This window comes from Cryptomeria japonica, chromosome 7 (genome assembly GCF_030272615.1).
Source record: "Cryptomeria japonica chromosome 7, Sugi_1.0, whole genome shotgun sequence".
Classification (NCBI taxonomy): Eukaryota; Viridiplantae; Streptophyta; class Pinopsida; order Cupressales; family Cupressaceae; genus Cryptomeria; species Cryptomeria japonica.
In genome coordinates this window covers 479660852-479919147 of record NC_081411.1, presented here as the reverse complement: position 1 = coordinate 479919147, position 258296 = coordinate 479660852, and the positions used below count along the sequence as shown (strand labels likewise).

The 258296-nt window shown below is 38.5% G+C and overlaps 2 protein-coding genes across 3 annotated transcripts; one reads left to right on the top strand and one right to left on the bottom strand.

The window, feature by feature from the left end:
* The first annotated feature begins 52223 nt into the window (after nucleotides 1-52223).
* LOC131065737 (general transcription and DNA repair factor IIH subunit TFB2) lies at nucleotides 52224-241652 on the top strand. Its single transcript, XM_059209292.1, has 12 exons — nucleotides 52224-52303; nucleotides 52740-52834; nucleotides 52947-52995; nucleotides 53168-53227; nucleotides 53543-53605; nucleotides 134113-134190; nucleotides 134334-134420; nucleotides 169045-169130; nucleotides 240275-240365; nucleotides 240808-240888; nucleotides 241033-241107; nucleotides 241290-241652. The coding sequence occupies exons 6-12, from the start codon at nucleotides 134137-134139 to the stop codon at nucleotides 241434-241436; spliced, it is 621 nt and encodes a 206-aa protein (XP_059065275.1). The 5' UTR covers nucleotides 52224-52303; nucleotides 52740-52834; nucleotides 52947-52995; nucleotides 53168-53227; nucleotides 53543-53605; nucleotides 134113-134136; the 3' UTR covers nucleotides 241437-241652.
* On the bottom strand, nucleotides 111494-112576 carry LOC131065738 (uncharacterized). Of its 2 annotated transcripts, none has more exons than XM_058000358.2 (2): nucleotides 112177-112576; nucleotides 111494-112063 (listed from the first exon to the last, which is right to left on the bottom strand). In XM_058000358.2, exons 1-2 carry the CDS (start codon nucleotides 112529-112531, stop codon nucleotides 111666-111668), a joined length of 753 nt encoding a protein of 250 aa, XP_057856341.2. In that variant the 5' UTR covers nucleotides 112532-112576; the 3' UTR covers nucleotides 111494-111665. The 2 variants fall into 2 exon arrangements, with proteins under 2 accessions (XP_057856341.2, XP_057856342.2); XM_058000359.2 differs by having other exon boundaries at nucleotides 112198-112576.
* Nucleotides 241653-258296: the final 16644 nt, after the last annotated feature.

Sequence of the window (258296 nt, the reverse complement as noted above, 5' to 3'; positions counted from 1 at the left end):
TTGGTGAAAAAACCCCTACTTTAATGGTTTTTGCATGTAATAGGGATTTTAAATCTCCATTACATATGTGCAAGCAAGTATAACTTGTTGTAGGGATTTTATTTCCCATTTACAAGTATTTAAAACTTGCAGTTTGCTCCAAAAAACCCGATTTTGCCTAGTAAGTGAAAAAGTGACAATTTAAAACTTGCACTTTGGTCCAAAAAACCAAAGTTACCCCGAGTTTTCGGGACGGGGACGGCAGGGGACGGCGGGACGCGTTTTCGGGACGACAAATTTTTTTGCCAAATTTGGGGACGGCGGGGGACGGCAAAGGGGACGGCTATTAAAATATAGGAAATATTTAAAATATATAGGAAAATTTCAAAATTCTAAATGTTCATATGAAAACATGGATAAAGCATGCATACATACATTATATTCATATGAAAACAATAAAACATGGAAATGGCATGTGTATGATACTATGAAAAGTTGAAGACATTTTAGAATGTAAATTCTGAACATACAACATTGTTAATACTCAATAGACAATATGCAATTATGCATTCATAAATCAGAATTTCAATTCATTCACATTGTCAATATGCATATCATAATAGATATTAAAGAAATAACATACAAAATGTCAAAACAAAGAGGTTAAATTTTCCCTACTTCTATCGACGCGGTTTCCCCCCATATTTTTCAACGGGGGTTTGGGGGCAGTGCCCCCAAGGTGGGGTCAAGGGGCTGCGCCCCTTGCGCACTCCCTGTCGCGATACAGGGCGGGGTCGAGGGGCAGCGCCCCGCGAGGCCAAAAAAACTTATTCTTTCATAAAGGTGTTGGGTGTTATTTTTCTATTAACTCGCCGAGTTTGGCGATTTTTGGGCAATTTTCTAATCTTTGTGTCAAAACGCCCAAAGGCTACACTGCTGCCATATAGTTTCATTGTCAAAATTATGAATTAAATTAATGTTATCTTTTAATTTTTTTATTTTTACTAACAATTTGAATTAATAAGGGGCCAATATTAGAAAAAAATTTAAAAAATTTGAAAATACAACTTTTTTTAGTTTTTTAATATTTATTAATGGCCTTAGATAAGGGGGACATCTAGCCATCCCCGGGACGGATTGGGGACGTCCCAGCCGTCCCCAGCCGTCCCCGGGACGTACGGACGTCCCCCAAGGCTAGGGCAGGCGTCCCCCCGTTTCGGGGACGCCCCCTAAAAATATAGGGCAATTTGGGGACGGGGGGAAACGTCCCCTGGCCGTCCCCAAGTCCCCGAAACGTCCCCGAGACGGGGACGGGGGTTTTCAGGTCGGGGACGCGTCCCCGGGTAACTCTGCAAAAAACCCGATTTTGCTCATAAAGTGCATTTTTGACATTCTAAACTTGCTATTTGGCCAAAAAATCCCGATTTTGCCTAACATTTTTAAAAAGTGAAATTTTAAACTTGTCATATCCTTCAAAAAACCCGATTTTCATTGTTTCATACATTTTAAACTTGCTATTTGTTCCAAAAAACCCGAATTGCAAGGAAAAACATGTTTTTTGAAGATTTTTAGCAAATTTTTGTGGAGATTTTTTGGGAGATAGAAGGCGTTTTGGATTCCTTCCTATTTCCATGCATTTTTAGACACCTTTCACGCCACATGGAGGTTAAGTTTGCTGGTTTTTAGGTTTATAACAGCAAACACGTTTTTGCTAAAAAACCATGTTTTTCTTCATTAAAAATGCCACGAATCAGCAATGTTATGAATCGTTTTGGCTTGGTATGCTAAGGTATTGAGGTTAGAAAGAGTCTTGGCCATTTTCCATGCCATTTCTCATGCATTTGCTGCCACGTTTTTCAGTTTTTGCCATTTTTTCAAAAACGTGGCTAGGGTTTTGGAATACGGTTAACTTCTTTTTAAGAGATATTCTTTTTTATTTCAAAGATTGATTATCTTTTGGAGAGGCATTTTCACATTGGAGCAAGGTAAGATTTATTTTCTTCTTGTTTCTTTTTTCTTGTTTTCTTGTTTTTTTTTTCTTTCTAGTTGTAAATTTGTAAATGGTTGGTTCTTCCCCAAAAATCAGATTTTGTGAGAGAGATTTTCCCTTTTGTAAAGCAATTTTAGAATTGCATTGTTCTTCCCCATTTTCCCTCTTTACTTGTATTCGGGATTTTAAATTCCGATTACAAGTTGGATGAAAATCATTGTTCTTCCCTTATGGATAAAAGATTTAACCATCTTTTTTTTTGAAATCCGGGTTGCAAGTTGAAAGTTCTTCCCATTTTTGCATTGGCAAAGTTCCAAGTGATCTTCTTGAAATTCATTTTTACCTATCCGCTTCCAATTCCCTCATCCGTACATACCAATTCATCCACTCATTTCACACCTTCATTCATTTTCCCCATTTAAAGTCTACTTGCAGTCAGCCATCTAGAACCCGAAATTGGTCCAAAATGCACTCAAAAAAACACTTGAAAATGAGTTTTAAAGGTCCAATTACAAGTGCAAACTTGTAGTTACCCATTACACATATGAAGTTGCAATGTTTGTTCCCACATTTGCAAGTTAATGCTCTTGTTTTCCCCACACATGTAATGCAACTTCCAAAACCCGAAATTCACTGGTGAGCCCGTTTTTGCATCAATTTCTCTCTTCCCTTGTCAGTCCGGTTTGCACACACGATCTACCAAATCAATGGATTAAGGCATGGGCCTTATTTTGCAAGCAAATTTCAAGAATGAAGGATGATACAAAGAAGAAATACAACAACAATTCATGGTTGAGAGCATAAAATGCTTTCAAGACAAAGATGGTCATGACATGAAAAGAGGAAGGCAGCCCGTTCCCTCTTGAAAAGCTAGTATTACCCCAAGCAAGAAGACAAGGATGCAAGTTCCCGTTCCGGTTCAAGATGTCTTTACCAATCTAGAATACTTCAAGTTATAGCATCCTGAAGCGACATGAAGATCATCACAGACAAAGGATGATGCAGTTAGAGTCGTGTCTTTAGACACATGGAATAGTTTTAGTTATGCATTTGTAATTTCATTTTGACAAGTTACATGTAAAAATATTTTTTGTAAAATGCAAGTTACACATTACTTGCACTTTTGTAATTACATGTAAGACAACTACAAGTTGTGTCCGATTAGGACTGTAGTTGGAATAAGTCTTAGTTAGTTGGAGTAACTCTTAGTTAGTTAATGAAGTCTCAGTTAGTTATTGAATGAGTCTTGGTGGTTGAGAGAATCTCTCAAGTTAGTTAGGATCCTCCCACCTTTTTCTCAAGGCTCCTCTTCTATAAATACTGGAGGAGTCTATTGTAATATTTATCTTTTTGAAAGCAAGCAAAAACTCTGCCAAATTTACAGCAAGAAGTCTTTGAGCTTATGTATGTGAATTGAAGGTTTTGAAGAATAAGAAAGAAGGATTACTCAAGTTTTGAGTCTTTGAACTACATGTTTGAGTTTGAATCTTTTTATTTCTTCTATGCAAAGTGTTTCTAAAGGAGCTTAGTCCAATCTGATTTGAAGTCTTTGAGCTGCAAGTAGAGAAGATTAATTAAAATAGGAAACCCTCTTGAAGGAGCAGCAAGTCTTTGAGCTTGCGTCTATTCTTGAGGAAAAATTACTGTTTGACAAGAAATAGCAGCAAGTCTTTGAGCTTGCATTAGTTCTTGTCTTTGTGTTAAAAGAATAGATTATTTCAGTCTTTGAGCTGTTATCTTTTATTCGTTGTAAAATTTAGTATAGCAAAGGGTAGATAGGACTTCCAATAGTCAAGTCTTTGAACTTGATATTGCTGTCCCGTCCCGAAGGAAGTGACGGAAGTCTTTGCGCTTTCAGGAAACTTCATTTCCTTTCTCTCATTTCACTTGAAAGTAGTTACTGTTGTTCGTTTTCAATCGCTATCCTTTTCTGTGAAGAGAAAAGGATATTGTCTTTCTTGAAGAAAGAAGGAAGACTGTTGTCCCATCCTGTTTTTATTTCAGTTTTAGTTAGATAGGGGGAGCCTTCCCTTAATTAGGAGAGTTTTTACTCATGTGCTGTGGTTGAAACCACAATTTTGTATATTTCCCCCAAGTGTACAAAATTTTCAACCAACATATGTGTATGCAATGTTAAGTGGATTCATTAGTAGGGATATAACATCGTTGTTATCTTTTTAGTGCATGGTAAGAGATAGTTCTCAATCTTCTTGTTGGAGGTCTTGTAGGTCTATATGTAATTAATGCTAACATGAACTTAGTGACAAATCTTGGAGTTCATAGCACTTTAGGTATGGATGTTTAAGGGCTTTGAGTCTTGTTTATTTCTCATTAAATGTCCTATTGTAAAGACCAGGGAATACATCACTGGACATAGTAGAGCCTAAAGATGAAGTTGAGTTTACCCATTCACAAAAAATGGTCCATTCATGCCATTATCTGAGCATAAGTCCTACCCATTACCTTCATTGACAATATCTTTGGCTGTAGATTTTGGTGCTAATCCTTGAAAGTAATCAGAGGAATTTACACACAAATAATATTCTATATTTTTTCTCTCTTTGTTCAATACAAATTACACACACACACGCACATATAGGAGTTATATTTCCTATATTATAGGAAGATTCCTATAACAACTCCATTATTATGGGGTAATAAATGAACAAACTCCTATAATATATGAGTTATTAAAACAACTCAATACCAACCACTAGACTACAACCTCACTAACAAATAATTGTAATATGACACACTAACAACCTACTAGAATGATTTGATATTCCCAACACTCAACAAACCTATCAACTTATTAATTTATGGATCCTAATATTCCTAACACCTATTTGAACACTAATTCCCAACACTCCCTCTTAGTGTGAACATAGGGAGAAAGTGCATCACAATACTTGATGACAACTTAGTAGTTCATCCTAAGGTATTGTTGATGTGTGTTTTATGCACATACGAACACTGAATAAAATACCAAAGTATTTTAACCTCTCTTGAACAAAATCACCTCAAATGCTAAATATTTGATCAACTAAGACGATTCCAAGGTTTCTACGGTCAATTTTTGACATGTGGCTAACTCAATGGCTTGATGTGATATTGTTGTTTTCACTTGGGGACTTATGTAATTGTTCAATTTGGGGATCTTTCCATGGATCTAGATTTGGAATAGGTTATGCCAATAACTTAGGATTTTGCAATTAAGATCTTGATCTAATCTAACAGGGATTTCTAAAAAAAGGACAAAAGGAATAGGGTTTAGGAATTCTATTCTAAAACCTAGAATGCAAGAAATAGTGAACAATTCAATGGAACCCTACTACCATCAAGAGAACAATTTGACACAAGCTTAGTGCAATCATCTAAAGTAGATTTCATAGATGTTCAAATCATCACCATCAAACATTGATACCATCAAGACAATGCACAATAATGGACGCACAACAATTGAAGTTATATAAAATTCCAATTGACCATGCAAGGCTAGCTTACAATCAACAAGAAGCTAGTGGTATGGATTAAATGGATTCCACACAAATGCATTCAACAAATTCCTTCATTCAATCTAAATACTTGAAAACAAATTCTAATCTAACTTGGAGGCAATGAGAACCACAAATGCATACAACACTTAAACAAAAATCACCAAACTTCAATGATTTATATTCAAGCAGCATGTAGACAACAATTCTCAAAAATCTCTCCCTTACAAATGAGAGGCAATGTGGTTTATATAGAGCCTCAAAGGAAATGAATGGTCGGGATTCATTTAGAATCAAGGGCCAAGATCATGCCATCACAACCCTAAAGTTGCCCTAATTAGGGTTTGCATCAAAAGGTGAACCACCAACATGTGATCCAATAGGATGATGCCTAGTCATCAAGTAGGGAATCTTCTAGAAGATTTCACCCTGCATCCCTCTTTTTAGCAACATATTCTTGGGATCTAGCCAAAACTGAATCTAACTCCTCCTTGGTAATGTCGGGAAAAGCCTCTTGCTGAGTATTGTTGACGTGTATTTTGTACACTATCAAACACAGAATAAAATACCCAAGGGTACCTTATCCTCTCTTGAGTAAAGTCTCTGAATGCTGAAGATATCGCAAAAAGGATCAATCAGGATGACTCCAAGGTTCTTCGTTGTAGGATCTCTACGTGTGGATAAGCTCTCTGTGGTATGATGTGATTCGCTGGAATCACAAGGGGACTTACATTTGATGATTGAATGTCTGATCTGCTTTGAATATTGCTGGAACACAGGCTCTTACTAGCTTTGATTTGAAAAAAAGGAAAAAAGAGGAGGGTGAGGAAAGGATCTAATTCTAATACTAAGAATGTAGGAGCAATGAATGATCTTTGATGAAATTCTAACTAAGTCTTGTTTTGACATCACAGGACCATCTCCACAAGGTTAGTGCGATCTTCGAAGGAAAGCTTTATGATGTTCAAATCATCACTGCAAGCATAGACACCATTAGGTTGATGCGTATCAATGAAGAAGTGACAATTGAAGTTAAGCTTAAGCTAAATGATTCCAGTAGACTACGCAAGGCAAGTTTGCAATCAACAAACTGCTAGTAGTATGGATATACGAATTCCACCATCAATCAAGCACATTTCTTCCACTCATCTAATAACATGAAATCAAATACGAGAAGTATAGAGACCATGCAAATTGTCGAATCGACCCATAAATTTCACCATTTCTTCAATGAAGTTACAAGTCTTTTACAACAACATCTTGGCAACAATCTTTGCCTTCTCTCTCTACTCTACTCTAATTGCTATTCTATCAACTAGCTAATCACCTTCTAACTACTCTCTATCTGTCTTCTAACTGCTTCCAACTATATTCTAACTCCCTCCAACTATTCTATTCTAACTCCTTTTACAAAATGAAATGCCAGGGCTTATATAGTGCCCTCAATACAATTCGATGGCTCAGATCAATTCGAGATCAATGGCCAAGATTTTACAATGAAAACCCTAATTAGGGTTTGTTACAACCATTACATAACATTTAATGCTCGACCAATGAAATAATTGTATTGCTTGGACACATGTCCTCTCTAGAAAATTCCACCAATGGATAGCTGGGGTAGGTACATCGAAGTTTGTGCCACCTTCCATGAGTTAGGTACATTGAATCTGGACATGCTAAGGTGGACCAATCCGACTGGAGAAGTGATGACTAGGATGCCACCTCGTCTGACACTTGTAACTTGGTAAATATTCAACTTGATGTTGTTGAGAAGCTAGCTTTAATTAATTCATCTGGAACTATCTGCTTCTTCAACGAACCCTTGTTCTAACTTCTTGTGTCCTTGATGTGCAGGATGATTGATGTACCTCGCCTTGGAATACTGGATTGGAGAAGTCGCCCTTGATGACGTTAGTCCAAAGAAGGCCGTCCTTGTCGATGCTAGGCCAAAATGCTTCACTTTTCACCATGAAATGTCTTGGCTAAGGAAGATATCATCTTGTTACACATCATGAATAAGAGTTCAAGTCTAAGAAAGGTCTAAAAATGTGTATATAAAGAAAATCACTCTGGTCCCTTGGTGAGGGACAGGAGCGCTTTTACCTTTGTCGACAAAAACTCCATCATTTCATTGTCTTTGATCAAGTCTGGATGCTCTATCATGCTCATTTCGTCCTTCACCATGCCTTTGATGTTCGAATTTGACCAAACAAGGCCAAGAATGACTCAAATAAACCTTTTTCGCCCTGGACCCTTGGTGAGGGACAGGAGCGCTTTGCCTTGGTCCCTTGGAGAGGGATAGGAGCGAAATTCGCTCTGGATCCTCAGTGAAGGACAGGAGGGAAATTTGACTTTTTGAACTCTCTATCAGGATAATTTTTATGGAATATAACATTTATGTATAAGTGATATTCCATATATACTTTCAGAATGTTTGAGAGTGGTTTCAGACCTCCAGGAGTTATATTGCAAAATCTAGTTTTTTGAGGTTTTTTAGTTTTCAGACTTAGTCAAATTTCAGGATCAGGACATTCCAGACTTAGCCAAATTTTCAGGATCAGGACTTTCAGACTTAGCCAAATTTTCAGGATCAGGACTTCACTCCAGCAAGACCTGCTATCCTATTGATCTCCCCGACAGCACTCAAAAATGCAAAAGCCAACTGACAAAACCCTAAAAGACCTAAAAAAAAAAACCCTAAAAAGCAAAAAAAAACAGGGGTCCCCATTTGCAATGGGGCGATGTGTGAAAACGTCACAACAAGTATCAATAACATATAACGCATCGAAACAAGCATCCAAAGTATTTTCCCAATCTGGCACAAGCTTCTGTGAACTATGGACATGAATCGACAGGGAAACCAAATCATCAATTTGATTTTTCTTCAAAAAATCCAATTGATTGAACTACATGAACTTCATCTTTTCTCTCAATTCTTCTAAGTGTAGACCGTTGGAAACATTGACATCTACCCCTAACAACTCTTTAATGGATGTAAGGATCTTTGATTGTATCTCTTGAATCGATCCCTCCATCTCTGCACAATCTCTCTGTGCATGCTCATAAGTAGATTTCCGCATAGCCAATGAACAATACTAACCTTGGAAATCATATCTATCACCCTCATGCACAAATCCCTCATGGATCAACGTGGACATAGGAACTTTCTTCAACACTTTGAGGCAGGGAATGGTTGTCTCTTGTATAGGCTGGAAATCATCCCATACTCCCTCCAAATCTTGCATTCTATATGTGAGCATCGTTGTCGTGTCAAATGCCTACAAAAACTGAGTAAGGAAATCATCCACCCACTTTGTTACATCTTCAATCCATTTACCAAACTCTGCATGTTTATTCCTCGCTGCCTCATGATCAAAATGAAGTCCGCGGTCAACTACGTTAGGCGAGACAAAGGTGGGATCTTCACGCCTCATCTCTGGAATATACTCCTTAAGCTTGATATTCTTTTCCTTACACATATTTTTCTTCTCAATCTCCCAATCGAACCTTGCATTGATTACCCGAATTGTATCACCAAGTTCCTGGAATTCTTGTTCTTTTGTAGTCTATCCAAGGGCAACCAAAGTGATCTGGAAATCCATGGGAGTAGCCACATCTCTAGTCATATCACCAATCAGGATAGCCACCTATGCAATCTGCATTCCTGTTTTATCTCTAGCTATATTGGAAAGTATCTTAGCCTTCTTAGGTTCCTTCTCCTTATTACTCTTAGCTAAGTAGTCATTACAAAGGCCTCTACCATCTTCTTAATTTTCTCCATGCTTCGCAATAATCAATCGGGAATGGTGGAAATCTCCATTCCATCATCAAGACACATTTCCCGATGAAGTCCCCTCAATGTTGAGATAACATCATCATCATCCCCCTTGTCATTGGTCAAATCATAAACATTATTGCCCAAACTAACCTCCAACTGGATAGTAGGAGATCTCGCTCATCATCTTCATGCCGCAGTGCCGATGTTGCCATAGCATGTAGCTCTTGAATATTTTCTTGGAAAATTACTGTATTGGAGCATTGTTCAAATTCTTTGCTCTTCTTCGACACATCCACCTCCTTCATTGATGGGGAAATAAGGGGAGACAAAGGAGTGCTAGGCTTTTGCTGCTTCTTTATTTGCTGACCAACTATCTCCTTCCCCTTTGTCTTAGATTCTCCAGGCATACTCTTCCTTCGTTTAGGAGCATGACTCTCCTCATTTGCATGAATCCTCACATCATTGATTGTTCTTTGATCATCTTCAAGAGATGCTTCCTCTTGTTTCATTTTCTCATAAGTGAAGACAATGCCCATATCTATCAATCTATTCATTTGCTTGTCTACCCACTCTCTGGAGAAATCAATGACATCTCTCATAAGCACATTCAAATCCATTACTTCTGGTTGTGACCATTTAGGCAAAAGGATAGATTTCTTTATTTCATTCTCATATTGCAGATGAGTATGATCACTATAATCCACAATTGATTCCAGAATGAGAAAGAGTTCACATTTCCTTATGAAATCCACTGACATCATGGACCACATCCTCTTCTTTACTACTTGTTAATCCATTAGATTTGTCTAGTAATCCTCAATGTCAACCTTGTGTATGAATCTTTCTCCTCTAATTCTTTCAACATTCTTATGCGGATCAAATCTATCTCTTTTCTTGTAAGTTCCAAGGCAATAGAATGCAATCTCATCAATCACTGTACTAGCTGCAACGGCAATGTGGGATACCTCCAAAGTCTTTCCTATCGCAATAGGAAAAGTCATCCCTGTTCTATGCTTCTCCTTCTGGATGAAATCAAATTCCAAAAGTTGTCTCACTACCTCAAGTAGGATCATTCTGTCTATAGGATACCTAGGAAGCTTGTATGGTTCGGATTTGAATCCCTGGATCCTTAGGTATGTGAAGGTGGGAAATTGTACGTACCATGATCCATATTGTTTTTCTAGTTTTTGGATGGAGTTTTCAAGGAAAATAGATTTAATTTTCACAACTTAGTCATTTTTCCAGTCACTTTCCAATATTCAAGTCTGATTTTGACATTCATTTCATGAATTTTGGGACTAAGTTATTCATTCTTAGATTAATTAAGGACCAAATTCAGTCCCAAAACCTTCAAATCAACATGAGAAGTAGAAACCATGAGACTTGTTGAAATAATACATTTCACCATAACTTCAATGAAAAGAGTATCTCATTTACAAGTCTTTAAAAACAATTTCTTCTCCTCCTGTTCTATTCTAACTTCTATTCTAATTGCTATTCTATTTTTCTCTATTTCTCTGCTACTAACCTAAGTCACCAGGTTCGGCCGAATTTCTTCCTTGAAGTTCGAAATTCACCGAACTTAAAACAGTCTATAAAATTCGCATCAAATTCGTATGGTAAAATAGGGATGACGTGTTTGCAGAAAAGTGTTTTTTCCTTGCATTTTTAAGGGTTTCATTGAGTTTTTTTAATAAATACGGTGGCAAACATAGCAACACACATCAGTTGCTCAATTTGTAGTTGTTTTTTCTGCAGTCGCGAACTGCATTGAGGTCGCTAGTTGCATTTAGGTCGCGCGGACGCATCAGTTATTTTAAAGTTCTAAAGTCTTTGACTGTTATTGTACCTTTTTGACAAATGAACATCTTTGCAATCGTGAAAGCATATGTTTCCTATGGTTTATATTTTATAAATGTGTCATCTTTTTGTAATGATTTCAAATCTATTTATCAATGTTAAACTATTTAGGCAATTTAAAAAGATATATTACATATTTATTAAAAATTTAAAAAAATTACATAAGGCGAATTTAATTCGAATTTTTTCCTTGTCGAACTTCATTCAAATTTCAAAGCTGTCGAACTTCGAATTCGAATTCAAACCTGGTGACTTAGCTATTAACTATTAACTATTCACTATTAACCTTTACAAAATGAGGAGCTTGAGCTTTATATTGAAAGCTCATTACAATGAATGGCTTAGATCAATTTGAGATCAAGGGCCGAGATTTTACAATGAAAACCCTAATTAGGGTTTGTTACAACAAACTCAATTTTGGCCAATGGAATGATTACAACACTTTGACATGACCAATAGATAATAAGGGTAGGTGCTTTGAAGTTTGTGCCCTCAAGGACGGGTCAGTTTCATTGAATCAAGACATGTTGAGGTGGAACTTCTCTGGTTGGTGAGTGGTGACTGGGATAATGACTAGAATGCCATCTCATCTTGATATTGCCTTGGAATGAATCCTTGATGTCATAGGTGCTTCTTCACGCTTTTGAAACTCTTTCTTTATGTTTCCCTTCATGTTGTTGGTGTTGTGGATCATGTCCTTGTGTAAATGAATTCTTCTTGTGTAGTCACCTTCCTTCATATCTTTGTATTTTCTGATGAAGTTTTCCTTTTGAGGTTATCTTCTTAACCTTGACATTGAAATTTCCTCCTTAGGACACTTGTTTTGATCCTCCTCCAACGTGATTCCCTTGATTTCTTTGTTCATCTCCTGCAAAACAAACAAATGAGCATCAAACACATATGATATATAACCTTTTCATACTCCCATTTTGACATGATCTCCTATTTTATGTGCTGCAGATTTGATATGTATTTCTATAAGATCGCTGTCTTTGTGATGGAGTTTGCTGCTATCTTTTGATGAAATTCGTTATTGTATGATGAAATTCGCTCTTCTTGATTACTGAGTTTGCAATCTCTGTGATTGAATTCTCTTATGCTGATGATATTCGCTAATTAGAGAGAGGAGGAGAATGTTTTGATTTGATGTTTGAATGATTGTTTGAAATGGTCATATATAGGCGCTCAAGGGAAAGGTTGTGTCTTTTCTTATGAAGGCCGACCTGATTTGGTGTAATTAAAATCACAAATTATCTTTTCAATGCCTCTTCAAGGTGGCTGACTTATCACTCATTTAGACATTTATCATTCAAAATCGATTTTTGCATTTTGGTGCCAAAGTAGTGTTTGACTAGTCTTTGAAAGTGCATTGAATATTAGGAAAATTCGCTCCTCCTCCTTAATTTGTCAAGTTCTCTCTTGCATCTCAAGTCTTGAAGTTCGCTCATCTCCCTCCAAACATGAAGTTCACTCTTAGGTGCTTGAACATGAAGTTCGCTCATCTCCTCCAATTTGTGAAGTTCGCTCATATGCCTTGATTTGTGAAGTGTGCTCATAGGTGCTTGAACATGAAGTTTGTTTTCAACTCCAAATTGAATTTGTTCAAGGTAAATGCTCTCACATCTTCTTCGCTCTCCTACTTCCAAACATGAAGTTCGCTCCTATGCTTCCAATCATGAATTTCGCTCCTATCAGCCACCACATGAAGTTCGCTCAAAATTTCATTCATACGAAGTGCACTCTAGTTAACATGTTCATGAAATTCACTCCCAAACCAAGGCACATGAAGTGACTCTTGAACTTTGCCTTTGATCTTGCTCTTAAAATCACTCTTTCCGTCATTCACAAAATATGTCAAACTTACCTAATGAAGGTTTAAAAGGAAAATTCGCTCCTGTCAAAGAGCTCATGAAGTTGGAATCCAAACTTGAAATTTTAAGACATTCTTTGCTTACTCCTTTTCATTTCATCCATTCAAGTGCCTCAAATACTGCTCAAGAAGTCCACATCGCTCTCAACTATGAGCAATGGAAGCGAATTTCACTCCAACCAGGGAGCACTTGAAATTATCATGTACTTAATCAAAACCTGCCCTTTCAACCTGCCTCTCAATGTAAGTGTAATCAGATCTCTTGAATGGTAGAGGAAGTCATTTCTGAATAGCTATCTTCCAGCTTGATGTTGTCCTGAAATGCGAGTTGAATCTAAACGTCACTTGTCCTCCATGCTTCCTTGGGTGCTCATCTTTCTCTTTTCTTTTATCTTCATACCAAACCTGAAAAGCAAAAATATTTTGCATCAAAACATTAGGATTGAAAACAATTTTCTGCAAAAATCAAGCTTCCTATAACCCATTCAAATCTGAACATGGACTTCTAAGGCTGGACATGATGATACTGATTGAATCATAGACAGGATATATCTAGAAAATTTGCCAAAATCAGGTCTGATCTTAAAATCAGAATTAGGTCTGTTAATATTGCTGATACTTTACATCAAATCAGAACCTTAGAAATTCTCATTAATGACTCATCTGGAATTCCTTCAAAATCTTCACGTTTTGCCTTCTAAAGACTGGATAACAATGTCCTTAAATGAAACAGCACCTTGAAGAAGCATTTGATCAATGTGATGATCAAAGTCTTGTTGCCAAAATCGCTGATCTTTATCACTAAAACTGCTTCCTAAATGTCTGATCAGAATTCACTATTGAATGCTGTTAAAATGATGCGAAATACTCCTTTTATATGGGCGTTGGATGCTAAGAGTCTGTCTTACTCTGTTCTTGTTAAAGTGACACATCCTCATTCAAAGGCCAGCTCCCTATCTCTTTGATGCCACACCTTGCAAGGAAATGATGAGGTGGATGCTTTCCTCCTTAAAAGAAAAAAAGCCTTAAAACTTTTTCCTTCACCTTAGAGTTTGGTGGGGCCCAATCAAGGCTACGTGGTAAAGGAAGTTAAAGTAAATATTATGCCTGAAATTAAGCTTTCCAAATCTCCATTTCAGATTGTGGGGCCAGTAGGAGAGTCCTTAAAATAATTTATTTAATTTTCCATTTTAGAGTGTGTGGGGCCCAAGATGTGATGAGGCAAGGATGGATGAAGAAATGTGAGGTGTTGAAGAAAGGCCACGGGTGAAAGGGAAGAAGAGGATGTTGGGGAAAAGGGAGACATAAGGGATATGGACGTGGGAGATAGAGTATACGTGGGGGAAGGTAGATTTAGGATGTGGGAGGTATAAGGGGTAATGGAAGGAGTTAGGATATGTTGGGGAATAAAGTGGAGTGGGAGGTAAAGAGGGTAATGAAAGGGTAAAGGGGGTGTAGGTTATAATGGGATGGGGGTTAGTGAAGGGAGGTTAGGGTGTGGGATGGAAGGGTAGGTTTTAGAGAGTGTGGGTGAAGGTTGAGGTAGGTGGAAATGTGGATGAAGGGTAGTGGATTGGTATACCAGATTGGGGAGAGGGTTAGGTAGGTAAAGGTATAGGTTAGAAGGTGGGATGTAAGGGAAGGGAGATGGAAGTGGTAGGTATGTGAAGGAGGTTAGGGTATAGGGGTATGAAAGGTGGATGGAGGATAGAAAGGTAGGTGAGTTAGAAGGTATGGTAAATGGAAGTGAAGAGTGGTAGGGGAGGTGGAAATGGAAGGAAATGGAATGGTGAAATGGTGATGGCAATGATGAGAAATGGGAATGGGTGTGATCGGGTTTGGGAATGGGTGTGATTGGGTTTGAAATTCTCTCAACCACCAAGACTTATTCAATAACTAACTATGACTTATTCCAACTACAGTCCTAATTGAAAACAACTTGTAGTTGCCTTACATGTAATTACAAAAGTGCAAGTAAAGACTTGACTTGCAAAAAGATTTTTACATGTAACTTGTCAAAAGAAAAACTATAACTAAGAGATTACAATTCTTGAAAAATACAACTTAATGTTGAAAAACACTTAAGCTGCAGAGTGTGAAGACATAAATCCTTTGAACTTCTTGATGATCATTTGTAGCTCATCAGGATCTGGTTCATGGGTGTTCTTGGCCACGATCATGGTTTTCATGATAACATCGCTGCAACGAAGGATTGTGGCATTATTTCTCTCAAAGGAAGACTGAATTTTTTGCAAGTAACCTTGATAAGTCACTAAGGCTTGAATGGATGTTGCTGAAAATGGTTCACTTTTCCACTCTTGACGGATCTTCAACTGTAGATCAGAAAGAACCTTTTCTTCTATCAACAATTCTCCATCATGACCCATGATGGTGCAAGAAGCTTTTTGACAATGAGAGATCATATCCTGAAAAACTTCCATTCACAGCCTCATAGCTGTTGCCGGCAATATTGTACACGGAAATAAAACTAGTTAATTAAGTTGTAATTGTGTTGGTTAGTTGGCAACCGAGGGGTGGCAGTTGTGGCACGACAGTTGGCGCTCGCACCCCCTCAGTATCTTTATATACTTCGGAATGTAACTTGTAAAGGGACAATTATGAATGGAATAACATCTCTTATATTTGACCTGATACCTATGGCATTATTATTCTACATTATGTGCTTTATCTGTGTACTTTAAGTTATTCACCCGAGAGGGCAAACATTTGGCGCCATTGCCTAGACATACTTGGGAACGGAAGACGTGGATGGCGCACGGACACGATGGGCCTACCCGTTGGTGAGATAAACCCAGAGGCCGACGACGCGCTAACAGAACTTTACACAGGAGAAGACACTGCAACGAGAGAATTTTCAATTCTGCTCCAGGTAGCCATCCAGACCTATGTCCGACGAGAGGCGGAAATCCCACCAAGTGCCATGTGGACAGCATTGAAGGTGAGCCCGGCAGTAAATCGGTTGATGAACCATCTTCCCCGATTGCTTGCACAGGCATTGCTGGCACAACAAGCTCACCTGGAGGAGATTGCCCAGGAAGAGCGACGCCAACAGATCCTTTAACAGTACGAAGATAACAGTCGATGGGAAGCAGAACAGGATGGCGCCAGGCCAGGAAGGAATTGAACCTTTCTTATATATTCAAATAAAAGTGTCATTGACACGAGTTGTATCTGAGGAAATGAATTAATAAAGACGTGTTTTGATTTATGTATTGTGAATTATGGAAATGTACGACAATTAATGCCCAACCTACTAAATAAAGATAGAAATAAAAAAGCAGAAACAGACGAGTGGGAGGCCGCGCAGAGGGCCTTGATTCTGGAACAGCAAGTAGAATGTAGACGGAGGCTGAGGCAACTTGCCAAAGGACAACCTGCCGAAGGGTGGCCCGAGGGGAACCAAGGAGGTGTCACGGAGGGTGCAGAAGCCGACGGAAATTTCTACATGTCGCCAGAACATCGTAGGGTGCGGAGCCACGAAGAGTTTTTGGAGGAAACAAGGTTACGGCGGAATCTAGTCGAGGAGACTCGGGATCATTTTAGAAACTTATCCCATACACCACGGAGTGAGGATCACCAAAGGGAGCCAGGAGTGGGCGCGGTTGAGAACGAAGGGGAAGACAACCATATGGCTGTAGGTGCTACATACGGCAGGCAAAATAACGTATCCCCAGTCACCCACGCAGGACACACCACTGGCGCCGGAGGGAGCGGCGTAGGGGCTCAGACATAGCCACAACCACCTCAGGGGAGACGACCCCCATCAATGGCAAGTAAACAGAAACTACTGAAGTTCAATGGTGATGGGAAGGAAGATCCCATTCGCCATTGTTGAACGTGCGAAACCATATGGTCAACAAACGGTGTTACCGATCAAGATGAATGGGTAACACAATTCCCAGCAACCTTGAGAGGAGTGGCCATAGACTGGTACTCAAATATGGACAAGGCCAAAGTCGGCACATGGCTCGACCTGAAGGAGGAGTTTGGGATAGAGTTCTGCCTCCTGAGAGATGACAATGAAATAGTCGCCGAGATCTATGGAACGAAGCAGAACAAGAACGAGACTGTCCTAGCCTATAGTCGGTGGTTGAAGGAACTATGGGGAAAAATGGAGAGTCAACCAGCAGATGGGTTGAAAAAGCGATGGTTCGTGGAGGGACTAAAGCATTCCCTCCGAAAGAAGATGAAAATCGTTCCACCTACATTGTACGAAGACACATACAATAGAGCGATGGATCTCGAGAGCGAGACCAAGACATCGAAGAAAAAGAAGAAGGATAGCTCGTCCGAGGAGGATGACTCGTCACAGGAAAGCAACAGCGACAACGAGGCTGGCAAATGGGTGCAAGCGCTCCAGAAAGACATGGAGCGAATGAGGAGGGAATTCAAAACAATGAGAAGCACCGATCGGACCGAAGGGGACATATGGTGCACTGAGTGCAAAGAGGAGGGGCACACAAAGGGTACTTGCCCAAAGAAGGCATTCTGCGAGATTTGCCAAGTGATGGGACACTCCACAAAGGAGTGCCCATACAACATGAAAACCCAGAATACGCAAACGAACTAGGTGCTGTTCACAGAGCAGGCCACAACGTCCGCACCAGCGGGTACGGGCCAACAAACGAACACAACGGCATCATCTAGAGGATACCGGGATAACAGATGTGACGGCGGAAGAAATAATAACAATAACAATAACAATAATAGAAACCGGATCCAGTATGACGCCAAGGGCCGGCCAATGATCCAGTGTAGGGCCTACAATCAGTGGGGACAGTTCGCTCGCGATTGCACAAAGGAAGCCAACCCTCAACACCTTTGCCGATGGTGCGGGCCAGGCAACCATGAGGACGCAAATTGCTCGAAACCTGGTGTAAACCTCCTAAACATAGAACCCACGAAACCAGAAGTGTTGGCAATCACAAGGGCGCAGGTCAAACAGGGTGCATACCCAAATCCCCACATGGAGACAGGGAGAGTGCGGGAAGCAAGAGACGAGATCACAAAGGAAATGGCTGCACAAGGACAGAACAGCAACCAGACCTCAAATCCGCCACGAACGAGGGGAGAAGAGGAAATCTTACGGCAAATATTGCAGATGGAGGTACCCGTGAGAATACAAGACCTCCTGGAGACCATGCCGCAGTTAAAAATGGCTATCTTAAACTCTGTACCCTCAGGTGAAAATGAGGGAGGTCGTGAGCCCCACAGCCGACCCTGCATTAAGAGAGGTCCTAAGCGCCACGGTCGACACCATGTTGTTGGTAGTCAACAGCGGATGCCAACCGGCGGTAGTAGAAATAGGCATACTGGGGACTACCTTGACAGACACTATTGTGGACAGAGGGTCGGGAGTAAATGTGCTCCCAGAAGCGACATGGAAAAAACTAGGAAAGCCTATGTTGTGGCCCCCCACGTTCAACCTACTAGGGGTAGATCAGCATGGGATTAAATCCCTTGGTACCCTCATGGGCCAGCAAGTGATGATTGGCACACACCCCTTCGTGCTGGATTTTGTAGTAATTCCCCTGAAGTAGAAAGGGTATGACGCCATCCTTAGGCGTGGGTGGCTCATTGCAGCAAAAGAGAACCATAACTGGAAGTGTAATACTCTGTCCTTGGAAAACGTGGGGAGGAAGTATGTGATCGATCTCTGTACGTAGATGGTGAGTGAGGAGTTAGCATCCTCCTCCGACTCGGAATCGGAGGGAGACCAGTTGGGGGAGGGCGGAGATGGACGCCGCATGGAGCCTAGTGACGAAGGGGTGTTAGAACTGGAGGCATGCTCAGGGGACGACAGGGACTCCTTGAATGGCCTCTTCCATTGGCAAATGGGAGATTATGAACTATTTACACCCTCATGCAACGTATTGAGCATCGAAGAAGAACCAGATATATTTCCCCCAGAATATGGCGAGTACAAGGAAGGGGAGGCCTCGGTGAATGAGACACCGGCACACCAATTCCCGAAGGGGGAGCCCATTAAATATCAGGAAGCCAATTTAAAGGAGACAAATCTTGAGGGGACGAGTGACCCCAAGATCATCCTTGTCGGAGATGACTGGAATCTAGTGTTGAAGGCCGTAGCCTTCAAAATTTTCCTTGAATACAAGGATATCTTTGCATGGACATACAAGGACTTGAAGGGCGTGCCCCCAGAGTTGTGTGTACACCGAATAACATTAGTATCGGGAGCCCAACCGGTAAGGAAGTGGCCTTACTGTATGAACAAAAATTATGCTGCATGGGTGAACAATGAAATTGAGCGGATGTTGGAAGCGGGCATAATTTTCAAAGTGCAGACAAGCCAATGGGTGTCTCCCATTGTGATTTCCCTCAAGAAAGAGGCCAATCAGATCCGGATCTGTGTAGACTTCCGGTGCCTGAACGGTGTCACTATTAAAGACCCGTTTCCCATACCCTTCACCGACAGCATCTTGGAGGAAGTAGCTGGATAGGAAATCTATTCCTTCATGGATGAGTTCTCTGGATACAACCAGATATCCATCGCGGAGGAAGATAAGTTGAAAACAACCTTCGTGGTGGAGGACGGTGTGTATGCATACAACCGAATGCCCTTTGGTCTATGCAATGCACCTGCCACCTTTCAGCGCATCATCTTGCACATCTTTGACAAGATGTCAGTGGGGAACTTCAAAGCCTTCCTCGATGATTGGTCTATTTACAGTGGACAGGACATCCACCTAAAAACCCTCGGGGAGTGCCTAGAGAGATGTCGGAGGGCACGGTTGGCCCTCAACCTGAAGAAATGTAGATTCATGGTACCACAGGGAAGATTGCTGGGACACATTGTGTGTAAAGAAGGATTGAAAACGGACCTGGACAAGATTCGCGTAATAGTAGAAATGGAACCTCCTATGGACGTCACGGGGATAAAGTCCTTCCTTGGTCATGTGGGGTACTACAGGAGGTTCATCAAGAACTTCGCTGAGGTGTCCCACCCGTTGGATAAGTTGACACGGAAAGGGGAACCATACATCTGGACAGAGCCACAAAGCAAGGCCTTTGAAGAGCTAAAGACAAGGTTGATGGGAGCACCCATACTGGCATACCCGAATTGGGATAAGGAATTCCACGTTCACGTGGATGCCTCAAACTATGCCATCGGGGCTACATTACCCCAGGTAGGAGGACACGGGTTGGACCACCTTGTTTATTTTGCCAACAGGTTGCTCTCGAAGGCAGAAAAGAACTATAGCACCACAGAACGTGAAGTGCTCGGTATGGTCTATGCTGTACAGAAATTCCGTCATTACCTCCTGGCCACACCATTCACATTTTACGTAGACCACCAGGCACTCATGTACTTGGTAAACAAGCCTATTATCTAGGGGAGGATAAGCCGTTGGCTATTGCTACTACAGGAGTTCATATTTTTAATTGTGGTAAGACCGGGGTGAAGCCATGTCATAGCCGACCAGCTGTCCCGGATTAAGTCGGGGGAACCTCCAGAGGGAGTAAATGATGATTTTCCGGATGCGCACTTGTTCCAAATAGCCGTACTCCCTTCGTGGTACAAGAAGATTGGAGAATACCTGTCGACGTCCCAATTTCCAGAGGGTATGGCCCCAGGGGAACGGAGAAAGCTCGTATTAAGGAGCAGGACTTTCTCGCTCATCAACGGTTTACTCTACAAAATGGGGCCAGACCAGGTATTAAGGCATTGTGTCATGGAAGAAGAAGTCCCGAGTGTATTAAGGGAGGCACACGAAGGACCCACAGGTGGACATATGGGCCCAGACACTACAGCCTGCAAGGTGCTTCTGGCAGGACTATGGTGGCCAATCATACATCACGACGCCAGGGAGTGGGTTGTGGGGTGCGACACTTGCCAATAGGCGGGCAAACCTCTGAAGCGGGACTTCATGCCCCTCAACCCCTCGCACGCACAGGAACTCTTTGAACAATGGGGACTCAATTTTGTAGGTCCTCTAAAGGCCAGCGGCACACGACGGTGCCGGTACATTGTGGTTGCGAGAGAATACTTGACCAAGTGGGTGGAGGCGAGGGCTCTCCGAGATAAATCGGCAGTAAGCACGGCGAAATTTATTTATGAACAAATTATTACACGATATGGTATACCTATTCAGTTGACCAGTGACCGGGGGGGCCACTTCGTGAATCATGTCATACGGCTGTTGACCTCAGAGTTTAAGATTTTTCACTCATTATCGAGCCCGTACTACCCACGTGCCAATGGCCAGGCGGAGGCCACGAACAAAATATTGGTATCGGTAATTTACAAGTCCTGCGGAGTAGAAAAAGAAGATTGGGAAGAGAAGTTACCCTCTGTACTATGGGCCTACAGAACGACTTACAAGGTGACCACGGGTCAGACCCCGTTCCAACTCATGTACGGGCAGGAAGCGGTGGTGCCAGCGGAATTCATGGTGCCAAGCCTTCGCATTGCAGTAGAGAACAGACTTGGGGATATGGAGAGCCTGCGGGAGAGACTGTATGCCTTAAGTAAGCTGGACGAAAAAAGAATGCTGGCACAATGGGCCACAGAGGCAGCCCAACAGAGACGGAAGGTCTGGCACGACAAGCATCTTCGACGAATGAATTTCACTTCTGGGCAATTAGTGTTGAAATTCAATGGGAAGAATGAAATCAAACCAGGAAAATTTAAAGTGCGATGGCTAGGGCCCTTCATGGTATGTGAGGTCAATACCAACGGGGCGATTAAGTTGTGGACGCTGGACGGGAAGGAGGTGCCAGACGCCATCATTGGATCAAAATTAAAACAATACCATGAACGGGCAACCAATCTCGGACGCTCTAGAAGAAATAATTTAAAAAAATAAAAAAATAAAAAAATTCCATACGTCGTACAACTGTACAGTAAAAAAATATTTGTAAGGTCATACAACAGGCGACCGTACGGTCAAGAAAAAAAGAAAAAAGAAAAAAGGAGGGCCATGGTGGAACCACCGTACGGTGGGACCATCGGCGGTGGCAACACCGACGGTGACCACCGTGCGGTGGACCACCGGCGGTGGTAACACCAACGGTGACCACTGACGGTGACCACCGTGCGGTGGACCACTGGCGGTGGTAATACCGAAGGTGGGACCACCGTACGGTGGACACCATCGGCGGTGGTAACTACTGTCGTGTGTGGTATAAAGCCCACACAAGGCAGCACGAAAACAAAGACGCAGCCCCGCAGAAGTCCGCACAGCCACACATTCTGCCGAAAGAGGAAAAAAAAATTTTAGCACAAGAAATTGGAAAGCAGAGTCAGCCACATAAGGAGGAAAATATCACAGAGGAAGGGATTGCATGGGGATACCCGCACACCAAGAAGGGAACGCTGGCAGTTGGAAGTGGCAAGGGTTTAGAGTTATAAAAGCAGAATTAAAGGAGTAATCCGGGACTAATGGACACAAACAGGAACAAGATAGATTGGCGAAAACGGTTGCAGCCGTTAGAAGACAAGTTGCAGAGAGGGCAAAAACAAGCGAGTGCAGACACAGGCAAATGGGTTTTGCCATTTGGGGTGCGTATTGCAGGCAAACGGGTTTTGCTTCTTGCATCGTCCCAAACCCTTGGCGACAAAGGACAGGGATGAAATAACGGCAAATAATATTATGTTCGAAGGTCTGAATGGAATAGATTGTTGGAACTGGTGGGCGAAGACGCCTCATGATGATCTGATAAAGAAAAGTCTTCGCCAGGCACAGGTAAACTGGGCCGTCCAGATGCTAGTTTTTTCTATAAAGGACATTGAGGTGGTTTTGCATTCCATGATTGGCAGCTATGATAGACATCACCACCAGTCGGTATTTGATTATCAACACTAGAAGATAACAGTGTCATTCACAACAGGCGAGTTCACCAGGGTGTTTGGCATACTGGGGGTGAAAGGGAAAAAAATAGACACTTCACAGAAAATATCTCCAGAAAATCGTGCCACATTGCTGCAGTTGATGTTGTGCGATAACCTCACCCAAGGCGAAAAAGATAGCCTCAAGAGTGCTGGCAAGAGTCAGGGGGTAAAGAAACAATTTTTCGCCAAGGGAGTATGGCGATGCCTTTTGTCTGTGGTGAAGAGTTGCCTCACAGGTTAATTAAGTTGTAATTGTGTTGGTTAGTTGGCAACCGAGGGGTGGCAGTTGCGGTGCGACGGTTGCGCTCGCACCCCCTCGGTATCTTTATATACTTCGGAATGTTACTTGTAAAGGGACAATTATGAATGGAATAACATCTCTTATATTTGACCTGATACCTATGGCATTATTATTCTGCATTACGTGCTTTATTTGTGTACTTTAAGTTATTCACTCGAGAGGGCAAACAATAGCATCATCAATGTCTTCAATAAGTGACTTAAGAACAAGGGCTTTGTTCTCCAAGAGCTCTTGATATTCCAAGTACACAACTCTTGAAGGAATTACCTGACGTTCCTAGAAGAACACTTAACTTTTGCTAAGGAATTTTAAGCCAAATAGTCGAGTTGTCTTCTGCCTTTTCCAAGTTCCGTTTGAAAGTATCAGAAACTTGGTTCAATTGTTCTTCAATGGTTTTCAACTTGGCCATCATTTGGAAAACCTCCTTCAAGTCTTGTGCACATAGATTATGAAGCTGATCAACCCAAGATTCCAGTGCTTGTACCTTTTGAGCAACTCTCTCAACTCCCTGGATTGATTCTCGTGCCTCGGAAGAACTTGTAGGATTACTCACTTCACCAGTCAGTTTTGTGATTTTACGAACAGCTGCAACAAGTTGTCGGTTGTCCTCTTGTAGCTTATCTTTCTTAGCTAGAAGTTCATCATATCGTTGCACTAGTGAGGCTACAGAATACTGGGCATCATGTTTAACCACTACATTCGTTTACGTACCCAATTCTACCCTTGTGACTTTGTAATCAGCAGCTGACATCTCTTCAAGTGGCTTATCTGCTAGAGGTTCAACAATTTCAGCCACCTTCATCTTGTTGCTGTCAACAGTTACTCTTGAGATAGTCTTGGCCTTTTTAGCAATCTTGGGTCTAGACTGTTTAAGTTGCTGATAATCAAAGGCATCAGGTGATATTTCTTGCTTCTTCCTCTTTGGGGTAAAAGAACTAAGCCATGGAGGTAAAGCCATCAACTCTCCTTCAGTAGAAGCTGCGAGCAAAGGAGAAGTAGTTTCTGTTTGAACAACTGTGGTCACTCTGGGGGAAGTATCTGTTTGAATAGCAACCATGGTTTGCTCAGTAACCAAAGGACATGAAGTCTGTTTCATAAACTCCTCAAAGCTAGAAGTAGAGGTATCAATCTCTGATAGATGAATGCATGCAGGGTTATCCTCGAAGATTTCCAGCAGACACTCTTGTTGATGATCAATAGAGGGGTCAACTGCTGAAATGGGGACGACATTGTGAGGAGACTCCTCCACCACTATGTCAGGAGGAGATAGAGGCAACTCCATAGAAACTGAAGAAGGAATCTCATGAGGTGACTCCGAGGCTAGAGATCTAGGAGCATCATCTGATTGCTGTCCTTCTTCTGGATGATCAGGATCAATCACATGAATGTGAAGTCAAGAATTCTCTTTCCCACGAACTGTTGCCTCCTTAGGAGGAAGTACTGTTGCCTGACTAACCCGCAATTTAATCCTAGTTCTTGAAGATGATGCACCTTCCTAGTTGTCAACCTGAATCTTAGACTTACCTCCAAGAGGCCCCGTAGAATCATCTTCTTTTCCAACCTTGATTTTGATGAGTCTAACACCATTACCTTTCAGCCAGTGTTAGCCAAGATAGGCTGAAATCTCTCAAGAATGGAAGTGCACTCCTTGTTATTATACACACTACTTTTAGTAAGTCACTTGGACATTTGGGGTCATACTTACTATTTATAGTAAGTCATAGGATTGACATTTGGCATCAAGAAAATATATGGAAAGTTCGCAGGATTCACTCCATGATTATTATTTGGCCATTTTTCAAGGTTTAATAATTTGATTGTATTTATTAAAGTCTTATTAAGCCTTGACTATAATTAAATATAATTTATTAATGTCTTATTAATCCTCAAATTTAATAATATTAAATAAAATTAAGTGACTTTATGTTATGACATTATAAAGGGGGGCAAAAAAGATTATTTAATTTTTTGTTTCATAAAGTAACTTTTAAGACAAAATGGGCACCCACTTTGGAGAAGTTAAATAAAGTCAAGAAAATAATAAATTTAATGATTATTTATCTAGGAGGTGTGTGGGTTTTGAGGGGAATATAAAAGTTTATTTTGGAGAGCTATTCGTTCATTCTTGATTGCACATTTTGTAGATTAGTTGAAATAAGGGTTTGCTGGTTGGAAATCGTGGCTTTTTGAGGATGAAACCCCTCAAGAAGGATAGTGTTTGTAGGTGTGGAAGATCACCCAAGGACACTTGATTGATAATCTCATTCAGGGATTATATTTGTGCTTCATTTAAATCAAATTATCAAGTAAATCCGATTTAGAATTTCCAAAGAATAAAGACAAGTAGGGTTTAAGGAATAAATTGCAGACTGGAAGAATTTTGGTGTCCATTATTTCTGTCCGTACAACTCAAAATAGCCTGTACCATTTCTAGTGGAAGCCGTATAGTTTCCAAGGCTGGGTGTGAGATACCAAGTTGCTGATTGGACATGATTATAGCTTCTAGTCAGGTTGTATTTGATATTCATTGCTAGCCGCCCTTTCCCAGTCAATATTAGTTTCCATTCAGGTAGGCATTTGGAGCTGTGACTGCCAGACAAACATAAGGCTTGGGAATTGTGCATCTATTTTCTTTTATCAAATTTGCTATTGTCACCTGTAGTTGATAAGGGTTTGTACTATTAAATCATTTAAATGCAATTTGGAGTTAAGGGTTTGGAGAAATTGTTAAATTGTCTGAAATTGTTATTTTATTTCATAGCATTATTTCCAAACATTTATATTTCAGTATTTATACATCAAAACAAAAAAGTCAGAAAATTACAAAACACAACAAATTCAAAAAACCGAAAAAAAAATGAAAAGTCAAATATTCAAACTAGGGTGGGATATTTTAGTGGTACCAAAGTAGAGTTCTACTGCCATCTTGTATGAGTGACAAAGAGTATTAGATTACACCAAGGAAGAACATCATGTCCAATGGAAGTCACCATAGGTGCCAAAGGTGAGACAGCCTCAAAGATTCTTGGTTTACATAGAAGTCCATCTAGTGACATTGACAGTATCTCGGGATCGATGGCAGAAAGGAACAAAGGGCGCGTTGGGTCCCTTATTTTGAATACCAGAGTAGAGAGGAAATTTGATAATATGATGGACATGATGTCGCAACTATTGTGCAATCTTAATGAGAACTTGACTCTGTGACATACAGGACACACGAGAGTCGAGTAAGTCCCACAGGGTTAATGATCAACATTCTATAGAGATTAGGAGAGCCACTAGTGACTCGGCATCGAAATCCCTACAACTCACATTTTCTCATAGGGAGGTTTTGCAGTTTTAGGTGCATGAACTGCCAGTCTCCATGCCTGAGGAGATTAGATCACACTATACAAAGTATATGATCTTACCGTCTAAGATTAGAGAGGTGTTGACTCTGAAGCAATTCATGAACCAAAAGAGGTAGAGAACAGGTGCAGTCGACAGATAGAGACTAGGGTTACTCAAGGATAGGGAGGCTTCTTGTAGTTAGTGAGTAAAATAATGTTTGGAACGCTTTGATGACAGTGATAGATGTACAACACATACCCAGGTAAAAAACTTGACAATTACCTCTCCTTGAGACCTATGCTTGAGTAAGAGGTGATTAGATTTGCTACCTTACACCTTGACGGTTTAGCTCATGAGTGGTGGTACCATAGGTTAGTCATGCTGGGGTGCAACTTGATCACTACCTATGATGAGTTCACCAATAGACTTATTGAATGTTTTGACATGAAGAATCTAGAGATGTATTTTAGGGAGCTTGCATAGCTTAGACAACATAGTTCTTTGGAGTCCTACTTTTTAGAGTTTCAGAGGCTATTTGTGATGGTTCCTAGTATTATAGAGAGGAGACTTGTAGTGTTATTCAGTGAGGGATTGATGGAACTCTTACATGGATTGATCAAGGCATTTGATCCACCCAATCTACTTGAGGCCATGAAGAAGTGTAATGTCCCCATTTTCGTGAGCATCAGAGTTCGAGGGGTTAGCCTATTATTTTGACCCTCGTAGGCTAGTATGGTGGATTAGAGGGTCCATTTTGGGAGTTTTGGAGCTCTTCAAGTGGCCAATGTAAGTGTTTATCTCACCAGATCTTTCATTTGTTCTGAGGCATTGATATTCAGAGGTTTTTGGTTCTGTTTTGAGGAACTTACTATTTATAGTAAGCTAGTGGATGTTAGAGAGGGACCCTTACTACTTTTAGTAAGACATCCAGATTGACAGTGGGAGAAGTGGGCTAGCCAGTGATGAAGTCATAATCATTAAATAATGGTTAGTAATGGAGTTGACATTTAATTATTATTAAAGTGTTACTTTAATAATAATTAATTATTTTAAGGGAATATTATATTGACTCCATGTGACTTTATAATTAAAGGGCATTTAATATCATAAAGTCACATTATAAAGTGAGAGCATTTAATGACTTTATTTGACTTTATTATAAAAGGACATTTAATGATTATAAAGTCAAATTATAAAGTGCATATGAGGAATAATATAAAGTACCAATTTCAAGAGAGATATAAGTGATTATTAATACATATACTTTATATTATTTTGTTTTGCGCCAAATGAAGGGATTGACCCTTTTGAAAAAATATTATAAAGTTTTATTAAAACCCTAAAGTGGATTTCAAAAAGGAATTAAAGGCATTTAAGAGTTGAGAGGATATAAAAGGTTTCAAAAAGCAAATCAAACTCATTATTGATGATCATTTGTCTTTGCCTTTGGGTGTTGTGCATTGAGGCCTAGGGTATTAGGCAACTTCAACATTGGAGAACGAAATCTCTTAAGTGTTTATGCAATCTTGAGGTTGTGAAAGACCAGCTGAATCATTGCTTGACTTTGGGCTTCATACAAGGGTCCAATTGGTGCTTCATTGGATAAGATTTACATTTCTTTCAGAATCTTCAAGGGGTTTTCAGAGAATATCTTTTGCAGAGTTAAATACATTGAAATAAGACATTGTTGAAGATCTTTATTATTGCTGCTATGACTTTATATCAGAAGTTGATGCTAGAATAGGGGCGGCTGCGTGAGAGGCACAATTTGGCTTCAGAGAGACTCCATTCTTTGCATAAGAATTTGCCACATCTTCATCAATCAAAGAACTTTTTTACATTAGGTTCTTTCATGTTTTTCTAGTGTAGTTGGCATCATTTTTACAGTTGTATTAGTCGTTGTTCTTAAGTAGCTGTAGATGCACATTTATATCAGTTTGGTACTTCGATTGGATATATCATTGTAAGCCAAGAGTCTTGGCCTTTTGCATGTCATTTCAGTTTGTAAGCAATCTCATTGCATTCTAATACCATTGAAGCCACAAGGAGTTTGAATGTGAAGAGTTTTCTCTCTCATATTTAGTTTGCATGCCAACTATTTGTATTAATGTCTAGCTGTTGTTGGTGCATGTTTACATTGTGTGGGTCATCTATATGCATTCAGAAAGACAAAAAGAATTGTATTTGCATTATGGTTGTTTGCCTAAACATCTTAGTAACCATTTGAAAGCTTTTAAATAACACTTGACATCATTTCAAGTAATCATTATTTGATTGAAACATAGAAACAACAAGTAAAGAGGTTGTATGCAAAGTGTTTGATGATATTCCTTGAGCCTCTAATCAACATTTTGAGGTCAGAATTAGCAAAGGGATACTACAAGGAGGCACGAAACATGGAGCTTGCTGCCCTAAAGAATAAATTTCAGTGAAAGACATTTAGCTCAAAAGATAAGTTGCAACGTAAGATTTCAGATCAATAGAAGCAACTAGCACCAAAATTCAACAATGAGACCTTAACTGATTTGGGAAGGAAATTATGCTTCAAATGCGAAGGTCCTTGGAAACCGGGTCATAAGTGCCTGTTATCACATAAGCTTGCACCCTTGTTGAGCTATCAACTCAACAACCTCGTGAAACATGGAAACAACCCTGAGTGTGGGACCTTGTGCAAGGGGGTTGAATCTCCGGAGAAGGTCGGCTTCCTTCTCAATCCAAGTGCGGGTGTTGAACCAACTCAACACTTCTAAACCTATCCTAATAGCTTGCAGAGGAAAAGGGAAGACAGAAATGCTTAAAATGAAAGGAGGTGATGCACCAAGATAAGAGATGTTTCTCTCCCCACCCGAAATGGCACAAAGAATCAACTGAAATACCCAAGAGATGCACAAACTTCAGTTGCACGAATGACCTTAACGCACGTATGGAGGTTAGGACTTGTTGAATGTCTAGAGGGGAGAAGGTTTCCCACAAGTCACACTCGGAAATAAATTAACACAACATATTTGAGAGAAGAGCCACAAAACATACACCTATGATGAAGGTAAGGAAACATACATAGCATGCATAAGTTGAAGGAAGGCAAGAACGATAATTTCAATTCATTCAAAGGCCAATGGCCAAACATACAGTTGAAGAAATGCAAGATATACAAGTCTTTAAGAGAAGTGAAAGAGCATAGAATAGCTCAAGCTAGCAGGGAGAGAACCCTTTACAATGAGACATAACAGCCTTATATAAAAAACTGGTTGCATAAGAGAGACCATGACCTTTGTGTGTGCAGGAAAATGTCAGTCAGGGAATGCAGGGAAGCACATGCACCTGACATTATGTACATGTAAGCAACCTAGCCATACCCTGAAAATGCAATCCTAAGAAGAAAGGTACTTCTAGAAGGTGGATTGACTAACATTCCAAAGTCAGAGCATGTAGGCATGACATAAGTAACCACAATAAACATGGGACTGTACCTCTATTGATGGAAATCCTGCAAAAATCATTAAATGCACCCCTGTAGCTCCACAAAAGAAGGTGCACAAGTCACGAGATTCGTCGGAGCATTTAGAGCTTTGAGTGTTGATCACGCCATCCGGAAGTGTTGCAAGCCGGAAGGAAGTTGGAAGACTTCGGAAACTCGGGTTCCTGAAGTGGGGAATACTAAGGAAGGAACTTCGGAACCTCGGGGTTCTGGAGTTTCGGGGAACTTCAAAAGAAGGCAAAGGAAAGGAACTTCGGAACCTCAGGGTTCTGGAGTTCCGTGGAACTAGAAAAAGGGCTAAGGAAGGAACTTCGGAACCTCAGGGTTCCGGAGTTCTAAGGAAGAGAGAAAAGGAAGCAAAGGAAAGGAACTTCGGAACCTCGGGGTTCCAGAGTTTCGGGGAACTAGAAAAAGGGCTAAGGAAGGAACTTGGGAACCTCGGGGTTCTGGAGTTTCGGGGAAGAGAGAAGGAGGCTAAGGAAAGGAACTTCGGAGCCTTAGGGTTTTAGAGTTCTAGGGAAGAGAGAAGGAGACTTAGCAACTTGGGAACTTCGGGGGCCTGGAGTTCCAGGGTTGAGGACTAAGGGACTTCCTCCAGACAAGACAACACTTCACACTTCTTAATTCCATTGCTTTTCTCCTTGATCAACTGGGGTAGTGCCAGTCCATGGATCGTATCTCTAATCGGTTCTAATTGATGGACCAAGGGTGTCATAAAATGACAACATTTTTGGTGACCTCTGCGGGATGCTTGCCTGCTAACCATGAAGTCCAGAAGCCTTGAGCATCCATTGGACACTGAGTCATTGAAGAGACCCAAAACATGTGTGCACCATCACTTGGAGGGAAACTGGAAACTAGAGCACACACCCTCTTAAGGAGAATGTGGTAGGTGCACAAGCTCTTATGAAAGCAAAACAACTTCTAGTCTAATATTTACATAGTCATCAACACCCTCTTTAGAAGCAGGGCTTGAGATGAATTCCATTCACTGGGATTGGAAGAACTTTGCCATCAAGCCTGGAGAGATGAAATGCATTGGCCTCCTTGCAACTAGTGATGACATATGGACCTCTCCAGGTATCATCAAATTTGGAGTGTCGCCCAACTTTGTCTCTGTCTGCATCCCACTTCAGAACTAGATCTTCTTTGAAGACCTTATTAGTATCCTTTTTGTCAAAAATTCTCGACTTGTTCTTGATGAGTGTCAAGCATATACATAGCCTGACCTCTAACCTCCTCCAGCTCCATCAGCTCAGCTAGTCTTATTGTCATGGCATCATTCTTCGTCAATTCAAACTGATGTGCTAGTTCAAGAGAGGGTAACTCTAGGGAAGTTGGGAGTTTTGCTTCTTTCCCATATACCAGCATGAAAGGGGAGTTATTGATCGCCCTCTTGGGTGTGATTCTGTCAGCCCATAAGGCTGTCCTCAACTTAGTATGCCATGCCCTCTGGTTGTCTTCAATCGTCCTTTTAATTATTCTGATGAGGTTCTTGTTGGAAGATTCAGCTAAGCCATTACTCCGAGGGTAATAATTGGATGATGTCTTCAAGTATACACCATGCTTCACTGCCCAAGAACTGATTTGGGTTCCAACAAATGCCTTGGCATTGTCTGATATGATGGTGGAGGGGACATCAAATCTTGTCACAATTGCATCAAGGAACTCCAATACTGAGGCCTCGGTGGCATCCCTCAATGCAACTGCCTTTGTCCAGCTAGTGAAGTAATCAGTTACGGCCAAGATCCACTTGTGGCCAGCACTAAAAGGTGGATTTATCATGCCAATGAAGTCTAAACCCCATTGCGCGAATGGTTGATCTACTCGGATAGGGTGAAGAGGTAGGGCAGCTAGTCTTTTCTTTCCAGAGAAGAAAGCACATTTCTTGCAATTTTTCACCCATCTATGTGAGTCATTGAATAAGGATGGCCAGTAATAACCAGCCCTCATTATTTTGATAGTTGTAGTCCTTGCAGAGAAGTGGCCCCCTGAAGAGCCATCATGAAATTCTTCTAACAATCTTCTAACTTGATTTTGCTCGATACATCTTAACAAGTCCATTAGAGTCTCTTCGAAAAAGGGTGCCATCCACTAAGACATAAGGGATGGATTGCAACCTGAAATGCCTTCTTTTGGTCTTGTCCAGACCTTGGGGGTATCTACTTTCCATTAAGAAGGTGGTCATGTCACTTACCCAATTGAATTGAGTGTCGTTGCTAGTTGGTTGATCCTCTTGTAACACAAGGGTGACCTTTGAAGTAGTCTCAGAAGATGAGACAAGCTATTCACATAGGCCCCTGCCTCTTACAAGCTTGGTGATCTTGATGTCGTATTTCATGACCTTGGTTATCCACCCAACCCTCTTCTTGCTGATGTCCTTGTTTAGAAGGAAATCCTTGACACTTGCATGTGGAACTAAGAGTTGGATCTTGTTGTTAGACAACATGTGTCTGAACTTCTTCAACGCCCTTACCACAATGATGACCTGTTTCTCTACATAGCTATACTTAAGCTCATAGTCATTTAACCCCTCACTAAAGAAAGCAATAGGTTGCTCCAAATTATCATCGTTCAGCTGTGTTAGGACAACTGAGATGCTGGATTCTCCTCTGAAGGTATAGAGGATAAAATCCCTTTCATAGTTAGGATTGACAAGGGTAGGGGCCTGAGCAATTGCTTGTTTAATCTTTTCAAAACCGGCCCTCCCTTCCTTGGTCCAACTAAAAGCCAATTTTTTTTTCAACATGGAGGTGAGGGGTTTTACCATGGTGGCAAGGTTGGGAATGAACCTCTCCACAAAGTTGATCCTACCAAGGAAACTTTGCAATCCCTTCTTGTGACTGGGGAGTGGGAGAGAAAGAATAGCCTCTACACACTTTGGATCAATGGTCAAGCCATCTTTGGATACAATCTGTCCTAGCAATCTTCCTTGATCAGTAGCAAATACACACTTGCTAGGGTTCAAGGGCACACCATACTCCCTACGTTTCATGAACACCTGTTCAAGATGACCAAGATGGTCAGCTGCATGCTTTGAATAAACAGTTACGTCGTCAAGGTATATAAGCACAAACTTTGCTAATACACCCTTGAAAGGCATGTCCATTACTCTTTGAAACGTGGTACCTGCATTGGTTAGCCCAAAAGGCATCTTACAATAAGCATAGGTACCCTAGTTAGTAGTAAATGCAGTCTTTTATTTGTCTGATTCTTGGACTAAAATTTGATTGTAGCCTGAATACCCATCCAAGAATGAAAATCTTTCTGAGCCAATGACCTTTTGGAGAATCTGCTCCATGGAGGGAAGGGGATAATGATCCTTGTGAGAGGCTCTATTGAGGTCCCTAAAGTCTACACATAGTCTAATTTCCGCATTCTTCTTCCTTACAGGGACAAGGTTGGCCACCCAGGAGGAGTGCTTGATATGGAAGATGATATTGGTTTCTATGAGCTTGGTCAACTCATTCCTCATTAGTGGCTCAATCTTGGGGTTTATTGGCCTTTGCTTTTGTCTAACTGGCTTTGCATCCGGGTTTAGCTCTATAGTATGCTGGGCTAAGCTAGGGTCAAAACCCTTCAAATCTTCATAGGTTCAAGCAACTATGTCTGGGACCTCTGATCACTTTCGAACACTTGCCAATTTGCTTGATTGTCTGGGACAACTGGCCTCACAACAAGCCTGATGTGTTGTTCCCTCTTGCTTGCAACATGCGCTGGTATGTTGAATTGAGCACCAACCGCTGAAAGCCTATTAGCTTGCTTGGTCTAACTTCTAGGAATACTCTGGATGTTGAAGGCCACAAATCCTTCAATCAAGTCCCAAACCCTGTGTTTGTATGATTTGAGTAGGTTATTCTTTGTTATACTTTGAGTTCATATATGATTAACAACCAATTCACTATCTCCAAATACTTGCAAGGATCCGATCTTTCTGTTTTGTGTAAGTTGGAGACCTTGGACTATCAATACTCAGTATATATGCATATAAATACTCAATATATACTGCCTACCAGGGACTATCATAATCCTTGAATTAGGCTAAGGGAATTTCCTCCCAATAGCCTCAATCACATAGCCACATTATTCATATAACATTCTACATTTCATTATCATTTTTCAATCCATAATTTATGCCCACATTTACATATTCCTTAATTTCCATTATTTATCCTATATACATATAAATATTCTACATACATTCATATATCCTTTGCTACATACACATAAGATAATATCATTATCCTACTATAACTCTGTCAAAGAGATTGGTATACTATTCATATGATAGAACCATCATAAATATATATGTGTGTGTGGCACACACGTCCACACACATATATATCCTTGTGGCGTGTAAATCAACCGCTTACCTGTTTCACAACGTGTAAATTATCTAATGTATTCCATTGTCTTCGTATAATTCCCTTCTTATATCATATTCAGTTCTATTATTGAAAACCATCCATTATATTCATAATGATATGTATATTTATAATTTATGCTTTTATAAATATATAAACATAATCTTATTGATATTATGTCAAGTATGTATGTATATGTATATTATTATTTTCTGATTTGAATATAAATAAATTAATAAATTAAATTATATTATCAAATATTTATCTATTACCTATTATATAAATTATTAATACTACCATTGCCTAAACAGTAATTATTAGTCTATCTAGAGGTTGTAAGGCAGACAGATCTGGCATGCGTCAGATCTGGTCTGCCACTATATATGATACTAAATATGACTGTCATACATATTGCAGTCTATTTAATAATATTTATATTAATATTCATATATTACTATTACTATTAAATTCTGCATAAAAACATTGATAGGCTTCATATATTAAGCATACGTAATGTTGTGACCTTTTCACACATTGCCCCATTGCTAACGGGGACCCCCTCTTTGCTAGCTTCCTGTGTCGTTAGGTTAGGGTTTTGGCTGCTTAGTGGGCAATTTTGCGTTTTCCGTGCCCGAGTCTCAGAGTTTTGATCATGCCTAGTGCCTTCTAGGGTTTTTGAAGTGTTAGGATCAAGTTGCAAAAGATGATATTTTTTTAATGATCCTAAGTTTTGCTAAGTGTTTGAGCATTTGAACGTTAACGTGTTTTTAAACACGCGCATCAATAATTTTAAAGTGCTTAGATATTCACAAACCTTTTGGAGTTGTTTTCTCGCTCCTAAGGTAATATTTAAGTTGGTTTCGCACTTTATTCCAACATTTTCCTGGTGTTTCACTCATATTTTTGGAAAATTAGTCTAAGTCCAGTTAAATTTAAAGTCGCTGAGTAATTTTGAGAGGTTAAAATGTTAAAATCCTAAGGGAAATCCATATTCCAAGGGTTAAAGGGTCAAAATCCATGCTAGAGGTGATTTTCCTCTCACATTCCAGACTACCCAACCCATTCCCCCACTCAAAATCCATACTACACATGGGTTTCCCCTGGAATCCATACTGGCCACTAATTTCCCCCACTGTTTATCCACACCTGGAGCGATTTTCCCTTGGGAATGCTAAAATTTGGCTAAGTGTCAGGATTTATCCAGACACCCATCGAATTTCCCCTGGGAGTGCGGATTGGAGTCCAAGGATAATTCCATGCCTGGGTCGTTTTTCCACCAGGATTTTTGTGACAACTAAGTTAGGATTTTTGTCTGGATTTTTATCCAGACAGGGATCGATTTTCCCCTGAGCATTTTTGTAAAGATTTTTGTCCGGATTTTTGTCCAGACAGGGATCGATTTTCCACTGGGAACATTATTAAGAGTTTTTGAGTCCGTATTTTTGTCCAGACTGAGGTCGAATTTCCACCAGGGAGGTATTTTTTCAAGTTAAGTGATTTTTGAGTGTGGATTTTTGTCTAGACACCCATCGAATTTCCCTTGGGGGGTGATTTTTGCAAATTAAGTGCAATTTTGTCTGGATTTTTGTCCAAACTCCTATCGATTTTCCCCTGGAGGGTGATTTATGTGCATTTTGATGATTTTGAGCATGGATTTTTATCCAAGCATGGGTCGAATTTCCCCTATGGGGCAAATTTTGACACTTAAGCGTTTTTTGAAGGGATTTTTTAATCCCAACCTATAGCGATTTTCCCCTGGAGGCTTTATTTTGGATTTAAATTGCAATATTTTAAATAAAAGCCCCATTTTGATTGCTTTTAAATAATTATTAAATGATTATTTAAAATTTAAAAGCAAATTTAATAACTTGCAATAATTATTAAATGTTTGAATCTTCTAGAAGCAAGTTAGGGTTTCACCAAGCAAGTATTTATACAAGTGTTTTTTTATCCCACATTGCTTGTGTGGTGAAAGTTGGAGCTGAAAGCAAGTATATGAGAGGAACTTCAGCATTATTTTATTATTATTTCTGCCAGGTGTCTCCATGAGAGCGATTTTTTCAAGTTGGGCGAATTTTTTTAGCAAGGCATTTTTGTGAAGTGTGGGATTGAGGATTTATTTTCCTCCATTTTTTCCAGCTTGCTGATTTATTCCTCTTGGCTGCCATTAAAGACCAGTTTCAGATTTTCGATTTTGTTAAGTTTGGCGATTTTTTCCAAATTTAGCATTTTTTGGTGAAAGTTGGCGAATTTGTGTTTGGAGACCTTGGGCGATTTTTCCTCCACCATTGTTGCTTGCTGTTTAGACCTTCATTTCTGCAGATTGCTGCCATTAACAACAATTTTCAGAATTTTGAAAATTTCGATTTTTTGCTAAGGCAAATTTTTGTGTTTGGGGTTTTCAATCCCAACTTGGGCGATTTTTCCAGATTATTGCCATCCTCCATTATTGTAGATCCGAGCTACCATTGGCATCAATTTTCAGATTTCCATTTTAGCGCTAGACTTGGGAAAATTTCGAATTTGCTTGGAGGCCACATTTTGGTGGATTTTTCATGCATGTTTGTTGGCTGTCATCATTTCCACCCTGCTGATTCGCTTCAGATCTAAGGTTTGCTTCAGATTTTGACCTCCATTAATGGCTGCCATTAATTTTCAGACTTAAGTTTTTATTGCCCAGCCAATTCTAACTTAAATATTTAGCATTTGGAGACATTTTGTGGAGTTTTCTGTGCACTTTTTAGACCATTTTATCGTTGTTGCAGGTTTGAAACTCCATTGTTAGGCGGTTGTCCTCAGAAATTTCATTTCCAGCCACCTAACCAATTTTGGCGAATTTGCTTGGGGCTGTTTCCTAAGTCATTTTTTATCATTTTCAGGGATTTAAACCACTTTGCAAGGTGCTGGTAAGTCTGAAGTGTTCGATTTTCAGACTTGTCCTCAGAAAACTAATTTTTACCAGCCATACTTACATTCCAGAAAATGATTGTTTTCATCAATAAAACTGATTTCTATTGATTTTATGCACATTTTGAAGATTACAACATATTTTGAAAGTCTGAATTTGCTGGTTGTCTTTAGAATTTTGACCTCCATTGTTGACTGCGGAAGGTGTCTTCAGACATTCATTGTGTGAAAACACAACCTTTCACACCTTTCCTAAGTCATCATCAATCCGGTATACTCCTTTGCATTCTTTTCTTGCATATTTTCTAAGCGTAAGGAGGTATAAATGAATTTTTATGGAAGGCTTCCATGCCTTAGTGTTGTCACACATTGAACGTAATTGCTAAAATTTACCAAGTGTATGGATTATTTTCCTGACTTCATGCTCTAAACTAGCTAAATCTCTAGAAAGTCAGGAATTTTATTACAAATATTTATTTTTATCCTAGGACTAACTTCCAGTTTCGTACAGGTGCGATGTCGAAGTCAGGATACAAGGAAATGAAAGAGCTGCTGAAGACGTTGGAGATTGGATTTTATCCAGAGTTCAAGATTTCATCCAGATGGAAGGAGATCACTGATACCAACATGCATTTCCTGGACTTCGACCAGATGCAGCGTCGGATGTTCGGATCCAGAGATCAGGTTCCTTCTCCAGCATATGCGAATATTATGAAGAGTGGCATTTTCCATGCCGCTGGGTTTCCACAATCCATACAGTGCAGTGAGTTGATCCTGGAGTGTGCACGATGTTACGATCCGCTCACAAGAATGATCAAGAGTCCGAAGGGTGTTGTCATCGCCTACCTTGCTGAGGATGCCATTGCTGAGGTATTCGGAATTCCACGCAGTACAGACATGAAGGATGTGACCAAGGAAGATTATGCAGACAGATACACGAAGAAGATGGGTGTATGCAAGAGTTTAATTAATAAAGAATGGATGATTGAACCTAGAAATCATCATTCCAAGGCTCCCAAGACACTTATGTGCGTAGATTTTAAGGAGGAATATAGTGATTTGATATTCCTACTCAACAAAGTGATGGGAATGCCGTAGGGAGCAATATTTCATGGATGGATGTTCTACTTCATCCAGGATTGTCTTAAAGGGACACTAGTGAATTGGTCTAAGATCATAAGCGACAATCTGGATTTTCAGTTGAGGAATGTAGAGAGGTCCAAGTCATTTGCCATGACTTCTTACCTGGTGTACCTACTTCCACGGTTTGTTTCATACAGAGGATTAATATGCAAAGGTGAAGTCGGGAATGGGCAAGGACAATTTAAGAGTTATGAATGCTACTCCCAGTTGAGTATGCACAGAATTGAAGACTATAAAAGAGTGAATGATGCATTCACTATGTACATCACACGGATGCTGCAGGGCGGAATCCACAGAAGATTGTCCAAGGAGGCAACAGAGTTAATAGAGAAATATGGATCGTGGTTTATACAGTTTCCCACTTTCACATACCTTAGGATTCATGGGTTTCAATCTGAACCCTATAGGCTTCCTAGGTATCCTACTGACAGAATGATATTGTTGGAAGTGGTAAGACAGCTTCTAGAGTTCGATGTTATCCAGAGAGAGAAGCACAGGACAGGAATGACATTCCCTATTTCAGTTGGGAAGACGTCAGAGGTCTGCCAATCTGCCATAGCTGCCAGCACTGCAGGTGAGGAGATCGCATTCTACAGATTTGCTACCTTCAAGAAAAGAGAAAGATTTGATCCAGACAAGAAGGTCGGAAGGATCAGAGGAGAGAAGTTCACTCACAAGGTTGACATAGAGGATTATTGGGCTAACTTAATGGATGAACAAGCAGTAAAGAGAAGAATGTGGTCCAGAATGTCAGTGGATTTCATGAGGAAGTGTGGACTTTTCTTCATCCCTGATCAGGTATTAGATGATAAAGATCATACACACCCACATTATGAGAATGAAATGAAGAAGGCAATCCTATTGCCAAATTGGTCAGAGTCAGAGGAGACTGATTTGAATATATTGATGAGAGAAGTCTTGAATTTCTCTCGCACATGGGTAGATATGCAGATGAACAGATTAGTTGACATGGGTGTTCCCTTCACTTATGAGAGGATGAAGACGGAAGAGTCTACTTCCGAGGATGATCAGAGGACTGTCAGTGATGTCAGGATTCATGCAAACGAAGAGAGTCAAGCTCCCAAAAGAAGGAAGAACATGCATGGAGAAGTCAAGGCTAGAGAGAAGAAGATTGAGGATGTGAAGAAGAAACAAAAGACTATCATTCCTTCACCCCCTCCCAGTGTCTCATCAATCGAAGTGATTGAAGTAACAAAACAGAATAAGGAGACTCAGCAGTGTTCCAACACAGTGATACTACCAGAGAATACTCAGGAATTTCATGCCACAGCAACATCTGCACCTCCTAATGAGAATGATGACCAGCCGGGATCCCCTACTGTCCTTTTGGAAGTTAGTTTGGGAAATGATGTATATGATTGGACTAGGAATAATCCTGATGATAAGGATGAAGTTATCTCGGCACTGAAGGACCTTGATCAAGAAATTTGTCTTGATGATGGTATGGAGATGACCGCTATTCCTGAATGGTTGAGGAAGAGTATGGAGAAAAGTAAACAAATGATAGAAGTACAGCCTATTGAGGATATTGATGACTACCTAGCTAGAAGTGCTAAGAAGAAAGAGCCCAAGAGAGCGGAGATTTTGTCGCACATAGCTAGAGATGAGACAGGAATGCGGATTGCGCAGATTGCTGTTCCTAGAGCAGGCGTGACAGTGGACACTGCTACTCCCATGGATTTCCAGATCACTTCAATTGCCCTTGGTCGTCCATCCATAGGGCAGGAATTTCAGGAGATTGGTGACAACCTCCAAGCAATCAATGCCAAGTTAGACACAGCGATTGCGGAGAATGAAAGGTACAAAGAAGAAAATATTAGACTCAGAGAGTATATTGCAGGGATAAGGCGTGGGGATCCCACCCTTATTTCCCCTATTGCAGTTGACCATGGAATGCATTCACACTGCGAGGTAGCGAGAGGTACACACTCAGAGGTGGAAAAGTGAATTGAAAGTACAAGAAGGCAGGCAGATGATTTCCTTACTCAGTTTGTCCAAGCATATGATAAGACAACAACGCTTGTATTCAGGATCCAGTATTTGGAGGGAGTTTGGGAAGAATTCCGGCCTATCCAAGAGAAGACCATTCCACGCCTCCTGGCATTGAAGAAGGTTCCTAATTCCATTTTGGTCAACAAGAACATTGTGCACAATGGAGACATATGTAATTTCCATGGCTGGTATTTGTTGACGTGTATTTTATACACAATCATACACAGAATAAAATACCAATAGGCATCTTATCCTCTCTTGAGAAAATAGTCTCTAACTGCTGAAGATCTGCAAAAAGGATCAGTTAGGTGGACTCCAAGGTTCTTTTAGTGGGGTCTCCACGTGTGGACAAGCTTTTTTAGTGGTATGATGTGATTTGCTGTTTCCTCCAAGGGGTCTTACGTATTCAAAGCTCGAAGATTTTACTAAACTAAAAGGAACTTTCAAAAAAAAACAAAAGGATAGGGTTTAAGAGGTCTAATCTAGCCTAACCCTATGAATGACTTAGCATGGACGAGATTTGGCAAGACTCAACCAACTTCAATTTTGCCATAAGATAACAACTCAATTGAAATTAGTGCGATCTTCTAAGGTAATATAATGGTATTCAATGCATCAAAGATCAAGGACACTACTACGAAGGTACATATCCAAGACACAATGATGATTGAAGATTAAGGATTCAAAGTGTTCTCCAGTCGACCACGCAAGGCGTTCCTACAATCAGCAAGAAGCTAGTGGTTTGGATTGCGAATCCTACCAGATATCAAATCTCACACTTAGTCTTTCAAATTAACAAACTACTTCGATTGAGCACGATTCAAGTGTATCAAACAACCATGAAGATAACTCAAGAAATTTGCAACAAAACACCATAACTTCAATATTTTATTGATTTCCAAGTCATCATGTACAACAATTGCTTGAATTTCTCTCTTCAAGACTCAATCTTGCTACAAAATAAAATTGCTTCTAGCTTTAATCTCTCTTCTCTATTACATCAACTATTACTCTTTTTTAATGAAATGAAAAATGGGGGTATATATAGCATCCCCAGTTACAATGAAAGGTCCAGATTGAAAGTAAATCAACGGACAAGATCATGACACCTAAACCCTAATTAGGGTTTGTTACAAATGACCTCCTTTTTACTGAACAATATTAAATGCATAGCCAAATATTAAGTTCGGCACGAAAACCTAGGAGGTATCAACCAATGAGAAATAAGATGTCATGTCATTTGTAACAACCTTTCATCTAGAATCTTATTCCAATTCTCTTTCTTAGCATATGCAATGAATTTTGTCACGATTCCTTCGATTTCTGTGATTGGAATCTCGGGAAGATTCTTGATACTCTCTTCTAAGTGGATGACCTAATCGAATGCATCTAGAAGAGCTGCGTCCCAAGTAGATTCAAGTTCCTTCGTTCTATCAATCAGGAGCATGGTGGCATACATCTGATCATACTGCTCATCTGTAACATCCGCGTCCTTGCAAAAGATGATCTTGATTCTATCCTCAAATTCCTGCATATCCACATCTGTCTCAACCTCGATCCTTCTGCCAAGAATGGTACGAAGTACCTCAAATACTCTGTCCTGGATCGGATTGATCACCTCCTCAACTTGACCACATCTAACACTGATGTCCTCGAAGAGAACACTCTTTATATGGAGTAAGGTTGACCACTGAACAAACTGTGAGAATCACCTTCTAAGATCCTCTCCTGCGCTAAAATTCTTCTGGATGTATGTCTTATTACTTTCAAGACAGGGATGACAACGTCCTTGGTATGGGCAAATGCAGCTACTGTTGCCATCAATCTATGGATAATCTCAAGAACTTGGATAGCCTGATGAATGATCTTCGTCATCCTTGTAACAAACTCTATGGCCACTCTATGAGATCTATCCATCCAACTACATGTACGCTGGACCAGGTTCCTGAATCTTTCTGCTTCATTGATCGATTGAAGGGGCAATGCCTGCACTGGTGATCTAACGGGATCCTGACGTCCCAAAGGCTCGTTGATGTGACTGAAATATGTCCTCCATGCACCTCTCTCTCTCTCAAGCTTTCTATTCTTTTCCACTTCTTCTCTAAGCTTGTCCTTCAATGCCTCAAATGTGTCGGTGGCATCCTCTAAAGTCTGCTCTGCTGTGGATGGTCCTAACTCAATAGTCTGTATATCATAATCCTCTGCTAGGATCTCACCCTCGTATTTATCTGCTGCCGGTGTAGCTATCTGCAGTTTTCTAGATCCAGTCTCATCTCGAATCATCTTGGACATCTTTGTAGCCTTCTTCTTCTCTGTTATCACATGTGAACGTCCAACAAGGCTCTCTAAATCAATTGCACTGTCCTCGTCCTCAACTACGATCACCTTAGTCAATCTTTCCTTCAACCAATCTGGGATATTCGATCTTGTCTCTTGAACTTGAATTTCTTTATTTACTATTTCTTCTTGTCTGGGAGGAGATGTTATTTCATTATCTTCTTCTAAATCATAGTCTTGGAGAGATCCATCTGATGAAACATGCTGTGCCTGTCCTTCCTCCTGCCTGTCATTCTGTACCATCGACTCCATGGACTCTTCCACTCGAATCGTTCTATCCTCTGGTCTGGAAGAAGTACCTGGTGTTTGATCTTTGTTGGCACCTTGCTTTTTCTTGGAAGGCTCTTTCTTTTCTGATCTTTCCTTTCTCTTCGAACCTCTCGAATGGAGATTGCCCTCACTGGCACATCGAAGGTTACCTTCACCTGAATTCCTAGGATTAGGATTGCCTTCACTCACGCTTGCTCCACCTTCGGCTGGTTTCTCTTCCAAAGCAAAAGACATAGCTATGCCTTGTTCTCTCAACTTCTGATGCTGAACGTCTACCCATCTGCGAGTACAAGACAAAACTGGTGCCATCAAATCATCTAAATCCACGGCCTCGGGCTCATTCCAATCCAACCTTATTGTTTTGGTTTCCCTATCATAGGAAGACTGGATGTGCCTGCCATTGTCCTGAGCTTGGTCGGCCACTCTGTAAATCCTGCATTTCCTGATGAAATCCAAAGGCAATCTAGAATGTATCTTTCGTTTCACTTCAAGATCATCTAGGAGGTTCATCATAAAATCTTCAATTTGGTGCTCATGTTTAAATCTTCTACCGACTGTCTCCTCTAAATGTCCATGTGGATCAAAACTATTTCTCCAAGCAAAAGATGAAAAAGAATACAAGGCTAACTCCTTCTCTGCGTCATCCATGGCTAAGACATTAGGACATACCTCAACTGAATTACCCAAAATAATAGGTACCTGAACTCCATTCTGATGTCTGTGTCTGAATGCCTTCACATACGCTGCCAACTGCCTTGTTACCTCAAGTAACACAATTCTGTCTGTCGGATACCTCGGCAACATGTATGGAGGTAAAGGACATCCATGCACTCTAATGTAAGTGAACTTGGGAAACTGAATGAACCAAGCACCATACCTCTTGATGAATTCCTGGGCATCCCGAGATAACCTGTTGTGAATCCCTCCTTGCAACGTCCTTGTGATGTTCATCGTGAAGGTATCATTAACTAACTTGTAGTTTTTCCCTGGCGGATGATGCAAGTAGGCATAGGAATCACAAGCTCTGACCTCGCCGGGTCCTCTTCCAATCATTCCTCTGTGAGGTAGTCCTGCGTACTCAACACTCCTGATCAAAGCATAGATGGCGTATGAACTCATGTGGAAGGACTTAGTAGCCCTGAGTCTCCTCAACTGTACGTCTAAGCAATGGCTAATTATCCTAGCCCAATGTATCGTACCCTTTCCTTGAACAATCACCTGGATGAAGTAAAACATCCATTTCTCAAAATAGAAGGCATGAGGTGCTCCTGTAACTCTGTTGAGCATGGTAATCAAATCTCTGTACTCCTCCTGGAAATCAATCCTGTGCGGTGTGTTCGGTACCTTGCTTAGACGGGGACGACTCTTAAGTAGCCAGTTCTTATTGATTATGCTTAGGCAAGCATCTGGATCATCATCGTACACTGATCTGGCTCCTTCAATGCTCTTGTATATCATGTCCCTGTGCTCTGGAAGATGGAAAGCTTCACTTATAGCTTCCTCTGAAAGGTACGCCAAAGTGTTTCCCTCATTGGACACAATTGTCCTGGACTGTGGATTGTAGTGACGGGCACACTCGATCATCAACTCGTGGCACTGAATAGCTGGAGGAAAACCAGCCGCCTTAATGATGCCACTCTCTATTATTCTCCGGGCGACAGGTGATGGCTTGCCAATGTAGGGGATCTCTCGAAACTTCTTCGTGCTAAAGTTCCCCAAGTTTGTATCTCCAATGTTGCTCCACTTCGACACGATCTTGGTCTCCACCTCTTCGGTCTTCTGGTCTTCTTTCATGAGAGCTGAGCGGCTGGTGGATGCTCCCGCCTTCGGGGTCGCCATACCTACACAACACTTCAATATAAGGACTAGATTTTGCAATGAATAACGTTGATTAGAGAGAGAATTTTTTTAGGAAACGTGATGATAAGTCTCTAGAGTTATCATTTCCTAAAAAGCAATGATTGAGCTTAGAAATTCAAAAAATTCAAAATTCCAAAACTTAAAATATGACGATGAATGAATAAAACAATAAAATCAAATCGCCATACCTCAATAGAGAGCTAACTCTAGAATGCAAAAAGGAAAAGATCGCCTAGGCAAAATTGAGGTATAAATAGTCTTCAATGTTATCTCCTCAAGAAAATCCACTTCGCCACCCTTGGGTTAAACGCGATCCTCAATTGCACCTCTGACAATTCGCTCAAATGGACCTTCAAGTTCGCCCAAACAAATCTTCCAAGTCTCGCCCCTTTGACGTGGTCTTCGATCCTTAGCAAATTCGCTCCAATGAAGTCTTCAAATATCGCACCACCCTTTGATAGACTAGCGCCACCTTTGGATTAAATTCGCACCACACATGAAATACTTCGCACTATCTTCGCTTCTCCTTAATTCGCATGAAGGATAAAAATAATGATATGACAATAATAGTTCTCACCCTCCATATATAGCGCTTGCATTGCATTCATCCCTTAGGCCGACTTGAGGATATAAAACAATTTTTTAATGATTTTAAATGAAATAACAAGGCCGACCTCCCTTAAATGAGCGCTCCATGCGATTTTTATTAATTAATTAATTAATTATTAAATGCCTTACGTTTTTTAATTTGCAAATTTCGATTCTAATAAAGGCAAAATAATTAATAAATGTTCAATGCCGTATTAAATGCCAAATTAAATAGGATTTTCAATTTTTTATCGATTTTAGCATTTAAGGAAATTCGAATTGTCTATTTGGCGCCAAAATTATGAAAATGAAAGGGACGTACCTCATCGCCCTGGTCCCTTGGAGAGGGACAGGAGCGATCCATGATTTGGTCGTGATTTTTGCATTTTTTTACGTTCAACTCCTTCATCTCCACGTTCAATATCGATCATTTTAATAGGTCCTCCGAATTAGATCATCTTGCATTCATTCATGGGTGCCTTTTGGATGTTTATCGCCCTGGTCCCTTGGAGAGGGACAGGAGCGATCTCCATATTTTCACATTCACTATGCATCTTCGACCTTTGATCTTTCATTGTAGAGTGAATAACATCCTTGCTCGTTCCTTCTACGCTCGTTCCATTCGTTTTCATGACGTGTTTGGACGTTTAAAGGGATCATCGCCCTTGTCCCTTGGAGAGGGACAGGAGCGATCCATGTTTTCTCCTTGATCTTGGCAACTTCTAACTTCGATCCTTGTTGTGATGTCTTCCAAACGCCGTCCCTTGCCTTGCTTATCCTCGCCTTGCCTCGTTTTGAAGGAACATGAGTGCCTTTGATGAGATCGCCTTGGTCCTTGTCCAAAGGACAGGAGCGATGTGAGTCTTTTAGCCTGACTAGCAACGTTTGGACGTTCAAAACTCTTGCATATTATCTTCAAAGAACGCCTTGGACCTCGTATAACCTTGTGAAGTCTTAACTTAGTTTGAACTTGAAGCAAAATAAAGAATCCAAAGCAAATCGCCCTGGTCCCTTCCTGAGGGACAGGAGCGATATGGTCTCCATGTTCAAAATGATGATCATTTTACGTTCAAAATCTCTATATACCATCTTCAAAAGGCACCATGGACCTTCTAAGACCCTGCAAAATCTTGTCCTTACGTAAAACTTGCATGAAGTGGCCAATATATCCAACATCGCTCTGGTCCCTTCCTGAGGGACAGGAGCGATCTAGGTCTTAGAGTGCAAATCTCTCCATTATAACGACCTTCGAGTGCCTGTGCTTGATGAAGATGCCTTGAAATGTCCTTTGCCACCTTGTCTTGACTTGGATCGGCTTCAAACTTGAGTGAAAAGCAATATATTCACTATATCGCCCTGGTCCCTTGGAGAGGGACAGGAGCGATCCTCCTTTTGTGGCTCTTCTTTCACTTTGTCAGGTTCTAAATTTATATTCAACGGACTCGTCATACTCCACTCCATTCGTCCATGCCTTAACATTGCTTGTAACTTAGCCAGAAAATCATTTATACCAAAAATCACTCTGGTCCCTTCCTGAGGGACAGGAGCGAACCAGGCCTTTTGGGACCCCTGTGGACGTTTTAAAGTCTTCAATTTGTGTTCAATGAGTTCATCTCATGCTTTCTCTTGCTTTTGAATGTAAACTTGCCTTGGTTTTTGCCTGGATTTTGCCTAATGAAGGACATCGCTCTAGTCCCTGGGAGAGGGACGGGAGCTATAAGGTACTTCGCCCTGGTCCCTTCCTTAGGGACAGGAGCGAACTTTGCATCGTGGACCATTCTCCTCCATTTTTGCATCTCAAATTATATTCATTTGGTAAAGCATCTCCCTTTGGACGTCTTCAAATCATCGAGTCGTCGAAATCTTGCAAGGACAAGGCAAAATTTGATTTGTAGCTCCGGTCCTTCACTGAGGGACAGGAGCGATTTTCCTCCTGGAGGCATTTCTGTGCTCATGAAAATCTTCAATTTATATTCAATGGAAAGATCTCGTTGTTCTCCATCACTTCCAACTCGAAACTTGTTTGGGCCCTGCAGGAATAATGAGATATTTGAAAGCGAGCTCCCGTCCTTCACTGAGGGACAGGAGCGATTTTGCTCCTACAGGCCAAAATAACATGATTTTTCACATTTTAACACTTCACAAGGCAAAAACAAATCAATTCCAATGCCCAGGATCAAAAATCAAAAAGGTCAAAATTTGGTCAAAATATTCAATCGGACTAAAATTCACATTTGGCTCTCAACACTTAGACAAATTTAAGCTCTGCATCAACATTCCAATTGAATACTAGACCATTCTGGCGAATTCATTGCATTCAAAATTTGCATCCTAAAAAAGGAAGCTCAAAAGATCTCAAAAACGACTGGATTTTGGCCTGAAAAGACAAAATTAAAAACCCTAAGGCTTGACCCTAAATCCAGACGACTAACTGACTAACAAAATCCTAAAAACGAAAGCAAAAACGAACGAAAACAAGCGAAAAGAGGGGGTCCCCATTTGCGATGGGGCGATGTGTGAAATGGTCACAACAGTATTGTGCACTAGCTTTGAAGAAATCAGCTTATGAGAACGCCCAATCGAGTTGTATGGAGATGGAAGGATTAATTCAGGACATTCAGATGAAAATCCTTGCCTCGATTGAGGAATTATTGGGTGTTGATGTTAGTGATGCTAGTGGTTTACACTTAGCCGAATTAAGAGACAAGATAAAATTTATGTATTTTTGCCAGTTGGACCCTTTGCAGAAGAGTCAGATAGATGACTTGGTCTCTTTGTTGATTCATGTTCATAATTCGCAGAAGCTCATACCTGAATGGGAGAACACTTTGAATGCTTGCTCGGATTCATTGGATGTGATTGATTTGTAGCAGGATACCTTGCCTAGCATTTCCATGGAGGAGTTAAATTCAGTTTTGGCTAGATTCTTGGAGTATGCTAAGAGAGAGAGAGATGCAGGGAGGAATCTTCTAGAAGATTCTCTATACGATGACTAGGTATCTTTCTATTGGGCCATATGTTGGTGGCACCATTTTTTATGTAACCCTAATTAGGGCAATTCTAGGGTTTTGTTGGCATGATCTCAGCCATTGATCTTAGATCAATCTGGGCCATCCATTTTGTAAGAGACTCTATATATGCCTCCTTGTCTCTCATTTGTAAGAGAGAGTTTTTGTAGAATTGTTGGTATATGCTACAGCTATTTGAATCCTAATCATTGTTCAATTGTTGGTGATTTTGCTCTTCAAGTGTTGTATTTGCATTCATGGTTCTCAATTCCTCCAAGTTAGATTAGAATTTATTTTCATGTATGTTAGATTGAATGGAAGATTTGTTGAGTATATTTGTGTGGAATCCTTAATCCATACCACTAGCCTCTTTCCGCTGGTAAGTGCGCCTTGTGTGGTCAACTGGAGTTTGAGTAAGCATAACTTCAACTATTATACGTCCGTTGACAAGCATCAACTTGGATGGTGTCTTCGTTTGATGGTGATAGTTTGAAAATCATTAAGTATACCTTAGATGATTGCACTAAGCTTGTGTCAATACCTGATTGTGAGACCTTGCCTGGTTTGATTCCACAAGATCCATTCATCATTTCCTACATTCCTAGGATTAGAATAGATTTCCTGAACCCTATTCTTTTTCCCCCTTTTTTAGTAAGAAGTAAATCCAGAGCCTTATTGATAAATCTTAAGTTGTCAGCACACCTATTCCGCATCATTCATGATAATCCAAACATTTGCGTAAGTCCCCAAAGTTAAACACAGCAATTCACATCAACCACTGAACTTACCCATTCGTCAAGACCTGACATGTAGAAACCTTGGAATCACATTAGTTGATCTCATCCTTAGCATCTGAGGTGATTTTGTTCAAGAGAGGGTAAATTACTTTGGTAATTTATTCTGTATTGTTATGTGCATAAAAAACACATCAACACGTAATAAGCACATCCCCATGCATACCACCAAGAGCAGGGAGGTTACTGCCTTTAATTTAATAACAGTTCTGATCTGATGTGATTGATGGTGCTCATTAGTGATGCCACCCGACCCACTTTCATGATCATAGACTATATATAATGATTTCCCATCCTATTGATCTGAGTTATTATTTATATTTTTAAGATAGCCCTCTCCCCTGGCTCCTTGATTCCCAAAGTATTATATATACTTTATTGAAAAAGGAGGTCATAACAAATAGACATGACTCTTAAACTTGAATGCTGTCGCTACAAAAACTGATCGCAGCTCTTAGTATAACAAATGCATATCGTATTCTTTATTTCTTTAATCGCATCGCTTCATTGATTATTTATTTTTTGTCTTATATGTGAAGCGCTTCTTAATGGAGAAGTCGGCCTTTCTCAATATTTCCAAATCGTAAACTCCAATTTTGGGCACCAAACATGGGTCGGACCATGTGCAAGAAAATCGTAAATCTTTACTTTATCAACCATAAAAATGGAGCTAAAATTCACGATGGAGCAATAGTCTAAATCTTTAATTTAAACTTTATATATTATCACCACTTTTTATCTTCTTCTAATTATCGCTTTTGGATTCTGATTTACTCCTTAATAGCTGTATACCCTATTCATGCAATTTGCCTCTTATTAAGATACCATATTGCACCCTTAAGAATGATTGTTGTCTAGTTGCTCATCTTCAATTCGCTGACATGTAGCATAATGTTGATAGTTTGAATTGTCTATTACTTCTGCTCCTAGTGATAGTTCGAGAGGGGATACTTTAGTTATAGAGCTCTCCAAGTCTTGTGTATGTGATGATCCAATTCCGATTTCGAATGCCAACTTGAATGCTTTCCAACGCTGTAATATATTCATCGATCATGGTATTTGATCATCTATATCTTGAGATTATGCGTCCATAGTACTTAGTCGATGCTAATTGTTATTTAGACTGGGTAATTCTTATTAGTCATTGTCCACATTTATTATTGAATATATAAATTATGTGTTTATTATTTTAAATATAATTTGTGTTTATAATATAATATTAATTTATTTTTATTTATATATTTCAAACATTAATAAATATTAATTAAATAATAATATTTAATAAATAAATAGATTTCAAATAATCATTCCTTGGTAATTATTTTATTAATTAATAATAATAATTGCTTCATTTAGGATATATAACGATCAAGGAGGGGACATGACAGATAAATTCGTTGAGTTATTACCGATTTTTCCCAAGTTTTTTGGTGAGTCTTGAGTTTTTAAAATTTTTGGGCCAGCCAAGTCATTGCTGAGTCTAAGTTTTTCAACTATAAGATGAACTATCATTTCTATAAGCATAGAGACTCTTCTTGCAGTCATTGGATTTCTTCTCTTTATTGTTTATATCATACTTGTGATTATATTTGTTTTTCTTCCTTGGATAAGACTCTTCTTTATCACTATCAATTTCTCTTAAATACAGACAATTCTTAATAAAGCGTCCAAATAGGATAAGTAATAAGAGATAAATGATCCGATGAATGATGATAAACTGGCTGAGTTTGATCGCCATCTTATATCTTTGCACATTGAGGATGGTTGCATCCAAGGGGATATGTCTTTTCTTAAATGTTTCTCCTCATAATGCAATCCCACCCTTTCTCTTGATTAATGCTAATGTTAATGTTAATCATTGGCAACTTAATTATCCTTGATCGTACCTTTCCAAAGCATAACAGATTGTGTTTCTTTATGCTAAACGGTTTGTTAAGAGATATCGATTAGTCTTCATGTGTAATGCTGCCTTAATATCAATGTGTAATCCTAACTTCTATGCTCCACTTGGATCCTTGATAGGAAAATCGTGAAGTCTTATGGAATAAGACAATTTGCCACAATGTCTCTATGCTACTATTGTTATAAATATACAACTAACTATTATTACTATGTACAAATTGTTTTCTTCTAACTTTTAGCTAATTGAGGATGCTTTCAAGGCTGCCACCCTTGATCACATAATTTCTTATCATTACTAGGTCATAGATGGGGACATCACAATACACTAGTTTTCCAAGCATTAGAACTAGTGTTATGGAGCTATATAGGTTTCTTTGAAGCATGGATGAGGTGGTCTTTCTTTCGTGCGATGTACAATGGTTTGAACAACCATAAGGTGGCAAGAACATCTGTTGGTTTGTAGTGTTCTATCAACAAAATACTTTCAATGTTATTTAATTTACCCATGATTTTAACCCTCACATTGTATTGCAGCACACACCTTATCCCTTCCAGCCAAGCAACCGAGTTTTGGGAGTTTTCCACCCATGCATCTTGTGTACCCCTTGACCTGCACCTTGCATGCACCCACACTTACAGATCCATTGAATCTTGGTTTTTCCTATTGTTGTGGTGGGTTGGCTTTGATGATGTTTTCCATCGTACTTAGTCACAATGCTGAAGGTTTTCTGTACTGCATTCTTTTCTAGTTTATAGTTTATGTTCACTAATTCATAGACAGACCTTTCAATACAGTACACTATATTTTTCTTTTGTATGAGATTAATCACTTTCTGACTCAATGCCATTGCGAAATTCTGTTTAGTCTTTTTGACTAAAGGTCTGAAAACCAACTCTTATTCAATGTTTCTTCATGTGTGGAAAATCACCCATTTTGCATCTTCCTCAGATAATATTACTTCTTGTTTATTATTTAAACTTGCTTATTTTGTTTTGTTGTGAAGTATATCTTTCACTTTTCTGTAGGGTAATTATGATGTTACTTAGGTTAGGTTGATGACTTTGCTATGCACTGCAGGATTCAATCTCCAGGAATTCCATGTGCAATCTCAAATCCTCCTACTAAGGAAGATTTAGAGGATTACGCGCATAAACAATGGGAGGTTCAAACTCTTTCAACATATAATAACATACTATTCATTCATAGAATCACAAGACCCTATTTCAATCTCCTTTTTTCTGTTTCTGGTGCATTGCCCTACAAAATCCATGTAGTTCTATCCTTTTTCAGTTTCTTCTAAAAGATAGATCAAGACAACAATAGGTTGATGGTTTCCTTTACTGATAGTTGTGTACAAATTTCAAAATTTGACTGAAATTTATATGTTCCAACCATAAAAACTGGGTCATTTCTATGTATCTCCCATAATTATTAGAAGATTAACGGCTCATATCTCGTTAAGGGTTAAATTTTTTTTCATCATTTTTTTGTTATGTTGGAAGTGGCAAGGATAGTCTGTACATGGTGTAATCAAAGCTGCTTAATACATTCAGTAATCATGTTTAGTTTATCTTTAACATATTTCAAGAACTTTGTAGGATGTTTTGCTGCTGCTAGCAAAGCCAGCCATTGATTCAGAACCTTCTAAAAGTTGGCTGATAAACATTTTAAAGCAGGCTGGTCTCCTGATAAGGTTGGGGTGGTCACTTATAAAAATTATTACTACTTCAAGTGCATAGTTTTTTCATTAAAAATATAGAAAAGCAACAAAGCATGCACTGTTAACACGCTCAACAATTTGACAGTGACAGAGATTCATCACAAAAGTTAACAGAAAAAGGCTTTCAATTCCTTGTAAGTGTTTGCAGAGATGTAATGCAAAACCATCTAGATTCCGTTTTCATTCTTTTCACATAAATTATGCGAACAATCTCTGAATTGCTTCTTCCAAGGAGGGATTCGGACATTTAGGAATATTAGTAATTAACTTATTTTTTCTAATGTATTTGCTCACAAATGAATGCAGCTTGTGGATATAACCTGTCAACTTTGGCACGTTGTTAAAGAATACATTTTAATAAATAAGGTATATAACTCCATATTTTTCTCTCTTTTAATTTCTCTGAAGAAGGATGTTGAAGGAGACTTGGAATGTTGGAATTAAACCATTACATAGTGGTCTCCAGATACATGATATTGTGTCTGACTGAAAATCTAAAATCTAAAACTCTATTATTTGGAAAAAGATAAAATTTCATTCCTCTTTTCAGAAAGGTGTTTCAAATCATGTATATCATAGACAGAATAATGGATCAAAAAACACATTATGGCTGACAACAGTCTTGAACGGTACGTGACAATTTTGGTAAAATTGTTCCTCGGCTGCTCTTTGGTTATGCAGGGAGGAGCAACCATAGATTTGATTTCTTTTCTCCTTGAGCTTGAGTTTTACACTACAGGAAAGGTAGGATTTTCTTTATTGAAATATTTGTATTCTAGTCTTTCAAAACCCATCCTCAAATTGGACCATTCTAATCTTTCTGTAGTCAGTACTGCATGCATTTTTTAGTTAGACAGGGAAGATAAAAAAATCATTGTTGTATATGGAAATGATCTTGTTGTAATGTAGGTCCTAAATAGCATTTCTAACTATTTTGAGGCTTCAAAGAGCTTGTGCTGAAATGAATTTATTATATTTTCTAGCTTCTCCATTTAAAATTCATTTTTGTTTTGCCATAGCATCATTGGTACCTCTTGCATGTTTGCCCATCCACATCTGAAATCGCAAGGACATCTAAGAAAAAATACATGTAATAATACCTCGAGTAGTATGACAAATGATAAGTATAGCACCAAAATCAATGACCTAATCATTTATAAGCTAACTACGAGTTGTCAGTACAACAGAAAGTCAAACATTGTCATTGTATATGTACCTTTAATTTTAATACTTTTTTTGTGTTCGAATAATTAATAATGTTGAAATGTGAAGTAAGAATAAAGTGTAGAAAATAAATAAGAGACAGAGAAAATGATTATAATTAACAAAGGAATACAAAACACTCCCCTAAAAAAATGTCTTAAGTGCAAATTTATACACACACACACACACACACACAGATAGAGAGTACGATAAATTGGATGAAAAGAGCTAATTGAGAGATTGTATAATAAATTATACAATCAATGATTTGGAAAGAAAAGGGATACTGTTGCATACCTTGTGATGTGAACTTTGATTGATATTGTGTTATGAAAAAAGATTGATCCTTGAGATGTGAGACTAGATTATGGATTAGAGAGTTGGGATGCTTGAAATCTTAGGGTCTGAAGTATTTGGGACAAAATTGTGTTACTAATCTTACCCTAATTCCTGCAACCCTATCTTAAGAAAAATTTGACCTATAGTAATTGAAGGAAAAAGATAGTGCTAAGGAGCATTGTGGGGCTTGCTATGCTACCTGTTGATGGGGAGGTTTGCACTTCCGTCAACGTAGAATAGAATGCATCAAGTATATCCTATTCTCTCTTGAATAAGGAAATCTTGTATGCCATCTGACTGCCTAAACAAGATAACCCTAAGGTTCGTAGTGTCAGGTCTTGACTACGCTTAGGATAACTTAGTGATGATGTGATTTGTTGGTAATCACAAGGGGACTTATGCATCTGATAGGCTGGTTTGCATCTGATATGGCAATCCAATTGATGCTTCACTTCTCAAACTAATTAAAATAAAGAGCAATGGGATAGGGTTTAGAGAATCTAAGGACAATGATGGTAATGGCTGGCGATGTAGGTAGACAGACTTCACGTAAAAAATTTTCCTGCTTAGCTTGAGGTAAACTCACAACACCATAGAAATAGTGCAATCTCCAAAGGAAAATGAAAAGATTTTTAGACTATGAACATTTATTTAGATACCCAATTATGGTGCAATCAAAACACACATTAACAATTGAACTAATAGCAATAATAGGCTCAGACTAACCATGTACAGAGACTTACAGTCAGTAAATCTCCAGTGGTATGAACCAGAAATCGATCAAATATCCTTACACTTCACCATTAAAATCACTGGACTTCCAACTAATTTGATGAAAGAAACTAGGTAAAAAAGGAGAAGACAACTAGTAAAACATCATACTTCAATGCTTTATTCATTTGCTTCAATTACTGGTACAACAACCTTTGTTCAACAATTCCTACTCTATTCTACTTGCTGGCTACTGCTACCTCTAACCCTAATTCTAACTTCTACTTTCTAACCCCTTTCAATGATAGAGGTATGACGTTTTATAGATTTTACATTTGGAATCAATGTTCAGGATTTAATCCATTTCATGACCCAGATTTACCCTCTAGAAACCCTAACAACTTTTTGTTAATGATCTCAACAACTTTCAACTACTCCCACTACAAGACAAAATGGTAACCTGGCAAAATAACAACTTTTTCTACAAAAGACAAAATAGCTAGCTAGATGGATAACTAACTTTTGGCCCTTTCTTGTATTGCATTAAATTGGGCTCAAAAGTTGTCGTTTTACAATAGATTAATCCCCTTTTTACAGCAAATCATCTTCCATCTCAGACGTAGTTGTTCCTTTTCTATTTTTGTATGTTTTTTATAGTCTATCACTACCTTCCAAAATTTTGGAAATGGCATTGCCTGGCCTTCTACACTGTGGTAATGATATTTCATCTTCATACTTTGTCATTGGCTCTGTAGAAATTCCTTCATTAGCATAGGTCTACTGATATTTCTAGAGTTTGGTTGGTCTTCATGTTTCCTATTTGGCCTTAATCAATCCTCTGGCATGCCTCTTCACTGTGATCATATCTTCAATCTATGCTTCTGGATTATCCATCCTTTAGCTCCATTGGTGGTATCTATCTCTCCAATCTTTTCATCTCTCTAACTCCTTTGGTATCACCCATCCTGCATAGACAAGTAAGCTCAAGGATCAATCACATTTTCATGATGCTTAATCATTCACCCTCCTTCCACTTATTCCTAAACTTCATTTTGATGGCAAGGTAACTTGTGGACCCATTAGTTTGCATTCATATCCTTTTAGCATTTAGAATTTTGATTCGAGACTCTCCACTTGGTAGTGTTGACGTGTTTTTTATGACAGCATCTAACATAGAATAAAGTTTTCCAACGGTCACTTTACTCTCTCTTTATCAAAGTACAATTGTATGCTAAGATTTCCGTAAGTTCAAACAATCGATTCCAAGGTTCCTATTCACAATGGACGTGACTCAGTTGATGTGATATGCTGGTAATCCAAGGGGACTTATGCACACATGAAGAAGATTAAACAATTTTTCAACTTTCAAGGAATTCAACAACGAATGATTTAGCAATGAAGGGCTCTTTTTAGGATTCTTTGGATTTAAATATGCTAAAATTAAATATGAGAGGGTTTAGAAAAGCTATGCTAACTCTAAGAACAAAGAGACAATGATTGCTTGGGTGAAACCAAACCGCACTTTCCTTCGCCAACTTCGTACAACTGCACAAAGACGGTGCAATCTTCAAAGGTTGTGCAGAAATTTCTCATACAACCAATGGACACCATCATAGAACAATGTCCACCCGATGATCAAAGTTAAGTTTCCACATATAAAAGGCTTAGACTAACCTTACAAAGTTAATAACAATTAGCTACTAACAAAAGGTATGAGCAAGGGTTTCATTGCAAACAATCTCATCAATCCCGTTCATCTAACAACTGAAAGAAAATATACTCTAAGTGAAGAGAGTAAGACCATGCAAGTCACAAAATAGAACAAGCATACACCATCAAATTGAACAATGTATTAAGTTAATTGTTTCAACAACTTATCGCAACAATCTCAAAAAGCAATCTCTCCTCCTTTACAAATGAGGGGGGTCACCCCTTTATATAGGCTTCAAGCCTTGAGGACATGCAAACTCTAATTAGGGTTTTTCCCTAAAAGATGTTAATGCCTGGTAGCTTATGCAAGATAAGATCTTCCTAACCTTCCTGTTCTGTTATTCATCTACATGCTTCATGTCTGATTTATATTACATATGATTATCGGATTGTACAAACATTGCTTATCATTAAGTTATCGGGTTAAATTAGCCGATACATACTTGCTATCGGATGCATAAACATTGGCACCGATTCACATCTGTTATCGGGCTTAATTATATCGAGCATATTTGTTATCGGGTTTAATGAATACACCGCTTCATTTGGCATTAAACATTGGTTAACAAATGCACCGGTTGGATTATATTCATCGTGCACTTTGAATCATCGATGTTTATCTGAAATGATTCATTAAATAGATCAGTCATTATATTATGATATTACAATATGCTATCGGGGGTTTTTGAACCGATAATCAGCATTGTGTTAATGGTATAAATGTAAAGGCACCGATCAATGGGTGCATTGATCGGTCATGCCTAAAAGGCATGACCGGTCAATACACCAATTGACCGGTTGCCTAAATGATATATATGCCAATTAAATTCATTTGGAGAAGACATAGAAAATATTAAATGAACTCTCTCCTTCAGACCTGCAGATAAAAATCAGAATTATTAGACATTGACATAATTCCTCATATCCATATATAGCATACATAGTTCATAACTTGTTCTTTAATTGAAATTGAAATAACTTTACATGGTATCAGAGCCAAGTTAATCGAACCTTAGGCTATTCAATTTTGATAAAATTCAAGGACTAAGTTACAAACTACATCACATTTCCATAATGGCCAACGCTATCAGATTCGAAGATAGACTCGGAGGTAGCGAAGATTTTTCAGCCTGGAAGTTTAGAATCAAAATGATTTTAAGAGAAAACAAAGTTGATTCATATGTCCAAACTGAAAGTGCACAACCAAAAGATGAAACCGAGAAATCCACATGGATCGAGGGAAATGATAAGGCTATTAAAATAATAGTGGATGGGGTAAGAAATAATATAATGCCCATCATTAGAAAGCAGGAGACGGCTTATAAAATGTTCAAGGCACTTGAAAAGACATTTGAGATATCAAATGTAAGTCGTACTCTAGCACTAAAACGAGAAATAAATCATATCACCATGAACAAAGGGGAGACAATCAACGCCTACTTCATGCGGATATTAGTTCTAAAAGATGAACTTGCAACTCTAGACTACGAGATCCGAGGCAAAGAACTAACACTCATTGCTTTAGATGGGTTGCCTAGTGGATGGAGCACATTCGTTCAAGGCATCAGTGCAAGGTCCAAATATCCTAAGTTTGAAAGACTAAGAGATGACTGTCTACAAGAAGAATCCCGAATGAACAAGGTAGGAATAAAACAAAAGAATATAGATGAAGACTTGCAAGTCCTAAATACAAACATCAATAAAAAATACAAAAAGAAGCAATTCAGGAAAAGAAAAGCTAAACAAGGCAAGAACACTTCTAAGAAAGACCTATCACATGTTCAATGTTATAGGTGTGACAAATTCGGACACTATGTTGCAAACTGTCCGGAGAAAGGGAAGCAAGCCACATTTGAAAAAGTGAAGAAATCTAGAAAAGAAAATGACTCCGAGAACTATGTCCTCTACTCAGCACTTACAAGCCATACTTCAAACAAATCTAACTCATGGGTGATCGACAGTGGTTCATCCAGACACATCACCAGCTTTAGAGAAATACTAGACTCCATGATAGAGAAAGATGATGAGGAAGTAACCATCGGAGACGATTCTTCACATCCAGTCAGAGGAATTGGAACCTGCACCATCAAACTGAAGTCAGGCATGTCACTACGACTTGAAGAAGTACTATATGTTCCAGGCATCAAAAGAAATCTAATCTCCATATCAACACTAGAAGATCAAGGATACAGAGTGACCTTCATGGAAAACAAGGTGCTGGCTTGGCCAAAGAGATCCTCCATCAAAGATGCTAAGGTCATTGGTCGAAGACAAGGCTATTTGTATGAGCTATGTACAGAGCCCAATCTAGCATTGATCCATGAAGCAACTAATGCAAATGAAGTATGGCACAGGAGATTAGGCCATCTGAATTATAGAGCTTTGTCAACCATGAGAAACCTTGTCACAGGTCTACCTAAGTTGAAGCAATATCATTCAGAGGCATGCAAAGGGTGTGCCTTAGGTAAAAATACCAAAAATGCATTTCAGAATAGTACTAGGAAAACTAGCAAAGTTTTGGAGTTAATTCATTCTGATGTATGTGGACCTATGTCCGTACCCTCGCTAGGGGGATTTTTGTACTATGTAATTTTTGTTGATGACTACTCTAGGAAGACGTGGATCTACTTTCTGAAATGTAAAGAATCAGAAGAGATCCTAAGTAGGTTCAAAGAGTTTAAAACATTAACAGAAAATCTGTCTGAAAACAAAATTAAAACCTTAAGAATTGAAAATGGGGGGGAATACACATCAGAACTATTTAAAGACTTTTGTAGAAATTCTGGGATTAAGAGGGAGTTGACAATACCTTATAATCCACAACAAAATGGAGTAGCTGAAAGGAAAAATAGGACCATAGTAGAAGTTGCCAAAGCCATGATACTAGATCAAAATCTAAACTTGAACCTTTGGGCAGAAGCAACTAACACTGCTGTGTACATACAAAATAGATGTCCTCATTCACACCTTGAAGATAAAACTCCTGAGGAAGTCTTTACCAAGACAAAACCAGATATCAGCCATCTTAGGATATTTGGGTGTCCGGTCTATATTCATGTACCTAAAGAGAAAAGACTAAAACTAGAACCCTCTGGAAAAAGGGGAATACTTGTAGGATACAGTGAAACTTCTAAAGCCTACAAAATCTATGTACAATGGCAGAGAAATATTGAACTCAGTAGGGATGTAATCTTCGAAGAAGACAGCCTTCAAAAGGGCCCAAAATACAATAGAACCTGAAATTCATAATCCTACTCCTAATCTAGAAGAAGAACCTACTCCTGAGCTTCAGAGGGAGTATCTTGAGGAAACTATAAGTGAAACACAAGACCCACCTATAGATAATCGCAAGAAAAGACCACTATGGGCCACCAAAACTATAGCAGAAGCTCAGAAGTTCGCTGCTCCTTCAGGAACCTTCAGGGAAAGCAAGAGGCCTAATAAATTCATCAACTATGTTGCACTTATGAATGATCTCTCTAAAGCTGAACCTAACAATGTTTCAGATGCACTCAAACATCAAGTATGGATAGATGCCATGACTGAAGAATATCAGTCCATTATGAAGAATGATGTTTGGGAGATTGTTCCTAGGCCAACCAAGAAGTCTGTCGTGTCTTTTAAATGGTTGTTTAAAATCAAGCATGCTGCAGATGGCAGTATTGAAAAACACAAGGCCAGATTTGTAGCTAGAGGGTTCTCACAGAAGGAAGGAATAGATTACGAAGAAACATTTGCACCTGTTGCCAGGTACACATCAGTAAGAGCTATCCTAGCTGCAGCAGCAAAGGGGTGGAAGGTACATCAGATGGATGTTAAGACAACATTCCTAAATGGCGAGATCATGGAAGAAGTCTACTTAGAGCAACCTGAAGGGTTTGAAATTCATGATGCAAAGTCTCATGTGTGTAGACTCAAGAAAGCTCTTTATGGGCTCAAATAGGCTCCCAGAGTTTGGTATGAAAGAATTGACACCTATCTCTCAAAGCTGGGTTTCTCTAAGAATGATGCAGATCCTAATTTCTACCTCAAAAGAAATAAAGGTGATATGTTAATATTAATTTTATATGTTGATGACTTATTAATTACAGGAGATGATCACCTAATAGATCAATGCAAGAAAGATCTATTCACAAAATTTGATATGAAAGACTTGGGGCTTCTTCATTACTTCCTAGGATTGGAAGTATGGCAGAATTCTGATAATATTGTACTCAACCAAGGGAAGTACACCTTGGACATATTGACAAGATTTGGAATGCTAAATTGTAGACCCATGACCTCTCCTATGGAAACCAACTTCCATAAACTTAAAGAAGCAGCAGCAGAATCAAGACCTACTGACCCCACTCAATACAGGCAGATGATTGGGTCCTTGATGTATCTAGTAAATACAAGGCCAGATATCTGCTATGCTGTTAATGCCTTAAGTTAGTTCATGTGTGAACCTAAGGAGATACACCTGGTTGCAGTAAAGCATATAATGAGATATCTACAAGGTACCCTAAAGCTTGGTCTCAAATATGAAAAGGTTGACATAGATCTACATGGATTTACAGATTCAGATTGGGCTGGCAGTGTGACTGATAGAAAGAGCACTTCAGGGTGCTGCTTCAGTTTAGGTCAGCCATGATATCCTGGATCAGCAGAAAATAATCTTCAGTAGCTGAGAGTTCCACAGAGGCTGAATATATTGCAGCTTCAATGGCTGCCCAAGAAGCAGTATGGCTAAGGAAATTGCTCGTGGGATTATTTGGAGAACCTATGAAACCTACAGTCATTCAGTGTGATAATCAAAGCTGTAAAAAACTTTCTGTAAATCCAGTATTTCATGACAGGTCAAAACATATTGAGATTCCATATCACTATGCACGAGATATGGTTGACAGGAATGTGATAAAGTTAGAATATGTGTGTACAGGAGATCAGACTGCAGATATTCTAACCAAACCACTTTCCAGAGTGAAGGTTGATCACTTCAGAAAGGGTTTAGGTATGATAGAAAGATAATCTGCTTTGTAATCTATACTTACATATATTTAAGATGTTTAAGGTGTAAACTTCTTTGTCATGTTTGGACTATCTCTTGGCTTCTTGCCACCTGTGTTCATATCTAAGAGGTGACGATCTCTCAGATACTGAACACTTGTATGTAGACATCATAAGGTGACGATCTTATGATAGTCAAACCAGTAATCATGTTGGATCACTGGTAAGTCATGGATGTGCCATGACTATGTTGTGATACAACATTTGTACAAATGTTATTGCATTATCACAACTTGGATATGATGAGAACTTAGCACTTCTCATATGGTTATCCTCGTGTTGCATGTTAGGCAATACTGATATCACGTGTAGGTGATATCTCAACCATTGATCATGTTGCATCTCTGGTAAGTCATGGATGTGCCATGACTATGTTGTGATAAACATTTATAAATGTTATTGCACTTATCACAACTTGGATATGATGAGAAACTAACCTTTCTCATAGACTTATCCTTAAGTATTGCGTGTTAGGCAATACTGATATCATGTGTTAGGTGATATCTTGATGAATCTTACAGATCACATGTTTTGGTGATTTCTCACATGATCAGGTGATGATTCTCTTACTTTTATCACATGTTAAAATAATACTTTATGTCACATGCTCAAGTGATGTTCTTCTATTTTGTATCATATGTCTTGATGGTACTTCTCATGTATAAATGATTTTTGCTGACTAACATTATCTTAGTTATGAAAAGGAAATGTGATGCAGGTTGCCTTATCTATCTTCCAAAGCTAAGAGGGAGTGTTAATGCATGGTAGCTTATGCAAGATAAGATCTTCCTAACCTTCCTGTTCTGTTATTCATCTACATGCTTCATGTTTGATTTATATTACATATGATTTTCGGATTGTACAAACATTGCTTATCATTAAGTTATCGGGTTAAATTAGCCGATACATACTTGCTATCGGATGCATAAACATTGGTACCGATTCACATCTGTTATCGGGCTTAATTATATCGAGCATATTTGTTATCGGGTTTAATGAATACACTGCTTCATTTGGCATTAAACATTGGTTAACAAATGCACTGGTTGGATTATATTCATCGTGCACTTTGAATCATCGATGTTTATCTGAAACGATTCATTAAATAGATTAGTCATTATATTATGATATTACAATATGCTATCGGAGGTTTTTGAACCGATAATCAGCATTGTGTTAATGGTATAAATGTAAAGGCACCGATCAATGGGTGCATTGATCGGTCATCCCTAAAAGGCATGACCGGTCAATACACCAATTGACCGGTTGCCTAAATGATATATATGCCAATTAAATTCATTTGTAGAAGACATAGAAAATATTAAATGATCTCTCTCCTTCAGAGCTGCAGATAAAAATCAGAATTATTAGACATTGACATAATTCCTCATATCCATATATAGCATACATAGTTCATAACTTGTTCTTTAATTGAAATTGAAATAACTTTACAAAAGATTCCCCACATATGATGCAACAAGGTGGGAATCACCATTAAATGCCCATTATGCCCATATACAATTAATTCCAGTCCATTACAATTGGTATCCAAAATGCATTAAATGCACCACTCTTCGCTAAATTTGCCCAACAAGCCTTATTCCCACTTTTGATGCAAACACCGAACTTTAGAAGTCCTTGGGCAGAAATTCAGTGTTAAGACAACTTTTGGAATAACACAATTTGATTTTGACTGCCAACACCGAATTTCAAGAGAGACATTAACTTTAGTAGAGTTTGAGATTTCCAAGGTCCTTTTTACCACTAAATTTTGGAAGAAGGGTGAAGTTTGATCTTTTAATGTTTGAAGTTTTTTAGGAGTTAGACTGAGGCTTTCCCACAATCATCTCCAAACCCATGTAAGGGGCAGGTCTGAACTTAGTTTAGACCTAAAGGTTTACATCCTTACTTCTTGGATGAGTTCTCCATCCCACTTTCTCCACTCTTTCCTTGTGTTTGGACTTCACCCTATGGTGCTATGTAGGTAGTCCCAAGGTAGCACTACCTCAACCTCAAACTTGATGAAAATTCCCAATGTCCTATGGCTCAAAACCCCAAATCCTGATGACCTCTTCAAGGCTATCCAAATTGAAGCCCTATTCACTCTCTATGCTTGGAGGATCCATTTTGGTCTAGGCTTTACACTTCTCTCAATCGTTAGGAGATTGACCTGATGCAAGACCTGTCTATCTCCCTCACGCTAGCAACCGTCATTAAGATAGGACTGCCACAAAACACTAGCGAAGCTAGGAAAAGAGAGGGGGTCCCTGTCAAAGACAGTGTGTGTGTGTGTGTGTGCGCAGCACAACACAACCCTTGAAGCTTACAATTTACTTCTGTCTAAGTCAAGCTCTAAGATTGAGTTAATGGCAAATGTAAACGTAATATGGAGTTGGATGTCAATGTTGATGTGTGACATAGAGGTCATTGTGAACCTACAAAATGTGAAAGATAGATGTGTGAATGTGTTGTCCTATTTGTTGAAAATTGCTTACTAATAATCTCAAATCAACTATGGATGATTATTTTAAATGCATTCACCAGATACCAAATTTGATCGTTTTTGAAAACACATTGACAAGCAATGGTCATCTCCAACATTTTTCAGTGATTGAGTGTAGAATTTTTAAATTTTAAAAAGGTGGACAAGGTTGCAGGCATGATTTTGTCAAAGGGACAGAATTTTTCGTGTGATCTAGTGTGAGAGAGGTATTGTTATGGGAATCATATTATCAGTGTATTAATCAAATTAGTGAGGCATATGAAATTGTTGTAATGGATCTTGGAACAATCCATGCACCAAAATAGAACAAAAATGTGCTAGAAACATGTAATAAAGTCATCAATCCAAAGTGGCATAGAACAAAAAGTGTAGACTGTAAGGATATGTACTTTTCTCTCTACAAATGTAAAAAAGGCTCAAATGATATGAGAAATATAATACCAATTTCAAAATTGTCCCTGAATGTCAATTATAAATCACAATGGTACAGAATCCTAAAAATGATTTTCTAGAATTCCTAAAAACTTTTACTAGGAATAATAAAAGGCTTGAAAACTCAAGCATAGAGAAAAATAAAGTCAATTCTTTTGTGATTTAAGGATCTCCAAAGGCCTCTTCAACAACACTATGAGGATCAATTTCCTTGTGGACTATCTTTCAAATCAAGCTATTATGTCCCAAAGAAGGATTGAAGAGGCAATAAGGGGCTTATTGTTGCTTATTGTTGTGATCTATGGGGATGATAGTGAGAGCCCAACTTTTTGCAGAAGTTGATAAAAAATTGAGAAAAGTTCGGAATTTTCAGAACTTTCTTCTTGCAAAGCCCATGGAAAATCTTGAAGTTTAGGCTGGGTTCCAGGTATGATTTTCAAGACTAAGGTAGGAGTAAGGCAGGTTTCAATGACCCTTCCAATCCCGAGGTAAAGGCCAAACTTCCTCATTTTGTGCTAACATTTAATGATGTTATAATTTCTCCTTCAAATATCGAATCATTTTTCCTAAGTTTTCTTTCTAAGGTTGGATTGATGCAGAGATCCTAAGAGGGATAGTGGCAGTAAACATTCACCAATCTAAGAGGCTCAAGTTGGAGTGCTAAAGAAGATACATGGTTCAATACACCAGTTAGCCTTTTCCTCCTTTTCAGTAGATTGCAATGCATAAGGTAGGGACAATCTGAGCTGCGCCAGAATTGTGCTTAGTTCAATTGCAAGTGTCCGTCTGAGCTGCGCCAGAATTGGGTGCTTAGCCGTGCATCTCTAGTCTGAAAATCTTCCAAGTCCCTTTGAAGATTGCACCATTCCTGCAAGGTTGTGAGCTATTCTGGCCAAGCAAGAATTGGTTATGTTGAATCCGTCTACCCGCATACTCGTGTTGTTAGTTTAAGATCTCCTAACCCTTTCCTTTTGCTCTTTATTATGTAATTCGAGAATCACAACAGACCAACTTGTTGCAAATCGTAAGTCCCCTTATGCTCCCAACAAATCACATCGACCACTAAGTAATCCCGCAGTCAAGACCTGACAAACGAAACCTTGAGGTCGTCCCCATTGATCAAAGAAACAACATTAGGGATTTCCTTATCTCAAGAGAGGATAGGATACTCAACGAGTACATTCTATTCTGCGTTGGCCGGATGAAGTCGCAATTTCAGCGATTTTAGACACGTCAACAGAATTGGCGCTAGAAGGAGGGCGGTATGATGAATGTCTAAACAACTAAATACAAATCATTTCAGTCTATATTTTCGAGGAATAACTTTATAGCTTTTACCCTCCGCACGCAACAAAATTGGGGAGGGCACCTTAACAGTTCCTTGCAACAAGTTGAGTCTAATCGACCTTTTAAATGCTATATTCGGGATATGCAAGATCCCTGTTAAACCAGAAAAGCAAAAAAAATAAAATCAGAAAACCAAAAAATACGAAAAATATTTCTGAGTCAGTATGTTGAGTCAGTCGCTTCATGAAGGTTGTTCGCAGTCCAAAATTTTTCAGATCCAACAGAGGTTGAGTTTGCAGCTATATCCCAAGCGGTTGTTCGAATTTGCATCTGCAGCCCACTGCAGAATTCACGGCACCACAACGCACGATAAACTGAATTGCTTGACATTTTTGTCAAGGGTTGAGATCGCATTACAGGGGCAGATATTCTTTTGGGATGTCCCCAAACTAGAGGCGATCGTACAGTCGGATATCCCCAGTCTTCCGTCCAACATCGAAGAATTTACAAGATTCAAGAATTTGATTGAGAACTAGTTTGGTCTCGAAGAGGAGTTATGCTTGGAGAACGTGCTGTCACCTTGGTGGTGCAGAATTCACCACACCCCACATTCAGAGTTCACCTACTCGCTATGCATGGAGGCAGTCAGTCAAGTTAAAGCTCAGTTTGGACTGCCGGAAGAACCAGAGGAGAGCATCACCAACAAAGTGTGGAGTGCCTACCTTGCTGCAGACGAGTATAGAAGATCGCAAAATCAATACAGCACCACACCTTCTGACGATGTTAAGTTGGGGCTATCAAGTGCTGAGCAAGATGAACCAGTCAATCAGACCAAGGTAGCAGATGAATTTATTATCCCTGCAACTGATGAGGACACTGTTCAAGAGGACGATCAAGGGAGCTTTGTGGATCAGCCACGGGTTGAAGAGCAGTTTGCAGCAGCCCCACAAATGGACGATGCAGTCCAAGAGTCCGTCGAGGATGTTTTTGAGGGCCAATCAATCAAAGAGTCTCTGCTGTTTGAGGACATACTGATACAAGTGCATAAGGCCACATTGTTCATACAGCCCAAGGATTCACTGACAGATGTTGCGCTTCTCTTTCCTGAGTTCGAGTTCGGTTTCAAGACTAATTTTCAGCCTACGCAACCTAATGTGGAATGTGATGCTGATTTGCATACACCAGACGCTATCGAGATGCTGTACCACCAATGGCGACCTCCTGATACAACTGTTGAACCCTTCCCCCCGCACAACCCATTGTACAATACTCTGCATGACTCAGAATCTTGCCAGGTTGTTTCTTTCCCTCCTGCTGTTAATTCTGAAAATTTTCCGTTTAATTTTGAATATTCTGGAAAAACAACCTGTAAATGGATTAACCATGGACCTAATGAACTTCCCCAACTAATAATTTTGCCCAATGTCCTTGTTAAATTCGAGAGTGGCCAACTGAAATTTTTCTTTTCAGAGTATAAAGACAAACCAGCCAAACTGAGAACTATTCCCACTGCCCTGTTACTGCTGCATATACTGAAAAATCATCCTGCGTTGGGAACGCATGCATGCAGCCCGCATTTTGTGCAATCGGTCTCTTCTTGTACATAGTTAGTTTAGGTTTTTGTTCGTTTTCTGTTCTTTTAGCTTAGATTTCTTGTTTTCTACTTTAGTTTGGTTGCTCTCGCGCTCCAAATGTTTGGTTGCTCTCGTGCTCCTGCAGCGCGTTCCCACATCTTTTTTCTTTTCCAGTCTTTAGCGCCTGGCCTTGATTGCGATCCTTCTTCGATTTGCGTTTCAGGTCTTTCTCCTGGTTCTCTAATGATGTCCTGCGACCTGCGAACGATCAATTTCATTTCAATAAATCAATTTGAAAAATTAATTAATTTAATTTAACAAATATTAAAATTTAACGCCTGGAGGGCCATTTGAAAATTTTCCAAGTTTTAATGCTTTTACTCCTTCCGCGAATTTAGTTGTTCTTGGTGATTTCAGGCAAGAGGGGCGTTCGAAAAGTTTTAAAAACTTTGACATTTTCACCCCTTAATGGTGAATTTCGGGATTTTGGGCACTTTTGCAAACTTCGGGATTTTGGGCACTTTTGCAAACTTCGGGATTTTGGAGTATTTTGCCAACTTTCACTTTTTCACATTTTCACTTAAAGGTCCGAATTTCGGCCCTTTGGGGCATTTTGTTAACTTTCACTTTTTTCTCACATTTTCACTTAAAGGTCCATATTTCGGCCCTTTGAGGCATTTTGCCAACTTTACCTTTTCTCACATTTTCTCTTAAAGGTCCAAATTTCAGCCCTTTGAGGCATTTTGCCAACTTTACCTTTTTCTCACATTTTCACTTAAAGGTCCAAATTTCGGCCCTTTGAGGCATTTTGCCAACTTTGCCTTTTCTCACATTTTCACTTAAAGGTCCAAATTTCGGCCCTTCGAGGCATTTTGCCAACTTTGCCTTTTCTCACATTTTCACTTAAAGGTCCAAATTTCGGCCCTTTGAGGCATTTTGCCAACTTTACCTTTTTCTCACATTTTCACTTAAAGGTCCAAATTTCGGCCCTTTGAGGCATTTTGCTAACTTTACCTTTTTCACATTTTCACTTAAAGGTCAACTTTACCTTTTTCTCACATTTTCACTTAAAGGTCCAAATTTCGGCCCTTTGAGGCATTTTGCCAACTTTACCTTTTTCACATTTTCACTTAAGGTCCAAATTTCGGCCCTTTGAGGCATTTTGCCAACTTTCACTTTTTCACATTTTCACTTAAAGGTCCAAATTTCGGCCCTTTGAGGCATTTTGCAAACTTTCACTTTTTCACATTTTCACTTAAAGGTCCAAATTTCGGCCCTTTTGAGGCATTTTGCCAATTTCGGACCTTTTAGGCCTTTTGCCAATTTCGGACCTTTTAAGTGTTTGCAAACCCTTAAAAAAAAACTTTGCAAACTACCCATTACTGGCGAATTTCACAAGACTTGGTCTTATTTCTCCCGCATAGGCAAACAAAATTTAGGGGGGTCCCCTGTCAACTGACGGGGTGTGTGTGCAGAATATGCTTAGACAACTCGACGAAATGACTGCTGAGAGAAATATGTACCGAGTTCGTGCTGAACAGGCTGAGGGATATATTGATCACCTGCTAAAACCATTGCAACATGCCCCTGAATCCCATGTTCCCCCGTTGGCATTGGCACAAAGGACTACAACAGAGTTTGAAGGAGTATGTGATACCGCCAAAGCTGTCAAGGAATGGATTCGAGACATTAAGGAAAAGGGAGAGCAGATCATTGAAGATGTAAAGGAAATGGCCCACCACTGAGAGACCATTCTGGTCAAATTGTTCGAGGTGAAAAGGGAATGTTTCAGGGTTCATGAGGTGGTTGGTACAATTCTTCCCCTCATGAGGGCTCTTTTCTGGACCCACACTCAGATTCCCACATTGTCCGCTATCTTGGATCCTTATGACATCAGCATTTTTAAAGAATGGTATTGGACCGCCAGCATGAAGAATGAAACAAAAGACACCATTAATAAAGAGCAGGAGGAATGCGAGGAAATCTTGAAAAACATGAGGGATCTTGGTGGAAAGATCCTCCAATCAATGGTTCAGGGCTGGAAAAATATTTTGTCCGATGATCGAGTACAACCAGATTGGGAGGATAGATTGAGAATTGATAAGGTCGCATACTCTATGGAGGACCTAGAGTTTGCCAGTGGGTTGCAGTCGGACATTCTAAGTTTTGAGGCTCATCGGTCCGACTGGAAGGATGGGTTAAAGCATGTAGATCGCCACTTGGAGGGTATGCAATATAAAATATGCCATCCTCCTATGCCTCCAAGCGCAGTGTTGTTCCAGTTATGCATTAGATTTCAGGAATATGTTCGGGCGGAACGTGCAGCAAGCCAGGACCTCTGGAAGGAGTATTTGCACAGCGAGGATGAATTTTTGGACAAAGGGTCTACAACAGAAAAGGAGAAAGTGCTTTCATAAAGTGCAAAGTTTCTTTTAAAAAATCTTTAAAAGCACTTTTTAAGCATAAAGTTCATTTCTAACTACCAAAACAGTTGTAAATTTTGAGCTCCGTGCATATGCACTTTTTGGAGCAGCTTTTTGGGGTAGTTATTAATTACCTTTTTGGTAGTTATTGTTTCTCCTTTTGTTGTTGCTGATATTTTGCCTCCCATTTATGGGTATGGGCAGCATTGATAGACGATGAATCTGGCCCACTTGTTCAAGTTTAATCTTGGCCATTCATCCGTTTTTGGAATTCTATATAAAGGAATTAGTTCCTCTTTGTAAAAAGAGAAAAAAAAAGATTGTTGCAGAAACTCTGGCAAAATACATACAGGATTTAATGGAAGTTAAAGCTGTGTTTGTTCTACTATGAGTACATGGTCCTCTTCTCCATTTGTTTCATATTTCTGCAACTGTATTTAATTTCAGACAGTTATTTATGCATATATTTGATGGAAATCTTAGTTCATACCATTGGGAAATAGTTGATTATTGTTTCCTCTGCATGATTAGTCTAAACCCCTTTTGTGCCAAGTTCGGTTGTTATATTTGGATATAGGTGTAATAATCTATCGTTCATATCTAATAAACTTGAAAATTCGAAATCCTTAGATGATCGCACTGGTTTTTACCTAGTTGTGCTAATTAGCTGGTGAAGTAATTTCTAGTTATTTTGAGATTTCTGTCTATATGTTGAAATATGTTGTCTTAGTTAGAATTAGTTAGCTATTCTTATTCACTCTTTATCGCTCTCTCCTTTTTCCCTTTTTTCATTAAAGAAACTCTCCAGTCAAGCTGAAATAGCATCAATCAAAGGCAAAAAAAGATGATATAGGACTGTTAAACTTTAGGGAACCTGTACGAAACCAATTCTGTCTAACCGTAAGTCCCCTTTGTATTTCCAGCAAACACATCAAACTACTAAGCTATCCTGTAGTCAAGACCTGACAACCAAAACATTGAGGTCATCCCCATTGATCAAATTCACACAGCATTAGGGATTTCCTTATCTCAAGAGAGGATAGGATTCTTAGTATTTCTATTCTGCGTTGGCCGGATGAAGTCGTAAGTTTCGCGACTTTAGACACATCAACAGATGCCTTATCAGCCTCTTCTGAAAATTTCTTCATTCCTTGATCATGTTCACTTTTCTTTACTCTAACCTGGAAATTTTCCTCCTTGTGATGCATTTATAATCTCAACCTTTGAATCATGAAGTATTTTCTTCCTTAACCTTCTTGGATCTTGAAATTCCTTGCCTTGGACTTAGAACATGTTGTTGTCTTGAAAAGTATACTTTGATTCTTTGGAAACCTTGTGACATATATCCTTCTTCCTACATCTTTGAGGTATCTTCTATCATGTTGATGAGCTTGATGTTGAAATGTGAAGTATGTGCTTCCCTTGGGACGTTGAGCTAGACCTCAATGTGTGGATCTCCTTGTTGACTTAACTCAAATGTGTTGATGTTGTGATACTCTTTATCTCTACACTTTCAAGCTTTTCAACCTTCCTCTATGATGCCAGTTTGCCCTCTTAAAGTTGCCTTGTGTTCATGTACAAAGCTAGAAGGTTTAAAGAATATTTTAAAGCTTAATTCTAATAATACTTCTAAGTTCTGATTTTCATACTAGTGAATACAAATGCTTTCAAGTTTACAAGATCAAATCTTAGAATCATCTATTAAGTAATAATGCATGTTCAAAACCCGAGCTTTGTGATCTAGAAATCTGATTACACTCAGAAAATCAGAAATACATCTCTCTTTACTTCTGAAAATTTTATCAGACTTTATATTCCAATTTCTGAGATAAATGTATCTTTAACCAGCACTTGGAATGCAAGGCGATTTAGGCTTTGGTCTTTGACCAACCTTTTGATTTCTTCCTCCACGAGCTGATGTCTGAAACACCTTTCTTTCCAGCTATAATGAATGAATTTTTAAGGCGAATCTGTGTGTCTAAGACCAGCGAACTTCTTACTTCATACAATGTTACCAACTTTGAGCTATTTTCCTTCCTCCTATCTGCTGAGCGAATTTGTTGTTACTTGTTGCTTGGCAAATTTGTGATCTGCACTTGTATTTATGTCATTCAAGAGGTATTCTTCCTTCTACTTATACGATTTGGGGTTTGAAGTCACACCCTTTCATGTTCCATGCCAGCCGACTTAGCATCTTAATGTTTTTTATTAATGAAATCGCACTCATTCAGCCTTCCTTAGGAAGCCAACTTTGCAAGTGGACTGAGCAATTTTCTAAGTTGAAATTTACATCACCTTTCCTCATATGATTTTGTTTAACCTCCAGCCGTCTAGGTTTGAACTACCTTCAAATTCGCTTTATCATTGTCCAACTCACTTCCCTAGAGGTTCGATTGATTTGCGAGATAGGACAGTTTGAGATATAAAATCAACCTTTACACCTTTATGAGCGAAATTCTACCTTCAAGAGTTAGAAGTTGACCTTCATTTTTCTTGTTTGTCCTTCTCACGAACTTAGGTCGGTGCACAACTTTCCTCCAGTTGGTAATTCACCAGCCTATATCTTTAGAAGTTCGACTTTGATACTTAAGTATTTTCAACCTTCATCTTTGCGACTTAATAGTTTCATCTTTGTAAGGAGCTAGTTTTAGTCTTGCTTTGTTTAGCGAATTCACCTCCCTTATCTTCTAATGAACTTCATCTCATCCAACTTCTTGGTTTGGACTTCTTAAATTTGCCTTACTTAACCCTCCAAGTGTAGACATTCCATCTTGATTTTACTTGCTTGGATATACCTTCGCGCGAACTTAGGCTGGTGCACAACTTTCCTTCTTTCTTAGCAAGATCAATTCCTATTGCTAGAGGTTGACCTTGAACTTCCTTCTCATTGTTGAGAGTTAAGTTTGAATAGGCATTTAGTTTCCGACCAACCTAAGTTGATGCGCAAGTAACGTTGTAGTACTTGTTCACTTCTCTCCAACTTAAGTTGGTGCGCAGGAGGTTAAAATGTTCCTCATTAGTCCTTCGAACTCAGTGACATCACCCTTTAGATTTGATCAACTTCTTAGTTTGGGAAGAATTATTTTAATTTGCTAAGAAGATGAAGCCTTGTTTGAAATTGACTCTTCTTGTCAACCTAGGTTAATTCGCCATCCTCTCATGTTTTTAGGATATTCACCTTCTTATCAACTCAAGTTGATTCACACTTCATTAATTAGACTTTATTTCTTTCCAATTCAAGTAGGTGTGCAAGAGGTTCAATACTTATTGAGGTCGAAATGCTCTTAAAATGCTCTTCATCGCTTTTCATTGCCAACTTAGATTGATGCGCAGCCTCTTTCTCATCATTGAAGGTCAGCATTCATTTAAGCAATTTCACCTTCTTACCAACCTAGGTTGATCCATAGGCACTTAGAGACTTCCTACCAACCTAAGTTGATCCGCAGGCACTTAAAGACTTCCTACCAACATAAGTTGATCTGCAGGGTCTCATACTTAGAAAATTTCTGGCTTCCTATCAATCTAAGTTGATGCGCAGGTTCCCATACTTGAAAAAAATTTACTCATCATCAACTTGAGTCAAACTATAGGTCTCCTATAGAACTTCTTACCAACCTAAGTTGATTTGCAAGGTCTATATTTGATCAACTTCAGTTTGAAGACCTATCTTTTAATTTGCAAGGAAAACATAGCCTTTTCAAATCGACCCTTCTTGACAACCTAGGTTGATCCTTGCAACATATTGACATTTTTGACAACTTCTTACAACCTCAAGCAATTTTGCAATGTGACCTCAACCTGACATCTCTTACTCATTAGCAAAGGTTAGCGACTAAATAAACAGAGACGCCTAATCTAAGGAAAAGTGGGGTTTCCCATTTGCAATGGGGTGATGTGTGAAAACATCACAATAGAGTCCTTGGTATTTGAGGATATGCTGACAGAAAATCACTAGGTTGTATGGTTTATGCAACATGAAGATGTACTGCTAGGTGAAGCCCTCCATGTTCCTGAGTTCAAGTCTAGGTCTGATTCTTAGCCTGTACAACCCACTGTTGAATTTGATGCTGATTTGCACATGCCAAATGCAAGCGGGATGTTGAACCACTAGTTGCAACCTCCTGAAGCTGCTGAATATCTCCCACCACACAACACATTGCATGACTCAAAAACATACCAAGTTTTTTGTTTCCTTTCTGCTGCCAATTTTGAATGTTATCAATTTGATGCTGAATGTTTTGGGAAAACAACTTGGATATGGATCAACCATGGACCCAACAAATTGCCCCAATTGCTAATATTGCCCAATGTCCTAGTTGAGCCTGAGAGTGGCCCATTGAAAAGTTTTCTTTCAGAATATAAAGACAATTTTGCTAGGTTTAGGACTATGCCCTTTGCCCTATTGTTGATACACACTCTGAGGAGTCATCTTGGGTGAGGGGGTCATGCGAATAGTCCACATTTTGTTTAGTCATTCTCTCCTCGTACATAGTTTAGTTTTCTTTTCTATTTTAAAGTAGTTTTCTTTTTGTTCTTAGTTTAGATTTCTTGTTTTCCCCTTTAGGCTAGGTTTGCTTTCGTTGCTTTGGTGTAGGTTTTCTTTCAAAGGGGTTGTTGTCTCTTTGTCATTTTGCAAGGGTGTGTATGCTTTTCCTAGCTTTGGTGCATGAAGTTAGGATATATTTCAGTTTGTTTCCTAGGAGATCACTCTGGTAGGGCACTTAATTGACGGTTGCTCTTGTAGTCAGCTCATTTTGTTTAAAGTTTATTCATTTAAAAAATTTAGTTGCCTATTGTGTCCTGTCACCAACATTGCGATCATTGCACATCTTATGCTTAATAGATACTTGATTTTGTTGTTTCGTCAAAGGGAAGTCATTGCAAGTGAAAAATATGAAGCTTTGCTTCAACGACCACTATAACAGTCAAACCCATGTAGGCTTCGTTGCTTATAAGGCAAAATAAGTATGAAAAAATGAAAAAGGAAAGAAAAATGAAAAGGAAGAAATTGAAAAGCAAAGAAATATCAATCTCCTTGGTTTTGGGCGTGTGGACATCTCTACTGGCATTCAAAAGGAAAATTTACCGGAAATAGAGCAATCTCCATGAGCTTACAGGCGATAACCTCGTCGAGGCATTGGACTCTCATTGGCAGCGAGGCAATATCCAAGTTGCTTTTGGAGTTAGAGTCACCCTAGGTAGCTTGCCATGGCTGAACAATGATGTCTCAACTTTCTTTAGGCTGGAATGAACTTCACTACAGACACCTAGTTTCCAAGTTTGGTGACTTGACTTAGTTTGTAACCGTATTTTTTCCTTGAATATGTCTTTTTGTCATTTGGACTAGTCTATGGAGTGTTAACTAGAGATTTTGGGTTCCATCCAGATTGTAATCCTTGAAATGTTCAGGAACATTTCCCAGCTGAGTTGTTATTTGATGTTATATGCACACACTCCATGTCACCGACAGGGACCCCCTTTCTTTTTGCCCTGCTAACCACATGAGAGAGAGAGAGAGAGAGCTGGGAAGTGCACAGGTGCATTTGGAATCCAAGCCCACAAGCTAAAATCCGCATCGCATCTTGGAGGAAAAGAGCATGGTGTGCAAAATAACGATGAGGTCTGAGTGTGCGAGAGACTAAGTAAACTAGGTGAGGAAATATTGAAATCCTAATGTCATTCCTAGTGTCTAGCTTCACACCTCCTAGATTCGGTGTTTTCTATCAGAGATGGGAATAGGCCTTATCCCTTTTAGCTTTCCTACCATCCAAGTTTTGTCTCAAGTTTTCTCGCTAAAGGGACTCTTAAAAGTGCCTAAGCAAGCACCAAGATTCATTATAAACCTCTTCAAAGTTCAACATTTGCAAAGAAGGGTCAGATTTCTTCTTTTTGAAGTCCCCTGGAAAATCCCTAAACAAACACTAAAATTGACCAAAGTTTATACCTTTCTTGAGGAAAGTTAGGAGTTTTAAGCCTTTGCAAGTTCGGCATTTACTGAACCTTTTGTCTGAAAACCCCTTGGAAAATGCTGGAAAAAGTACCGAAGTTCATATTGTTCATGATAAAATTTCGGTGTTTGCAGTTGTTTTTGCTTGAAAAGTCTGAGGAAAACACCAAAGTTTGGGCCAAAGGTCATAGTTCCCACCGAAGTTTATGAGTTTGCATTGAAAAGAGATGAACTTCCTCATTTTGTGCTACCAAGTTTTAGGCAAAGACATCAATGACCCTTCATGAGTATAAACCAAGGGTTGTAGCATCACATTTAGGTGTCTAGGATGGGCATTGAAAGAGGAAAAATGTGTAGAGCTGAATCAAGACCAAGTTTTAGTGTTAGCTAAAGGCACAACCTCATTCCCTAAGCCAAGCCAAAGTTCATGCTGTTCCTAAGCAAAGTTCGGACTTTTCTAGACCAAAAACATTCCAAAACACTTGCCAACACCGAACTTTATATCGAAGTGTTGATGGTGTTTTGATGTACTATCGAACATAGAATAAAGTATTGAATACTCTATTGTAATGTCCCTAATATAATTAAATAATAAAAATTAAAATACCTTATTGTATGGCCCAAATTTAATAATAAATCTTTTGGGCCCTTTTATTTAATTAGTTTAGTTTTTGTATTGTCGGCCCATTTGTAACCCTTCGGGAACTTTCCCGGAGCCCATATTTATGGCCGAGTCTGTCATTGTCGTAGGTATGCGAATTTGGTATTGTTCTTTATATGTGCGAATTCCAGTTGGAGTTCAGCTTGTCTGTCATTTCGGAGGTGAGAGATCCTCCCTACTTGGCATCCACAATTTCGGTGGGAGTTTCCCCTCACCCTATTTTTCTTGTGTTTGGAGTCTATGTAATCTGTTGTGCAAATCTTATCAATATAATTTCTCTTTGTATGTGCGAATCTTCATCTAAGTCTCTTGTGTCTAGCATAGCAATAATTCATTCCACGCCTCTGTGCAACATCGAACTAAAAAAGTATCCGGAGGGCTCTGAGGGCGAACTCGGCGGGTATTCACCCACCGTACGAACCCCTACCGTACACCCCATACGGCCGAACAACATCTACCGGCGGGTATTCACCCATTGTACAGACCCCTACCGTACACCCTGTACGACTAAACAACATCTACTGGCGGGTATTCACCCATCGTACGACCACTACCATACACCCCGTACGGCCGAACATCTATCGTACACTTACCCAATACTCACCGTACAGTCAGGGAGGGTATACCGTATGAACATTAAGGGAGCAAACCGTATGGTCATCACCGTACACAAAGGAGTACAGACATCACAAGGACCACACGCACAGTCATCACCGTACGAGTAGTGTTTGAAGGCACCGTACGGCGTAGGGAACATTACAGTGGTATCAGAGCTAGTAATTCTGCCAGCCTATTGGGAGAATCATGGCACTGGGTGATGGATTGATAGATGTGTTGGGGGAGCTAAGAAGTGGTGAGCAGAAGCTCTCCCAGACCCTCGCGAGAAGGCTTGCCATATGTTCTCTATCTCAGATTTCGACGTGTTGGAAGGAACATCTATTGGTTGAATACTCCAAGAATACTTTTGCTTGCGAACTGATGGATGGTCAAGTGCAGGATGACAGATACAAGGTGGTTGACGACATCATTTACTACAAGGACAAAATCTATCTAGTGCCTGAGTCCAAGATAAAGGAGACGATCTCGAAGGAAATGCATGATTCTCCCTTGGCCAGATACCTGAGATACTTGAAAACCTACAGACAGGTCTAGGAGAGGTTTTCCTGGAAGGGACTTAAGAACGACGTTCTGTAGTACGTGCGGGAATGCTCCACCTGTAAGCAAAACAAATCTGAGCACACCTTACCCGCTAGATTGCTGCAACCATTGCCAATCCCCGACCAGAAATGGGATATCATCTCGATGGATTTCATTATCGGGATTCCCCTAGTGCAAAGAAAGGATTGCATCGTCGTTGTGGCAGATCGTTTGACGAAGTATGCCCATTTCTTTGCCATCTCCACCGGATACCAGGCAACTCAACTGTCCGAGTGTTTCTTCCGTCAGATATTCAGCCTGCATAGTCTTTCGCAGAACATAGTGAGTGATAGGGATTCTGGAACATCATAGTGGTACGAAGAACATGCGACAGACATGAGCGTTGCTTTTCAGGAAGAGAAACATCTACATGAGAAGAACCTGTTGCACATGAGTTTTGAGATTCCAGACCATCATTGGAAAATGACTGATTAGCATGATGGCATGATAGCTTGGGATCCGGGCATCGATGTGTTTGATGATTGGTTTCAATGGGATCTTGATGACTCCAGGCATGGCAACGTTTATATCAGGGTGGAGTAGTGGAAGCTAAAGCTGGAGGGAGGTTTACTCTTCTCACTTACTTTCATGTGTGGGCACGTGGTCATGTTGCGGCATGGAGATTTCAGCTATCGGTGTCCGCGCTTGGTTTGGGACTGTAGATCTCTGAAGTGGGCAAAACCATTTGATGATGGATTGCTTGAGGGCAAGCAATCTTTGGGCGGCGAGGATTTGTAATGTCCCCAATATAATTAAATAATAAAAATTAAAATACCTTATTGTATGGCCCAAATTTAATAATAAATCTTTCGGGCCCTTTTATTTAATTAGTTTAGTTTTTGTATTGTCGGCCCGTTTGTAACCCTTCGGGAAATTTCCAGAAGCCCATATTTATGGCCGAGTCTATCATTGCCGTAGGTATAGGAATTTGGTATTGTTCTTTATATGTGCGAATTCCAGTTGGAGTTCAACTTGTCTGTCATTTTGGAGGTGAAAGATCCTCCCTACTTGGCATCTGTAGTTTCGGTGGGAGTTTCTGCTCACCCTATTCTGCTTATATTTGGTGTCTGTGTAATCTATTGTGCGAATCTTATCAATATAATATCTCTTTGTATGTGTGAATCTTCATCTAAGTCTCTTGTGTTTGGCATAACAATAATTCATTCCACGCCTCTGTGCAACATCGAACTGACAAAGTATCTGGAGGGCTCTGAGGGTAGAACTTGGCGGTATTCACCCACCGTACGAACCCCTACTGTACACCCCGTACAGCCGAACAACATCTACTGGCGGGTATTCACCCACCATACAGGCCCCTACCGTACACCCCGTACGGTCGAACAACATCTACCAGCAGGTATTCACCCATCGTACGACCACTACCATACACCCCGTACGACTGAACAACATCTACCGTACACTCACCCAATACTCATCGTACGATCAGGGAGGGTATACCGTACGGACATTAAGGGAGCAAACCGTACGGTCATCACCGTACACGGAGGAGTACGGACATCACAAGGAGCACACCTATGGTCATCACCGTACGAGGAGTAATGTCTGAAGGCACTGTATGGCGTAGGGAACATTACATCTATCCTCTCTTGAGTAAATACTCAAATGCTGAAGATTCGAATAAGGATCACTTGAGATGACTTCAAGGTTATTTTATGTCAAGTCTTGACTTGTAGTATAGCTTCAATGGTATTGATGTGGTTTGTTGTACCTGCGAGGGAACTTACATTGAATACTTGAATGCTCGAAAGATGCTGGAATGTGGGATTTCACTTGATTGAAAAAAAAGGAAACATGATAAGGGTTGAGAAGGCTAGTCTAACTCTAAGAATGTAGGAGCAATGAACGATCTTTGATGAAACTTTAACTAAGTCTTGCTTCAACATGCCATGAACATCTCCACAAGGCTAGTGCGATCTTCTAAGGATATCGTTGTGATTTTCAAATCACCACTGCAAGCGTAGACACCATCAAGCTGATGCATAATAATGAAGAAGCGATAATTGAAGTTGAGCTTTAGCTGAATGATTCCAGTTGACTACGCAAAGCACTTTACCATCGGCAAGGTGTTAGTAGTATGGACATACGAATCTCACCATTAATCATACAAAGTTCCTCCATTCATCTAAATAACATGAAATCAAATTGAGAAGTATAGAGACCATGCAAATTGTTGAATCGACACATAGAATTCACCATATCTTCAATGAAGTTTTCATGCTTCTTGCAACAATGTCGTGGCAACAATCTTTGCCTTCTCCTAATCTACTCTACTCTAATTATTAATCTCTAACTATCAACTATTGACTATTAACCCTAAAAATGAAAGAGGGGGGCCTTTTATAGTGCTCTCATTACATTGAATGGCTCAGATCGATTTGAGATCAATGGTCAAGATTGAAAGATAGAAACCCTATTGCAAAGCATTTAATGCTTGACCAATGATATAATTACAAATGATGGGACACATGTCCTTAGAAAATTCAACCAATAAATGACAAGGGTAGGTACTTTGAACTTTGTTCCCTTGTAGTAATTATCCTCTTTGATGGATGAGCTAAATACATTGAATCTCGATGCCTCCTCATGAAGTGATGTGATTGGATGTAATGATGACTTGGTGCCACCTCAGCTTGATTGATTGTGTAACTCATCACATTTGTGCAATTGAATGTGGCATATCTCTTGGTACTCAACATTTGCGAGTGCTTGATGTGACGATGACTTCGCTCATGTCAATTTTCTAACTTTGATTAACTCTTCTGAAACTTACCTTGTTGCAATCACCTGCATTTGCGAACCTTCATCTAGCTATACTGGCAAAGATTCTTGGATTTTCGAAGAAAATTCAAGATTGTAAAAATTCTTCTTGAGTGCGTGACGTTGACGTTTATCTTTTGCCTTGATGAGAGCCTGCCATGAACCTGCCATAGCACCTGTGAGAGTTGACTAAGTTAAGTTAGTGTCATGTAATGGCATTCGCTTGCGAACATGTAATTTATTATCTAGGCATGAAAGCCTTAATAAAAATCTTGTAACCCTAGGTTACGCCTTCAACCATTCACTTAATGCAATCACCTTGATCAAATCATAAAAATTTCAAAAATGATATAAAGAAAATATCATAATCACAACATTGCCATAATTGAATGAGACAAATCGAATCCACTCAAAACACAATTTGATCAAAAGATGTTTAGACACCCTATTTCAAACCTGACACCAATTTGGTCACTTTTACGAATATTTTGATCAAACTAAGTGACCAAAATGGATGTCAATTCACTGTCACCAAACTGACAGAACTGTCACCTTATATGTAGGTGTTGCCTTGCTTTCAAGGTGTAAATCAGAATCAAACAAACCAATGATTTTTGAATAATGTAAGTCGATTCTCTATGTGACTGCGAATTTGAAGCACAGATAGCTGATCAAAACTGAGTCATCTTCAAAATAAGTTTATGCATGTATGATTCAAACAGCATCTCCACCTTATCAGATAATTCGCTAAGTCCAAAGGTCGATTTGTTGCTGAAGGCATTGCTTGTTGTTGCCGCCTTAATATCAGCTCGCTGTGACTTGATGCAAATCATCTAATTGATTCTTCTCTTCAATTCGTCTTATTGAAATCGCCATGTATGCTGATCATAATGTTCTCAGAGGGTATTAAATAAGATCAAACCTTTAGATAAGACGTTTTCACAAAATTCGCTGTCTTTCAGTCAATCGAATCAGAAAATGGAGTGTAATTGTTGATCAAAGACCTTTCTATGTATCATCTTTGTCTCAGACTTGATCAAAATTGGAAATCAACATCACAGAATGTAATTGCCCTTTGTGGAAGTATATTCGCCATCCCACAGTGATCAATATAAAGGTAATTTTAGAATCGAGGCAAATAGTTTGTAATCGCTGTCAGGGATGATGCCGAATCACCAATCAATTCACCTTACTTGCAGATGTGAGAATGTTGTTTGCCTCAATATGAAATCGCCAGCCTTCAAAGATAGCAAAAAGTTAAAACTGACCCCCAGGTGAATATTGCCTTGCCCCCCGCAATCACAAATTGCTGATAAAAATACAGTTGCTGTTGACAAGAATACACACACTTGATGGTAACAAAGAGTTCGTTGTAGCTCACGTCAAGCATAAGTCAGAATTGCTTAACCTGTGAATTCACCAAAATCACTACTTCCCAAACATGATTCGCTAGTATATCGCTGATCAAAAAACATAGTCTTGAATAATGATTTCGCTGGCCCTGGTGATTATAATTGCCGACTCCATTGTCATCAAAATTTGCCTCCACAAAATGCAATCCCCTTTTGAAAATATCAATGATATCGTTGGCAATGAAAGCAAGTTAATATGAAGGGTAATCGCTTGTGTGTTGATCAAATGTAATGATCAACACGCAAACTTTATCGCTCTCCATACTCCATCACGCATTTTGGATGATCTTTATGGAATGCATTTAAAATTTGTGATCGTGATCGCTTTTAGCTTTTAGAAGATCTATGCCCCTCAATCATAAATGTGATTACCCAATTATTGATCGAATCAATTGATCCTGATTACCTTGCTGATCCACGACCCCCTTGATTGCTTTATCCAATGGCGAATCACCATCGCTCTAGTCTTTTGGAATGAAGGCATCTTATTAAAAATGGTGGCGTACTTACTCTTATTATTAAATGTAGAGAATCAATTTCAAGTCGACTCTTCGAGTATTGCGATTCTTGTCATTGAATGAGGTTATCTGTCTCCTTTACTTTTATCAGATTGCCTCTATCAAACAAATTTCGTCGACTCTGGTTAAGTGACCTGCCTTGCAAGTGGCCCAAATTGAATGCATTGCTACGAAGTGGATATCGTTCATTAAATACGCCATATTTACCATTGGCCAGAGATTTCGAGTTTTACCCCAAAAGAATAGCCTTTCAATTATCTTAGAAAAGGCAAGCGTCTTCAATTGAATACCGTATTGATTACTTATCGCTTAGCCTCCTTTCATTTAATCAACTACGCTAATCGAAATGGCCCCATTGTCGGAGTTTGTGATTATGTGGCTTGCTTGCACTATTGTTATTTCGCTTAGTTCATTGCACCCTTGTATCGTGCATAATTCTCATGTGCGAATTGCATCGTTGAATGCCATCTTTTGGTTCTTCGAATTACCAAATGTATTACCGTTGCAAAGTTCGCCACCTTTGTTGAATATCCTCCAATCAATCACCATTGAGATGTATCGAACTTGCTTTGCTCATTGTGCAATTGAGTATTGAAATCGTTTTGAGCGACTTGCATCGTTAGGAGCAGTACTAAGCAAAGCTCGAAAAGTGCAATGCTTTCGAGAAGCAATGCTTAAGCCTTAAATAAAGCAATGCCATTGAAAATGCTTAAAAGTAGTAATGATGTCAAGGGGCATTGCTTAAAAACAGTAATGCTATTAATGAACATTGCTTAAAAACAGTAATGCTATTAATGAACATTGCTTAAAAAGCAGTAATGACACAAAGAGGCACTACTTAAAAAGAAGTAATCACATCGAGAGGCACTCCTTATTTTCCATGCCTTAGCCAATTATTTTTTGATTTTCATTTTTTTGCATTTTTCAGTTTTTTTGTATTTTTGAAATTTTAAAATTTTGAGATTTTAAAATTTTAAATTTTTTTGGATTTTGTAATTTTAAAAGACTCTTATTCTATTCTGAAGTGGCATAAAAGATCATTTTTAATTTAAGTATTGTGGGGCCAGCATACCACATAAAAAATTCCTAAAAACAAACAAACTTTCAACTCTATTTTGGTGGGTCTCAGCTGTGCCATTTGGAAAATCAGAAGGCCTTAAAAAACATTTAAAATTTTCATGTTAAAAGTTTGTGGGTCCCAGAAAAACAAGTTCTAGAAAGACTTTTAATTCTCCATGTTGATGTCTATGGTGGGGCCAGCAAAGAGTTTTTTTAAAATTTTAAATTCTCCATATTTTAAATCTGAAATGGAGTCCAAGTAATGCCGCGTAAGTGGGGGTGAAAGGATAGAAATAAAGAGTGAGGTGGATGGAGAGGGGGGATATGGTGAAATAAGGGGGTGACGATGGGAGTTATAAGGAGTAAAGAAAGGTAAGAATAACGGTAGGTGGTAAGCGGTTTAGGAAATAGGAGTTTAGGGGCTGCGGGCTATAAGGAGTTAATAAGAGGTTGGGTGTAGGGTGTAAGATAGGGGTAGATGATAGGTTAGGATGGATAGGATAAGAAAGGGGTAGGATGGAAGTGTGATGGGAGATTGGGAGATATAAGGGATAGGCTAGGGGAAGGGGTTAGTGAGGATAGGAGGGAAGGTAGTTAAGGAAATGGATGAAGTTAGGAAATGGGGGAAGATAAAGAGGTGTAGGTGTAGAAAGAATGAAATGTAAGATGGATGGAGAATGGGAGAAGGTGAGGTGGAAGGGAAGCGACAAGGTTTGGGCATCCATTGGTAGTGCTGGGGAGATCTCATCCTAAAGAGCGAGATTCATCGTGATCACATCTTAGCCACTTGGGATGTAGTATCCCTGTCCTAATCAATTTCTAATCTCGGTTTGACCTTGTTTAGTTTATCATAATATAATGTAATAGTCAGATGTTTTGATTTCAGTGCATATCTGTTAATGTGGTTTTTGCATCAGTTGTTATGCAAGTTATTAATTCTCCTATTTCGTGTTATTATCTCGGGCTAACGTTTTCATTAAGTTTATATATGTATGCATGTATAACTCTTGGTTGCAGGAGATTTCAGGTATAGTACTGCATGGGTGCGAGGTTCGTCTTCGCCTGGATTCGCAGGTGTGAGTGTACCTCTTTGGTCCTTAGAATTTGGATTAGGTGGTCGTAAGACCCTCGTTTGACCATAGTCGTGCTTAAGTGAGCATCGTCAGTCGTTGTCGGTATTTCCTTTTGGTTGGGTTTGCGAGTCGTCTATCTGGTTGACCTTCTTGGTTTGCATGTTTGGTGTGTATGGTTAAATTGAGTAATTAATCCTTAATCTTTAATTTGATTAAATATGTGTTGTGTATTAAAGATTAAGAGATTATATTGAACAAAGTTCCTTTATGCGATTATCATTAAATTGAATTGCTCGATTTAAATTGGGAGCAAGTTCAATTAAATAGTTAATTTTAATTGTTAAATTTGTTATGTTTATGCTTATGAAAAGAAAGATTTAATTTTAATTGAAATAGAATTAATTTTATCTTCTTGGCATTTTGGAAATAGAAAGGTTAAATTCAGTTATTTGGAAAAATCAATTTTTAATTGAAAAGCAAATTTATTTTATTGATATAGTTGAAAAATAATGATTTTTGAGGAATTATTTTAAATAAAAATTTTAATTCCAAAAATAAATTTTGGTCAACTTCTCCCATTTAACCTAGACTTTTGGAAAATATTGGGGGGATTGAATTTTTTTGGGAAAAATATTTTTGGAAAATATTTTGGATGGAAAATTTGGGGATTTTGGAAGGAGAAGGATTTCTTGAGCTGTAGGTTGGGGCTCTTCATCAGATCCTTTCCAGGAATGCTATATGAGGTAAGATTCTGGTTTATATTTTTTTGGTTTCTTTGCTTATTAGAAATTGTTTTGATTTTGAAGAAATCTGTTTGGGAAGTTTGAAAGATCTTATGCTTTTGGGAAATGGAGGAGTTGTAGATTGAATCTATGGATTTTAAATCCTCCTTGCTTCCTTTCCAAACCTCCTGATGTCAATTTTGTTTGTATAAATGGATTCTCAAAAATTAAAACCAAATTTTGGGGTTTGGTTGTTCCTGGGAAATATTTGTCTCAAACTCCAATGAATCTCTTATATGAGTTTAAAAAAATGAAATTTAGATTGGGGTTTGGCAGATTTGATGTTAAAATTGTGTAAATCCATCTCATTTTGCCAGTATGATATTGTGTTGGAGAGATTACCCTTCCCAAACCTGGGTATTTGGAAATAAAAAAATAATTATTTTTTTTATTTTAAGTCACTGGGACTGTATTTTTCTTATTTGCTGTGTTTAACAGTAAATTTGTAAAAATAAATAAAAATAAAATAAAATATAAAATAAAATAAATTATTTTTACCCCACGTGGATGAGTTTCCCCACCACGTGGAAGGAGGGGGTGCTGCATAACCCTTTGGGGGCAGCAGTGCTCCCCATGGGGGTGCTGCGTGCTCCCATTGGGAAGCAGTGCTTCCCCCTTGGGGCAGCGTGAGCTGCCATGGGGCCACATGGGGTCCACGTGGAACCCCCCCCATTTATATTATGTTTTCTTTTTTAAAAAATAAACAGCGTTTTTTTATATATATATATTTTTTTTATCAAAAAAAAATATATATAACAATTTAATATTATTTGATGATAATGTTTTAATGTTAAATTTTATTCATTAAATTATTAATTAATGTATATAATTAATTAATGAGTAATTAATATATATGTTAATTGGTTAAATTGCATTTTGATGTATTTGCAAGGAACTAATATAGGTATTTGCAAATTGAAAAGAAAGAATAAAATCAAATATTTATTATTTGTTAATTCTTGGAAATTAACTCCTATGTTAATAGGATTTTGTGGAATTAAAATATTATGTTAATTCGGAAAATGTTTACTTATTTTGTTATAGCTCCTTTCTAAGGGTATATTTCCATTTTTGGAAACTATATGCTTATTTGAAGAAGTGAGATTGAGTTATTTTATTTCAAAAGAGAATATCAATGATGTTTTATTGGAAGATTAAATAGCATATTTATTCGGTTAATGTTATTTAATTATATTCATGTGAACTTGGTTTAAGAACTCATTATGGCGTATTTATGTATGTTCGATGCAAATGAAGCTCAGTGAGTTAGAAGACCAAAAACGATCTATACCTGGATGAGGTAGCTATCTACAATCAAACTTAGATCAATTAGAAAACTGGATCGATTTTAATGTTTAAATCAATATGGGAAAATATTGGTTTTTCCGGTTATTGCCTATGTGAGTTTAATTTTTGTATTTACTTTTGTTTAAGTAATGGCAAGCCTTGCTTTGTTTGATTGGACCCGGTTGTATGGTTGATTTGGGTACCTGTTTCAGTCCTCGGTTCCGAGTTGACTGTTGTATTGTGGTGGTGTCGTAGTTGGTCATATCCTTTATGTGGGTGTCGAATGATGATTCGTGGTTGACCATAGTTGGTCAGGCCTTTGGTTAGAGTACTGTCAGTAAGTGTACCTCTTTTGAGTCATGTTTGACCAAATGGATGTTCCCTCCTTTTTGAACTCCGTTCGTCCGACCATGTGTATTCCTTGGTTTTTGAGTTCATCTGAGTATAGTCTAGTGTCGTATGGGAAAGTGGCTTTTGATTGGGGGTCGCGCCCAAAGTGGTTGTTGGGTAACCCATCGAAAGTGAGTCTAATAAGTGATAACCTAACAGTAGATTAGAAAGTTAATCTCTAAGTAAGATAATTGTGCCTCACACATGGGATGAGCACTAACATAGACTCGACATGCTGTGAGAAGGCCTGAGATGGCAAACCATCATCCTTGTCTTCACAAAAGGATGTGTGGGTCCACATAAGGCTTGGATGGGCCGGAGGTTCGGATTAGGTTGCCAGGGTAACCCAGTGTATGGGGCCGGAACCTATGAAGACCTGCCATGATAACCATACCAGGTTGTGTGATGACACTGGTCCCTACGTTCGCTAGTGTGTTGTAGTATTGTCTTGTTAGGAGTACGTTTGTGGGTCGTCCTATTGTCTATGCCCTTGTGAGTATCGGGTTTCATGTTAGACCTTGGGTGGTGATGACTCAGTTTTGTGGATGTTCAAATGGACCTTTGTATTAGCTTTGATTATGTTCAGCTGGATCCTTTCCTTTTCAGGGATCGTCTATGTATTTATTGACCGATGTAGTCGTTTGTATATTGATTATGTTTCGCCTTGATGGCCATATTGTAAATAATGAGAACCTCTTGTATTCGTAACTTTATTAATTATCAGAAGGGTCGTGCAGTTGAGCAGACCCGGAGATGTAGCCCTTTAGGGGTGAACTCCGAGATCATTTTGGTGTTATTTGATGCTTTTGTCCTTATGTTTCATGTTTAGTGTTAGCATGTATGGATGGCATTTTTATAGAATTTATAAGTGGATAAAATGAAATTAATTTTAAATGCATGTATGCAGTCCTCTCTTAGAGGCAGTAAATTGGATCATGAATGAATGTAACTTAGTATAATGGAATATATTCAGTTGTTGTTAAGAAAATTAAGTGTGCATGAAAAGATCTCATAAGTTTATGATGAAATTCTTGTGTGTTAGAATATTAGATGCATGGCTTATATTTTAATGAAAAGCTTGAATGAAGATTATGAATAGATCTTAATGGATGAATCTTGTCTTGTGATTTATATTTCCATCTTCTGAAAGAAATTATCCTTGTTTAAGAATTATCTCGTTTTTAAGATAATCAACTTATTGGTTTAATTGTGTGAATTAAGTGAAATGTGTAACTAAGTAATCACGTTGGGAAACTCTTTAGGTGTTAGTTGATGTCTTCCGCTATGTAATCTGAATCTTTTATATCTCGTTGTATCTTAATGTTGTGTTAGTCTTTAAAAAAAAAATTATTGCACTCTATTCTTGTGTTATGGCTTAATCCCTTCGGGGTTCCCTGGCGGGGCATTACATTTGGTATCAAAGCCCATGTTGGAAACACTAGGATCTTTGGTTTCATTGTGCCCTTAGTTGTTGTGAGGTGTATCGACCTTACGTGCATGCTTGTCCTCCCTTGTGTATGTGAGTGATTGAGCAGACCTTAACTTGTGTGTAACGTGTGTGTTCACACCTTGTTCTCACCTTCTTGATGTTGGTGTTTTGAGTGATTGATCGTGCTTTATGTGCTTATTGATGTCTTGGTCTACGATTACTCATATTCTGAAAGAGAGTCGTATGAACCTTCGTTATTGACTGTTGTACTCTTTGGACTAATCCATTTGGGTTGGTCAGTGCTTGTCTTGAATCTGAAAGTGCGAATTTTGCTTGTTTAAGATTATGATCTATCTTAGTGTTGTCAACTTGAAGGACTAGTATGGTAAATATTGAATGCTTATTTTGTAGCAAAATGAATGATTATGACCATTCCTCTCTCTCTCTCGAAATTAAAAATGTTTGGGATATGTGTACTTATCTCTTATATGAGGTTTCTTTTTGCAAGAGAAAGGTTGTGACTTCTTGAACCCTTATGTGAACCCTATGATGCTTCTATGTTTTAGATAATAAAAGGGCTTTGGGTTTGAAAGTTCATTTTGGTCATTGGGAGAAAACTGTATGTTTACATTAAAGAATTCTCCATGTGTAATGTAGGAGTAACATAATTAAATTCTATCTTGAGTGAGGTGCATTAATATGCGAATAGTTGCTATGTGAAACTGCTTTGTTTGTAAAAGAAGTATTAAGGGGAACATGTTATAGTAGCTTTGAGAGTGTATTAATGTGTTCCGCGAAAGATTGTTTTATGTGTTTCATTAAACCAATTTGATTGAGGATCTATTTCAGTGATGCTCCATTGAACTAGCTTTTGGATGTATGTTATTGCATTACTATGTTTAGAAAGTGCAAATGAAAAGCTTGTCTGATGTGCATGCATTAATATGTATTATTTTGGTGATAGCTCCTCGCTTACCTTTTGATCGTAATTTGATTTTCTATAATAGGTTGCAAATTATGACATGTGTCTGTATTGTATTAAGAATAAGTGAGTGTTCACAAGAGGTCTGGTATTATCGAAAAGATTGCCTGTTTTGATCTTTGTTTTGTTTGGAAAACTAGAACATTCTGTTGCAACCATAATCCTTGGAAACGTCATGTCAGACTATTTTAGCATCCTTCTTAACGGTAGCGAAATGAAAACCGTGCAGTTAAAATGGTAGGCTTATAATGAGAAGTTTTATATTGTAGTGTGACCTTGTTGATCTTGTGTCTTTGTAGGAAATAGTTTGCTTACCAAACTCTCTTTCCCTTCTCTTTGCCTAATCATAAGATTTTTAGAAATGCTACGAAGAATGCATTGATTTAAATAGAATGTTTATAAAACATGTGAAATTGTACTATTGCATTTTGGCTTCATATTGAAAGATGAAAGTCCTCTTTGCATAGTTAGTAACTTAGTTACGAATGCTTAATGTAATTCGAGAAAGATATAGGAATGATGTTATTTCCTTATGTAATTGTGAATTGTTAATAATTTCAGTACCTATTTCTAGAATAAGCTTTATTTAGTTATTCATGTGGGAAGCATAATTAAAATCTTCCTTGAGTAGATGATAGCGTATTGAAAAGTACTCCTCGTAAATGTGGCTAAACCAGTACTGGTGTATTCGTGTGTATTGTAAGAAACCAATACTTATTATATGTGCCATGGGTTGGTGAAGTAATCAACTATGGAGGATATGTTGCTTATGAGTATGGGAAACCATACTGTTTATGTGATGTTGCTTATTTGTTTCCCTACTGAGTACCAAACCTCGGGTTGTGGGTAACTCAGTATGTTAAGGGGTAGTATTAGAAGTCACCATTCCTTGAGTAGTATGGATTGGCGTATGAGTAATATCAGTGCGAAGCGACTTCAGCTTCTCTATTTCGAGGAATGATATAGTTATACTATAGAACTATATCAAAGGTGTACTCAATACTTTCCCTTTTTGATGAATCTATTTATAGGTTTATGTGTGTCAGCCTATTCCTTCCTTTATTTGAGCATTTTGATGGCATTTCTTGAGCATATTGATGGTGATTCTTGTGTATAGTGATGGTGTAATTTGGAGGATCCTTTGCCTTGTCTTCATGAAAGGTAGGTTTATCCACGAGTTACCAGTTAGTATGTGTTGGTGGGCATGTGGGTGGACCTTAGCCATGTATACCTTTGGCTTATGGCGAGTATCCTTCTAGATACGTCGCTATGCGGGATGTGACCTGCGTGTGCTTGTTTCCGCGAGGTACACTACCATGCGGGATACGTCCATTGCGTGTTTTCTCCACTTGGGGTATTGCCATGCCGCATGACGACGTGATGCGGGGTGATGTCGAGGTGCACACTGCCATGCCATGTGGGTAGTGTGACTATATCGCACCACATGATGAGCTACTGCAATAGCCAGACGATTGTTCCTTTCTTCCTCGTTGGTGGCTAGACACTAGTCACATAGTGATGTTATGTGCAGTTGTGATATTCTTTGTATTTCTTTGGGGACCAGCAATTTATTTTACTTTGACTTTGAAGGTTTTGCCACGATCTTGTGATCTTTTGCACTTTTGATTTGGTGTTGCAAATTCCGGATTATTTTCTTTCCTTACTGTTGGAATTGATGATTTATTATCTTTATTCATCTGTACTTTGGTGGCTAAACTGGTTTATCCTTATTGTTTTCGTATGCTGGTCTTGTGTTGAAATGTGAAATTCCTCTCCAAGGACGTATGATACGGACTTGGTAGAGTGTGTACGAGGAAGTGGATGTAAGGAACCTTGAGGATGGGGATATGTGAGGCTGTGATGTAGCTAGGATCCACTACCTACCTATGTGTGGTGACTATCTCTTGGAGGCTAACCACCTTACTCAACAAGGGATGTTCACGAAGGTTTTGTATGGAAGGTAGCATCGCTATGGTGTGCCTAGCACCATCGAGCCTTTGAGTGAGATATTGGATATTTATGATCATATTGTTGTTTTGAGATCATGCATAGAGATGCTGATCGTGCATGTTATCTTTGACCGAGCATTAGACATGCTCACATGTGGCCTTTTGAGTTGTGCATTCTAGTTATGTGGATGGTTATTATGTGTATCATGGAGTAAATTGTGTTAACTTGTCACTATGTTATGGGACATAGTCATTGGAAAGGTTTTCTTATACCTGGCAAGTGTAAACAATTGAGTTATCTGTGTTGCCCTTATTTCATGGAAGTTAACTTGATTGTAGAATTTGAATTTTGAAGTTAGTTCTATGCGGTAAAATTTTATGATAAAGATGTATTGGTAAAGAAATTGATCATGATGGCATGTTTTCTTGTCATATTTGGTAGATGAGTACGTTAATTGTTGTTTGCCTCTTTGTAATGCATTAACTTGGTGTAATGAAAGGGAGAAAATTCTTGTCTCTCTGCTATGATTATAGATAATTCCTAGAATGTTATAAGAAATGTATGGATTTAGATGTATCTTGCCAATGGGTAATGGCATTCGTAAAGGATTTAGCAATAATATTTCATTTAATTATGGAAAGATTTCTATGTGCAATTTGATCTTTGTTGAATGAGTTTCAGGGCTGATGCGTACGACATGTTCTCCGTCTAGCCATACGACTTCCAGGAGTAAGTCGGAACCTAGGGGGGAAGAATGTAGTACCTCTGCCCTAATCAATTTCTAATCTCGGTTTGACCTTGGTTAGTTTATCATAATATAATGTAATAGTCAGATGTTTTGATTTTAGTGCATATCTGTTAATGTGGTTTTTGCATCAGTTGGTATGCAAGTTATTAATTCTCCTATTTCGTGTTATTATCTCGGGCTAACGTTTTCATTAAGTTTATATATGTATGCATGTATGACTCTTGGTTGCAGGAGATTTCAAGTACAGTACCGCATGGGTGCAAGGTTCGTCTTTGCCTGGATTCGCAAGTGTAAATGTACCTCTTTGGTCCTTAGAATTTGGATTAGGTGGTCATAAGACCCTCGTTTGACCATAGTCGTGCTCAAGTGAGCATCGCCAGTCATCGTCGGTATTTCCTTTTGGTTGGGTTTGCGAGTTGTCTGTCTGGTTGACCTTCTTGGTTTGCGTGTTTGGTGTGTATGGTTAAATTGAGTAATTAATCATCTTTAATTTGATTAAATATGTGTTGTGTATTAAAGATTAAGAGATTATATTGAACAAAGTTCCTTTATGCGATTATCGTTAAATTGAATTGCTTGATTTAAATTGGGAGCAAGTTCAATTAAATAGTTAATTTTAAATGTTAAATTTGTTATGTTTATGCTTATGAAAGGAAAGATTTAATTTTAATTGAAATAGAATTAATTTTATCTTCTTGGCATTTTGGAAATAGAAAGGTTAAATTCAGTTATTTGGAAAAATCAATTTCTAATTGAAAAGCAAATTTATTTTATTGATATAGTTGGAAAATAATGATTTTTGAGGAATTATTTTAAATAAAAATTTTAATTCCAAAAATAAATTTTGGTCAACTTCTCCCATTTAACCTAGACTTTTGAAAAATATTGGGGGATTGAATTTTTTTGGGAAAAATATTTTGGATGGAAAATTTGGGGATTTTGGAAGGAGAAGGATTTCTTGAGCTGCAAGTTGGGGCTCTTCATCAGATCCTTTCCAGGAATGCTATATGAGGTAAGATTTTGGTTTATATTTTTTTGGTTTCTTTGTTTATCAGAAATTGTTTTGATTTTGAAGAAATTTGTTTGGGAAGTTTGAAAGATCTTATGCTTTTGGGAAATGGAGGAGTTGTAGTTTGAATCTATGGATCTTAAATCCTCCTTGCTTCCTTTCCAAACCTCCTGATGTCAATTTTGTTTGTATAAATGGATTCTCAAAAATTAAAACCAAATTTTGGGGTTTGGCTGTTCTTGAGAAATATTTGTCTAAAACTCCAATGAATCTCTCTTATATGAGTTTAAAAAATTGAAATTTAGATCGGGGTTTCGCATATTTGATGTTAAAATTGTGTAAATCCATCTCATTTTGCCAGTATGGTATTGTGTTAGAGAGATTTCCCTTCCTAAATTTGGGTATTTGGAAATAAAAAATAAATTTTTTATTTTATTTTAAGTCACCGGGACTGTATTTTTCTTATTTGTTGTGTTTAACAGTAAATTTGTAAAATAAATAAAAATAAAATAAAATAAATTATTATACCCCCCCCCCCCCACGTGGATGAGTTTCCCCACCACGTGGAAGGAGGGGGTGTTGCGTAACCCTTTGGGGGCAGCAACGCTCCCCAAGGGGTGCTGCATGCTCCCTTTGGGGGCAGCAACGCTCCCCAAGGGGGTGCTGCGTGCTCCCATTGGGAAGCAGCGCTTCCCCCTTGGGGCAGTGTGAGCTCCCATGGGGGCCACGTGGGGTCCACATGGAACCCCCCATTTATATTATGTTTTCTTTTTAAAAAAAAAAACAGCGTTTTTTTAATCAAAAAAAATATATATATAACAATTTAGTATTATTTAATGATACAATTTAATATTATTTAATGATAACGTTTTAATGTTAAATTTTATTCATTAAATTATTAATTAATGTATATAATTAATTAATGAGTAATTAATATATATGTTAATTTGTTAAATTGCATTTTGATGTATTTGCTAGGAACTAATATAGGCATTTGCAAATTGAAAAGAAAGAATAAAATCAAATATTTATTATTTGTTAATTCTTGGAAATTAACCCCTATGTTAATAGGATTTTGTGGAATTAAAATATTATGTTAATTCGGAAAATGTTTACCTATTTTGTTATAGCTCCTTTCTAAGGGTATATTTCCATTTTTGGAAACTATATGCTTATTTGAAGAAGTGAGATTGAGTTATTTTATTTCAAAAGAGAATATCAATGATGTTTTATTGGAAGATTAAATAGCATATTTATTCGGTTAATGTTATTTAATTATATTCATGTGAACTTGGTTTAAGAATTCATTATGGCGTATTTATGTATGTTCGATGCAAATGAACCTCAGTGAGTTAGAAGACCAAAAACGATCTGTACCTAGATGGGGTAGCTATTTGAAACTTAGATCAATTAGAAAATTGGATCGATTTTAATGTTTAAATCAATATGGGAAAATATTGTCTTTTCCGGTTATTGCCTATGCGAGTTTAATTTTTGTATTCGCTTTTGTTTAAGTAATGGCAAGCCTTGATTTGTTTGATTGGACCCGGTCGTATGGTTGATTTGGGTACCTGTTTCAGTCCTTGGTTCCGAGCTGATTGTTGTATTGTGGTGGTGTCGTAGTTGGTCATATCCTTTATGTGGGTGTCGAATGATGATTCGTGGTTGACCATAGTTGGTCAAGCCTTTGGTTAGAGTACCGTCGGTAAGTGTACCTCTTTTGAGTCGTGTTTGACCAAATGGATGTTCCCTCCTTTTTGAACTCCGTTCGTACGACCATGTGTATTCCTTGGTTTTTGAGTTTGTCTGAGTATAGTCTAGTGTCGTATGGGAAAATGGCTTTCGATTGGGGGCCGCGCCCAAAGTGGTTGCTGGGTAACCCATCAAAAGTGAGTCTAATAAGTGATAACCTAACAGTAGATTAGAAAGTTAATCTCTAAGTAAGATAATTGTGCCTCACACATGGGATGAGTGCTAACACAGACTCGACATGTTGTGAGAAGGCCTGAAATGGCAAACCATCATCCTTGTCTTCACGAAAGGATGTGTGGGTCCACATGAGGCTTGGATGGGCCGGAGGTTTGGATTAGGTTGCCAGGGTAACCCAGTGTATGGGGTCGGAACCTATGAAGACCTGCCATGGTAACCATACCAAGTTGTGTGATGACACTTGTCCCTACGTTCGCTAGTGTGTTGTAGTATTGTCTTGTTAGGAGTATGTTTGGTGGTCATCCTATTGTCTATGCCCTTGTGAGTATCGGGTTTCATGTTAGACCTTGCATGGTGATGACTCAGTTTTGTGGATGTTCAAATGGACCTTTGTATTAGCTTTGATTATGTTCAGCTAGATCGTTTCCTTTTTAGGGATCGTCTATGTATTTATTGACCGATGCGGTCGTTTGTATATTAATTATGTTTCGCATTGATAGCTGGATTGTAAATAATGAAAACCTCTTGTATTCGTAACTTTATTAATTATCAGAGGGGTCGTGCAGTTGAGCAGACTCGAAGATGTATCCCTTTAGGGGTGAACTGCGAGATCATTTTGGTGTTATGTGATGCTTTTGTCCTTATGTTTCATGTTTAGTGTTAGCATGTATGGATGGCATTTTTATAGAATGTATAAGTGGATAAAATGAAATTAATTTTAAATGCATGTATGCAGTCCTCTCTTAGAGGCAGTAAATTGGATCATGAATGAATGTAGCTTAGTATAATGGAATATATTCAGTTGTTGTTAAAAAAATTAATTATGTATGAAAAGATCTCATAAGTTTATGATGAAATTCTTGTGTGTTAGAATATTAGATGCATGGCTTATATTTTAATGAAAAGCTTGAATGAAGATTATGAATATATCTTAATGGATGAATCTTTTCTTGTGATTTATATTTCCATCTTCTGAAAGAAATTATCCTTGTTTAAGAATTATCTCGTTTTTAAGATAATCAGCTTATTGGTTTAATTGTGTGAATTAAGTGAAATGTGTAACTAAGTAATCACGTTGGGAAACTCTTTAGTTGTTAGTTGATGTCTTCCGCTATGTAATCTAAATCTTTTATATGTCGTTGTATCTTAATGTTGTGTTAGTCTTTAAAAAAAAAAAATTATTGCACTCTATTCTTGTGTTATGGCTTAATCCCTTCAGGGTTTGCTGGCGGGGCATTACATGGGACACTACACTTCCTCAAAATGAAAGGCTAATAGCCAAAAGACTCAAAAAACTAACCTAGAAAGCAAAAAAGTGGGCGTCCCCATTTGCAATGGGGCGATGTGTGAAAACGTCATAACACGAAGTTGATCAAAACTTGAGAAAAGTTCGGAATTTTCAAAACTTTTTGCTTTTAAACCCCATGGAAAATCACGAAGTTTAGGCCGAGTTTTAGGTATGATTGTCCAGACTAAGGTAGGAGTAAGGCATGGTTTCAATGACCCTTCCAATCTCGAGGTAAAGGCTGAACTTCCTTATTTTGTGCTAACATTTATTGATGTTATAATGCCTCCTTCAAATGCCGAATCTTTTTTCCTAAGTTTTCTTTCTAAGGTTGCATTTTGCAGCCACAAAGATGAGATTGAGGATATCAAGGACCTTTCCTACACCAACTATGAGGCATTTCAAAATAAGCATTGATTGAAGCTCGAAATTAGGGAAAGTATTCATTCATCCCAAGCCTATGTAGTTCATCACTTCCTCCAAGACAAGAGACCCTCGTAGACACGATGGCAAAGTAATACTCAAATCCTTCGGAGAATGAGTGAGTGCTAAAATGATGATTGATCCTTGCCTTTTGTGTCCATGCAAGATGAAGAGTGCAAAGAGGGCTCTGCAACGCTACCCTCTAGAGGATCCCCAAGATAAAGCTAGAAGATAAATTCCACGCTAGCACCCTGAAGATGTCAGCGAGCAAAGCCAAGGACAACGTAAGAGGGGTTGGATGAGAAAGGACCTCTACCACTATCATCATAGAACTAGAGCATAAGATTGTAGAAAGTGTTGCAGAGCGGTGTGCTACAGGGCCATCTAGTGCCATTTCCAAAATCTTGGAAAATAGTGACGAGTAGGCACAAAGTGCTACAGGAACATGCAGAAACAAAAAATGAAGAGTTGGAGATGATAGAAAATAAATTTATTGTAATAGTAGTTATTTTATTGTAAAATGACTACTTGTGGGCCCAGTTCAATGCAATTGAAAAAGGGGGCCACAAGTTAGTTATTTCCCTAGCTACCAGATTTACCTTTTTGTGTCTTGAGCCCAGTGAAATTTTGTCTTCTAGTGGGATTAATTGAAAATAGTTGAATGTTAACAAAAAGCTGTAAGGACTTCTAAAATGCAGATTTGAGCCATTGGATGGAATCCTGGCCATTGATTCAAGATGTAAAACTTATAAAAGGCCGATGCCTCTCTCATTGTATAGGGTTACAAAGGCTAGAAGGTTAGATAGTTAGAATTTCAGAAGTAGCAGTAGTTAGAAGTAGAATAGAGTAGGATTGTTGGACAAAAGTTGTTGTAATGGTAGTTTGAGTAGATGAATAAAGCATTGAAATATGGTGTTTTGCCATTTGCCCTATCTTATTTGCATGGCTTTGTTGATGTAGCTAAAATCGTATTGCGACAACTATATCCAGTCAACGCAGAATAGAATTATTTTACTGAGTATTCTATCCTTTCTTGAAATAAGGGATCCCTAATGCTGTTTTTAATTGATCAATGGGGATGAACTCAAGGTTCCAACTGTCAGTTCATGACTGCAGGATAACTCAGTTGTTTGATGTGTTTTGCTGGAAACACAAAGGGGACTTATGTGGTTAGATAAAATCATTTTTGGTTGTACGGGTTCCCTAAGACTCTATAGTCTTGACTTCATCAAATTTCTCTTTAATAAGATGTTGTTTTGGACTTCAACTTTCTAATAAAAAAGGGAAAAAAGAGGGGAAAGGAGGGATAAAGCAGCTAATTAATCTACCTAAGACAGCATATTCAGGAAAATAGACTGAAACCTTAAAAAAAAAAAGATTTAACTTCACTAGTTAATAAAGCACAATCATGTAAAGTCTGATAAAATCTTCAAGGAGAGTTAGATTTCATGCTATTAAACATAAAGTGTAGAACTTTTACATCCATCCATCTGATATTTAACAACTGAACTAAGCATATAAGTGGTTTCAGATTAACCATGTAGGGGGAGTGACAATCAGTCAATCCTTAATGGTATGAACTCCAAGGTTTCTATCAAATACTAACCTGAAAATACTATCTGAAAACAAAATACTTGACATGGAAATTAAATAATCAAGGAGACCATGCACTCACATGAAAATAAGACAGCTTTAATTTCCATTAAATCTGCATAAAATTCGCCAAAGTTTCAGCAACAATCTTAGAACTTCTTACAAAAAAGAGAGAAAAACAATCCTTTATATAAATTTCTAAAACTGGATGAATGGCCAAGATTTAAACTTTACAAGTGGCCCAAATTCATCCTACAAAGTATGGCTGCCCATACCTATTAATAAGGAACAAATATCCCCCACGAACTATTAACTAACTAATAACTATCCAACATAAAGTTGCTCAAAAAGTGCACTTGCACGGAGCTCAAAATTTGTAATGACTTTGGGTAGTTGAAAAGAAATAACTAGCTTGGAAAAGTGCATTCGGAATTTAAAAGAAACAATTGTTTTTATGAAAGCACTTTTTCCTTTACCGAGGTAGATTCTTTCACAAAAAATTCAACTTCCCCTCTCAAGTAATCTTCCTAGATATCTCGGCCTACTGCGCGTTCTACCCGAACATAGTCTTGGAACCTTATGCATAACGGAAATAATTCCTTGCTAGGAGGAATAGGAGGATTATGCATTTTGTATTGAATACCCTCCCTATGGATGTCCAGGACCCTCAGCCATTCGTGCCAGTCCGATTCACGAGCTTCAAAACTTAGTATATCTGAGTGCAGATTGTTGGCGAATTCTATATCCTCCATGGAGTATGATATCTTATCGGTGCTCAACCTGTCATTCCATCGTGACACGACATTGTCACCTTCCATGCTATCTTTCCAGCTAGTGACCAACACCTTGAGGATATTCTCACTGACATTCTCAATGCTAGACAAAAATTCATCGTACTCCTGAGTTTTTTTATGGTGTCCGCAATGTCATTCTTCATGTTTACAATCCAATGCCATTCCTTAAAGGTGCTGATATTGTGAGGATCTAGGATTGTCTGCAGCACCGGAATCTGAGCGTGAGTCCAGAAGAGAGCTCTCATGAGGGGTAGAGCTATATCAATCATCTCGTGGATTTTGAAGAACTCCTTTACCTCCGCCATCTTTATGCGGGTTAACTATATATTGCATGCCACGCTGTGCACATCTTTGATGATTCTCTCACCTCTTGTCCTAATGCTCTGGATCCACTCTCTAACTTCTTTAGCGGTGTTACGCACTCCTTCAAATTGAGCTATATCTTTTTGTGCTAACACCAAAGGGGGAATGTGGGACTCAACAACATGCTGTAATGGCCTTAGCAAGTGATCTACGTATCCCTCGGCCTGCTGGGCACAAACCCGATACGCATCTTGTTCAGCAGTCATCTCATCCAACTGCCTTAGCATGTTCTGAACAAAATCCTTGAATTCTTCTCTCCTGCTATTTGGGCGAATTACACTGTCATGTAATTTGGGACGAATCTGAGGGGCATTTAAATGTGATTCCGAACAAGCAAATCTATAAATAAGTGAGCTTGGCTTCTCATTTTTCATCCATGAAAATTTATACAATGAATTGTTGCCGAAATGGTGCCAGATTGTTGCTTTGAAGTCTTGAGCTTCCTAGCCCTTGCTAGTTTCGTGCTTGAAATATAGCACCTAGTTGTGGTTGTGACTATTTCTCACTCCGAGGAATAGATAGAGCCAATTGAGAAGGTGTGCATCTTTTGGTTTTGTTTAGTGCGAGTTTGGTGTGTTTTGGTTGCTGGTTGGCATCTTGGCTGAAGCTTATTTCCATTCACAAGTCTCTATGCGAGCTCCCACTGATTCTGGGTATCGGTTCTTTACTTTCCTATGCTGTTGATAGAGAGATTTGTAAGTTTTTAGCCCTTGGTTTTGAGTATCAATTTTTAATTGCAAATTGTACCTTTTTACCTGGGTGTACTTTTTGGGGTGTGCATTAGGAAGCATGATGTTAGTTGGAGCTCATGTTGATGTTATCTCTCTATTTGTACTTGGTCGCCTAATGCGTAGTGTTGGTTTGGGTGTGATTTGGGGTGATTTGAGTTAGTTTTGAGTGAGATATGAGCATTTTAGAAATTCTTAAAGTTGCTGGTCTGCGTGTTATTGATTTCCAGAATTTCATATTTACATGTTAAATGAGCTTTTGGGAGGTAGTGATTGGTTGGAGATATTTATCAGCATTGGACAGCATTACTCCTCTATTCTAATATTCTATCTCATTATTGTAAGGTTAAGTAGTAGTACTACTAACCATTTATGGATTGTAAGCATTCCCACTGAAAAGTGGAAGAGGCTAGATTGTCGTCTAAATTCTGATAATTGTTGCTTAGTCCTCCCACTGCAGAAGCGGTAGAGTGATATCTGTTTGTAATGGTCGTCCCACTGCATAAGTGGTTGAATGATATTTATTGTAATGATCCTCCCGCTGCATAAGTGGTTGAGTTGAGCTTGTTTGGTGTGTTCAGTCCTCCCACTGAAATATTGTCGTAGAGTGATTTGTGTTTTGGAGTGTTGTTCTCTTGGTTGGTTTACCGCCAAGTTTCTTGATTCATCTGCTGGGTAAGCGGAAGGGGCTGGCTTGCCGCCCATTATTGTATTCTGCACTTCAGCAGGTTATTACTAACGCTCCTTGCTACCGTATGCTCTCATCCTCCCAGTTTGGGCTCTCGGTGATCAAAAGGTGTAGGGTTCCCTTCAGTTGTTTGGATTTCATTGTTCTAACCCTAACGGGTGATTAATGTCTTTGTGATCTTGCTATTGAAAAATAAAAAATTAAGGGGGTTTATTACAGTGGTATCATAGCCACACATCCTCAGCCTGTGTGATTGAAGAGTTCCATAAGTGACAGAGATATCAGATACTACAACCAGGAACAGAGAAGACAACAGATTGAAATTTAGGACAGCGAGTATGAAGAGGCTCCTGAAGAGCCTGAAATTGAGCCAGAATATAGGAGTGGTTGCTCAATTCTCGAGCATTCTTAAGAATGAGTCCTTTAGAGTTCGGGGTGTGATAGGAGAACATCGTGTCATTGTTCTCATTGACATAGGAGCGACTCATAATTTCATTGATGAGAGAATTGTTGCAAATAGGGGGCTAGTGGCAGAGGAAGTAGAAGGCTTCAAAGTCATGGTAGCTGATGGCTCCACTATATCTTGCAACCGAATGATTTCCAACATCTCTCTAAAGTTGGGAAACCATGAGATTCGAGATGACTTCTTTGTGGTTAGCAATGGAGGGACTGATGATGCAGTCCTTGGAATTCAGTGCCTGAGATCTCTTGGAGAGATTACTCTAAATTTGCAAACCATGGAGCTGAAATATATGGCAGATGGGAAGAAGGTAGTCCTAAGAGGAATATCCAATGGTGGACTTATAGTAGTATCTTTGAAGCAGATGGAGAGGTCGATCCACCATAACCAAGTGGAGTGGGCAGCGGAGTGTTTGGTATTGCCCTCAAATACACTTGAAGATAAGAGGGGCTACTCTACAGACATTCGAGCTTTGATCACAGAGAGGAGTAAGACTCTTGGGGATCCACTCCTTGGTAAACCAACAAAGTTCATGCTTACGCCATCCAATCCACTTGAAGAGAAGAGTTATCCTGAAGACATCTAGGCTTTGATAACCAAGAGGAGTAAGGTGTTTGAGAATCCACCTCTTGGTAGACCTCCTGAAAGAGGTGCAGAACACATAATTGAGCTAGAAGAGGGAGCCAAGCCTGTTATGACTACTCCCTATCAATACCCCAAGAAGTAGAATGATGAAATAGAAAAAATTATTAAGGAGCTTCTTGACATGGGATATATTCGGCCAAGCAAAAGCCTTTTTTCTTCGGCTATGGTTTTGGTGAAGAAGGATGGGACCATGCACATGTGCGTGGACTACTGAGCTCTGAATCAGAAAACCATCAAGAATCGGTACCCAATTCCGATAATTGATGAGCTACATGGAGCCGTGTTCTTTTCAAAGATAGATCTTAGATCGAGCTACCACCAAATATGGATGAGGGCGTCAGATGTGGAGAAGACTGCTTTCAGATGCCGCTTTGGGCATTTTGAGTTCCTAGTCACGTGCTTTGGCCTAACTAACGCCCTTGCCACATTCTAGTCATGTATGAACAAAATCTTTCAGAAACAGTTGAGGAAGTTTGTGCTCATATTCTCTGATGACATACTCATATTCAACAAGTCTTGAAAGGAGCACTTACAACACTTGGATGAAGTGTTGAGCATACTGGAATCCGAATCCTTGTTCGCGAAGGAGTCCAAATGTGAATTTGGAATGAAAGAATTGCTCTAGCTTGGTCACGTTATTAGTGCAGGAGGTGTGAAGGTAGACCCTGAAAAGATTAGAGCTATCATTGATTGGCCTCCTCCCGAGAAGATAACTCATTTGAAGGGATTCTTGGGTCTATGTGGTTTTTACAGGAGGTTTGTGAAGGGTTATTCTCAGTTGGTTGCCCCCCTCATAGATCTTACAAGGAAAGGAGCTTTTGAGTGGTCATAAAAGGCACAAAAAGTGTTTGATCCGTTCAAGGAGATCGTGAGCTCATACCCTATTTTGGCCTTACCAGATTTCACCAAGCCCTTTGAATTGCAGTGTGATGCATCAGGAGAAGGTGTTGGTGCAGTTCTTATGCAAGACAAGCATCCTATTGTCTTTGAAAGTAAGAAGTTGAGAGGACCTGAAAGGCTTTATTCAATATATGACAAGGAGATGCTTGCCATAATGCATGCCCTTGCGAAGTTCAGGTAGTATCTTGTGGGGAGTAAGTTCATTGTTAAGACTAATCATAACAGTCTTAAGCACTTCATGCACCAGAAAGACTCGAACAAAAGGCAGAAGAAGTGGGTTAGTAAGCTTCAGGCTTATGACTTTGACATTGAATATGTCAAAGGGAAGAACAACATAGTGGCAGATGCTCTTTCTCGGAGACCCCATTTGAGCTCTATGAGTGAGCTTATAGCTGATTGGAGGGACTTGTTGCTTGCTGATTATGCCAAAAATCAATTTGCAACCAGCATTATTGAGGGCACTTTTCATGATGAGAAGTACAGATTGGTTGATGGATTGATTATGTACAAGGGTAGGATCCTTCTTCTACCTGAATCTAAGTTGAAGGGGAAGGTATTACAGACTTTTCATGACATTCCTCTTACTGGCCATCAGGACTTTTTCAAAAGTTATAGGCAGATCCGAGAGAGATTCTCTTGTAAATGGTTGAAAAAGGATGTTCTGAAGTATATCAGGGAATGCCATGTTTGTCAGAAGAACAAGGATGAGCACACTGCACCCGCCGGATTGTTGCAACCATTGCCAACTCCCAGTCAAAAATGGGAAAGTATCTCTATGGATTTCATCACTGGGTTGCCGAGAGCTAGTGGGAAGGATTGTATCTATGTGGTGGTAGATAGATTAACAAAATTTGCTCATTTTTTTGCTATCACCAGCTCATTTACAGCAGCTCAGGTTGCTGATTTATTCTTCCATGAGGTGTTTAGGCTACATGGGCTACCTAAAAACATTGTGAGTGATAGGGACATCAAGTTCCCAAGCTCTTTCTGGCAGGAGATTTTCAGATTGTGTGGTATTGTGCTCACCCCAAGCACGAGTTACCATCCTCAGACTGATGTACAAATGGAGATACTCAATAAGTCATTGGAAGGTTATCTGAGAAACTATGTTTCAGAGCAGCAGAAGACATGGGTGAGGTGGCTACATCTTGGTGAATACTGCTATAATTCCACTTATCACATGTCCATCAGGATGTCTCCTTTCATGGCACTTTCTGGTTACGAGGCTCCTAGCTTTGCTGACTTGGTGTTTGGAGATATCAGAGCACCTCAGGCTAGGGATATGGCTCAACAGTGTCAGGATATTCTGAAGGCATTGAAGGACAACCTCCAAATTGCACAGAATCAACAAAAGTTGTACGCTGATCAATGTTGATGTGGCTAAAGTCACATCGCTGCAAACTCCATCCAGCCAACGCCAAATAAAATGATCTCGCCAAGAATCCTATCCTCTGGAGATAAGGAAATCCCTAGTGCTATTTTTAATTGATCAATGGGAATGACCTCAAGGTTTCGATTGTCAGTTCTTGACTGCGGGATAACTCAACGGTCGATGTGTTTTGCTAGGAGCACAAGGGGACTTATGTTTTACAACAAGCTGGTCTGCTGCGATTCTCAGACTGCGAAATAAAATCAAAAGGGAAGGGGGGTTTAGGAAACCTAAGGACAGTGATGATAATAGTTGATGTAGTGGGTAGACAGATCTCTATAAACAGATTCTTGTTTTTTCCAGAGATACACTCACAACTAGACAAGAACTGTGCAATCTCCAAGTGATGAAGGATTTTCAAACCGGAGACATTCATTTAGGCACCCAATTTTGGCGCAGCCTAAAACGAACACTTGCAGTTGAACTAAGCACAGTTTGGGTTCAGACTAACCATGCATGGTGACCTACAATTAGCAGACCCCCAATGGTATGAACCAGAAATGCATCAAATACCCCTCCACACTTCACCATTAAAATCCCTGCACTCTAAAATTAACCAACTGAAAGAAACCAAGCAAACAAACTAAAACAAAGACAACAAACACCATATTTCAATGTTCATATATTTGCTTCAGCTGCCATTACAACAATTTTTGCAGTATCTCTATGCTATGCCTAAAATCTAACCTATCATAACTCTAAAATCCCACTACAAAGTTCTAACCTTTTACAATGAGAGGCATCCTGCCTTTTATAGATTTTACGTGTCGAACCGGTGGCCAGGATTGACTACATCCAAGGATTGCAATCTACCTTCCAGAAGCTGCCAGCTTTAACCCATGCCCACTCAATTTTCAGTTATCTATCCAACCGCTATCTCAACTACCGACAACTATTTGGCTTTAGTTCGGTCAATTTGGTAGATAGACATAACTGACCTGTGTCCCCTCTATTTTAAAATATCTTGAGTGGGGCCCACAGGCAATTTTACATTAAAGCAATTTCAGTTTTTAAAACTGAATTTCTAGAACTAAATCCAACTGTGCATTTCTGAAGCATACACTTGCAGCATTCGGAGTTTTTTTTGGTCTTTGGTCCTGATGGTGGACTTTAGCTTGTTGTCCAACGACATGCTTCCCATCGCTTGGTTCCGATCTCGCGCTCCTGCATCTTCTCTCTTGGCTTTGATCACGATCTACACTCTTGCGTTAAGTCATCACCTAAGCTCCTCATTTGCTCACAATGTCGGTGACAAACAAAATTTTTAGAATGACTAGGCCTTAGGTCATATGAACTGACTATGGGGGCAACCGTCAATTAGGCGCTCTACCAAAGTTGGCATCTAAGAAATGAGACGGAAAAAATTCTTGACTTCGCACACCAACGCTAGGAAAAGCAAACATACCCCTACAAAATGACGAGGAGACAGCCCCTTCCGAAAGGACACCTACACTACAGAAAGGAAACTAAACTAAAGTAGCAAAACGAGGAAACTAAACTAAAAACAGAAAACAAACTACTCTAAGAACAAAAAATAAAACCTAGACTAACTATGTACAAGAAGAGACCGACTGTACAAAATGTTGATTATTCGCATGCGTCCCCGACCCAGGGTAATTTTTCAGTATGTGCAGCAGTAACAGGGCAGCGGGAACAGTTCTTAGTTTGGCTTGTTCATCTTTATATTCTGAAAATAAAATTTTCAGTTGGCCACTCTCAGGTTTAACCAGGACATCGGGCAAAATTATCAATTGAAGGAGTTCATTAGGTCCGTGGTTAATCCATTTACAGGTTTTCCCAGAATATTCAAAATTAAATTGAAAATATTCAGAATTAACAGCAAAAAGAAAAGAAACAACCTGGCAAGTTTCTGAGTCATGTGGGGTGTCATGCGATGGAAAAGCTTCAATAGCTGCATCAGGAGGTCGCCACTGGTGGTGCAGCATCTCGATAGCGTCTGGTGTGTGCAAGTCAACATCATATTCTTTGTCAGGTGGTACAGGCTGAAAATCAATCTCAAAACTGAACTCGAACTCAGGAAAGAGGGGTGCATCATCTGTCGGTGCATCTTCAGATTGTATGAACAATGTGTCTTTATACACTTCTGTCAGCATGTCCTCAAACAACAGGGACTCTTTGATAAATTGATCTTTAAAAATGTCCTTGACGAGCTCTTGGACTGTATCCTCTGTAAAGTTTTATTCAATTGCAATAAAAGAACAAATTATATATGTGAGAATTTAATATGATTATATTGTCTGATAATCTGATTGTTTTGTTGGAGGCTGAAGGAGAGAGATCATTAATATTTTTATATGTTTTCTCCAAATGATTCATGTCGGGCTTTATATGTGTTAGAAGACCGGTCAATAGATGTCTTGACCGGTCATGTCATGTCTTTTAGACATGACCGATCAATGCACCTATTGATCGGTGTCTTTCCATATTGCACATCCCGATTTTGGTTATGTTTGGTAACTAACATTTAATACTTAAACACTCAGTTGAAATGGTGTTAATTATGATGCTTTGTTAATGGCCCGATTATAAATGTTTATCGGTATGAACTAAACCCGATAACAAATAGCATTACATATGCTATCGGGTTAATACCCCGATAGATGCTATCGGGTTATTAGCCCGATCACATTTAGATCGACGCTTAACTATGTTAAGCAAGTCGTCGATCTAATCCATCTTTATCCAATGCCAATATCATAATCATGATCAATGTTACAATCTAATAAACATATTCAGTTTGGAAAGCATAAATCAGATAATCTAATAGCATAGATGAATAAACCATAACAGAATAAAGGAGATTAACGGGTTAGAGAAGTCTTATCTTGCAGAAGCTACTAATGCATTAACACTCCCTCTTAGCTTTGGAAGATAGATAAAATAACCTGCATCACATTTCTCTTTCATAACCAGAATAATGTTAGTCTCCAAGAATATATATCATCTATACATATGATATGAAGTACCATCAGGACACAAGATACAAATATAAAACATCACTCTAAGTATGTGACATAGAGTATCACCTAACCATGTGATATAGAAGATTCATCATTTCATTATGACAAGATATCACCTGAACACGTGATATCAGTATTGCCTAAACACGCAATACTATGGATAAACATATGAGGATGTTTAAATTCTCATCTTATCCAGGTTGTGATATGTGCACAAACATTTTATACAAATGTTTTACCACAACACTATCATGGCACATCCATGACATACCAGAGATCCAACATGATAACTGGTTTAGAGAATCATAAGATCGTCACCTTATGATGTCTGCATATAAGTGTTCATAATATGAGAGATCGTCACCTCTTAGATATGAACACACGGGGTGAAATCCAAAATGTCCCAACATGACAAAAGAAGTTTACACATTAAACATCTTATTTACAAAGCAGATTACCTTTCTATCATACCTAAACCTTTTCTGAAGTGATCAATCTTCACTCTGGAAAGAGGTTTAGTCAGAATGTCTGCAGTTTGATCTCCTGTACAAACATATTCTAATTGAATTACATTCCCGTCAACGATATCTCGTACATAGTGGTATGGGATCTCAATATGTTTGGACCTGTCATGGAATAGTGGATTTACTGAAATTTTTGTGCAACTCTAATTGTCACAATGAATAATAGTAGATTTCATAGGTTCTCCAAACAATCCCACAAGCAACTTCCTAAGCCATACTGCCTCTCGGGCAGCCATAGAAGCTGAAATATATTCAGCCTCGGTGGAACTTTGAGCTACAGAAGACTGCTTTCTGCTGATCCAAGATATCATGGCTGAACCTAAACTGAAACAACACCCTGAAGTGCTTTTTCTGTCAGTCACGCTGCCAGCCCAATCTGAATCTGTAAATCCATGTAGATCTATATCAACTTTCTGATATTTAAGACCAAGGTTAGGGTACCTTGTAAGTATCTCATAATATGTTTTACTGCCACTAGGTATATCTCCTTAGGTTCACACATAAACTGACTTAGAGTATTAATAGCATAACAGATATCTGGCTTTGTATTTAATAGATACATTAGGGACCCAATCATCTGCCTGTATTGAGTAGGATCAGTGGACTGTGATTCTGCTATTGCTTCTTTAAGTTTATGTAAGTTGGTTTCCGTAGGAGAGGTCATGGGCCTACAGTTTAGCATTCCAAATCTCATCAAAATGTCCAAGGTGTACTTTCCTTGGTTTAGTACAATATTATTGGAATTCTGCCATACTTCTAACCCTAGAAAGTAATGAAGTAGTCCCAAGTCCTTCATATCAAATTCTGTGGATAGATCTTTCTTGCATTGATCTATAAGGTGATCATCTCCTATCATTAATAGGTCATCAACATATAAAATCAATATTAGCATATCACCTTTATTTCTTTTGTAGTAGAGATTAGGATCTGCGTCATTTTTAGTGAAACCTAGTTTTGAGAGATAGGTGTCAATTCTTTCATACCAGGCCCTGGGAGCCTGTTTGAGCCCATAGAGAGGTTTCTTAAGTCTACATACATGAGACTCTGCATTATGAATTTCAAACCCTTCAGGTTGCTCTAGGTAGACTTCTTCTGAGATCTCACCATTTAAAAATGTTGTCTTAACATCCATCTGGTGTACCTTCCATCCCTTTGCTGCTGCAATGGCTAGTACAGCTCTTACCAATGTATATCTGGCAACAGGTGCAAATGTTTCTTCATAATCTATTCCTTCCTTTTGTGAGAACCCTCTAGCTACAAATCTGGCCTTGTGTTTTTCAATGCTGCCATCTGCAGCATGTTTGATCTTGAAAAGCCATTTAGATGAAACAATAGATTTCTTAGTTGGCCTAGGAACAATCTCCCAAACATCATTCTTCATAATGGATTGATACTCTTCAGACATGGCATCCTTCCATACTTGATGTTCAAGTGCATCTGATACATTGTTTGGTTCAACTTTAGAGAGATCATTCATAAGGGCAACATAGCTAGTGAATTTATTAGGCCTTTTACTTTCCCTGAAGGTTCCTGAAGGAGCAGCAAAGTTCTGAGCTTCTGTTACAGTCTTGGTGGCCCATAGTGGTCTTTTCTTGAGTTTTTCTCTAGGTGGGTTTTGAGTTTCACCTATAGTCTCCTCAGGATTCTCCCACTGAAGCTCAAGAGTAGGATCTTCTTCTATGTTAGGAGTAGGGATATAGATTTCAGGTTCTATTGTACTTTGGGCTCTTTTGAAGGCTAAGTCTTCTTCAAAGATTACATCCCTACTAAGTTCAATATTTCTTTGACCTTGTATATAAATTCTATAGGCCTTGGATGTTTTACTATATCCTACAAGTATTCCCCTTTTTCCATAAGGTTCTAGTTTTAGTCTTTTCTCTTTAGGTACATGTATATAGATAGGACACCCAAATATTCTAAGGTGGCTGATATCTGGCTTTATTTTGGTGAAGACTTCCTCAGGAGTTTTATCTTCAAGGTGGGAGTGAGGACATCTGTTTTGTATATATACCACAGTGCTAGTTGCTTCTGCCAAAAGTTTGATATTTAGATTTTGATCAAGGATCATGGCTTTGGTAGCTTCTACAATAGTCCTATTTTTCCTCTCAGCTACCCCATTTTGTTGAGGATTATAAGGTATTGTTAACTCCCTCTTGATCCCTGAATTTTTACAAAAATCTTTAAATAATTCTGAAGTATATTCCCCCCCATTGTCAGTTCTTAGGGTTTTAATTTTATTTCTTGAGTAGTTCTCTGTTAGTGATTTGAATTCTTTAAACCTATAGAGGATCTCTTCTGATTCTTTACATTTCAGAAAGTAGATCCAAGTTTTCCTAGAGTAGTCATCAACAAATATTACATAATACAAAAATCCCCCTAGAGAGGGTTCGGACATAGGTCCACATACATCAGAATGAACTAATTCTAATAATTTGCTTGTCTTCCTAGTACTCTTTTGGAAGGCACCCTTGGTATTTTTACCTAGGGCACATCCCTTGCACGCCTCTGAATGATATTGCTTCAACTTAGGTAGACCTGTGACAAGATTTCCCATAGATGATAAAGCCCTATAATTCAGGTGGCCTAGTCTTCTATGCCACACCTCATTTGCATTTGTGGCTTCATGAATTAAGGCTAAGTTGGGCTCTGTGCATAGCTCATACAAATAGCCTTGTCTTTGTCCAATGACTTTAGCTTTCTTGATGGTAGAATTTCTCGGCCAAGCCAACACCTTGTTTTCCATGAAGGTCACTTTGTATCCATTATCCTCTAGTGCTGATATGGAGACTAGATTTCTTTTGATGCCGGGGACATATAGTACTCCTTCAAGTTGCAATGACATGCCTGTCTTTAATTTGATGATGCAGTTTCCAATTCCTTTGACTGGATGTGAGGAATCATCTCCGATGGTCACTTCTTGATCATTCTCCTCTATCATGGAGTCTAGCACTTCTCTAAAACCGGTAATGTGTCTGGATCAAAGACACAGGACTCGGACTCGGCTCGGACTTGGACTTGACTCGGACTCGGGACTCGGCGTCAGACTCGGCTCCAGACTCGGCTGGACTCGGGAAAGTGAAAAACTCAAGAAATTTAGAGATTTTTAAAGATTTAAAACTTGTTTCAGACACCCTTTATTGAATACACCTTAAAGACACAAAAACATCATTAAACTCGGCTCATTTGATTACATACACAAGTATACATCAATCACATAAGCATAAACGCAAATTGTAGCTGAAGAAAATAACAAACATAGATATATAAATATTGTCAAATGTATACAATATTACAAAACTCATGGAATAAAAAATCCATGTCATCATATGATCATCATCAAATGTTTCATACAAATACCAAAGGTAAATAGTAAATACTAAATACAACTACAAGTGTACAAGCCTATGGCTCAGAGGGCCATGCACCCTCTCGCCCTGGCCCCCTGCGAAGGCGTTTAAAGTAGGTCCTGGCTAATTCAGCAGCCATAGTTGCTCCCCGTGACACCATGCCATGCTCACCAACATTAGGAACGGGCCGAACAGCTGTGTCATGCTCACCAACATCAGGAACAGCTGTGTCACTCTGAGTCTCAGTATTTCCTGTCTCTGCTCATGCTCTATGCTCCTCCTCTGCCATGGCTATAGCCTCAGCCTCTATATCTACCTGGTCGATCCAATCAATGTCATCATCACTAAATACAGCTGTAGGAGTCCCAGGAGCTGTCTGATTCTCATTGGCCCACTCTGCTTCAAGATTGACCTCATCTAGAATGATAGGAGACATGTCAACTGTTGCATTCTTTCTCATTCTCAGGCGGAGGTTGTAGTGAACAAAGACGAGATCATTCATCTTCTCCACAGATAATCTATTGCGCCTCTTGGAGTGTATGTGCTCAAACATACTCCAATTGCGCTCACAACCTGATGCGCTGCATGGTTGGCTCAAGATACGAATGGCCAACTTCTGAACATTTGGTGTCTCTGGGCCAAAAAAGTTCCACCAATGATCTGAGTTTGAAATGAGAAAAATAAATAAAATTAGTCTCACTCATGAACTCATTTAACAAGTTACAATATAGTATTGAATAAAACTAAAATTAAGCCTAACAATTTATTTTTACCTGGCATCATAGTTGTCCTACCGTCTTTGGCGACAGGACGAGAGAAGGTCTCCCCTTGTGCATCTGAGAACATCTGTAGCTCTTGAAAAAGGTCTATTTGAGAAGTACCAGTAGGTCCCATCTTCTCCATGATTGCATATAGCCCATTAAGGACCTCCGCATCAGCCTTGAAAGAAGGGATAAAACGGAATGTCAGATTTAGATAATAGGCTGCCACATGGATGGGCCTATGAAGCTGATGATGCCATCTCCTATCAATGATCTCCCAAATGGGACCATACTTGCTCTCATCTGCTCCATAGACGAATCTGATGGCCTCCTTCGCCCTATCCATGCCCTCATATATATAGCCCATTGCGGGCTTATCTCCATCCGCAACTCGCAACAAAACCACCAAGGGCCTAACAAACTGCAAAATTGAAAATATTGTGTAATTTAGAAAAATGAGCAAATAAGAGAATACATATAATAAGTTATAAAACATGAAGTTAAATTGTAGAATCTATAAAAAAATTACCTTCACTATCTCATCACAAGGGACCCAAAAGCCTTGCTCATCAAAAATGCAGTCTGCTATCTCTATCCCTGTAGGGGTGGTAGCATAGGATGAGGAAGACCACTCCTCACCAACAATCATACGTCTCAAGGCAGACTTAGACCTAAGCATGGACTGCAATGTGAGGAAGTTTGTGGCAAATCTTGTGATTCCTGGATGATGCAACTCCTTCTGCTCTGTGTATTGTCTCATAAGAGCCAACACCCATGAATGATTATATACAAATTTGCAGACATTTCTTGCCCTTTCTACACATCTCTTGATCCATGGGATTTTTCCAATATCCTCCAACATGAGGTCAATGCAATGAGCAGCACATGGAGTCCAAACTATAGATGGGTGCTCTCCATCAATAGTCTACCTGCAGCAACATAATTTGTTGCATTGTAAATTGTAATTAATGGAGGTACAAACTACAAGATAGTAATTAATTTGCAAACAAAATTAGTTTGTAATCAAAAGTTTACCCGCAGCAACATAATTTGCTACATTGTCGGTCACCACCTGTACCACGTTCTCCTCACCCACATCTTCAATCACCTCCTCTATCTACTCACATAGGTAGGTGGCATTCTTGCAATGGGCGGAGGCATCAATGGACTTGATGAAAACGGTGCCCCCTGAAATAAAAAAATAAAGCTAGGTCAATGATCATTCAATAAACCATTAGATAAAAAATTAAAAATTAAAGACTATATGAAACTAAAATTAATCAATCACCTGCGGAAGAAACAAGAAAATTAAGGAGAGTTCTATTTCTCCTATCCGTCCAACCATCAGTCATGATGGTGCAACCTTTAGTGCTCCATATGTGGCGTTGTTCATCTAAATCCTTTTTCACATCATCCACCATTTGAGACAAAATGGGTCCCTTCAAATCACTCTCACTAGGGGCTTTGAACCCCGCCCCGCATATGGTAATGGCATCAACCATTTGTTGCCAATAAGGAGACCTGTCACAAAGAAACTCAATGAGATAAGTTAAGTATAAAAATTCAATGAGATAAGTTAAGTATAAAAATTAAAACAATCAAAGTTATCAAACATAAAAGTTAGTAAAACATTCACCTGGCTACAAAGAATGGAATACAGCTGTAGCTCCAAAACCTGCCAATTGCCATTTTAGCAACATCATGGACCTCCTTGTTCCAACCCATGCTCTCAAGCGACGGTTGGGACCCAAGAGTAGTGCGAGGCACAAAGAAGGAATCCAACCTAGATTTACGAATCCTAGGTCCAATGGTAACATTCCCACTACAACTACTAGTGGTAGGAGCATGAGAAGTGGCGGTGGCACTGCCACTTATAGAAGCAGAAGCAGAAACGGAAGCACCAGCAGTAGCAATCTGAGTGGGACGATATGGAGGTAAGGAAGAAGGGCCTCCAACACAACCTAACTGTGTCCCTCTTCCTAAAACTGTCTCTCTCCCAATGGCCGCTCTATCCTCCTTTTGTTTCTTTTTTCTTTCAATCTCCTCAACCATTACATAACAATCACGTACAGCCTCAGACACTACTTTTAGGCATGGTTCGGCATCATGTCCAGGCACACCAGCAATATGGTATTTCAGCCTATATATACCTCCATGGAATATTGTTTTGCAAAACATACATTTTGTTTGCCCCTTTCCTTGCCCTGGAAAATCCTCATGATATTTTCAAGCAGGGTCCTTTCTCATGGGGGGTCTAGAAGCTAAAGTAGACATTTTAGGATAGTTTTGTGAAACTTGAAGTTGAGGCAAATAATAAAGTGAAGTTTGCTGCAATAAAATATTACAAATACAAAATAAAATTAATACATACATTCAAAAAAACTAAAGTAGGGTTTGTAATTTTTTTTTAAAAAAAATTGTAGGGTTTGTCAAACCCTACAATTTAAAAAAAAAAAAATTTACAAACCCTACATACAACCCTACATAGTACAACTACATACTACATGCTACATACAAATTACAAACATACAAAAGATCTTGCATACAAGAAAATGTAAAACTTTCAAAATAAATGAATAGAAAATGGAATTTTTGCATACAAGAAACAAAATAATGTTCAAAAAAACAATCTTACCTCTTACAACAAGCTTGAAATGAGCTGCAAACTCTTCTTATCCAACTCTTGATGCACCAAATCGAAACACAATGCAGCTCCAATGTGACAAATTGAAGAAAACTTGAGCTTCCTCCTTGCTGGTTTTTCTTCTATGCACCCTTGTTTTTCTTCCCAACTCACTTTACTCTTCCTTTTTTTGCAAGTGAATGAAATGAAAGTCACTTTTAGGGCTAGAAGACAATTAACATTAAAAAACGGATTTAAAAAAACTTTCCAAACTATTTTTTTTTGGCGTTTTAACTTATGCCAATGCCGGTCGAGTCCAAGGCTCGGGACTCGCCGAGTTTGGTGAGTTTGGGCCAAACTCGTCAACTCGGCGAGTCACTCGCCAGACTCGGTTGAGTCCGAGTCCGAGCCCCTGGGACTCGGCCAGCCTGACTCGGACTCGGACTCGCCGAGTCTGGGCAATTTCGGGCGAGTCCCGTTTCTCTGGTCTGGATGAACCATTGTCGATCACCCATGAGTTAGACTTGTTTGTTGTATGGCTTGTAAGTGTTGAGTAGAGGACATAGTTCTCGAAGTCATCTTCCCTTTTGGATTTTCCTACTTTGGCAAATGTGGCTTGTTTGGCTCTCTCTAGACATTTCACAACATAGTGTCCGAATTTGTCACACCTATAACATTGAATATGTGATAGGTCTTTCTTTGGAGTGTTCTTGCCTTGATGACTTTTTCTTTTCCTAAATTGCTTCTTCTTACTTTTCTTATTTGTGTTAGTATTTAGGACTTGAAGGTCTTCATCTATGTTCTTTTGTTTTATTCCAATTTTGTTGAATCTCGACTCTTCTTGGAGACAATCATCTCTTAACCTTTGAAACTTAGGATATTTGGACCTTGCACTAATGCCTTGGACAAATGTATTCCATCCATTGGGCAACCCATCTAGAGCAATGAGTGTTAATTCTTTACTCTGGATCTCATAATCAAGGGTTGCAAGTTCATCTCTTAGGGTTGATATTCGCATGAAGTAGGAGTTGATTGTCTCCCCTTTGTTCATCGTGATATAATTTATCTCTCGTTTCAATGCCAGAGTACGACTTGCATTTGATATCTCAAATGTCCTTTCAAGTGCTTTGAACATTTTGTAATCTGTCTCTTGTTTCTTTATGATGGGCATTATGTTGTTTCTTACCCCATCAACTATTATTTTAATAGCCTTTTCATTTCCCTCAATCCATGCTTTTTTGTCGGGTTCATTCTCGGGTGCTACACTTTTAGTTTGAACATATGAATCAACTTTGTTTTCTCTCAAAATCATTTTGATTCTAAACTTCCAAGCTGAGAAATCATCGCTACCTCCGAGTCTATCTTCAAATCTAATAGCGCTGGACATTTTGGAAATGTGATGTAATATATAATTTTGTTCTTGAATTATTCAGATATTGAATAGCCTCAGATTCGATTAGCCTCACTCTGATACCATGTAAAGTTTTATTCAATTGCAATAAAAGAACAAATTATATATGTGAGAATTTTATATGATTATATTGTCTGATAATCTGATTGTTTTGTTGCAGGCTGAAGGAGAGAGATCATTAATATTTTTATATGTTTTCTCCAAATGATTCATGTCGGGCTTTATATGTTTTTGAAGACCGGTCAATAGATGTCTTGACCGGTCATGTCATGTCTTTTAGACATGACCGATCAATGCACCTATTGATCGGTGTCTTTCCATATTGCACATCCCGATTTCAGTTATGTTTGGTAACTAACATTTAATAAACACTCGGTTGAAACGGTGTTAGTTATGATGCTTTGTTAATGACCCGATTATAAATGTTTATCGGTATGAACTAAACCCGATAACAAATAGCATTACATATGCTATAGGGTTAATACCCCGATAGCATATTAATGCCGATTCATAAATGAATCGACATTAATATGCTATCGGGTTATTAGCCCGAGAGCATTTAGATCGCATTTAGATCGATGCTTAACTATGTTAATCAAGTCGTCGATCTAATCCATCTTTATCCAATGCCAATATCATAATCATGATCAATGTTACAATCTGATAAACATATTCAGTTCGGAAAGCATAAATCAGATAATCTAATAGCATAGATGAATAAACCATAACAGAATAAAGGAGATTAACGGGTTAGAGAAGTCTTATCTTGCAGAATCTACTAATGCATTAACATCCTCCATTGGTGGGGCTGTTGCAAATTGCTCTTCAGTGCTGGGCTGATCTTCGGAGCTCACTTGATGGTCATCTTCCTCAGGTGCAGGGACATCACTATTATCCGCAGTCATATCTTCTTTTGGCACAAGGATAGCAAAATCATTCACTGCCACAGTCTAGTTTACTGATTCACTGTGATCAACACTTGGCAATTCCATCCTTTCATCATCGGGGAGTGCGGTGCTGTATTGATTTTGCGTTGTCTATACTCGTCTATAGCAAGGTAGGCACTCCACACTTTGCTGGTGATGGGCTCCTCTGACTCTTCCAACAGTCCGTATTGGGCTTTGACTTGATTAACTGCCTCCATGCATAATGAGCAAGTGAATTCCGAATGTGGGGCGTGGTGAATTTTGTACCACCAAGGTGACAACATGCTCTCTAAGCATAATTCCTCTTCGAGACCAAATTGGTTCTCAATCCGGTCCTTAAATCGTGTAAACTCCTCAATGCTTGACGGAGGACTGGGGATATCCTGCTGTACGAGCTCCTCTGGTTTGGGAATATCCCAAAATAATATATGTCCTTGTAATACTGACTCGACTCTTGACAAACGTCAAACAATTCAATTCATCGTGCTAAGTTGTACCATGAATTCTGCAGTACCCTACAGATGTGAACTCGGATAACTACCTTGGATACAACTGCAGACTCATCCTTTGCTGGATCTGAGAAATGTGGGATTGCTGGCAGCCTTCATGAAGCGGTTGACCCAACATTTTGACTCAGAACTTTTTGGTATTTTCAGATTTTTCTGATTTTTTTCGGTTTTTTCGGTTTAACAAGGATCTAACATATCCCGAATATAGCATTGGAAGGGTATGGTAAACACAACTTGCTGCAAGGAACCTGACAGGGGCCCTCCTAGCGCCAATTCTGTTGCGTGCGGAGGAGGGTAAAAAAGGCAATAAGGTTACTCTTCACAAATATGGATTGATATGATCTGGATTTAGCTGTTCAAACATTCATCATATCGGCCCTCCTTCTAGCGCCAATTTTGTTGACGTGGCTAAAGTTGCATTGCTGCAAACTCCATCCAGCCAACACATAATAGAATGATCTCATCGAGTATCCAATCCTCTCTTGAGATAAGGAAATCCATAGTGTTGTTTTTAATTGATCAATGGGGACAACCTCAAGGTTTCGATTGTCAGTTCTTGACTGCGAGATAACTCAATGGTCGATGTGTTTTGCTGGGAGCATGAGGGGACTTACGTTTTGCAACAAGTTGGTCTGTTGCAATTCATAGACTGCGAGATAAAATCAAAAGGGAAGGGGGGTTTAGGAAACCTAAAGACAGTGATGATAATAGTTGATGCAGTGGGTAGACAGATTTCGATAAACAGATTCTTGTTTTTGCCAGAGATACACTCACAACTAGACAAGAATTGTGCAATCTCCAAGGGATGAAGGATTTTCAGACCGGAGACATTCATTTAGGCACCCAATTGTGGCGCAGCCTAAAACGAACACCTGTAGTTGAACTAAGCACAATTTGGGTTCAAACTAACCATGCACGGTGACCTACAATCAACAGACCCCCAATGGTATGAACCAAAAATGCATCAAATACCCCTCCACACTTCACCATTAAAATTCCTGCACTCTAAAATTAACCAGCTGAAAGAAACCAAGCAAACAAACTAAAACAAAGACAACAAACACCGTATTTGAATGTTCATATATTTGCTTCAGCTACCATTACAACAATTTTTGCAGCATCTCTATGCTATGGCTAAAATCTAACCTATTCTAACTCCAAAATCCCACTACAAAATTCTAATCTTTTACAATGACAGGCATCCTGCCTTTTCTAGATTTTACATGTTGAACCGGTGGCCAGGATTGACTGCATCCAAGGGTTGCAATTTGCCTTCCAGAAGCTGGTAGCTTTAACCCATGCCCACTCAAGTTTTAGTTATCTATCCAACCACTATTTCAACTACCGACAACTGTTTGGCTTTAATTCGGTCAATTTGGCTGATAGACATAACTGACATGTGTCCCCTTTGTTTTAAATTATCTTGAGTGGGGCCCACAGGCAGTTTTACATTAAAGCAATTTCAGTTTTTAAAACTGAATTTCTGGAACTAAATCCAACTGTGCATTTCTGAAGCATACACTTGCAGCATTTGGAGTGTTTTTCGGTCTTTGGTATGGTGGTGGACTTTGGCTTTTTGTCCAATGACACGCTTCCTAATGCTTGGTTCCGATCTCGCGCTCCTGCATCTTCACTCTTGGCTTTGATCGCGATCTGCATTCTTGCGTTAAATTGTCACCTTAGCTCCTTGTTTTGCATTTCAGGCTTTCTCCTGGTTCTTCCTGAGGACGTCCTGCAAACAATCAATTTCACTTTAATAAATCAATTTGAAAAATTAATTAAATTAATTTAACAAATAGTAAATTTTAAATGTCCCTTGATGAAGACGAAAGGTGCTTCGATTTAAAATCTCCCCTTGCGAAATTAAGGTTTTAGGATTAAAATACGTGAGTTCTCACTTGGTCGACCCCCTTACCCTTTTTAAAGTTTCCTCACGAAATGGAGAAATTTGCCCATTTTAGCCAGAATGTGCGATTTTATTTGGCTCTTCTTGGTGTTTGCCAATTTTAAAGCATTTACCCCTTTTCGGCCTATAAGCCGAATTTGAAAGCTTTTTGATTTTCGGGTTGAAGCTCTCCTTTTCGCGACATAGGTCTTGTTGTGACATTTTCACACATCGCCCTATTGCAAATGGGGACCCCCTACTTTTTAGGCCCCCCCAGTCTTTTGGCTTGTGTTTTTGGGGTCTTTCGCAGCAGTCTCATTAGTCTCTCTGCTTTGCAAGTGTTTGGGGGTCATATTGATTAAGTCCGCTTTTCGTTTGAGCAAATTTGGTTAAGTCTAGGACTCGTTTTGTTAATTTTAGGGGTTTCTTTTAGGGTTTTGGAAAAACTGAACTTAGAACTGGAATTGGGTACCTTCAAGGAACCTCCCAATAAAATTTGAGCCAAAACAGAGCAACTTTCTATTTTTAGAAAGTTCCTATTTTTTAGGGATTTCACAGAGTCCCGGAATGTCGTCATTTTGCCAAAAATCAAACTTACTATTTTTAATAAGTTTCTATTTATAGTAAGTCATTTATGTGTCCTATCTAGGGATCTAACGTTGACGTTTTAAAGGTTTCTATTTTTGGAAAGTTTGTTCTGACAGGACCATTTGGGCAAGGTGACAAAGATCAAGCATTCACGATTGCTTCTAATTCCGGAAAGTCAGAAAGCAGACAGGGAGAGTTAGAAAATGGTTAAGTGCTAGAAGCCCATTCCTGAAGTGGAAAGCTCAAGAAATTTGTCTCTGTCTTGGAAATCACCCCAAATTCTTATATGATGGCTTCATCTAGAAGAAGCTCAAAAATCCAGCCAAGTCCAAGAAGACACTTCAAAATTAGAAGGAGATCAAAATGTTCTAAGCCTGAAAGATTGAATGATGAATTTCCATGCCAGGGAGAAATCCACACATGAACTCAGAACAAGGCGTCAAATCCAATTGAGTCCGGAATTCATTAAAATAATGAAGAATCCTCCATCATATGAGTTTAGCGCTTAGATGTGCAGATGGGCGCCAAATCTAAGTGTACTTGGAAAGTTTGAAAAACGAGTGAATCCTTCCTCATGGTGAAATGGCGCCATGAAATGGAGTTGGGCGCTAAAGTTCATTTGCCTTGGAATTCACAAAAAACATCAAATTCCTCCTTTGATGCAAATTTGTGCCCTAGACCAAGGAGGGGTGCCAAAATGGAATGCTCAGGGAAGATGGACAAGGAATGGAATTCCTTCCATAGAGAGAAATAGCGCCTAGACATGAGGGAGGACACTAAAATGGATGACTCATGAAAAACTTTGAAAATCATGTATTCCTTGGCCAAGTCAAAATGCTGCCTAGGAACAAAGGAGGGCACTAAAGTAGTATGCTCATGGACAATAGACAAAATGATGAAATCCTCCTCCATGTTGAATTTTTTGAGGGCGCCAAAATTGAAGTGTCATGGAGGAAAGAAAAGGTTGTGAATTCCTCCTCCATGGTGAGAATCCACCTAAGCACTCAGGAAGGCTCCAAAGTCAACAAGTCATGGAGAATTCAACATTCAATGAATTCCTTGACCAATACAAAAATCTGCCCCAAGCCAAGGGAGGGCGCTAAAGTTGATATGCCTTGGAGAATGCTCAAACTCATGAATTCCTCCTCCATGGAGAATTTGCGCCCAAGGGTTCATTAAGGTGCCAAAACACACAAGGCGTGGAAGATGGAGAAAATTCAAGATTCAAGGGATGATGGATAATTCAAACAAAGTATGAATTCCTCTTTCAGTGTGAAATTCCACCCATGTATATGAAAGGGCGCCAAAATGCCTAGGCTTTGGAAAATGTGTAAAGGATGAATTCCTTCATCAAGCCAGTTCAACGCCCAAGTTCAAAGACAAGAAAGGAAGGTTTAAATGATGAATTCCACCATGCAAAATGAATTCCATGCTCAGGCCGAAAAACTAAGGAAATTTGTCTAAGACATGAAAATTTCTAAGGCAAGGAAGGAATCAAGGATGAACTGAATAAGAAATTTCCCCCAAAGAAAATTATTGAAAAATCCATTCTCGGGCATCAAATCACATCCAAATTTCAAAATTTTTACAAATTTGGATTTGTAGGAGAATTTTCTCTCCCTTGGACCGTGGAAGCCTAATTTGAAAATTTTCGTAAAAAATAGGAAATGTGCAGAATTGATGAAAAACCTTCTTCATGCAAGGAGAGTTGAAGAGACTTCAAGAAAATTCTTCCTGAATCAAATTTTCTCTCTCCAACAATTCGAGATGTGCAATAGTGGATATACGACGGCAGGGTCCACTTGCATGGCGAGGATCTATTGAACACATGGCAGTATGGTGGCGCATTCATTGCCGGAATATTTGACCAAATGGCGACCCGGTCATTGCATGTTGAATTTATGGCAGATTCTTTTTGCATGCAGCCGCCGCATGCGGAAATGATGGAGCATTTATGACATAATGGGGTGATTTTTGCATGGATGAATATTCAACACATGTTGGGCGAATTTGAAAGAGGTGGTGCATTTAATGCGCAATGGATGCTATTTTGGGTACTTTTGAATTAATTGTATATGGGCATGATGGGTTATTAGTTGTTGATTCCCGCCTTGTTGCATCTTGAGTGGAGAATCTTTTGGGCAAACCCTAATTAGGGTTTTACATGTAATCATAGCCTAAGGCCTATATAAAGGGGTGACCCCCTCATTTGTAAAAGGAGGGAGACTTGTATGGAATTGTTGTGATATGTTTTTGAGAAAATAATAGTGAAACATTGTTCTTTGATGGTGTCCACTTAAGTTATTTTTTCAAAACTTGCATGGTTTCACCATCCTCGCTTAGAGTAGAATTTTATTTTCTCAATTGTTAGATAAAGTGCTTGGATTTTAATGGAGAATGTAATGGTGTTTGATGACTTTTCATGGTTCATACTTTTTGCATCTTGCTGATTGTAAGTTGCAGTGTAAAGTTAGCTAGAACCCCAAATTTGTGCTAAGTTCGATTGTGAATGGTCATTTGGATTGCGCCGTGTTGGGTATTCAAATGCACTTTCTCAATATGAAAATTCTTCAACATCCTCAGAAGATTGCACCGGTTCTTGCGGAGTTGTAGTTTAACTTGGCGAAGAAGAGCTTGGTTTGTTTGGAATTTTTCCACCAAATCATTAACTGTTGATATCACTGCCCTTAGGAATAGATTTAGATCCTTCTAAACCCTTTTCCCCTTTATTTTCAGTTCATTTTAGTCCGTTCGAAGCGGCAACATCACAGAATTGCCATATCCGATGATAGAGTTCCAACCACAACAAAGAAGTGAAAGAACGATGCAAACGCAAGGCCCCTTGGATTACCAACAATCACATCAGCCAATTGAGTCACGCCCGTAGCATAAAGGAACCTTGGAGACGATTGTTTGAACATCTTGCAATTTTAGCATGCAATCGCACTTTGATCAAGAGAGAGTAAGGTGACCGTTGATAACTTTAGTCATAAAAAACACGTCAACAGGTCTCTTTGTCAAACTCGGGCCTATGGGTGTCGTGATTTGAATTCATTGGAATAAAGCCAAGCTTTAATATGACATTGGCAAGTATGAACTATGGCGATAATGATTTCGCCCCTCACAACTTAATGATTTTCAGGTTGATTGGGCTCTTTAGAATTTTCGGCTGATAAAGTTATCTTGTGAATTGACGTCTTTCACCATTTTCGGGTAGTGTGTGTGTTTTAAAAGACTCATTTTGCCAAACCCTTTTGCCCTCTGCAACAAACAAATCGTGCAACTTTGTATCTATTAATCATTGTCGGCTTGGGGGGAAATCATGTGATTTTCACCTTGTATGTCATTTTCGGCCTGAGTCACGATTTTGCGAGTTTTCAAATGTTTTTCAGCCTACTTCACCGATTTGAGAGTTTTGAGTGGGTTTCGGCCTTTTGAAAGATTTTGTGAACTTGGCGAACTTCGTATATGGTCGTGCGACTAGGGTTTATTTGAAACGAGTAGCTCTTCATCCTTCAACTCTGACTCATAAGAGGATTCTAAAAGTTTGAGAATGATTTCGGCCTCTTAAGTGTTATTGCGTGATTTGACCTCCGTATTCCATTTTCGGCCAAAATGACTAAGATGCACAATTTATTATAGACTTTAATGATTTCGAGCTAAAAGGAGATTTCGTGATTTTGTCTTGCTTCCAATTTTCGGCCCAGATGGGTGGTTTGATGCGATGTTGACTTAAGGAGTTTTCGACTTACTTAGGATTTATGCACGATTTGACTCATATTGGGCGCCCTTCTCAGCGATTTCGGGTTAAATGAGTATTTCGTGCATTTTCGGCTTGAAATGGGGAATGACGTGATTCAGACTTAAGTTTTCGGCTTTGAGACCTCTTTTGCGAGAATTTGAGATATTGCCTTACATTTCGGTCATTTGAGCCGATTTGGAAGTTTATGATTGATATTTCTAGCTTAGAGGCTGATTTTTGGTGAAATTCATGATTTTGGCCTAACGTCTTTTCTCTCTACTTTTTCGGCTCACTAGTGGATTTTGTGAGACTTGAATTTGATCTCTTTTGTTTTCGGCCTTTGACACTTCATTAGGTTTCACCGGGGATTTCAAACTCGAGCTCTAATGGCAAATCATGATGACCTTCTTCAACAAATTTTCGGGCATCTGTGCGATTTTAGCCTTCATTAACCTTGTCGGCCATATCACCCAAAATGCGCGACTTTCTACTTTGATGGAGTTCGGGTAATTTTGTTGGTGGGCGAATTTCTCTTGGCCCGACCCGACACTCGGGATTCCAGACGCTTGACCATGGGAGGAGCTTCTCTCTATACGGATAGGTAGGCTGCAACTATGAGGGTCCCTGTTTGAAGAAAATGGGTTGTGTGTGCGAGCACAACAATCAACAACGTGTTGAGCGTTCATTTGAGGTTGGGGATATGGTCAACTTGAGACTACAACCCTTCAGACAGTCTACCCTCAAGAAGAGTGGAGCGGAGAAGCTTAAGCCACGTTTTTATGGGCCATTCAAGGTCATCAGGAGAGTTGGAGTTGTGGCTTATGAGTTGGAGCTACCAGCGAGTAGCCGAGTGCATAATGTCTTCCACGTGTCACGCCTCAAAAGGGCGCTTGGGCACAATGTGATAGTCTCTTCCAATTTGCCTCCTTTGGATGAGGAAGGAGAATTGGTGCTTGTTCCTGAGGCAATCCTTGATGTCAGAGAACGATTTTTTAGGAGGACTATCAAAGAGTACTTGGTGAAGTGGAAGGACCTACCAGTTGAGGATGCTACTTGGGAGAATGAGGAGATTTTACAGCATCCTGGCTTGCGATTGCTGGAGGACAAGCAATTTTGGGGAGGGCAGACTGTAATTTCCTCTTCTCAGTGATTTGTATTCAGCGGTCCATTGGCCTATTCCGGAGACCCGTAGGCTATTTGGAAAGGGGAATTAGGGTTTCCTACTTTTGTGGAGTTCTTCACGAGCTTTCTAGGGTTTGTCAGGAGGGGATTCTTCAGTTCTGTTTATGGATTCCTTCTGGGTTTTTCGTGTACTCCAGCATGGCATAACATGCATTTGATTATGTGGTGGAGTTTGAACTTACTATTTTTAGTAAGTTAGGGTGTGGCTGACTAGATGGTACAATTTTATTGAGCTTTCCGAGATCTTTCTCTGGGTGCGAATATCATGTTTTTCAGAGCAATATTTCATGACTTACTATTTTTAGTAAGTGGCAGTTTGAGTATTTCTATTTTTAGCAGTATAATTCAGAGCTCTGGTTCAGTTCTGCTGTTGGTCTTTCTGACACTTCTGTCCTCAGTGGCATTGTTCTACATTTGGTCTGCAAATTAATTTATTAAATATTAATACCTTATCATTAAGTTTAATATTTAATTGTTTTGGACGACTTAGGAAAAAAGAATATATATGCTATTCATGAATTTTAATTATTTTCCTAAGTTGGGCATTGAATTGAGAAATTAAGTGATTAAGTTATCACTTGTGGACCTTGGATAAGTTCGACTTGTCTAGACAGTGCAAAAATACATCTTGGGCAGCCACTTAAGGGGTGAAATGAAATGTAATTTGGAAGCTATTTGGGCGAATTACACTGTCATGTAATTTGGGACGAATTTGAGGGGCATTTGAATGTTATTCTGAACAAGCAAATCTATAAATAAGTGAGCTTGGCTTCTCATTTTTCATCCATGAAAATTTATACAATGAATTGCTGCCGAAATGGTGCCAGATTGTTGCTTCGAAGTCATGAGCTTCCTAGCCCTTGCTGGTTTCGTGCTTGAAATATAGCACCTAGCTGTGGTTGTGACTATTTCTCACTCTGAGGAATAGATAGAGCGAATTGAGAAGGTGTGCATCTGCTGCTTTTGTTTAGTGCGAGTTTGGTGTGTTTTGGTTGCTGGTTGGCATCTTGGCTAAAGCTTATTTCCACTCACAAGTCTCTATGCGAGCTCCCACTGATTCTGGGTATCGGTTCTTTACTTTCCTATGCTGTTGACGAAGAGATTTGTAAGTTTTTAGCCCTTGGTTTTGAGTATTCAATTTTTAATTGCAAATCGTACCTTTCTGCCTAGGCATACTTTTGGGGGTGTGTATTGGGAAGCGTGAAATTAGTTGGAGGTCATTTTGATGTTATCTCTCTATTTGTACTTGGTCACCTAATGCGTAGTGTTGGTTTGGGTGTGACTTGGCATGATTTGAGTGAGTTTTGAGTGAGATATGAGCATTTTAGAAATTCTTGAAGTTGCTAGTCTGCGTGTTATTGATTTCCAGAATTTCATATTTACATCTTAAATGAGCTTTTGAGAGTTAGTGATTGGCTGGAGATATTTATCAGCATTGGACAACATTACTGCTCTATTCTAATATTCTATCTCATTATTGTAAGGTTAAGTAGTAGTACTACTAACCATTTCTGGATTGTAAGCATTCCCATTGAAAAGTGGAAGAGGCTGACTTGCTGCCTATATTTTGATAATTGTTGCTTAGTCCTCCCACTGCATAAGCAGTAGAGTGATATTTGTTTGTAATGGTCCTCTCGCTGCATAAGCGGTTGAGTGATATTTATTGTAATGATCCTCTCGTTGCATAAGCGGTTGAGTTGAGCTTGTTTGGTGTGTTCAATCCTTCCGCTGAAATATTGCCGTAGAGTGATTCGTGTTTTGGAGATTTGTTCTCTTGTCTGGTTTACTGCCAAGTGTCTTGATTCACTCGCTGGATAAGTGGAAGAGGCTGGCTTGCCATCCATTATTGTATTCAACACTTCAGCAAGTTATTACTAACACTCCCCTACCACCGTATGCTCTCACCCTCCCAGTTTGGGCTCTCAGTGGTCAAAAGGTGTAGGGTTCCCTTTAGTTGTTTGGATTTCATTATTCTAACCCTAACGGATGATTAGTGTGTTTGTGATCTTGCTATTGAAAAATCAAAAAATTAAGGGGGTTTATTACAGGTTCTATCTTCTCCCTTTTCTCCCTCAACAGTGGTATTATCCCTGGTATCACCTTCTTCTTGGTGTGCCTCGTGCCTGCTTCCTTGCGTGGGCTCTTGTCTATCAGTCCCTTGATTTGGCACAATTACTCCATCTTCGACTTGATTTTTAGATCTCTCCAAACTAATGATCCGTGTCTCTGTTTCTTGCTCAATTTGCGTCTGCGGATCATTCACCTCTGATGCAATTGGATCCTTTTGTGAAGGTGGGGTTTGTTAGATAGTTCAAATAACCGGAAGACAATTGAGAGGGGGGGGGGGGGGGGGCGGTAAATCAGTTGTCACAGATTACAGGTGCCATTAGCAATTTAAACTTTAATAGCGGAACCCAAAACATTAATACCGGAATAGCAGTTAAACCAATTAAGCATAAACAATAATCACAAAATAAAAGCCATGCACATAACTCCAACATTTGTACGTGGAAAACCTGGTAAAGGGAAAAACCGCGGTGGGAAGCCTACCCATAGTTAGATAATACTTCTGCAGTAAGTATGTGAATTACAATTGAGGGGTCTGCACTTGCAGGAAGGCCAACAGCCTAGAGTGCACTGCTCATCACAAAAGGACCCTCACTGACTACATAGAAATCCAGACTACAATCCGGAGAAGTGTTGAACTGCAAAAGATAGCATCTCCTATGCCTGAGTACAATTCCGGTTAAGCTCAATATCGGAGGACTAAATCCTCTTTCATAAACCCAATTCGATCTCCAATGATTGACCAACTCCTTTGCCTGAATGATATTGCATTATTCACACATTACATTTCTTGACCATGACCTCTAACATTAACCATGATGATCTACAATGAGATCTTACATCTATATATACAAACCCTCGACCATAAACAATCAAGTTGGCTACCAGACAATAAACCAATTACATAATTACAAACCATGTCGGCCTTAGACCAAACAACACATAAGACATCCCAGAAATACATTAATAGGTCCTATCCACACATTACATTAAAGCTGGTCCATAACCTAGATCAACCGGGACCAAGTATAGGTCTATACGCTTCAGCAATGATCTCCATCCGCCAAGTCTCGAACATGATCACCAACAACATCCTGAAACTCCATCAGAAGCTGCACCAACACCACTTATGCAATTCATCAAAGATCTCCATCAAAAGCTCTACTGGTGAAACCCTCGCCGGAACCAGAAACCAATCTTCTAAGCAAGCAGGATAGCATCCGATCTCCAAATCAAAACCAACTGACCAAATATGAGTATAAGTATCATGAACAAGTTGATTCCATCACCAGACTATACCGGAGCCTACCGGATCATGCCGGATCCAAGTTAACCAGAAAGCACTTAACCTACCGGGACCAGAAGGGTGCCGGTAAAGAATCCAAACAGCTAGTGTTGGCATCAATGACAAAACATCAATGCAACACATAATCAATTCCACCAAATGGCCAACAGGGTTGGTAGATGATCAAACTCAACTACATCATCATCCAAACTGGGATTCTTGGATGAAGTAGTAACTTCTGGCCTCCTAATTGGTATCTTCTCCCTTCTTGTTCCCTTTGATGCCCGAGCTCCCTTGCTAGCCTTTGCCTTCTTTCTTTTCTTCTCTGGATTTTCAACCTCTTCTTCCCTTGGCGCACTTGATGCTCCTTCGTCCTTTGAAGATTGGGAATCAAGATTGCCCATGAGACTATAGGTGAACTGAGTCCCTTCATGAGTTAGCCTTTCTGTTTGCTGGGATAGCTAGTTGTCTGTATATCTTCTAGGGCCTTCCATGACGGCCTCCAAGTCTGTGATTGGGTCCTGGGCCCAGTTAATGGCTGGTGGGAGGTCTTTAACTACCTCATAATCTTGAGTCTGCAGGCAATCTCCATAATCAACTACCTGATCCGGGACCCGACAGTACTCGAAATCTATCATTTGTTGAACATCTAACCTTGAGTATTCTCGCCGACGGACCTCAAAGTCATCTAGGCAGTTAGCCCAGTAGTCCTCTATGGATGCCTTAGCTCTATAATGCCTGCCATAGGCCTTCTTTCCTAACCTAGCGGGGTCGAAGTATCTCTTGGGGAGATGCTCCTGCAAGCAATATGTTGTCAATTCATCAAAGGATTCCTCGACTTGCACAGAGTTTTTGAAATATACATCATTCTTGCCTATGACCATTGGGAATGTGAACCCCGAATGTTTTTTTTCCTCTGAGTATGCTCCCTGCTGGGTGCACCTATCTTGCAACTTCCATGAGGACCATTCTGTCTGATGGATAACAGGGAAGCTAGTATGGTGTTCGCTCGAAGCCTGAGATTCTGATGTAGGAGAAGCGAGGGAATTGAATGAACCATGCCCTGTACTTTTGTATCAATGTGGTAGCTTGCTGTGACACTCTTATGTGTAATCCCCTTGCATCATCCTAACCATGCACATTGTGAATGCATCATTCACGTGTTCATACTGACCGATTGCATAGGCGATGTTGTTTTTCTCCCTTTGAGCTATGTTATAATAATGCAATTGGGGTTAGCAGTCATACACCTTTACCTGATTCGGCCCATTCCCAATCTCACCCTTTTTGATCAACCCTGGCAGCTACTGATGCCTAGCGAACATACAGACTAAGTAGGAGGTCATGGTGAAGTATTTCTTCTCCTCGAGCTCCACTAGCTGCGTGTGAATGTTATCGCTAATGATTTGAGCCCACTCAAACTTAGCCTTTCCATTAAAGACCTACTCGGTGAAATAGAACATCCAATCCTCATATAGGTTAGACAGGGGGAGCCCCATAACTCGGCTAAGTAGCGTGACCATGTCCCCGTACTCATCATTAAACTTGCTTCTGTAGGTCTTTTTGACAATCCTATTGCTCGGGAGTATTCTTACCTTAAACCATTCTTCGTTTATTAATATCTTGCACTTATTGGGATCCTTGTCAACAGCAAGATGGGCCTCATCAATGGTCACTGCGGTGGCATGTTCAAGTAGCGGGATATCAAATGCTTTCCCAATGGCCTCAGGTGTAAAGTTGGCCATTACCATTCTCCTTACCACCACCATTCTTGTTTCCGGTTGATAGTGCCTTGCGACCTCGACCACAAGCTCATAATTTTGTACTATCGGTGGGAAACCAGCAACCTGCACGATGCCACTTTATAGAATTCAACTAGGTTTGCCATATACATTTGGAGCATACACTTTGTCTCTGAAGTCTCGAATGTTTATATGCCCAAGGTCTGTATCCCCAAAATTATCCCACTCACTCTAGACCTTTGACTCTTTGATCACCCCCCCTGATACTGATATTTCATTTTTTCCAGCTTGTAGGGAATGTTGGCTTTGGAGGTTAGTGATGTTCTTGGTGCGTCGGGCCTTTGAAGACTCTGCCGCCTGATTAGGCATTTATCCTGCACACCTGGACACAAATTATGAGACAAGTTTTGATGCGAAAACACGGGTTAGCAGTGCTAGAAGACGGCGTCAGCATAAAAATTGTTAAACAGCCAGATAATTTAGAAATTGAAAGCGTGTTAAAACGGGCTATTTAAACAATTCAAATTTTGCATTTTAAATGGAATTTGGACACTGAAGAGTTGATTTTTTGGTAGCTGATTCGAGCAAAATTTCAAAAAGAGTTGCTCCTGATTGTTGATGGTTTGGGAAAGTTGCCATGGTTATCGGTTTGCGCGAATGAGCATTTAAATTTTCAATTTTTGTTTGCGTTGATTGTTTCGAAGATGATAGTGCGTGCAATTTTCCAGAAAGATGATCCTATGTGTTTTGTAATTTCGGGCCAGGATTCCTAAATTTTATCCAAGTTTGAAATTTCAGCTAGAAGGCCGAATTTGATAGTTGAATGTTGTTGTGGGATGTGATGATTTTTTCTTAAGTTATATTTTCATAGTCTCTCGCATTCAGATTTATACCCTAACCCTAGGTTAACAAACGTGATCATTTGCATAGATCTTAAACCATTTGGAGGGGAAATTCGAGCTTACCTAGAGATTAGCTTGCAGATTGTTTGTCTTTGCCGAAATAGTCTTCTCTTGTGCAATTTTGAATTTTCTCTTGATTTCGGCTATAAATATATTAAAAAAACGTCACACAACTTTGAACCTTGAATGACTCTAGTAGGTTGTATTCGTGCGATTTGGGCTTTCTTAAGATTTTCGGCTATGAAACACTGTGCAATGTTGCAGATTTTGAAGACTTCTTCGGCCTAATGAAGATGATCTGTGCGAACTGAACTCTCGTGGTCTGGACTTAATGTCTTCTTTCTCTTTTTTGGAAAATAAGAGGACTTTGCACGAATTTATCCTTTACAATTTTTCAGGATTTTAATTGGTTTTGCAAGCTTGAATGGTTTCGGCAAAACAACACCTGCTGTGCAATTTTGGTCTTCTTGCGTGACTTTATTCTCTCACTTTTGGCTCACAAAGGATCTTTGCGTGATTTTGAATTTTGCTGGCATGATGGAAGTCTTTGAAGATTTTCGGCGGAATGAGGGTTTTTGCGTGACTTGGAATTCTATTCTCCCTTTTCGGCATATGAACTCTCCTTGCACGATTTTGGTCTCTACGACAAAATGCACGACTTGGAATTCTGTCCTAGTTCAGCCAAAATGGCCAAAATGCACGATTTTGGTCTCTTCGTCTTCTTAATTGATTTTGTGAGACGTTGCACCCTTTGTCTGATTTTTAGTCTCTCTTGGCAATTTCAGCCTAAGTGCCGATTTTGAGAGCTTCGTATTTCAGTCTTTCAACTTCGGCGTCCAATTCGATTTTGTGCGACTTAAGTCTTCTTCTTACCTTTTTCGGCCTATGTGACTAAAATGCGAGACTTCATTTTGTTTTGTAATTTTCGGCTTAAAGGCCGAATTTGACAGCTTTTTGAGTTTTCGGCTTAGATGGGAATTTTGTAAACTTTATCTCATATTTCGACCTTGGAGACCGATTTGTGAGCTTTTTCTAATATTTCGGGCTTTTAGGCCGATTTTAGCTTTGACATTTATTACTTCTCACTTTTTCGGCATAAAAGACCAAAATGCATGATTTGAACTTCCTTGTCCAATTTCGGCTAAGAAGCCGATTTTTCAAACTTAAAGTACCTTTGACCTTTTTCGGTTTAAAACAATGTTTTGTGAGTTTTTTTGGCTTGAAAAAATCGGGCTCTAAGCTGCTTTTGTGTGATTTGGCTTTTGATTTCTAATTTTCGGCTTCTAGGCCGAATTTTAGAGCTTTAACATTTTTTACTTCTTTTGGCTCATTGACCCCCTTTGCAAGTTTGTCTTTCTATGTCTTTCTCAGCCTAAAGCTCGAAATGTGTGACTTGGGCGTCTTTCTGCTTGAAAGACTTTTTTCACCAACTTATGTTGTTTTGACATTTTAAGCCTCTAAGGTGATTTTGGAGGACCTTTTAATTTCGGCCAATTTGGTTTAAAGGTGAAACTTTTTGATTAGCCTTTGACCTTTTAGCTTCAGGCTTCAAACTTGCTAATGAGCAATTTTGACTTAACAGTATTTGTGGTTTCACCTCAAGTTCTTCATTTAATTTTCCTTTGCGAACAAAATTGCGATCAACTTCCAAGGCGTGAATTCTCCAGAGTTTGAGACATATCATCTTCTTGATTCTCAAACTCCTAACTGTTGCATCTTCTCTCCACGAATTTACCTAAACTTCCTACTTGGGACCTCAGCGAGGATAAGACGAGAAAGGGGAGCACCCTGTCGATGACGAGGAGTGTGTGCAAGGCACAATAGGTTTCTCTCCATCTAGCTAATTAAAGTTTAATGATCTTAATGGTGAAGTGTGAGGGTATCTGATTTTAATTTTAGGTTCATACCATTGGAGGCCTATTGATTGTAAGTCTCTATGCATGGTTAGTCCGAACTTATTATTTCTATTAGTTCAATTGTGAGTGTTTGTTTTGGATTGTGCTAGAATTGGGTATCCAGATGAATGTTCGTGGTCTGAAAATCTTTCGTCCCCTTTGGAGCTTGCACTATTCCTGTAGAGTTGTGAGTTTATCTCTAGCTAAGCAAGAACTAGTTTATTCGAAATCTGTCTACCTACAACACCAACTATTACTATTATTGTCCTTAGGATCTCTAAACCCTATCTCTTTGCTATTTATATTCCCTAGTTCGAGAACTAAAGCATCGCCAGATAGCCATACCAGATGCAGGTCAGCTTGTAGAATGCATAAGTCCCCTTGTGTTTACCAACAATACACATCAATTGTTGACTTATCCTAAGCAAGTCAAGACTTGGCAGTTGGAAACTTGAGGTTATTCCTTATGATCAATTCAAACAGCATTAGGAATTTCCTTATTCAAGAGAGGATAGGATACACTCAGCATTCTATTTTGCGTTGACCGAAAGTGCAAGCTTTCACCATCAACACGTCTATTTTTAGTAGTTTACCTAGTCAAGTTTGTTTATCCTCTTTCATCATTGGGATCACTCCTCCTTAGTCAAATTTCAATTCTGATGCATTTTTACCATTGTTGCCGATCGAGTGCATTATTGAGATATATTTAATTATTTTCGCTAAGTTTGCCTTCTTAATTAAATTTGATTTTTCGGACACCACAGCGTTCTAGTTCTTTGGGAAGAAAATGGAATGTTTTAAATGATGGGATGCTTAAAAGTGACTTAAAGTGTCATAAATGTATTATAACTAAATTTCTAATCAGGGGCTGACTTTGGAGCATTTCATCCCACCCTACCACCAACTCACAACTCAAGAAACACAATTATCATTAATCTGATTAGGTGCATACTATTTTCTATAATGAACAATATTTTTTCTCTAAGACTAAAGAAAACTTGTTTTATATTGGATTTGCAGTGAGCTTTCTAATCATGTATTTGTAATTATCTTTTTAGAATTCCATTAGTTATTTATTGGTTGATAATTAAAATTAATTAAAAACAATGAATCTTGATAACATGTTATGAATGTTACTACACAAGCAATTATTTTGTTATAGGCTTACCGTGATCATGTCTATTTTTACAGCCTTACAATATCGATGGTCTCAAAATGCAATATAATGTTGTAGAGGAGCTTGCTACATTTGGTTTAGTCAAATATCAGGTAGTATAAATAAGGCATGAATAAATATTTGGGTAAACTTTAAATTAAAAAAGAAACCATGTTAAAAGTTTTAGAGTCCTTACAATTTTTCTATATTTCATTATTGCAAAGGCTTATGTGAGATAAATCCTATATATTGATAGAAGAAAGAGAGGTGCTTTATCCCCACGAAATTGGCCATGATTTTGGCAGCAAGCTTCTCAGGGCCATGTACCCAAAAACTAGCCAAGGTATGTTGATTATCTCTTTCTAAAATGTATTCCAAGGGCATTGCACAATTTCCATTTATCATCACATCATATTTTATTATATTGTATTGAAGTAGAAAAAATCATTCACGTTTGGAGAAAAGGTGAACACCTTGTATTAGTAGAAATGCTTGGAATTTGAAAAACTAAAAATTTCCATTCTTTTTCTAAAAGCAAATTGTAATTTCAGAAAAAAAATTATTGGAACATGAAATATATTTGTTGCAGTCCTAGAAAAATTATAGCCGTTGTGAGCTTAAAACATCTTTGACCGTCAAACTTAGGTTTGGAGATTGTTGAACATACTTATTGACTGTGCTTGTTTACCAATTTTTTTTGAGTTGGATGAAGTTATCAACAAGGTTACTAAAATAAAGTGCCAAAAGTTATTTCATAAAAAATGGACTTTATAATGTGATGTAGTCACCAACAAGGAGGGACCTCGAGGAGATAAGTCCAAACTGGTCAGCAAAAGTAAACACAACAGAAACACAAAAATATGATGGAGGCAATGCATAACAGATAGTTTTATTGCATGAAAGTAAATTGCATCCAACCAGTAACAACCGGGTTATAACATACTGGCACACAAGCCTAGTAGAATAGGTCACACCAGGACTTTGAATCGAAAGATCTATCTTCTAGGCACAGTCTATCTATCTGACACTCCTTGATTCTCTGATTGATTACATTCTAAAGCATGATTACAAATAAATATATCGATCCAAAGGATCTTGTCGGCCCAAAAAGGATCAAAACTTGAAGAACAAGACCTAAGGTGCAATATGAGCAAGGTCAGCCTCCAACAAGAGATTCCTCTGGAAAATCCAAAGGATGAAACGTAGAAAGTTGGCCACACGCCAAGAAACATCGAGATCAACGTCCAATGCTTCGCAAGCTTCGGAATGGGTTCCGGTAGATCACTTAGAATAGGTCTCAGGCAACCGGTAACAAAGGAACAACCGTTAACAAGAAACTATCAAGGAAACCGATAGCGATATCTTGCCGGAAAGTGATCCAAATGAGATGCGGTTTGAAAGAAAGAAAAAATGATCAAGTCTTCAAGTAGAATCCAACTCCACAGGAACCGATGAGCCAAAACCGGGACACACAGAAAGGAAAACTGAAACTGCAAACAAAAAATAAAATAGAAAAGAAAATGCATTTTGGTTGATGCAAGATTGCTGTGAACCGGGGATGCCCCTGCATCAGACATCCGGGGTTAATAAAAAGTGAGCCTCTCACTTTGTTGGGGTCAGAGGGAAACCAAGGCGGTCTACCTTTGCCTGAGAAATCCAAGATGAATCTTCCACTTGTTTGTTCTTCCACTTCACAAGACATTCTTTGTACTGACTACTTCAGGTATTATGCTCAATCCTACTGTCCAAATCTCTTCAATCTGATCTGGTTCCTTCTGGGGCAATTGTTTCTCCAAGTCTGCAATACTGTCCTCACTGAATTCTGGTTCATGGTACTCATGAAGATCTATAATGTTGAATATAGGTGAAATACACAGATTATTTGGTAGCTCCACCTCATATGCATTTCCAGAACTGAACTTTCTCAAGATCTTACAAGGTCCAAACTTCTTCATCTGCAACTTATTATAAGTCCCAACCGGGAATCTCTCTTTTCTCAAATAGACCATCACTTTATCGCCAACTTCAAATTCCTTATGTCTCCTCTTCTCATCTGCCTTCTCCTTGTATTTGCTATTCATGTCTTCCAAATGTTGTTTAACTTGAATATGCAATGCCGCCATGTGATCTGCAAATTCTTCTGCTTCTGAACTCTTCCAGTCTTCACTGCTAATGTCTCTCAATTCTGCTATTCCTTTAGGATGCACTCCAGTAACAATCTCAAAAGGTGTTTTTCCAGTACTTCTATTCACTGAATTGTTATAGGCAAACTCTGCTTGTGCAAGGATCGAATCCCAACTTCCGGTTTTATCTCCCACTAAACATCTCAACAAGTTTCCCAAACTCCGGTTAACTACTTCTGTCTGTCCATCTGTCTGTGGATGAAAAGTAGAACTGAACTTCAAATCTGTTTTCATCTTCTTCCAAAGTGTTCTCCAAAAATAGCCAACAAACTTAATGTCTCTATCTGAAACTGTGCTCTTAGGTAATCCATGCAATCTTACCACTTCCTTGAAAAATAGGTCTGCTACATGCAATGCATCTGATGTCTTCTTACAAGGTATGGAATGAGCCATCTTTGAAAATCTATCCACTACCACGAATATAGAATCATTCCCTCTCGGTGTCTTAGGTAAGCCAAGTACAAAATCCATACTTATATCCTCCCAAGGTCTTACCGGTACTGTCAAAGGTTTATACAATCCCACATTCTGACTACTACCTTTTGCAACTTGACGGACTCTACAACTCTGCACATCTCTTAACATCCTTATGAATCTGGGGCCAAAAGTACTGCTCACTCACCAATGCAACCGTTTTATCAATGCCAAAATGTCCAGCTAAACCTCCACTATGCTTCTCTTTTATTAGGTTCTCTCATGGAACTTTTAGGTATGCACAACTGAACTCCCTTAAATAACATCCCATCTTGAATGAAGTAATCCAACCATTTGCTCCTATCAACCATAACCGGTTCTCTATATGCTTTCCAAGGTTCTGCAAAATCCAGGTCTTCATCATACAAGGTCTTCAAATCTTCAAAACTGTAATGTCCCCTTCTCATTGATGCTCTTTCACTGGTCCATTAGCCTATTCCTGAGACCCGTAGGCTAGGTGGAATGAGTAATCAGGGTCTAGCATCGATGAAACGAGGACTTACTATTTTTAGTAAGTCAAGGAATGACCATTCTGGTGCCACTGTCCTACTGAGCCCTCCTTGCTTTGCCTCTGGACACGATGATCATATTTTTCTGAGCATTAATTCTTGACTTACTATTTTTAGTAAGTGGCTGTGTGGCACAATTCTATTTTTGGTAGTAGACAGGGTTCTGATTTCTGCAGCAGTTTGTGGTCGTCCGGGCTCAGTTTCATCCTGGTGGTGATAATAATCAGTACGGGAGACATTTGCAACATAATTAAATATTATTTCCTTATCCTAAGGTTAATATTTAATTAATCTATTTATTGGCTACTGGTTTATTAAATTTGGGATTAATGCCTATTTAATCCTAAGTTTGGCGAAATTCAAATGTTTTATGGAATGAGAAATATTTTAGAAGGATATTATTTCACTTTTGCATCGCCATTATGTGCCTAAGTGTTTAACCTGGGTCCTCCCCCTTCTTGGGCATGAGTTTTGACTTAGGAGAATGGGCGCTACACTTGGGTCCACATGTAAGTGGAATGAAATTCAAATGCAAGGCATGGAATTTGGAGGGATGTCATTTGAATTTGAAGAATGAAGTTATAAATATGAGGCTTGGGTTCCCATTTGGACTATCTTGAAAATCTGTAATGTTATGCTGCCGGATTGGCGACAGAACTTGAGGCTTCGGAGTGCGTCTCCCTAGTGCTACCCGGTTTCGTACTTGAAATACAGTACCTAGCTGTGCCTTGTATTCTTCTACATTCTCAGAGTTTTGCCATAGACATCTTGGTGTTGAAGTGATCAACGTCCAAGGCTCCGCAAGCTTCAGAATGGGTTCCGGTAGATCACTTAGAATAGATCTCAGGCAATTGGTAACAAGAAACTATCAAGGAAACCGGTAGCGATATCTTGTCGAAAAATGATCCAAATGAGATGCAGTTTGAAGGAAAGAAAACATGATCAAGTCTTCAAGTAGAATCCAACTCCACAGGAACCAGTCAACCAAAACCGCGACACACAGAAAACAAAACAGAAAAGAAAATGTTTTTTGGTTGATGCAAGATTGCTGTGAACCGGGGATGCTCCTGCATCATAATGGTATAATGTTGCCAAAAGTTACCTCACAATAATGTACTTTTTGACGATATAATATTTATTTTTCCCAGAAAGATAATGATGCTTAATGATAGTGATTCCAAGGCAAACATCTATTGTGATGGCATTTATTACAAATTGAAATATTGCTCCATGTTAGATTTTTAGAGCAAATTTGCTCAAAACCAGAAAGCTTAGAAATTAGCTATATCTAAATAGCATGCTGAAAGATTCAATTGAATAGAAATAACAATTCTACCACATTTGTATTAACAATTCAAATAAAAGTCCATCTATATACACAATTGAAAACTAGGTATCAATAATAACTCAGCAGGCCCAAAATTTTGATAAATTTGAGAAAAACTTGGCAAATTTATTGAACATTTGAAAATACACAACTTTTTAAACTATTCTTCAAAAAAACACATGTTTAATATAAGAATACTCTATTTAGTCCTTAAAATTGTTTCTTCCTCTTGCAACTTATCTACGTGAAACCTATGCTCCAGCTTTCATAATCTAGATTCTAGACCATTGTAATCTCCCCTTCCTAAGTAGTTCAGTTCGGTGATTGTTAGCCTATTTAGTGGGTCCTTGTAGGCTAATGAGTTAGGGTTAGGGAACTCATGGTGATAGTTTATCCATCTAGTTGGCAATGCCAATTGTTTGTTTGAGCTTTGATGTTTAAGATGTGTGTAACACCCTTTTTTGGAGTGGTTTTGGATGTTTTCTCCTATATTATTTTTAATAAGTTAGTTTTGGGCATCGACTAAGCCAGTTGTCAATATTGCTATTTTTAGAATTGTCAATGAATGTAGTTATTGGTGATATCTCAATATTTGATATAGTCTGGTGCTTTTTGTTGAAGTTATAGCTACGATAGAGATTCAAGATGCAACGTCCCTTATTTATCTCGTGGCTTCAGTTATCTTTTTATATCTTGAATCGTTTCATTGGCTTCCGTTTTTCCTTTCGATATTCTTCTTTTATGATTGCTTTGGTGGTTGTCGGTGACTTTTCCCCCATCATGGAGTCTCTTCACTTGCAATTCGATTCTTTATATTCATCGCTCTTCCATTTTCATGGGTCTTCTTCTTTGACAGATTGATAGTCATATTGTTGGCTTCCAGTTTTGTCTTGTAGCAAGTTGAGAATAATGTGTATGGAGTCTGTCAGATTAGTAATATTATATGTTTTCTGTGTTCACAGTTTTCACACTTATGAAGGTTTATAGAATGTATATGTGATGTATCATTTGACTTCATTGTCATGATTGATTTGTAGAGAATCAAACTTATCTTATCTTATTGTGATTGATAGTAATCTGAAACTATCAACAGTTGTATTCATTTTCAAAGATATAACAAAGTTCATTTTTGAGTGGGCTGGGTTTTTCACCCTCAAGTGGAGGGTTTTCCCAGGATAAGTTCTTGTGTTTGTGTTGTTCATAAGTTTAGTTTTTTGCTATCTATTTATTCTGGTTCAAATTTAACATGGTATCAGATCCGAGTTTAGAAGATTGATCCAGAACCAGAATCTTTAAGTTCTTTATTTCTTTCTTTTGTTTGCCTAAGTTATTCATAATGGTGAATGGATTGAAAGTAGAAAATAGACTAGATGGGTCATCGAATTTGTCTTCTTGGAAATTTAGAATTCTGATTACTCTAGAAGAGAATGATCTCCTTGACTATGTCTCGAAAGATGTAGAAAAACCTTCTGCTGATGTAGAGAAAGTTCAATGGAGAAAGAATAGGACCATGGCTAAGAAAATTCTGATTGATTTTGTTAAGGATCATCTGGTACATATCATCTCTAAGTTGGATTTAGCTAAGGAAATGTTTCAGACTCTAAAGGACCTTTATGAATTCAACAACACCAGCAGAGCTTTAACCCTGAGGCGTCAACTGCTGCATGTGAAAATGTCTAGAGGAGAATTTGTTACTTCTTATTTCATGAAGATTTTTGAGTTAAAAGATCAGCTTAGTTCAATTGGAGATACTTTTTCTGATAAAGACTTGGTGATGTTAGCTATTGTTGGTTGAAAATTTTGTACACTTGGGGAAATATACAAAATTGTGGTTTCAACCACAGCACACGAGTAAAAACTCTCCTAATTAAGGGAAGGCTCCCCCTATCTAACTACAACTTGGAAAATAAAATGGGATGGGACAGCAATCTTTCTTCTTTTTTCAAGAAAGACAATATCCTTTTCTCTTCACAGAAAAGGATAGCAATTGAATATGAACAATAGTAACCACTTTCAAGTAAAATGAGAGAAAGGAAATGAAGTTTCCTGAAAGCTCAAAGACTTCCGTCACTTCCTTCGGGACGGGACAGCAATATCAAGCTCAAAGACTTGACTATTGGAAGTCCTATCTACCCTTTGCTATACTAAATTTTTACAACGAATAAAAGATAACAGCTCAAAGACTGAAATAATCTATTCTTTTAACACAAAGACAAGAACTAATGCAAGCTCAAAGACTTGCTGCTATTTCTTATCAAACAGTAATTTTCTCAAAAATGGACGCAAGCTCAAAGACTTGCTGCTCCTTCAAGAGAGTTTCCTATTTTAATTAATCTTCTCTACTTGCAGCTCAAAGACTTCAAATCAGATTGGACTAAGCCCCTTTAGAAATACTTTGCATAGAAGGAATAAAAAGATTCAAACTCAAACATGTAGCTCAAAGACTCAAAACTTGAGTAATCCTTCTTTATTATTCTTCAAAACCTTCAATTCACATACATAAGCTCAAAGACTTCTTGCTGTAAATTTGGCAGAGTTTTTGCTTGCTTTCCAAAAGATATATTTACAATGGACCTCTCAAGTATTTATAGAAGAGGAGCCTTGAGAAAAAGGTGGGAGGATCCTAACTAACTTGAGAGATTCTCTCAACCACCAAGACTCCTTCAATAAATAACTGAGACTTCATTAATTAACTAAGAGTCACTCTAACTAACTAAGACTTATTTCAACTACAGTCCTAATCGGACATAACTTGTAGTTGCCTTACATGTAATTACAAAAGTACAAGTAATGTGTAACTTGTATTTTACAAAAATTACTTTTACATGTAACTTGTCAAAACGAAATTACAACTAAAGATTACGAAAGAGAGAAAATTCAACTAAGTGTTGAAAAACACTTAGGTTGCCTTTTGTGAAGACATGAATCCTTGAAATTTCCGGATGCTCGCTTGTAGTTCCTCGGGATTCGGTTCATGAGTGTTCTTAGCAACTACCATAGTCTTCACAATAGTGTCGTGACAGCGGAGGAGCGCGGAATTGTCTCTATCCAGGATGGACTGGATCTCATGCAAAAAGGCTTGATGTTTCATCAATGCTTGAATTGAAACTGCCGAGAATTGTTCACTCCTCCATTCACCATGAATCCTCATCTGTAAGTCCGCAAGAACTTCTTCTTCTGGAATTAGCTCTCCATCCTGACTTACTATATTGCAAGAGGCCCTTTCACAATGTGAGACAATACCTTGATAAACTTCATTCCGGAATCTCCTTGCATCACTGATCTCTTCGATGAGGGACTTAAGAACAAGGGTTTTGTTTTCCATGAGTTCCTCATATTCCAAGTACATGACCCTGGAAGAGATGATGGTGTGCTCCTGCAAAATACTCAGCTGTTGTTGGGGCATGGTATGCCAGATTGCCAGACTTTTCTCAACACTTTCCAGATTCTTTTTGAAAGTGTTAGAAGTCTGATCCAATTTCTCCTCAATGGTTTCCAACTTAGACATTATTTGAAAAATGTCTTTTATCACTTGCACGCATTGATCATGAAGGTGATCAATCCAGGAATCCAGTGCTTGTACTTTTTGAGCAGCCCTTTCTACTCCACGAATCGATTCTTGGGAACCGGAAGAACCTATGGAGTTACTCCCTTTAGCAGCAGGTTTTGTGATTTTATTGATGGCTGCCATGAGCTGTCGGTTTTCTTCTTCTAGCTTGTCTTTCTTTGCAAGAAGATCGTCACACCTTTGCACTAGTGAAGCAACAGAAAACTGAGCATCATGTTTAATGACTTCATGTGTTTGCTTGCCCAATTCTACCCTTGTAACCTTATAATCAGCAGCTGACATTTCATCAAGTGGTTTATCTGCAATAGGTTCCACAATTTCAGCTACTTTCATCTTGTTGCTATCAACAGTTACCCTGGAAATAGTCTTCGCCTTCTTAGCAACTTTGGATCTGGACTGTTTGAGTTGCTGGTAGTCGAAGGCATCAGGTGAGATCTCTTGCTTCTTTCTTTTCGGGGTGAAAGAACTAAGCCATGGAGGCAAAGTCATCAACTCACTTCCTGTAACAGCTGTAGGCAAAGGAGAAGCAGTTTCTGTTTGAATCACTGTGGTCACCCTGGGAGGAATATCTGTTTGAATAGCGACTTTGTTTTGCTCAGTTACCAACGGACATGAAGATTGCCTCATGAATTCTTCAAAACCAGAAGTGGAAGTATCAATTTCTGATAACTGAATGCAAGTGGGATTATCTTCAGGAACTTCCAACACACTTTCTCGTTGTTGCTCAGGAGAAGGCCCGTATGCTGAAATGGGAACTGCGTTCTGAGGAGACTCATCAATGAGCAAATCAGGGGGAGAAAGAGGCGTCTCAATAGAAACTGGAGGAATGACCTCATGAGGCGTGTCTGAAACTGGAGACTTAGGCGCATCATCAGATTGCTGCCCCTCTTCTGGATTATCCAGATCGATCACCCGAACATGGAACCGTGATTTCTCCTTCCCACGAGTAGTTGTCTCCTCAGGAGGAAGCACTACTGCACGACTAACTCGTAACTTGATCCTTGTGCTTGAAGATGAAGCACCCTCCTTATTATCAATCTGAATCTCAGACTTTCGTCCAAGAGGCCCTGTAGAATCATCTTCTTTACCAACCTTGATTTTGATAAGTCTAACAGCATTGCTTTTCAACCATGCGTTAGTGTTGGCCAAGATAGGCTGAAATCTGTCAAGAATGGAGACGCACTCTTTATGTGACCATTGGATCAAAGGAAGTGGAGCTTCCTCAACCCTCCGTGAAGTGTATTCAGGATCAAGTATACGCCCATCATCAATCATCCCTTGTGGGATATCTGCCAAGTTTAAGTCAACAATTTGCTCAACAGTGAGCCTGCAGTAATCCATCTTCAGAACTTCAGCTTCTGTGCGGAGATCTGCCCAGATGTCTTCAATGCGATGAACATGTACAAAGGATTTTTTGATCTTTTCCTTCATACCTCTATAATCAAAATCAGCTCTAGGTTTGAACCTCTTAAGCTTGATTTCCTGCAATTCAACCTCCATGGCCTTAGCCTTCACAGATGTGACAAGGGAGTATCGACCAATTTTCAACGGATTTGTGCTGGAGATCCCCATTCCAACCTTGTGTCTAGCAGACTGAAGAGTATGAACAGCCATAATCTGTCTACCCAACTCCATAAGAATTATCCTATCGGTCGGGTATCTTGGTAGCATGTATGGTTGTCCATCATAGCACCCAATCCTCATGTAGGTGAAGGTGCGAAATTGTAGGAATAAGCACCCATACTCAGATACCTTGACCCATGCCTCATCTGATACTCGCTTATTTCTGAGATCCATGTCAAACTGACACATAAAATATCCAAAGAATGCGTCTTGGACTCTTCTAAAATGTAGTCTGCTAGGTTTCAAAGGCAGCTGGTCATAATATTCCCAAACTGGTATGAGAGAGCGATCACCCTTGGTAGAAAGACCTGGAAAGTGTCTAAGTGATGCTGCTAAATATACCAAATAAGAATTCATAAAGAAGGTCATAGTGGTAGGAACCGCTGCAAGTTGTTCGCACAAAGCATCGCTGATGATTTCACCCCATGAAATGTGATGCGACTGCCGTATGAACATGATGAATTGATACATCCATGGCTCAAAGACATTAGAGTGCTCAAGGCCTAACATTCTGCTGAGAAGAGTGATGGTGTCTCCTATCTCCCACTTGAAATCACAACGGTACAACTTTGCCCATCTTGAGAAGGAAGGACGTGGCTCATGAATCCACCTATTGATGTGGCGCTTGCAATCTTTTTCTCTTTTCACATAATACTCTGCTGCACTTTCTTTGGTGATTTCCATGTAAACAGGTGCAGGAGGTATTTTGAAGACCTTCTCGATTGTATCCGCATCAAGACGAATTATGGCTTCACCATCATCATTTTTTATGACTCTTGACTCTTTGTCAAAATGATGGGCGCATGCAAGAACAAATTCAGGTTCTAGGGCAGTGTTGACGTGTATTTTGTACACAATCATACACAGAATAAAATACCTAAAGGCATCTTATCCTCTCTTGAGAAAATAGTCTCTAACTGCTGAAGATTCGCGTAAAGGATCAGTTAGGTAGACTCCAAGGTTCTTTTAGTGGGGTCTCCACGTGTGGACAAGCTCCAGTGGTATGATGTGATTTGCTGGAATCACAAGGGGACTTACATTGAACTTCCGATCTGCTTTGCTGGACACAGGCTCTTACTAACTTAGATAAAAAAATGGAAAAAGGATAAGGGCGAAGAGAGGATCTAATCCTAATACTAAGAATGTAGGAGCAATGATTTGATTTTTTTGATGAAACTCTAACTAGATCTTGTTTTGACATCAATGGAACATCTACACAAGGCTAGTGCGATCTTCTAGGGAAGCTTTATGATGTTCAAATCATCACCGCAGGCATAGATACCATCCAAGTTGATGCATATCAATGAAGAGGCGACAAATTGAAATTGAGCTTAGGCTGAATGATCCAGTTGACTACGCAAGGCAAGTCTGCAATCAACAAACTGCTAGTAGTATGGATATACGAATTCCATCATCAATTAATCACATTTCCTCCATTCATCTAATCATCTACCATCTAAGATTGAAGACTTAACAAGAAACCATGCAAATTGCAAGAAAACGACATATTTCACCATTACTTCAATGAAAATGGAGTTTGTTTACAATCAATGGCAACAATTTCTTGCCTTGTCCTCCTATTCTACTCTAATTGCTATTCTATCAATTATTTACAACTCTCTCTAATCATCTAAAAATTAACCCTTACAAAATGAAATGCCTGGGCTTATATAGTGCCCACAATACAATTTGATGGCTTAGATCAATTCAAGATCAATGGCCAAGATTTTACAATGAAAACCCTAATTAGGGTTTGTTACAACCATTACATAACATTTAATGCTTGACCAATGATAAAATTGTATTGCTTGGACACATGTCCCTTTTAGAAAAATCGACCAATGGATAGCCGGGGTAGGTACATCGGAGTTTGTGCCACCTTCCATGAGTTAAGTACATTGAATCTGGACATGCTGAGATGGACTTCACTGATTGGAGAAATGATGACTAGGACGCCACCTCATCTGACACTTGAAGCTTGCTAGATATTCAATTTGATGTCGTTGAGAGGCTATCTTTAATTAACTCTTGTTCTAACTCCTTTTGTCCTTGATGTGCAGGATGACGATGTACCTCGCCTTGGAACGCTGGATTGAAAGAGGTCGCCCATGTCTTGGCTTGATCGTCCTGGCGAAGACCGTCCTTGATTCGGCTTGATTTTCCTTGAAGAGACCTCCATTTGACGCCTACACAACATTTCAAAATTAGTAACATGATTTTGCAATACATAACATAAATTAGAGAGCAATTTTTTAGGAAACTTAATGATAAGTCCTTTATTAATCATTTCCTAAAAACGACGCTTGAGCTAGGAATTCAAAATTTCAAAATTTCAAAATATAAGCTATGACGATTAACAATCAAAATCAAAACAATAAATCCATATCGCCATACCTCACTAGAGAGCTAACTCTAGAATGCAAAATGAGGAATTTGCCTAGGCAAAAATCAAAATTCGATAGTCTTGATGTGATCTTCAAAAGAACGTTCCTCTTATCAACTTCGCCACCCTTCAAGTCTTGGACGTGATCTCCTCTTCAAGTTAGCAATTTCGCCATCTTTGATATGTCTTTGACGTCCTAGGCAACTTCGCTCAAATAGAAACTTCAAGTTCGCCTCTCCTTTGGATAGTAGTTTCGCACCACCTTTGATTGAATTCGCTCCTCTTCTTGAATGATAATTTCGCCCTTCCTTTGTATGAAATTCGCTCCTCTTTTGCCTTCTCCAAGTTGCGTATGAGAGATGATAAATGATGATGTGAAAATGAAATAAACACCTTCCTTTATAGGCGCTCACCTTCATATTGACCTTAGGCCGACTTTTTGCAAAATATAGCAATTAAAAACGATTTTTAAATAAATAATAAAGGCCGACCTTGACAAAATAAACCCAAGCGCTCCCTTTTGATTTTTATTAAATTAATAATTAATTATTAAATGCCTTTATTTTTAATTAATAAATTTTGATTTTTTACAAAGGCAAAAAATAATTAATAAATACATACCATGCGCTATTTAAATGCTTTTAATTAAATATGGATTTTTTTCTAGCATTTAAATAAATTTAAAAAATGTTTGTTTAGCGCCCAAAAATGAAAAAGTGGGAAGATACGTACCTCATCGCCCTAGTCCCTGACTGAGGGACAGGAGCGATTTTGCTCTTGTGGGCCTCATTTCACTTCATCACCTTCGAAAATTATATTCAACGGATTCGCAATGCCTCCTTTCATTCATTCATGCCTTGAGATCGGTTGAAATTTGGCGAGAAAATCATCTACAACAAAAATCGCTCTGGTCCCTTCCTGAGGGACAGGAGCGAACTTAAGCATTTTGGTCCTTTGTTGACGTTTGATAATCTTCAATTTGTCTTCAACGGGTTCGATTGACCTCCTTTCTTGCCTTCGAACATAAAATTTGCTTGATCTTTGCCCAGATCGTACCTTATGAAGAACTTCGCTCTGGTCCTTTAGTGAGGGACAGGAGCGAATTTGACCCTCTAGGCAAAACTTCATCATTTCATTGTTTTTTGATCAAGTCTGGATGTTCTATCATGCTCATTTCGTCCTTCACCATGCCTTTGATGTCTCGATTCGTCCAAACAAGGTCAGGAATGGCTCAACTAAGCATTTTCGCTATGGTCCCTTGGTGAGGGACACGAGCGCATTTCGCTCTGGACCCTTGGAGAAGGACACGAGCGCATTTCGCTCTGGACCCTTGGAGAAGGACACGAGCGAAATTTGACTTTTCGCACTCTCGATCAGGACAATTTTAATGGAATACAACATTTAAGTATAAGTGACATTTCCTTCTATGTTTCTTCTTTCTTATACTTTAAGTTATATTCCATATATACTTTCAGGATGTTTGAGAGTGGTTTCAGACCTCCAGGAGTTATATTGCAAAATCTAGTTTTTGGAGGTTTTTCAGTTTCCAGACTTAGTCAAATTTCAGGATCAGGACATTCCAGACTTAGCCAAATTTCAGGATCAGGACCTCACTCAAGCCGGACTTGCTACCCTGTTGATCTCCCCGACAGCACTTCAAGTTATATTCATTTGATAAAATGTACCTCTTTGGATCTTCTCACATCGTCAAGACGTTAAAATCTTGCAAGGACAAAGCAAAATTGGATTTGTAGCTCCGGTCCTTCACTGAGGGACAGGAGCGATTTAGGCAATTAGCACTGTTATGGACGTCCCAAAAATCTTCAATTTATATTCAACGCATTTATCTCATGTTTTTCCTTGTTTTTGAACGTAAACTTGCCTTGACCTTTGTCTGGATTTTGCATAATGAAGGAAATCGCTCTGGTCCCTGGGAGAGGGACGAGAGCTACAAGGTACCTCGCCCTGGTCCCTTGGAGAGGGACAGGAGCGATTTGGTCAATATAGGTCATTCTCCTTCGTTTTTGCATCTCAAATTATATTCATTTAGCAAAGCATCTTCCTTGGGACGTCCTCAAATCATTAAGTCATCAAAATCTTGCAAGGACAAGGCGAAATTGAATTTGTAGCTCCGGTCCTTCACTGAGGGACAGGAGCGATCTTTCCCCTGGAGGCATTTCTGTGCTCATGAAAATCTTCAATTTATATTCAATGGAAAGATCTCGCCTTTCTCCATCACTTCCAATTCGTAATTCATCTTGACCCTGCAGGAATAGTAAAATATTTGAAAACGAGCTCCCGTCCTTCACTAAGGGACAGGAGCGATTTTGCTCCTACAGGCCAAAATATCATGATTTTACACATTTTAACACTTCACAAGGCGAAAACAAATCATTTGAGATGCCTAGGATCAAAAATCAAAAATGTCAAAATTTGGTCAAAAATATTCAATTGGACAAAAATTCACATTTCATCTTCAACACTTAGACAAATTTAAGCTCTGCATCAACATTCCAATTGAAAATTAGACCATTCTGGCGAATTCATTTCATTCAAAATTTGCATTCTAGAAAAGGAAATTCAAAAAGCTCCCAAAACTGACTGGATTTTGGTCCGAAAAGACGGTAATTAAAACCCTAAGGCTTGACCCTAAATCCAGACAACTAACAAACTAACAAAACCCTAAAAAAGCAAAGCGAAAACGAGCAAAACGAGCAAAAAAAAAAAAAACATGGGTCCCCATTTGCAATGGGGTGATGTGTGAAAACGTCACAACAGGCAGCCACTGGGAAAGAAGACGCATGATGGATATGGTTGTCCAACAGCCGCTGCAAGTTGTTATCCTGTGGATCTTCTACCCTGTGAATGAATTCTGCCATATCAACATGCCCTATTTCTGTGTCCCTAATGCGATCCAATGGCGAGGAGACCTGGGAAGGTGTAACCTCATTCTGGTATTTATCATATTTGTATTTCATTTTCTTTGGAGTTGGCGATGCCGGCAAATCTGACATTGATTGCGAACCTGGAATGCTGTGATGAAGACTTAAAAGGGTTAAGGCCACATCATAATCAGCTGCAAATATCATTCTTTCTTTTTTCAACTGGGTAAAACTTTGATCTCTGAATTTCACGGTTTTGTGAGAAGAAGAGAGAAGACATGTAGAAATGGGAAAATCTTGACTTTGACCAATTTCGGATCTTGGGGGAATTTTCGCAAGTATACAAGTTGGAAAGTACATACATGCAATCGGGATTTTAAAACCCGAATACAAGTATACTTGTAAATTCGAAAATGGAGAAACGGATGAAAAATGGGATTTTGACTTGCGGGAAATGATGGAAATGGAAAGTGCGGATATGGGGAACGTGAATGGATAGAAATGGGAATATCCGGGATAGTCATTTTCATGAAAATGGGAAGATCTTTTCAACATGTAATCCGGTTTTCAAAACACGAATTTGCAAGAGAGAGGTATTTCACATTTTTCAAGCTTGGAAATTTAACCAAAAATGATTAAATTTCTCAACCGTAAGGGAAGAACAACAATTTCCAGCGAACTTGTAATCGAGATTAAAAATCCCGAATACTAGCTAAGATGGAATTTTGAGAAGAATAATGCAATTTAACAATTGCATTTCAAAGGGAAGATTTGTTTCATGAAAACCAATTTTAAGGGAAGAACAACACATGTGAAGAATGCAATTAATAACAAAAAATGAAGAAAACATGAAAATAAAAAGAAGAGAAGAAAGGAAGAACATACCTTGATTGGAAAATCAAAATGCTTCTCCAACAATGCAATACTTCTTGAGATGAAGAAGCAAAACTGAACTTTTAAACCCTTATCACGTTTTTGTGAAAATGCCCCCAAAAATGGTAGCAATCTTAAACTTGCAAGAGTAAAATGCCAATGAAAGTGTTCATTTCAAGTTTGTTGCAGCAAAACGATCAAGGTATTTGCTAAAGCAATAATACCAAAGGTGTTTGAAGAGGTATCAATGCCAAAAAACGCAGCCAAGAGAGTCACGTTTTTGTGAAAAAACGTGGCATTCATTACACATTCAATGCACCATTAAATGGTGCGAACCTGCTCTTACCCTCCACGCCTTAGGAAGAAAGGCCAAAACGATTTAGGAGTGTGGGCAACATTGAAGATTTAACTGCTCAAATCGTGGCATTCATGAGGCACGTTAAAAAAAAAAACGCAGTTGCTGTTTCTTAGGGTAAAAACCAGCGGATTTGTCTTTGAAATGGCATGATAGATGTCAAAAAATGCAAGAAGATAGGATGCAAACTCAAAACGCCCCCATCATCCAACGATTCATCCACGAATTTCGCCTTGAAAAAGTCCAAAATCGCTTCATTCTTGCATTTCGGGTTTTGAAAAAAGAATGACAAGTTCGATTTTCTTCAAAAGGAAGCAAATCGGGTTTTAAACATAAAATGACAAGTTCGATTTTCTCCTTTTTCCTTTTCATGCTCAAAATCGGGTTTTAAATATAAAACAACAAGTTTAAAATTTCACTTTTTCACTCATTAAGCCAAAATCGGGTTTTTTTGGACAAATGACAAGTTTAAAAATTGTCAAAAATGAACTTTATGCTAAAATCGGGTTTTAAAAGACAAACTACAAGTTTAAAAATACTTGTAAGGGGGAAATAAAATCCCTACAACAAGTATTAAACACTTGCACACATGTAATGGGGATTTAAAATCCCTATTACATGTAAAACCGATTAAAGTAGGGGTTTTTTGGACAAACTGCAAGTTTACTTGCAGTTGAGCTAAAAAACCCCTATCTTAACTAAAAATGACCAAAAAACAACAAAAAGATAAAAACATTAAATGGGAAACTTAAAATAAATTACAAGTGACATATTTGAAATAAAAAATGCACATGTAAGTGATCAAAAATTCCCCTACAAAGACCACAACAATGAATATCATTAAAACTTGCATTTTGAAGAAAATTCTCCACCTGCAGTCTGGGTTTTAAAACCCGAAATTAAAGGAAAGGCATGGCAAACGAACCCAGAATTGGACGAAATTTGAAACGTAGTTCGAGAATGGACTGAGGATTAAGCTAGTCCAAGGATTAGTCAAAATTTCGCCTCGGGAAGCGTGCCATAGAGTAATAATTTTCATTTTTCATAAAAATTCCATCGTAGTGGTCCTTCATTTTTGGAAACAAAAATGAGGACAACAGCTATGAATGGACTTCCCAACTCTTGGGAATCCTTCATTCAAGGCATTAGTGGAAGAGATGAACTTCCTAAATTTGATAGGTTGAGGGCAGATTGCATCTAGGAAGAATGCAGACAAGAAGCAAGAGGCAATGGTTGCAAATCTCATCATGAAGATGATCATGTGCTAGTTGCTCACACATCTAAAGGGAAAGAAAAGAGAGGTAACTTCAAAAGATTTAGAGACAAGAATTTTGAGTCAGCTCTTGATGTTAAGAAAAAGAGAAAGGACCTTTCTAGATTTTAGTGTTTTAGATGTGACAAATTTGGTCACTTTGCCAAAGATTGTGTATCAAGGTCAAAGCCTCAAGCAGTTGCTGCAAATGTTGAGAATCCTTCTCCTCAAAGAGAGTCAAGTGAAAATTCCGAGGGATTCTTATTTATTTCTGCAGTTTCTAGTAATGTTCCTACTGTAGAACACAAGATGCCACTGAGAGGGGGGAGTGAATCAGTGGTTTTCAAAATCTTTAACCTTTTTAATCCTAAATGTGAATACCGGTTAACATATCAAAGACCAACAAGACATACCAGTGAGATAAGGGAAGAGAACATTATGCAAGCACACACAAGGACACATCACACAACACTGGATATGTGAGGAAAACCCAATATGGGAAAAACCTCGGTGAGAAATGTTGTTGGAGTCTACTGCTCCAATCCAGGCTCACAATAAACAACTATTACAATGTTTAGGGCACCAACCCAAGGAGCACCAACCCCTACTGATTTAGGGCACCAACCCCTGCTGATTTAGGGCACCAACTCAAAAAGCACCAACCCCTATACCGAGCACCAAATCAGTGATTACAATGAGTGCTAGCAATACAAAAGTAATAACCCGGTTACAAATGAGTTTTGTAACCTTTGCAACTTCTCTCTACCGGTTCAACTCTGCTTTGTTCTCTCCCAGTTCTCTGCTCACTCTGACCCACTGATACTTGTCACCACCGGTACTCTGCTCACCCTCTCTAAATCTTCTGCTACTCAGCCTCAGCTATGTCTGACCTCTTCTCACTCTCTTTGCTCTCCTTTGCTCACTACTGCTTCCTTTCCGGTTCAGACTCTATTGATTAGTTGAACTGTCAGACCACGCACTTGGTTACCAAGTCTTAGTCCTCTCTGTCTGATTCCCTTTCTGCTCTGCTTCTACCTTGTCGGATCTTCCTCTGACACTCCCACTGCACTGCAACAACCTCTGTTGCCTTCCTGTCGGTTCTAGCACTACCGGTTCACTTGACTGTTGCACTCTTTGCAACTTACCGGTAACTCTGACCTTACTGGTTAAACCCTCTAACCGGTTCTCTCAAGCACTCAGTCACTATGATCTTCTACAGATTACACTTTGATTTATTTACTCTCTGTTGCACTCTCACACTCTGATCTTCAATATCCAGCACCTCATCATCTGGAAGCATCAATCACCTAAGGTCTTTGGTCGGCATATTTATACTTGAGCGTTCCCGCCAAGATGGACATTCAAACTTGGCACGCTAGGGTTCTTCATCGACCACGAGGCATATCAGATCGAGGCATATCAGATCAGATCGGATCTCATCTTCGAGATGGACAACCTGCAACAACTCAGAAGGAACCGTCATATCTCTTTTCTTCCAATACACGTTTGCTATACTTAAAACACGGACCTTGCTCTGTCAATCACATTGAATGATCTCGTAGTTGTCTTCACCAGATCCGATATACACTTGGACATCTTGCATCAATCATGACGTCAACGAATCAAATCCTTGTCCTTCGACTTGCCTTTAGCCGCAAACCTCTGCAATCGACCCGTGATATTCACAGTCTTTATTTAATGTCGACCAGCTCTGCAACTACCTCGCTGAAGCACTCTTCACCGACCTCTGCATGCTTGCCACCTGGTATCCACATGTCACCTTTGTCGGCTTCCAACTCACTTCACTGTGTCGGTTCAGACTTAGTTACCGACCACAACACACAACCGATGTATACATCATACTACCGGTCTTCTTACCCTACCGGTCATGCACTAACCAGTCAACTTTAGAACCATGCAGTCTCTTGTTCTGTCGGTGGGATCACATCAGCCTAGTCATAAACTTGCCAAACCTTAGCATATATCCAGAGTGAATCACTATACACATGTCCATCTGATAGGAGCTTTTCACTTTGCCTCTTTGCTCTCTTATCAGTTGACATTGACATGTCAACAGTCTCTAATGCACACCTCCTATCATACCGGTTGCAAGATAATCTCGGACATCAATCATAACCAGGCATCTCTGTTGATATCAGCAACCCGGAGTTCCATGTCCACAAATGCTAACACTTACCTTCTTCATTTGACCGGTTCTCCTCTCAACTAGTTTGTCAAAGTGATAAACTCATCACTCCTCACTCTTCCTCTTCCTGTCCCAGTAGCTCATCATACTTTCTCTTCATGATCCGGTGCACATCTCTGATTTCACATGCTGGAGGCTTCCGCATGTTCCACTTTGGTCGTCTGGTATAAGCCTTCAATCACCTGCCTTTAACTTCTCTGTCTTATCCCAGAGCATTGTCACTTATTGGTGGGAGTAGATGAACCAATGCACTAAACCTGCCAATCACCCGGTGAGAGTGGATCCTTGTCACCTGCTGGCCAGTATATTGTTCTCTCTGCTTCCAGTATAGCACTGAAATGACTTTGTTGTCATTGAGCAAATATATCTTCAATCAAAGCATATAACCCGGTTGACATCCCCTTTCTCTACCTTACTAACTCACAGCAGCCCAAACTCTGTCGATCATATCGTCATCCTGTGATAACATCTTCCTTTGGTGGGAGTGCTACTGTATGACATCCAACTACTTACCGGTTGCCTGCACTTTCTCCATTTGCTCAACCTTGCTTTCTTACCAGTCTCATGCTTGCCGGTTGGCAACCATACACTGCCATAATGCCAACTATCTCCAATTGGCATTGCCATAATGCCAACTATCTCCAATGCCTATTCACCGGTCAACATCCCAACAATCCATATCGGTCGACATCCCATATTTACCGGTGACAAGCTATACCGGTAACATGCTATACCTGTTGACATCAATGACAACACAATGCCTACACCTACTAACAGTGATATGTGGTTGATAGATAGTCGAGCATCTCGTCATATCACTGGTTATCGTGAACACCTTTCTAACTTGAAAGAAAAAGACTCTCATCTTCCAGTTATCATTGGTGATGATGCTTGCTATTCTGTGAAGGGTGTTGGTTCTTTTTCTTTTCAGTTGGACTCTGGTATTCCTCTTCATTTAAGTGATGTACTATATGTTCCTGGTATTAAGAGGAATTTGATTTCTATTTCTTCTTTAGAAGACAAAGGTTATCATGTTGCTTTTGCTAATGGAAAAGTACTTGCATGGAAGAAGAACTCAAGTATTCAATCAGCTCGTGTTATTGGTGTTCGTCATGATAGTCTTTATAAACTTTCAGCTCATCTCATTCAAGTCTTAGCTCATGATTCTTCAAGTTCAAGTGAGTTGTGGCATAAAAGATTTGGTCATTTAAATTTCAGAACTTTGTCTGCAATGGAGAAGGTTGTCAATGGTCTTCCAAAGCTGAATCAAAATCATGAAGGTGTTTGCAAGGGGTGTGCTTTAGGTAAGAACATTAAGAGCACCTTTCATAGTATTGAAAGTAGGGCAAAGAGTGCTCTAGAATTAATTCATTCTGATTTATCTGGACCTATGTCAGTTGCTTCTCTTAGTGGTTTTTGGTATTATGTCACCTTCATTGATGATTTTTCTTGCTTCTCTTAGTGGTTTTTGGTATTATGTCACCTTCATTGATGATTTTTCACGTAAGTGCTGGATTTACTTTCTTAAGTCTAAAGAGTCTGATGAAGTGTTGTCCAGATTTAAAGAGTTCAAAGATGTAGTTGAAAATTTATCTAGCAAGAAAATAAAAGTTCTTAGATCTGATAATGGAGGAGAATATGTTTCTGGTGTTTTTCATAACTTTTGTGTTGAAGGTAGGATTAAGAGGGAGTTTTGTGTCCCTTATAATCCTCAACAAAACGGTGTGGCTGAAAGAAAGAATAGGACAATTGTTGAGGCAGCAAAAGCTCTGATTCATGACCAAAGTCTTCAAACATTTCTTTGGGCCAAGGCTTGCAGGACAACAGTTCACATTCAGAATCGTAGTCCTCATCAGATTCTAGACAACTTGACTCCAGAAGAAGCTTTTACAGGTGTCAAACCAGATGTTAGTTATTTCAGAATCTTTGGATGCCCCGTTTATATTCATGTTCCAAAAGAGAAAAGAACTAAATTAGAACGCTCAGGCAAGAAAGGTATCTTTGTTGGTTATAGCGAATCTTCAAAAGCATATAGAATCTACATTCCAGGTCAAAAACAGATTGAAATTAGCAGAGATGTTTTTTTTGATGAAGATGTAGCTTGCAAGAAATCCAAAGAGACTAAGTTGGAATCTGATGAAGATCTTGAGCATTCTCAAGATATAGATACACTTGATCCAAATCTATCTTCAAACATTCAGAGGGAGTATACTGATTTAGAAGATCCTGCTGATTCGGCTGATCCAGCTGATCCAATTGATCCAGTTGACTCTATAGTCACAATATCAGGCCCCAGTAATAGTTCAACTCATAAGAAAAGACCTCTGTGGGCTAGGCACACTATGGAAGAGGCTGAAAAATATGCAGCCCCTCGTGGTACTTTCAGAGAAAGTAAAAGTCCTCACAAGTTTGTTGGCTATGTATCTCTGATGAGTCATATCATAGCTTACGAGCCCTCAAGTGTTGAAGAGGCTTTAAATCAGCAAGTGTGGAAGGATGTCCTGATGGAGGAATTTCAATCTATTATGAAAAATGATGTATGGGATATTGTTCCAAGACCTAAAAACAAATTAGTGGTTTCTTCTAAGTGGTTGTTCAAAATCAAACATGCAGCTAATGGGAGTATAGAAAAGTTCAAGGCCAGATTTGTAGTTAGAGGTTTTTCCCAAAAGGAAGGCATAGATTTCGAAGAAACTTTTGCACATGTAGCTCATTACACTTCTATCAGGACTATCATAGCTGTTGCAGTTGTTAAGAGTTGGAAAATTCATCAAATGGATGTGAAAATGGCCTTCTTGAATGGTAAAATTGAAGAGGAGGTTTACATTGAGTAGCCAGAGGGCTTTGTTATTCATAATAGAAACTCAAATGTATGCAGGCTGAAAAAGGCCTTATATGGTCTTAAACAAGCCTCTCGTGCTTGGTATGAGAGGATAGATCACTATCTTTTGAGCTTGATCTTTCTAAAGAATGATGCTGATCCAAATTTATTCTTCAAGGTATGTGATGACAAGGTGCTGATTTTAGTGCTATATGTTGATGATTTATTTCTCACTGGTAATGATGATCTCATTGTCAAATGCAAGGAGTTAGCTTCAGAATTTGAAATGAAAGATCTTCGTTCGTTGCATTATTTCCTTGGACTTGAGGTATGGCAAAGTTCAAATGGAATTATATTGAGTCAAGGTAAATATGCTATTGATATTCTGAAGAGGTTTGGTATGTTAGAATGTAAATCTATGGTGACTCCTATGGAAGCAAATCTAAAAAAGTTACATGAGGTTGCAACTACTTCAGATTTAGTAGATCCTACTATGTACCGGAAATTAATTGGTTCTTTAATGTATTTGGTTAACACAAGGCCTGATATATGTTATGCAGTTAATACCTTGAGTCAGTTCATGTGTGAACCAAGGCAGATTCACCTTGTGGCAGCCAAACACATATTGAGATATGTCCGTGGTACAGTGGGATATGGTTTAAAATATTCCTCATGTGTAGAGTTGAACTTACAGGGGTCCTCTGATTCAGATTGGGTAGGTTGTGTGCCTGACAGGAAGAGCACTTCAAGATGTTGTTTCAACCTAGGTTCAGCTATGATTTCCTGGTGCAGCAAGAAACAATCTTGTGTTGCTCAGAGTACAGCTGAAGCGGAATATGTTGCAGCCTGTGTGGCTACAAGAGAAGCTGTGTGGCTTCGAAAATTACTTGCAGGCTTGTTTGGGCAGCCTTTGGAACCTATTGTGAATATGTGTGATAATCAAAGCTGTGTGAAGCTTTCAGTTAATCTAGTATTGCATGATAGATCCAAACATGTGGAAATTAAATATCATTACTTGAGAGACATGGTTCAGCGAAAAGCAGTTGAACTCAAGTATATTTCTATAGAAGAGCAAACAACAGACATTCTCACCAAGCCGCTTTCGAGAGTGAAGTTCTGTTACTTCCCAGATAAGCTTGGCATTGTGGAGAATGAAGCTCTTGCTGAGAGAGAGTCTCAGCTTTATTGATTCTTTGCTTATTGTTAATGACTTCTTCTCTGCAAGAGAAGTTCGAGGTGAAATCCCTTGATTCCACCCTCTGGGAGTAGCTATGGTGGAAGTCATGTGTATGAGTTTATAATTTTTATTTTTGTTTTCATTTACCCTCTAGGAGTAGCTATGGTGAATATTGTTATCCTGAGATAACAATTTTATTGAATAAAATCTGTGATGAGACTCTGTTATATTTCTTTGGTTGCAGCTGTATGTACCTGTCATGAGATGACGAAATAACGATCTCTCTTTCTAAGAGGGAGTGTTGAAGTTCTAGCTGCGATAGAGATTCAAAATGCAACGTCCCTTATTTATCTCGTGGCTTCAATTATCTTTTTCTATCTTGGATCGTTTCATTGGCTTCCATTTTTCCTTTCGATATTCTTCTTTTATGATCGCTTTGGTGGTTGTTGGTGAAGATGTCTATGTGGCTGTCGGTGAAGATGTATTTGGTTGTCGGTGACTTTTCCCCTTCCATCGTGGAGTCTCTTCACTTGCTATTTGATTCTTTATATTCATCACTCTTCCGATTTCGTGGGTCTTCTTCTTCAGCAGATTGATAATCATATTGTTGGCTTCCAATTTTGTCTTGTAGCAAGTTGAGAATAATGTGTATGGAGTCTGTCAGATCAGTAATATTATATGTTTTTTGTGTTCAAAGTTTTCAGACTTATGAAGGTTTATAGAATGTATATGTGATGTATCATTTGACTTCATTGTCATGATTGATTTGTAGAGAATCAAACTTATCTTATCTTATTGTGATTGATAGTAATCTGAAACTATCAACAGTTGTATTCATTTTCAGAGATATAGTAAAGTTCTTTTTTTAGTGGGCTGGGTTTTTCACCCTTAAGTGAAGGGTTTTCCCAAGATAAGTTCTTGTGTTTTTGTTGTTCATAAGTTTAGTTTTCGACTATCTATTTATTCTAGTTGAAATTCAACACTTTTAAATTAAATAACAATAAGTTCTTAATTTATAAAGTTAAATTGAAGATTTAACTTCATCATTATTTTAAAATATTTAATAAAGGACTATATGGGCACCCAACATTAAAGTAAAGTGATAAAATTCAATAAATGGGGCCTTTCTGAGTTTGGATGCCACATTGGGGAAACACAAGCAATTTAAAATTAAATTAAATAGGCAAAGAAAAAAGGAGTGTAAGATCCCCTACTAATTTTGTCCTTAAAATTTCAATCTTGTAGTATTGGTTTTTCATCAAACAATTGGTGTGTAAGTTCTGATTTGAAATTTCTGAGCTCTCGAACCACAAATACATTACAAATTACCAATTCTATGCATGGAATTTCTGTCAAATATCTCGCTGAACATTACACAATGAAATAGTTGCAATTCTGATATAGATTTTCAAGGGAAATTGCATAAACATTGAGTAAACATTACAACAAATAGTTGTTTGACATTCACGCAAGTTCTCATAGAGCATATACATATAGACATTACATGAAACAATTTGCATTCATCCATAGATAGACCAATGTTCTATTATAGATCATAGTTACAGTCCTTACGTAATGCCCTGCCAAGAAATCCTAAAGGAAACAACTACAAACACTCGAAAAGAGTGCAAAATATATTTTTTAAATAATTAGAACACATTAACGTACAAGATAAACATTGCAATAGAAGTTGCACAAGCGGAAGACTTACACAAACTCCTAAAGGGTTTCCCAACGTGAATTACTTAATTAAACTATACTTTCCTTAAGGTCAATTAATCCATTTAAAAAATACACTTAACCATTAAGAACTTAATTATACCATTCAATGATTGTTTATACATTGCACAAGACAACATTTACATTACTATACTTCATTCAAATTCACACATTCAGTTACATTACAATAATGATTTAATTAAAGATAGAAATCTTGACATCTAAATCACATTATAATACATTTATTTACATTGCAAGGATACTTAGTATTACAATAGAACTTATACATCAAGTCACATATAAATTACATAATGATGACATCAAATTACAACTGCCACAAAGGCATACATCCAACAAATGATACAACCGACCACATAGGGTCCAAGAGATACAAAAATGATTTGAGGAGACAAGATGATCTAACTGGTACAACAGAATGAAATGAATCCAAGAGAAACATCTGGAGCACCTGCGAAGCTAATCCATCGCAAGAAGGCACAAACAAAATACCCAATGGAAAGTGGCACTACCACCCGACCATGTGGCCCTAAAAAGGAACCACCCCTCCGTGCTAGGAGATAGTACTAAGGCCCTCAAACAAGCCACAACAAAGCATCACATGGTCTCACATGAACATCAGGTACTCACACAAGACAAGCACACAAATATGACTCTCACAAGAGTGCTCCAAGTAAAGCCAACACATAACTACACACTAGTGAACATAAGGGAAGAGTGTCATTGCATAGTTGGTATGGGTTACCCTGGCAAGCCTCCATAGGCCGCAACCCCCATCCTGGGTTACCCTGGTAGCCTCTACTGAACCTCCGGCCCTCATCCATGTCTCATGCGGACCCAACAAACCTTTCGTGAAGACAAGGTAGTTGGTATCACTTAAAACAACTTTCGATGGGTTACCCTGCTAACCTCTTTGGGCACGACCCCCACTCGAAAACCACTCTTCCTTACGACACTACACAAACTCCAAAGAACCCCAAGGCAAATCACAAAAGTCAACTAACACAAAGAGTCCAAAAGCAAAATTGAAGAACAACTTGAATAAACAAACCTTCTACCAAGGTTAAACCAATTGGAGGTGTGAAACGAACAATTGGTCTATTCACAAAACAAGACCACAACCAAAATAAAGCAAGTACGACCACAACCAAAACTTTACCAAATCCACTTGCATGAAAAACTTACATTCAACAACATGCCATCATGACACGAAAATGACTCATACAAAACAACGCCAAAAATCTACCAAGCAGAGTAAATACTCAAACGAATCTACGTGCACTCCAAATTCATCCATGTTAAGGAATCATAACGATTACTCAAAATATAATTAAAACTAACATTCTATAATTATAGCTATTTCAATAACTAACTCTTTCGTGATTAAAAAAACACCTCAATATGGAATAACGCATAACAAGGGTCAAAGCAAACACACCCAATTAGAATTGCACAAAGCTTTTTGTTAAAACAAAACCATACACCCTTAAGAGAATCGCAACCACTCGTAAGCTAATTACGCCATCGTCTAAACAAATATATAATCATTTCATTTTAAGCCAATTTGGCTATAACAAATGCCATTTGAATTCGAATTTCAAGATTATGAAAATAACATTTAAAATACATTTGGAGACTAAATTCAATATATAAATCAAAATTTCATTTTCACAACTAATTTGTGTTTACATCTAATCAATATTTAACATTTAATTCCATACTACTAATTTAAAATACATAGTATATATATAAATACATATTTATTTATATAATAAATTTCGAAATTGATAATCTCTTTTTAAAAAAAAAAAGCAAAATACCTCTATACACCTTTTTTCAAATTAAAAATTCCAAATAAAAATTAGAAATATATATATCTATGTACCTTTTTTAGAAATATATATATATATTTCTAAATTTTATGTGGAATTTTTAATATGAAAAAAGGTGTATAGAAGTTTTTTTTGTTTTTTTTGTTTTAAAAGAGATTATCAGTTTCGAAATTTATTATATAAATAAATATGTATTTATATATATATACTATGTATTTTAAATTAGTAGTATGGAATTAAATGTTAAATATTGATTAGATGTAAACACAAATTAGTTGTGAAAATGAAATTTATTTTGTAAGCCATCAATTATGTTTAGTCTATATGACTTCTAATTGAAAAGATTATTTTGATTTATATATTGAATTTAGTCTCCAAAAGTATTTTAAATGTTATTTTCATAATCTTGAAATTCGAATTCAAATGGCATTTGTTATAGCCAAATTGGCTTAATATATATATATATATATATCGCATATAAAATAAATCAAAATCCCTGAAATAAGCATTGACTGTGTTTTTAAGAAGTAACAAAAAATCGCATAGCATACACTGTGGGGAGGAGTTTACCCCCATACCCATCCACTGCTTGGAGTAAAGGGCTCTTGCCCCCCTTCTACATGAATTCATATCTCGTGTATATCACTATGTCACTTAGACATTTCCCAGGTCTTTCTACCAAGGGTGACCGCATGCCTGTATCGGTTTGGGAATACTATGATCAGTTGCCTCTAAGATAAAGTAGGTTTCATTTCAAAAGGGTTCAGGACGCTTTCTTTGGTTATTACTTGTGTCAATTTGACAAGAACTTGAAGAACAAAAGAGTCTCAGATGAAGCATGGGAAAGGGTGAAAGAATATGGTTGTTTGTTTCTCCAATTTCCAACTTTTACCTACATGAGAGTTGGATGCTATGGCGGGCAGCCTTATATGCTCCCACGATACCCAACCGATAAGATTATTCTTATGCAATTGGGAAGACAGATCATGGCTGTGCATACACATCAGTCGGTCAGGCACAAGGTTGGCATGGGTATTTCTTCCAACAACCCATTGAAGATTGGTCAATATTCTCTAATGACTTCAATCAAGGCCAAGGCTATGGAGACTGAGTTGCAGGAAATCAGACTCAAAAGATTCAAACCTAGAGCTGATTTCGATTACCGAGGCATGAAGGAAAAGATCAAGAAGACCTTCATCCATGTGCATCGAATAGAAGATATCTGGGTTGATCTCCGTACAAAAAAGGAGATTCGCAAGATGGATTACTGTCGACTCACTGCAGAACAGATTGTGGATCTAAACCTCGTGAACGTGCCACAAGGGATGATTGATGATGGAAACATTCTTGATCCTGAGTTTGTCAATCAAAATGTTGATGAGGCTCCACTTCCTTCTATCCATTGGTCCCATAAGGAAGGCACTTCTATCTTGGATAGATTTCAGCCAGTTCTTGCCAATACCAATATCTGGCTTAAGAACAATGGTGTCAAGCTCATTAAGATTAAGGTTGGGAAAGAAGATGATTCAACAGGTCCTCCTGGGCAGAAGTCAAAAATTCAACTGGACAATAAAGAAGGTGCATCGTCTTCTAGTACGAGGATCAAATTGCGAGTCAGTCGTGCAATGGTGCTTCCTCAAGAAATAACAGTTCAAGGCAAGGAGAAGCCACAGTTGGAAATTCATGTGATTGATCCTGAAGCTTCAGAGGAAGAAACTCAATCTGATAATGCTCCTCAATCGCTTTCTACAGAGTCCCCACATAATTCTCTTTCTTCACTTCCTATTGAGGTACCCATGTTTCCTCCTGTGATAGATGTGAACTCTGAATCTGCCCCTTCAGTTTCAGAATCTCCGCAGGACGTTCTTCCACTTTCAGCAGCAGAACCATCTCAAGATCGTTCTCAGGAAAATTTGTTGAATATCTTTTCAGATGATCCTTCATATGTACCTTTGTCTAATATTGATACTTCTATGACCTGTTTTGATGAGTTCATGACATCTTCATCACATCCTGTCGTCACTCAACAGGCTATGGTGGCTATTCAGACAGACACTTCTCCCAAGGTCACCACAGTTGTTCAAACAAAAACTGCTTCCCCCTCTTTCCCAGCGTCAGAGTTAATGGCTTTACCTCCATGGTTCAGTTCGTTTACTGAAAAGAGGAAGAAGCAGGTGATCTCACCTGATGCCTTTGACTATCAACAGTTGAAACAATCAAAACCTAAGGCTGTTAAGAGAGCAAAGACAATTTTGAGGGTGACCGTTGATGAAAATCGGATGAGAGTGGCAGAAATCGCTGAGCCAATATCAGATAAACCAGTTGAAGAAATGCGAGCAGCTGATTATCGGATCACAAAAGTACAACTGGGTAAGCAAACTCATGAGGTTGTCAAACATGATGCTCAACAAACATTGGCTACATTGGTACAACGGTATGATGAGGTTTTGACCAAGAAAGATCAATTGGAAGTAGAGAATCAAAGACTCATGGCAGCCATCCAAAGTATTACTCAACCTTCAAATGGAGAAGGCCAAGTGCCTGTTTCTTCCAGGGCCAATGAACCAATCCAAGGTATCGAGAGAGCTGCCCAAAAGGTTCAAGCCTTAGACACCTGGGTTGATCAATTGCATGATTTATGTTCACAAGTCATAAGACAGGTATTTGAAACAATGGTTAAATTGGAAATCATTGAAGATAAGTTGAATCAAATCTTGGGTGCTTTCAAACTAAATTTGGAGAAGGTTGAGAGAAATTTAGTTTCCTGGCGAAAGATGCCTCAACAACAATTGAGCATTCTTCAGGTGGATGACGTAATTCCTTCCAGAGTCATGTACATTGAATATGAGGAACTTCTGGAGAACAAATCCCTTGTTCTCAAATCACTCATTGAAGAAATTGATGAGACCTTAAAGTGGCGTGAAGCAGTCTTTCAAGATGTTACCTCCCACTGTAAAAAGGCATCCTATGACATTCTAAATCAGAATGATGAGTTGCTGCCTAAGGAAGAAGTTCTTGCAGATCTGCAACTCAAGATTCATGATGAATGGAGAAGTGAGCAATTTTCAGTCGCTTCCATTCAAATATTGATTAAGTATCAAACTGAGTTGCAGGAAATCCGGTCAGCATTGGAAAAGGGCAACTCCACGCTATGCCAATGCCATGATGTCGTCATAAAGACTAGGGTGGTGGCTATGAACACTCATTAACCAGATCCTGATGAATTGCAAAAAGTTATTCGGAAGTTCGAATTGTTCATGTCTTCAAAAGGTGCAACTTAAGTGTTTTTAACACTTGGTTGTAAAATTTCAAAATTGTAGTTTCCCTTTTGACAAGTTTACTTGTAAAAACATTTTTGTAATTGCAAGTTGTCATCACTTGCATTTTTGTAATTACAAGTAGGCAGGTTACAAGTCAATTTGGAATAGGACTTGTAAACTTGAGTAAGTCATAATTAGTTGTTGAATAGGTCTTGGTGGTTGAGGGAATTTCTCAAGTTAGTTAGGATCCTCCCACCCTTTTCTCAAGGCTCCTCTCCTATAAATAGAAGAGAGGGTCCATTGTAATTTTTATCTTTTGGGAAAGCAAGCAAAAACTCTGCCAAATTTACAGCAAGAAGTCTTTGAGCTTATGTATGTGAATTGAAGGTTTTGAAGAATAATAAAGAAGGATTACTCAAGTTTTGAGTCTTTGAGCTACATGTTTGAGTTTGAATCTTTTTATTTCTTCCATGCGAAGTGTTTCTAAAGGAGCTTAGTCCAATCTAATTTGAAGTCTTTGAGCTGCAAGTAGAGAAGATTGATTAAGATAGGAAAATCTCTAGAAGGAGCAGCAAGTCTTTGAGCTTGCATCTATTTTTGAGGAAAAATTATTGTTTGATAAGAAATAGCAGCAAGTCTTTGAGCTTGCATTAGTTTTTGTCTTTGTGTTGAAAGAATAGATTATTCCAGTCTTTGAGCTGTTGTCTTTTATTCGTTGTAAAAATTAGTATAGCAAAGGGTAAATAGGACTTCATATAATCAAGTCTTTGAGCTTGATATTGCTGTGCCATCCCGAAGAAGTGACGGAAGTCTTTGCGCTTTCAGGAAACTTCATTTCCTTTCTCTCATTTCATCTGAAAGTGGTTACTGTTGTTTATATCCAATCGCTATCCTTTTCTGTGAAGAGAAAAGGATATTGTCTTTCTTGAAAGAAGAAGAAAGATTGTTGTCCCATCCTATTTTATTTTCAAAGTTGTAGTTAGATAGGGGGAGCCTTCCCTTAATTAGGAGAGTTTTTACTCATGTGTTGTGGTTGAAACCACAATTTTGTATATTTCTCCAAGTTTACAAAATTTTCAACAAACACAAACAATAAGTTAAAAGTTTTCCAAAATCCCAAGAACCAGTTTTACCCAAAAATAAAGGTATCAAATTAAACTCAGCTATAAGATTACTAACAACAAATTCTTTCAACCAGACACAGGAAGAGACAAAACAATCATATATACACAGGAAATCTTAACAAGAAGATCAAAGCAACAGAAGCAAGCAGTCAACCTGCAAAAGCTTTTCTTGGAGGAATTTTGAGAAGAGCTCCCTATCTCCAGATACCAGAGCTTTCACCAAACCCCCACAACCAGCAAAGAGGAGAAATTTTCTCCAGCCAGAGAATAATCCTCTTTTCCAAAAAAATTTACAATATAAAGCAATTTTCCCCAAAAATCTCATTTAGGGAAAAATTCATTTTTTAATAAAATTTGAAAATCCCCTTTAAATCAAAACATTAACATGATATAAATAAACAAATTCCTCTTATTCTTTTATTTTATTTTCAACACAAAAGTCAATGAAAGAAGATATTTATTTTCAAAAAGTTTATTTTTCTTTTCTAAAATGCATAACACATATTTAATTCCACCATATGGTATTAAACAAATACTCTGATTTGCTAGCTTGATAGAATTGATTTATCAATTTATAGTAAAAACAATGGTCTTATTTTATTTTATTTTTCTACCCCTTATTTAAATATGCAAAATAATACACGTTAACTATTAATTCACTTAAGGTATAATAATTAATTTCACATTAAATACACTAAAGGATAAAATAACAATCACAAAACGCATAACATGCAAACTCAAATAAATCAAAATAAGGACATGACACACATACCAACGTCGGAAAAAATGGCATACTTGGCGAACCGACAGGGTAGACAAAAGATTGACGACGCTCACAATTAGCAAGGCTAGGGTTAACATTAGGGCCTTAGAACTACCTCCACTTCCATTAGGTTAATTAGGTATGCTCACACTTGGGGAGCCAGGTGGAGACGATACCTTGTACCTACAATTCCTTGCATCACTGAACCACGCATACATATATATACACAAATATGGTAAACACACCGGTGAAGGAGAATCGAGACGTTCCGTGTCTCACTGAAATGAGTGATGGAAAATCATCTCCTCGCACCCCATACACTTTCACACAACATGACAACATATACATAAAGCAACTCGTACGTAAAATAAATGTGTTAGCCCACCATTAGTAACGCATAAATAAACTTAACATTTCATCATTTAAAAAGTACCATGAGCTATAATGCATAATCATATTCACCAAACACACTGCATAACACCAGAATAAAGCATCACAGTCACAATAAATCAACCACCCACATAAGCCACTGAAAAGTCAACCTTGGTCAACGAGGTCAAAAAAAGGTCTAAATAGGGTAGGGGTACTACACCTTATTACAATCAGAAATCAAACTGAGATAGCTTTATAAAACATGGTATTTTATTGTTATAAAAATAACCTTGCATACCCGATTATTAGCTAATCCTGAACAAACTGAAAATGCTATCCAATGCTGCAGGAAGTTTGAAATGATGAAATCTGGGAAAGACTCTGCAAAATATGGAAATGCTGGCCCTCTTACAATCTGGAAAAGACTGTGCAAAATTTGGGTATGCTGGCCCTCAAATTCCCTTATCTGAAACCAAATACTGTAGTTGTGTTACTGTTCACAACCACTATAGCAGCGACACTGTTCACGTCTACCGTAGTTGTCAACACAAATTAAAGAACCCTCCAGCAAGCTCCACAAATGCAAGACCTTGTCATGGCTTCTCAATAGTTTCTGGCACATGAACAATGCATAAATAATCCCTACCTGTCATCCTTGCTAGGGCACTATATGGACTGAATCGCTGCAATCAAATCCTCTTAATAAAAAATCCAAAACTTCACATTAAGTGCAATGATGAATTCTGATGCAAATCCAGCTCTTAAGGAAGGAATGGGTTTCTGTCCAAACCTTCTTGGTTTCAAGGGATTTTGTCCTTAGAACAATCCAGTCATTGATTTCCAGCAACAATGGAGAAATAGCTTCAATATAATATTCCCATAACATGCTCTTCAATGAAGACTAAGTTCGTTTATAAAGACTTCCCAACCTCCAACTGAACCTCCACACTCAATGTGTGATAAATCGTTCTTTATTTTTTAATTCCTCCTTATGAAGTAGCTTCTCGAACAAGCTAGAGAGCTTATTGAATAAAATGACTTTATATTGTCATTTTATAAAGTCACTTTATGAAAACAACTTAAATACTCTTTAACACCCTTTATGTCACCATATCATAAAGTCATTTAATATAATGAATATTATTAGAGTTAGACTTGATTTAACTTCAATAATTTAACTTAGATCATTAAACCCAGGATAATTGCCAATATCAAATCAGGATAAGTGCATGTTTTTGTTGATATTATGGTAGCTATGGTCTGACTCCTTCTGGCCCGACATAGATAACTCAATTGTCTAATTGGCCTATCGGCCTTAGACAATTACATATGTTGATTTAATAGAAACAATTAAAATGACAAGTGAGCAAATACGATTTGCTTAATGTAATTATTTCATAATGTGTCGACTTCATATTTATAAATTAAATAACACATAATCCCGCCACCCTTGAGACATGTTAATTATGATGTCAACGATCTCAAATAAAGAGACATGCTGATTAAGATTATTGCCGACCCTTGGAGAAGTCATGCTGCTTGAAAGCACACATGATCGGGTCTATATGTAGATTGTATCCCTTCCTCAAAAGGCATTGAATTAACGATCATTCTTCAGCAGTTCAAACTATATAAGTAGATTGTGTTCATTCATTGCATACAACAAGTAGATTGAAGATTACATCCTTCAGCATATCGTGTTCATCTTCAGCAGTCCGATTTCTTCTTTAGCAGATCATATTCATAAGGGAGATTGAACTCATACTATATTTCGTTGGAAGCTTGGGCTACATTAACTGTGATCTATATTGAATCAATTTGATCATAAAGCTTCAAAGTCTGAAGCATTTGTAAATACATCTTGCTAATAAATATATAATAAGGAACTTTGTTGCTGGGTTTTTCACCTTCAAGAGGAAGGTTTTCCTAGGGTATATATTGTGCAATTGTGTTTGAATTATTGTCTATCTAATCTGATCAATAAATTAAACATTATTTTTAAATGTTTTTGAATACATTTATAATTGTTTTTATTTTTATTTTTTAGTATGATTGAGAATCCTGAAAACTACAATAGAACCTGGTGGATACACAAACCAGTACTAGTACAATACTACAAGTAATATAAATACAAAACTATAGGTCTGGGTGTCTCAAGGGAAATACATGATAGCTCCAATAAAAATTACGATTTTTTCAATTAATAGTAAAAACTAATTCATACCTCATTGACGTTGATATTCAAGGGATTTATGATTGTGGAGACAAACTTCAAGCTTTATGGATACTCAACTTCGAAGTTGCATTATCAGATTTTAAATTATTTTGCAAGGTATCCTCTTCCTTCCTTTGGCAATACTCTATAAGTTGTTCTACATTCATCTCTTCTTCTATTTCCACTAGAGTAATACATGTTGAAACTTGTCATTTTTATTTTGTAAAAAAAAATTAGTCATAATAAAGTACATACATGATTTTTAATTGTAAGAAAAATTTAGTTATAATAAGTGTAGTATGACAAACAAAACCATTGTTGAGGGGTACAAAAGGTAAAAAAATTTGCAATTGCACATTTGAATAGAAAGGACCCTTATAGATATAAGCTACTTGAAAAATCTAATTATAGTGTTTTCAAATCTATTAGTTGCTATTTTAAATCCATTCATAACTTTCCAGTAGCTTTTTCTAGTCATGAATGGACTCCACCCACACAATACTACATTGCTGTCAATAAACATGCATGACGAATCCAGTTTGTTTTCTAACAATTTCATGCATATGTTTTTGTTAAACAAATGGTTATGAATATTGCTTGCATGCCTATGCAATTTACTTCTCATTGACATGGTGGTTGTTATTTAATGATTCATAGTCTTTTACTCACCATTTCTATATACATTGTGCACTTAACTTAACGAACTTTCTAGTGTTTTCCTATTTCTTGATGCATAATAGTGTTAATATCAATTTTTTTAAATTTCTCTTTTCACGTTATTTTAGGTTTTTCTTTGAATGGGAGCTCCCATCCTGAATTTTAAGTTGAATGGTCAACTATTATCTATGGGAGTAAAAGTGAAAAATCATTTCTCCTATAAAATCCTTTTGGGCATTGCAAATAATGAAAATCCTACAGATGAAAAGGAGAACCGAAAATTCCAGCATAGACTTTGAAGGCTCAATGAATTTTGAATTGGCAATCTGTAATGTCCCCTACTAGAGAATTCTTGGATTTTTCCCTATAAGAACAATTCCAGCTTAAGATGAGAATTGTAATATATTTATAAATATAATTTATCAAACTTGAAGAAATTTCATCATAATATTTAATTTTAAATTCTAAGAACAATTTGAAAGATAGAACTTATCTTGATAGTTTTCTTTGATTTATCACCCAGTTACTATTTCCTTACAATTCTATTATAAAACTCCTCGCTATAAATCTGTTATAAGACTCCTTATATGTAATATAGCCTGCTCATAAATCTGTCATGAGTATGATCTCAAACTCTCCTTATATTCTTCTCATTTAATCTGCTATTTGTCTTCTCATGCTCTCCTTTGAATTTGCTATGATTTCATATTCTTCTCTTGAAATCTGAAATATTGTTTCCATACTCCTTCCTCCTAGAAGTTTGCCATCAATCTCCTTATCAATGATAGTTAGTGCATATGTTTGGTTATCCTGGAAATCATATCTAACACATCTCACATTCAATCTGCATTTTACTACTTCTTCATACGTATCTGCATAAGATAATCTTCTCTCTCTATATACGTCTTGATGTATATCTGATATATATTTCATACACACCCTTCACCATTCTCTCTTCATTTTCTGATATACTTGCATCTCTTTTTATGTCTCCTTTCCCTTTTTTCTTCTATTCCAAATCTCTATATATGTCCTTTATATCAAACAGTCACATCCTTGAATAGAAAACATTACTGCTTATTCAATTGCATCCCTTCTTTGAATCGCAACTCTTAATATTACGTTTCTTTAATAAGTGTTGATGTTAAGCACTCCCTTAAATACTAAACTCCTTAATCATTGATGTTTGTACGGTCGTGTTTACAGTTAATCGTTAATTCCATATATAGAATCCACTACCGTATAGATTATATTTGTTCCCTTACGAAATCGCTGTATGTCTATGGTTTGTGCAATCCACCTTCCTTTTAGTTAGTTGATATATTTATTTAATGAATGGTAAGTCGACTCATGAAATCTCCTTCTTAGTCGGCTATCTCAAGCTCCTTGAGCGCAGCCAATTTGGATGTAATGTCCCCAACATACCACTAAGGACAACGATGTTGCTGCCTGGAACTTAAGAACAGCTCTGATCTGATCTAATTGATGGATCCCCTGAATTGATGTTTGAAATTCCTTTTATACCATTATCTTCCTAAAGGTCATGTTTTCTGGAATAGCCATTCCTTTTCCTTGAAGAGTCATGTCTTGTCATTAATTGATTAATGCTTGTTAACGTAGGAAGTTGTCTTAATAATTAATGATATCACATTACTTCATTAGACTAATGTTACACACCTCTTAATAATTGGAAATCTTTACTTAGCTTTCATTCCTTGTAATGGTTTGATGTGAATGTTTTATTTCTATCGGCAGCAATCTCTAGTAGCTTGGTTATCCGATAGGCAATGATAATCACCGTATAGCTTATTGATCAGAATGCTTGCCCTTCGTTATTACTGCCTACCATATGTTATTGCTATTGCGATTGCTAACTTGATCGAATCGATCATGATCATGGCCGCTGCTTCCCTACATCTCTCCTATATCATCACAGCCTAATCAGAGTCGCTGACTTGTACTAGACACATTGTAACTAATAACATTAATCGATGTTTGATACGATTTGTATGATGGCTAATATAATTCGCTGTCGTCTAAATACTCCACTGGTCATATTATAGATGATTGTCGTCACCTCTTTATATGTAATTGCTTAATATCTGTCCAATATAGAATTGTTGTTCAACCACTGATCACTTAATGATAATTTGCAATTTTGTCTCTGTAGAGACTTCACAAAATTGCGGTGCTAGGTTGCCATGGTACAAAGTGTGGGGATATTACACAATCAAATATGACCTTTTCTATCACATTTGAAAAAAGGGATGGTAATCGAACTCGTTTTGTACAATTGCTTTTGTGTATTTCCAATAGTTATAAACAACAAAAATGTTGCCCAAGGCAGATATTTAGCTATTAGAGTTTGTTTTGCTATGAAAGCTAACAACCTTCTTGTGCAAGCTAGTAGCTTTGTTATCCAAGATGGCAGACTTACTGCACAAGACAATTCTGTTGTACAATGTAGCTGGTGAGTTGTCTGAAACAACCAATTTGCTGCACAAGGTAACTATTATGTTGTAAACATACACGCCCCATTGCAAATGGGGACCCCCGACTTTTTTGCTTTTGCTTAGGTGTTTTAGTTGGTCGTCTTAAGCTTGGCAGTAGTTTCTTAGCCATAGTTTTCGCCTTCTCTCGTGAGAGGAGGTATGTTTGTGAGTATCGGGATTGAAGGATGTGAATGATGTAAATGTTGTCAAATTTGTTGGGATGAATGATGTTGTGAGGGGTGGATGATAGAGCATGGAGTGGTAAGTTTTCTTGTACTTCCGTCGGGAACTGCAAACACAATCCCTAGGGTCATGATTTATAAGTTCACATTATGCAAAGACCTAGGTAGGAGAACTGTCAAAATTTGGCTAAGTCTGGAGTCAATTCCCTCATTTCACATATAAATTTATGCAAGAGCAAGGGGGGTAAATCGTGAACTAATGTCAAAGCCAACCTAATAATCAAGAAATAGTCTAAGTGTTGAACCAAGGGGGTAATTTCGTATACAAATTAGTGCAAAAAGAGCTAGATTTGTGCCTATGAAGGGGATGGAAGGGAGTGATTAAGAGCAAATTTTTGCAAGACCCCCTTTTAGATGCTCTCAAGGTAGGTAAACAAATAGAACTTTTGATAAACCCCCCTTTGTAGCATGATCAAGCATTTTGTGCAGGGCTACCTCTTGGATGTGTCCTATCATCTTGAGTTGTGCAAAGGTTCACTTGGAATCCACCCTTCCCCCTTGAGTTGTGCAAGTCAACCCTCAATTTGTGCTCCACCTTCACCATGCTTTGTGAAAACAAGCATTTAATATGCACTCATGAGGAAGTTGTGTAGATGAACCCTTGAAATGCGCTCCAAGAAAAATTGCAAGACTACACCCTAATTGCATTATGTTGTAGACGACAACTTCTTAATCCCACTCACTTGAGAAAACATGCTTATCAAACCCGCTAATGCAAGCCCCTGTCTCATTTGCGCCCAAGGGGAAGACGATAAATATGGAATTTTCTAAGGTAAAAATTTTGTGCATGCTTACCCTTCATATGCACCTTCATCCACCTTGTGCATACATGCTATCTAGATGCGCTCCACTTTTGAGTGCAAAACACCCTTCTAAATGCGCTCTTTTACCACATTGTGCAAGCTAGGGCTAGGGCTTGAAACCCTCTTAGCCAAGGGGCAACATTGTGCAGGGGTAGCCTTTGAATGCATTCATCAAGGAGGAGTTGTGCAAGGCAACTCCTAAATCCTGCCTTGCACATTCATTTGCGCAATTCAACCCCTGAATCCCACCCAAGAAAGAGATCAATAGGAATGATTGGGGCTGTAAGGGGAGACCTAGAACATGAAGGTGACCTACAAACCCGAAAACATGTTAAATCAGACCTAAAGACAATCAAATTCAGACCTAAAAGCAATCAGATCGGGACTTGAACATAATATCAGACCTTGAAAAGGTGAGAATCAGACTTCAAACACAAGAAAATCAAATTGGTAACACAAATTCAGACCTGGAAATAATGACATTTGATCCTAATTCGCAGGCATATTTAGTAAGCAAAGAAAATTAATAATCAAGTTTGAAGTGGTGTTTTGGAGTGAGCGCTCAGCACTTATAGGGATTCAAAGCAATAATTTACCTCTGCCAGCCTACTTGTCTTTGTAGAGCCAACAAAACAAATCAAAGTGCATCCTAGCCGACTTGCACTCAAATTTGTGCACAAGGACACCTTGAATGCACTCACAGTTTGTGCATTTCCCCCCTAAAACCTGCTTAGATGTTGGAAGGCCCTGAGTCGGCCCTAGTGCAAAGGGTTTTTTAAATTTAAGGCAAATTAAGTAATTTACAATACAGGTTGACCTTAAGGGAGAGGGGCGAATTTAATTGATAAAAAGAACATAAAGGAGAGGGTAAATTCATTCAAACCCCATTTTATTCCAAGACAAATAAGGATAAGCAGGAGCAGAGCAGACCTACGAATTTCACCAGCAAAATACATTTACATTTCTTGCTTTGTCAAAATTATTTTTGAGTTGGAAGGGGGTTTTGGGGTCTGATTTGTTAGGTGATTGGCCTTATTTTCCATTTAATTTATGATGCATGATGTATGATTTCTTGTTTTTCAAGTTTCAAGTTAAGACAAGTTACAACATAAAGAAGTCTATACGTGGATTGCTTTACAAGCATGAGGGAGATTAAAGGAGACTCAAGCATCACAACTTCAAAGATATAACTACCACAAGAGGAAGACTTCATCAGTAAGCACGGGGATACAAAGGGATGCAAATCAATATCATGGAGGATTTGCACATCAATATCAGAATTTAACATCAAGATCCACAAGTTCAAGACGGCAACATGAGGAAGTCAACAATTCAAGGCATGAAGAGGATATCACAAATGCAACATCAAGATGAAGGGTTCAAGGTATAACGATGAGATGGGGAAACTTTACAATTATCTTGAATTTCCTTTGAAAATCCAAGATTCAATGCCAGTCCACATGGAGATACCCCTACATCATACACAAGGATGATCAAACATAAACAACATGAAGGAGTTCAAGTCAAAGACAAGGTCAAAATCAAACATCATCAAGCATATACTACATCAAGCGCATGTTCACATTTCAAGACCAAGGACTATCAGGAAGAGGTAGGATGTTCAAGGTGAAATACATCACAAGGACGAAATTCCCAAGTATGGAGATGAAATTGTGCAAGGGTGATCAAGTAGATAGTTTCAAAAGAGTTAAGCAATGTTAGATACTTGATCATATAAAGATGATACAATTTGAGAATATGTCTCATCATCATCACATCAAGCGATTGGGTAATGTTGAGTATCAAGAGATATTGCTTGAATCCCAAACACTTCTTTGTGATGATCTACAAGACAAGCATGCTAAGGTGGCATCCAGTCATCATCAACTCAATCAAATTATGCCACATCAACTTGTCCAAGCTCAATGTACTTGATTCATCCAGTGAAGGAGCAAGTGTCACATGGCATTACATCGGATATTATTTTACATACCTAACCCCATTTCCTATTGGTTCATATTAAAGGAAGGACGTGTCCATGATGTAATTTTATCATTGGCCAAGAAGGAGTTAGTTGTAACTAACCCTAATTAGGGTTTTATCATGTAATCTTTATTGTTGATCTTGAATCGATTTGAGTCATTGAATTGTACTTGAGACCTCTATATAAGTCTCAATCCTCTCAGTTGATTAATACTTTTGATCAATAGTAAATATGTTACACCCCTATTCTCAAACAAAGATTTCCCTTGACAATGCAATGTGATCATCATATCATTTATATTTTATTATTGCACAATTGGATATGCATGTTATTTGAATTGTAGAGAAGATTTGAAATAGTTGATTTGATTATGATATTTTTATGAAAATCATGAAGGTAAGAATGGTCTAACCATTTTTGCATTACCAAGAGGATGTAGGATTAACATTGCCTTTGAAGGGAGGAAGAGTATCATCAAGGAGAGGTGTGTAGACAACAGATTGGTCGAACTTGCCATCAAACCATGAAGTTGGTGCTAGGTCATTAAGAAGTTAGTTGTCACCTTGTTAGTCAGTTGGCAGTTGCTCTTTTAAACATGTTTAGTAGATGTGTGTGTGTGAATGTTAGTGATCTTTGGTTTAATAATTAAATGAAGATATAAAATGAATCATAATTATTTTCAAACAAATAATCTCATTAATTAATATATGGATATATGCTCAGTTATGAGTACATATAGCATATGTATATGTATACATGTATACATATACACGTGCATCCCATTTTGGGAAATGTATGAATATACATGCGTTCACACATATAGATATATGTATGATATATGACCCATAATGAGGGTACGTGCAAATATTAAATGAAGAGGTAATGATAAATAATGATTTAAAAATGAATTATTTGCATAATTGGCAATGTTGGCCGATGCCTTGCTTTGTCTCTATCCTTTTGAGAGGGGTGTTATTATCCCATCGCCACCTCTTGCAATTAGTAATTAATTACATTGAAAATAATTATTAAGTGATATATTAATAAATCACTTAATAAATATGTTTTTATAAAGATTAAGCATAGGTTAAATGTTAAATAAAATAAATATTTATTAAAATGATTTAAATTTATCACTTAATACCTTTGTTTATTTCATATTTTCATTTAAAGTCAAAAAATTTAATAAACGGAGTAATTAAAATATTTATTAAAGTGATTTGAAATAAACCACTTTATATACGTTTTCTTATTACATTTATAAAATTTTAATAACATAAAAATGATAAAATTACTTGTTAAAGTGAATTAATCACTTTAATAAATAACTTTATTATTTTCATGTTATTAAATTTTGATTTTAAATGTAAAAAATGAAATTAAACAAATGTTTAATTAAGTAATGAATTTCAAATCACTTTATGAGATATTTATTTTCATTTATCAGCAGGTCAGAGAGATATTTTTGGCATTAATGAAGGCTTGCAAGCCTATCAGGAGATATTTTAAGGTCATTTATGGTGCATTTAGGAGCTTTTATGGCAGGACAGTGGATGTCCTGACTTTTTGAGCAAGTATTCTCCCTTTTAGACCTGTTTTAGGTCTTCAAAGGGTGGGTTTTTGTGTTTCCTCACCCAAGAGGAGGTGGAGATATTTTATTCATTGACTGCTTTGTAAAGCATATATACCTCCTTTAGTCTTCTTTTTAGGGGTTCTGACTTGTTCACTTTAGAGCAGACTGTAATTTCAGAGTTCTTTCTGCAGAAATGGATGATTTTGTAACACATTTTTAGGGGTAATACAGATTGTAACACCTTTTGCAGTAATAAGCAGTTTATACCTTCCCATATTCTTTTGTTATTGTGAGCCATTAGTGTTAGTACAGGTTTTTGTGACATTTTTTGTCCTTGAAACTGTGTTTGCGTGTGGATATCTTATGTAGGAGTATAATTATTTGCAGGTTATAAGTTGTGTGAGTAAAATAACAGTCTTAGGTTGTGAGAAGGAGTGTTTTTTCTCCTCTTAGGACTATGATTTTTATCCTCCTTATAAACTATTAATGCAAAGGTTATGATTTATTGGGTTGTGTAGCAGAGTATTATCACTGTTATATTGTGTGTTATTGGCTGTGTTTTTCTGAAAATATCATTTGGTGTATCACCTGTTAGGTTGTAGATTTAATCTTATGTTTTCCTTCTTACTCTTTTCTCAGAAAATCAATAAGTTTAGGTGATAATAGTTTTAGGAATCCAGCCTTCTTCGGAGGTTCTTTCCAATATAGGTGACCCACAAACCTGGAAAGATCCTATGTTTCTTCAAAGTACCAAGTTCTGCAACTTGGTGAGGGTACAAGTTTGGTAGATAACAGTAATATTGCTTCAGCTATTTTTTTTAGTGGAGTGAAACATTTCTCGGGGTAGTTTGTCTTGCATCTCATATAATATACTGGGCTCATTCTCAAGGACGGATTGTCACTCCACTCCACCACTTGTATTCATGAGTTCTGCAGAAAAGAAAGTTTCATCTACCATCATGTGAAACCATCATTTCTCTGATTTAAAATATCGTTCACAACATTATTTGCAATCTCTTTTTGGGGTTATTTATTATAGCTTGTTAAAATATAGTCTCAGTCGTAACACACAGAAAACTAATTCTGTTCTCTAATTGTCTCAGCACACAGAATAATAATTCTGTTATTTGCGATTTAATTAAGATTGGAATTTAGTTAAGAATTAAACTAACAAATTCGTTATGCAATGTCTTTAGCTGATTAAGGTAATAGCCGGTGTAGAAGGATCGTGGCTCCACACGGAGGTCACGACCCTATGTGGAACCACGTGGTTCCACATAGGATCGCGACCCCCTGTGGAGGCACGATCCCATGAAAAATAAACGATATATATACGCCACCCTCCCTGATGAACATGGTGAAAGATACATAGCGATCAGTGGTAGATATATTCAGTTGCTTTTCGTATCTACAGAGGCAAATTGATAAAAGACACAAATCGGTTTTACATTCCTTCAATCATATGCTAACATTCTAAACTTGACGTCACAGCAAATCAGATTGCTCAGTAAATCTATAATAGTCTATTTACATTTACATGGTATCAGAGCCTAACTACTTAAGATCCGAATAGACTGAAAGTGAAGTTTACAAAATTGAAGAGTTCTAAAATGGCGAACACAATCAGATTCGAGGACAGACTCGAAGGAGCAGCAAATTTTGTGGCTTGGAAAGTCAGAATTATGATAGTGTTAAAAGAGAACAAAGTGATCAAATTCATAAAAGAAGACAAGCCTGAACCTGAAGACGAACCTGAGAAAACTGTATGGAATGAGGGAAATGATAAAGCTATAAAAATCATGATAGATGTAGTAAGGGATCACATAATACCACTTTATTAAAATATGACAACGCATATGAAATGTTCAAAACCCTTGAAAGGACGTATGAAATAAACAATCCGAGCAAAACCCTAGCTCTAAAATGACAGTTGGACCACATAAGTATAAATAAAGGTGAAACAATAAACTCATACTTCATGAGGATAGGTTCACTCAGAGATCAACTGCAAAAACTTGATTATCATGTCGAGAAGCAAGAACAATCAATGATTACCCTAGACGGATTACTTAAATCTTGGGAATCATTCAAACAAGGCATAAATGCAAGGGATAAATTCATAGAATTTGATCGACTAAGGGATGACTGTCTCCTTGAAGAATCAAGGCAAATGAAAGGGGGAAATCACAAAACTAAAGATGAGGACCTCCACATTCTGAATACCGACTCCCGTAAGAAAGGCAAGAAGAGAAACTTCAAGAAGAGAAAATCCCATCATGGGAAAAGCTTTCATAAGAAAGACATGTCAAAAATCCAATGTCATAGATGTGATCGGTACGGACATATGTCATTTAATTGTCCTGACAAAGTAAAACAGAAAGCATCATTCGCCAAAGTAGAGAGGAACACAGAACTTGAATCTGAGAAGTTTGTATTATATTCAGCACTGTCAAGTCAAGCTTCAAACAAGTCTAACACTTGGGTGATAGACAGTGGATCGTCAAGACATGTCACCAGATTCAGAGAATTTCTAGACTCAATGGAAAAGGGATCAAATGAAGAGGTAACAATAGGGGATGATTCTGCACATCCTATAAAAGGTGTCGGGACATGTACAATCAGACTGAAGTCTGGAATCTCAATCCAACTCACCGGGGTACTATTTGTACCAGGCATAAAAAGGAACTTAGTCTCTATCTCTGCACTTGAGGATGACGAATATAGAGTCTCATTCATAGAAGGAAAGGTAATGACATGGCCAAAAACAGCCACCTTCAAAAGAGCACAAGTGATTGGTTACAGACAAGGGCACCTATATGAATTGTGTAATGAGCCAAATCAAACCTTACTTCATGAAGTCATAGATCAAGCAGAAATTTGGCATAGAAGACTAGGGCACTTACATTTTCGTGCTCTACCCTCTATGGAGAAATTAGTCACAGGACTACCTAAACTAAAGCCAATTCATTCAAATGTTTGTAAAGGATGTGCACTAGGGAAAAACACTAAAAGCTCTTTTCCTTGCAGTTCTAGAAAAACTAAAGGAGTACTAGAACTAGTTCACTCTGACTTATGTGGGCCTATGTCTAAACCATCACTAGGAAACGCATTATACTATGTAATCTTTGTAGACAATTTTTCTAGGAAAACTTGGATTTATTTCCTTAAAAGTAAAGAATCTGAAGATATTCTTAGGAAATTTAAAGAGTTCAAATCTATTACAGAAAATCACTCTGGTAGGAAAATCAAAACTCTTAGGACTGACAATGGTAGGGAATACACATCAGAAGTATTTAAAGAGTTTTGTAAAGATGCTGGGATTAAGAGGGAGTTCACTGTACCTTACAATCCTCAACAAAACGGGGTTGCTAAAAGAAAAAATAGAACAATAGTAGAAGCTGCAAGAGCTATGTTGTTAGATCAAAACCTAGAAACTGCACTTTGGGGAGAAGCCACTAATACCGCTGTATACATTCAAAACAAATGTCCTCACTCTCATATTGGTGACAAAACTCCTGAAGAAGTCTTTACTGGAATTAAACCTGATATTAGCCATCTCAAAATATTTGGATGTCCTGTTTATATTCATATACCTAAGGAGAAAAGAACTAAATTAGAACCTACTGGACAAAAAGGGATTTTTGTAGGATATAGTGAAACATCTAAAGCCTACCGAATATTCATCCCTGGTCAAAGACAAATAGAATTAAGCAAAGATGTCATATTTGAGGAAGATATAGCTATTAACAAAACAAGGAGTTCCATCACACCTGAAATCCCAACTAATTCCATTAATTTGGAAGAAGATTCTCTTTCTGAAACTCAAAGGGAGTATCCTGAGGATAACACCTTGGAACTTGAGAACACTACAACAGAGAATCCCAGGAAGAGACCACTATGGGCCACTAAAACAGTACAGGAAGCAGAATCCTTTGCAGCACCTAGAGGAACAGTTGAGAAAGCAAAAGACCTTCAAAGTTTTCTAGCTATGTTACTCTAATGACGGATAAATGCTGAACCTTCAAGTGCCGGAGAGGCTCTTAAACAGCAAGTATGGAAGGATGCCATGATAGAGGAATATCAATCTATCTTAAAGAATGATGTGTGGAAAATTGTACCTAGACCTAAAGGAAAATCAGTTGTATCTTCTAAATGGCTCTTTAAAATTAAGCATGCTGCTGATGGCAGTATAGAAAAACATAAGGAAAGATTTGTTGCTCGAGGCTTCTCTTAGAAGGAAGGAATTGACTATGAAGAAACATTTGCACCTGTTGCACGATACACTTCTGTCAGAACAATCCTGGCTATAGAAGCATCTAAAGGATGGAAAGTTCATCAAATGGATGTAAAAACTGCATTTTTGAATGGAACAATTGAAGAAGTATATCTAGAGCAACCTGAGGGATTTGAGGTAAATAATGCTAAAACACATGTATGCAAGTTAGAGAAAGCACTGTATGGATTAAAACAAGCTCCCAGAGCATGGTACGAAAGAATTGACAGTTACTTATTAGAGATAGGTTTCTCTAAAAACATTGCTGATCCAAATCTGTATTTCAAAATAATCAAAGGTGAAATGTTGATACTCATATTATATGTAGATGACTTATTAATCACAGGCGAAGATCATCTCATTGCAAAATGCAAACAGGAACTAGCTTCAGAGTTTGAGATGAAGGATTTAGGTCTACTCCATTATTTCCTTGGATTAGAAGTATGGCAAAAACCAGATGGTATTTATCTAAATCAAGGTAAATACACCATTGACATTTTGAAGAGATTTGAAATGTGTTGTGACGTATTCACACATCGCTCCATTGCAAATGGGGACCCCTACTTTTTTCTTTCTAGGGTTGGTTTTCTAGGTCTTTTAGGGTTTTGTCTGTCAGCCTTTGTAGGATGAGTGCTGTCGAGGGGATCGTTGGATTACAGGCTTTGCTTGAGCCAGGGTGAGTCCACAGAGCCCTAGAATTAGGGTTTCTTTGAAAGTCTTCCTTGGGGCCTGGTTTTGCTCTTGTTGCTAATTGTGTCTTGCTTGGTGAGTAAGTATCATTCTTGAAGGTCCGAGCTAGGTCGAGTTGGTGAGTGATGAAGTCTGAAATGTCATCCTGATCTTCAAATGCCCTGAAATTTGGCTAAGTCTGGAATGTCCTGATCCTGAAATTTGTCTAAGTCTGGAATGTCCTGATCTTGAAATTTGACTAAGTCTGGAAAATTGAAGAATCCTCCAAAAACTAGATTTTGCAATATAACTCCTGGAGGTTCGAAACCACTCTCAAACATCCTGAAAGTATATATGGAATATAACTTAAAGTATATCTTATACTTCAATGTTATATTCCATAAAATGATCCTGACGGAGAGTCCAAAATGTCAAATTTCGCTCTTGACCCTTCCAAAGGGTCCAGAGCGAAAATCTTTATAACTCTTGTTTTCCTCCTTATTTTGCCTAGGTGTTGGCTTGATGGGAGATGAATGGGTATGTTTTTGCCTTGAGAGGGAGTTTGATTGATTTTGAAAAACAAGATTTTGGCCTAAAGGAGAATTTCGCTCCTGACCCTTCCAAAGGGTCCAGAGTGAAATTCATCATAAACTTCATTTGCTACCTTGTTTGACCTTGAAACCTTCTTCCTTAGGTGGAAATGATCTAAGTTTGCTTCTTGAAGTGGTTTGAAGTTTGAAAGTGAGTAATCTAGCCTAGAATGAGATTTTCGCTCCTGACCCTTCCAAAGGGTCCAGAGTGAAAATCTTCCCAAAGCACATTTCATCTTAAGTTTGGCTAATCTTTGACTTGGAGGGTACCTTGGAAGGAAGCTAGGACATTCTTATTGCCTTTGAAAGGTTTGAAAAGCATTGAAAATGAAGGGTTTTGGACAAAAAATGAAAATTTCGCTCCTAACCCTTCCAAAGGGTCCAGAGCGAAAATCCTAAAACCTACCCATTCCTTTCAAATTTATGCTAAGACAAGGCTTGATTAAGGTAAGAAATGCCCTTGAGACTACCTTTGACTTGATGTTGGTTTCCAAAAGTGATGATTTTAGGCCAAAGGAGGATTTTCGCTCCTGACCCTTCTAGAGGGTCCAGGGCGAAAATCCTAAAATCTCCTATTCTGCCTTGCAAAATCAAATCAAACTTGGGTTGGATGTGAGAGGAGAAGTGTTTTCTAGCCTTTTGAGGTGAATTCAGCTTGAAATGATGGAGGAATAAGCCTAAATTGAGAAATTCACTCTTGACCCTTCCAGAGGGTCCAGGGCAAAATTTCACCAAAACCACCTTTTTCCAAATTTTGTGACAAGACAATTGCAAACTAAAGTGAATTGGGATGGAAGAAGTCTTTAGGAGTAACTTCAAGTTGCTAGGAAACATTGAAATTGAAGGAATTGAGCCAAATCAAGAATTTCGCTCCTGACCCTTCCAAAGGGTCCAGAGCGAAATTCTAAAATCCACCTATTCCTTTCACACTTAGACCAAGCCAAGCCCGGACAAAGATGATAGAAGCCTTTGAGATTGCCCTTGAATGGATTTTGGTCTCCAAAAAATGATGATTTTGGGCTAGAGGAAGAAATTCGCTCTTGACCCTTCCAAAGGGTCTAGAGCGAAAAACACTAAAGCCATCTTTTTCTCCAAATTTTGTGCTAAGTTAGGCCTGGACTGGGCTGAGAAAAACTATTTGGAACGCCTTGGAAAGATGTTTGACCATCAAAAGTGTGAATTTTGAACTAAAATGAGAATTTCGCTCCTGACCCTTCCAAAGGGTCCAGAGCAAAATTCTGGATAGGTCCTGTCCTTGGCTAGGTTTTTGAGCGAATTTCACTTTTTTGGCCTTGTGAAGATCAAACCAATGTTGCCAAGTTGGGAACTGGATTCAATGTGAGGGAGTCTAGATGAAGTGAGGTGAAGAAAATGAAATTGGGTGTGAATAGGCAAGCAAAAAGTAATTTTCGCTCCTGACCCTCCCAAAGGGTCTAGGGCGAAATTCTTATGAAGCCTGTCCTTGGAAAGAATCTTAAGCAAACTTCATTTTGATATCTTCTTGTTGATGATTTAAGGTAGGAAATGCTATGTTGAAATGAATTTATTATGTGTCCTTAATCATCTCTTGATTTGTTTTGCAGAGAAAAGAAGTCCGGCATCAACAAGGATGACCTTCTCCAGTCCGGCATCAACAAGGATGACCTTCTCCAGCCCAGCATCAACAAGGACAACCTTCTCCAACCCAGCCTCATCAAGGACGACCTCTTCCAGTCCAACATTTGAAGGAAAGACAAGGTGGCATCCCAGTCATCACTCCTCCAGTCGGGTTGGTCGACTTTAGCATGTCCAGATTCAATGTACCTGACTCATCAAAGATGGCACTAACTTCGATGTACCTACCCCGACCATCCATTGGTCGAATATTCCAGAGAAGACATGTGTCCAAATAATGCAATTATTTCATTGGTTAGAATTAAGTTTGTTGTAACAAACCCTAATTAGGGTTTCATTGTAAAATCTCGGCCATTGATCTCAAAGTGATCTGAGCCATTGAATTGTATTGAGGGCACTATATAAGCCCTGGCTCCTCATTTGTAAAGGCTAATAGTTAGTCAATAATAGCTAATAGTTAATAGTTAGTAATAGAGGCCAGAATAGTAGAATAGCAATTAGAGTAGATTAAGAAGAGAAGGCAAGACATTGTTGCCTTAATTGTAAAGACTTCTTTTCATTGAAGATATGGTGGAATATGTTGTTTCTTTGCAATGTGCATGGTCTCTTGTTGAATCTTCATTTTTTATGATAGATGATTAAATTGAGTGAAGAAAATTGTTGAATGCACCTGTGTGGAATCTGTCTAGTCCATACCACTAGCCTCTTACTGATGGTAAGTGCACCCTGCGTGGTCAATTGGCATAAAATGAGCTTAATCTTAAGTCGTTACACGTCTATTGTTCATACATTATCTTGAATGGTGATCATTGTCAGATGGTGTACGATTTGAACATATTGGAAGCATCCCTTAGAAGATTGCACTGAGTTGATGTTGAATTGTTCAACCTGATGGTGAGACCCAGCCCAGTAGGACTCCACCTAGTCATTCATCCATTTTCTCGCATTCTAGGTAGTAGAGTAGACGTCCTGAACCCTGCATCTTTTGTCACTTGTTTGTCTTCCAGTTAGTTAATAGGACTTGTGACTCCAACAAATCAAACATTTAGGTCATTGAGTGTAAGTCCCCTTGTGATTCCAGCAAAATCACATCATACCGCGAAGAGCTTATCCACGAGTAGAGATCCTACAAAGCAGAACCTAGGAGTTGCCTCGACTGATCCTTCGGCGAGATCTTCAGCAGTTGGGAACTTTGTTCAAGAGAGGATAAGGTACCTTTTAGGTATTTTATTCTGTGTTTGGTCGTGTACAAAATACACATCAACAAAATGATGAATTGTAAGCCAATGTCATCTCCTATGGAAACAAACCCACATAAACTAAAAGAAGCTATAGCAGATTCCAAATTTGCAGACCCAACATTATACAGATAGATTATTGGATCATTAATGTACCTAGTCAATACTAGACTTGATATATGTTATGCAGTAAATGCACTCAGCCAACACATGGTTGAACCCAAAGAAATACATTTGGTTGCAGTAAAGCATATATTGAGATATCTACAAGGTACCTTGGACTATGGACTGCATTATGAACACACTGCATTGAACCTACATGGATACTCTGATTCAAACAGGGCTGGAAGCATGATAGACAGAAAGAGCACTTCAGGATGCTGTTTCAGCTTAGGGTCAGCTATGGTATCTTGGATCTGCAGAAAACAATCTTTCGTAGCTCAGAGCTCCACAGAGGCTGAATATATAGCTACATCCATGGCAGCTAAGGAAGCCGTATGGTTGAGGAAATTGATAGTAGGACTGTTTGGTGAAAGTCTGAAGCCTACTATCATTCATTGTGACAATCAGAGCTGCATTAAACTTTCAGTGAATCCAATTTTTCATGATAGATCCAAGCACATTGAGATCCCATATCACTATGTAAGAGACATGATAGAGAGAAAGGTAATAAGACTGGAATATGTCAATACAGGAGATTAGACAACTGACATTCTCACCAAACCCCTAGCAAGAGTGAAAATTGATCACTTCAGGAGGTATCTTGGTATGGTTAAAATGTAATTGATGTCTAAAATTTATGTAAACTTCTTAGTCATATATTTGAGTATATGAAGTATGTAACCTTTCCCTGTGTTCACTCCTAAAGGATGACGATTCTTTAGTTAATGAACACTTGTATTTTAACATTGTAAGGTGACAATCTTATAAATGTTTGGAAGATCATATAAACTGAAAATTAGACAACTTGAATATCAGTAATATGATAAGTTATAGTAGACATTATATAAGCGGATTAATGTCAGTGCACATACTATAATAGGGATATCAAAGTGAGGATATCCTTAGTATCATAGGCTGATACTTAAACTTGGATATCAAAGTGAGTATATCCTTAGTTTCACCTAGGTGATGTGATTCTCATGAGCTCAGTTAAGTTTTAGGTCTATACTCCTAAGACTAAGAGGGAGTGTTAAAATATAGTCTCAGTCGTAACACACATAAAACTAATTCTGTTCTCTAATTGTCTCAGCACACAGAATAATAATTCTGTTATTTGTGATTTAATTAAGATTGGAATTTAGTTAAGAATTAAACTAACAAATTTGTTATGCAACGTCTTTAGCTGATTAAGGTAATAGCCAGTGTAGAAGGATCGTGGCTCCACACAGAGGTCACGACGCTATGTGGAACCACGTGGTTCCACATAGGATCGCGACCCCCTGTGGAGGCACGATCCCATGAAAAATAAACGATATATATACGCCACCCTCCCTGATGAACATGGTGAAAGATACATAGCGACCAGTGGTAGATATATTCAGTTGCTTTTCGTATCTACAGAGGCAAATCAATAAAAGACACAAATCGGTTTTACATTCCTTCAATCATATGCTAACATTCTAAACTTGACGTCACAGCAAATCAGATTGCTTAGTAAATCTATAATAGTCTATTTACATAGCTTTGAGTTTGTATTTGCAATATATATCGAGTCACTAAAATTGTCATCACGTGGCCTAGCATTGCATTTTGAGGAGCATATAGTGTATGTTAATGCATTAGTAGCTTCTGCAAGATAAGACTTTCCTAACACTTTAATCTCCTCTATTCTGTTTTGGTTTACTCATCTATGTTATTAGATTATCTGATTTATGCTTTCCGAATTGAATATGTTTATCAGATTATAACATTGATCATGATTATGATATTGATATTGGATAAAGATTGACGACTTGCTTAACATAGTTAAGCGTCGATCTGAATGCTATCGGGCTAGTAACCCGATAGCATATTAATGTCGATTCATTTATGAATCGGCATTAATATGCTATTGAGGTATTAACCCGATAGCATATGTAATGCTTATTGTTATCGGGATAAACATTTATTCGGGCCATTAACAAAGCATCATAACTAACACCGTTTCAACCGAGTGTTAAGTATTAAATGTCAGTTAACAAACATAACCGAAATCGGGATGTGCACCGATCAATAGGTGCCTTGATCGGTCATGTCTAAAAGACATGACCGGTTAAGACATCTATTGACCGGTCTTCTAAACATATAAAGCCCAACATGAATCATTTGGAGAAGACATATAAAATATATTAATGATCTCTCTCCTTCTGCCTACAACAATACAATAAGATTATTAGACAATATAATCATATAAAATTCTCACATATATAATATGTTCTTTTATTGCAATTGAATAAACTTTACATGGTATCAGAGCCAAGTTGATTGAACTTGAGGCTATTCAATTTTGTGAATGATGTAAGAACAAGGTTATATACTACATCACATTTCTCTAATGGCCAGTGCTATCAGATTTGAAGACAGACTCCGAGGTGGCGATGATTTTTCAGCTTGGAAGTTCAGAATCTAGATGATCTTAAAGGAGAACAAAGTGGATTCATTTGTTCAAACTAAAAATGATCAACCTGAAAATGAACCTGACAAAACAGCATGGATTGAGGGAAATGAAAAGGCCATCAAAATAATAGTTGACGGGGTGAGAAACAACATAATGCCCATCATAAGAAAACATCAGACAACTTATAAAATGTTCAGAGCACTTGAAAGCACATTTGAGATATCAAATGCAAGTCAAACTCTGGCATTAAAACGAGAAATAAATCATATCACCATGAACAAGGGGGAGACAATCAACGCCTACTTTATGCGGATATCAATTTTAAGAGATGAACTAGCAACTCTGGATTACGAGATCCAAAGCAAAGAGTTAACACTCATTGCTCTAGATGGGTTGCCTAGTGGATGGAGTACATTCGTCCAAGGCATCAGTGCAAGGTCCAAGTATCCTAAGTTTGAAAGATTAAGGGACAATTGTCTCCAAGAAGAATCAAGATTGAACAAGATGGGAATAAAACAAAAGAACATAGACGAAGACCTTCAAGTTCTAAATACCAACACAAATAAGACAACCAAGAAGAAGCAATTTAGGAAGAGGAAGGGTCATCAAAGCAAGAACACTTCAAAGAGAGACCTATCACATATTCAATGCTATAGGTGTGATAAGTTCGAGCACTTTGTTGCAAAATGTCCAGAGAGAGCCAAACAAGCCACATTTGCCAGAGCAGGAAAATCTAAAAGAGAAGATGACTCCTAGGAATATGTCCTCTACTCAGCACTTACAAGCCATGCATCAAATAAATCTAACTCCTGGGTGATCGACAGTGGCTCATCCAGACACATTACAGGGTTTAGAGAAGTGCTAGACTCCATCACAGAGGATAATGATGAGGAAGTAACCATCGGAGATAATTCCTCACATCCAATTAGAGGAATTGGTTCCTGCACCATCAAACTGAAGACAGGCATATCATTGCAACTCGAAGGAGTACTATATGTCCCCGGCATCAAGAGAAATCTAGTCTCCATATCAGCCCTAGAAGATAATGGATACAGAGTAACCTTCATGGAGAACAAGGTGTTGGCTTGGCCAAGAAATTCTTCCATCAAGAAAGCTAAAGTCATTGGTCAAAGACAAGGCTATTTGTATGAGCTGTGCACAGAGCCCAACCTAGCCCTAATTCATGAAGCAACAAATGCAAATGAGGTCTAGCATAGAAGACTAGGCCACCTGAATTATAGAGCTTTATCATCTATGGGAAACCTTGTCACAGGTTTACCTAAGTTGTAGCAATATCATTCAGAGGCATGCAAGGGATGTGCCCTAGGTAAAAATATCAAGGGTGCCTTCCATAATAGTACTAGGAAGACAAGCAAAGTTTTAGAATTAGTTCATTCTGATGTATGGTCCGTTCCCTCTTTAGGAGGATGTTTGTATTATGTAATATTTGTTGATGACTACTCTAGGAAAACTTGGATCTACTTTCTGAAGTGTAAAGAATAAGAAGAGATCCTTAGTAGGTTTAAAGAGTTTAAATCTCTGACGGAGAACTACTCAGGAAATAAAATTAAAATCCTAAGGACTGATAATGGGGGGGAATACACATCAGAATTATTTAGAGATTTTTTTAAAAACTCAGGGATTAAGAGGGAGCTAACAATACCTTATAATCCTCAACAAAATGGGGTAGCTGAAAGGAAAAATAGGACAATTGTAGAAGCTGCCAAAGCCATGATTCTTGACCAGAATCTAAATATCAATCTTTGGGCAGAAGCAACTAACACTGCTATGTATATACAAAATAGATGTCCTCACTCACATCGTGAAGATAAAACTCCTGAGGAAGTATTTACCAAACTAAAGCCAGATATCAGCCACCTTAGGATATTTGGGTGTCCTGTCTATATACATGTACCTAAAGAGAAAAGACTAAAACTAGAACCTTCTAAAAAAAGGGGAATACTTATAGGATATAGTGAAACATCCAAGGCCTATAGAATATATATACATGGTCAGAGAAATATTGAACTTAGTAGGGATGTAATCTTTGAAGAAGATTTAGCCTTCAAAAGAGCCCTAAGTACAATAGAGCCTGAAATCTATATCCCCACCCCTAACATAGAAGAAGATCCTACTCCTGAGCTTCAGAGGAAGAATCTTGTGGAAACTATAGGTGAAACTCCAATCTCACCTAGAGAAAACCTCAAGAAAATACCTCTATGGGCCACCAAGACTGTAGCAGAAGCTCAGAAGTTTGCTGCTCCTTCAGGAACCTTCAGGGAAAGCAAAAGACCTAATAAATTCACTAGCTATGTTGCTCTTATGAATGATCTCTCTAAAGATGAACCAAACAATGTATCAGATGCACTTAAACATCAAACATGGAAGGATGCCATGTCTGAAGAGTATCAGTCCATTATGAAGAATGATATTTGGGAGATCGTTCCTAGGCCTACTAAGAAATATGTTGTTTCATCTTAATGGCTTTTTAAAATCAAACATGCTGCAGATGGCAGTATTGAAAAGCACAAGGCCAGATTTGTAGCTAGAGGGTTCTCTCAAAGGGAAGGAATAGATTATGAAGAAACCTTTGCACCTGTAGCCAGATATACCACAGTAAGAACAATACTAGCCATTGCAGCAGCAAAAGGGTGGAAGGTGCACCAAATGGATGTTAAGACAACATTTCTTAATGGTGAGATCTCAGAAGATGTCTACGTAGAGCAACCTGAAGGATTTGAAATTCAGGGTGCAGAGTCTCATGTGTGCAGACTCAAGAAAGCTCTCTATGGGCTTAAACAAGCTCCCAGGGCCTGGTATGAAAGAATTGACACCTATCTCTCTAAACTAGGCTTCTCTAAAAATGATACAGATCCAAATCTCTACTACAAACAAAATAAAGGTGATATGTTAATATTGATTCTATATGTTGATGACTTACTAATCACAGGAGAAGATCACCTCATAGATCAATGTAAGAAAGATTTATCTAAAGAATTTGATATGAAGGACTTGGGACTCCTTCATTACTTCCTAGGTTTGGAAATATGGCAAAATTCTAAAAATATTATACTAAACCAAGGAAAGTATACCTTGGATATTTTGAAGAGATTCGGAATGCATAACTGCAGACCTATGACCTCTCCCATGGAAACAAATTTACATAAACTTAAGGAAGCATCAACAGAGTCACAATCCACTGACCCTACTCTCTACAGACAGATGATTGGGTCCCTGATGTATCTGGTGAATACAAGGCCAGATATCTGTTATGCAGTCAATGCCTTAAGTCAGTTTATGTGTGAGCCTAAGGAAATTCACTTGATTGCAGTAAAACACATTATGAGATATTTACAAGGTACTCTAAACCTTGGTCTCAAATATGAGAAAGTCAATCTAGACATACACGGATTTACAGACTCAGATTGGGCTGGGAGTGTGACTGATAGGAAAAGCACTTCAGGGTGTTGCTTCAGTTTAGGATCAGCCATGATAGCTTGGATCAGCAGAAAACAGTCTTCTGTAGCACAAAGTTCCACCGAGGCCGAGTACATTGTAGCTTCCATGGCTGCTCGAGAGGTAGTATGGCTTAGGAAGTTGCTTGTGGGACTATTTGGTGAACCCATGAAACCCACTGTCATCCACTATGACAACCAGAGCTGCATAAAGATTTCTATAAATCCAGTATTTCATGATAGATCTAAGCATATTGAGATTCCATACCATTATGTACGAGACATGGTAGACAAAAATGTGATCAAATTGGAATATGTTAGTACAGGAGATCAGACTGCAGATATTCTGACCAAACCACTTTCCAGAGTGAAGGTTGATCACTTCAGAAAAGGTTTAGGTATGATAGAAAGGTAATTTGCTTTGTAAATAAGATGTTTAATGTGTTAACTTCTTTTGTCATGTTGGGACATTCTGGGTTTCACCCCCTGTGTTCATATCTAAGAGGTGACGACCTCTCAGATTATGAACACTTGTATGCAGACATCATAAGGTGACGATCTTATGATTCTCTAAACCAGTTATCATGTTGGATCTCTGGTATGTCATGGATGTGCCATGATGGTGTTGTGATAAAAACATTTGTATAAAATGTTTGTGCACATATCACAACCTGGATAAGATGAGAATCTAACCATCCTCATATGTTTATCCTTAGTATTGCGTGTTTAGGCAATATTGATATCACGTGTTCAGGTGATATCTTGTCATAATAAAATGATGAATCTTTTGTATCACATGGTTAGGTGATACTCTATGTCACATACTTAGAGTGATGTTTAATATTTGTATCTTATGTCCTAATGGTACTTCATATCATATGTATAGATGATATATATTCTTGGAGACTGACATTATGGAAAAGAAATGTAATGCAGGTTCCTTTATCTATCTTCCAAAGCTAAGAGGGAGTGTTAATGCATTAGTAGCTTCTACAAGATAAGACTTTCCTAACACTTTAATCTCCTCTATTCTGTTTTGGTTTACTCATCTATGTTATTAGATTATCTGATTTATGCTTTCCGAACTGAATATGTTTATCAGATTATAACATTGATCATGATTATGATATTGACATTGGATAAAGATTGACGACTTGCTTAACATAGTTAAGCGTCGATCTGAATACTATCGAGCTAGTAACCCGATAGCATATTAATGTCGATTCATTTATGAATCGGCATTAATATTCTATCAGGGTATTAACCCAATAGCATATGTAATGCTTATTGTTATCGGGATAAACATTTATTCGGGCCATTAACAAAGCATCATAACTAACACCGTTTCAACCGAGTGTTAAGTATTAAATGTCAGTTAACAAACATAACCGAAATCGGGATGTGCACCGATCAATAGGTGCCTTGATCGGTCATGTCTAAAAGACATGACCGGTCAAGACATCTATTGACCAGTCTTCTAAACATATAAAGCCTGACATGAATCATTTGGAGAAGACATATAAAATATATTAATGATCTCTCTCCTTCTGCCTGCAACAAAACACTAAGATTATTAGACAATATAATCATATAAAATTCTCACATATATAATATGTTCTTTTATTGCAATTGAATAAACTTTACAGTCTAATCGTTGATTCACAGGCATGTTTACTCATCTTTTTCAATGGAAATGTCAAAGTTTTCTTAGCATTTTATTGACAAGAAGCAAGAATCGCTATTGAATAATGATAATCAAATCAAATATTGTTATAGCTAATGGATAGTTGTAACAAAATATGTGATCATTCGATTGTTTGCATACCTTATCAATGGTATGTCGAGTAGTCTATCAAAGGACCAAATTTGTAATGTGTGAACATTTGAGCTTACATGCTATGCATGCATTAGAAGTTTGTTACTTACCGTCAGTCAAGTTAACTTGAGATCCTTTTTAACACTGCATCTGAATTATCATATGCCGATTATCATCAGAAATAAAGAACAAATAATCTGAAAGAAGAGACTCATTATAAAATGTAGAAAAGAAAAAGAAAAAGAATTAAGCCAAATGTATACAGTAAATGATATAGAATTAATCCTAAAATTGAGAACAAAATATAATCTTTGCCTGCTTACCTTGTTCATGGTGTAGCAAAGTAGCAATTATAGAATTCCACTTAAGTAAATTAAACTTGAACATTAGAGTTTTTAAGTCGTGTGGCAGTCAAGCTATGTTGTTAAAATTAACAAAACTTATTTTCATAGTCAACCAGATTTGATCATCTTAATATCATTGCATTGATGTAAAATTAGTTATCAAAATTCTGATAATATTGTACTGAACCAAGGGAAGTACACCTTGGACATATTGACAAGATTTGGAATGCTAAACTGTAGACCCATGACCTCTCCTATGGAAACCAACTTCCATAAACTTAAAGAAGCAGCAGCAGAATCAAGACCTACTGACCCCACTCAATACAGGCAGATGATTGGGTCCCTGATGTATCTTGTAAATACAAGGCCAGATATCTGCTATGCTGTTAATGCCTTAAGTCAGTTCATGTGTGAACCTAAGGAGATACACCTGGTTGCAATAAAGCATATAATGAGATATCTACAAGGTACTCTAAAGCTTGGTCTTAAATATGAAAAGGTTGACATAGATCTACATGGATTTACAGATTTAGATTGGGCTGGCAGTGTGACTGACAGAAAGAGCACTTCAGGGTGTTGCTTCAGTTTAGGGTCAGCCATGATATCCTAGATCAGCAAAAAACAATCTTCAGTAGCTCAGAGTTCCACAGAGGCTGAATATATTGCAGCTTCAATGGCTGCCCGAGAAGCAGTATGGCTAAGGAAATTGCTCGTGGGATTATTTGGAGAACCTATGAAACCTACAGTCATTCAGTGTGATAATCAAAGCTGTATAAAACTCTCTATAAATCCAGTATTTCATGACAGGTCCAAACATATTGAGATTCCATATCACTATGTACGAGATATGGTTGACAAGAATGTGATAAAGTTAGAATATGTGTGTACAGGAGATTAGACTGCAGATATTCTGACCAAACCACTTTCCAGAGTGAAGGTTGATCACTTCAGAAAGGGTTTAGGTATGATAGAAAGGTAATCTGCTTTGTAATCTATACCTACATATATTTAAGATGTTTAAAGTGTAAACTTCTTTGTCATGTTTAGACTATCTCTTGGCTTCTTGCCACCTGTGTTCATATCTAAGAGGTGACTATCTCTCAGATACTGAACACTTGTATGTAGACATCATAAGGTGACGATCTTATGATAGTCAAACCAGTAATCATGTTGGATCACTGGTAAGTCATGGATGTGCCATGACTATGTTGTGATACAACATTTGTCCAGATGTTATTGCATTATCACAACTTGGATATGATGAGAACTTAAGCACTTATCATATGGTTATCCTTGTATTGCGTGTTAGGCAATACTGATATCACGTGTAGGTGATATCTCAACCATTGATCATGTTGGATCTCTGGTAAGCCATGGATGTGCCATGACTATGTTGTGATAAACATTTATAAATGTTATTGCACTTATCACAACTTGGATATGATGAGAAACTAACCTTTCTCATAGACTTATCCTTAAGTATTGCGTGTTAGGCAATACTGATATCATGTGTTATGTGATATCTTGATGAATCTTACAAGATCACATGTTTTGGTGATTTCTCACATGATCAGGTGATGATTCTCTTATTTTTAAAAATAATACTTTATGTCACATGCTCAAGTGATGTTCTTCTATTTTGTATCATATGTCTTGATGGTACTTCTCATGTATAAATGATTTTTGCTGACTGACATTATCTTAGTTATGAAAAGGAAATGCGATGTAGGTTGCTTATCTTCCAAAGCTAAGAGGGAGTGTTAATGCATGGTAGCTTATGCAAGATAAGATCTTCCTAACCTTCCTTGTTCTGTTATTTATCTACATGCTTCATGTCTGACTTATATTAAATGCTGTAAGTTATTGGGTTAGATTAGCCGATACATACTTGCTATCGGATGCATAAACATTGGCACCGATTCACATCTGTTATCGGGCTTAATTATATCGAGCATATTTGTTATCGGGTTTAATGAATACACCGCTTCATTTGGCATTAACATTGGTTAACAAATGCACCGGTTGGAATATATTCATCGTGCACTTTGAATCATCGGTGTTTGTATGAACCGATTCATTAAATTGATCAGTCATTATATTATGATATTACAATATGCTATCGGGGGTTTTTGAACCGATAATCAGCATTGTGTTAATGGTATAATTGTAAAGGCACCGATCAATGGGTGCATTGATCGGTCATGCCTAAAAGGCATGACCGGTCAATACACCAATTGACCGGTTACCTAAATAATATATATGCCAATTGAATTCATTTGGAGAAGACATAGAAAATATTAAATGATCTCTCTCCTTCAGACCTGCAGATAAAATCAGAATTATTAGACATTGACATAATTCCTCATATCCATATATAACATTCATAGTTCATAACTTGTTCTTTAATTAAAATTGAAATAACTTTACAGGTTTTACACATTTCAAGTGTTAGTCACTTACCTGTGTACACTGCTTTCTTGATAGTTACTTCATGTTAGATGCATGAATTGTAGTAGAGGAAAATTAACTTTTATGTAGGAGTAGAATCATCTATACCTGAAGAAAAGAAAATAATGACAAGTAAACAAGAGTGGAATGTTGACAAGCCTTTCAACATAAATTCTCCATTTATAACTTAGTGAAGAAAAATATGCATTTGTGCTACAACTAAAAATATGAAAGAATGCATTATTGAAGCTGCTAAAGAATTAGAGTTACTGGATGAAGAGACAGTGTGGTTATCTCCAGCTCAAGAGAGTACATCTAAGCAAGAATCTGAACTAAAGATTGGGTGGTTTTAAGAGTCTTGTTTAAAAAAATTCTTCATTTCCAAAAAAAAAAGAAAGCAGTGACACCCTGTTGACGTGTATTTTGTACACAATCATACACAGAATAAAATACCATTAGGCATCTTATCCTCTCTTGAGAAAATAGTCTCTAACTGCTGAAGATCTGCAAAAAGGATCAGTTAGTTGGACTCCAAGGTTCTTTTAGTGGGGTCTCCACGTGTGGACAAGCTTTTTTAGTGGTATGATGTGATTTGCTGTTTCCTTCAAGGCTTCTTACGGATTCAAAGTTCGAAGGTTTTACTAATCTAAAAGGAACTTTTCAAAAAAAAAGGAAAAAGGACAGGGTTTGAGAGGTCTAATCTAGTCTAACCCTATGAACGACTTAGCATGAATGAGATTTGGCAAGACTCAACTAACTTCAATTTTGCCATAAGATAACAACTCAATTGAAATTAGTGCGATCTTCTAAGGTAATAATGGTGTTCAATGCATCAAAGACCAAGGACACTACTACGAAGGTACATATCCTAGATGCGAAAATGCTTGAAGGTTAAGGACTCAAAACGTTTTCCAGTCGACCACGCAAGGCGTTCCTACAATCAGCAAGAAGCTAGTGGTTTGGATTGCGAATCCTACCAAATATCAAATCTCACACTTAGTCTTTCAAATTAACAAACTACTTTGATTGAGCGTGATTCAAGTACATCCAACAACCATGAAGATAACTCAAGGAACTTGCAACAAAACACCATAACTTCAATATTTTATTGATTTCCAAGTCATCATATACAACAATTGCTTGAACTTCTCTCTTCAAGACTCAATCTTGCTACAAAATAAAAATTGCTTACAACTTCAACTCTATTTCTCTATTGACTATTCTGTTATAAATGAAATGAAAAATGGGGGTATAAATAGCATCCCCAATTACAATGAAAGGTCCAGATTGAAAGTAAATCAACGGACAAGATCATGACACCTAAACCCTAATTAGGGTTTGTTACAAATGACCTCCTTTTTACTGAACAATATTAAATGCATAGCCAAATATTAAATTTGGCACAAAAATCTAGGAGGTATCAGCCAATGAGAAATAAGATGTCATGTCATCTGTAACAACCTTTCATCTAGAATCTTATTCCCCTTCCAATTCTCTTTCTTAGCATATGCAATGAATTTTGTCACAATTCCTTCGATTTCTGTGCTTGGAATCTCGGGAAGATTCTTGATACTCTCTTCTAAGTGGATAACCTGATCAAATGCATCTAGAAGAGCTGTGTCCCAGGTAGGTTCAAGTTCCTTAGTTCTATCAATCAGGAGCATGGTGGCATACATCTGATCATACTGCTCATCTGTAACATCTGCGTCCTTGCGAAAGATGATCTTGATTCTATCTTCAAATTCTTGTAAATCCACATCTGTCTCGACCTCGATCCTTCTGCCAAGAATGGTACGAAGTACCTCAAATACTCTGTCCTGGATCGGATTGATCACCTCCTCAACTTGACCACATCTAACACTGATGTCCTCAAAGAGAACACTCTTTATATGGAGTAAGGTCGACCACTGAAACAAACTGTGAGAATCGCCTTCACATATGCTGCCAACTGCCTTGTTACTTCAAGTAACACAATCCTGTCTGTCGGGTATCTCGGCAACATGTATGGGGGTAAAGGACATCCATACACTCTAATGTAAGTGAACTTGGGAAACTGAATGAACCAAGCACCGTACCTCTTGATTAGTTCCTGGGCATCCTGAGATAATCTGTTGTGAATCCCTCCTTGCAACGTCCTGGTGATGTTCATCGTGAAAGTATCATTGATTAACTTGTAGTTCTTCCCTGGTGGATGATGCAAGTAGGTATAGGATTCACAAACTCTGACCTCACCGGGTCCTCTTCCAATCACTCCTCTGTGAGGTAGTCCTGCGTACTCAACGCTCCTGATTAAGGCATAGATGACATATGAACTCATGTGGAAGGACTTAGTGGCCCTGAGTCTTCTCAACTGTACGTCTAAGCAATGGCTAATTATCCTAGCCCAATGTATTGTACCCTTCCCTTGAACAATCACCTGGATGAAATAAAACATCCATTTCTCAAAATAGAAGGCATGAGGTGCTCCTGTGACTCTGTTGAGCATGGTGATCAAATCTCTATACTCCTCTTGGAAATCAATCCTGTGCGGTGTGTTCGGTACTTTGCTCAGACGGGGACGACTCTTGAGTAGCCAGTTCTTGTTGATTATGCTTAGACAAGCATCTGGATCATCGTCGTACACTGATCTGGCTCCTTCAATGCTCTTGTATATCATGTCCCTGTGCTCTGGAAGATGGAAGGCTTCACTGATGGCCTCCTCTGAAAGGTACGCCAAAATGTTTCCTTCATTGGACACAATTGTCCTGGACTGTGGATTGTAATGACGGGCACACTCGATCATCAACTCGTGACACTGAATGGCTGGAGGAAAACCGGCCGCCTTAATGATGCCACTTTCTATTATTCTCCGGGCGACAGGTGATGGCTTGCCGATGTAAGGGACCTCTCGGAACTTCTTCGTGTTAAAGTTCCCCAAGTTTGTATCTCCAATGTTGCTCCACTTGGACACGATCTTGGTCTCCACTTCTTCGGTCTTCTGATCTTCTTTCATGAGGGCCGAGCGACTGGTGGATGCTCCCGCCTTTGGGGTCGCCATACCTACACAACATTTCACTATAAGAAATAGATTTTGCAATAAATAACGTAAATAAGAGAGATAGATTTTAGGAAACCTCATGATAAGTCCCTAGAGTTATCATGTCCTAAAATACAACGATTGAGCTAAGAGATTTAAAGAGTCAAAACTTCAAAATTTGAAATATGACGATGAATGAATAAAACAATAACAATAAATCGCCATACCTCGATAGAGAGCTAACTCTAGAATGCAAAAAACAAAATTCGCCTAGGCAAAATTGAGGTATAAAGATAATCTCCAATATGATCCCCTCAAAATTGACTTCGCCACCTCTGGAGAGAATGTGATCTTCAATTTCGCATTAATAAATCACCAAGTCTTTAGCAAGTTTGCCTTAGGCGTGGTCTTGGATGGATCTTCAAATTCGTACTTCGGCGTGGTCTTCAAGTTCGCCTTGGACGTGGTTTCAAATAAACCTTCAAACTCGCACCACCTTTGGTTTGGAATCGCACCACCTTTGATAGCTAAGCGCGCCACCCTTGGATGAATGAAACTCGCACCACCTTTGAACAATATTCGCTCTATCTTTGCTTTCCTCAATTCGCATGAAGGATAAAAAAATGATTATGTAAAAATGATATCTTCCACCCTCAATATATAGCGCTTTCACCCTTTCATCCCTTAGGCCGACTTGGTAAATAAAACCATTTTTAAATGATTTGCAATGAAATGACAAGGCCGACCTCCTTAAATGAGCGCTCCAATTCGATTTTTTTATATTAATTAATTAACTATTAATGCCTTGCGTTTTTTTTATTTGCAAATTTCGATTTTAATAAAGGCAAAATAATTAATAAATATTTAACGCCACATTAAATGCCAATAAAAAATGGATTTTCGATTTTTTTTTTTAAATTGATTTAGCATTTAATGAAATTTGAATTTGTTTGTTTGGCGCCAAAAAAGTATGTAAATAGAGGGACGTACCTCATCGCTCTGGTCCCTTGGAGAGGGACAGGAGCGATTCACCACCTTTGGCATGATTCTTGCGTTTTCAACGTTCAATTCCTTCATTTTCACGTCCCAAATCAATCATTTGGTGGTCCTTCTAACTTGGATCTCTTCTTTGTGCGAGCAAGTGCGTCCCATGACCATTATCGCCCTGGTCCCTTGGAGAGGGACAGGAGCGATCTTCATGTTTTTGCATTCACCTTGCGTCCTTTGACCTTCGAAATATCATTGCTTGTGTCCTTTGCGCTTATTTCCATTTGCTTTTGCAAGGTACCTTCGATGTTATAAGGATCATCGCCCTTGTCCCTTGGAGAGGGACAGGAGCGATCCACATGTTTTCCTTGGTCTTGGCGATTTTAAACTTCGATCTCTTTTGCAATGTTTTTCAAACGTTGTCCTTCGCACTTCCTAACCTCATTTCGCCTTGATCTTTGAAGGAACGGGAGTGTTCTAATAGTATCGCCTTGGTCCTTGTCCAAAGGACAGGAGCGATCTTGATTTTTTCACGTTCAATATGCATTTTTGTCCTTCGATCCTTCATTGCGATGTTTTTCAAACGCCGTCCTTGGTCTTGCTTAACCTCGCCTTGCTTCGATTTTGGAGGAATATGAGCGCTTTTGATAGGATCGCCCTGGTCCTTGTCCAAAGGACAGGAGCGATGTGGGGCCTTTACACCATTTGGCGATGTTTGGACGTTCAAAACTCTTGTTTATCACCTTGTTGTCATACCATGGACCCTCCAGAACATTGCAATATATTGTCCTTACGTAAATTTTGCATGAAATGGGCAATGCATCTAACATCGCTCTGGTCCCTTCCTGAAGGACAGGAGCGAAGTTCATCATTATGTGCTTGTTCTTGTTTGTACCAACTTGCAATCATCTTCATTGCGTGGAATGATGTTCTTTCGACCCTCTTGGTAACTTGAAACTTGTTTGCCTTTTGAAATTTACGCCATTATGTAAATATCGCTCTGGTCCCTTGCCAAAGGACAGGAGCGATCTAGGTCTTTAGAGTGCAAATCCTTCCATGTGATGACCCTTGCGACGTTGCGTTTGATGGAAATGCCTTGAAATGTCCTTGCCACCTTTTGTCCTGGCTTGGATCGGTCTTGAACCTTGGAGGGACGACCTTGAACTTGAGAGGGACGTATCTTCACCATTGCATCGCCCTGGTCCCTTGGAGAGGGACAGGAGCGATTTTTCCCCTGTGGCTTTCATCTTACTTTGCCATGCTCTAAGTTTATATTCAACGGACTCGTCCTTCTTCCCTCCATTCGTTCATGCCTTGACATCATTTGTAACTTTGCAAGAAGAGCAATTATATCAAAAATCGCTCTGGTCCCTTCCTGAGGGACAGGAGCGAACTAGGCATTTAGCACTGTTATGGACGTCCCAAAAATCTTCAATTTATATTCAATGCGTTCATCTCATGTTCTCCTTCGTTTTTGAACGTAAACTTGCCTTGACCCTTGTCTGGATTTTGCAAAATGGAGGAAATCGCTCTGGTCCCTGGGAGAGGGACGAGAGCTACAAGGTACCTCGCCCTGGTCCCTTGGAGAGGGACAGGAGCGATTTAGTCAATATAGGTCATTTTCCTTCATTTTTGCATCTCAAATTATATTCATTTGGCAAAGCATCTTCCCTTGGACGTCCTCAAATTGCTAAGTCATTAAAATCTTGCAAGGACGAGGTGAAATTCGATTCGTAGCTCCGGTCCTTCACTGAGGGACAGGAGCGATTTTCCTCCTGGAGGCATTTCTGTGCTCATGAAAATCTTCAATTTATATTCAAATGAAAGATCTTGTCGTTCTCCATCACTTCAAACGTAAACTTCGTCTGGACTCTGCAAGGACAATGAGATTTTTGAAAATGAGCTCCCGTCCTTCACTGAGGGACAGGAGCGATTTTGCTCCTACAGGCCAAAATAACAAGATTTTTCACATTTTAACACTTCACGAGGCGAAAACAAATCAATTCCAATGCCCAGGATCAAACTTCAAAAAAGTCAAAATTTGGTCAAAATATTCAATCAGACAAAAATTCACATTGACGGTCATCATTTAGACAAGTTTAAGCTCTGCATGAACATTCCAATTGAAAATTAGACCATTTTGGCGAATTCATTGCATTCAAAATTTGCATTCTAGAAAAGAAGCTCAAAAAGCTCTCAAAAATGACTGGATTTTGGCTTGAAAAGGCAAAATTTAAAACCCTAAGGCTTGGCCCTAAATCCAGACGACTAACTAACTAACAAAACCCTAAAAACGAAAGCGAAAACAAACAAAAAAAACAAGCAAAAAGAGGGGGTCCCCATTTGCGATGGGGCGATGTGTGAAATGGTCACAACACACCCCTAATGTAGAAGCTCCATAGTCCATAGTCTTCAACTTAGACAACGATAGAGCCACTGAGTCTTAGTTCTCCAATTGATACTCAAACAACTTACTAGCTATAGAGTCGGAAATCACATAATTCACAATTCTCACTCTATGTTACACACTCATTTTAGCAATCATTCTTGTAGATATTTTTAAAGACCTATTTAGCCTATTTTTAGTCCTGCAACTCTTTGTCAAGATTGCACGTTGACCTAGCCATATATTGATCCTATTTATGATCATTTCCCAACTTTCTTAAAATCTGTACCCATTGAGCACTAGCATGACTACAGTAATGTACATAGTTGCAAACCAGTTTCAAATAGACAAAAACCAATCCTAGTGGTTCTACATTTTTTAAATAGCTAGCCCACATGCATATTTATAAAAACATGATTTCGTCTCTCTATTCTCTTAGAACTCTTACCTTTGGCAATATCTTGTAGTTGTTTTGAATTTTTTTCAAGGCATTAGTATGAATATTCTACAACAGATCATTCCCAACAATTCCAAAACTTCCTCAAGAAATTTTACAAACCTTTTGTCTACAACTTTCAATCATTACTTCATAACCATTACCTCTCCTATAGCTCTTTCATAGCCAAAATCCTATATTTTTTCTGCTCATCCCAATGGCATCTTTATAAATACATTTTCTCTAGTTCCATTCATTAAAGCACTTCACATGCATAGTGGAAAACGTTTGTGATATTTTTACACACTTTTTAAGTACCACAACTCCTACTCATGTAAATAACATTTAAAAAAATATATAAAAATATCTTTTTGTAAATCTATAAGTGTATGATTCAAAAAAAATATAATTTTTTAACTATTATATATATTTTTTAATTTTAACTAAAAGTAGGTCATTAGCTCAAAATATAAGTCTGATTGTATTGTCAAAAAAAATAATTAAAGTTTATTAAAAATTTGAAAAAAGATGATACAGTACAGAAGAGATTCCATGTTGAGATTTGATAGAGTTTCTTCTTATTTTGGATAAATTTTTAAGATAAAAAGTTACATCCCTTCAAAACAATTGTGTTTTCAATATATGCAAATTTTAGGAGTTATTTAGAAATATATTTATCAAAATGAGAAAAAAATCAAACCATGCATTACATTTGGGCCCTCTATTTAAATGTAATTTTATTTTCATGTCATCTTTTTCCTCGTCCCCATGGTATCGAGTATATCAAAATCAATATATAAAAATATCTTTTTGGAAATTTATGTGTATGATTCAAAAAAATATAATTTTTTTACTATTATATATATTTTCTAATTTTAACTAAAAGTAGGTCAATAGCTCAAAATATAAGTCTGATTGTATCGTCAAAAAAAAATATTAAAGTTTATTAAAAAATTGAAAAAGATGATATGGTACAGAAGAGGTTCCATGTTGAGATTTGATAGAATTTCTTCTTATTTTGGATAAATTGTTAAGATAAAAGTTACATCCCTTCAAAACAATTGTGTTTTCAATATATGCAAATTTTAGGAGTTATTTGGAAATATATTTATCAAAATGAGAAAAAAATTAAACCATGCATTACATTTGGGCCCTCTATTTAAATGTACTTTTATTTTCATGTCGTCTTTTTCCTCAACCCCATGGTATCGAGTATATCAAAATCACATTCCTTTTCAAGCATTACATTTGGGGCCTTTATTGAAATTACTTTCCTTCCACATTAAAATAATAACTTAATGCTAATTAATTACATATTAATAGGTACTTTATTTTGAGCATCTAATTTAAGCAAAAGTTGGTCCAAAAAAATGAATTTTCTTCCGACCACTTAGGAAAGGGACATGACAGTCACCCTCATCAAGATTGCTCAACCTCAAGCAATTGCAAGGTGGCATGCTCAAGTATGCTTGCATCCTCCCATGAGGCATCTTCCTTTGGAAGAAGTATTCAGCGAATCTCTTGTTATCACTTCAACCTCTTCTTATGGATGTCAATGATAGTTTCACATATCAAAACAAGCTTCCCTCATCATCCAACAGAGGAAACTTCATTGAAGGACTATTGTGCTGTCCAAGAGCTCATTTGGGACATGAAACCTGAAAGGTATTGTGTTTTTTTCTATGTTCTGAAAGCTCCAATTCGTAGGCAAACTCTATCACCTTCCTCGTGATCTTGTAGGGACCATAGAACTTGTGTTTGAGTTTCTCAAACCCCTTATTGAGTGAAGACTGCTTGTAGGGTTTCAAACTTTCAACCTCAAGAAAACTGAGTCTCCCACCTTGAATATCCTCTTTGTGTGGTTCCAATAGGCATAGAACTTTTGTGTGTTTTGTGCTTGTTGGAGATGCTCCTTGAGTGTCCTCAAAATATTTTGTCTTTGTTTGATCAAGTCACTTGCCATCATGAAGCAAGAAAGATATTGTAGATTTTTCTATGTTTTGAAAGCTCCAATTTGTAGGCAACCTCTGTCACCTTCCTCGTGATCTTGTAGGGCCCATAGAACTTGCATTTGAGTTTCTCAAACCCCTTCTTGAGTGAAGACTGCTTGTAGGGCTTCAACCTCGTGAAAAATGACTATCCCTGCTTGAATATCCTCTTTGTGTGGTTCCAATAGGCATAGAGCTTTTGTGTATTTTGTGCTTGTTGGAGATGCTCATTGAGTGTCCTCAAAATATTGTCTTTTTTTTAATCTAGTCACTTGTTGTAGGAACCCTGCTATCTAAAAACACCAAATTGACAAAAGTCAATGCATCCTATCTACAAAGTGTCATGAAAGGAGAAAAACTTGCTGACATATGGCGTGTCATGTTGTAGCAATATTTTCCCAAATGTGGTGCAGGAGCACCCAATGCAACTCAATGGATGTTATTCCTCCATAAGGCTTGTTGATGTTAGTTCCATTTTATCTTGTCATGTTTTTTATTCAATAAGATCCTATGGACCATTTGTAATAAGTGGAACTCAATGGATGAGTTAGATTGGTCATTGGCCCTATTTGGGAAAATGTTGTCATATTGTTGTCAAATGTTGTCAAAGTGTCACCTAGGGTGACTAATGATGTAAAAATTCTTATTTGGGCCTATTTAGGTTTATTTAGGGTGATTTGAAGCCATGTGAGTTCATTTGACCAAATTTGGGAAAAGTTGTAAAAATCTTGCAAAAGTTGCTTTGTAACTTTTCAATTTTTGGTTGCAAAATTGTAAAAATGCAACCCAACGGTCACCCAATTTAAAAATTGGCTGGGGACCGTTGGGAACTGTATCTACATGTTTAAAATCCTCCATTTTGGTTGAGGCAAGTGGCAGATTTTGTCCTAGTACGTTGATATGGTTAAAGGGTTACAAAAATCAATCTATTGTGTTGATGTGAGTCCTCCCTCTTGCATCAATTGGTATTAGAGCTCAGAAGGTCTGGACAAAGAGTGTTTTGTGTTTGTGTTTGTGTAGGTTGAGAAGAGAACCTGGTTGCCAAAAGACTAGGTAGAGAAGAGAAAGACCTAGGTGAGGCAAAGACAAAGTGGAAGCAAGGTTAAAGGGACTTGCTTGAAGAAATGGATTTTTTGAGGAGGTTCTTGCAAGGTGAGGGTTCACAAGAGGATAAGAAAAAGAAGAGACAAGAAGAAAAAGAGAGGAAGAGGAAAGAGGAAATGATGAGGCAAAAAGAGTTTGAGGAAGAGATAAGAGAAACAAGGCAAGCTATGGAGCAAATGAAAAAAGACATAGAAGAATTGGACAAAAGAATTGAGATGCAGCAACAAAGTTGGCACTTGACAATAAATAAAAGGGTATTATGGCCCATTAAGAAGATTGTTCAACGAAAAAAACAAGCAAGGACAACAATCAATGATGAAGAAGAAGATTTATATGCGGCCATTCAGAAAGAATTGAATAGAAAGGTTAGAGTTGGACAAGCCAAGCAAACTAAGATGATGGTAGAGGAAGAGAAACCCATGAAGGAAGCAGCCATGACAAACCATGAAGATGTTGAAATAGCATATATAAAGCTTGATCTGATTTCAGTGGAAGATGATATTGAGTTGGTCACAAAAGCTGATATGGTTAAGGTCAAGGATGACTTGATTTTGGAGGATCAAAGTTGGTCTCAAAGGTATGATGGTATGATGTTTTCTTCATTACTTTTCAAGGAGGATAATGGATTTTCAGTTTTCTGCACTTTAGAGGTTTGTGATCCTAACAAGGAGGCAAGGTTGAAGGAAGAGAAATAGATGGGAAAAGTGAGGGCCAAAGGTGAAGAGATCATGTCTACACCAAAAAGGAGAAAGAGTAAGGAAGGAGTACACATAATTCTTCTTGAGATTGTAAACAAGGGCAAACCAAAGTTCAAGATGAAATACAAGATAAAAGGGCAGACCATTGAAGGCATCAAGGAGAAGAATTTGAAGATGAAGACTTGTTACTTCATTCACTCCAAGAGGACTTGGAGATTTCATTTGGTCGGGAGTATGGTGCAAGAGCACCTGATGGACTTTATGCCTCCATGAGGCAATTTTGTAAATTTTGTTTTAGCATTGTGTTTTGATAGTGTAATAAGGTATTTTAAACCATTTTGGACTTATTTGTATTGAGTTTTGAGTCTTAGGAGGTCATTTGCGGGTTATATGAAAAATATTGTAAAAAGTTGTCCTATTGTCAAATGTTGTCATGCAATTTTGCATTTTTTGTTGTATGTGGAAGGTAAGGGTCAAGTCATTTAAAAGTCAGTTGTAATTGATCATTGTTGGTTGGAAAAGGCATAAATATGGCTTCCAACACGAATTCCATGAGTTGTTGAAGGTTTTTGAAGGTTGGAAAAGGATGGAATAAAGAAGGAATTTATTTTTGTAACATCCTTATATTGTTTTTTTTTAAGTTTTCAGAATTTGCAGTCTGAAACATGCTATTTTAGGGCCCTTTAATGGTCTCATATTGAGAACTATAATATTTGGATGGAAAGATATTTGTTTCTAGTTTCCAAATATTTTTGTCTCATTAAATTTTATTGAGTTTTGTGTAGGATACGGTGATTTTGAAGAAAGTTGTCCAGTTTGATAGTTTTTGGTGAAGATAATGATCTTCAAAAATGTGTGGTATGGACTTTGTTGGTGAAGATAATGATCCGCAAAAATGATCTTTCCATCTTCGCCCTGTTGAGTTCCGCGCGGAATGTCTCGCGTCCTTTTGAGCGAGCCCGTAATCAGTCCATGAGATAATGATGTTGATCGGAGGAGCCTATGAATCCATGAGGTAAGTTGAGCCTTCAGGCATGAATTCCAAGAGATCGTCTAAGCTTGTAAAATCGCCTGAGATAGCCGTAGGATGGTAGAAACTAGCGAAGCCCACCAAGTAAAGGATAAGGCATTTGAAGGTCGCATGAGGACCCAAAGACGCCGATTTTCACATGAGGATATAAGAGAGATAAGAGGGTGCAAAAGTGTGAACTTTCAAAACCTCCTCCGTATCCTGAAGCTCGCACGAAAAGGGAGAGATTACATGATGTTTTAAGAGTTTGCAGGATTGATGAAAATGGCGATTTTCGCCAGCTGGAAGGTAAAAGGGTGAAAACCTTGCAAAGTCCCATAAAGTGCCGAAGTTTGCAAAACCCACCCAAGTGCCGAAATTCGCACTTTTTAGTGAAAACACAATAAAGTTTGAAAGTTTGCAAAGTGGGTAAAACCGCCAAAGTTCGCATTCATAAGGCAAAGTGAAAAAAAGTAACGAGTTTGCAAAACACTCTAAAGTGCCGAAATTGGCAAAACACTCTAAAATGCCGAAAAATCGCCTTATGAGAGATGAATGCGAAAAGTTAAAAGTTTAAAAAAAAAAAAAATCATTAAACCTTGAAATTATCATTTTGGAGGGTAAATGCAGTAAAGTTTGAAAGTTTGCAAAGTGAGCCAAATCGCCAAAGTTGGCAAAACCCACCCAAGTGTCGAAATTCTCACTTTTTAGTGAAAACGTAGTAAAGTTTGAAAGTTTGCAAAGTGGGTAAAACTGCCGAAGTTTGCATTCATAAGGTAGAGTGAAAAAAAGTAATGAGTTTGCAAAACACTCTAAAGTGCCGAAACTGGCAAAACACTCTATAATGCCGAAAAATCGCCTTATGAGAGATGAATGCGAAAAGTTAAAAGTTTAAAAAAAAAACGATTAAACCCCAAATTTCGCATAAGGAGGGAGGAATGTTAAAAGTGTGAAATTTTCAAAAGCCTCCCAAGTGCCGAAGTTCGCACTTTTAAGTGAAGATGAAAGTTAAAAGTTTTAAAAACCTCCACATCCCCGAAAATCGCGATTTGGAGGAAAAACGCGAGGAAAGTAAAGTTTGAAATTTTGCAAAACCCCTTGAGATGTCGAAATTGGCAAAGACCCACCAAACTCCGAAATTCGCATAATAAGGGATAAATGCGAAAAGTCCGAAGTTTGCGAACTGCCTCAAAAACCCGAAGTTAGGGTAGAGTGTGTGAAAGTAAAACTCGCAAGAACAATCAAATGGCCGAAATTCGCTTACCGAAGGAAAATCGCGATTTTCATTAATTTACAAACTCCTCCCATTCGCCGAAGTTCGCAATTTGAAGTTGAAGTGCAAAAATGCAAAGGCTTGCAAAGCCCGCAAAAATCCCGAAAATCGCAATATTAAAGGAAAGCGTGATTTTTTAAAGTTGAAAAGGTGCATAATAACCCCAAAAACGCATTCAAAGGAAGGCGCGATTTTTAAAGGTTCGCAAAAAACACATAAGGCACCGAAAAGCGCAATTTAGGGGTTAGTTGCTGGAAAATCTTCTAAGTTTGAAAACCCTCTCCATTTGCTGAAGATTGCATAAGGTAAAATCGCGAAGTTTTATGAACCTTGTGAAGTGAAAAACGCCATAAACACCATTCTCAGTGCCATAGTAATCACGCAGAAGTTAGAAGTTTGAAGAGAGAGCTCTAAAACGCCGAAGTTCGCCGCGATTTCTAAAACTCTCCAAACTCCTTTTCAAGCGCCTTGAACCCGTAACAATCGCGGAGAATTGTGGAAGGTTAAGTAATTTGTTAAAAAAATCGGTGAAGTAAATCGCCATCCTAACCAAGGTAATAAAATTGCTAAGTCTGAGTGTAAAACTGCATGTTCTTTTCAAACCAAAGGTTCGAAATTTTGAATAGGGAGTTAACCGTTGAAATTCAAATCGCAGACTCCCCCATCCAAAATTTGGAATTCATTCTTGCAAGGCAGGTTGTGCGGATCCACGCCATTCATTTTCGCCAGGTAAGTGTGCTTCACCTCTCTTGAAATCATTCAAAATATTTGCAAAATCATATAGATGCGCATGCAAAATAAATTTAAACTGATCAAATCTGAAAACGCCTCTTTTCCCCGTGTATAAGACGTCATTCAAAGCAATTTAATCAGAGTCTATTCCTAAGAATCAGCTAGAAAATGCATTTTCAGACTTAGGAAAATTTTAAAGCTTTGTCCATTTTGAAAATTGATCCTAAAAATGCCTAAGTATAAATTCGTAATCGAAAGCTTCATAAATAGTCATGTTTAAATCAATCAAGATTTTAGCTAATGTGTCATGTTGATCTTTAAATTCGGTTTTCGAATTGATCCTTGTATGCTGGCATATCCTTTATCTAACCCGCTTTACTTCTTTTATATCGCCTCGTAATCCGCATCTGGCTGTGCAGGATAAATGCCTAAATCGGCGGTAGAATCATCAAAGACACCTACTGCAGCCGAGACATCACGAGCATCCAAGTCAGATATCCCTCGCAGAGTCGAAAAGATGAAGTATCAGTATTAGAGAGGGGGACTGAGGGAATCAAAAGTTCAGAGTGTCTGGGAGAATGTCGGTGATACTAACCTAGGCCATATTGATATTCAAGATTTCAAAAACCGAGTCTTCTCCCCTAATGCCTATGGCAGGCCTAGGCAGATGATGGAAAGCGGCATTGCCTAGGCGGCAGGATTTCCCCCGACAATGCAGAACTATGAGTTAGTAGTAGAGGTTGCCCGACATTGCCAACCAGGCTCCAGATTGGTTCTCCTTGAGAACATGGTCCTCGCTAACTTCACTCCTAAGGCCATTGGCGACGTATTTGACATCCCCTTCCCGAACAACCCTATAGAAACAACTATGGATGAAGCGCAGGCAGCATATGATGTAAACCTTGCCAAATGCAGAACACTGATAAATTAAGAGTGGTACTAGGAGAGAAGACCTCCAAACGTCAGGATTGGGAAAAAGACCCCTAGAAGCGACTTTCACAACGAGCATGGGGACATGGTCACATTACTCAACAGGATTATGGGACTTCCCCAATCCATTTACTTTGAAGAATGGATGTTCTACTTCACAAAGCAGGTCTTCGCTGGGAAATCCAAGTTTGACTGGGCCCAGATCATAAGCGACAACATTCATACCCAATTGATCGAACTTGCGACAAAGAAGTATTTCACTATGACCTCCTATTTGGTCTACATGTTCGCTAGGAACCAACTGCTGCCGGGTTTGATCATGAAAGGTGAAATTAGGAATGGACCTGATCAGGTGAAAGTATATGATTGTTACCCACAACTACACTATCAGGACATAGCACAAAGAGAAAAGAGCAGCCCTGCCTATGCAGTTGGTCAATATGAGCGCGTCAATGACGCCTTCACAATGCGCCTGGTCAGGCTGATGCAAGGAGGACTACACATAAGGCTTTTAGAGCAAGCTACTATTCTAGTACAGAGGTATGGGGCCTGGTTCATCCAGTTCCCAAGGTTCTCCTACATCCGGATAGCTGGCTTTGAGGGTACTCCTTTCCGACTTCCACGGTACCCAACCGATAAGATAGTTCTCCTGGAAGTCGCAAGGCAGTCACGTCCGGCAAGCAACTTACTCAGGGACAGGAAGCAGTTTGGATTCGCTTTCCCTATGATTATAGGTAACCAGGATGTCCATCTAAAGAACCCATCCCAGGCAGAGGAATCCTTTGCAGAACTAGCCTCCTATGGCCTACAAGAGCATTTTCCAAGGAAATGCTTTGATCACGACAACCTGGCAAAGAGGGCCTATGGCAGGCGATACAGAGCAAAAGAGTCCATTGAAGATTATTGGAAGAACTGCTCTGATGACTATGAGGTCTGAAGGCGCGATTCGAGGCTGAGTGCACAGCAAATGTGACTCTATGAATACCGTCGGGTCCCGGATCAACTAACAGATTCAAGAAATTGCCTACAAGTTCGAGAATTTGAGGCGGTAAGACATCTTTTGTCAGGCATCAATTGGTCGCAAGATCCAATCACTAATTTTGAGGCGATTATGGCAGCCCCAAGAAGATATACTGACCAGTGGTTGCACCAACAAATTGAGCGACTAATACATGAGGGAGTCCAGTTCACCTACCACTTGATGGGTAAACTTGATTCTCAGTCCTCCGAAGATGAGGGAACTTCTAGTGCACCTAAGGAAGAAATCGAAAAGCCCGAGAAAAGGAAGAAGGCTAAGGCCAACAGAGGAACTCAGACATCCAAAAGAACCAGAAGGGAAAAGATCACTATTAGGAGACCAAAGGTCACTTCATCGTCAAAGGACCCTAGTTCATCTGATGATGTAGTTGAACTAGATTATATACCTGCTCCGCCTTCCCAGAGTGATATTGACGCATTTGGGGCTGATGATCCTCCTGCACCCGACTTGCTGGATGCCGAGCTAAGAGCCATTGAGTCAGCCGAACCTGATAACCAAGTTCAGGAAGGAGAGATTCCATCCACTCAGGGGATTGAATTGCATGAACCTACCCAGCAGAGCCGCCATGAATTGTTGCTCCATAATACTACCAAGGATGACTCCACTGTTAGAGGAGAGCAAAGGAAAGATGATACCCGCGAGCCTTAAAAGACTGAAGAACAACCATCACATGAAAACACCAGGTAGTTATTCAATGAAGTGGGAGAGAATTCGGCTGCAAGTAAGGAACTTGATACTTCCTCCACTCCTCCTGTAACCGAGCAGCTGCAAATATGCGATGAGCTGGCTGAAAACATCAAAGAACAGAGTGCCAATTTAACCATAGCATCAGCCCAGACTGTACCTCAAGAATGGTTAATTGCTCGAGCTCAGCGTAAGGCCGCCACCAAGCCACCCATCGATTTGGAGGACATCTTCTCACATATAGACCAAGCCAAGGCCAAGGGGAAGAAAAAACCCAAGGCATATTCCAAGATAACCAAGGATGAGCAAAGAAATCGTACTCTTCATATTGCCACCCCGCCTGTAGACAAGCCAGCAGATCAGATTACACTGGCTAATTATAGCATCATGACTGTCCCCATCGGACGAGCCACTAAGGAGCAGGAAAAGGAGGAATTCAAGGATTCAGTAGAGAACATGCTAAGGCAACTTGAAGAAATAACAGTTGAAAAGGCAACTTGAAGAAATAACAGTTGAAAAGAACATGTATCGAGCTCGTGCTGAACAGGCCGAGGGGTACATTAACCAACTCCTAAGACCATTGCATAATGCCCCCGAATCCCATATTCCCCCGATGGCGTTGGCACAGAGGACCACAACAGAATTTGAAGGGGTACGAGACACCGCAAGGGCCGTCAAGGAATGGATACAAGGCATCAAAAGAAGGGGAGAACGAATCCTTGAAGAAGTAAAAGAAATGGCCCACCATCGAGAGACCACTCTGGTCAGGCTATTAGAGGTAAAAAAGGAATCCCTCAGAATCCATGAAGTAGCTGCCACAACCCTTCCCCTCATAAGAGCTCTCTTTTGGACCCAAGCGTAGATCCCTACACTCTCCAACATCCTGCGCCCCCATGATATCGGCGTTTTCAAAGAATGGTACTGGACTATAACCATGAAGAATGACACAAGGGAAATCATTGATAAAGAACACGATGCATGTGAGGCAATTCTGAAAGGCATGCAAGAACTTGGCAAGATGATCCTTCGATCAATGGTTTTGGGATGGTGAAATGACCTGTCCGATGATGTGATACAGCCGGACTGGGAGGAAAGATTGGGGACAGATAGGATCACCTCTTCCGCTAAGGACCTGAGTTTTGCTAGTCAATTCCATTCAGACATGTTGTGCTTCGAGCGTAATCGTTCAACTGGAAAGATGGTTTGAAGCACGTAGACCAATACCTCGAAGGCATGCAGTATAAAATTCGTCATCCTCCTATGCCTCCATTCAATTTGCTATTCCAATTGTGCATCAAGTTCTAGGAATATGTTCGTGAGGAACATGCAGCAGGTCGGGACCTTTGGCGAGAATATTTGCATGGCGAGGATGAATTCCTGGAAAAGGGATATGAAACTGGAAAAGGAAAAGTACTTTCCTAAAGTGCCTTTTTTCTTTTAAATTTTGAAAAGTGCACTTTTTGGCCAAAGGTCATATTTGACTTCCAAGTCAACTGTAAATGTAAAACTTTGTGTGTGTGCACTTTTTGAATTATTTTGGATAAGTTTTAATTACCTTTTTGGTAGTTATTGCTCCCTTTGGGGTAGTTGTTGATATTTACCCTCCATTTATGGGTATGGGTACCTTTTTGTAAGGATGAATCTGGGCCACTTATTTAGATTAGATCTTGGCCATTCATCTATTTTTGAGGCCTATTTAAGGGGACTGGTTTTCCCTCATTTTGTAAGAAGTTCATGAATTGTTGCTGAAGCTCTGGCGAAATTTACATGATTTAATGCAAAGTTAAGACTGTTTCAAGTTTCCTTGTGAGTGCATGGTCTCCTTCTTCACTAATTTGAATTATTCAGTTATGTTTCTTTCATTTCTATAGCATTTTCTAGATAAACATTTGATAGAATCCTCGCTGTTCATACCATTAGGGAATGACTGATTGTCTTTCTTTCTGCATGGTTAATCTGAACCCTTTCACATGCTTAGTTCGGTTATTGAATACTCATTGAATGAATGTTAAAGTTCTGATGTTGTGTTTAATAGCATGAAAACTCATTTTCCCTTGAAGATCGCACTAGATTAATACAAGTATTGTGCTTAAATGGCTGATAATGTTTAATCTAGTTACTTGGAGGTGTCTGTCTGTTTTCTGAATATGCTATCTTAGTTAAATAATTTAGACTTTTTGTACCTCTCTTTCCTACCCCCCTCTTTTTCCCCTTTTTCTTACCAAGAAGAATCCGCAATCCTGCTGAAATAGTATCATGCAACTGAAACCAATCGATAACAAGACTGTCAAAGTTTTAGGGAACTCATCCAACAATTATCCATATCACCGTAAGTCCCCTTTGTATTTCCAGCAAAACACATCAAACCACTGAGTAATCCCGTAGTCAAGATCTGACAATCAAAATCTTGAGGTCGTCCCCTTTGATCAAAGAAATAGCATTAGGGATTTCCTTATCTCAAGAGAGGATAGGATACTCAGCGAGTTCATTCTATTTTGCGTTTGCCGGATGAAGTCGCAAGTTCAGCGATTTTAGACACGTCAACACCCCAACAGCATTGGCACAGATGACCACAACAGAATTTGAAGGAGTACGAGATATTGCCAAGGCCGTCAAGAAATGGATTCAAAGCATTAAAGAAGGAGGAGAGTGAATCTTCGAGGATCTGCGCGAAATGGCCCTCTGTAGGGAATCCACTATTATCAAAACGTGTAAGCTAAGGAAGGAGTGCTATAACACTCATGAGGCAATTGCCACGGCATTGCCCCTCATTAGGGCTCTATTTTGGACCTGCTCTCAAATCCCCACTATTGATATTATCCTAAATCCTTATAATGTCAATTCCTTCAGGGAATGGTATTGGACCCTCAGCATGAAGCACGACATGAAGGATAATATCAATAAAATTCAGGATAAGTGTGATGACACTTTATCAAACGTGAAGGATCTTGGTGAAAGGATCCTCAAATCAATGGTTCCTGGTTTGAAAAATAGTATGGAAGATAATGAGGTACAACCATAGTGGGAGGACAGGTTTAAGCCCAGGGTCACTTACTCCGTGGAGGATCTAGATTTTGCAGCTGGGCTGCAAGCGGACATATCGTGCTTTGAAAATCACAAGTCGTACTGGAGGGAGGAACTGGAGAATTTAGATAGCCTCCTACAGGGTATTCATTACAAAATGTTTAATCCTCCTATGCCACCGACAACCGAACTATTCAAGTTATGTCTAAAATTTCAGGACTACGTTCGGGTAGAGCGCATAGCCGGTCGGGATATCTGGGGAGAGCACCTACGCAGCGAGGTCGAGTTTATTCCAAAGGAATCTGCAGCAAGAAAAGAAAAAGTGCTTTCATAATGCATTTTTCTTTTAAACAGAAAAGCACTTTTTGGCCAAAGTCCACATTTAACTATCAAGTCAACTGTAAACTTTAAACTTTGTGCATATGCACTTTTTGAATTGTTATGGATAATTTTAATTACCTTTTTTAGGTAGTTATTGCTCCCCTTTGGGTGGTTGCTGATATTTACCCTCCATTTATGGGTATGGGTACCTTTTTGTAAAGATGAATCTGGGCCACTTGTTTAGTTTAGATCTTGGCCATTCATCTATTTTTGGAAGCCTATTTAAAGGGACTGGTTTTCCCTATTTTGTAAGAAGTTCATGGATTGTTGTTGAAGCTCTGGCGAAATTTACACAGGATTTAATGCAAAGTTAAGGCTATTTCTATTTCATTGTGAGTGCATGGTCTCCTTCACCATTCGAATTATTCTGTTATGTTTCTTTCATTTTTCTATAGCATTTTCTAGATAAACATCTGATAGAATCCTCGTTGTTCATACCATTAGGGATTGACTGATTGTCATTCCTTTTGCATGGTTAATCTGAACCTTCTCATATGCTTAGTTCAGTTATTAAACGGTTAATGAATGAATATAAAATTCTGAATCTATGTTTAATAGCATGAAAATCTAATTTTCCCTTGAAGATCGCACTAGATTCTTACAAACATTGTGCTTAAATTGCTGATAGCGTTTAATCTGGTTATTTGGAGGTGTTTGTCTATTTTTCTTGAACATGCTATCTTAGTTAAATAGTTAGATTTTCTATATCTCTTTTCCCTATCCCCCTTTTTTCTTTTTTTTACCAAGAAGAATCCACAGTCCAGCTGAATTAGTATCGATCCAACTGAAATCAACCGATAATGAGACTGTTAGAATTTTAGGGAACTCATCCAGCAATTGTCCATCTCACCGTAAGTCCCCTTGTGTTTCCAGCAAAACAAATCAAACCATTGAGTAATCCCGGAGTCAAGACCTGACAATCAAAACCTTGAGGTCGTCCCCTTTGATCAAACGAAAAACAGCATTAGGGATTTCCTTATCTCAAGAGAGGATAGGATACTCAGCGAGTACATTCTATTATGCGTTGGCCGGATGGAGTTTGCAGCGATGCAACTTTAGACACGTCAACACCTATGACACTAGTTCCTAAACTTTAGGAATTCCAAAGTGGGTGCAAAAATAAATAAAATAAATGTGTTTGGACTCACACCTTAATCCCAACATTCTCCCACTTGTCGAAGGCATGTCAAGAGTAAAAAATCAATCATCTGCTCAAGGCCCCAAGGCCCATAGAACTGACACACCATCTGAACTTCTTAGTGCTCACTGGCTTTGTCAGTGCATCTACAACATTCATCAAAGTTTCAACTTTCTCCAATTTCACCTTTCCATCTTCCACCATATAACAAACAAAATGAAATTGTACATCAATATGTTATGTTCTGGCATGGAAAGTAGGATTCTTCGTTAAACAAATAACACTCTAGGGGTCACAACAGATAGTAATCTGTCTCGCATCAAAACTATTATCCGAGCACAATCTTCTAAGCCAAATGGTTTCCTTACAAGCATGAGTAGCTGCCATGTACTCTACTTATGTAGTGGACAAAGCGACTACAGCTTGCCACTTACTCATCCAACTCACTGTACCACCAAACATTGTGAAAACATATCCACTGGTAGATCTTCTACTGTCAATGTCACCTGCCCAATCCGAATCCACATATCCACGAATGCAAACTGAATGTTGAGCTCCAAAAGGATAATCATGAAAACAAAAGGAATATTCAGAAGTACCCCTCAAATACCTGAACACTCTTAATTGCATCCCAATGCACCATACTAGGATTAACCATATACCGACTAAGGACTCCCACTTCTTGGGCAATGTCTGGCCTTGTACAAACCATAGCATACATCAAACTGCCAACAACACTAGCATAAGGTACTCTAGACATATCATCCATCTTAGTAGGAGCTTTTGGACAATCCTCCAAAGAAAGCTTCGTCCCCTATAACATTGGAACAACTAAATACCTGCAAGTTGTCGTGTTGAATCTCTCCAACACAGAGTTAACGTACTCTAGCTCATCCAAAGCTTTCTGCTAGGTCTATCTCTAATGATCTCAATCCCAAGGATATATCTCATTGCACCTAGATCTTTCATTTCAAACTGTGCTACTAATTGAGACTTCAAATCTGAAATCATTCTTACCATTCCCAATAAACAACATATTATCTACATACAAGACTATGATAAGAATGTGACCATTTTTAGATTTATAATACACATAATGTAATGTCCCCATTTTAGTAGAATTGGATTTTGTGAGATTAGCCTATTATCCTAACCCTCGTAGGCTAATGTGTTGGATAGAGGGTCTTCTAAGGGTTGCATCTTCTCCAATGTTTAGTGCACTCCGATCTGGTTTTCATTTGGCTTCATTTGGACTTCATGTGCCACACTTACTATTTATAGTAAGTCTGAAGTCATCGAGATGGACCCCTTACTATTTATAGCCGATTACTTGGTCACATGGGGAATTGTAGTGATGACTCCCATTTCAGATGGCTATGCGAGATGTTGAGTATTAATGGAGATATTAATATTTTAATGACCCATATTATAATTAAATAATTAAAAGTATTATAATAAAGTTATAACTTAACTTTATTATTGAGGGTCATGGCATCATTAAAAAGGGGGGCCATTAATTAATTAATTATTGCACACTTAGCAAGGCATACATTTATTGATTAAATAAGATGTTATATCATTTAATATCATTAAATCTAATTAAAGGCATTTATGGAGAAAATCGAACCCTTTTGTGGAGAAATATATATATTGCTTTAAAAGAATTCGAATCATTCATTATTATTATGAATTGAAGATTGATGAATTTGTTTGGAGAGGAAGAAGCCAAGGGTTTCAGACTTTCAGCCATTAGAGAACATGCAAATCTTCAATGTGCAGCTGCTTTGAGGTAGTGAAATATCTACCGAATTGTGGCATTAAAGAGAGCTTCATTCAGAAGTTCTAATTGTGCAGATTGGGAATAAAATTCACTGAGTTTCTTATCAGATGTTGGGGTCAATTAACAGCAGTATTGTGAGCAACATATTTGAAGTTATTGGGAACAATTAAAGGCAGCCGTACAACCCAAAAATCAGACCTTGTTGCTAGAAGGCGCAACCCTAGAGGTGGTGCGATTTTATGTATAAAGGCACAGGAAAATTCTGAAATTCATTGCTAGTGGGCGTGAGGGTTGGAACAGATCAAACGCATCATTGGAGAGCATTTTGTCTGCAAACAAAGGCATTGTCACACACCCCTATGCTGGTCGTACACCCCAGCAACAGCAATCTGTCAATCATCATCATAATTTATCATGGCCAGTCAATATACGGGTATTATGTATTATGAACAGCTATTGAATAACTGAAGGAATACATAGTGCATTTGCAGCTATTAGTTTATTTGTTAGTTGCAGGCCAATTATTTGATAATATGTCCATATTCAAGGTGATAGTGGTTTGCATGACAAGTGTTCGTGAAAACGACAGTTGGTTGTGGGTGCACATTTACATGTATAATTTCTTATATATGCATTTGAAATGACCCAAAGAAGTTGCATTTGCCTCTAGTTCTTTTCTTAGACATTGTAGTGTTAATTTGCAAGCATTTGAACATCATTTGAAACCATTTCAAGAAAACAAAATCAGTCCGAAACAAATGACAGCAAATTAGAGGTTTCATGACAAGTGTTTGATGATATTCCTTGAACATTTAAATCAGAAAATTTCAATCAGATTTAGCAAGGGATATCTCACACAATGGTCAGATTTAGATCTCAGGAATCCCAAAGAAAACACATCGGTGTCAAACTTTTGATACCACATTCTAGGAGACTGTTTCAAACCATACAAAGATTTCTTCAACTTACAAACAAGGTTTTCTTTACCTTTTTCAATGAAATGCTTTGGTTGTGACATGTAAATTTCCTTCTCGAAATCACTATGAAGGAACGTTGTCTTCATATCCATCTGCTCGATTTCCAAGTCATAAGCTTCTACAAATGATAACAAGAATCAAATGGATGTCAGCTTAGCTACAAGAGAGAATATGGTGCAGGGCACCCTAGCAATTTTGGTCCAATGGTGTCAATAGGGTTTAGTTTGGGTTTTAGTCATTTCATGATGTAATAAGGTCCTTTAGGACCATATTTGATGTACTTGAGTCATGTAGGGTCCATATGTTAAGTCTTGTCAATTTTGGAAACATTTTGCAAAAGTTGCAATGCTGTTTGGTGCATTTTTGGGTTTGATTGGAAGACCAACGGTCAAGAGTTCAAAAAATCAGTTAGGGACTGTTGGTTTCCACCTTTTTGTGATGGTTGCACTTATATATTGGCCTCTCAAACATGAGGAAAAGGTTGTTGGTTCAAAAATTTGAAGAAAGGCAATAAGAATTGTATCATTTTCCTGCATTTTCTCTAGTTTTCTTTTGTTACAACGTTTATTCCATACGGGTACAAAAATATTATGACTCAAGGCTGGATTTATTTGAAAGAGCATTGAATTACCTTTCATTTGATATTAATTTTGTGAGGTTTCATTAAGTTTTGATCATTTTACAAGCAAATCTTTGAAAACTACCCTGAAACCCTTGTTTTGAGGGTTTGAAGCGAAGAAATGTGAATATCTCACCATTCCATCATTGAAATCTTTCCAAAATAGGTGGAATGGGTGGTCTAGGAGTGCTCTAGATGGGTTTTGAAGGGTTTGTGCAAGAGACGAAGTTTGAGGCCTTTTTCAGCAAGTCCTAGCCTAATATCTTCATGTGTTGGGCTTAGAAGTGTAGGTAGAAGTAAGATTTTGTTGGTGTGCAATTGGTGAGTGAAAGTGGAGGCCAAAATCCACTTATTGGGACCCTATGTGATGTGTTTAAGCCTCAGGAGTAGTGGTTTGAAGTTTGGTGATTGAATTTTTGGTACTTGCTTTGGAAAGTGGCCTAATTAGGCCTAAAAGTCACATTACCAGTCAAAAACAGAGCCATTTGTTCCAAAACAACCCCTAGGTAAAATTAGATATGTTGTAAAACTGCCAAAAGGGTATCCATAAATGTCCTCCTTTTGTGTGGAAATTGTTCGTACAAAAAGTTATGGTGGAAAAACCCTTTGTAGGGCTACAGGGAATCTAACCTAGTTGTGAAGCAACTTCAAGGCAAGTTATGGGACCTCAATCAGGGTTTGGTTGTAATGTCCCCATTTTCATGAGGATCAATTCATAGAAGGGTTTGGCCTATTACTTGACCCTTGTAGACCAAGGAGTTGATAAGAGGGGTGCTTGGGCAGTTTCTTGTGGCTTCACATTCTATTTTTATATGATTTTTGGTGAGATAATGTGTTCTCACGTATGTGTTGTGCGAATTGCACACCCATCCCCATCTTAGACAGGGACCCCCCAGTTTGTGCCTTTCTGTCCTGCCCTGAAATTTGGCTAAGTCTGGAATTTCCTGATCCTGAAATTTGGCTAAGTCTGGAAAACTGAGGAAACCTCCAAAAGCTAGAATTTGCAATATAACTCCTGGAGGGCCAAAACCACTCTCAAACATCCTGAAAGTATATATGGAATATAACATAAAGTATAAGAAAGGAGAAAGACATATGGAAATGTTATATTCCATATGCTCAATTTCGGACCTAGAAGCCAAAAGTTGAAAAAGTGTAAACTTGCCAAAAGGCCCTTTAGGTTCGAAATTTACCTTAAGTTGCCAAAAGACCCTCAAGATCCAGAAACACTTTAAACGTCCATTTTCGGACCCTGCGGCGAAATGTTTAAAAACGCGATTTTGCAAAATATGTTACAAGGTCCGATAACCACTTAAGCGTCCTCATTTTCGGACCCTGGGAGGTAAGTGGAAAGTGCGTTGAGTTTTAAAAAACGCGTTTGATATCCGAAATTATCCAAAAGCGCTTCAAGCCCCGAAAATCACTTAAATGTCTATTTTCGGACCCTGGGGCGAAAAAAATAAAAACGTGAAATCTTGCAAAAGACCTTCAAGGTCCGAAAAATCACTTAAGTGTCCATTTTCGGACCCTAGAACAAAATTAGAAAATGTGAAATAGTGCGAAATGTTTTGAAAAAACTCCTCCAGCTCCGAAGTTCGCTTTATAACCCCAAATTTGGACCCCTGCTCCGAAATTTGGAAGTGCATCAATTTTGCATAAATGTCTTTTGGCCCGAACTTCGCATTGAATCCTTATTTTCAGACCCTAGAGCCAAAATTGAAAGGCGACGAAATTGGCGAAAGCAACCCAAGTGCTCCGAAATTTGTAAAGCGCGTTGAGCTCCGAAGTTTTTACGAATTCGTTGAAATCCGAAAATATTCCCAGTTCGCCAAAACGCTTAAAACTCTGAAGTTTTTTTTGCGAAGTGTTAAATGGTCCAAAAAACGCCTTAGTAAACAAAACGTCCAAAGCATCCGAAAATTCCAAAGGGCGTAAAAGGTCTGAATTTATCTTTAAAATCACGAAATCGCCCAGAGGGCCGAGTTTCGGACCCTAAGGGCAAAGTGAAAACTTGCTGAAATTGGCAAAAAACAGGAAACATCCGAAGTTCGCAATTTCCTTGTGAGTGCCGAAAATCGCTAAAACCTCCCCAGACTCCGAAAATATCTCCAATTCAAAACGTCTAAGTTCTCCGAAATTCACTAGAAAAGCATGAGAGTTAGAGTTTTAAAATTTGCAAAAGCTCTTCAAACCTCCATAATCGCGCTATAAGAAGATTTCAAAATGCCCAAAACTCCAAAGGTAAAATCACGCAGAAGTAAATCGACCAAGGATCAGATTTCACGTTCGAAGAGAAAGGAGAAGCATTTTCAAGATACATCTCACAAAGAGCTTCTCAAGCCAGACATCGTAATTAAATTTAATATTTGTTAAATTAATTAATTAATTTTTCAAATTGATTTAATGAAATGAAATTGGTTGATTGATCGCAGGACGTCATTAAAGAACCAGGAGAAGGCCTCAGACGCAAATCAAGGAAGGATCGCAATTCAAGGCCAGGCATTGAAGATTGGAAAAGAAAAGATGCAGGAGCGCAAGAGCAACCAAACATTGGGAACCGTGCCGCTGAAGAAAGATGAAGTCCACCACCAGGACCAAAGACCAAAGAACACTGAATGCTGCAAAGTTTACGCCTTCTCGAGAAAAAGCACACAGCTAGATTTAATTCAAGGAATTCTATTCCTAAAAGCTGAAATTGCTTTATTGTAAACTGCCTATGGGTCCTGTGCAAGATATTTTTGTGGATAACTATTCCCAACCACCAAGAAGATTGGATAGACTTGAATTGAAGCCAAATAGTGGCAGGTAGTTGAGATAGTTGCTGGTTGGATAACTGAGAATTAATTCGGCATGGGTTAAAGCTGCCAGCTTCTGGAAGACAGATTAGGACCCTTGGATGCAGTCCATCCTGGCCTCTGATTCAAAATTGTAATATCTATAAAAGGCAGAGGCCTTTCTTTTGTAAAGGGTTAGATAGTTAGATAGTGAGATAATCAGAGATGGTTAGATAGTTAGATTTTAGAGTTAGAATAGGTTAGATCTTAGCAGTAGCATAGAGATGCTGCAGAAATTGTTGTAATAGGTAGATGAGATCAATATATAAACATTGATTTGGTGTTTATTGTCTTGTTTTCATCCTGTTTGCATGGTTTCCTTCAGTATTTTAGATAGATCTTTATGTTTTGGGTGTGCAGGTATTTGATAGATTCGGGTTCATACCACTGAGGATATACTGATTGTGTATCCTTTTGTGTGGTTAACCTGAGCCTTCGATTGTGCTTAGTTCAATTGCAAGTGTCCGTCTGAGCTGCGCCAGAATTGGGTGCTTAGCCGTGCGTCTCTAGTCTAAAAATCTTCCAAGTCCCTTTGAAGATTGCACCGTCCCTGCAAGGTTGTGAGCTATTCTGGCCAAGCAGGAATTGGTTATGTGGAATCCGTCTACCCGCATACCCATGTTGTTAGTTTTAGATCTCCTAAACCTTTCCTTTTGCTCTTTATTGCGTAATTCGAGAATCACAGCATACTAGCTTGTTGCAAATCGTAAGTCCCCCTTGTGTATCCAGCATAAACACATCGAGCCACTGAGAGATCCTGCAATCAAGACCTGACAAAAGAAACCTTGAGGTAGTCTCCTTTGATCAAACATAGAAAACAGCATTAGAGACTTCCTTATCTCAAGAGAGAGTAGGATAATCAGTCGGCTATTCTATTCTGCGTTGGCCGTATGGAGTTTGCAGCAATGTGACTTCAGACACGTCAATAGTATGTTGCTAATTGCACTCATATTATAAAGATATATTAATATTTTCTAAAGTGCAATTAAATATTATTTTTAAGGTACAATTAAATATTATTTTATAAAAGGGAATCTTCTAGAAGGGAGGCTGATCCATGTGAGAAAAAGAATAAATAGGGGGATGAGTCTCATTGTTGGGCATCGAATGTTTTTACACCCTCTTTGTTTGATAGCTTGTGGAGCCAAGGGTTTCTGTAGTTTATTTTCAACCACTGGGAATGGAAACTCTCAATTGGTAATATGATTTTGAGGTTGTGAAAGATCTTCCGAATTATCGTTGGTTGTGAGCTCTACCTTAGGAGTTCAACTTGGAGCTTATTGTGCTTCTGCATCAGCATTCATGGAGATCGAATTGGAAAAATGCTTCAAATTCATGATCAATATATATCTGCACTTTAATTAGGAGTTAGGCGATTTCTTGGAGGTATTTTTGATGGTGGTTTGGAGGAGTTTGAAGGTGATTTTCAGTCAAAATCGTGGTTTGCCATGGAGGGTGATCAGACCTACTGAGTCACACATTTTCACTCATTACTCATTGCTGGTTGCTCAAAATTTTGTGGGTATTTGTTCATTCAACTTGGCTAGCCTTGGCAATCATTTCAATCATTACTTGGAAGGGAGAGAGTGTTGCATTTATTTGTTATTACATCTGCAACTCAAGTGGTTTTGGCGCCATACTCCAAGTGGGGCGATTTCACTATTGAAGCCTTAAAAAATTCGTGACAGATCCTACATGGTTGCTGGGATCTACTTTTCCTCGTGGCATCAAATAACTAGGTTCTTGATCATTATTTGCCTATGTAATGTCTAATGCCTAAGTACCTTATGTTCAGAAAAGTAGGGGCAGCCAATGAATACCTCATAAGTCAATTAGGTCTAAGAAATTAGTGCTATTGTGTCACTTGTAATAGTCTGAATGTAATGTCCCCATTTTTGGAGAGGAATTAATTAATTAATTTAATTAGTTAAGTTGTCCAAATTATTATTATTTTTCATGGATAGCTTAATTAATTATTTTAATTAATAATAATAAGTTAATTATTTATAAAGTTATCTAATAAATTAAAAATTAAAAGATGACTTTATATTTAACTAATTTAATAAAGTGACTTAATTAAATATTATATCATAAAGTCACTTAAGTGAAATAATATTATTTCTAGAAGCTTCTAGAATGGGCTGGAAAAAGTATTAAGGGAGATCTAGTTGAGCTTCAAAGCAGCTTGGGATTGGATTTTGGATATTGATTGAATTTTGTAGAACTAAGGGTGTCTGCAGAATTTTGTCTTTGGGAACGAAAACTCCCATTGATAGCATAACTAAGGGAGTGAAAGATCTTCTGAGGGGTTGCAGCTGAGAGTGGGAGACAACTCAGTCTTCCATATTGAGCTTATTGAATTTTCTACATTGTCATGGTGGTTGGGAAGGACAAATCAGTCCTTTCACTTGAGCTTCATTGGTGGCCAAGGGCTGACTTTGATTAAATTCAATTTGGAGATCATTGGAGGCATATTTTGGTGTTAGAAGTCTTCAAGAATTCCGCTATATGAGAGCCGATTACATCTTCTATTTTCTGAGTTTACATCTCAGACATTTTCAGACTTGTATCAGCTTGTGTGATACCACGATTTTGTATCACTAGGGGTCATTTTGATCCACACTTGTATCTGCAGTATGGGAGGAGTTAGGTGATTCATGTAGGAGCATTTTGAAGGTGGTTCGAGGTGAATGCATGTTCAAAAACCAGTCTGAAGAAAATTCGACCAATCATCCTAATTTCCACGATTTTGCGCATTGCTCCATTGTTGTGCATTGAATCTCTTCAAGATTGAGACGGCCACATAGGAAGGGTGTGCTGACAAAGTTAGAAGTTTGAAGGGCAGCGAAAGAGTTGAAGTTTATTTGTTTGGGTACTCACAGCAGAAACAGGGGCGATTTGGATGAAATATTTGATTTGTCCCTGGGAAGGCATCAAGACACTTGAAATTGTTGCTTCTTCATTCATACTTCACGGCGCTTTATCCAGGTTCACTTTTGATATTGTTTGCTAAGTTTTCAATATTGTATGTGTGAATGCTTGCTGCCAATTAATACTCAGAAAATTCTGAGACATACTTCATTGACAGCCAAGAGTCTTGGCCATTATTCATTTGTAACTGATTTATTATCTATAACAAAGGAGGAATAAGGTTGCTCTTAGTTCATATGTTGTTGCTCCAACCTTCTAGATGCGCATCAATTGTTTGATTAAATGTCAGTCTGCTGTAGATGCATATTCTCTCTTTGAAAGTTATGTATATGCACTGGAAGGGTTAAATAGAAGTTGTTCATGCATTGTGCTACTAGTTTAAACATTATAAAAGTCATTTTGTAAGTTGCATTAGTGTTGTGATGTCAATAACATGCATTACATCAGACAAAACAACATAACACGCAAGTTATATTGCAGTTTAGAAATCGCATAACACGCACATTATACAGACAGAAAACTAGAACAGCAGATTGTCCGCTAGTTGTTTTTCAATATTCTTTGCAATATTAGTCCTATATAAGCAGGGGATATTACACTGAAATTGTAATCAGATCTTAATGACAGCAGTATTGGATATTCAATTTGTTATTCTGAAGCATGTATGGCAACTATTTGACAAAATGACAATTTCCCTATTTGATGCATATTCAAGTTGTTTTCAGTTTAGTGATTCATATATATACATTGGAAATATCAAGAGTCATTATGCATTGAGTTTGTAATGGTAGATATCACTGAAATCTTTGCAAATACATTCCATGTGTATTAGTGTCAATAACACGCAAATTTATGCAAAGCCTTTTTCTGTGTCAATAACACGCAAGGTTATCAGTCTGAAACTCAGAACAGCAAGCCTAATGTTTGTATGTGAGTTGTTTGATATAATACCTTGAGCCATTGAAAGCAATCAGATTTTAGTAACAGCTGGTTTAAGAGTTAAAGGACAACTGTTTGACAATATCCCTTGAGCCTATCTCCAGCATTTTAAGGCCATAATCAGCAAGGGATATTACATTGGTGGTTGTTGTTATGATTTCCTTAAACACTTTTGAAGTCTTCCCTTGAAAGATTAAACCATTTTGGGGTCTGTCTTAAGGTTGGGTGAAAAATTGCCATTGAGTTGGGCTAGTGAAGGGTTAGGTGAGTTGGGAGAAAGATTCCCGCTTTAGGGTTTTGCAAGCACTCCAAGGAGAGTAAATTGGTTTGGTTTTGTGTTTGATGACCTTCTCTGCATCAGAAGATTTCACCATAGTCAATTCCCTCCACCCATGAATACACCTTCACGACCAACTATGCCTTGTACTTCTCAACACTGCCATCTAGACCCAATTTCTTCTTGAACACCCATTTACATCCAATAAGTTTTCGTCCTTCAGGAAAAGGTACTGGATCCCATGTAGCATTCTTCTTCAATACAACCATCTCTTCATTCATGGCTTTCATCTAGGAATCTGCATCATGCATACCCATAGCCTCTCTAACAATCCAAGGCTCATCAGCGTTAGCAATCAAAGCAAATATACAACTAGAATCCAACATAGAATATCCAAACCTTTCTGGTGAATATTCATATCTGTCAAGCCACTTCCTATCATTGGTAGACCTCCTCAATTCCTGAAGTTGAGGTTCTTGCTCTTCTTCAGAACTTTCAGAGCTGCTTGAGCTCTCCTCATCATCAGGTCCACTAGGAGCTCGTAGTTCTTCTTTCTCAGGGGTAGAAGGAATCTAGACTACCTCCTTCTGTTTCTCTTCCTTCTTTGGCTGCAAATCAATAGTGGAAGGTTTCAATTCATGAAAGATCACACTTCTACTATAGAGAACCTTTTCTGCAATTGAATCCCAAAGCTTGAACCTTTCACACTAATACCATAGCCAATGAAGATACACTTAACTGCCTTGTTCTCCTTTTTTTCTCCTTTCTCACTTGACACATGTGCATATGTCTCAGATCCAAAGAACCTGAGATGTCTCAATGGGGGCTTCTTACCAAAACACACCTCCATGGGTGTCTTTTCAATTAGTGCCGAAGTAGGAGATTTGTTAATCAGATAACATGTAGTGGCCACAACTTCAGCCCTGAACTTCTATTCAAGCCCAACACCACTTAACATACTCCTAGCCCTCTCCATCAATGTTTTGTTCATCCTCTCTACAACTCGATTTTGCAGAGGAGTGTATGGAGTTGTTTTATGTCTTGTAATCCCATGGTCCTTACAAAACCTGTCATTTTTTTCCAAACAAAACTCACAGCCATTTTCAATCCTCAAACACTTAATTTTTCTACCAGTTTGGTTTTCAAACAAGGATTTGAACTCCTTAAACTGACTAAAACCTTCAGATTTACTTTTGAGGAAATACACAAATGTCCTACTATAGTCATCTATGAAAGAGACAAAATACACAGATCTAGATATCAAAGGAACATTAACAGGACCAAACACATTTGAATGAATATAATCCAAAACCCTAGAAGACTTATGAGAACTAGAATAAAAGGAAACACGATGTTTTTTTCCATGCAGCATTGGGAGTAAGCAACAACTTTCACATCTTTAGGCCCTGAAGTCCACTCGCGGGTACAATTTTCCAAGCAAAAGAACTGAGCATATAAAGCGGTTGATCTTAAACTAGAGGCATATGAAGCAAAAAAGGCATGGGTAGGAGTTGGAGTAGATCCTACAGATCGATATTGAGATATAATTCCACCCGTTGGAGAGCCAATGCTAGTCAATGAACCAGTTTAAGCGCTTGATTCAAAACCAGTTCGCAATCAAGATTGAGACAACTAATTGCCATAACATAGCCTGTTTAGCATCTCCTTCACTATATCGCCCAACATCCTTACTATTCCCAATTAGAGATCGAGACCCCATCCCCTACAATTCTAGTGGGGATTGAGTTGATCGAGAAGCAAAAGCAACAGAACCACCCCCCTACAATTCTATGGGGCCATTGTAGGGCCCAATGCTCAGCGTGTCAAAATAAGAAGCAAAGAGAGAACCCTTATTAATCTTTAAATTAATCAACCCCCTATAGAATTTTAGGGGGAACCATAGAACTATAACTATAATGGGGGGGCTGGGAGGGGATAGGGGTGGGGCCCTTTAGAATAATAGGGGGCTAGAATAACCCCTACAATGGAAATGGTTGTTTGATCCTTAACCCATTGATCAACCACCTTGCTATAGCCCTAAATTCTATTCTAGTTGATTGAGTTTACCCCTAGCATCCCTTCTAGGTGCTCTAGTTGGAGATCGAGAGCCATTACCAGTCAAGCCTAGATTCAAATTCGAAATTGAGCAGTTCCAGTTCTAGTTCCATAGCCATATGCGGACGGCTATAGTGACCATTTTATATCCCCTTCTAGATAAAATTGCAGAGCCATAGCTATCCCTTCCATTTATAAATTGAGATGGAGATCCACTAATTGTAGGGGCTCCAATTGGATATGGAACAGGAAAAGATGCTAGGCATGGCTAAAAAATTGGAACAGCATCTCGATCTCGATGAACTTGCAAGGTAGCAAACTACCTTTGTCTCTGCAAGAACTACAACTCCCACCTTATTCTAGCGTCTGTGGGGGGCTAAAGGGAAGTAGGCTAATTTATTCACTGATTAATTAATCCTACTATTCTAATGGGCTCCTGCCACCCTACTATTCCAATGGGCTCTTACCCATGCAATAATAAGAGGGAGATGGGGGGTCCACTACGAGACGAACTATAGTTCCCTTCCTTTCTTAGTTGTCTCTACAATTAAGATAGTAGAGGCTCCTCAAAGGGATGTTTACTAATTTGCTCGATTCGGTGCTAGAACCAGTTGATCTCGTTGATTGATAAATGACATCCATTGATTTGGCCTCTCCCCTTATTCTAGCTCGATTCTAGCAACAACTATAATTGCTTAATCTAGCCCCATAGAATTGTAGTGCCCTTAAAATTGTAGGAGCAAGCTGATGCCCCCCTACTATTTAAAGGGCCCCCTACCCCCATAGAATTGTAGGGGGTTGGGGGAGATTAATGCGCTTCCTAGAATAACCAATCGAGCCTTAAAATTCTATGGACTGGGTGGGAACAACTGGAGGAGGCCCTACTATACTAAAGGGCTAGCAGGTTAATTAATTGACTAGGGGGCAGATTCCCTACCCCCATAGAATTGTAGGGGGTTGGGGCACATCCTTAGAATAGTAGGGCACTGTAGTCAAGACTCGACTCAATTCTAGCGGGGTATATTTATGAATTGAGGCCACCCATAGAATTGTAGGGCAAGCACATTAATGAACTGATGCCATTAAGAGGTAGATTAGGTGAGCAGGTAGTTGGTATCTCGCCCTCATTTCAATGACGAGAACTATAGCGTGCACCTTCATAAGGAGCGTAATCGAGGCGAGTGAAGCAAGCACTGTGATCAATCCACAACTTTTAATGTCGAGTGCCTCCCTCTGTAACCCATGGGAGATACTTTGACCCATAAGTTGGGGTGGGTGTACCGATGAGGAGGGGATTTCATAGACCCAATTCCAAACATATCCTCATGTAGATCGACTCCTCATTCTTGATCTATCTTCCTATATTTTTTTCTAGATGCTGCTTATAGCCCAAGGGGTAGTGGGTACTTAATGGCATGCATGTTTCTCGGCACACCTTGGGCCCTCTTTGCAAGCACTCAAGATTACAATCAATTGCCTTTACCTATCTATCTATCGCCATACCACAAGCATTCATTTATGGGGCTTCCTTCTATGGCCCCCACCCAACCAACTATATCTCCTGGGAACCCTATGATTACCACCCTGCTTCCTGATATTAGTTCTAGGGACTGTAGTTAGACCACCCACCTTATTCTAATGCCATTGACTAATTAATGGCAACCTCTAGCAAGATGATTAAATATTGGGATGGCCCCTACTATTCGCCAGGTAGCCAATGGATGGAAAGTGCGAACAGATAGCACTAGATCGTGTCATATGAATCGTAAAGGTTCTCACAGGGGGCCGGTAGGACCTCTGCTAGGTATGGATGAAGGAGATTTTGATATCCGTGCTATTTATTGATTATGGATTCAGAGTTGATAGATTAGTTTTTTCCCAGGTCCAAATCAAGATACACCAGAAGAAAAACTAGCATCAGTAGTGATGACAAAGTAAGGAGAGGCTCCTATCTATCTACAAGGCATAGGCTATTGATAGAACAAATCGAGTCCCATACCTAGGTCCCACTCCTATATCAATACCATTTACTGTTGATCCGGTTCATCCATACCCACTTATCCTAGCTCCCTTATAGCTTATCCCGTCTTAGCCCCTACTATTATTCCCAACCCAACCTAGCCTATGCCCCATACCCTGCAGGGAGGTGTCCCTACAATTCTATGGGGGATTCACTCAATTCTCTAAATATAATTGCCCCTTATAATAGTAGGGCTAGCAACTATCGAGTGCAAGTTGCTCCCCTACCCCCATAGAATTGGGTGGGGGTTGGGGGTGCATTAATGAACTAATGCCCCCTACTATTCTAAAGGTAGCTTGATGCCATTAACAAGTTAATTAATTAGGCCCGCAGAGGGTAGATTAATTTGTGAGGGGAAACCCCTTTTGTCCTCCCACCCACCCCTTTCTCGGGGCACTTTGTAGGGGCTGGGTGGGCATACATAGAAGGTTCCTAGAGGGCTAAAATTCGAAATCCAATTTCTTAACTTTACCTAGTTTGAGATTGAGTTGCTTAGCCAACAGTAGAATAACCAGTAGCAAAGCTAGTTTACCTCAAACAAAGGCACATCCAATAGCGCTTAGAGAAAAGTAAGCATCAAAAGCATTAGCAAGCATCACTCGCAGCATACCTACTTTTGTCGACTTTCGTCTGCACATACAATTGATAGCTTTTTTTGTCGCTCATTTTTACATCATAGCCCATTTGAGCTTAACATCCAAATAGAGACCTTTGTGTTTGTGATAAAGACCAAGCACCAACACCAACAGTGGAAGCGTCAATACCACCAGTAATAGCAATTCTAGTAGAAGCATTAAGAAAGCCTTCTCATTGCTTCTATTGGTCCAGCTGGTTCAGCAGTTGGTTCTATATAAGTTGATCCAACATTAGTATAGGCAAAGGCCATAGAAGCATAGGTAGCTAGAACAACAAGAAAGCCAAGAGCATCTAATCCCATGACATCCCTTCTATTTCTATACCTTGGAGCATCCCTTCCAATTATTGTTCATTCTCAAAGCATTACATGACCCAGGCCCAGTTCATGCTATTCATAATCAATATTGCAATGTTCGAATTGAGATATAAAGAATAGAGTTGCTTCCATCCTAGCCTTTCAAGGTTAGAACAACACAATGTTCGCAGAAGTCGAACTCGACATTACAATGCGATGGTAACCTTGCAGCATAACTTCATTACCTCATATCAGGAGTTCACCAATAGGTTGATTTAACGCTTTGATAAGAAGGATCCTGAAACATATTTCAGGGACTTGGCACAGCTCAAGCAAGTTGGGAGTCTAGAGAGTTACATTGGTGATTTTCGAAAGCTATCGGTTATGGTTCCCAACATATCTGAAAGAAGGTTGGTTATGTTGTTTACAAAGGGCTTATCTAAACCATTGAGAGGATGGATCAAAGATTTTGATCCCCCTTCACTTCAAGAAGCTATGTGGAAGGCCAAAAGCATTGAGTCTGCAGCTCTGAAAAGCAAGCCTACTCATAAGGATGCTACTTCTTCCAGCAATGTGACTCCTCAACAATTTGTTGATAAGAAAAATAAATCAGCAACCATGGTGGATGAGGAGTCACGGGAGGAGTTAAGGAAAGAAAAATTGTGCTCTTGGTGCAAGGAGCCTTACAACAGAGAGCACGACTGCCCTCTAAGGCCTAAGGGAAAAGCCAATCATGTAATGTGGGCGTACTGTGAGGATTTCGATTCTGAAATTTCATATCGGTGAGCTGCTTCAGGGATGATCAGGGTGGAAAAGCCTCTGCAGATTTTGGGCCTAATGGGAATCTATCTCCTATGGCATTATTTGCTAATGTGTAGGATGAGATTTCATTCTGAGGAACAGTCAATGGACAGCGTTGCATTGCTATGCTTGACACTGAAGCAACGCATAATTTTATTGATGAGAGGTTTGTGACCAGATGTAGACTTCAGTAAGAGGACTTCAATGGGTTTAGAGTCCGAGGTGCAGATGGATATACCCTCACATGCACTAGGCGGATAGGTAATCTCACCTTACAACTGAATGATTATGAGTTACAGGCTGACTTCTATGTGGTCAAAATGGGTGCGGTGGACATAGTATTGGGTATGAAATGGCTCCAAGACATTGGAGAGTTTACCCTCAACGTACCTAGATTGGAAATGAAATTTGAGTTGAATAACAAGAAATATCTGTTGAGGGGAATTGCAGATGGGAGCTTGTGTACTATCTCTCTCGTTGGTAAAGGGAGCATGAGATTATTCAAGAGAAGGAGTGTGAGATGATCCGGGAGGAGTTTGTGTTCACTCATGACTCCAGGGGTTCAAAGTTGTATGATTTAGATCAACATGGAGGCATTGTTCAGTTTGTGAACAATCCCTTGTTTGAGGCAAATGCTACATTGTCTTATGATAATCCCATTTTCGAGTTAGATGTTGATCACTCTCTTGACTCTAGACCTGAGATGAGCATTGATTGTAGCATTTGGGACCCTTCCAATGCATTGGGTCTTCAGATAGGGTTTGCAGAGGAGTTTTCTGAGGTGTACATAGTGAGGAGTGTGTACAGTTTACATTTGGTCCTCATGTACATGATCTATTTCATATGCACAATTTAGTGGCGCATGTGCTAGATAGTGTGTATGACAGCTTGCTTGGCGCAAAGTTGAGAAGTAAACCTTGTCAGCATTCCAAGTTCCTTCTTCATGAGATTTATGTTCAGGTGATGCCTAGGGTTGGGGTTGATTTGGTTCAGCAGGTATTATCAATGCCATTGGTGTTGATGTTACAGGAGTTGGTTGGTGATATCAAGGACGTTACATAGTTCTTCCCTTGGGACCCAGGTGGAGTGATCCTTCAGAGGGTTTTCTTTTTTTGAGTAGTGGAGATTGCTTGGGGACAAGCAATTTCAGGGAGGGTGGACTGTAATGCCCCCTCTTAGCTCGTTCCTATTTGTGATGTTTTAGTCTATTGTTTTGGCCCTCGTAGGCTAAAGCAAATGGTTAGAGGGTCCTAATGGGCAGTTGGCAAAGTGTTCTCTTCTTCTGAACTCAGTTTGGTTTAGAATTGGCCTTCGTTTGACTCAATTTCACACACTTACTATTTATAATAAATCAGTGGATGATTGAGAGGGACCCTTACTATTTTTACTAAGGCAAATGGATCAATAGTGGACGCAGTGGGCTACCTTATGGTGTTTGCAGAATTGAGAAATAATAGTTATTATTGGAGTTATGATATTTTAATTATTATTAAAGTTATACTTTAATAATAATTAATTATAAGTGAATAATAATGATTAATATTTGGACTTTATATTATAAGGGACATTTAATGTAATAAAGTCAAATATTAATACATTAAGATGGATGCCCACTTTGCACTCATTAAAAATGGCCTAGGTGAGGCATTTAATGAATTAATGAAATATTAAATGCTTTTGGGGGAAATCGAGCCATGGAATCACTGCTGAAAGGTATGACGAAGATTCTGATTTTGCTATTCATCATAGCAGCAGTTTACTTTCTTTGGAAAATCAGTTTGTGGTTTCCAATGATAACCCATTGTTTGAGATGGGTATAGAGAAGAAATATGACAATCCACTCTTTGAGTGGGAAGATGGAACATCACTTGGCTCTAGCATCGCTCTTGGTGAGAATAACAATGTGTGGAAACCAAGAGAAGATTCAAGATCTAAGTTGGATGATACTTGGAGCTATGGTGAGCACTTTTTAACTAAACAAAGTAATCAGCCTTTTAGCATTTGAGATCCAGGTGTAAAAGAAACTAAGTTTGAAGAGGATCCAACATGGGATGAATTTACTTTTGATCCTAATATTGTATTCGTTTTAAAGAACAATGTTTACATGGAAGATGGCATTGATGGTGTTGATGACATGACTGATTTATCAATGCATGTTGTTGATCTTGAGCATAGACACAGTGGACTCATTGATCTAGATTCACAGTTCATTGTTGAGGGTGATAAAGAAGAGGCACAAGTGATTTGTGATAGCCTAGAAGACTTTGATGCCCAATGTGATAGTTGTGATTTTGGTATTCATTATAACAACAATACATTTGCCTTGCATGATTATGATTGGAAAAATGAATTGTTGGTGTCTGCTGAAAATGAAATACACTTTATCTAGATTGGATGACATTAGAAGCCTAGTTGAAAAATTCATCTTCATGACACCAAGAGACCAATGTGAACAAAATGTTCCCCTTGCTGATTTGCACATGATCAAGAACACAATGGAAGGAATAAAATTGGTTTTCTTACACATGATGCATGATAGAGATGTTGCTGCCAAGTTTGCAGATGAGACTTTGTCTTTGAATAAGAAATTGAGGGTAGAGGTTAGTGAGCCACTGAGCTTGATTCCACTAGGCTTGCTTTCAAAAGTGTCCAAGAGACACTTAAGCAAATGATCATCTCTATGAGGCCAAACATTTAAGAGAGCAAGATAATAGAGAAATGGCCAAGGAGATCAATCAGGTAATGGAGGAGCTTGATTGCATTCAGGAGTATGATCTTTCTCTTTGTCCCTTAAGATCAGAAAAGGTGATTTTGGAGCAGCAGAATGTTTGGGTGGAGCATGACTATGATAGTAATCAGTAGGTTGATAATCCGTTGTTTGATACAGATGCTGATTGGACATTTGTTAATCCACTTTTCAAGTTTGATGTGGGAATTCCTTTTGACTTCAGCAATGAGGGTGGATCACATTGCAGAGTTTGGGACCCGGGTGCAATTTGCAACCATGAGATATTGTTTCAAAATTGGAGCATTGATCAAATGCATACTCTTGGGCATCTTCTTTGGAAAAGAATGGATCAGATTTTCATATTTGGGCTTGCTGATTGGTTGCAGATTAGTTGCTTCACTTTATGGTTTTCTCTCATTCATGGGAGCTGGTTCAATTTCTTTGGTCATGCAAGTAATGGTTTTCAATTGGAGATTGCTTGGAGGTGTTTTCCAGTCACCTTTGATTTATTTTTTAGCATTGGAATGCTCAACTTTCATGCTTATACTTGGAAAATTCATTGGTACTACTATTGTCCTCTATGTAGAGCACTTCAATTAAATTGCACTTCATTGATTTCAATCATTTACAGTAGTAGTTATTGTTTATTTCAGACCTTCCAAACTCAAGGAGTTCTCTTTATGAAGGTTTATGTTGTAAACTTTAACAATTTACCTCCAAAGTTGGTCCAGGATAGTGAACTTTATGCTATGGCTCATATTTCAGAGAGCCTTGGAGTTGTGACAATGAGTGTTGGCACTACTGTCCACAATCCGATCAGCTTACACATTAGTTCAGATTCTGATCAGCAGATGTGTTTGATGGTTCCTTTTGCTCATCAACTAGTGGATTGGGAAGATATTCTGAGCAAAGGATGGTTCTCTATGAAGTTGGAGTCACTAGAGAGGATATTTTCAGCCTTGGACATGAGCAAATGTGTTGTTTTGGATGACGATTTCCTGTGTTGCAATAGCTGTTCATCTTCTTGGATGCTGATTTTCCTAAAATCAGATTTCAAGTCAATCATTTCAGATTTGGTGGGCTGTTGGTGTATTCTTTTTCAGACTTCACATTCTCTTGGCAAGGTAGGTTTATGGTTTGAGATGAGAGTTATGGCGAGTTGGGGCAATCAATATCCGTGTATGAGAAGTGTTCAAGCTCTAACTAGTGGTTATCCTTATGCCCTCTCTTCTACTTATGATTGGGACAGCGAACCTTTTCTTTCTTTGGTTCTTCATTCTGAGGTTCTTAGAGTGGGAATTGTAAGAGTATTTAGAAGTCTCCATGGTTTTGTCAGAATAATTCTGGGGAAGCATAGTAGATTCATGTGCGGATATGAGCATGAGTATGGCTATTAGGGCAAGGAGATTGGTGGACGGAACAAACAACAAAGCAGAGGTGCGGGCTAGATTGTGGAGGCTAAGGATGGTGGTGCAACGTTTATCAATTCCATGTTTGCATTTGGAGGGTGATTCACAAATAATTGTTAATGCCATTATGAAAGCCAAGGTGACTTCATAGAAAATCAATAAATACATCCAATTAATTAAAATGGAATTAGAAACTTTCCATTCCTTTCAAATCTCTCATGTATTAAGAGAAGGCAATGATCTGGCCGATGTACTTTCCAAATCGGCTACATCATTGCATGAGGTGGGCAAGGAAGGCGTTTGGGAGGATTTTCAAGGTGTTGAGTTGGCCAATGTGTGACTCCTACACCATTGAGGGAGGAAGAATTAATGATCAATAAATGTGGATTTGACAAGGGGTTAGCTGGTGCATTTTAAATGCAGGGGTGGGTGGCCAATTTGTATTTCCCAAGCTGAGGTGTGCAGAGGAAGCATTTGATATTGTGATAGGGGGGGTGACCATTAATCAACTTGCCTTTTTTGGCAAGATTTCTGAGAGAAGGCTTGGGGGCATATTTAAATTTGATGACCCCACTTCCCTACAAATTCTGGAGGTGTTGCTTGGTGAGAAGTACTTGTAGTTGAAGTTTCATTACAGAACGAATGCCGACATTATCTCCATGGAAGTCACATGGGGCCTAGTTTTTGGCTCGAAGGAGGAGGTGGTGTGGGTGGTGCGAGCTTGTGTCCCTGATCATTCTCTGTGTGGGATGACCTCTATCATGGCAAGAGCGGAAGTGCGTAAAGGACTATGGCGGTAGTTTGGCGAGGGCATCATGCAAGATGGAATCAATGCAAAGTTTAGGCCCTTCATCCTTTGGAATGATGGTGTTGATTGTGATGCTCGAATGGAGGAGGCACGTGTGGGCTGGGATGATTTGAAGGACTTTCTCCATGAGAAGGAGGTGGAGTTGCAGGGGGCACGAGAGGCAAAGCAAAAGGATGCATTGAAGAAAACAAAATTTGCTCCCGAAGATTTTTAGGTCAATGCGTCGGGTAAAAAGAAGAAAAAATTGTAACTTGTTTTAGTTTCTTTGCATTGTGGTGGATAGCAGTTGAACCTGTATTTTGTTTAATTTTGGTACAATGTAACTATGGCAGTATGCCACATTTTGGTGTTGGTTGGATAATGGTTTGTAGGTGGGTAGGGTGTCAATTTCATGGGTAGTATGCTTAGCAATAAGGTGACTTGTGGTTCGGATGGTAGTAGTTTTTATGTGCAAAGATTGATACAGGGGCTAATCCCTGATTTTGATATCCTTTATGTATTAAACTACTTTTTATATTAATAAAACATACTCACAATTACCAATAAAAAAAAGTAACAGATTTCTTAGAGATTTGAATACAAATCTCTCATTGTAATGTCCCCATTTTTGTGAGCATCAAAGTTTGAGGGATTAGCCTATTATTTTGGCCCTCGTAGGCTGAAGCAGACGGTTAGAGGGTCCTAGAGGGCAATTGGTAGAGTGTTCTCTTCTCGGGAACTCAGTTTGGTTCAGATTTGGCCTTCGTTTGACTCAGTTTCACACACTTACTATTTATAGTAAGTCAGTGATTGATTGAGAGGGACTCTTACTATTTTTAGTAAGGCAGTTGGATGCGTAGTGGAGGCAGTGGTTGACTCCCTGGTTCAGACAGCTTGTCAAAATAATGAGTATTTAATGAGATACTAATATTTTAATGGCCTTTAATGATGTTTACTTATTTAGTTATAAATTGACTTTATAATAAAGTGGGGCCATTTTGAGGGTCATGAGTAATTAATGCTCACTGGAAAAGTACGCCCAAGATTAATACTATTTTCTTAAGTCCATGAAGTAAATATTAAAATAACATTTAAACGTTATTTAATTGCTTTTCGGGTGGAGCCATTCGGAGAAGTATTAAAAGGGCTTCAAGGCAAATCGAACTCATTATGTTATGACTATTCGGCTTTGTCTTTTCACTGGAGCATTGGGATTTGTGAGAGACCAAGGGTTTCTGCAGATTTTCAATCTTTTCCAGACTTTGAAGAACGTTCACTCTTCATTGGCAGCATACTGAGGTTGTGAAATATCAGCTGAAGATTGCTAATTGATTGGCTTCATTCAGAGGTCAACATTGTGCTAAATTTGTGAGAATTCGTAAGGGTTTATGATTGGATTGGATAGAAGAATCAGAGCAGCACTTTGCAAAGTGTTGGAAATCATTCACAGGCCATACAGCTGCTGAATGTACATGCTGTACCAGATTTTAGCAACGGTGTCATTCCTCCAAGCTGGGCGCTCTTGTGCATAGGGCGATTTTGACTGAGGGTGCTGGAAAAATTCTACTAAATACTTCGAAGGTGCCTCTTACATTCTAGAAGACATCCATAGCATTTTGGGAGTGTAGACAATCAGTCCTTGTGAAGAATCGAATCATTTAGTACTGCTACTATCAATTCTCAGGTTCATTATATTGCATATGTTCTGCATTAGTGGTAACTACATACTATTGTTATCAGAATTATGTATGCATGTATGTCAAGTGTTTTTGTTAATGACATTCTGCTGTAAGTGCATTTTGGTTAACTAGGATGCTTGGAAAGTGTTTGACAATATGCCAACTAGCTGTACAAGTTAATTTTTGTCTCTTATATGCATATGAAAGGTCAAGAACAGTTAGCACATCATTTCTATTACATTAATAAACCATCTTGCATCATTGGAAGCATTCAAAAAGACATCATTTGCAGCATACAACAAGGTAAACCAAAGGCATAATCAGCATCAGACATTGTGTGCAAAGTGTTTGATGATATTCCTTGAGCTTCTAATCAGCAAATTAGAATCAGAATTAGCAAGGGATCCTACACTCATATAAACTTAACCCTATTATTTACCAGATTGTTGGTAGGGAATCTCGGGGATGATAGGGGTAGTACTTGAAGAAATGCCTTGATTTAATTTGATTTGACATATAAATTCAGAACCTTTCTATAACATGCATCAATAAATCGTATATGTCTTTGAAAAGAATGGTTCATAAGCTATCAAGTGAAAAATAAGTCATTTCTAATTATCAGTTTAGAGCTATTCACGATAAAATAAGTTTTCATGGGTTGAATGACATCGGTTAAATCATTAATGATACTACTGTCCTCTTCTAATGTCTTGTATGAATCTTATTTGGTTATTAAAGTCATAATTATTTTGTATAAACATTTGTATCAGGAATTATATTTATTTGAATATACTTTATGTTCATTATTATTATCTAAAACTCGTAGTTGAATAAATCGTAAAAAAAAATTATTTTTATTTTTTAATATTCAGGATCGAGAATCAACTACCCAATCTCATTGTTGGAATTCTAACAAGAGAATCATTATATGCAGCATTTGATTGTGGTATTACAGCAGAACAGGTATTCTACCATTTCTTTTCTCAATTGACATATAAATATTAGTTCTTTTTTAATATTTATTAATTGATTTGAATTATTATAAAATCAACTATATTAAGCATTTGTAATATTTTTAATGAAAAAAATATAGTGAATAAATTTTCTTTATCAATAGTGAACGAAGTGTTCATTGTTGAAAGATTGTAACCTTCAGTCTTAAGTTTTCTGAGCATTTTCTCCCTCTTTCACATCAAGACATGTTTTGGTATATCACTGACAACAGATTGTGAGCAATGAACTGTCAAAAATATAAACGTTTCATATTTAGCTTTTACTTTTTAAGTGATCATTTCTTACCTAAATGATTAATAATGAAACTAACAATGTAATTTGAGGGGGAAAGTTGATCATTGTGCACCTAGTTGTAATGGTGGATGTTGATGATTTAATCTTTTATGTGTAGATCATTGAATTTCTATCTAAGAATGCACACCCACGTATAGCAAATCGGGAAAGTGCAGTACCTACTAATGTGACTGACCAGGTGTGGAAATGCTAGGAATAACAGATGATTAAAGTATGTTTTGTTCATTTATATAATTTTCTGCATGGCTGCCCTTTTTTGAATCAATTATTTTCAAGATAAGTGAATTAAGAGTCTCTAGAGTCAAATTTGATTGCATGCCAGCTTAAACTTTGGGAGAGAGAAAAAAATAGAGTTGACATCACTCCTGCTTGTATATACACTGATTTTCCTACACAAGTAAGTCCATTAAACTTCCAAGCAAATTTGAAGGTGATTTTGTCTCATTTATTTGTTAAAAGAAGTGTGATTAGCAAACAATGGCATTTGAAATGCTCCACCCAAGAATAAATTCTAAAGTTAACACAGTTGCAACTCATATCAACCCATGAAGTTGTGGTTTTGACGGTTGTTTTGAGCAGGGATTCTTCGAGAGAAGCGTCAAACATGCAAGAGAAACTAAAGCATTATTGTGGAAGCACGGTGAAAGAACACAGCTTGTTGTTATTCAAGAAAAAGATAATGAAATGCGAACCTTCATGAAAGCTAATGCTGCTTCCTGTAAATAAGAAAGACCCAAGTTAATTTTGTACCACAAGAGATCATCTTGTTTGTAGAGAACTATGATATCAGAAATTTATTCTGCCATACTGATGAAATGATAAAACAAGTTGTTTGCTAACATTCTGATTTGTGGAAATTTCAAATGGTATTTGAAGATGAGTTTAAGTGTTGTATATCATGATTTAGTGTCCTCATTTCGAGTGCTAGACATAACTATTTTATTCCAGACATTTAATTTTAAAGATACGCGATCGATTAATCATGCTGTTACTACTTTTCTCGATTGCTATAAAACATCAAATTGCTTTATGAAGATAAAAACTGGTTTAAGGGAATAATGCATATTATGATTTAGTATTACCAGTTGTTCAATTGGGCTTGCTCTCATAACTATTTCAGTCTATAGTTTAATGTTAAAAACAACTTTAGTCAAGACGAGTGCTTTCATAAACAACTGATAAATGTTGAGAATGTGAAGCCCAGTAGTCAAATGACCATTCGCCTTCTCAACTCTTTGATTCATAGCTGAATATGAATGCATAAATAGATGTGTGCAGTCCATGTACTGATGTATTGGTATATCAGTTAATAGAAGTTATTCCCTGTTTTTCCATGGATGTAGCCAGTTATGGTGAACCACGTAATTCGTTGTGTACTGTGTTATTTGTTTATTTTCTGTTTGTTTTCATTTTAGTTTAGTTGTTTATATGTTTTCATTGCTCATTTAAAATTAACAATTGGTATCAGAGATGTGGTTGGATTGAGCAGAGATGGAAGAAGATGATGAAGCTGATTCAGTCATCAAAGAATCTCTTGGCAATTTAGAGATTGGTGTTGTGCATGTGAATGTTGAAACAAAACACCATGTACATTGGTGGGATGGCTTGAAAAATGAGGATTTGACTAAAGAAGAAGATGCAGAGGCAAGTGAAGATGAATTTGAGGAAGATGAGGCATATGATGTCGAAAACTACCAAGAAGACAAAATTGTGAGACTAAAGGTGGAAAATCTGTTTCTCACGGATCTACCGTATTTTATGGAGGATTCATTGGCAAGAATTTTGGAGATTGAGACTACATCAAGTCTAAGGGAAAAAGAACCGATAAAAAGCTTAAATAGACCAAAATTAAATATTGGTAGCCTTGAAGATATATCAACTAATAGGCATCTTGAACTTGAGAACTTTGTAACAGCTCTTGAAAATAATTATACAAGTTCAAAGGCCAAATTATTTGCTCTTCAAGAAGATCTGCAAAACGCTCTTTTGAGAGAAACTGAGCTTCAAGCCAAGCTGAAAAATGTTGAGGCACAATTGAAAGATAAGGAGGTTTATGCTACTGTCAAGGTAGTCAATGCAGGACTCGTTGAATATGCTTCTGATTATAATCCCATTGTTACCATTGATAAGAGGAACATTGAACCCATTCCTGCTCTCAATCACGAGGAGATTGATCATGAGCCATTCAATAAGGAAACGCCTTTCATTTCAGGTATGTGCGATCAAGATGTCTCTACATATGGGCAGAGTTCAAGCCCTAATTGTGATAGCAGAGGGAGTCCTAGCCATAATGCCTATAGGCCCACCAAGAATCACCAAGCCTTTTTGGAGAGGAATGTGAAGCGTTGTGTGGATAACCAATCAGAAATGGTGATGGTGAATTTCGAGGGCTTATATAGGTTGGAAGAAAATGTTCAAGCTAGTAAAGAGCATGGGAAGTATGTTGGTGCTGGCAGCTACCCTTCTCCTATGGAAAATCAGAATAATGTTCTGAAGGACACTGTTTTCATAGTCTCTCAAGAAATTGGTCATTTGTCAGTAGTTGTTGCAGAAGCTGCAGAGTCTGTTGCTCATGTGGTCCAAGCAAGTACCAAAGACATAACCTCTAAGGTTTGGGAATGAGAATACGATCAAAACTTTAGTGATTTAATGGTTTTTGTTGTAGCTACGATGACTGCAGAGATTGCTTCCAAGACATGGGGAATAATGAAGGAGTTGTCGCCATGGTTTCTAGAAATTTGAGGCTTACGAAAAAGGAAGAGTGAATTGGAATGGAGAAGTATTGAGATCTGAGATGCTTTCTACAATAGTCGATGCTTGGACAAGTTGTCCACCTATTCCTCGAGAGGTGCCTCAAGTAGAGGTTGTCTACTATGAAGGATATCTGCGAAGATGGAGAGTGTGGTAGAGGGGACGTGGGTCATGTTTTTGGTGCTATGATTTATGAGGATATGAAGGCTCACGCTGACAGAGGAAACGGTTGTCGTAGCGTCAATAGGGGTTTCCTTGTCGGAGGAGGTGAGAGAAGAGCCATGGCGTCAAGTGGCAGGGATTTCAGAATAGAGTTGGTTCCTGAAACAAAAAATAACATGATTTAAATATCAATTTCATAAAAATAAACACCAATATTAGATAGAGCTTTTAACATTCATGTGTTAAAAATTGTCTTTCTAACAATTGTCTTTGTAAGATTCACGAGGTTATAAATAGGCTTTCAGACGATCTTGGAAATTCTCGTAAAGTCACGTTTGTATGCTCAGAGGAGCAGGGAAGGGTGAAAGTATTTGTCGTCTGATGTGTCTCTGTCCTCTATCGAGCTTGGCTATACTGGATCCGGGTTGGGTGACCTGATCATGCTCTCAGGAGGGACTGAACCTTCCCCGAAACTCCTTTTTGAGATTTACGTTGTAGCTTCCCCTGCTTCCCCTGTGCTAGATGATGATGTTGTGACTGGTGGAAAGGTTAATGCGGAGCATCCTTTGACCGATATTTGTGAACTTGAGGCTCCTATGGTGTTGGAGACCTTCCTTACCTGTCCCTTGGAGTATCATGTTGCTACTGCTCCTATTTTGACCTTTGGCGGGCTTGGGTCTCCTAATCGCCAGTATTCCATGCAGATCTGCGATAGTAAGGAGGTCTCTTCTACTGAGGGCTCCCTTGTTCCCTATTCTCTAAGTATTCTTGATGAGTGGGTTGACAGAGCGTTCCTAGGTTTACATTCTACTCTCATTTGGGAGATTATTTTGCTTTTGTTCGAATATAGGCTATATTTGCAATCGAGATTTCGATTGTTGGTGAGTTTTTGGTCTATGTATTGTGGATTTTATGAATGACTTTCTTCTTTCAAATTATTGAGATTCCACTAGTGTGTTTCAAGGAGGTCTCTAGTTTCTTGCTAAGGAATTTCTTCACTTAAAAAGTTGGGACTACTGGTTTCAATGCTATCATTATTTGGGTTGTTTCTTAGAGCTTCTTTTGGAATTTTAGGTTGAGTGTATCATCCATGGAATTGTTATTTTATAGGTCAGTTCATTTTCATTGATAATGTCAATAAATTTAGAACTAATATTCTTTTTTTCGTTAGATTTCATGTCTTGGTTGAAATTGTTCAAAATTGTCCAAAATGTTAAATTGTGTTCCAAGTTTTGGGTTTGGGGGCTGGAACTTCTATATAAGTCCTCTTAGATGTACACACTTCACCGTATTATGTCAAGATCTTCATGCATGTGGACACTCTAATGAAGTCACATCCAGAGTCCTCAGGGCACAAAGTGAGTTTGGACAGCCCTTGACTATCATCCTCAAATCTCTTTGGTGGATAAGATAATGCTACTGTCCAAAATCAATGTGCACTATGTTGAAGGCAAAATATCCTCATACATGATTGAAAGGAAACTTGATGCTATGATTGAGAATCCTTGATTTGATAAAATGGAAGGACTTTCTATTCTCACCCTACCCTATTTTGAGACCTTTGGTGAAATTTGCTTTCAAACCACTTCAATTGGCTTTGTTGTTGATTTTGGGTGCCTTTTACCTCGTTCCATGCTCTAGTCAAAAGCATCTACTACTCTTTATTGTTCTCTTATTTTGTTGTTTCTAAAGATATGTTTTGTTTACTTTTTTGGCTATTTGTATTATGATTGTACTACAAAGGGTCTTGGTCATTTATATCATGCCCAAAATTTTGGAAAATCAACCATTTATTATTATTATTATTATTATTATTATTAGATATTTACATTTTCCTTAATGACCCTCCAAAACAATAAACTAACCAACACACACCTTTGGATACATTTATATTTCATAATATCCAATATTCTAGCTTTTCATTTATTTGTTCAGTTATAATTTTAATCTATGGATTATTATTCTAACCTAACTAGAAAGTCACTCCCCCATTTAATATTTATACATAATATTTGATGTGAACATGTCACTAATGGTTTATATCTCTCTTTTAAAGGTACTTGAGTTTACACCATACTTGTTCTTGAGCAATGAAATTTCTTCATCTAATTTATATTTACAACTCGTTAAATTATTTTATGTAAGCCTATTAATTTTTTTTAACATCTATGTACAATTTAAAATAAAATAAGGTCACATGTAGAATTTAATGTGTCCTTATACAAATGATATAATTGCCTCATTTTATTTTTTTTAAATCATAATTGTATGTAGTAAGATCTTGTTAGCTTAATATTTATTTTAATTTTATTTATGACATATGATCTTACTAATCAACATCCCTATATATATATTAATGTAAAATAATATGTCACTTCTTAGAATTTGTATAAATCATGATGTCTAATTTCATGTAGTCTAGATAACCAAGTTCTCTCTTGAACTAAATATTAGTCACTTATGTGATTAACATTATTTTATGCCTTAATCGTTACTAGAGTTAAAAGGCCCCAAACTTAAACCAATTATTAAAATGTTGAATCCTATTTTCCTTAATGATGGTTTATACATGTCACCTCAAGATTTATGTATATTAAAAAAATTATTATTATTAAATTTTTTTGGATACAACGCTTAATTTAATATTACCTATTATACTCAATCGTGTTACGTGTTCTAGAGTTTCCATATTTCTCTTAAATATGCTACTTGATACTTTATATATATATATTGTAATGTCCCGTTTTCGAAGCAATGCAATATAACCACAAAATATAATGGTTGAAACTTGATACCGCTTGCAATGTATTTTATTGATATTGAACAATATACGAATTGTAGGACAAATAATGCGTGATTCTTACAATAAACTTATGTATTTGGAAATAAGAATGCAATGTTAACGATGAAGCCACTGGTTGTCTCGAGATTACGCTTGAGTGAATTGATATCTAAATGCACAATTACTTGCGGTTTCAAATAAGACAGTATAAGTATGCAATGGACTAGAAGTCGATATTGTTTCTGTAGTGTGCACAATTGGTTACTGCGATTTCAGATCTGGAAATGGTATTATCCATAGTGTCATACGTGTCTGATGTGAATAATCTTTGGCTTCATGCTCACTTCGACCTCTTCCAAATTGAAATAAGAAGAAATATAAAAACACAATCAATGATATTTTCTGAAATGGGATTGAGTACCTCCTTATATCTTTCAAATGAATGATAAGTTATGTTCGTAATTGTCTTCCATCCTTCATACTTGTCGCACCATTTCAAGACAAATGTTGATTACTGACTTAACATATATTAATCATTGATTCTTACTTCGTCATTAATACACTGATTTAGTGTAAAGCGATTTGTTGATCAAGTCTAATGATCATTGTCTTGTTATAACGATAATAATAGTGGTTGAATACGACTATTACTGAGCTCAGCCTCTTTGGCCTTCCAACCTTCTATTGACCAGGTTTAGGAAATGGGCTACGACTAGATGGAAACTGAAAGGTAGTATGTCAATCAATGTCATGACAAATGGTATTTTCCTTTTCAGTTTTGTTAACCAAGAGGATCTGGTTAAAATCGTTATGGAGTCGTCATGGTCTTATGGTGGTAACATTTTTTTATCCTTGTGCAAGTGGAAGCATGGCCTTGACCCCTAGAAAGATCTAGAGGTGGTTGCTCCAACTTAGATTCGCCTTCTTTGGTTACCTTTGGAATTTTTGAATTTGGGGTTTTTTAAAGAGATTTGCTGACACATTTGGCAAATTCTTAGTTGTGGATAGAATTACACAATACAAAATCTAGGACCTCTTTGCTAGAATTTGCATTAAAGTGGTCATTAACACTGTTCTATCAACTCAAGTTACATTCTTGTCCAGGATTGGTGCATGGGTCCAATCCATTGAGTACAAAAGTGCTAAAACCTTCTGCCACTCTTGTAGGAGATATGGTTATCTCAACTTTTGAATGCAAGAAACAACCTATTACAAAATAGCAGACGCCCAGTGCTCCATATGCTCATGTTGTTGATAAATAAATGACTCAATTTACTCATTCGGTTGCGGTTGCGGATCCTATAATAGATCCCACCCCATCTGCTTATGAGATTGAGAGAAATTTAGCTAGGGATAAGAAAAAGCAACTTGATGATCTGATAGCGTCTTCGTTAAGGTTAGATCAGAACTCGGTTGCGGCTCCCAAACCTCTACCAAGCACGAACATCCCTCCCCAACCCTATTGTAAGGATAGTATATCGAGCGGGGGATCTATGGGTGTGGATATGGTGGTTGACTTGGGTCACAACCTTGCTCCACCACCCAATCAGACTACTTCTGGTATATGTCCAAAAGATTCCGAGCTGGAAACGGTGTTAAGCTTCTTAAAACCCAATAAAGAGAATATTTTTATGGAAAATATGATAAAAAATTCTAAGGGGAAATAGGGGGCTGGTTTTGTCAACTTGAAGGAATAGATTCTAGGGTTTTCTACTACCACCTCCCCTCTCGCCCCCCCCACCCCCCCCCCCCCAAACCTGGTAAGTCAAGAAAGTTTTTTGCTAACAAGGAAAATGATGATTGAGATTGGACCCAAGTTGGTGATAAGAACAAAAAGGAAAAGAAAGCAAATGTAGGCGAAGAGAAAAAAGTTGGAAGACCATCACAGACTGAATCCAAGATCAAGGATGCAACAAGAGAGGTTGCTAGTGGAAGACGGAAGACCCTAGATGGTCTCTTGGAAATTAAGAAGAAGAAGAAATAACTTGCATCCCTTAGAGAGGGATGTTTGATCTACTCAAGGTTGAGTAGATCCTTTGCTAATGTTTTGAATGAAGATCCTATCCTGGAATGTGAGGGGCTTGAATAGCCCTATGAAGAAACACATGTTGAAATGTATGCTGATGGAATAAAAAGTGGATATTCTCTTGCTACATGAATCAAAGATGAGATCTGAAATCTTCTTGTGGCTAAGTCTTTATGTCCTTCTGCTACCTTTCTGGCCAGTGATGTTGATGGGGCGTCTAGTGGCATCGCTAGTTTATGGAATCTGGTCTCTTTTAATGGAACTTTGATTCACTCTGCCAAGAACTATCTTATTGTTAATATGAAAGATCTAAGATCCCACTTTGAGTGGTATCTCATAAATGTTTATGCCCCCAATGCTATATCTCCTCAGGCTAGCCTATGGTCCTTCTTGGAAAACTTCATCCTGAATTCATCTATGGATTTCTGGATGGTGGTTGGAGATTTTAATTCTCCCTTGTACCCCTCAGAGAAATCTGGTGGTATTGAAGATTACTCAAGAAGTATTAATGATCTTGTGGACTTTATTTTTGTGGCGGGGATGATGGATATTCATCCAGGTGGCTCCAAATTATCTTGGTCAAAACCTCATTCAGGTCAGATCAGATAGGGTTATGGTTTTGAGTAACTGGAAAGATATTAACTCCCTCTCCATGTGCACCCTCCCCAAGTCTAGCTCAGATCATAATGCAATTATATTGTCTTCACATGATACTGCAAGGAGAAAACCCAAGCCCTTTAGATATGAGATTATTTGGTCTCTTCATATGTATTTTAGATCCATGGTCGAGCAATGGTGGAATGTTCCAATTAATGGTACCCCCATGTATCGTGTGGTCCAAAAACTAAAACTATTAAGGACAAAAGTTAAAGGTTGGAACAAATACTCCTTTGGGAATATCTTTGAGCAAAAAAAGGTTATTTCTACTAACCTGGAAGCCATTCAAAAGAATATAGAAGATAATGGTGCCACTTAGGAGGAATGCCTTGAAGATATTTCGCTAAGAGAACAATGGTTCAGATTAAACAAGAAAGAAGAGGTCCATTGGAAACAAAAATCAAGGATCCAATGGCTCACAGAGGGTGACAAGAAAACCAATTTTTTTCCCCAGTCTACCATGAAGCATAGGAGCAGAAACAAAATAAGACAACTTATAAAGGAGGATGGCTCAATCACTGAAGATGAGGAGGAAATAGCTGAGTTGTTTGTTAACTTCTTTAGTAAGAAAAATACCAATAGTCAATGCTGCTTTAGGGATCCTAATGGTCTGCTTGGGCAGATCCCAGAGGTTATCACAAATGAGAACCTGCTACTACTTAATGTCAGGGTGTCCTTCTAGGAAGTTAAATAGATGTTTACTTCTTTTGGGGCTTACAAGGCACCTGACTTTGATGGGTTCCCCTCAGCCTGCCTCCAAGAGTACTGGGATGTTATTGGACTAGACATCTTTAGCATTGTAAAGGATTTATTTAGGTCTAGTAAACTCCTCAAACAAGTTAATTCTACCTACATTGCTTTAATTATGAAGAATGATAATGTTGTCTCCATTAGGCCTATTAGCCTATGTAACACTTTGTATAAAATCTTTTTGAAAGTCATTGTTAATAGGCTCAAACTTGTGCTAGACAAAATGATATCTGCTAACCAGAAAGGCTTTGTTAAAGGGAAACATATTATGGATGTTGTTATCACTGCTCACGAACTTATGCATTCAATGGACCATAGTAAATTTCTTAGTATGGCTTTCAAGTTAGATATCTCAAAAGACTATGACAAAGTATCATGGAATTTCCTCTTTGAAGTGCTGAAGAAGTTTGGCTTTACGGATAAATTTCTAAAGATGATTACAGAGTGTGTTACCACCTTGATGTTCTCTGTTCTAGTTAATGGATCACCTAGTGGTTACTTCTCCTATGGCTAGGTTCTTCGTCAAGGGGACCCTCTTTCCCCCTACTTGTTCATTATTGTTGTTGAAGTCTTAGGGAGGAATTTTGAAAGACTAAAAAGGACTCGTAGACTAAAAGGTGTCAAAGCGGTCTCTAATATGGACCATATATCTCATCAACAATGTGTGGATGACACAATCATCTTGTGGAGGCCAAAGGCTAGAAGGAGATACCTGACAATTATGATTTGATCTCGCATCAATATATTAATTATGAAAAGAGTAAGTTGTTCTTTATGAATGTTTGCCCTGGCCTTCAGGCTAGAATCACAAGAATTCTAGCTTGTGAGGCTCCCTTATTCCCTGACTCCTATCTAGGGTTGCCTCTCATTTCTAAATCCCCATTATTCTCTTTTGGAATGGTATCAAATTGAAAGATTTCAGAAGAAGTTGGTTGGATGGAAAAGGAAATTGCTAAGCTTGGCTGGTAAAATCCAATTGGTCAAATATTTCTTGCAGAACATCACAATCTACTACCTTTCTCTTTTTAAGATTCCTCGATGAGTTGTTGATAAGATTGAACAAATCCAAAAATGTTTCCTTTGGACGGAACCTAAAGAAAAAACAAGACTATCTCTTGTTGCTTGGGACAAAGTGTACAGTTCCATTAGTGAAGGTGGGCTTGGCATAAGAAAGCTCATTTTTTTTAATAGGGCCTTAGTCTCCAAAATTGAGTGGCAATTGATTGAAGGTGCTAAGGATTGGACGAAAATTATTATTGTCAAATACCTTAATAAGGCTAGTAGTTGTAACTTTCTTACTGACAAATATTTACCCTCTGGCTCTTGTATTTGGAACAATATTTCCAAAACCAAAACTATTCTAAAAAAAGGAGGAAAAAAGTTGGTGAGAAATGGAAAGAGCACTAGGATTTGGGATGACATTTGGCTAAAAGACTCTGCCATATAAAAAATGACTCAATTCAGTAAAGTTAAATAGATCTTTATCAAAAATTGTGGTAATCTTGTTCAACATAACCTCTTGTGGCAGGAGGATAAGGCTAGGTGGAGAAATCCTATGGATAAGGTGTTGATTAATAGGGATATCCCTACTCATAACTTAAATCAACTGATGAACGAGACCCAATCCCTGGCTTCCTTCCTGGATGATTGCTCCTTTTTGCCTCACATGGAGGATGAATGGATTTGGCAATTCAACCCCTCTGGAGCCTTCTCTGTCAAATCTGCCTATAATAAACATTGTTGAAGAACCTAAGGTCAACTTCTGTTGGAAAAGGATTTGTGTTAAAGGCCTCATACCCAAGATCAATTGTTTTTGGTGGGCTACTGCTCATGGCCAAATTTTGACTATAGACAATTAAAATAAAAGAGGTTTCTTCCTTGTCAATAGATGTGTCTTATGTTGTGAAGATCTTGAAAGTATTAACCATCTATTGTTGCACTGTCAATTCACAAGGGAGGTTTGGGAAGAGCTACTTACTAAGCTTATGATTAGTTGGACCTTCCTAGGTAATTTGAAAGAATTCATAGAGAAATGGACTCTCAATCCTTTTGCACACCCAATTATCAGGAACCTATGGCTTCAAATTCCTCCTTCCATTACCTGGAATCTGTGGAAGAAGCATAGTAATAAGATATTCAGAGAGGAGGCTTGTAGCAGTAAAGTGTTGTTTCATATCATAAAACAACAGGGTAAGGAGAACATAAATGTTGCATCACCTAAGACCTCTAAAGTGATACCAATCTTTATGGATCTGGGAATAAAACAGAGATGGGGACTTAACCATAGTCTTTTTAGGATTAATTGGCAGAATTTGATCTTAAGGAACAATTGTATCTTGACTCCTCCAGAGGGAGGTTGGTTAAAATGCAACTTTAATGGTTCTCTAAAGGGAACCTTGGTTTATCTGGAGTGGGCGACATCATTAGAAATTGCAGGGGATTTATGCTAGAAGGCTATTGTGTCATTCTAGGGAAAGGATCTAATAGTAGGGCAGAGGCAATGGCTGGATGATAAGGACTTTTACGCCTCCATAGTCTAAATTGCCAAAATGCAGTCCTGGAAGGGGATTCCAAACTCATTGTGAACTGTGTGAATGGTAGTGCTAATATTCCCTAGGAAATAAAAAGTATTATGGAAGATTGTAAAAGGTTGATGGGCCTCTTTCACAGTATCAAAGTCCAACAAATTTTTTAGAGAAGGCAACCGTGTTGCTGATGAAGTTGCTAATCAAGGCCTAATTCATATGGATTGGAGTTTTTTTAATTATAAGGAGAGCCCGATCGGGCCAAAAAAATATCTTTGGTAAGGAACGAGTTAAACCTTACTTGAGTGACTTTGTCAATTATTTGGGCAATTAATGACTCTTTTTAGTTGCCTTTCCCTCCTTACTTTTAACTATGAGCGCCAAACATTTTCAAATTCAAAATAATTGCTTGATGATTATCAGGATGATGACAAGGATGTTAACTAGATGGCTAATTTGGGAGTTGTGTTGGATGTCTACTAGGATAAGAGGTGATGTGTATGTCAATAATTCTATTTGCAACGTTGGAAGTATGGAGCTTTTTTCACTCCACTCTACCTTAATTACTTAAGATGAGGAAATAATTTGATGGAAAGGTGGTGGGTTCATTTTTCATAGTACATTAATTTCTCATGATGTGAGTTGCCCTCTCACATGTGGGGACAATGAAGAGAATGTAATGTTCTGGTCCAGTACGGTGCAGATCAATCGTACGATGGAAGGGGACACCCGTGCAGTGACTATGTGGATGTACGGTGGGAGAGGAAGACCGTACGGTAGGGGATGGAGAGCACGACGTATGGTGTAAATGTCGTATGGTGGAGTGAGGGGAGGCGTATGGTATAATAGTCATACGGTGATGTCAAGCGATCGTACGGTGGAGCCCAAAGGGTCGTACTGTGGTGAGGAGGGTGTACGGTGTGGCCATAGGAGGTCGTACGGTGGTGAGGGAGGTGTATGGTGGGGCCAAAGAAAGTTGTACGGTGGTGAGAAGGGGAGGGGTGGTAGTACGGTGTGTGGCTGTGAAGATGCAAAGGTATGGTGAGCTTCAGTGGTTGTGTGGTGACCTTCTGGAGTAATGGATTCTGAATATTAGGAGTCCTCCTTATGCATGTAAACCAGATTAACAGAGATGCAGAGAAAATAACAATGATAAAATTCAAGATTTGTTAGATCCAGAATGAGTACAATGACAGAATAGGGTGAGAGGTGAACCTCACCGAAACTGTAAATACCAAATAGGGAGGGTCTTTCACCTCCGAAATGGCGGATAACAGAATTCCAATAGGAATTCGCACAATAGAGAAAAGATACCAAAAATTCCCATCCCTACAACAATGACTAACACGGCCATATATATGGGCTCCGAGAAACTTCCCGAAGGGTTACAAACGGGTCGACACGACCAACCAAAACTTGTCTAATCTAATTAAATAAAAGGGCCCGAAAGATTTGTTATTAAATGTGGGGCCTTATAACAAAATAACTAGATTTATTATTTAATTATATCGGGGACATCACAGTCCTCCCGGGCCAAAAATTGCTTGCCCTCAAGTAATTGCAGACTTGGATGTTCAAGAATTTGCTCACCTTCCTAGGTGGCATCCTCGATGGGTAGATTCTTCCAGCGTATAAGGAACTCTTTGACTGTGCGTGTTCTCAACCTCTTTTCTCTAACATTGACGATCTCTGTCGGCTCCAGATTTAGTTTCCCTTCTTCGTCGATGGGTGGTAGATCCCTGGACACTGTGACGCACTCCTTGACGACCTTCTTCAAACATGATACATGAAAAACATTGTGAATCTGACTCCCCTCCAGAAGCTCCAATTCGTAGGCAACTTCACCCACTCTCCAAACCACCTTGTAGGGTCCATAGAAATGCGGCTTCAACTTCTCTTTACCACTTGTCTTCAAGGAGGATTGTCTGTATGGTTGAAGTCGGAGGTAAACTAGATCACCAACCTCAAAATTCCACTCAGTCTGGTGTCGGTCTGCATACACCTTTTGCTGGTTCTGAGCCCTCTGTAGGTTGTCTTTGAGAGAGGTCAGAATGTCTAAACTCTCCTGAAGCCAATCTTTGGCCATCGGTGTAGGACTGTCTCCCAATGCCAAGTCAACAAATGAAGACGGTTCCTAACCGTATAGTGCTTTGAAAGGTGGCATGCCTATCGACATGTGATAAGTAGTGTTGTAATAGTGTTCACCCAAATGTAACCAGCGAACCCAATCCTTCTGTTGTGTTGAGACGTAGTTCCTGAGATAACCCTCCAGCCATTTGTTCACAATCTTGGTCTGCTCATCTGTCTGCAGATGGTAGCTTGTGCTGGGCGACAACTCGGTTCCAGCCAACTGAAATAACTCCATCCAGAAGGTACTCAGAAAACGGCTATCCCTGTCACTGACTATGTTTCGCGGTAAACCATGTAGGCGGAACACCTCACGGAAGAAAAACTCTGCTACTTGGACTGCTCGATATCCTGTGGGGATGGCAAAAAAATGTGCATACTTGGTCAATCGGTCAACTATGATAAAAATGCAATCATTTCCTTGCACTACAGGGAGTCCCGTAATGAAATCCATCGAGATGCTATCCCATTTCTGGTCAGGAATTGGCAGTGGTTGCAGCAGTCCGGCGGGTAGGTTATGCTCAAATTTGTTCTGCTAATAGGTGGAGCATTCCCGTACATACTGCAGGACGTCATCCGTAAGCCCCTCCCAAGAAAACCTTTCATGGATCTGTCTGTAGGTTTTCAAGTATCCTAGGTGTCTAGCCAAGGGAGAGTTGTGCAATTCCTACAGAACCTTTTCCTTCATCTTGGATTCGGGTACCATATAAATTATGTCCTTGTAATAAATGATGTCATCAACCACCTTGTATCCATCATCCTGCACTTGACCATCCATCAGTTCGCAGGAAAAAGTGTTCTTAGAGTATTCAACCAACAGGTATTTCTTCCAGTCCACCAAAATCTGAGAAAAAGAACATATGGCAGGCCTTCTTGATAGGGCATCAACGACCACGTTATTCTTTCCCTTCACATATTCAATGTTGAAATCAAATGCCTGGACTTTGCTCACCCATTTTTGTTGTCATTCATCATATCCCTCTGCTCCAAGAAGTATCGCAAGTTGTTGTGGTCCATTCACACAACAAACTTTGCTCCGACAAGGTATTGCTGAAACTTCGTCAGTGCGTGTATGATGACGAGCATCTCCTTGTTGTAGATGGAATATAACCGCTCAACTCCCAAGAGCTTCTAGCTCTCGAACGCAATGGGGTGATGGTCTTGCATCAACACCGCTCCAATGCCTTCACCCGAGGCATCGCACTCAAGGATGAAAGGGCGAGTGAGGTCTGGTAGTGCCAGAACCAGACACGTACTCATAACTTCTTTTAATTTGTCGAAGGTCTATTGCGCCTACGCATTCCAATGGAAGGATCCTTTCTTTGTTAGATCTGTCAGTGGTGCCCCAAGCTGTGAAAATCCTTTCACAAACCTTCTATAATAACTGCACAAACCAAAAATCCTGCGTAGCTCCGAGAGAGTCTTGGGTGGAGGCCAATCCAAAATGGCCCGAATCTTCTCCTGGTGAACTTGTACCCCCTGGGCACTGATGACGTGACCCAAGTACAATACCTTGGTCATTCCAAATTCACATTTGGACCTTTTGGCATACAGTGATTGTGATTCCATAATCCCCAATACTTCATCCAAATGCCCCACATGTTCCTTCTAGGTCTTGTTGTAGATGAGTATGTCATCGAAGAATACCAATAGGAACTTACACAGTTGCTTGTTGAATATGTGGTTCATGCAGGACTAAAAAGTGGCCGGAGCATTGGTTAATCCAAATGGCATGACCAAGAACTCATAGTGTCCGTAATGACAACAAAAGGTCGTCTTTTCCACATCTTGCTCCCTCATTTGGATTTGATGGTAGTTGGAATGAATATCAATCTTGGAGAAATAGATTGTGCCATGTAGTTCGTCCAATAACTCAACGATCCTGGGAGTGGGGTACCTATTTTTCATAGTCTTCTTGTTTAGTGCAAGATAATCGAGACACATTCTAAGAGTCCCATCCTTCTTCACCAGTACCACCGAGGATGCAAAGGGGCTAGAACTGGGCCAGATCCATCCCTTATCGAGGAGTTCCTGGAATATTTTCTCTATCTCATCTTTGAACTTCTTCGAGTGGTGATAGGGTGTGGTGATAATGGGTTTTGCTCCCTCCTCCAACTCAATGGTGTGCTCAAACCCTCGGTGTGGGGGTATACTAGGTGGAATATCAGCGAAGACCAAACTATGCTCATCTAGAACCGACTAAAGTTCCCCATCCCGATAGTACGTCGGTTGCCCTTTCACAAGTTTTGTTGAGATCAAGCAATGTGTTTCCCAAACTACTTCATCATGTCTGAAGATGGCTTCCATCCTTTTGGTGGAAATCTCCCTCGGGCCACTATTCGAAATTCCCTTGAGAACTACCTTCCTGCCATCCACCTGGAATGAGAACTCCATCCTTTTGAAGCTTTGTGTGTACTGGTCGAGGGTCTCCATCCATTGAATGCCCAATATGACATTCGTGTCATCCAGATCCACAACAAAGAAATCATCAGTCATCGTGTAATTTCCCATGGTGATACTTAGTTGCGGAACCAGGTGAGTGCATGATAAGAGATTGCCTCCTGCCACCTTGACATCGAACCCTTCATGTTCCTTCGTACATAAGCCCCTACGGTTGACGAGTGACGAGTTTATGAAGTTGAGCGAGGCTCCACTATCGAGCATAACAAGAACTTGTTGCCCTTGGAGTGTACCACATACTCTAAATACACTGCACCTCGAGGTACCCGCCAGTGTGGCAATGACGCCCCCCCTCCATACCAATGTGGAGATTCTCTCCGCCAGGCTAGTTTCTTCAGCTGATTCTTCCCTTGGGGTTTCGCTTTCTTCATGTTCCTCTTCTCCATCGGACATCACTTCAATATAGTGAATCTTTCCTTTGCCCAAACATCGGTGTCCTAGTTCCCATGGTTCCTTGCAGGTGAAACATAGATTCTTCCTTAAGAGTTCCTATCTTGTGGCTTCATCTAGCGATGACCCCTTCGGATAGGGTTTATTATCCTTTTCCCTTGGAATGAAAGGTGGTTTGGTATGTGCAAAACTTCTGGAAAAGGAAGATGTTGCCATGTTACGGGCCTTTTTTATTGCTTTCGTGAGCGTGCTGGGGTTGAACCCTTTCACCCAACCTTTCAGTGGTTCCATCAATCCGTCTATGAACAAGACCACCAATCTTCGCTCTGAGATGTCAATCACCAACACGGATAGTCTCTGGAATTCTGTGATGTAACTGTCCACAGATCCCGACTGCTTTAGTTGCGCCAACTCCTTGAAATTGAGTTCTGAATCCTTCCTGTCAAATCGATCTATGAGCTTCTCTGTGAATTAGACATAGGAAGTTGTCTGGTCATGGCCAAGAGTGATCATTCCATGATGCCACCATTCATGCGTGATCCCTTCCAGGTGGAGTGCTGCAAACTTGATAGCTTCATCTTCAGGCATCGCGTTAAGTTGGAAGTAAGTATCTGCTTTTTGAACCCAAGCACGTGCAGAGGTCGCTCCGGCCCCATCAAAGGATGATAGGTTGATCTTACCGACCTTCCGCTTGATGTCATTATTATAGTGTCCATAATGGCCCTGACTTTTGCCGCCCAAGTATTTCATTCGGAGCTCCACATAATTCTTGAAGGATATGTCCCCCTTGAGATTTGCATCCCTCCAATCTTTGACTCAATTGTGCTTGCATCTCCTAAAAGGTGGGTTCTTGCTCCCCCCATGGTGCTTCTGATTTTTGAGGAAAATTCGACATCAACGGCCGTGAATGTGAGCGTTGGATGTTTGACCTTCCCGTTACCGAATCACCGCCCTGT

Coding starts and splice junctions, on each gene's coding strand:
- LOC131065738 (XM_058000358.2), bottom strand. CDS start 112,531: ATGGGCTATATATATGAGGGCATGGATAGGGCGAAGGAGGCCATCAGA. Junction 112,064..112,176: donor TAGGACAACTATGATGCCAG/GTAAAAATAAAT, acceptor TTTCAAACTCAG/ATCATTGGTGGAACTTTTTT.
- LOC131065737 (XM_059209292.1), top strand. CDS start 134,137: ATGCAATATAATGTTGTAGAGGAGCTTGCTACATTTGGTTTAGTCAAA. Junction 240,889..241,032: donor CTACTAATGTGACTGACCAG/GTGTGGAAATGC, acceptor ATTGCATGCCAG/CTTAAACTTTGGGAGAGAGA. Junction 241,108..241,289: donor ACACTGATTTTCCTACACAA/GTAAGTCCATTA, acceptor TGTTTTGAGCAG/GGATTCTTCGAGAGAAGCGT.